Source organism: Ceratotherium simum, chromosome 4 (genome assembly GCF_057802395.1).
Source record: "Ceratotherium simum simum isolate JZ-2026a chromosome 4, ASM5780239v1, whole genome shotgun sequence".
NCBI lineage: Eukaryota > Metazoa > Chordata > Mammalia > Perissodactyla > Rhinocerotidae > Ceratotherium > Ceratotherium simum.
Window position 1 is genome coordinate 90,096,686 of NC_141903.1, and position 272,499 is coordinate 90,369,184.

Consider the following 272,499-nt stretch of genomic DNA (forward strand, 5'->3'; position numbering starts at 1 on the left):
ATCTAAAGTAACCTGGATAGGGTGTAAATGATATGAAGTTACAGGCAAGAAATAATTTCTTTTTTAAAACTTTTTTTTATTGATGTTTTAATAGTTTATAACATTGTGAAATTTTGAGATTTTATTTATTTTTATTTTTTGCCCCCAAAGCCCCAGTAGATAGTTGTATGCCATAGCTGCACACCCTTCTAGTTGCTGTATGTGGGACTCGGCCTCAGGATGGACAGAGAAGTGGTGCCTCGATGCGCACCCGGGATCCGAACCCGGGCCGCCAGCATCGCAGCGCGTGCACTTAACCACCAAGCCACAGGGCCGGCCCTGAAATTTTGGGTTGTACATTTTTGTTTGTCCATCACCATATACATGTCTCTCTTCACCCCTTGTGCCCACCCCCTACCCCCATTGCCCCTGGTAACCACAATACAGTTTTCTCTGTCCACGTGTTGGTTTATATTCCACATATGAGTGAGATCATACAGTGTTTGTCTTTCTCTTTCTGGCTTATTTCACTTAACATAATACCCTCCAGGCCCATCCATGTTGTTGGAAATGGGACGATTTTGTCTTTCTTTATGGCTGAGTAGTATTCCATTGTATATATATACCACATCTTCTTGATCCAATCATCAGTTGAGGGACATTTAGGTTGTTTCCATTTCTTGGCTATAGCGAATAATGCTGCAATGAACACAGGAGTGCATGAGCCTCTTTGGATTGTTGATTTCAGGTTCATTGGATAGATTCCCAGTAGTGGGATAGCTGGATCATAGGGTATTTCTATTTTTAATTCTTTGAGGAATCTCCTTACTGTTTTCCATAGAGGCTGCACCAGTTTGCATTCCCACAGGCAGGAAATAATTTTAATTATAAAAGTAAAATATATTGGGTAACCACAAAATAATGAGACGTCTTTTTCGAAATCCACGCTTCCAAACAAGTCTCATTACACTTTGTACAGACTCCACTTCCTGCTTAATGCTCGAGCCTCATCTCATACCACGCTCCCCTTGCTCCCCAGCTCCCAGCACAAAGGTCACCTTCCTGTTCTTCCAGATGTCTCAGAGCCTTCGCACTCATGTTCATGCTCTAGGTCTTAGGTCAAGCAGCAGCTCCTCCAAGAGGCTCTCTCTGCCCATGTTCCCTATCTCAGCAACCTATTTATTCCTTTCAGGCACACATCACTCCCTGAATTATCTCATTTATTCATGCACTTTTTTATGGTCTGCCTCACCCTCTAGAAGGCAAGGCCAGTGAGGGGAGGGCCCTTATTCCCTGCTCTCCTTCAGGGCACTGAGCTTCACTCGCATCTGTGGTTTAGCACACATGCTATTGGATATGATTTTGGAATTTTTATTCCGAATGAACAATCTGAGGTGGCGGAGCTGACATTCTACTTTTAATTCACCTTTAAAACAAGGAAAGAATTCCCAAATAGGACTTTTTCTTGAAAGACTTACAGCCTAAATGGAATCAAGCAACGAAAACTTAATTATGGTTCTTAAGGATTACTCGGCTTCATTTTATGAATTTCATATATAGTCCTATTCCTCAAAGATTCCAATTTTGATATAATCTAATTTAATTCTTCCTTGTATTATTTATTTTTTTAACAAATATTTGTTGGTTTAAAAAGAATATAATACTCTTCTCAAGGTTTTCTGGCTAATTCATTCTGTATTAGTATCTATATTAACAATCAATTTTCCTTTTAACTACTTGAATTTTTTCCCTTTTCTTGGAGTCTCTCTTTTTTTTTTTTGTGAGGAAGATCAGCCCTGAGCTAACATCCATGCCAATCTTCCTCTTTTTGCTGAGGAGGACTGGCCCTGAGCTAAAATCTATTGCCAATCCTCCTCCTTTTTTTTTTCCCTTTTTCTCCCCAAAGCCCCAGTAGATAATTGTATGTCGTAGTTGCACATCCTGCTAGTTGCTGTATGTGGGACACCGCCTCAGCATGGCCGGACAAGCTGTGCGTTGCTGCGTGCCCGGGATCCGAACCCGGGCCACCAGTAGCGGATTGGGGGCACTTAACCACTAAGCCAGGGGGCTGACCCCCTGGAGTCTCTTTTAATATAAAAGAATTCTCATTTCCTTTTTTTTACCCCATGATATTCAACCGTTGAAAGGAACCAGGTCATTCATCCTATAGAATTTCCCATATTCTAGATTTGGTTAATTTTATCTTTGTGGTGTTAAACATTCTACTACCTCCCATATATAAATTACTGATAGTTAGATCTAGAGGCTTGATTATATTCAGATTTTTGACTTTTTTTTTTTTTGGCTTAGAATACTTCATACATAGTGCCATTTACTCCTATTGTATCATGCCAGGAGGAACATAATATTTGTCGTCTCACTTTTAGTGATGTTAAGATTGATCAGTGGACTTAACTGTTGTCAGCCTGATCCATCCATTATAAAATTCCCCACAGCCTTTCACCTAGGAATTTAGGATTGATTTAAACATGGAGGATGTGGGTGGAGAGCTGTGAAAAAAAAGGTCTAGTTCTTTGCATATTTTTTACTATTCTGCCTAACTTTCACAGCTATTGTTGACGATTGCCTGGATCCATTGTTTCATGGGGTTGCAAAATGGTAATTTTATAATTCTATCATACCTATTATTATTTGTTAGCTGTTATATTTGTACAAAAAAATTTTCCCGTCATCAACTCTTTGGTTATTTCAAAATACAGACTGCGTAGGAAGGGTAGGATAAAAGCTTTTGTCCCCCCTTTACTAATTTCTAGAATAATAAAATGGTGCCTAGCAGCCCTCGAAAGTAGCCAATTATTATTTTTTAATGAAGGAATAGATTTTTATACATTTGATGTATTTCAATTTATTTTAAAGTTTTAAATTCAAACTAATTCAAAAGAAAGCTGAGCCATATTTCATTTCAACATTGCTTGACCATCTGGATCCTGTCATACCTGAAGGCCTGGACAGTTCAGTTACAGGACTCAACTCATCCTTTTTGTCTGCTTAAACAAGTTTGAATTGCATATTTTTGTCATTTGCAGCCCAGATTCCTAACACAGATCTGTCCATTCTTCCAGCTCTGTCCTGAAACTTTGATTTTATAAAAACTTTGGATTTAATAAAAACAACAAAAAAGGTTTCTTTAAAATTACACTGGCATTTATAAGGATCATCTCTGCCATTCCTTCTTTGTGCTTTGAATCTTGGCAACTCTCTCGAATAAGATAAAAGAACTGAAGATGCAAAAACAACTGACTCTTTTCCACCAAAGGAGAAAGCATTTTAAAAAAGAATTTGAATTTCAGGCTCAGAAGTTTTCTATACTTAACTAAAAGTACCAGAGGGCTGGACCAAGTGCTATTACTAGCAGAGTCGCCTTCTGGTGTGGCGCATTTAGAGCCAGCCACGACACTTTTCACTGGGTAGGCACCGGGTAGGCACTGCCATTGCTGGCAGTCACTGAAACTTTTTAAGAAGGGACAACACAGCTCCAAGATCAAACCACCGAGTGAGCAGGGGAAGGGACAGGAATTTAGGACCAATTCAAACATGGAGGATGGAGGTGGAGAGCTGTGAAAAAAAAGAGGTTTAGTTCTTTGCCTATTTATTATTGTTCTGCCTACAGTTACAGAGTTAAGGTGACGAATATGCAAATAAATTTAAAAAACCACCAGCAGCCAAGGGTTTTAAACAGCAGCGGCTTAAATACGATCTAAATAGTCAAGTAAGAATAATGGCAAAGCCCCTCTACGTGCTGAAAAGCAGTGAGCTGGGGAGTCAGCACGCCCTAGCTCCATCCACAAACCCCCCGAGACCCAACACCCGCCCGACGCCGGAGACTGCACGGTGGACACGGAGCCCTGCGGCGCGGACCGGGGCTCTGCGTGCCCTGAATCTTCCCCTCTTGGCAGGCGACGCTCACTTGGCTTCGTTCTGAATTGAATGAAAAACTTTCAAGTAGATTGAAACACAGCAAGTATATAAAAACCTAGTACTTCATTTGAAAACAAAAATTGGCTACTTCTGGAGGTTGCTAGGCACCACTATTATTCTAAAGACTAGTATAGGGAAAAAATGAAGCATTTATCCTGCCTTTCCTACACAATCTGCATTTCAGGGTAACCGAAGAGTTGATGAAGGAAACACACAAATACAAGCGCAGCCACTAGCTCAGTGGTCTAAAGACGTCTGACGAACTTGTCCGTCTGCCTACCGCAGGGGACACGTGCGGAGCGGCTGCAAACCGCCCTCGCGGCTCCAGCAGGTCGGGGGGGAGCCGACCTCCTCCGCGCCCGGGCGCCCTGCAGAGACGCGGCGAGGTCGCCCTCCCTGCCAATGGCGTTAGACGGGCCCGCCCTGCGCTGTCTGCCGCACCGCCGCCTTTCTGGCCCCCCGAGCGAACGAACAGGTGAAACCGCCGAGAGCGGAGGGCACGGAGGCCGACGGCCGGAAGCCCAGAGCCGGCGGGCACGCGCCTCCAGACACTTCCGGCCACGGGAGCGGGGGGGTGTGCGGCTCCCCCTGCGGCGGCGTGCGACCCCGACGTGCGGCCGCGACTCCCCCTGCCGGTGGCGTGCGGCGACCCCGTGCGCTCCCAACGCGCAACCCCGACGCGCGGCTCCCCCAGCGGCGACGTGCGGCGCGCGGCTCCCCCTGCCGGTGGCGTGCGGCGGCCCCGACGCGCGGCTCCCCCTGCCGGTGGCGTGCGGCCCCGACGCGCGGCACCCCCAGCGCGACGTGCGGCGCGCGGCTCCCCCTGCCGGTGGCGTGCGGCCCCGACGCGCAGCTCCCCCTGCGGCGACGTGCGGCGCGCAGCTCCCCCTGCCGGTAGCGTGCGGCGGCCGCGTGCGCTGCCGACGTGCAACCCCGACGCGCGGCTCCCCCTGCCGGCGGCGTGCGGCGCGTGGGGCCCCCGGCGCGCCTCTCCCGCCGTGCGAGGCCCCGCTCCCGCTACGAGTCCTGTTGCTAACTGGGAATTTCCGCCGGCGCTCAGAGCGTCATGTCTTCGCGGGCAGGGGGCGTTGGAAGGAGGACGAGACCCCGAGTGCGGGCGAAGATGGAGGCGCGCGCCCAGGACCCAGACTGGGACAGTGATGAGACGGTGGTGGAGGGCTCGGTGACGGAGAGCGACCCGGAGGAGGAGGAGCTGCCCTGGAAAAGGTGCCGGCGGCCCCGGGGTTGGCGTCGGGAGCGGGCAGGGTGAGGGGCCGTGGGGCCTGCGCGAGCTTGTCCGGAGGCCAGAGCACGAGCCCGGCCCGCAGCCCGGGACAGAGTGAGCTTCGCAGTGGCGGCCTCACGGCGGTTCCGGCAAGGCTGGAGGCCTGCCCTCCGCACAGGCCCAGCAGGCTCGGCTCTTAACTGCTCCAGCGCCCTTTGCTTCGGCGGCTGTAGCTCAGGTCTGGGGGATGGTTAGTGTCTCTCGGGAGCGTGTGTGGTGGGGACTGGATGTTTCCGGGCTGGAAACGGGTGGTCTTCCGAGGATGCCCCACAGCCGGTCGTTCGTTCCTCAGACTTGCTTGAACGTGTCGAGTCCCCTGTGCTGGATGCGGGGACGATAGAGGACGGGAGTCCACTGCCGTTGAGAAGCCTCCAGCCGGGAAGGACGCCCCAGCAGATCGTGTCAGTACGATGTGGGGCGTCCAGCCAGGGGAGGGTGCCCAGTCTGCTCAGGAGCCGAGGGGCTCTTAACCGCGGTGGTCGTCAGAGTTTGCCGGCGTTGACTCCTGAATAGAGGCGCGACGGTGGGCCGGGAAGTGGCCAGATGGAGAGGAGGAGGTGTGCTAGAGGGGCGCTGCAGGGCGGGACAGAGCCTTGTGTCACGTGTGCCGCGATGTACAGACAGTCGGGTCTTGCCGCAGCGGTCGAGGGCGCGGTGGGGCGCGGTGAGAGAGGAGCCTGGAGCGGGCGGTGGGGGAGGTCGTGTCAGCCCTCCGGTGCGCTGCGTGTGGCCCGGAGGGGTGCTTGGAAGATGTCACGTGGAGGAGCGGCATAACCTGATTTTCGTTCCCTCTGGCGCGCCCTCGACCAGTGCGTTTCAAATTTCAGCGCCTTTACAGATCACTCCAGAATGCCGTTAGAATGTGGATTCCGATTCAGGAGTTCTAGGGTGGGGTCTGCGATTCTCCATTTCTGACAGGGTGCTGTTAGAGCACGGATCGGCTTTTGCAAAGCAAGGCTATAGAGGTTACTCTGGGCATCAAAGTAGTAATAGACTGGGATTATGAGCTCAACTAGGAGGAAACAGTGGGAATGGAGGGAAAAGGATAAATTTGAGAAATCTTAGTAAATTTGGCAGGAGTTGGTGGTCGATAAGATATGGAGGATGGGGGAAGGGTGGCAGTAAAGGATGCTACCCAGGTTTCTGGCTCATTTATATGTAGTCACAGTAATATTTGCCCTTGTTGGTGTACAGGGAGCCTTTTGACTAATACATGGAGTTTTGTAACAACCACTATAATCAGGATCCAGAACAGTTCCGTCATTCCGAAGAAAAACTCCCTTGTGCTGCTGCTTTGTAGTCAAGCCCCTTCCCCCCCATTTAAACCATTGTTCTGTACCGGTCTCTTTCTCCTCTCCTTGTGTGGCTTTAAATGACATGAATGTTACACCTTTTGATATTGTCTCCCAGATCCTTGAGGCTCTACTAATTTTTTAAAATTTTTTTCTCTGAATTCTTCAGACTGTATAATTTATATTCTATCTTCAGGTTCACGTACTCTTTCCTTTGTCATTTCCATTCTGTTGTTGAGCCCATCTGGTGAATTTTTAATTTCAAATATTACAGTTTTCTCTTCTAAAATTTCCATCTGATTCTCTTTCATAGTTTTTATTTCTCTGCTGAGAACTCCAGTGTTTTCATCCATTTGAGGAGTGTTCACCTTTATCTCATAGGGAAGATTATAATAGCTGCTTTAAAGTGTTTGCCTTGTAATTCCAATGTCGGAGTCATGGCGAGTGGGGAGTTGGCATCTGTTAATTATCTTTTCTCTCAAGAATTTGTTAAATTTTTCTGTTCTTTGCATGTTGAGTAATTCTGGATTATACCCTGTATATATTGAATATTATATTCTAACTCTTGGTCCTGTTAAAATCCTATAGAAGATGTTGATTTTTGTTTGTTTTAATAGGCAGTCAGCCTGATTAGGTTCTGACTGTACATTCTGTTTTCCTTTCCGTGAGTGGTGGTTACATCAGTCCAATTTTCAGAGCCTTTACTATGCTGTTTGAGTGTAACTCTTGTACCACTCGGGTGTTATCTGGAACTTGGGCAGTAGTTAATATCATAGTTCAGTTCTCTAAGCCTTTGGTACACTTCTTTGCATCGGCTCCACATGTCAACAGCTTGAGGTTGAGACTGGGCATTATGTTGGATTATACACAGAATTAGGTGATTCCTCTTTCCTGCTCTCTTTTCTCCAGGATTCTCATGCACTCTTCCCTCCTGATACCCACATACTGGTTCGTATGACCAGCAAGACCTAGATTTCTCTTAGTGTTAGCCTTCTTGCTGTAGACCATTTCCCTGCAGCTGGGTCCACCTTCCCGGCAAAGTGTTAAGAGAAAGAAGAAACTAAAAGAGATTCTCTCTGTCCTTTATACTCCTCAGAGTATGGTTCCTGTAGCTGGAGAGACAGGTTTTCTCTTGGGTTTTAAGTGCTCAAGATGCCATGGTTGTTAGTAGTAGAGTTCTGAGGATAACGAGAGAAAAAAAATAAAAGAAAACCCACGGATTTCCCCCACACCTTCTGGGATCCCTTTCTTTAGTCTTCTGGAGAAAGAAAGGGGGTTTCTTCTGGAGTTTTTGCTGACTGTGTCCACTGTGCAGTTCTGGGATTAGGCCTTGGCTCAAAGCTGGAGACAAAAAAAGGACCAAACAACAAAACAAAGCAAATTGTGAAACTCACTTATTACAAGGTTGTTATTTAGATTTCAACTTCAGTCCCCAATCTACTTGCTTTTGTTTATTTTTCAGATTACTCAGGTAGCTTTTTAAAATATTCTACCAGAGTTTTTAGTTGTAATGCGTGGAGAAAGGCTATAGATGGCTCACTTTATCTTGGCTGGCCAATCTATTTTTTTTTCTCGCTCTGATTCATTTTAAAATGATTCTCTGCAGTGCCATAGAAACATCATTCTTTCAGACCTTGTAGCCCAAGGTTGAAAATTAGTATTCTTTTTGTTGGCATGGCAGTACAGTCAAAGTCTAAGCATTGCTGGAGCTGAGTGCCATTGTTTTCTGATTTTTTCCTTCATCTTCTTTGCTTACTTGTATGCGGTTCATTATGGCTGGTTTTCACACACAAGCTCCCAACTTTGACTGGAATGAGGGGCACAGGTCCTAGTAGAGCAGAGATCTCTAACAGGTAAAACATTACACAGTTTCACATAGCTAAATAATCCTTACATGTTGCAGCTAGTAAAGTCTTTTTGCCAAGAACTGAGAAAGGGTTCAGTGACCTTTGGGACTAGAAAAGGCAAGGCTTTCAAAGAATCAGGATGCCAGGTGTTGACTGTGGCTGAAATTGCACTCTTTGGTCCTAGCCCTCCCTCTAGAAACTGTGGCCTAAAATGCATCCAGTCCTTTTTGTGACTCGGTAGGTGTTGCTCCTAATCTTCTGTAAAAGTTCATGTTGCTGACTAATAAGGTGTTGTTTGCTTGGTGTTTGTTTTCTAAGAGGCAGGATTCATTTTTCTTATATGTACCCTGGGAACTTTTTATCAACTGGTATTTTCTGTCTCTGAACAGGTGGGTGAAGGGATAGGGATAGATGCTAGACTTCTCTAAATAGACATTGTTTTGTACATTTGTCTTTGGAATGATGTAAGTGGTTTACATAATTATATGACAAAATTAAATCAACATAAAAGAGAATTTCTAAAAAGCAAAAGCAAGATGAAACAATAGAACCTAATTAGGTATTGATTTGGTAGCATAATTACAGGAAAAGAAATTATTTTAAGTGCCTTTAAAACATAGAATTTAGCTATACATGCTGAACAAGATGTACTCTAAGGACATAAAGAATTAAAAAATAACTTTTTTTCAGTAATCCCATTGTTAATGATAACGTTAGTATTATGGACTCTAAATATAATATCCCGTTCAAAGGAACCAAGCCTCCGTGAGAAATGACCAGTTCCAGGTCTAAGGTAGGAGACGTATGAGATGAGCCTGGAACATCTTATCCTGGGAAGCTGGGGAAGACTAGTGGTGTATTAGTTTGCTCGGGCTGCCACAAAAATACCATAGACTGGGTGGCTTAACCAACAGAAATTTATTTTCTCACAGTTTAGAAGCTGGAAGTCCAAGATCAAGGTGCTGGCTGGGTTGCTTTCTCCTGATAACTCTCTCCTTGGCTTGCAGATGGCCACCTTCTTACCATGTCCTCGTATGGTCTTTCCTCTGTGCGATGTATCTCTGGTGTCTCTCTCTCTCCGTATATGGGCGCCAGTCATGTTGGATTAGAGCTTCACCCTTATGGCCTCATTTAACCTTAATTATCTCCTTAAAGGTCCTGTCTCCAAATACAGTCACATTGAGAGTTAGGGATTCAACATATGAATTTTAGGGGGACAGAATTCAGTCCATACAAGTGGTTTCACGTCAAACAAACCACAAAGCACTTTGAAGAGGCTCTAACTAGCTAAAATAAGGACAATTTGAGCATTGACAAGAATAATAACAGCAGTGGATTTAAATCTATGAGTTAAGAATGGTCTTTAAAAAAACTTACTTCGCTATCTGAAAACTAGTAAAGAAAGAGAAGCAGGCATTTTTCTTGCCTTCCCTATGCAAACACCAAGTAACGTGGCTGAGTAACGTGGCTTAACTGAGTAATTATATAGTTGATGAGTGGAAGTTTTTCTTTTAGTATGTATGTCCATTAATAAATTAAGAAAGTGATAAAGTAGAATATTGCCATCTTATATACTATACTCCTAATAAAATAGTGACTAGATCTAGGCAGTGGTCATCACTGGCTACTAAATCACGAAAAGAGTGACAGCCATGCTGTTGAGCATGTGGCATCTGCCTATCACCAGGAGTAGAAATCCAGACACTGCTGCCCGCTGCATCTTGGTATCCGAGTCACCAAGGAAAACACAGTGTAGTCAAGCACTGTCTGGAACAACACTTTACTCAGAAAAGAGAGCAAGATCAGTTTCAGTAGTGGGCATTGGTCTGCCATGGCCAGTGGTCACTGTCTGCAGCTGCTGCGGGGCCACTGGCCTCACACATCCGTCCTCTGCCACAGAATGAAGGACTTCATCCTCTTCCACAGAGGACAGATGTAGTAATGGGGTTGGCCAGGTGCCATATCACACACACGCTTAAACAGAACAAAGGAGTGCATATTGAGTCTGAAACAGGGAAAGAGATTCCCACACAAGGTGTTAAGTCCGCCATAGGCTGGGAGGATTCTTTACCTCTTGGTAAAAAAGTGTTCCAGGCCCAAGGCTGAGATGGGGTTGAAAGAGTGTATTACGTACAAGACTGCCTCTCCCAACGCATACTTCATCATCTCCTGTAGGAAGTACACGTATGCGCCCCCAAATTGAACTTGAATCAGATCAAACCTCTAGATCTAATAAGCAGTTTACAGGAAATATACCGGACAGAGGAACATGTTAAGTGACATGCAATCAGCAAATCCAAAATGTGGGAAACTGTAGGAAGAACAACCCAGTTTGTTCAACAAATAAATTGCAAAGTTGGGTGTGGGGGAAGGAGTAGTTTATAGTTTTAAAAAGAGACTTAAGAGACATAGCAACCAAATGCAGTGCATGCACCTTGTTTGGATCCTGATTTGAACAAAACAACCGTAAAAAGAGACATTTGGGGAAATGCAACTACAATCTGTTTATTAGTTTCCTGCTGCTGTATAATAACTTACTCTAAAACTTAGCGTCTTAAAACAATAAACATTTATTATCTTATAGTTTCTTTGGGTCAGGAATCTAGGAGTGGCTTAACTGAGTCGTCAGACTTAGGGACTCACAAGGCTGCATTCATCTCAAGTCTTCATGAGAAGGATCCACTTCCTACGTGGTACTTGTAAGATTTAGTTCCTCTTTGGCTGTTGAATTGAGGCCTTGATTCCTCTCTGTTGACTGGAGGTCTCCGTTAGTTTCTTGCTACATACGCTTCTCCACAGGGCGTTTCACAACATGGCAAGCTGGCTTCTGTGAGAGGGAAGAAGCGGGAGAATAAGAGAGGGAGAGCAAGATGGAAGCCAGTGTCTTTTTGTGACCTAGTCTCAGAAGTAACAACATCCCAACATATGTGTTGTATTCTGTTCTTAAGAAGAGTCACTGGATCTAGTCGATACTCAAGGGAGGGGTTTATACAAGGGCATAAATACCAGGAGCCATTTTAAAGGCTACTTAGTACAGACTGTAAATTTAATAATATGAAGAGATTATTGGCTTTTTTAGGTATGATAATTATGGTTATTTTTTAAAGGTGTGACTGTTATGGTTATCTTTGAAGAGTCCTTATCTTTTAGAGTTGCATACTGAAATATTTCCACATGAAATGGAATAAGATGTCCAGGATTTACTTCAAAATAATCCAGTGGTGGACTAGCAGAGGATAGAGAGGATGGCAGAGGGATTATAGAGAAAACAAGATTGGCTGTGTAGTGGTAATTGTTGAACCTAGATGATGAGTATGCTGTTGTCTCTTTTTGTGTTGCTGTTTGTAATTTTCCATAAAAAAGTAAAAAGCAAAATGAACAAGTAAGTAAATAAACAAAAAAAACCCCCTTAGTACCAAATCATATATTCATGTCTTAGTACACCATTACATTCTTGGATTCTGGAAAAGGTTTTTAAAATTTTATTTTTTATTGTGGTAAAATATATATAACATTAAATTTATCACTTTAACCATTTTTAAGTATACAGTTCAGTGGCATTAAGTACATTCACGTTGTTGTGCAAACATCCCCATTATCCATCTCCAGAACGTTTTCATCTTCCCAAACTGATACACTGTTCCCATTAAACAATAACTCCCCATTCCTCCCTGCCCTCAGCCCCTGGCAACCACCCTTCTACTTACTGTCTCTATGAGTCTGACTACTCTGGGTACCTCATGTAAGTGGAATCATGCAATATTTCTCCTTCGATGTCTGGCTTATTTCACTTAGTATATTATCTTTAAGGTTTATCCATGTTGTAGCACGTATCAGTATTTCCTTCCTTTTTAAGGCTGAATAATATTCCATTGTGTTTATGTACCACATTTTGTTTATCCACTCATCTGTTGATGGTCACATGAGTTGCTTCTACCTTTTGGCTATTGTGAATAATGCTTCTCTGAACTTGAGTGTACAAATATCTGTTGAAGTCCCTGCTTTCAGTTTTTTGTGTACATACCCAGAAATGGAATTACAGGATCAAATGGTAGTTCTATGTCTAATTTTTTGAGGAACCACCATAATGTCTTCCACAGTGGCTGTACCATTTTACATTCCCATCAGCAATGCACAAGAGTTGTAGTTCCTCTATATCCTTGCTAACTCTTGTTTTGTGTTTTGTTTTTGCTTTTGATCATAACCATCCTAATGGATGTGAAATGGTATCTCATTATGGTTTTGATTGGCGTTTTCCTAATGTTTAGTAGTGTTGAGTATCTTTTCATGTGCTTATTGGCCATTTGTATATCCTCTTTGGAGAAATGTCTGTTCAAGTCCTTTGCCCTTTTTGAGTTCTGTAAATATTTTTTAAACAGAAAAGATAAAAGTTTGCCCAGTAGCATACTCACCATGGTGTATCATTATTATTCTTAGTTTTGTGTCTCTCCCTAGATTTGAAGCTTCTTGATGGCAAGGACTGTGTGTCTTCTGTCTTACCTCAGTGCTGCCTAGAACGTAGTGGGAAGTGAATCCAAAAATTAAAGAAATTCTGTCATTGTGTATTCTGAAAACATACATTCAGACTTAACTCTGGAATTTTAATCTCAAATTCTCTGTGGTATAGAGAAATGTGAAGGAAAAAACCCACCAGCACTGGTCCTTGAAATCTTCTTCTCCTTTCATGTCTGTTCAGAAACAATATTGATATTTGTCCCTTACTCCCAAATATTAAAAATAGCAGAATATTTGTAAAAATGAACATGACCATATGAGTAAGTCTTTATTTTTCATCTTGGATAAATTTTTAATTAAAAGATACATTTCTGAAAAAATACTTTGACATAGAAATATTAGTAGTGGTGGAACTAAAAATTTTAGCAAGTTTAGGTATAATAAATGACAGTTAAATTGTTAGTCTTTGTTTAGGAAACATGATAATAATCTGTACTTTCTTTTTTGATATTTGAAAGGTTGCTCTTTGATCAAGATACATCTTTTAGATCTGAATTCAGTCTCCATCCTGGTATAAGTGGATCGTGTGAAGGTGAGAAAGAATTCTTTTCACTAAATAGTCCCTTTAATTTCCCAAGTGTTATTATTCCATTAACTTCTCCTTTTATATTTAGTCTTGTTCTTTAACTTTACAGAGTTAGTTTCTTATAGGCATCTTATAGGCATCAATAAGTCTGTTATTATAAGAACAGCAATGGGGATTGTAACTTCTGGAAGATGTTTACGACTCCTAGAGAGGGCTACAGAGATATGAAGGTGGCATTTAGATAGCTCTTCTCCCCCCACAAACCTCCAGCTTAACCCTAGAACGTGCCTATTTGCAAGAGTAAGGAGTACTTTTTAATAACCAGTCTGATTCTTTCAGACTAAAATTAAGGTACAAATATCCTTGGTTTATATTTTAATTTAATTTAATTAATTTTTTATTGAGGTATAATTGAAGTATAGCATTATATTAGTTTCAGGTGTACAACATAATGATTTGATATTTGTATGTAATGCAAAATGATCACAAGTGTAGTTAACATAGTCTATTATGTTAGTCTTGTTAACGTAGTCACACAATAAGTCTAGGTATATATATTTTTAAAAAGTGCCTTTCACTTACCAGTTCTCCACACTTCCTGAGTCTACTTCTCTGTCAATTTAAATGCTTCTAGAGAAATCTGTCACTGATTGTCACTGTTCAAAAAGATCAATTCTGCAGTAGCTGTTTAAATGATAGGTTATTTCCTTTTAAGATTTCTTGCTGTGAGCCATTTGTTGTTTTGGAGGATGTCTGGAAATAGGTGTAGACTAGAAGAAAAATTTCCTGAACACCAAGAAGATCTTCTTTTATGTGTAGTTCAGAAAGTCTTTTCGCTGTACATCATCTCACCTGATACCCCAATGGTAAATTACAGTTTCGTCTTGGAGTGATTTTCCTACCTGTAATTGGAAGGGACAGTGTGTAATATTGGTCTTTAGAAGGTGTTCTTATGATGTATAAAGTGCTACTAGGAAGAAGTTAGAGGTCTGTTTTAATATTCCAACCAAGTTTTTTTCTTTCCTTTTCTTTTCTTTTTCTTTCCTTTTCAGAATGGATAGACCTGTATTGTTTTTGCTAATTATTAAAAGTATAAAATATTTTTAAAATACAGAATTATATAATGTAGAAAGTGAAAGGTCCCATCCCTTACTCTTCTTTATAATTCTGCTCCCAACAATTGCTAGTGTTTAGTATTTGTATATCCTTCTAGACTTTTGCATGCCAATATATATCTTTTTTCATAATTGGTATTGTATTACATATATTTCTTTGCTTGCTATCTTGATCTACCTCAACCTTTTAAATTTTGCTACCTGTTATTCCGTTGCATGATGTACTATGTCATAAATTGATTGTATTTTTGATGTTTTTCAATACTATAACAAATATGAATTTTCTAATACTTGTACCTTTGGCTGCTTTTCTGATTATTTCCTTAGAGTAACTGGCTAAAATTAGATTTGCTTTTAAAGGATGTACACCTGTCAGATCTTGACATATGTTGCCTCTTAAAAGAGATCCTTTTTTGCTCTAGATCCAATACAGGACATATTTAGTCTTTGCCAAACTGCTAAATAAAAAGTATCTGATTATTTTAGTTTGCATTTTTTAAGAATACCACAGTTAGGCATATTTTAATATTGACCATTCATAGTTACTTTTTGTGTGTATGTGAATTGCCTTATATGTCTCCTAATTATTCTCATTTTATTACTGATTTATAAGAGCATTTTATATATTAAGGGTAGCAAAACTTTGTCATATGTTGCAAATAGTTTTACCCAGTTTCCTAGTTTTCTTTTAATGCTATTCATGATATATTTGTGTAGAAATTTTAAGTTTTTATATACTAAAATCAGGCAGTATTTTCTTTTAAGATTTCTTCATTTCTTCAAACTTAGAAGTATTTTACCTGCTTCAAGACCATATATTTTATTTTATCTTTATTTCCACTTATTATATTTATAGTTTTTACATTTATATCTTTAATCTCTTTTGAATATTTTTGCAAATGGGAAGGTAGGTCTCTAACTTCATTTTTTCAAATGGTTAATCAATTGCCCCAATATTATTTATTGAATAATACATCTTGTTACAACTGTTTAAAATACCATTATTATTATCTATTAAATTCCCAGATATATATAGGTCTGTTTCCCACTTTTTGTTTTGTTTCATTGATCTATTTGACTGTTTCTACTCATGTGGGATCCTACATTATTTTATCAACTGTAGCTTTATCTGGTAGGGAGGATATCCTCCTACACAGAGTAGATGGCTGCAGCATTCATCCTAAACTCTTTTGGTACAAATAGCCAGCTCAGTGAAGTATGAAACGTGACCCACTGCGAGCTTCCATTTTACCCTCTTCCGTCTGTTGTTGGTGGGATTTGCTCTGAGCTAGATGGCTTTCTGGGATTCTGATGGAAGAAATCCATATAGTTACTTCTGAAGGAGTCCCTCCTTTTCCTATGTTGAGTAACAAGCTGTTTACCAATGTTTGGTTTCCCTGTGATCCATTTCCATCTTTTATTTCATTTATTTATTTATTTTTTAATATTTGTAAGTCAGTCTTTTTATTTATTTATTTATATTTTTATTTTTATTTTTCCCCCAAAGCCCCAGCAGACAGTTGTATGTCATAGCTGCACGTTCTTCTAGTCGCTGTATGTGGGACGCAGCCTCAGCATGGCTTGAGAAGCGGCGCGTTGGTGCACGCCGGGATCCGAACCCGGTCCGCCAATAACGGAGTGGGCGCACTTAACCGCTAAGCCACGGGCCGGCCCTCCATCTTTTAATCTATACTGAATCTATTTCCTTTTTTCCCGTTGCTGCTTCAGATTTTTTTTTTTTTAAACTAATCATTTCTTTGGATTCTTTTTAGGAACTGGAAAGGGAAGAAAAGTTAAAGTATGGGCTCAATTTGCCATCTTGAAAACGGATACTCTGACTTTCCTTGAATTATATACTGGCATTATGAGTTTTAAAAAATGACCTGAAATGAAATTAAAAAAGTATTCTTTCTAGTGGGGTTTAAATCTATATAGTTTTCTATACATAGCCTTTGCATTCATTCTCTTGAAACAAAGAAATATCAAGTATTATTTTATTCAGTATAGTATATGTGTTTCTTTCTAGTTAATAACTTAAAAACTTTGACGCATAAAAGTGGTAGTTAGGAAGTTATGATTTACAAAATGATTTTTAATGGCATTTTGCTGTGTCTATAAAATCCTTGGGTTGTTGTCAAAGCAGAGCAATAAAACTGTTGCAAATGATTTATGATTATATTTCATTCTAGGCACGCCTTCTCCTGAGATTCAACTTGGGTTCAAACTCCAAGAGGATCCACAAGCGCAAATGAGTGAAAATAAGACGATGCCTGTTCTTAGTGAGGATGCAGTCTTACGGGTGTGTAGCATATTAATTAAATACCTACTGAATAAAAATTGGAAGTGCTGTTTCAAAGAGTGGCAAATCACTAACGATTAATTCTTTTTGTCTGTTATTTTGCTTCTTCTTTCTTATTCAGTTTTTTCTCCTTTCTTAGCCAGTCATTCTGTTTCTTTGCTGCAACTTTAGTGAAAGCCGGTTGTTTAGAAGGGGGAGAGGTTAAAATATTTCCTTTCTTCCCTTCTTTCCTTCATTTTTCTCTCTTTTTGGCGGTGATGTGGAAGTGAGAGAAACAAAAGGTTAAAATAGGATATAATAATTACGATTTTCATCTCCATTGTATGTCAGAGGTCATCTTAAATTTGTGAAGAAGATACTAGTCTGTGTGGTATAATTTGAGATATGAAAAGGCCCCTCTGAAAGGCCTTTCTGTTGTCCTATGTATATGTGCGTGTGTGTGTGTACACAGATTTTTATTTGTTTTTAAATGCAATCAGCCTGGGGAAAGATGAGGAATGATTTGGTTAGCACCTTGGCATAAATAAGTTAGCTAACCAGAGACACTTACAAAGTCTTAAGGAATGGAAGGGAAAATCCTTACTTTTTTTTTTTTTTTGTGAGGAAGATCAGCCCTGAGCTAACATCCATGCTAATCCTCCTCTTTTTTTTTTTTTTTTCCCCTGAGGAGGATTGGCCCTGGGCTAACATCCATGCCCATCTTCCTCTCCTTTATATGGGACGCTGCCACAGCATGGCCTGACAAGCGGTGCATTGGTGCACACCCGGGATCTGAACCTGGGTCGCCAGCAGCGGGGCGTGCGCGCTCTTAACCGCTACACCACGGGGCTGGCCCCTGAAACATTGCTTTGTTTTGTTTTGCTTGTTCTTTCTTGTGAGGAAGATTAGCCCTGAGCTAACATCCATGCCCATCTTCCTCTACTTTATATGGGACGCCACCACAGCATGGCTTGACAAGCAGGGACGTCAGTCTGCACTGGGGATCCGAACTTGTGAACCCTGGGCCGCCAAAGCAGAGCGCGCGCACTTAACCACTATGCCACGGGGCCAGCCCTGAAAATCCGTACATTTTAATAGCAGAAACTGACAGCAGTTCCAAAGAGTGAGTGGGAGGATCTATTTAATATTGTACCTAGGAACGTGTGTCACTTGACTTGTCTGATCAAAAGAGAAAAATTCAACATCAAGTATTTGTTCTTGCATCTGAGATGTCTATAATTAGCTTCTAATAATTTGGTGAAAAATAAGTTTTGCACTGAGTTAAGAAAAAAGAGCATTTTTCCCCTTTAGCTTCAGTAACTGAAATGGGAAATAGTTTTTTTCAGTTTATTTCAGAAGCATTTGCTATGTGACTGTTGTACCAGGCTCTAGATTGTACCTCAGAACAGTGATTTTGAAAGCTTGATTATCAGACTCATTTGAGTAGCTTTTTAAAAATATAGACTCCCAGACCCGTACTTGGGTGGAACCTAGGAATCTCCGTTTTTCAAAAGCCTCCCAAGTAATTTCTGATGATCAGCTAGCTTGAAACAATTGCCTTAGAGGACTTGAATAGTTAATGAATGTATCTTTCAAAGATTTATCATCAGATAGTAAATCAGCCATCTGCTGCTTATGGGCTTGTAAAATTAGGATAAGAAAAACAAATGAAGGGCTTGATATTTGTCCCTCTTTTTTCTCCTTCATTGAAATTCATTGGTAGTAAAATAGATACCTTCTTTAACTTTCTCCTGCCCTTCCTTTTTGTTAGATCATATAACCAAAGTGTTTAAACATCTGTAGCAAATTTCAGTTAATATTATTTTAAAAATTGACACGTATTGCTACTTTCACAGTTTTTCCTTTAATTCTATGAAAATAAGCCTTTAGAAATTTAACTATATGAGGGAAATTGATTTTATCAAATAAAGAAATGGAGAGACCACAAAGAGTGCTTTCCCAGAGTTATTTAAAGAAAAAATATATTGTTTTATAACTTGAATTTGATTTCTAAATAAATTTTAAATAATTACTAAACAGATTTTTAAATAAATTCTTCCTTAATACTCAGATACAGTATTGATATTTCAACTTCAAAACAGACTATTTTAGAAATGATGGGCTACTTTAAATAAGAACAAACTGTAAAGAAATAGAGGATCTTTGGTTTGACATACACCATGCTAATTTTTAAAAATACAGATAGCAGTCTTTTAAAATATTTCATACTCATCATTTTTATTGGGTCTTGCAATACCTTTCCTTGTTCTTTACAGGTGCTATATGGGAAGCAGTTTTTCAACTTTCCTTAGAAAAACTTTGATCTTGTTTGGAGAGTTTAGTAATATCTGAAGAGATCATTGGAGACAGTGGTGTCTATCAAAATCAGGAGATGTGATGGCTAGGCCAGGTAGTTGGTCAGACATTTTTCTGGGAGTGTCTGTGAGGATGTTTTTGAATGAGATTAGCATTAAATCAGTGGATTTGAGTAAAGCAGATTGCACTCCATAGTGTGGTTGGACCTCATCCAACTCGTTGAAGGCCTGAATAGAACAGAATACCAGCCTCCCTGAGCAAGAGAGAATTCTCCAGCAGACAGCCTTCAGACTTCATCTGCACCATCTGCTTTCCTGGGTCTTGAGCATGATGGCCCACACTGCAGATTTGGACTTGCCAGTTTCCATAATCACATTAGCCAGTTCCTTGTAATAAATCTCTTTCTGTGTATGTACATATCCTATTGGTTCTGTTTCTCTGGAGAACCCTGACTAATACAGAGGGTATCACTGGTCTTACCATAATAAGTTTTTGATCATCTGGAGAATCCTTATTTGACAGGGAATAATAATTATTCAATCTTGTGGTTATTCCCAGCAGGCTGCTTCTTCCACTTCCTGCTCTCTGAAGCGTGGGACTTTTTATCTCAAAGTTATACATCCAGGTTGAATCTCACTTCTCCATTTTGTAGCTTCCACCTTTTACCCTTATTCGTATGTAGTGATGAAATTAGTTAAAATGAACATTAAACAGAACCTTGAAAGGGAAATGAACAACCGGAGGCTTGTTTGATGGCTGTGTAACGCAAGAAGGATTGTGGTTGGCAAGACTAGAGCTTGTGGAGAGATTTTGTATACGGTCATGCATCACTTAATGACAGGGATCCTGTCTGAGAAATGCGTGGTTAGGCGATTTTGTCATTGTGCAAACATCACAGAGTGTACTTACATAAACCTAGATGGTACAGCCTGCTACACACCTAGGTTATATGGTACTAATCTTATGGGACCACCGTTGTATACGTGGTGTGTAGTGGACCAAAACTCATGCAGCACATGACTGTATAAATACTAAAGGGTCTTTATAAGCCCGAGGAGGCAGGTAACATTCTCTCTCACTAGCTACCTCTGTGAGGCATAAGTAGGTGGATTTTCAAAACTTAGGGAACCACTTGACTCTGTGGGGGATCAGAATTGTCTACCTCAAAATATGTCTCTTTACCTTGACTGTTTTTAAGAACAAAAGACTCTGAAAGATGGGGCCGGCCTGGTGGCGTAGTGGTTAAGTGCACGTGCTCCGCTTCGGCAGCCTGGGGTTCGCAGGTTCGGATCCTGGGCATGCACCGACGCAGCACTTGTCAAGCCATGCTGTGGCGGTGTCCCATATGAAATAGAGGAAGATGGGCACAGATGTTAGCCCAGGGCCAGTCTTCCTCAGCAAAAAGAGGAGGATTGGCATCAGATGTTAGGTCAGGGCTAATCTTCCTCACACACAAAAAAAGACTCTGAAATTTGAAACTTTGACCTCCCTCCAACTAACTGCCTAAAAGAAATTTAAGATAGAAGGCCTGTCCTCAGGACAGGCCATCACTATAGATAAGTCTGGGTATCGATAGAATGGGAGGGTCCTTGCCAAGCCCATTCTTATCAGTGTTCTATTGACCAAACATTTGCTTTTCTACCTCCATGTGAGTTGCCTTCCTCCCCTTTGAAGTCCCAAACCACTACCCCCAACAACTTCCTTTGTCTTTAGCTGAAGATGCTATTTGAGATGAGAGCCTCTGCCGTTTTGGCAAGTTACTCAGATTTCTTGGGTCTCTCCGAGGTGTATATGTTATAAAACTTTGTTTGATTTTCTCCTGTTATTCTGTCTCACGTCATTTTAATTCCTAGCCCAGGCAGAAGGACGCAGAGTGGGTAGAGGATGTGTCTTCCTCCCCTACAGCTCTCCTGTGCTGGTCTCGAATGCCGTTGATGTGCCTGTCCTGACTCTTGAACTCATCTTGGCCTGCTTCAGTTCTTAGGCTCCTGGAATTGCTGTCTCTGCCCAGAGTTGCCACTGCTTAGGAGTGTTTTGGGAAGGAGTGGGATGAAAACAGGGCTTTAGTGCCTGACTCAGCCAGAGTAAAAACAGTTCTCATTCAGTGGTTAAGTCATTTTGTGTTTAAGTTGTATTTAGATACTCGTGAGAAGAATTTAAAATGATCATTTCAACATTTAAGAACAGTGAAGCAATGTAGAGATGATATCATACATCCAGATGAAACTCTCTAAAAGGCAATCATATAGATATTTGGAAATATTAAAAAATATTTATGTAGGTAACCAAATTTGGGTACCTCAGTCTGAGAGAAAGGTATTTTAAACAAATGTTTTCAGTAACTCATCAAGACAATTAATACCAGGAATGTGTATTCTGCTCTACTGAATGGGAGGATAGTTTGTGTGAGACAACTGATGCCTTGTGGAGAGCCCGAGTTGGTCAGGCTGATCTGGCTGGCCAGGCTTCTTCCATTCCACTCCCAGTAATCTGTGATTCGGTCAAGAGAATGATCTCAGATAGTACAGGATTGTTTTTGGGTTAAGGATGTGTAAATAGATTTGCTTCTTTTCCTGATCCTCCAATGAACACAATTAATTTAAACTCTCACCTCTCACACCGTACCCTCAACAGATAAAACAAAACTCTAGTATTTAGTGGCCTGGTCAAAATACAAGAGTGTAGGGTTAGGAGCAAAATGGAAGTCACATATATCAAAAGGATAGATAGCAATTTAGATCCGTTAAGAAAGAATTGATTGAAGTGTATCCTTGCATTTTGTTAATTAAGGAATGAACAACTACGGCCTGTATTATATTCAGAGGCATTTGCTCCTGAGTGGTATTTCTGCCTATGGAGGAGGAAAAAAATCAGCTCTTAGGAGCAGACTTCCTTCTTACTTGCTCTCTTATTTTTTGCATTTTCTTTATGTTGTTAGGGTCAAGTGAATAATTGGCCCTCAACAGGAAAAGTCACTGGTCCTATAGTAAGATAAATTAAGTGGCTATTACAGATTTGAATAAATTGCTTTGTGGAGACTCAGAAATATCTAGTAAGTGTATATGTAGACTCTGTTTAATTCTTGGAAGTTTCTAGGTTTACTTCTTGAAATTCTTTCTTCTCTCTGGGCCTCGGAGCTTTGTAACCTCTGCTTGGGAAGTATATCTATGTGGAACAATGTGACAACCTTGAGGTATGTAAGGATGCATTATCAGTAAATAACAATGAACATTAATTGGAGAAGATTGAAGTTCTCACAGTATTTAATTGTGTTTTCTTGTTGTTATGGCTGTTTCAGTGATCAAAAAATGCTTGGAAGTTCAGGCTAATGGCTTTATGTTCAGAAAGCTATATTGTTGATCGTAGAAGCAAACACAGAGGGCCCCTAAAGAGAGATCTTTTTCTTCAGATCTTTTTTGATGCTAGCAAGATATTTAAGGCAAGGATTCCTTTTAAAGTGATGAAAGCCAGTATGCTTTGAAGTCTTGAAATGGAAGCATTTTATCAGTGCATTTTATCTTTTTTGAAAGGGACACAACAACTTCAGATTTTCTCGCATGATTCGAGAATTAGGCAGAATCCATTTAGCATTTAACACTGTAACACAAAGGGTGTATAATTTCTGGCCTTTAGGGGAAATGTTAGAACTGAGAACCTGATAAGAATGGCTCATCAGAACCATTATGGATTAATGAACTAGGAGAAGGGAAAAACTAGGAATAAAAAGAAGGAACGCTCTGTTTCTATTTACTTAAGTTCCACAAATTCTTTTATAGAAAAAAGTTAGGACAAGAAACTAAACGTAAGAGCCAAAACTGTAAAACTATTAGAAGATGACGTAGGAGAAAAGTACTATGGCTGAATTTGGCAGTGATTTCTTGGGTATGAAAGCACAGGCAACAAAAGAAAAAAATAGGTAAGCTAGACTTCATTAATATCAAATACCTTTGTGCATCAAAGGACACTATCAACAGAGTGACAAGGCAACCCAAGGAATGGGAGAAAATATTTGTAAATCATATAGCTGATGAGGGATTTATACCCAGAATATATAACTTACAACTAACAACAAAAAACAAACAACCTGATTAAAAAATGGGCAAAGGACATGAATTGACATTTCACCAATGAAGATATACAAATGGCCAATAAGCACATGAAAAGATGTTCAGCATCATTAATGATTGGGGAGATGTACATCAAAACCACAATGAGTTACCACCTCACACTCATTAGTATGACTGTTATCAAAAAACAAAATAACAAGTGTGGGTGAGGATGTAGAAAAATTGGAATTCTTGCTCATTGCTGGTGGGAAATGTAGAATGGTGCAGCCACTGTGGAAAATCGTATGGTGATTCCTCAAAAAATTAAACATAGTATTACCATATGATCCAGAAACTCCACTTCTGAGTATATGCCAAAAATAGGTGAAAGCTAGGACTTGAAAATATTTTTGTACATCTACATTCATAGAAGCATTCACAATAGCCAAAAGGTGGAAGCAACCCATGTGTCCACCGAGAGATGAGTGGATAACCCAAATATACATACATGCAATGGAATATTATTTAGCCTTAAAAAGGAAAGAAATACTGATATATTCTATAACATAGATGAACCTTGAAGACCTTATACTAAGTGAAATAAGCCAGTCATAAAAGGACAAATATTCTGTGATTCTTTTTATATGACGTACTGAGGGTAGTCAAATTCTTAGAGACAGAAAGTAAAAGAGTGGATACTGGGGGCTGGGCGAGGGGTGAATGGAGACTTAGTGTTTAATGGGTATGGAATTTCACCTGGGGGAGATGAAAAAGTTCTGCAGATGGATGATGATGATGGTTGCACATCAATGTGAATGTACATAATGCCACAGAACTATACATTTAAAAATGGTTAAAATGGTAAATTTAATGTTATATAAATTTTACCACAATAAAAAAAGACACTAAGAAAGAATAACATAAGAATAATCTTAAGTGTTGCTTATCTTGTTGTATTGGATTAGTATTCATCAGTTGGAAAAAACGGCTGTTTTTCTTCCTAGCAACCTCAAGATGAAATGGAACAAAATCAAACTCTGTTACAGTAAGTATACTAGTTTTTGGCTTGTTATATTGTAGGTACCTTTTGTCATTTTGCACATCTAAAATCAGTCTTCATTTTCTTAAAAGTTTTGGAATTATTGTGTATTTTTGAATAATTACCTCTTTAAGAAGCATAAATGTATGTTATTTTACAAACATTCTAGATAAGTTTCATTTCATAAGAAAGATTGAATTAGATTGTCTATTCTCTGTCTATTACTATTATTAAAAAGGCAGATTTATAGCATAGCATGAAGGAAGAATTTGTAGAGCTGTTGAAATTAGACTTTGTGCAGCTGTTATACTTTAAAGACTTGATTCTTTCAGTTCTTTTACAATACTGTCTTTCAAAGTATGGTCTCTAGACCCCCTGGGAGTCCCCAAGACTCTTTCAGAGGGTCTGTGAGGTCAAAACTATTTTCAGAATACTACTAACAAATTATTTGCCTTTGTCACTGTATTGACATTTGCACTTATAGTGCTAAAGCAAATGGTGGGTAAAATGCTGGAGCCTTAGTAGGAATCAGGGCAGTGGCACCAAATAGTGCTAGGAGTCACTGTGTTTTTCACTGCCATGTCCTAGCAGGTAAAAAAGAAAAAAAAAAACCTGTTTCACTTAATGCATTTGATGAAGCAGAAAAGTTATTAGTTTTATTAAATCTCTACCCTTGAATGTGTATCTTTTTGCTGTTCTGTGTGATGAAGTGGGAAGTCTTGAAGTACTTCCGTGCGTGCTCGAGTGTGATAGTTGTCTCAAGGAGAGCGCCTGTGCACTTGATTGAGTTGTAAGCATTGTGAGAAAACTAGCTTCACTTTTTTTTTTTGAACTTGAAAGAATAACTGACAGACAAACTGGTTATTCACCCTTGGATATATGGCAGACATTTTCTTGAAAGTGAATGAAGTAAGCCAGTTACTTCAAGGATAACAGCTAATGGTATTTGTTGCTAATGAAACTGTTCAAGCTTGCATGTGAAAATTAGAGTTTTGAAAGACTTGTGTTTACCATCTTGACCTTGCTGGTTTTCTAATACTTAAAATTTTCTGGTGAAATCAGTAGTAATATTTACAAAGGTGATTTTTTTGGCTATTTTATAATGAAATGTATCAATATAAGGAAGATCTGCACAACTAAGTGAAACCGTATTTTCTAAAAGACTGATGCATGATGTCACAGTATCACGCACAGGTAAGAGATCCATTCAAAGTGCGAGATAGGCCATTGGCTTATAATGTAACAGGATACAAAAAGTTCCTTGATTTTGTTTCAATTTCTACATTTCCAGGAACTTTTAAGGAAGTTACTGCTTTTAGAGTTTTGGTTAGACATCAGGAAAGAATATCCACGATTACCTAAAAAGGCTGCTAAAATACCCTTCCTTTTTCTGACGGCATATCTGCATGAGGCCAGATTTTTGTCATATACTTCAAGTAAAACAATGCATGGCAAAAGATTGAATGCGGTAGCAGATATGAGGTGGCAACCGTCTTCTGTTAAGCCATACATTAAAGAAATTTTTGAAAATATGAAACAATGCCACTTTTCTCACTAATTTTTTTTTCCATTTTGGAAAATATAATAACTTTTCATCAAAATATGTTAACATGTTACTGGATTATTACTGTTATTTTATTTTTTTTTTTTTTAAAGATTTTATTTATTTTATTTTTCCCCCCAAAGCCCCAGTGGATAGTTGTGTGTCGTAGCTGCACATCCTTCTAGTTGCTGTATGTGGGACTCGGCCTCAGGATGAACGGAGAAGTGGTGCCTCGATGCGCACCCGGGATCCGAACCCGGGCCACCAGCATCGCAGCGCGCGCACTTAACCACCAAGCCACAGGGCCGGCCCTATTACTGTTATTTTTTAATTAATGATTATTTTAAAATTTTCTCCATTTTAATTTCTAATATGTAAATATAAATAAATATAAGCCACATAAACAAAAGCTCTTTCAGTTCCTCAGTAATTTTTGAGTTTAAGAATCTAAAGATCAGGGCCGGCCCTGTGGCTCGGTGGTTAAGTGCGCGCGCTGCAATGCTGGTGGCCCGGGTTCGGATCCCGGGTGCGCATCGAGGCACCACTTCTCCGTCCATCCTGAGGCCGAGTCCCACATACAGCAACTAGAAGGATGTGCAGCTATGACATACAACTATCTACTGGGGCTTTGGGGGGAAAAAATAAAATAAATAAAAATCTTTAAAAAGAATCTAAAGATCAGGGGCCGGCCCCGTGCCTTAGTGGTTAAGTGCGTGCGCTCCGCTGCTGCGGCTCCGGGTTCGGATCCCGGGCATGCACCGACGCGCCGCTTCTCCGGCCATGCTGAGGCCGCGTCCCACATACAGCAACTAGAAGGATGTGCAGCTATGACATACAACTATCTACTGGGACTTTGGGGGGAAAAATAAATAAATAAAATCTTAAAAAAAAAAAAAAAAGAATCTAAAGATCAAAAAGTTTGATAACCATTATTTTAAAATAACTCTTTTACTGAATATATCAGCAATATAAGTTCATCTACACAAATGGAAAAAAAGAGAAGATTAAAGAAGACTAACATAGCATCCATAATCTCACTGCCCAGAGAGAACTATTGTTAACATTTTGATACATTTTATTTTAGGCTTTTTATATATGTATTTTTCATATTTTCTACAAAATTGGAATCATTCTGCAGATAGTTCTTTATCCTGTTTTTAAATTCTAGATAATAGTTTTTCATAATCATTTTCTCACATCATTAATGTTTGTTAAAAATATGAATTTTAGGGGCCAGCCCTGTGGCCTACTGGTTAACTTCAGGGCTCTCTGCTTTGGTGGCCCGGGTTCAGTTCCCAGGCAGGGACCTACACCACTCGTTGGCGGCCATGCTGTGGTGATGACCCACATACAAAATAGAGGAAGATTGGGACAGATGTTAGCTCAGGGTGAATCTTCCTCAGCAAAAAAAAAGAATTTTAATGGCCTCATAATATTTCACTACATAACTTGACTGTACTATAATTAATTTAATCATTTCTCTACTATTAGACATGTACATTGTTTATAGTCTTGCCTAATATAAATAACTTCTTTAATAATTTAGATGAAAGTTTGCTCTGTTTTCAGACTTAAGTCTTAAATTTTCTTTTGTAATTAAGGAAAAAAATTCTGTTGTTGACTCAAACTATGATTTTATTTTGTTTTATAATTTTTATTTTTTTTATTTTTCCCCCAAAGCCCCAGTAGATAGTTGTATGACATAGCTGCACATCCTTCTAGCTGCTGTATGTGGGGCGCGGCCTCAGCATGGCCGGAGAAGCGGTGCGTCAGTGTGCGCGAGGGATCCGAACCGGGGCCGCCAGCAGCAGAGCGTGCCGCGCTTAATCGCTAAGCCATGGGGCCGGCCCAGATTTTATTATGTTTTAAATCAGCTTGTTCTTCTCAAAGAATCCCGTTTTAGGGAAAAAAATCAGCATTCTTTTCTATTTGCCTCATAGAAATTATTCTATATGAAGAGTTTCATTTCCATTTTCAAGATAGCTTATATTTATCACTTCTGTTTTTAGACAGGCGAGGATGTTCAATTTATTATTCTTGCTTAGGATTCAAGTAGCCATGCCTGGTACATAAAAAATGCTCTTAAAACAGCTGAAGCAAGAGGCTTTTGTTTTTTTTGAGGACGATATCTTGATTGCATTTGTATAGTAAATTAGATTGACCAAAAAAAATAGTTAACTGATTGCTTTTCTTCAGTCAATTTTTAGTTATCCCAGGGCAGATGATCAAAACTGCAGGTTAGGCATGACCCTTATTTTGCATTCAACCTCTTCCCTTCAGTATTTCCTACTTTTTCTTTGCCTACTGTGAACTGCAAGAATGGTAAGTAATGTCTGATAATTTTCTCATTAGTAACTTTCACTTACATCTAAAACTATAATGACAGACTTTCAGTGTATTTGAGGATTTGGATAGCCAACCTATGTGATTCAAGACCAGTTTTTCTCCTTGACCCCACCACCGCTGTTTGGCAGACAGTCATCTCCAAAGTTACTTTCAGATCTAAATGTAGTTTAGCTTGTTTATACTCCTGAAGTTCATCCATTAATTTTTCAGCTCTCTCCTTTATTTTTGCAACCACTTAAAATGTAAATGTTAACAAATTGGTAATAATTGTAAAAGTAATTGGAATAATGTAGCAAAAAAATTTATCCCATTTTGAAATTCCTTTAAATGAAAACAAAATTTTAAATTGTATTTGAATGATAGTGTTTTTTCTTTCCATTTTAAAATTTATATTTATTTATTTATTAATTTATTTATTCTTTAGAGCTAGAAAAAGTTGTCCAGTGTTCACTGTGTCATTTCCCAAGGCTGAACTTTCACTGAACCACCAAAGCATTAGAGGTATGTTTTCATGGGTAGAGTTATATAAAGTAAATTTGTCTTTGCCTAAAAATAGAAGACTGACTTAGATATGGATTTATTTATGACTAGGCTGGTCTACTCTACATTGCTCCATACTTTTTTTTTTTTTTGTGAGGAAGATCGGCCCTGAGCTAACAATAGCCAATCCTCCTCTTTTTGCTGAGGAAGACTGGCCCTGGGCTAACATCTATGCCCATCCTCCTCTACTTTATATGGGACGCTGCCACAGCATGGCTTCCCAAGCGGTGCATTGGTGCGCGCCCAGGATCGGAACCGGCGAACCCCGGGCCGCAGCAGCGGAGCTCGTGCACTTAACCGCTTGTGCCACTAGTCCATCCCCACTCCATACGTTTTTACATGTGAAATCAGTGTTGCTTGACCTTGGATCATGCTGTGTAAAGTTGCCCATATGAGAAGCAGCTCAGGTACAGTCGATACCTGCTACTCCAAGTGTCTACTCTTTTGACTTGTAATTTGGGGGCTCAAATTTGAAAACGATGTTTGTTTTCTCTTTTAATAGCATTTTAATATACCTATACCTTCTTAAGATTAAAGTAACTTATTTTGATACCTTCCCAGGTACCAAATGTATGTCATGTCTTTCTTGACTGAGTCACACAGCCATTTACCTTGGTTTCAGCTGTATCAGAGGATGGCTGTCTTTCTCTTTGAGGTGTCTCCCAGTAACTCCTCCAGAGTGTGTATTGTGTATGTTGTATGACAGTGTAGTAAATATTCTTAATAGTCAATGAAACCTTGTATTATAAGAAAAGGGCACAAGGCCATGATACTTGAAATTTAAAAAGTTAAGTTTTAAAAAGTTCTGTCTTCTCCTACTTGTTGCTACTACAGTAGTAGCAGTAGCGTTTATGCCCATCACCAACTCTTGCATGCACTCCTAGTGCTTAGAATTTGGTCTGTGATATTATTTGTCCACTATTTTAACAAATAATTATGGAGCCCACTATTTGCAATGTGTATAGGTGCTTATTAAGCAAATGCTTAATAAGCATTCAAGGATGTTTAGGGGCAGTGCTAAAAGGATAAAGAGCTAGGTCAATGGTGCTCCCACTGGCCAACCTGTGACAAATTAAGTGAGGAAAAAAAACCAACAATAATTTTAGTTAATAAAAATAAGTTGTTTGTGAAAAAACCAGGAGTTCATAATGATGCTCAAAAAATATTAATAGTTACAAAGGGTAGTCTCAATACAAAAAGAAAAGTGACTGTAGTAGAATGTTTAAAAATTTTTAATGACTTTAAGAAATATAAATCTGTTAATACATGTGCATTTTGTTTTCTCTATTAAATATATATCTGTTTATAAAGCATAGAATGTTTTTGTTTATCACTGTGCAAATAGAGAAGAAGGAAAACAGAACTGTGAGTAAGTCACATAGTCCTGGAATAAAAATTGTACCAAGGAAAGGAAGGACCACACAGCACCAGCAGTCACACGTAAAAACTTAAGAAGTGGGGTCTAACTGTGTCCCAGGAGGACAAATTAACCTGATGTCCAATTCAGGAGACTTTTCTGCACAGCTTAGATCCCTAATCTCTTAGGAAATTAAAGTCTTACATGGCCCTGCTAATCATGATAAGATATTAAAATAGCAGGCATAAGTTAGCAATACTGCTAACAGAACATGTCAGTATATAATAATGACAAGACAAAAGCTTTTGTAACACTGGCCAAGTAAAACTTAAAGATAGCACGCTTGGGCAAAACATCAGATGACAGAAAATAACCTTGGGAAGTTGAAAGTATTTACTTATAAGTAAAGCCAGATAATTGGCTGCTCAGGTTTGAATCATCTTGGGAGAAACAATCAGTCCCATGCCCGAACAGCGATTCACTCAGTAACCCAGATTCTGTCATCTTGGCTGGTCCGGGAAGTGATTTGTTTTCTTTTGGGTCTGATACAATTTCTGTAACCCTGGGAAGGTACGAAAATAAGTTACTTTAATCTTAAGAAGGTATAGGAACAAGTATAGAAATAATGTAGAACAAATTATGCCAGTGTATTGTTATTTTAGAATTAGGTTAAGAGCATTAATAAGTTGTATAACCTTTGTATTCATGTGTGTTTTGTTTAATAGTTAATATGTTTGAAATGGTAAAAAAAAAATTAATCATGTTAAATTTGTAGTGTAAATTGTTTAAGGGAATTTGTTTGTAATTAATGTTTTTTTTTTAATTTTTTGTTTATTGCAGTAACATTGCTTTATAACATTGTATAAATTTCAGGTGTACATCATTATACTTCTATTTCTGCATAGATTACATCATGTTCACCACCCAAATACTAATTACAACCCATCATCACACACATATGCGGAATTATCCCTTTCGCCCTCCTCCCTCCCCCCTTCCCCTCTGGTAACCACCAATCCAATCTCTGTGTCTATGTGTTTGTTTATTGTTGTTATTATCTACTACTTAATGAAGGAAATCATACGGTATTTGACCTTCTCCCTCTGACTTATTTCACTTTGCGTAATACCCTCAATGTCCATCCATGTTGTCACAAATGCCTGGATTTCATCGTTTCTTATGGCTGAGTAGTATTCCATTGTGTATATATACCACATCTTTTTTATCCATTCGTCCCTTGGTGGGCACTTAGGTTGCTTCCAAGTCTTGGCTATTGTGAATAACACTGCAATGAACACAGGGGTGCATGTATCTTTACGCATTGGTGTTTTCAAGTTCTTTGGATAAATACCCAACAGTGGAATAGCTGGATCATATGGTAGTTCTATCCTTGATTTTTTGAGGAATCTCCATACTGTTTTCCATAGTGGGTGCACCAGTTTGCACTCCCACCAGCAGTGTATGAGAGTTCCCTTCTCTCCACATCCTCTCCAACACATGTTGTTTCCTGTCTTGTTAATTATAGCCATTCTGACGAGCTTGAGGTGATATCTCATTGTAGTTTTGATTTGCATTTCCCTGATAGTTAATGATTTTGAACATCTTTTCATGTGCCTGTTGGCCATCTGTATATCTTCTTTGGAGAAATGTCTGTTCAGGTTTTGCCCATTTTTTCATTGGGTTGTTAGTTTTTTTGTTGTTGAGATGCATGAGTTCTTTATATATTTTGGAGATTAAGCCCTTATCAGATGTATGGTTTGCAAATATCTTCTCCCAACTGTTAGGTTGTATTTTCGTTTTGTTGATGGTTTCCTTTGCTGTGCAGAAGCTTTTTAGTTTGATGTAGTCCCATTTGTTTATTTTTTCTATTGTTTCTCTTGCCCGGTCAGACATGGTGCTTGAAAATATGTTGCTAAGACCGATGTCAAAGAGCGTACTGCCTATGTTTTCTTCTAGAAGTTTCATAGTTTCAGGTCTTACATTCAAGTCTTTAATCCATTTGGAGTTAATTTTTGTGTATGGTGTAAGGTAAGGGTCTACTTTCATTTTTTTGCGTATGGCTATCCAGTTTTCCCAACACCATTTGTTGAAGAGACTTTCTTTTCCCCATTGTATGTTCTTGGCTCCTTTGTCAAAGATTAGCTGTCCATAAATGTGTGGATTTATTTCTGGGCTTTCGATTCTGTTCCATTGATCTGTGTGTCTGTTTTTGTGCCAGTACCATGCTGTTTTGGTTACTATAGCTTTGTAGTATATTTTGAAATCAGGGAGTGTGATACCTCCAGCTTTGTTCTTTTTTCTGAGGATTCCTTTAGCTATTCGGGGTCTTTTGTTGTTCCATATAAATTTTAGGATTCTTTGCTCTATTTCTGTGAAAAATGTTGTTGGAACTTTGATAGGGATTGCATTGAATCTATAGATTGCTTTAGGAAGTATGGACATCTTAACTATGTTAATTCTTCCAATCCAAGAGCACGGAATATCTTTCCATTTCTTTGTGTCTTCTTCAATTTCTTTCAGCAATGTTTTATAGTTTTCAGTGTACAGATCTTTCACCTCTTTGGTTAAGTTTATTCCTAGGTATTTTATTCTTTTTGTTGCAATTGTAAATGAGATTGTATTCTTAATTTCTCTTTCTGCTACTTGGTTGTTAGTGTATAGAAATGCAACTGATTTTTGTATGTTGATTTTGTATCCTGCAACTTTACCATATTCGTTTATTCTAAGAGTTTTCTGGTGGATTCTTTAGGGTGTTCTGTATATAAAATCATGTCATCTGCAAATAGTGAGAGTTTCACTTCTTCCTTTCCAATTTGGATCCCTTTTATTTCTTTCTCTTGCCTGATTGCTCTGGCTAGGACTTCCAGTACTATGTTAAATAGGAGTGGTGACAGTGGGCATCCTTGTCTGGTTCCTGTTCTTAGAGGGATAGCTTTCAGTTTTTCACCATTGAGGATGATATTAGCTGTGGGTTTGTCATATATGGCCTTTATTATGTTGAGGTACTTTCCTTCTATACCCATTTTATTCAGAGTTTTTGTCATAAATGGATGCTGTATCTTGTCAAATGCTGTCTCTGCATCTATTGAGATGATCATGTGATTTTTAGTCTTCATTTTATTAATGTGGTGCATTACATTGATTGATTTGCGAATGTTAAACCATCCCTGCATACCTGGAATAAATCCCACTTGATCATGGTGTATAATCTTTTTAACATATTGTTGTATGCGATTTGCTAGTATTTTGTTGAGGATTTTTGCATCGATGTTCATCAGTGATATTGGCCTGTAATTTTCTTTTTTTGTGTTGTCCTTGTCTGGTTTTGGTATCAGGGTGATGTCGGCTTCGTAGAATGAGTTAGGGAGCTTACCCCCCTCCTCAATTGTTTGGAAGAGTTTGAGAAGAATAGGTATTAAGTCTTCTTTGAATGTTTGGTAGAATTCACCAGGGAAGCCGTCTGGTCCTGGACTTTTATCTTTGGGGAGGTTTTTGATTACTGTTTCGATCTCCTTACTGGTGATCGGTCTATTCAAATTTTCTACTTCTTCTTGATCCAATTTTGGAAGGTTGTATGATTCTAAGAATTTATCCATTTCTTCCAGGTTGTCGAATTGGTTGGCATATAGCTTTTCATAGTATTCTCTTATAAACTTTTGTATTTCTGAGGTGTCTGTTGTAATTTTTCCTCTTTCATTTCTGATTTTACTTATTTGTGCTTTCTCTCTTTTTTTCTTGGTGAGTCTAGCTAAAGGTTTGTCCATTTTGTTTATCTTTTCAAAGAACCAGCTCTTGGTTTTATTAATTTTTTCTATTGTTTTTTTTTTGTCTCTATTTCATTTATTTCTGCTCTGATTTTTATTATTTCCCTTCTTCTACTGATTTTGGGCTTTGTTTGTTCTTCCTTTTCCAGTTCCTTTAGGTGCATTGTTAGATTGTTTATTTGAGATTTTTCTTGTTTGTTGAGATAGGCCTGTATTGCTATAAACTTCCCTCTTAGAACCACTTTTGCTGTATCCCATAAATTCTGGCATGTCGTATTTTCATTTTCATTTGTCTCCAGGTATTTTTTGATTTCTTCTTTGATTTCTTTGTTGACCCAGTCATTGTTCCGTAGCATTTTGTTTAATCTCCACGTATTTGTGGCTTTTCTGATTTTCTTCCTATAATTGATTTCTAGTTTCATATCGTTGTGATCAGAAAAGATGCTTGGTATTATTTCAATCTTCTTAAATTTATGGAGACTTGTTTTGTGGCCTAATATGTGATCAATCCTGGAGAATGTTCCATGTGCATTTGAAAAGAACGTGTATTCTTCGGTTTTTGGATGGAATGCTCTGTATATATCTACTAGGTCCATCTCTTCTAGTGTGTCATTTAAGGCCAGTGTTTTCTTATTCATCTTCTGTTTGGATGATCTATCCATTGGTGTAAGTGGAGTGTTAAAGTCCCCTACTATTATTGTGTTACTGTCTATTTCTGTTTTTATGTCTGTTAATAATTGCTTTATATATTTAGGTGCACCTACATTGGGTGCGTAGATATTTACAAGTGTTATATCCTCTTGTTGGATTGTTCCCTTGATCATTATGTAATGCCCTTCTTTGTCTCTTTTGTAATTAATGTTTAAATGTTAAAGAAACAGTAGTTTTCAAGTGGTAGATATAGAAGTTTAATAAATTGACCATTAAACAAATGTAAGCACAAATAGTAATTGATATTTCTCTCCAAGTATAAAAGCCTTTGTGGTGTTTAAGATGTCGAATCAATAGCAAATAGCCCAATGTTATAATTCAGACTATGCCAAACATACCCTGCAAATGTGATAAAAACCTGTTTAGTACCATTTACAAGATACAGTTATAGATAGATGGAAACAGTCATAAGTCTGTAGACATATCATCTTAGAGGTTGAAGTCCTTTTTTTGTAAGTATGTCTTGAACAATTTGAGAGAGAGGTGTCATGGATGATAGCATGCCTTGGGCATTCCTTTGGTTCCTTTGGGTTTTGACCATGATAACAGGTGTCAGCAATGGTTATAGAAAAGATCCATTCTCATCTTTCTCATACTCAATCCCTGTATTTATAGAAAAACAGAGTTCTGCTATGTCCTGCATTTCCCACACTTCCAACCTGCTACCCATTGGCCTTAGGAGAGCCTTAAATGCCTTTATGATGCTATTGGTATCTGTTCACTCTTGCCACCACCCTCACTGAACTTTTGAGTCATAAGTCTTTTACTGGCTGTTCCTTTAAAAGTGCCATGGGCACCAGGATTATAACTTTGTGGTGTTTCTTGCTGCTATGAAGCTGCTGTGACTAGAGACCCACAGAGCTGGTAGTTCCCTTCCTTTCTGGCACTTGCAGCTACCCCTTGCCTTTACTTCTTTCAGAGTGTTTGGAACAGGAAGCTTATTTATTATCATCCTGGACTATAAGTTAAATCTCGTAAAAGGAAACTATTAAATTGTTAGCTAGGAGAGCTGACTCTGTTCTAATACAATCCTATCTTCTCCCTCCCAATTCAAAGAGTAATTCTAACCGTGTTGTAGAATGATCAAAGTAAGCAAACTATCTTTAGTAAATATGATAGCATTGGCCTTAAAATAGTCTGTTTATAAGTTAAAATTCAGCTCCTCTGCACATTTTCTTTTCATTTGGCATTTTACAATTATTTCTCATACATGCCATTACATTTATCTCTTTCAAGTGAAAAGTAGAAAGTGTACAAAATTTTTCATAATTTATCAAAGGATAGACAAGAATTCAAGAAAAATTCTTTTTTTCTTTGTAAAAACCGTTTTAAGTAAATTTTGCAGCTAGTAAATGAGAATTCCTTCTCAACGTGTTTATTTTTAATATAATAATCACATTACTATATAATATATTTTATTATATTAATTTATTAAGTTTTAAAAATAGTAACTGTTGGGGCTGGCCCCGTGGCGTAGCGGTTAAGTGCGCACACTCTGCTGCTGGTGACCTGGGTTCGGATCCCGGGTGCGCACCGACGCACCGCTTGTCAGGCCATGCTGTGGCGGCGTCCCGTATAAAGTGGAGGAAGATCAGCACAGATATTAGCCCAGGGCCAGTCTTCCTCAGCAAAAAGAGGAGGATTGGCATGGATGTTAGCTCAGGGCTGATCTTCCTCACACACACACACACAAAAAAGTAACTGTTGACATAAAAGAATGATCATTTTGATGATGAGGTGGGTTAAAAACAACATAGAAGAAGATGTCCTGGAGGGTTCTTTCTTTACAATTCAGGGAAGGAGGAAGAGGATGAAATCGTCTCTGTTTTTTAGCTCTAACTCCCCCAAGGATCTGAGTTTATTAAAAAAAAAAATATATCCTTGCAAAGATAATTGAAGATGTATCTATTGTTTAAAAATATTTCTTTCATTGGTATTAAATTTTAAGTAACCAGAGATATAAAATTTTAAGTAACAAGATATACATACTGTAATATATCATAATTGCTTGACACAAAGGATTCTTATGCAAGGGTAAGAAATTATTTATTCTTATGACTTTTTGCTCATGATCCTGTGAGGGAGTGAAATGCCATGATATTAACCCTCCTAGCTGATTTTCATAGCTTTTCGTCATCAAATGGCAAAGGTGAAGCAAAAAAAAAACAGTAGGTCTTTGCAGAATGTAAAGCTCAGCAAGTATATTTATACTTATTTTTCCTCCCTGAAAAGCCTGTCTTGATTGTGAGGATGCATTCTAAGGTTCGGCAGACAATTACTTGCGTATACACCAGCTCTAGATGTTGCCTAATCAAAAGAAACCCAAAGAATGGCTCAAACATGATTGAAATACCAGTGAGTCCTGAATTCCTAGCTTAGTGCTTCAGAGTTCCTGGGCCTTGATGGTAAAAGTAGGAGGCAGGAGGCGCGAGTAGGACAGATACTGTTTTCTTGATCCTCCTTCAGCTTCACTTGGTGTGAGTTGCTGTCAGCCAGCTCACCCCAGAGCGGGCAGGGTGAGGAGTAGACGGTGAGGGTGAAGTCAAATTTAGGACCATCTGATTCCTTTTGGCCCTACTGGGGTGTTTCTTTTCACAGCTAACTCGACAGCATGAATTCATTTAAATTCTGTTACCTCTAATGGAGGATATAGTGACACTGAGGAAGTAGATATGATTTTTCCTCATGTAGTTACAAATACTTAGAATAACTCAGCCAAAATAGGGAAGTTGGTTTTTAGCTAAATTAATTCCAAATAATTATATTTTACCTGGCTTCATGTAAAGTATTTTAAGAAATGAAAGAATTTTCTTTTATAATTTTATTGTCAACATAATGATACTTTTTTTGGCTGAGGAAGATTCGCCTTGAGCTAACATCTGTTGCCAGTCTTCCTCTATTTTGTATGTGGGTTGCCGCCACAGCATGGCTGATGAGTGGTGTAGGTCTGCGCCCGGGATTTGAACCTGCGAACCCGGGCCACTGAAATGGAGCACCCCAAACTTAAGCACTATGCCACGGGGCCAGCCCCTGATAATTTTATATTAATAAATTGGTATAGGGCCGGCCCTGTGGCTTGGTGGTTGGGTGCGCGTGCTCTGCTGCTGGCAGCCCGGGTTCAATCCCGGGCACGCGCCGACGCATCGTTTCTCCGGCCATGCTGAGGCCGCGTCCTGCGTGCAGCAACTAGAAGGATGTGTAGCTATGACCTGCAACTATCTGCTGGGGCTTTGGGGGAAAAATAAATAAATAAAATAAAAAAAAAATAAATTGGTATAATACTTATAAAATATTTGATATGTCACATGAATATCTGAGGGAGTCATTTCAAGTTATATGATTAAAAAATGCTGACTGAGGGCTGGTCTGGTGGCGTAGCAGTTAAGTTTGTACACTCCGCTTTAGTGGCCCAGGGTTTGCAGATTTGGATCCCAGGTGCAGACCAATGTGCCGCTTGTCAAGCCATGCTGTGGTGGTGTCCCATATAAAGTAGAGGAAGATGGGCACAGATGTTAGCCCAGGGCCAATCTTCCTCAGTAAAGAGAGAAGGATTGGCAACAGATGTTAGCTCAGGGCTAATCTTCCTCACACACAAAAAAAGAAATGCTGAGTGAAAGGGTATGTTTTTAGTGCTTTAATAAAACTGGAATGAAAACATCTATTGTTATCTTCTAGGGCCTGAGGCTGAAAATCCAGAAGTTTTGCCACATCCAGAAAAGGTTAGTCTGTATAACAAAGATTAGCTATGCAGATCATAGGTTTAGATTTTTTGTGTGTGTGAGGAAGACTGGCCCTGAGGTAACATCTCTTGCCAATCCTCCTCTTTTTTACTGAGGAAGATTGGCCCTGAGTTAACATCTGTGCCCATCTTCCTCCATTTTGTACATGGGACGCCATTACAGCATGGCTTGATGAGCAGTGCATTGGTCCACGCTTGGGATTTGAACCTGTGGACCCTGGGCTGCTGAAGTGGAGCCCCCAAACTTAACCACTACACCACCGGGCTGACCCCTAGACTTTTTAAAAAAATTATATTGATTAAAGTGTCAAGCCCATTTAGGTTCTTCCCCTAGGCAGGAATATGACTAAACCATTTCAATAGAAAGAAATCTATTCCTTGTCTAACAACCCTTTCCAGTATTTATTCTTCTTTATTTTTTTGATCTGTGTTTCTTATCCAGCATTGTAAGTCCCTTATTCTTTATCTAGAGGAGAAGCATATAACTTATTATCAAACTAATTGCTGAGATGATGTAGCAAAAAATGCCTTCTATTGGTTTGTCTATTACCCTAGTTCCTTTACTGTTTCCTGCTAGATACTGCTTTCCCATCTTCCAGTTGCTAATCAGTAACCATGTATTGAGTGCTTGCTTTGGCTTTGCTTTCTGTTTGGTGCTGTGGGGAATCAAGAGGACTGTGAGCCCGGCTCTGCCCACAGCTGACTCAAGCAATCAGGGACCTCTCCAGGCCAGCCCTACCATATCTGTACCTTACTTCATGTCAGCTGCATCTTACACATTCCCCCCTCCATGCCTTTGTTCAAGTCAGGAGCCAGAAGGCAAGGGAAAGAGCATAAAATTTGGAACCAAATAGTTGTGTGTTCCAAGGGTGTGTGTCATTTACATGTGTAAAATAGCGATAGTGAAATCCATTTCCCAGGGTTATTGTGAGGACTGAGAGCAACGAAAGGTAGTTCAGTGTCTGGCACCTAGCTGGTGCTTAATAAATACATGTTCTCCCTTCTTTCACTCCTTCACAGATCTTTAATTTCTGGCTCAAGTCCCTTCTCCCTTGTGGTCTGTCTCAGATGACTCTGGTGATCTTGACCAAAGTAATTGCTCCCTCTTTAGCATTCATTATTCACTGGCTATTTCAGTATTTCCCAATCACTTACATCCTATGACATTAATAGATCTCCTGAGGAAAAAAAAAGGACTTTTTTGAACAAAGAAGTTTGGAAAACACTGTGTTCTAACGTCTCCTCAGAGATTTATAATGCACATGCTCTAAAAAGTCTTGTGGTAAAGAAACCTGTTTAACTTTGTTTAACCAAGGATTTTTTAAGCAATCGTGAAAACCCTCCACTGCTTCCCTTTGTTCCCCCCAAGAAAACTTATTCTTGTATCACGGTAGGCTCTGTGGTTTATGTCATTGATTTGAGTTCATACAGTGTTTTTGACATTATTTGTACTTTATTTAATGTCTTATGTATTTTTGCCTTCAATCTTCAGTTAGAAATTAAATTCATTTAGGGCAGAGTCCAATATGTGTACTTTATTACATCTTGAATTTAGTAGATATAAGGACTTCAAATAGGAGGGAGAACTTGACCTGTGACTTGAAGACTGGAGAGGATCTGGTTCTTGAAGTCCTTCTAAATTCCTTTTATCTTTCTGAGCAAATTATAGTTTGAATTACTGTTAAATAAATACAGCTTCCTAAGCTCTGTGTGTTATATACAGAGAAGATAGTGGCAGGTAGAAAAGGAGGAGAGGGAGAATAAAAGGGTTTTCACTTCTCGAATTCAATTGAATCAGAATATTAGAATATTAGTGCATTCTGTCAGAGTGGTGTCAGTGGAAGGTGGATTTGATTTTTAGAAACAGCCAAAAGTTATTAAAACCCATTCTGTTATTTAAGGTCAAGCAAATTAACAGTTTTAATATTGAAAAAAGTTCAGTGCCTTAAAAGTATCAAGACTGATTTTCTTGAATGGCTTATAAATGGATTTAGAAGCAATTTTCAAAGAAGTCTAGGGGCCCGCCAAGTGGTGTAGTGGTGAAGTTCGCACACTCTGCTTTAGTGGCCTGGGTTCGTGGATTTTGGATCCTGGGTGCCGACCTACATACTGCTTATCAAACTGTGCTGTGTTGGCGTCCCACATACAAAATAGAAGAAGATGGGCACAGATGTTAGCTCAGCAACAGTCTTCCTCAAGCAAAAAGAGGGAGATTGGCAACAGATGTTAGCTCAGGGCCAATCTTCCTCACCAAAAAAAAAAAAAAAAGTCTAATAATATTTTGATCATCGGAAACATTGTGGGAACAGGTATAACCTATTAAGGTGATGTCTTTGAAAAATAATAGTCATTTAGAAATGTAAGTTTTGTGTTTTTTGTTTAAAACAACCACAACTCAGAACCATTGTTTTATAGCCAGGGTTCATAATATTTGCATAGAACTGTGTCTTCATTTCTCTTCTTTTTCCCTTTGGCCTCCTGTCCTTTGGCCTTTTTACTTCACATTTATATATTCATATAGAAGTGGGGAATAAAAAGAAGATGAAACTAATCAATTTTATTCCTGGCTAATAATTTTTATAAAATTCAATACAGATTTTTGGCAACGAAGAATTTTACAACCATTAACTGCAGTGAAGTTTTGAGATCATCTGTTAATTTAACTATCCATGCCACCTCTGCCTCTTCCCTTAGCACAAATAATTTAAACTTAGCTGAACAGATAATTTGCCATCTATAATTATGGTCCAGCTAATTTTACCCTTGGTCCACTAGTAAGTGTTTAACCATGTGTTCAGAGTCATTAGTGATTTGGTATAGGAAAGTAGTAAAGAGTATTTTTATTTATGGAAGGGAAGGAAAGTTGATAAAACTTTTTGGTGGTAACTTACCAACATGATAAACTAGAAAACTGTCAAGTTTTCATTTTAAACAAATTTTTGTATATGCTGTAATGATGAAATTTCTGTTTGGAATACACAGGAACTAAGTGCAGACCAAGACTCTCCTGAAATTTGCCTTCTCTCAGGTACTGCTATTAAGGTATCTGATGTGGTTGCTGCAAAGGAGAAATCGTTACTAGAGCCAGAGGAGATGTCAGCAGCACCAAATACATTTTCTGAGCCTGGAAAGGCCATCACGTTGACCATGACTTCTGAAGACACCAAGGATGAGGAAAGTTCTCTTGAAACTTTTGTGTCTGCCTTAGAAAAGTTACTGACATCACCAGAAATCACCCAGGAGGACAGATTGTTTGAAACAATGAGTGATTTTGAACCTAGAGAGTTGAGGAACCCATTCAGCAACTCTTCAAGTTCCACATCATTCCCTTTCACATGTCACAGAGATTTACTAGAAAACACAAAGGATGATGCATTGCCAGCTGAATTGTTAGCAGCCCTAAACACATTGTCAGAAACCAAGGTGGGACCCATCTGTCACAGAAAAAAGGGAGGCAGCAGTCTCAATGCTGAAATTCAGTGTTTAGGAGTGGAGCCCAATATGTCTCAGACTGATGAAGATTGTACACAAATAGCAGAGGTGAATTTTCAGTCTCTTTGTTCTACTCCACCATTTGAACAAGATTCCAAGTTAGCTGAGCCAGAGGACAAACATCTTTCAGTGCAGCAGGTAAGTGCCACTATGAGTCTGATTTTGCCTTTTATAGTGACCTTTAATAAGCCTTTGTTGCCCGTATACTTTATTTTAAATTCAAAATATCTACGCAAATATCAACACTCAAAAGATATTTTTTGACTTCGGAGCATACAGTGATTTTTTTTTAGAGGTTCCTAGGGTAGAGTTTTCAAAGGGTTAAAAAGTTAAACTAGATAAGTTTCTCCCCAGAAGACCTGAAAAGATACATCATTAGATTCCCTATATATAAGAAGGAAAGAATTCTTTACCAGAATTTCTCTTGTTAGCTCAGAAAATCACTATGTCTACCTAGGTGCCAACTGGAGACGAAATACCCCACATTAGCCTCCAGTTGAACGTAGAATACAGGCAGTTGAGCTGCCAGGAGAGGGAAAGAAATTATGCCTGACTTCAGCAGAACTTTGCATTCTGTGTCTGAGGATACTGTCAGGTGGTGTAGTTCGTGTAGTTCCTAGGGTTTAGAATACCTGGAGACCCTTGCACTGGCCTGCCACTTGCCAAGTTCCTTTTTCATGTTGACAGTTTTTTTACTTTTAAAAATAATCTTTATTTTTTTCCTGAGTACAGTAGTAATGTATCCTCTTTTTAAAAAAATTCAAACATTATAGCAATACATAATAATATGTTAAGAAAAGGTCCCTCACAATTCCACTTTCCAGAGATAACCACTGTTAACATTAACAGTTTGGTGTATCTGTCTCCAGTTTTTTCTATGCATATTCTATGTAAGTTTATTTTATATAAATGGGATTATATTATACATAGTGCTTTGCAACTTGTTTTTTAAATTTAATAGTACATCTTAGTTATCTTTCTGTGTCAGCAGATGTAGCACTACTTAAATATTTACTTGCTGAATGGTATTCCACTGTATGAATATATTATGTGTGTATGTACACAAATATGTATATATATATAAAATATAATTTATTATATATATATAATATAGTTTAACCAATTCACTAATGATGGTCATTTGAATTGTTTTCTTTCTTTTTTTTTTTTCCTTCTGGCTATTACCAAAATGTTCCTATGAACACCCCTGGAAAGATTTAAATAACTTGGTACTAACCTCATACACACCTGGAATAATATTGCATGTAATTCTGGTCAAAAAGTCTCAAAACGAAAATCTCAAAACAGACATAAGAGGACTAAAAAATATATCCGTAAAAAGAGAAACTAATCATGGGGATAGGGAATGAAGATTAAATTAAACATTCGAGTTTTCTAATCTAAAAAGAGGTAATAGAGTAAAGTGTAGGAAATTATGATTGATATTGATAAAGTGAGCGTGAACTTAGCAAGTTTTCAAAAAAGAAAAAACCCTTTTAAAAGTAGAAAGGAGATTAATTTAGAACAAATCAAATTAAATACTCTTTTACTCAGCTGTAATAAAAATATGGAACTTATCTTGAAAAACTTTGCAAGCTAGATCTATAAATAACCTTAAGAAAGGTTTACATGATTTGTATAAAAAATATGTATCTTCATGAAAGTTAAATCTATATGGATTATTAAGGGGAAGTTAGAGCCATTCATGGTATACTGTTAACCTTTTAAAATCAATGTAATGGAGGTTATGTACTATCTTGTCCCATAAAATATTACTCACTGCTGCTGTCAAATAACAAAATACTAGGCTGAATAGAACACTGATCTGGCCTAGTATGACATTTCTACTGTTTTTATATATCTCTTATTATTCTATGCTACCCATTTCCTGTGAAATTAAAGCACCCAGAGTGACCTTACGTTTGCCCTTGAATTTTAAGGATGAATATTGATAAAAGAATTTTTACTTATGCTCTTCTTGTCTTAGGCTTTTAAATCTGCGTTGTCTTTTATTATATTAATTATTATAAAACTTTTCATTATGTTCACATGTCCGTGAGTTTTTGTACTTTCATCTTATAAGAGGCATTTTCATGTAATCAAAGGACAAGATAAAACCTAATTCCTTCTAGTTTTAATTTATTTTTTTTGCATTGTTGTAATTATTTGTATGTTTATATCTTATTACAGACTGTAGAAGACCCAAATCCATTTGAATTGCAAGCTTTGGTTAATCAAAATGTCACCGCTTGTAATCCACTAAATAATAAGGGAAATTCAAATCCAGTGGAAAATAGCTCTGACCAGAACTCTCCATGTGTGTTAAGGAGATCATCCAGACTAAAAGTAGGCAGAGATGCAAAGCATACAGATGACATGTATAAGATGCCAGAAATACTTGGCTGTGAGGAGCAAACAGATAACAGCTCTTCAACTGAGAATTTCAGGTATGCTACCAAATTATATCTTTCACTCCAGGTATGCTACATACCTTGTGGAAAACTCTATGCTTGGGACATTAGAGTCAGGGTGCCGTTTCCCCTAAGTTAAAAACTTTATTTTTCAGTGTTGTTGCTTTATTTACTTTGCAGTTGTTTTTTTTAAACCTGGAAAACTCTTTTACTTTTTTTTTTAAGGTGAAGTAATGAGAGATTTGTTGTATTTCAGCCTAATGCTAATTTTCTTTCTTTTTTTAAAAAATAAAGTTTAGTTAACATCCATCACCACACATAGTTACAAATTTTTTTTCTTGTGATGAGAACTTTTAAGATCTGCTCTCTTAGCAACTTTCAAATATGCAACACAGTAGTATTACCTGTAGTCACCATGCTGTACACTACATCCCCAGGACTTATTTATTTTATAACTGAAAGTTTGTACCTTTTGACCCCCTTCACTCTTTTAACCACTCCCCACCTCCCTCCTCTGGCAACCACCAATCTGCTCTCTGTTATCTATGAGTTTGGGTTTATTTTTTTAGATTCCACATATGAGAGAGATCCTATAGTATTTATCTTTCTCTCTCTGACTTATTTCACTTAGCATAATGCTCTCAAGGTCCATCCATGTTGTTGCAAATGGCAGGATTTCTGTCTTTTCTATGGCTGAATAATATTCCATTGTACATACATACACAACATTTTCTTTGTCTTTTCATCTGTTGATGGACGCTTAGGTTGCTTCCCTGCCTTGGCTATTGTAAATAATGCTTCAGTGAACATGGGGGTGCAAGTATCTTTTTGAGATAGTAATTTTGTTTCCTTTGGATAAATACCCAGAAGTGGAATTGCTGGATCATATGATAGTTCTATTTTTAATGTTTTGAGGAACCTCTGTACTGTTTTCCATAGTGGCTGTACCAGTATACATTCCCACCAACAGTGCACCAGGGTTCCTTTTTCTCCACATCCTCTCCAACACTTGTTATTTGTTGTATTTTTGATAATAGCCGTTCTCACAGGTGTGAGGTGGTATCTCACTATGGTTTTCGTTTGCATTTCCCTGATAGTTAGTGATGTTGAGCACCTTTTCATGTACCTATTGGCCATTTGGATGTCTTCTTTGGAAAAATGTCTTTTAGTTCCCATCACATTTTTTAATCAGATTGTTTGTTAGCTATTGAGTTGTATGAGTTCTTTATATATTTTGGATGTTAACCCCTTATCAGATGTATGATTTGCAAATATTTTCTCCCATTTGGTATGTTGCCTTTTCATTTTGTTGATAGTTTCATTTCCCGTGTAGAAACTTTTTGGTTTGATTTAGTCCCACTTGTTTATTTTTGCTTTTAGTGTCAAATCCAGAAAATCATTGCCAAGATCAATGTTAAGGTGCTTATCCCCTGTGTTTTTTTCTAGGAGTTTTATGGTTTCTGGTCTTACATCCAAGTCTTTAATCCATTTTAAGTTGATTTTTGTGTATGGTGTAAGATCATGGTCCAGTTTCATTCGTTTGCGTGTGGCTGTCCAGTTTTCCCAGCACCATTTATTGCAGAGACTGTCCTTTCTCTATTGTATATTCTTGGCTCCTTTGTCATAAATTAAATAACCATATATGCATGGATTTATTTCTAGACTCTTCTATTCCATTGATCTATGTGTCTGATTTTATGCCAATATTTTGCAATTTAAAAAAATTTTTTTAATTAGTTTATTATTTTTTTTGTGAGGAAGATTAGCCCTGAGCTAACACTGGGTGCCAGTCCTCCTCTTTTTGCTCAGGAAGATTGGCCCTGGGCTAACATCTGTGCCCATCTTGCTCTATTTTATATGGGACACCGCCACAGCATGGTTTGACAAGTAGTGCCTCAGTCCACGTCTGGGATCCAAACCTGTGAACCCTGGGCCACCAAAGCGGAGCACACGAACTTAACCACTATGCCACTGGGCCAGCCCCAATATTTTGCAGTTTTTAATCAGTGCCATACCACATGGCAAGTCCTTTTTTCTTGCAAAGAGCCTGCCTCTTTTTCCCTAGAAGATGAATAAAGTGGATAGTGGCATGCCAGCGTGGAGAGTGAGAGACAAGAGACTCAGAATACTTGCACTTGTAGGTGACTGCCTCTAAAGGAGAGAAACCCATCGGTGGCACAAAGAGAAGGCTAGAAACCATAATGACTGGCATGCCTGTTGCAGAATTATCTGCAGTTTACTCAGGAGCTATCTCCATATTTAAAACTGCCTTGCTGCTTGACAACAGCTCAGTAAAATATTTTTGAGTTTTAAAAATTTAGTCAAAATTTGGTATCATTTTCTGTGAATGGTGGTAAAGAACATGATAGTAATTTTAAAAACACATTTATTTTTCAAGAATGCAGGATCCTGCTTTAATGATTAAAGGTAAAAGGAAGAATATGCATTCATCCAGACTCAAGAGTGGAGAACAGATCAGGAAAAACAAAAAACTTGCAAGAAGAAAAGGTGAGGCAAATTTTATTTCTTTAAGTAGGTAACTTACAGAAACATAGAATTCTTATACTAAAAAGAATTTAGAGATTATCTACCTCAACTTTCTTATTTTACTGATGAGGAAGTTTAGAGAGGTTAAGGATTTTCCCAGCGTTGCACAGCTCATTAGTAGCGTAACTAGGACTTGATCCTGAACTTCTGGCTTGTAGACTGTATTTTTTCTATACTTGTACTTTGGAGGGAATAGTTACAGAACCCTTTTCAAGTTTAGATGTTTGTCCTATTTGTGGTGTGACCTACGTAGCATAAAGCTATGAGAAATCATAGCAAGAGGAATAAATAGAGAAAAGGATAAGGCAAAATTATTATCATTCTTAAATGTTATTTCTCTGTTTCTGTAAAACCCCAAAGAATGAACTAAAAAACTATCAGAAACAATAAGAATCTAGAAAGACTGGTTAAAAAATAATAGATAGTGGAACAATTGGCAAAATTGAAATATGGACTGTAGATTAAATAATAATATTGTATTAGTGTTCAATTTCCTGAAGTTAATAATAATGTGGTTGTGTAAGAGAATGTCCTTGTTTTTAGAAAATATTCACTTAAGTATTAGTGAGAAAAAGAACATGGTGTATACAAGTTATTCTTTATGTATATATGTATGTATATATAAAAAGGGAGATAGAATGACTTAAAGTGGTGGCGAAATGTTAACAATGGGTGAATCCTTTGTTCTGCTTTTATAACTCTTTTGTAAGTCTGAAATTATTTCCAAATAAAAAATTTTAAAAATTTGATAAACCAAAAGAAGACAAAAATAAGTACCTTTCATATATAAGTATTACCCAGTTAGAAAATATAAGAGAAGATCCTATTTATAATAGTTACAAAAGAGAGAAAATACCTACTTACATACCTAATAAGAAATGTGCCAAACCTATAAGAAGAGAGGTTAAAAATTCTACTGAGGGACATTAAAAAAAAGACTTGAAAAAATGGAAAGAACCTTATTCTTGACCATAAAGATTCAGTGTTATAAGAAACTTACTTCTCCCTAAATTACTGTATACATGCATGAGAGCTCAAAAACAGATTTTTGTTTATTTGTTAATTGTTTTGTTTTATTTTGGTTTGCTTTATAGGGCTGGAGGTTAGCTATGAGAATGTTATAAAATGATGCTAAATTTCAGCTAGAAAAGTAAATATGAAAGACTAGCCAAGAAAATTCTGAAAAGTAAAAGCAAAGGGAGAGGTGGAGAGGCAGGAACCTTCTCTACATAATATGAAAGCAATTAGAAAGCCATAGAAATTAAAATAATTGGGTACTGGCACAGGAATAGACAGATAAATAATGAAACAGAATAAAGAGTTTAGATATGGAAGCCAGATACAATAGGAATATGGGGCAGGTATGTGATAAAGACGGCATCTCAAATTGGTGGCAAAAAGAAAGGAGACTAAGCAATAAATAGTGAAAAACAAAATTGAATCCCTATAGCATTCCTTATACTAAATTTAATTCCAGTTTGGCCAAAGATTTAACTTTAAAAAAAGTTCTAAAAGAAAACATAAAGGAATATTTTTATAATCTTGGAGTGGAAAAAGCCTTTTTAAAGAATGATTCAAACCCAGAAGCTAGGAGGGAACAGAATGATAAAATTGACTACATATATTTTTTAAAAATTGTGTGGAAAACTACCCTAAAGAAAACCAAACATCAAACACAGAAGAAACATTAGTAACACATGACAAGGGTTGATTGCGTTAGCATGCAGAGCTCTTGCAAAATAGTAAGGAAAAAAATGGGCAAGGAACATGAACAAGCAGTTCATAGAAAAAAATAAAAATATAAATACCTGAAAAGATTAACATCTCACTCAGGATTAAAGAAATGCAAATTAAGAAGGATAAATTTTCCCCTAAGAGAATGCCAAACATTTAAACAGGAATTCCCAGTGGTGAGAATGTGGAAAAAGTAAGCATTCTTACATATTGTTGGTAATAGTGTAAGTTTGTTCAGTCTTTTTACAGGGGAGTTTATTTACATTCATCAGAACTTTAAGTCACAGTTTTTTTGAATCAGTAATTCTACTTAAAGGGATTTACTCTATAGCTATACTTGCTTTAATACGTAAAGATATTTTTATAAGGATGTTCATTAATTCATTACAGCATTGTTTATTGTAATAAAATGAATAGAAACAATCTAAACTAGGTGAATAGTTAATAAATTATAATATAACCAATGAAATAATAATCATTTAAGAAATCACAAGAGGGCCGGCCCCGTGGCTTGGCGGTTAAGTGCGCGCACTGTGCTGCCGGCGGCCCGGGTTCGGATCCCGGGTGCGCACTGACGCACCGCTCCTCTGGCCGTGCTGGGGCCGCGTCCCACATATGGCAACTAGAAGGATGTGCAGCTATGACAGACAACTATCTGCTGGGGCTTTGGGGGAAAAATAAATAAATAAAAAATCTTTAAAAAAAAAAAGAAATCACAAGAATATATATCCTCTGATGAGAAAAAAAAAGACACGTACAGAAAAATAGAGATAAGGATGACGACATCAGATTTCTTGTTGGAAACAATGTAATCAAGAAGATAGTGGAGCAGCCACTTTAAAGTACTGAAAGAAATTCTATATTTAGAATTTGATAACTAGCACCTAGAATTCTATACCCAGCACAATATCTTTCAAAAATGAAGGTGAAATAAAGTTTCAGACATAAAAAAGCAGAAAGAACTCATCACCAGCAGACCCATACTGTAGGAAATGTTAAAGGACATTCTTCAGGCAGAAAAACAATATTAGATGGAAATCTGCAAAGGAATGAGGATCATTGGAAATGGTAACTTTGTGGATAAAAATACAAGATTTTTTCTTGTTTATTAATTGGTTTTAAAGGATAATTGACTGTTTAAACAAAAATAACAACAATGGATTATGAGGTTTTTAACATATATAAAAGTAAAATGCATGACAATAATAACAAAAAGGCCATGAGGGGAGAATTGGAAGTATACTATTTTAAAATTTATGTGAGGATACCATTTGAAGGCAGAATGTGATAAGTTAAAGATGTATAGTATAAACCCTAAAGGAACCATTATAATAGACAAGTTATAGTTAATAAGTCAACAAAGAAGACAAAATGGAATAACAAGAAATGTTCAGAGTTAATCCAAAAGAAGATAGAAGAGGGAAAAGGGAACAAAGAACAGATGGGAAAAACTGAAAACAAATAGCAAGATGATACACTCAAACCCAACCATATCAACATTCACAATAAATGTAAACAGTCAAGACATTCCCAATTAAAAGGCGGAGATTGTCAGATTGGGTGAAAAAGCAAGACCCAACTATATGCTGACATAAAGAAACACACCTGAAATATAGAGACATAAGTAAGCTAAAACTGAAAGAATAGGGGGAAAATATACTTTGCTAACATCAGTTTTATTAGTTTCCTATTGTGGTAACAATTTACCACAAATTTAGTGACTTAAAACAACACAAATTTATTCTCTTACAGTCCTGAGGGCAGAAGTCCAGATGAGTGTTAAAGGGTTAAAATCAAGGTTCAGGGGCCGGCCCGGTGGCGCAAGTGGTTAAGTGCGCGCGCTCCGTTGCGGCGGCCCGGGGTTCGCTGGTTCGGATCCCGGGCGCGCACCGACGCACTGCTTGGCAAGCCATGCTGTGGCGGCGTCCCATATAAAGTGGAGGAAGATGGGCACAGATGTTAGCCCAGGGCCGTCTTCCTCAGCAAAAAAAGAGGAGGATTGGCGGATGTTAGCACAGGGCTGATCTCCTCACAAAAAAAAAAAAAAAAAAAAAAAAAAAAAAGCAAGGTGTCAGCAGGTGGTTCCTTCTGTAGCCTCCAGGGGAAAATCTGTTTCTTACCTATTCCAGCTTCTAGGGCCTATGGCATTCCTTTGCTCCTGGCTGCATCAGTCCAATCTCTGCTTCACTTGTCACATTGCCTTGTCCCCTTTTGATCTTCTTGCTTCCCTCTTAGGAGGATTCTTGTGATTTCATTTAGGGCTCACACAGATAATCCAGGGTAATCTTCCCTTCCCAAGATCCTTAATTTAATCACGTCCCCAAAGTCCTTTTTGCTATATAAGGTAACGTTCTCAGGTTCTGGGCATTAAGATGTGAACATTTTTGGAGGACCATTATTTAGCCTACCATACCAATCAAAAGAAAGCTGGAGTCACTATGTACTAATATATAGTACGTGGTATGTTTTGAGCTATAATATATCATTAATGTCAGACAAAGTAGATTTCAGAACCAAGACTATTAGGGATAAAGAAAGCTATTTCATAATAATGCAGAGGTCACTTCATCAGGAGTACATAATAATTCTAAACAATTATTCTCTTAATAACAGAGTTTCAAAATACATGAAGCAAAAACTGATAAAACTGCAAGGAGCAATAGCCAAATCTGCAATTACAGTCAGAGATTTCAATACCACTCTTTCAGTGATTGGTAATTCATTATAGTAACCCAAATAAACAGAATATAAGTAAGGATATAGAATATTTAAACATTATCAACCAGCTTGACCTATTTGACATTTATGTAACTTTCCACCTAACAACAGATGATCACATGTTCTTTTCAAATGCACATGGAATATTTATTGAGATAGTTTATATGCTGGGCTGTAAAACAAGTCTCAATAAATTTAAAAGGATTAAAGTTATAAAGAGTGTGTTTTCTGACACCAATGGAATTAAATCAGAAATAAGTGACAGAAAGATCTCTGTAAAATCTTGAAACATTTGGAAATTAAATAGCACAGTTTCAAATAACCCATGGGTCAAAGAAGAAATTGAAAGGGAAATTAGAAAATATTTTTAACTAAAATAAAATGCAAAGCCAACGTAGCAATATTTTGGAATGTCATGAAAAGAGTAATGGGGGGAGGGTACAGTATTAATGCCTGTGCTAGAAATGAAGAACGTGCTCAAATCAGTGACATCAGCTTCTACCTTAAGAAACTAGAAAAAGAAGAGTGAGTGAAATCCAAAGTAAACAGAAGAAAGGAGGTAGTAAAGAAGACAGTAGTGGTAAAGCAGAAATCAAGGAAATAGAAAATAGAAAAATAATAGAGAAAATCAGTGAAATCAACAGCTGGTTCTTTGAGAATACCAATTAAATTGATAAACCGTTAGCCAGACTGATCAGGGAAAAAAAAAAGACACAAATTACCAATATCAGAAACAAGAGAGGTGACATCATGACATGGTCTACAGATATGAAAAGGATAATGAGGGAATATTATGAACAACTTTTTGCCAATACATTTAACATAGATGCACTGGACAAATTCTTTGAAAGACACAAATTATTAGAAATGGGCAACCTGAATAATAATATATCTATTAAATAAGTTGCATTTGTAGTTAAAAACTTCCCCACCAAAAGACAAATCAATAAATGAAAAATCTCCAGGCCCAGATGCATTCTGTATTAGTCTGCTAGGGCTCCCATAACTAAATACCACAAACTGGATGGCTTAAATGACAGAAATTTCTGTTCTCACAGTTCTGGAGGCTAGAAATACAAGATCAAGGTACTGGAAAATTCAGTTTCTGGTGAGACCTCTCTTCCTGGCTTGCAGACGGCTGCCTTCTCACAGCGTCCTTTATGCATGTGTGGAGAGCTCTGGTGTCTCTTCCTTTTTTTGTAAAGATACCATTCCTATGATTAGGGCCTCAACAAATGAATTTTGAGGGGACATAATTCAGTGGGTAACACCTTCAATGGTGAATTCTACCAACCTTTCAAAGAAGAAATAATACGAGTTCTCCACAAGTCTTTCAAAAAATTGAAGATAAGGAAATACTTCCCAACTCATTCTGTGAGGCCACCATCAAACTGATACTGAAATCAAAGGCATTACAAGAACAGAAAACTACAGATCAATATTCTTCGTGAACATAGATATAAAAATCTAAACAAAATTGTAGCAAATCAAATCCAACATTATATAATATATCATGACCAAGTAGAGTTTATCCTAGGAGTGCAAGGTTGGTTTTGCATTTGAAAATCAATCACTGTAATTCGTTATATTAACAAACCAAAAAAGAAAAACCATGTGATTGTCTCAATAGATGCAGAGAAAGCATTTGACAACAACCTAACGTCCAATACTGGTGAAAACTCTCAGCAAGCTAGAAATGGAAGGGAACTTTGTCAGCCTGACAAAGGGCATCTACAAAAAAATATACAGCTATCACGTGGAAGGCTGAATGCTTTTCCCCTAAGATCGGAAATGAGACAGGAATGTCTACTCTCACCACTTCTGCTGAACGTTGTACTGGAGGTTCTAGCCAGTCAATCAGGAAGAAAAAGAAATAAAAGGCGTTCATATTGGAAAAGAAGAAGTAGACCTGTCTTTAATCACAAATGACATAATCATCTAGTTACAAAATCGGATGGAATCTACAATATAAACAACTATAAGTGGGTTTAGCAAAGTTGCAGGATACAAGCTCAATACACAAATATTAATTATACTTCTATATTCTAGCAACAAACAGTTAGTGAAATTTGAAAACCATACCGTTACAAAGCAAAATTTGATACTGTAGTATCAAAAATATGAAATACTTAAGGATAAATTTGATAAATGATGTAAAAGACAGGTACACTGAAACCTACAAAACAGTATTCAGAGAAATCAAAGAAAATTTGATGGAGAGAAATGAAGAGATATAGCTTGTTCATCAGTCAGAAAACTCAATATTGTTAAGATTTTATTTCTACTCAGTATACTTACAGATTATACACAGTTCCAAACAAAATCCCTATAGGGTACTTTGTAGAAATTCACAAGCTGGTTCTAAAATTCATATGGGATGCAAATGACCTAGAATAGTAAAACAACTCTGAAAAAGAACAAAGTTAGAGGGCTAACACTACCTGTTTTCAAGAATTATTATATGGCCATAGTAATCAAAACAGCATAACATTGGCATCAAGGTAGGAAAATAGGTCAATGGAACAGAAGGGAGTTCAGAAATAAACCCTGAGTTTTGACAAAGGCACAAGGCCTTTCTTTGTAGTGGAGAACAGCTGGTTATCCATATGCAACAAAATGTTATTGAGCGTCTCTCTCTATTTTGAGTGTTAAATTTTGTTTTTGTGAACAAGTTGCTTGAAGGTCAGCTTGATCCTTTCAACACTTTTTTAAACCCTTTTAGATAGGTCTAGTGTAGGCTTTACTCTAGGACTAGTCTAGCCCTGCTACGAAGACAAAACCCATCAAGGGTCTCTCTGAATGCCCCAATGTTCACCAAGGTCTCTCTCCTCAGGCTGGTGGGAATAGGAATGTCTCCTAACTCTGTGTGATCCTGGACAATTGTTAATTGATAGCTCCTGGGTAGTTGTCCTTGCCCAGCCTCGTGCAGACTCACCCTACACGTGAGCAGTTGAGTATTCAGATAGCTCAAGGAGCCCCTTTTATAGATTTCTGGTGCCTCTTCTCTATTCTCTCATCTCTGGTGCCCTGCCCTGCAAATTCTAGTCACTCCAGCCTCCCTAAACTGTAATCTTTTTCTCCTCAGCTCAGCAGGATCACCTTGCTGTGCTTGTACTATACTCTGCAGAGTGCCTCCAGACAAGAAGCTAGAGGGATCTTAGAGCTCACTTTGTTGTTTCCCTTCATTCAGGGGAGCCATAGATCTGAACTGCCTGTTATCCAATGTCTGAATATAGATTTTTTTCCCCCATCTATTTTGTCTAGTTTTCTAGTTGTTTACAATGGGAGGGCAAGTCACACCAGTTTTTTAGTCATGATTGGAAGTTAATGTCTTCCACAACTTAGTTTTCATTGAAAATTTTTGTATTCTTCTTAGTCATTTTTAATAAATTGCATGATTAATAATAGCAAGTACAAATGGCAATGATGTATCTGGGAGTAAAGACTACTAACTTTTGGTAAGCATACAGTTTATCTGGTGGGAGCAGAGTGCTTTGTAGTCTGGGGTGGGGGAAGGCTGGCTGAAATATTCGGGAGTTGGTTTGTTTTACAGTGAAACGGGATGGAGGGAATCAAATAAAAGGCAAAACAGTTACATTGTGGTCCATTAAGAAATCTGCTACAGGGCCGGCCCTGTGGCTTGGTGGTTAAGTGCGCGCGCTGCAATGCTGGTGGCCCGGGTTCGGATCCCGGGTGCGCATCGAGGCACCACTTCTCCATTCATCCTGGGGCCGGGTCCCACATACAGCAACTAGAAGGATGTGCAGTTATGACATACAACTATCTACTGGGGCTTTGGGGGGAAAAAATAAAATAAATAAAATCTTTAAAAAAAAAAAAAAAGAAATCTGCTACAGTACTCACTTACTTTTGTGAGGTTTTAGGGTGGGGCATATTAGCTAGATCAAAATTGGAAAAGCTATCATCAAAGCTATTCTGAAATTCAGGAAAACCAAATGAGTATTATCCACAAAAGTTGATAGGATTTGGAGTATCTAAATGAGGCATTTCAATATTTTAGGAGGCACAGTGGAGAAATGATATTTGGTATGCATAACCTGGGAAACTATTTTAATTGTGTATTTCCTGGTTTAGGAAATTAAAACTATTGTACAGATCAAGATCATAGTTCTTTATTTTCATGAGAGTTATTTTTAGCAAAAAAATAAAATTTAGTACTCTTTTTTCTGGTCTTGTTGGGGTTGATTTTTCTATCTTCCTTATATGCTTCTGAGATTTTCTCCTCGTGGTTTTATAAGATATTTTGGTATTATAACTTTTTGTTAGGTGTGATAACATCTAATTCTAGATTTAAATAATCTTTTTCACCAGAACTTTTAAGAAAATAATCTTAGTTTTCTCATATATGCACCTTTCATGGCATTTCAATCAACATAAACTGATTTATAATTTACTACAAATATTTTCAAACTAATGCCATTTGTCTCTTTCACCTTTTTGCATGTAGATACCATTATAGTTGAGTTAATGGATGAAGTACTCTTTCATAATGTAATATACCTCTATTCCAGAATGTTGACTGGATTCACCCTGTTACCTGTATTCCTCCTGATTTTCAAATAAGGATTATAATTTTTTATTTTCTTTTGTTTATTCCCTCATTTCAGAAAAAATGAAGATGAATAAAATATCTCTTTCTATCATTAACCGGAGAAATGTTTTTGGAGAGAACTTACTATATAAGGCTGCTCTGCACAATGATGCTGATCTTGTTCATCTTTGTATAAAAAAAGGTGCAAATGTTAATCAACCAAGTTATGCTGGTAAGTTGGAGTTACCACCCACCGCTATCTTGAGAGTGGTTTGTCATTCATCTGCGTCACTCCTGTGAAAGTATGGCAAAGTAGGCCTGAGGCAGATCTCAAACAGAAAACTTCCAGGTAATTTTCTTGCTTAGGTAGCTCTTCACCATCGTCACCCAGGAAAGTGGTAAGGGTTGGGGCTGCAGAGAAGAGCATTATATTTCACCTTCAAAGATTATGCCTGCCTGGGTTGGCCATGTCTAGTGGCGTTACACAGAAGGATGGGGATGGCTTGCTGGGTTTGCGTGAGCTTTGTTACCGTGAGACTCAACTTTGAATGGAAGAGAAATGAGGTCAAAAGCTGAAAGAAGCTGATGGTACACTGAGCTACAGGGGAAGTTGATAATAAAATGGTGTGTGTACAGCAGGGGCAGCGACCAGGGGAATGGAGAGAAGAGAGTATGAGGTAGAGAGAGTGGAGCAGGGAGCTCAGAAATAACAGTTTTTCTGCAAGTCTGAATCTCTGGTGCAGTCTTCCTTGTGGGGAGAACCTGACATGTTCTCCTAGAGAGGAATGATTCCTTAAAGGCACTCCAGTACTTAAGGCACTGAGCAGCACTGGGCCAGCCTGGGTAGTGCTTTTATGTGCCCTTACTTGACTGTTGTTTCTTGACTTTCTTAGTTTATGAAATACTGCAAAAAGTCTTAGGGTGTGCAGGGATCAACAGTACAGTCCGTGGACAAGCAGGTGATTACGAGTGCACCCCAGGACTGACTTGAGCAAGGCCTGGGTTAGACTGTCATCAGAGTGTTAACAGGCTGTTATTCTAAAGCTCATACCCGAGTCAACCACCATGGTCCTGTAATCCTCAGCCATGGGTCCTTATTTGCTGGCCAAAGCACTTGCTCCCTTGATTTCGAGAAATGTGTGGCTCTTTTTTTTTTTTTAAAGATTTTATTTATTTATTTTTTCCCCCCAAAGCCCCAGTAGATAGTTGTATGTCATAGCTGCACATCCTTCTAGTTGCTGTATGTGGGACTCGGCCTCAGGATGGACGGAGAAGTGGTGCCTCAGTGCGCGCCCGGGATCCGAACCCAGGCCACCAGCATCAGAGCGCGCGCACTTAACCACCAAGCCATGGGGCCGGCCCTGTGGCTCTTTCTGTTAGTCTCTATCTGCTCCTTAAGTTCAGGAGTAGCTCTCCATGCACTAACTTGACTTAATGAATTTCCCAAGCATCTCTTGACATGTTTCTTTTCATTAGCCCTTTTTTTCTGTGCCATCGTTAACATCCTCAGTGGCTGTGTCCTGCTGGTCTTTGGGCAGTTAGTGTACACTTGCTCACTGCCCCAGGTACTTCTGTGACCTTCATGAATTCTTTATCCTTACCATATTTTCTAGGCTTTTTGAACTCGCTTGTTCTCTAGTTTTCTGTCTCCCTTTGCATCTTAGCTCTGGTCTTTACTTCTGGCTGCCACATCCCACAGAACTGCAGAGGGCAGTGTTTCCAAAGGGTTGTCTACAGTTTTCTTAAGAGTCACCTACAGTGTTTATTTGTAAACAGTGCAACCTGTAGTTCACCCTTGAAAACACACACGCACATAAACACACACACTCACAATCAAAATCAATCTATAGGTTAATACCTGGAAATCTGCATTTTAACAAGTTCCCCTAGGTGATTTTTATCCTCATTCAAGAACTACTGGCAAGAGATGTATGACCTCCACGTAACATGTCAATTCACTGTAGTGAGCTTTTCCAGTATGCCTCCTTTGTGCCAGGTGCTGTGAAGACAAAAAAATAATATCTACTAGAAAGGCTTAAATATATTCATTTTGTGATACAATCCAAAAGAGGCTAAGTGCCTTTTGAGAAATTAACAAAATGTCATAAAGCAGACCAATGGTCTTTTCATAGGTAATATTTGCGTTTTATAGTTCCTCATTTACATTTTATGATATCTTTGATTTAAAAAACCAGTTGCAATAATTCTTTACCTATCAAAAACAAAGGTGACAACTAGGAAGTGGGCCAAAAAAAACTGAATACCCAGAATAGATCTCATAAAGCTTCTTTGCTAAAACCCTCTCAGACCAATGACTTGAGCATTATTTTACACAGAATTCTGATTCCTAAGCCTGTGACACTTGAGAACTGAAAAGAAAGGTTGGCACAGGCTAACAGCAAGGCAGATAAAAACAAAATTGAGAGGCAGAATTGTTGAGGACCATACGGTGCAGAAGAGAGTGCACTTCATCCCTCTGTGGGTGTTAACAATTGCTGCATTAGAGCTTGTAACTAATAATGTTATGATCTTGAATCTTCTTTTAAAATGTGTTAAATTATATTCTCTTTATAGGAAATGTATACTCTTATAAAGCTTTAAAGAGATTTCCTCTAAGATGATTACATTTTAAAAGAGAGAAAAAAAATGTTGCTTAAGGATCTCCCAACCTGTAGATTTGAGAGATGACAAGAGATCTGTTGTCAGATGTATTCCATCTTTATTTTGGAAGAATTTCTCCCAACACTTAGGGGAAGGGAAGTTTTTTGTTACATTTGATTTCTTTCTGCAATATGTAGCCATTTCTATGGTCTGCAGTGGCGCTCTCTGCAGAATAAAGGTCCCTCTGGCTTTGTTGATGATAGGAATTTCTTTTAATCCTGAGATTGATACTGTTCATCACTGGGCCATCCTTGTTTAGGTCCCACTTAACGTAGCATTCATTTTTAACTCCCCCTCCCCTCCAGACCTCATCATTTACTCCGAATTACTCACGTGTACCTTCTCTTTTTTGGGAATTTTCTGCAGTGAATTTAAAATATGAGATGCTTTTTCTTAGAAACCAGACAATTGCTTTATATTCACCTTATCTTTTAGTCATTCTGGGCTCAGAGAAAACAAACTAATCTTTTATTATGGTTATTTTCTCATTCCTATAGCAGTCATTTTTGTGCCCTTTAGGAAATTGATTTTTATTGTAGTTTAAACAAAACCTAAATAAGGAAAGGAAGTTTCCTAGAAGCAAAATCACCAACTACATTTCAAAGTTAATAACTTGGATTTCTGATACTTCATTTTTCATCCTACCAAACCTAGACCTGTGGCTTAAGTTAATTAGTGATACACGTTGATAAGCAAATTTCCACTGGTCTACGGGTCGCAGAACCTAAACAGCAATGAGTTCACACTTCTTATCAGAAACAGTACTTTGGGGGAGATAGTTTTTATATTATTTTTAAAAAATAGTTGTTAAGTGGTTATGTGCCAAAAGTTCACACGTGAGCTGTTTATTTGAAAATTCTTACGAAATTATGAAAAATTTCAATCATACAGAAAAGTTGAAAGAACTGTACAATAAACATCTATATACCTAATACCTAGGTTCTACTTATTTGTTTTTATCACATACTTATTGTAAAGGAAAAACACTCACGTGTTTCTCCTCTACTCACACTCACAACACTTCTGACACCAGATATGTAGGTTTTCCACACATCAAGCACTTCTCTTGACAACTCCTGGATGTCCTACAATTCAATTCAGTTCTGACACTAACCAGTGTTCGTGCAGACCCCACAGATTAAGGGCTCAGTCCCACAAGACTGCCCCCCGCTTCAGATGCAAATCGCCAAGTAGTAGGTCCCCAGATTACCCACAATTTCTGTTCAACTTGGCTACAAATTAGAGGTTCCCATGACTTCCTCCTTGGATTTGATCATTTCCTAGAACAGCTCGTGGAACTCAGGGAAACACTTATGTTTACCAGTTTATTGGATAATAAAGGATATGATAAAGGATACAGATGAAGAGCGAGATGAAGAAGATACGTAGGATGAGGTCTGGAAGGGTCTCGAACACAGGAGCTTCTGTCCCTGTGGAATTGGAGTGTGCTACCCTCCCAGGATGTAGATGTGTTCACCAACTTGGAAAAGCTCTCCAAACCCCAAACTTTGGGGATTTTTATGGAGGCTTCATCATGTAGGCATGAGCAATTATTAAATCCATTTCTAGTCCCTCTCTCCTCTCTGGAGAATGGGCAGAGAGAGCTGAGAGTTCCAAGCTTCTAATCATGGCTTGGTCTTTCTGTTGGCCATCCCCCATCTAGGAGCCCACCAGAAGTTGCCTCATTAGAACGAAAGACACTTCTGTTACCCAGGAAATTCCAAGGGATTTTAGGAGCTCTGTGTCAGATGTTCCCATCACTCAGGAAATTAGAAAGGCCTGAGAGTTCTCTATCAGGAACTGGAAGCAAAGACTAAATATTAGAACACTCCAAGATTCTCCAGCACTCCTGTTTACATGGGTTTTAGGAGCTCTGTGTCAGGAACAAGGGGGCAGAGACCAATATATATTTCTTATTATTTCACACCTATCCTTCTCTAAATCTCTCTGTCCATCCATCCCATCTTTATGTTGATGATTTCAAAGAAAGTTGTAGAAATTGGTATATTTTACCATTAAATACCTCAGCGTGAATATCATTAACTAGAGTTCAGTAGTTTTTTTTGAGGTAGAATTTTCACACAGTGAAATGCCAAGTCTTAAAGGTGCCATTTGATGAATTTTGACAAGTTACATTCACCTGTGTAACCCAAACCTCCATCAAGAGATAGAAAATGTTACCATCATCCGAGAAAGTTCCCTCATGCCCCTTCCCAGTCATTCCCCATCCTCACTCCCTAGAGCCACTACTGTTCTGAAATTTTTACTGTAGATTAGTTTTGCCTCTTCAGTATTTCACCATTAAGCATGTTAGCTGTAGGTTTTTGTAGCTGCTCTTTATCACATTGAGGAATCTATTTCTAATTTGCTGAGAATTTTTATGAGAAATCAATGTTTGGTCATGATATATCATCCTTTTTATGTATTTCTGAATTTGATTTGCTAATATTTTGTTCAGGATTTTGGCATCTATGATCGTGAGTAATATTGGTAATTTTCTTTTTATTGTCATTCTTTTGTCTTGTTTTGATATCAGGATTTGTTAATGTTTTGTTAAGGATTTTTTTTATATTTGTGTTCATAGGTAATATTGGTCTATAATTTTTTTGTAATATCTTTGGTTTTGGTATCAGGGTTATGCAAACCTCATAAAGTGAGTTAAGTATTCTGTCTTCTATTTTCTGTAAGAGTTTGTGTAAGATTGGGATTTTTTTTCTTCCTTAAATGTTTGACAACTTAAGAGTGAAACTGTCTGGGCCTGTAGTTTTCATTGTGGGAAGATTTTGGTACTAAATTGAAATTCTTTAATAGGTATGGGCTATTCAGATTTTCTGTTTCATCTTGTGTCAGTTTTGGTAAGTTGTATTTCTCAAGGAATTTATCCTTTTCATCTAGGAGGTAGAATTTATTGGCATAAAGTCATTTATGATATTTATCCCTGTTATTCTTTTAATGTCTGCAGATCTGTAGGGATTTTATCTTTCTTTCCTGATATTGCACCCTTCCTTCCTTCCTCACTGCTTCCCTCCCATTCTCCCTCCTTCCTTCCCTTCTTCATTCCTCACTCCCTCCCTCACTCCCTTTGTTCCTTCCTTCCTTCCTCCCTCCCTTTTTCTTTTTTTTCTTCCTTCTTTCCTAAGCTAGTTTAAGCTAGAAGATTATCAATTTTATTGATTTTTTTTTTCTTTCAAAAAACTAACTCCTGGCTTTTAGAATTTTCTCTATCTGTTTTATATTTCATTGATTTCTACTCTTCTTCTGACTTCTACTTATTTTTGGTTTTCTTTGTTCTTTTTCTAGCTTCTTAAGGTTGAAAATGAGGTCACAGGTTTTTGTACGTTCTTCCCTACTGTAAGCATTTAAAGCTGTAAATTTCCCTCTGAATATTGCTTTTGCTGCATCCCACAGACTTTGATGTTATATTTTTATTAACATTCAGTTTGAAATATTTTAAATTTCTTGTATGATTTCTTCTTTGACTCCAGGAGTATATTAGAAGTTGTTTAATTTTTAAATATTTGGGGATTCTCCAGATATCTTTCTGTTATTGATTTCTAATTTAGTTCCATTGTGGTCAAAGGATACACTTTCTATGAATTTGATCCTTTTACGTTTATTGAGAATTGGTTTATTGCCTAGTATATTGTCTTTCTTGATAAATATCCCTGGTGCACTTGAATGTTTATTCTTCAGTTGTTGTGTCTCATGTTCTGTAAACGTCAGTTAGATGAAGGTGGTTGATAATGTTCAGATCATCTCTGTCTTTACTGATTTTTTGTCTAGTTGATCTGTCATTTCCTGAGAGAGTGTTGAAATCATCACAACTATGATTATACAGTTGTCTATTTCTCCCTTTAATTCTATTTTTGCTGCTTGTATTTTGAAGCTCTGTTATTAGGTGCATACACAGTTGTGATTGTCATGTCTTCTGATAAATTGACCTTTTTATCATTATGAAATATCTCTGTTTATCTCTGGTAACATAATAGACTTCAACCTTATCTTGAAGTCTACTACATATGATATTAATATAGATATCCTAGCCTTCTTTTGTTTCTTGTCTATTTGCTATATCTTTTTCCATCTTTTTATTTTCAACCTATCTATGTCTTTATATTTAAAATGTATTTCTTGTAGACAGTGTACAGTTTTGCTTTTTTATCCATTTTGACAATCTCTGACTTTTAGTTGGGGTGATTCATCAATTTTTATTTATGGTTGTGTTTAGGACTGTCATTTTACTAATTGTTTCTTGTGTGTGTCATCTGTTTTTTTGCTTCTTTCTTTGTCTTTGCATTATTTTGTAGTGGTTGCTCTAGATATTACAATATCTATCTTTAATGTTTCACAGTCTTCGTAGAGTTAATATTGTAATACTTCATATAGAATATAAGCACATTGAACACATCTCCCTTATCCTTTATGCTATCGCTGTCACATATATTACATCTATATACATTGTAAACCCCAAAACATAATGTTATGATTTTTGTTTTAACAACCATATGCATTTTAAGAAAATTTATAGGGAAAAAAACTCTGTTAAACTACATATTTACCATTTTGGGTGCTCTTCATTTCTTCCTCAAGGCTTTCTAATTAATACTATAGGAAAAACTCCTTCTATAACATTTTATGACAGTGGTTCTTAACTTGGGTGATTTTCCCTCCCAGAGGACATTTGGCAGTTTCTGGAAACATTTTTAGTTACAACTGGGATGGGAGCACTGCTACTGGCATATGCTGGATTAAGGCCAGGGATACTGCTAAACATCCTACAAGGCTCAGAACAACAAAGCATTATCCAGCCCAAAATGTTAGTGCCGAGATTGAGAAACCCTGATTTATGGAGAAGGTTCTGGAAAAAGTTAGTGAAATAGACTTTTAACATACTTTTAGGTTTTCTTACATCAATCATATGATTTATTGGAATTTAATAGGTATCTATAACTCATACCATTGTCTCTGGCTAACAGAGAAAGAATATTTATCTGGATGATTAATTTTCTTGGAGCAGCTGTGGTTTGTTAGTTGAACTACTGTAATAGCTTTTTGCAAAAAAGGAGAAAAGAAATATATACTTTTGAACTGACTTCTATGTGATTCTACCAGTTGGGTTACTTTAATGCAATTACCTTGAGCTACAAATAATGCTTTTTTCCCCTCTTCTCTACAGAAAAGTAGCCTGCACCCAGCATTCTCTATGAGCTAAGAATGATCCCCTTACAGCCTTTTTATTTGAGGAGGACAGGAATAGTTTCAAATATTTTACTACTTTTCATATTTTTCCACAACAGAGTTAGAGATAAGAATTTGATTTGTCTCTCAGATTTATTGAATCCACCAAATAATACAGATTGCGTTCATGGTGAGATTATCTTGTCTCATATAATCAAAATATTTTTGGAGAAACAACTTAGAATTAAAGTTTTTATTTTAAGGGCAACACAGAACATTATTAAGCTACCAAATATAAAAAATACCATTTCCTTTTTGTATAATAGGTTGGACAGCACTTCATGAAGCTAGTGTAGGAGGATTTTATCAGACAGCAAGTGAACTGCTGAAAGGTGGAGCAGATGTAAATATCAAAGGAATGTACCAGATCACTCCCCTACATGATGCTGTGATGAATGGGCATTATAAGGTACTGTGATTCTTTTGTCTGTAGAGCAAACACTACATTCTCCAAGTATTAAAAATCTCTGGGACCAAGCAATGGAGAAACAGATAGGAATTCAGTTTCAGTTCATTCGGCTAATTGGTACTCAGAATTTATAATAAAATTTTACTGTGTGATGGATTTGTTGTGCCTAATACGGTAGATGCCATTTTACATGTTACTTTTAACAACTACAGAACATGTTTTGGTTATACATAGTATTGTTTAAACTCGCACTTCTTTAGGGCTCTTCTCTTATGGGGCTTTCTAGGCTTTGGGAGCACGTTTCCTTTTTAGAGTGTTACACAATGATGTCCAGTCCTGATAGCAGGCTCACAGCTTTATGGAGTCTAGTGTCACTTGCAGAGTCAGCATAAGACATGAGAACTCCAGGTTTAATGATCAGCCAGTACACCCCAGCACAGATGTACCAATGGTTAAAATATCAAAATACTGTAATTCCTTATGAGTTGGTTAATAGTAACTGCAGTAATGGTAATGTCAATTAAGATTATGAATTCCAGCACACATGATTTAATCTCAGAAACCACATATGCTCTGAGCTTTTTAGACGTTTTTCTGGTCCAGGCACTGCATTAGGGGGCTGAGGCACTTGCTGAAAATATCTTGCTATTCAGGTATTGGAAGTTGTCTCTGGGTTTAAGATTACTAGGGTAGGAAAGGGCGCTAATCAGCTGGGCTCAGGAAGATCTTTTCTGCATACTTCCAGAAGAAATACCTAACACAGGTAGAGCTAGGGAAGGCTGCCAGGGGCCATGGGCATAGACAAATAGGGCAGATCCCTTCCTAGTGTGGAAAAGTACTTCAGGAGGGTGTAGGCAGTTTTGCTTTTTTTGATAATGTATCATCTGGTAGTAGGTGGTTATCCCTGCACATTGTGTAGAGGGCTGGGGGAGGGGAGTCTGCCTACAACCTGATTTAATGGCCAGAAGAATGCAGGCTTGGCCAAGTGGTAGTGTGAGCCCTCTCTCTGTCCTTTATCCCCTCTTCAAAGCTGGCCTCCAGCAGAGAAGCCTCATGCCACAGCACTTCTTCCCTCTCCCCATGGCCCATCAGCTCTCCAACTTGCCAGGGCTGTCCTCTCCTGGGCAAGAGTCTTTTCTCCCTTTGGGCGGTGTGAGCTCTGAGCACTTTACTTTTTCTTCTTTCTCGTTTCTTCCTTTCCCCCACCGGGTAACTTGGCTCCAGTCGATTTCTGCCTCACAGGCCAGAACTGGCTGTCTCCTTTCTGGCCTTTGCACGTATGTAGCCTTCTCTTGCTCCCTCAGTGAAGTAAAAGGGACCAGAGATCCAGGCCTCTAACTCCAGAATCTAGTTTCCTCACTACTTACCTCACTCCCTCTCGCCAACCGCTGTCTTTCTAGGACTCATGTGCTGCTGGCACCGTGGCATATCCTAACTGATGGCAGGAGAAAAGAGAATGACAAGACAGGAGTGGAAGTCTAGAGAATGGTCATGAGAATTAAAAGCTGAAATCCACTGGGGTGGGATGAAGTCACAGTCTGTCTTCTTTGTTCCCTTCCTCTTCTTTTTACAGCTTGGGGAGTGGAGGGGAGCCAATAAGTTACTTCACCCAGTCCAAGAGAGATTTGTAAGACTCCAGGTCAGTTCTGGACTGACTTAAGAACCAAAGCCTTGAGAACCAAAGTGGGATGGGACATTGTTTTGGAGGTTGGAGTAGGAATGGTGGGAGCATCAGATAAGGATTTAGCCTTACCTCAGGGAGTCTCCTAGGTGAGACAAAGACGGTCATAAAAATGGCCTAGACCCTGGATATTGGATTGCTCCCATGCCTTAGATGTCACAGGACTAACGATGTCAGACACGGATGACCTGGGAACCTGATGCTGGAGAATAGGAACTTCTTAAACATTCTAGAGTTGAAAGAACTTGCATATATTATCTTACAGGCATTGGCTCTTACATTGGAAAGATACTAAGAGATAATATCCTATGTTTTAAAAAATGAAAAAGCAGTTAAGAAACACATATTGTATGATTTCATTTATATGAAATATCTATAGTAGTTCAAAAATCTATAGAGACAGAAAGAAAATTAGGAACGGGAAATAGAGGGTAGGTAATGGGGAGTGACAGATAATGGGTAAAGAGTTTCTTTTAGGGGGAATGAAAATGTTCTAAAATTAGATTGTGGTTATGGTTGCATAACCCTCTTAATATACTAAAAAACATTGAATTATATTCTTTAAATGGGTGAATTGTGTGGCATGTGAATTATATCTCAATAAAACTGTTAAAAATAAATTTTTTTTAATGTGGAAAAGGTGGAATTTGATAATTACAGATGATCAGCTCAATGTGGTTCCTTAGAAAAATCGGGAACAAAGTATTAAACATGTGGTGGGAGACATTTAGGCAAGAATGTAGCCATCTTTGAGAATCTGTAGGCATCACTGAGAATAAGTCATAGACTAAACTTGATTGCTTTTTTTATTAAGCTTATTTTGTTAGTAGGAAAACGAAATGGCATGACAAGTGGATGTAAGCTATTATGATTTTTTTTTTTCCTGAGGAAGATTTACCCTAAGCTAACATCTTTTGCCGATCATCCTCCTTTTTTTTGGTATGTGAACCGCCGCCACAGCGTGGCCACTGACAGATGGGTGGCGTAGGTCTGTGCCTGGAAACTGAACCCTGGCTGCCGAAGCAGAGCACACCAAACTTAACCACTAGGCCACTGGGCGTGGCCCATAAGCTATCGTGATTTTAAATACATTTTTGAAAAAATATCCCTCAGACATGGGGTTATTTATTCCATGTGTGTCTGAAGTTTGATTATATATTCTATTACACTATAAAGAGTCAAACCACCTCTGCAGGCTGGAACGTGGACTGTATTTTGTTGTTAGGAGTGTTTTTAAGAAATCCCAGGCATGATACCATTTTACCCATGAACACTTGAGCCTGAATCTCTAACAGATAAGGACATTTTCTTTTCACACCCACAGTATCATCTCACCTAATAAAAATTAACGATTTCTTAATACCATTTAATACCCAGTCCATATTCAAATTTCTCAGGTTATCTAAAAAATGTGTATTTATAGCAAGTTGTTATTTGAATCAGGATCCATCAAGGTTCATACATTACACGTGTTTGTTGTGTTTCTTAAGTATGTTTTGATCTATAACAGTCCTTTGTATATTTTATTGGGTTATGTCTTCTAGAACCTGGGTCATGCGTCCTATAGAATTTCCTAAATTTTGGATTTGCCTAATTTTATCTTCATGGTGTTGTATAGCTTGTTTCTTCCCATATTTTCTGTAAATGGATGTTTTAAAAGAAAATCTATTTCGAGACCACAATATGGGTGGTCATTGCTATTGGATGTCATTGCTTTGGGGCATTTTCAGTGAAATACATACTTTTAGAAAGAATGAAAAATCATGAGTTTGTACTGATATTTCTATTTCAAACTTAACGTTATAGATTTATATTAAGCTTGGTTTTTATACTTGTATCTCTTTTCCTCTTATGCCAAACACTTATTTCTTAATATGTTAATTTACTTATTTCTTTATTGTATAATATACTTAAAATATTACTACTAGAAATATCATTAATATTAACAGTATTATTCTTAATGATGAAACTACCAATGAAGGTGGTTTTTTGTGGTTCTTTTTGTTTGTATCCCATTAAGGATGTGTAGTCAAAATATTAACTTTTCAATTTCTTGGAAGAATTTTATTTTCTGTCCTATTGGCTTCTTACACAAGGAAGTCAGCTGATTCTAGAGGGAGGAAAGCACTTGATTCAATAGTGTGATTAAAGGTGAAATTCTGTGGGCAAGCTTCAAGTAGAAGTGTATTTCCTTAAGGGGCCTACTGTTTGATGAGCTAAATAAGTGGGAATGGTAATGCCAGCCACTTACTGAAATTGCTCTGCTTGTTCCAGTTAAGAACCTGTGGTGGCTTTAAAATATGTCCACAAATTCTTTAACACTCCTCTCTTCAAAAGGTGGAGCCTGATTTCTCTCCCCAGGAGTGTTGGCTGGAGTTTCAGTGACTTGTTTGTAACAAATAGGATATGGCAAAAGTGACAGGATGGACTTCTGAGACTAGGTTAAAAGGTCCACAGGTCCGAAGGACTTGCTCCTGATCTTCCTGAGGATCCCTGTCGTTTAATTAAGAAAGCTGTAGCTGTTTGAAAGCATCTTGAGAGGAACAGAAAGGATAAGGATGCTAAATTCTGTCTGATTCTAATCAAGGGCCACAGTCGCTGGTTGGCTAGATATTTATTATAAGACCAAATGAGTCCTCCCCCCAATTGGAATTACGAGTCAGCCTCTGCCCCGGTTGCATAAATTTATCTATGTTCTCAAGCAATAAAATCATTGTTTAACTAAAAAAAAAAAAAAAAAAAAAAATATATATATATATATATATATATATAGCATTTTTCTTGTTCCCTCTCTCGGTTCATTAACCCTGTGGGAAGCCAGATGTCATACAGTGCAGACACTCAGGCAGCTCTATGGAGAGGTTCACATGGCAATGAACTAAGCCCTCCTGCACACAGCCACGTGCGTGAGCCATCTTAGAAACAGATCCTCCAGCCCCAGTGAAGCTTTTAGATGATTGTATCTCCAGCCAACCTCTTGATTACGACTTAATGAGAGACCCTGGGACAGAACCACCTACCTATGCCACTCCCAGATTCCTCACCCACTGAAACTATAAGTGTGTAAAAAAGCTACTGAGGTTTTTTTGTGTGTGTGAGAGGAAGATCAGCCCTCACCTAACATCCATGCCAATCCTCCTCTTTTTGCTGAGGAAGACCAGCCCTGAGCTAACATCTATTGCCAGTCCTCCTCCTTTTTTTCCCTTTTTCTCCCCAAAGCCCCAGTAGATAGTTGTATGTCGTAGTTGCACATCCTTCTAGTTGCTCTATGTGGGACGTGGCCTCAACATGGCTGGACAAGCGGTGCATCAGTGCGTGCCCAGGATCCGAACCCAGGCCGCCAGTAGCTGAGCACACACACTTAACTGCTAAGCCATGGGACCGGCCCCCAAAAAGCTACTGAGTTTTCGGGTAATTTGTTAGGTGGTAACAGATAACTAATACAGAACCTAAATGTAGTTTTAAAACGGGGGAAAAACTCAATGAAAGTCATTTATTTACTGCCTTTTGGTGAGAAGAGTTTTTTAAAGTTAGAGGGTATATAAATAGGTTTCAGCATTCCTAATATGAGACTACAGAGGGAATTGATTGTGTGGATAGTTGGTGAAGCAGAATATCCATTGCCTAAAACAGAGACTGCCAAAGTAATGTATCCACTCCCTTGGGATCACCAACCCAGAATTCCAGAAGAATGAGGAAAATGAGGCTCTAGCCTCTGCCATTTCCCTTCCTCCAGTCCTCCTCCTCATGCTCCTTGATCCTGAGTCATTCTTGTACTGCATAGTTTATTATTTGACACAAAAATCTCCAGAGATAAACAAGACAGCCCTTTTGGTAACCCCCTTACAAAACTATTTTTCCTGAGAGAAAGTAGTGCACTCTGTGTTTTCTGTGCTGAACAAAACATGAAGATCCAGGCATAAATTCTTTATCTTCTTCTTGTACGTGGCTTGTATATGAATTACAGATTTAATTGTATCTACTTTTACTTTCAATCCCCCTATCTAGCCTTAAATTCCCACAATAAAGTAGTTTTAAAAGCAGAATCATCAGGTTGCTGAATCTTAATAATTTTTAAAGGATTTGGGTCATATTGTCCCTTTGTGTGGTGTGGCGTTTTTCTCTCCCAGAATGCTTTCTTATAAAAGGAAAAATGTGTGTATGTGTATATATCTATCTTTAATTTTTAGCTACGTATAATTTACAGAAATTCAGATCCTTTCTCTCATTCCGGATGTTAACATGGAAATTTAGGCTTCTTTTAATATAAAGTTACTTAAAGCCTACTCCACACATCCTTTTTGATCTACATTCATTCCTTTTTTAAGCAACATTTATTGAACATTTACTCTATGCCAGACCCTGAGATAGGCACTGGGAATATAAAGATGATTAAACATATATCTGTAGCAAAAGCTTAGAAGCTACTTAAACATCCATCAATAAGGTACTGGTTAAATAAATTATAGTACATTCAAAAGTAGACTACTACTCAGCTACTAAAAAGAAGGAGGACAATTGCCAAGGTCTGTTGTTGGAGTACAGGGGTGGGAAAGAAGGCAAGATACAGAGGAATGTACATAGTTTATAATCACTTGTGTAAGAGAAAACATATACATATGTATATATTCATACATATATTCCTCTTGGGCTAGACTAACTCTGGAAAAACTCAGAAGAAACTGTAACCAGGCTGACTTAGCAAAAAATAATTAGATGACTGCAGGACAGGGGTAGAGGAGGGAAATTTATCTTTCATTGTATATTTTTCTGAGCCTTCTGTGTTTTGAACCATATTCATTAATTTCCTATTCAAAAATAATAAATTAATTTTAAAAGAACCACCCCCAAAAAACATAGGGTATGGGAGAGGCAAATATATAAGAAATAAGTATAATATAGAGTATATTGGACACTGTGATAAAATATATACATGAAAGAATGGAGAGGTCATTTTTCTCTAGGGCAGCAGTGGGTAAGGAGGTCAGGGAGAGCTTCATAGGGAGGTTACTTGAGGAGTAGTAAGAGATTAAGGATTGACCAGTTTCTCCCTGATGCTGTGAGGAGGAGCAGCAGCAATACAGGTGTGTATATCTGGAAAACATAACTATCTCCTGGAACCTGTTGAAATTACATTTACTACTACAGAACCCAATCCTAATTCCTGGTATATCTGCTAACCCCGTTTCACCAGCAGCGGAACCACAAACATTTCTGCCCTTCTCTCCCTCCCTTCTACCTTCCCTCTCCCTCTTTTCTTCTCTCTCTCTCTCTCTTTCTTTCTTTTTTTTTTTGGTAAAAGAAAGAATATATATATCAGCAAATTATGATTCAATAGCAATTACATTAATTTTTTTTGTTGGGCAAGGATGTTATAGGTAAACCCAAACTCTGTATTGTTGAAAGAAATATTGGTTGTTGCTTAGAGTTGTATGTTAGCACGCATTTACAATAATATACCTTTTGTCTGGGCTCCCTCACACAAACAGTCTTCCTTTAGGTGGCAGAGTTACTTCTTTTGAATGGAGCCGATCCTTTATTTAGAAGTGACAATGGAAAGTGTGCTTTGGATGAGGCCAAAGATTCATGTATGAAGCGTCTCCTTGAGAGATACATTCCTAAACATCAAAAACATTTTATATCAGGTAAGATTGAACTGCCCTGTTATGTCTGTTCATCATGCCAGTAGACAGTTACAGAAATTGAATTTGGAATTATGCTATCTATAAGTTTTGAGAAAATCCGTTCAGTGGTGTCCTTGCTCCATTCCTTTAGTGAAGCACACTGTGTTGTTTGCAAATGTACATAATGCCAGCACTGTAAAAGAACAAAGAAAGAAGATATCAAATGTACTTTTCCCCAGGTTGTCCATTGCGAACAGTTAAGAAAACTTATAAAGTTCTGGTTATTTCCCCATAGTCCTTTGACTGAATAAATGATGTGATGTAAATTATATTTGGCTGTATCCTTTTCAATGAATATGGCTATGATTATTTCCATTCTATAAAAATCTCTTCTTATGGCTATACTTTTGCCCTGTCATCTATTATACTGTTAAATTGAACTACAACAGAATTTGATCTACAGTTGTCAATAAAAAGATTATTTAAGAATAATTTAAATACATGGCTCATTCTTTATATTCTCCTTAATGCATCTGTTAGATTTTTTTGGTACAATCACAACATTACTCTACTCAAAACCCTGCAGTGGCTCTTGTTTAGCCTAGAAGAAATGCCTGTATTCTTAAAATGGCCTACAAGCCCCTATATCATCTGGCCGCTCTACAAGTTAACCTCTTCTCCTGCTACTCTGTGCCTGCGTTAATTGGCTTCAGTCACACTGGCATCCTTGCTGTTCCTCAGATATACCTCCCCCATCTCCTTCAAGTCTTAGTTCAAATGTCACCCTCTCATTGAGACCTAGAGCACCCTATTTAATACTACAACCTGCCTCCTCCTCACCCTCACTGTATTAGTTATCAATCACTATGCAACAATTACCCCCAAATTAGCATCTTAAAACAACAAATATTGGGGCCTGCCCCGTGGCTTAGCGGTTAAGTGCGCGCACTCTGCTGCTGGTGGCCTGGGGTTCAGATCCCGGGCGCGCACTGGCGCTCTGCTTGTCAGGCCATGCTGTGGCGGTGTCCCACATAAAGTGGAGGAAGATCAGCATGGATGTTAGCTCAGGGCCAGTCTTCCTCAGCAAAAAGAGGAGGATTGGCATGGATGTTAGCTCAGGGCTGATCTTCACAAAAAACAAACAAACAAACAAAAAACCAAATATTTATTATCTGCCACAGTTTCTGAGGGTTAGGAATCTGGGAGCAGTTTAGCTGAGTGGTTCTGGATCGGGGTCTCTCATGGGTTGCAGTTAAGCTGTCAGTGAGGGCTCTAGTCACCTCAGGGATCAACTAGGGCGGAAAGTCCACTCAGGCTTATTCACATGGTTATTGGCAGGCTGCAGTTTCTTGCTTGTTGTCTGCTGGAGGCTTCAATTTCTTGCCACATGAACTCTCCATAGGACTGCTGACAGCCTGGCACCTGGCTCAGAGCAAGTGACCTGAGAGAGAGAATGCACCCAAGATAAAAGCCACAGTCTTTTTATAGCCTAATCTTGGAAGTGATATGCCATCACTTCTGCCACATTCTGTTTGTTAGAAATGAGTCGCTAAGTCTGGCCCACATTCAAGGGGAGCAGAATTAAACTGCACCTCTTAAAAGGAGGAGTATAAAAAATGATGTGAACATGTTTGTAGAACCACCATTCTCACTCCAGTCACTCTCACCCTTATCTACTTATCCTTTTCCCATAGCACTTAACACCTTCTAACACGTAGGACAATCTGCTTATTTTTATTTTCAGTCTTCCTCCTTTAGAATCTAAGCTCTCTGAGGCAAAAGATCTTTGTTTTGTCTAGTGATGAATACTAAAGTGCCTTGTACAGAGTAGACATACAGTAAATATTTGTTAAGTGGTGTCAGTCCTTTGAACAAAACATTTTTTCCATTCAAAAGATATGTATGTGCTTCATTCACTTTTATTAAACTATATTTTAATAAAATTTCCCCAAGAGGTAATTGTTTGAATGCTATTGACTAAGGAGTAAGACCTGGATCAAAACACCGTACTTTTATTTTATTTATTTATTTTTTTCATTGTTTTTTTGAGGAAGATTAGCTCTGGGCTAACATCTGTTGCCAGTACTCTTCTTTTTTGCTAAGGAAGATTGGCCCTGGGCTAACATTCGTGTCCATCTTCCTCTACTTTATATGAGATGCCACCACAGCATGGCCTGATAAGCGGTGCTTAGGTCCACACCTGGGATCTGAACCTGCGGGATCTGAACCTGCGAACCCCAGGCTGCCGAAGCGGAATGCATGAACTTAACTACTATGCCACCGGGCCGGCCTCAAAACACCCTACTTTTATAATAAAGAGATAACTTCATTGATAATTAAAGGCCACCAAGAGGCAATTAATTAATGGTTCTTTAGAGCAAAAGAGGTCTTTCCTGGTAGCCCAATGCCACTGGAAAATAGAGGGACAGATTGTACCTTGTTGAGGTCAGGTCTATAAAAGCAAGTGGAGATAGATTATTAAAACACTCATATTTACATTTCAAGCTATATGAAAAATTGCAGATGTCCAGTTGGAGGCAAAAGTATGTATATTTTTATTTTTAAACTTTTGCTTTAATAATCTGGTTAATTGCTGACTTCTCTATTGTATGATGGCACGCATTGTTTTGCTCTTCTGGGAGTGCTTTCTCTAGCATTCTAGCCATTTCTCCAAATCCAGAATGTCTCGTTCACCAGTGCCCATTTCTGACCTCTGCCTACCCAAGGGAGTTTCATTCCTAGTAAGGAATCCCAAGCCTTTCTTCTTAGGACTTAGCTCCCAGTCTTCCCTTGTGAGGGAATTTACCAAAGCTGGGCTGCATTATCATGCTTCGCCAGATGGTTTAAATATTTCTTAAGTTCGAACTTTCCAATTCTGTCACTAAGTATCAGCCTACTTATCAATATAAATGCAAAATTAGTTTACTTAAAGAATGTCTGTACACTTATACTAACAGGTTATTCATTTTTAAATTCCAGTTGAAGAGCTTTTAATTGTGGGAATGATGGATAAAGAACCTTCCTCATACAAAATATGTTTGTTGCTTTTCTTTCTTAGAGTTAAATACATCCACTTTGGTGTAGGACAAGGGCTTGTTCTTACTAATTTTATAACCTTGGGTAAATTAACATCCTCAGTTTTCTCATCTGTAAATTTGGGCCTATAATGTCTACTCCTCTACCTGCATATCTACAGACTTGTTAGTGTGTGGATTGGAGTTAATGTATGTGAAATACCTCAACGCAGTTCCTGGCGCATGACGGGGGCTCAGAGTGACCGAGTGAAAAGAGTACAGCTACGTCACCAAAATTCACCGCCTCACAACTTAACGTCTGTGTAGTTGTTTTTTTTTTTTAAGTTGGTGACACTAGAGCATGTAGAGTCTTAAAGTTGCGAGGAAATAAAAGCCACTTTCTTGCTTCCAGATTCTCTTAGGAACCATGATTCCTGGAAAATATTTTTCTTCTTTTTTATTTAAGAATCAAAGTTAGGAGAAGGCACAGAGTCCTTTCTGCTCTTGAAAAATAGTAATAGCAAACTTTCTATGTGCCAGGAGTAACACTTTCTGTGTGCCAGGAACTCCTCTAAACTCTTTATAAGGATTATCTTATTTAATCTTCACAACAGTTCTATAAGGTAGAGACTTAACTACCTTCATTTTATGGAGCTGAGGCAGAGACATTAAGAAATTTACCCAGGGTCACCCAGCTGGTAAGCAGATGAGTCAAGATTGTAGCTCAGGAGTGAGGTTCCAGAGACTGTGCTCCCAGCCCCCTTGCTTGGTTGAAGGACATTGTTCATTCAAGGAAGGACATTCAGGTGCCTGCCTCACCTGAATGAGGTGAATGGGTCAGTGCCAGGCCTCAGTATGTGCATTGTAAAATGATTGCTGTCTCAAGATTATTCCTAAGAAATAAATTAAATTGCTCTTTTTTTCCAGGTACATCCTTGTCAAAATATTTTTACATTTCTATCTCGTAATATGTTTAAGGGAATTTATATTCTTTACGTATCACATCTAAGATATTTCTTCCTCTATCAAATCTTCATTGAATACCTGCTATGTGCAAGGCACTATTTCTAGGTTTTTGTCGTTTGTGGCCAAATGCATATATAGGTAACTGAAATTCCAACTTCAGTATTTAAAGGAGGCACTAAAAGAGACCCTGAAGTATTTTTATTATCAATCTAGGTATATTTTTTTCAAGCCATCTTTTTTTCTATGCATTCCAAAGATTGGCCTTTTCCATGCATATGTTTCACTTTTAAGAGAATGCAGCATTCAAACTAGAACCTTATTAAACAGACATATTAGGAAAAGATGATAATCCAATTAATTATGAAAGAATTTTTTGCCTTATAAAAATAGCTTGCACACAGTTGCGTATCTGGGTATATCTGTGCGGAATATAAAGAATATTGAGTTAAGTCCCCGTCTTTAGTATTATTTTGTTGGCTCTGTTTTGCTTTTCCTACAGAAATGTTTTCAGTTCTCTCAAGATAGTATTTGGTTTCTAATAAATATGGAGATTATAAATTATAGGAATGTTATATATGCCAATTTTAATAGAAAATGTGTGCATAATTTCACTTATTCTGCTTGGTTTTCTCATGGCAAAGGACTTGTGGGTTTTAGAAGTCTAGAGTCTGACCATTGGAGGCTGTTTGATTTTCTCTTTTTGTTTACAGCTCAGAAGGATAGCACTGACCCATTAGATGTAGAGGATGCACACCAGCACAAGGTATGTCTGTTTAGCAAGAAACAGTTTTATAGAATGCACCTGCTGATTATTTTCTAGCTCATTAGAGGGGAAAGAAAGACTGCTGAAGCCTTCATCAGGAACAGTGACTTCACCTTTGCTTTTAAGATACTTTGGAATAATTACATGAGAATCAGAGGGTTCTGGGCTGTTAGTTTGGGAAGCAGTTGAGTAAATGTAGCGTATCTGGGCATACTACTGTATTGGTAGCCATTTCCTTTCTCCTCCTCTTCATGGAGCCATGAGGTTTATCAACCATATCGAATTTCCTCTGGCTTAAGCACAGTGCAAGAGCCAAAAGTGTCAGTGCATCCCTTTAAACTTTATATGGTGGGTAGTTACTCTTCCTCTGGTGCTTGGGTTCTGGCAAGTGAGAGGAAGCAATGTCCCTGTGTAATCTTAGGAGCCCACAATGATCTTTCCATACAGACCAACTTGGTAGCATATCTGTCTTCTTGTTTTTAAATTCCTTCTTCTGCTGCCGTATCTGTAGTCTCTCACGGATACCATAAGAAACTCTCTTAATTCTAGCTCTATCTGTATAACAACTGGGAGAGAGTGTTTCTAAAGCATTTTTGTCTGATTATTTTAAAAGCCTATAAAAATTAAGTAGATTAAAAACTTTTGTTATGTTTAGTAAGATTAATAGTGCTACAATACTGGCAAAAAGAAATTAAAATATATAGCAGAAAATAAAGGTTAGTACGCATACTGAGTCTGAGTCTATTACATTTGCCTTTCTTCTGTTAATCTACTTTTCTGAAATATCAGGTTGTACATATCCCAGCAGGCCCTGTGGTTAGATCAGATTATAAAAATGAATAGTTTGATTGATCAACAATCTAGAATGAATTGAGTGTAGAACTGCAGCTGAAAATCAAAGCTAACTAAGTATTTTATTTCTATAGAAACCAAAATTCAATTCCAAAAATTGCATTGGGTTTGGTTGTGATGAAAATTCCAACAGACAGAAGCCAGAACATGTAAAAGTCAGTAAAGGAAGCAAAGAGGTTTTATTTATAAAGAAAGAAGATGTATATGAACATTACCAAAAAGATCCCCAAAACACGAAATTTGGTAAATCCAAGCATAAGGAATCAACTGTTAACCACATATACTCTACGGGACTCAGAAAAGACAATCTCCATAATGTCAAAGATCCCAGCACAAATGTTTCTAAAGATAAAGGAAGAAGAAACACACGACACAAAAGGACTCAAGGGATTGATGCAATCCAGGAAAGCAATCCAAGAAAGACAATAGCTGTCTCTTCTTCCAGAAGAATAAACAGATTGGTTACTCAGCCGCAGCGTATTCTGCAAACCCTTTATGACCTTCCAGAAGAGTCATGTAAACCTTCCAGCCCAGCTCTGTCAAGCCTGAAAAATGGATTGGGTAACAATATCAAGGCTTGTTCAGTTTCCAAAGAGACACGTTCCCAGAGCCTGGATGTATCAGATAATCAAGAAATAAAATTCTTGGAATTAGAATCCATTGACCAAGCTGAAGCTGTTTCTTTCTCAGGTTTTTCTTTACATAAAGAAATCAAGTTGCCACTTGATATTACAGATCAGCAGCCTCACACTCACAAAGAACAACAGCAGATTAGCCCTTATAAATCTCGTGAAAACAGTAACTCAGGTCAAAAAGTTGAGAGCCTTAATAAGTGGGAAAATTCTTTCCTATCCTTTATAAAGGAAAATTTTAATAATGATGATGGTGATTGCTGTACCTCTGAGAAGACTGTGACATCTAAAATGGTGAAATGTTCTACAGGTTGCAAAAACCACTGTAATTATAAAGAGAGTATAACAAATGGAGAAGAAAAGGATTTTCACCAATCTTTACCCTCTGGAGACCATTTTTCACAAGAAAATGAGTTAAAAGCAGGCGGTCTAACCATACTTCCACGGCAGAAAGATGTTAATTTTTCTGATTCAGATAACATAATAGTTTCTGAACAACATGTTGCAAATTATGAGCAATGCATATATGGAACTTCTTTTGATCACTCACATGGCAATCCTGAGTGTACTTCCCTGGCTTGTACAAGAACACTTTTAACACATGGAGTTTCAAAGTTGACTAGTCATGTGGAGCTATTCAGAAGGCCTCAGGATTGTAGCCCCAGAACACCAACTCCTTTAATAAAGGAAATAGATACACATACTGTGGAAAAGGTGAATAACAAAGAAGACACTGAAAGGAATTACACTGACAAAGGTGAAAAAACAAGTTCCTCAAATAAGACTTTATCCACAGTTGTTCATTCTCAAGTTATGGAAACAACTACAGTTGAAAAGAGGAGACAAGACTTTCTAGAAAGCAAAACCATACATAATATAGATTTTCATTCCAGTGATAATATAAATAAAGAATTGGCCAACGTCCCACAACTTAGTCAAAGAGAAGAGAAGGAAATTTCTCACAAACCAGGTATTGGTAGTATTGCTCAATTTGTACACATTTCCTATAGATTTACTTATTTTATAGAAATTTCTGGCTGAATTCCACTCAACCTACACCCAACCTGACAAGAATTAGAACATGGTAGGCCATGATCTGGGGATACTGAAGTAATAGTGTTTACTTTGAAAGTCAAACCATTATTATCAAAGATTGTTGCTAAGTTGATATTGACAAGTTAGTAAACAGTATTTTTACCAGTTTTTATGTTTCTTTGTAATATGACACTTATTTAGTATCAGGAAACCTAACAACATTTTCACAGCAAAAAATTGTTACCTCCATTGATATCAGCGATTTGCTATATTGCCATCAGAATTACATCCAGCAAACTTTATTACGTAAAGATATTTTTAAAGGCTTCTATTCCCTGAAAGGAAAAAAAAGGTCCAGCTTGGAACAGAAACTTGGAATAGTTATATGACTGGACTCTTTTAGTCATGTAACCAGTAAGGAGAACTACAACACTGATACTGCAAAATGTTTGTTTTTCAGTTGAGGAATTAACTAATAATATCAATGGAGACAAAAGCACTGTGAGAAATTGTGAGGAGAAAAAAGAAAAAGATTCAGAAATTCACATGCCTCCAAATATCCAAGAACACAAAAAAGTTCAGAAGTTCAGAAAAAGACAAAGTTTTTTGAAAGCTACCTGCAGGCAAGGTTTGTATTCTTGTACTTGTACAGGTAAAAGTTTATGTCATTAAGCCCAGCAATCCATTCTCCTATGGGGAATTTTGAAACTTTCAGTTTACTGTTTACTTTTTCAGTCATTCACTAAGGTATGGGATTATTTCAGCTATATTTGTCAGATGGTTTTACTGTAAGGCACCACTTGAGAATAGACATGAGGCAGTCAGTCTTCGCTGTGATTCATATAACCAAATGATCCATCTTTTAGAGAGTAATCGTCCAGTCTTTTTCTCTTGCCCTGAAATTGTATGTCTGGTTGCTGGCATTCAGGAAATAGGACAGGGTAAGGGGCCCATGGTTTAAGGCAAGAGTTCTCAAACCTTAGCTTGCATCAGAATCACCTGGAAAGCTTGTCAAAACACAGATTGCTGAACTCTACCCTCAGAAAGTCTGATTCAGTACGTGTATTAGTTGTCTATTAGTGCGTAACAAATTACCACAAACTTAGTAGTTTAAAACAACGTATTTATTATCTCGTAGTTTCTGTAGGTCAGGAATTGGGCATGGCTTAGCCAGGTCCTCTGCTGAGGATCTTTCACAAGCTACAATCAAGGTGTCGGCCAGGATTGGGGTCTCCTCTGAATGCTCATCTAGGGAAGGATCCACTTTCAAGCTCGTGTGGTTATTGGCAGAATTCTGTTCCTTGAGGGTGGTAGCCGTCCTCAGTTTCTTGGTGTGTGGGCTTTCCCAGTGCGGTCACTTGCTTCAGCCACACATGCAGGCTGAAGGTGATAGAGAGGTCTGCTAGCAAGACAGAAAATGTTGCAATCTCTTGTAACCTAATCAAGGAAGTGAAATACCCTCAATGTTGAGGTACTCTGTTGGTTAGAAGCGAGTTGTTTAAGAGGAGGGAATTATACAAGGCCATAAACACCAGGAGGGGAGGATCATTTGGAGCCATGTTAAAGTCTGCGCTCCAGAGTAGGCTTGGGGTGCGTTGGAGAATTCACATTTCTGACAGGTTTCCCAGGCGACACTGATACTGCCAATCTGGGACTATGCTTTGAGAACCACTGGTTTAATGAATATTCTTTTCAGTTTCATCACCCTAATCGTCGACATTGCCTTGTATCTCAGTCTGAAGCTTCTCTAATGCAGTTTCTACAGAAAATAAACCTCCAGCTTCCTGCGTTGGGGGTGGAGACCTGGGAGAAGAAGAATGGCTGCCAGGCAATTCGGGGTTGGGGAAGGGGACTCAGAGTCCCAACTTCTCTGTACATGCACTTTCAGTCAGTCTCGCTGTTTCCAGCCCTATTCCACACACGTGGTCTGTCGTGGTGCCTGATGCCCCCGATGCTGAGTGCCTGGGTCCAGTTGGCTCTCTTCCTCTGTAATTCCTTTTGCTGGCACTTGGGTTGGGATTCTCCACTCTGCCACGTCAGTTAACTCTTCTCCATCAGTGACTTTCCAGTTCCCCAAAATTTGTTGAAGTCTTTGTCTTGTATTGTTTCTTCTTCTGTTTTCTTTTTATGATATTTAAAAAAATTTTTTACTATCGTTTTAGCATGATTTGGGAAGGAAATGGGGGGGCACAAACAAACATGGTCAGTCCACTGTTTTTAGCTCCATTAGGTCTCTCTCACTTGTGTTGCAAGAAAAAAAAGAATCTTTGAATAATGATGTCGTGCTATAATTTTTATGAAAAAAAAACAAAAATCTAATAGGCTGTAGTTTGGTTTTTGGCATGTTATGTGATCAGAAATACACCCATTGAGAGAGAGAATAGCTGTAAAAAGATTTTTATAAAAATCACAATTTGTTTTAAGAAAAAGGTTATCTGTTGCTAAAGGCCTAGTGAGAGTGGAATGAGCGGAAAGCCGGAGCTGGTCGATCTGCTTCAGTCCCCGTGCTGGCGTGGCTGAGCAACTGCTCGAGTGAATCGAAAGCAATATGCTTAGATGCCCTGTAATTTCTTCACAAGTTGTATTTTAAAACAGCAACAACAATGTGTGTTTCTGTGTGGTGTACCCACTTAGGATATTTTGAGGAAATTGCTATCTATTTTCTAAGCTCCTTTATAATAATCAGCATTTGGCAGAAAAGAAGCCTCAGTTTTGCTTGGCAAATTTACAGAAATGAAAACAGCTGGGATCAATAAGAGGAATGCCAGAGGGGAAAGCCGGCTTCATTTGGCTGCCAGAAGAGGAAATTTATCTCTGGTGAAAGCTCTAATAGAATCTGGAGCAAATGTGAATCTAAAAGATAATGCAGGTTTGGATTCTTTTAATTGTTTTTATAATTTGAACTCACTGAAATACACATTTCATCCCTCACTCCCCCAGTTTTGATACTGGCTGATTTATAACTGCTAACTTTGAACAATCTTTTTTATAATACAGTATTATTTAGTTGAATAGTAAGGTTTATCTTGGTTTGCACCAATTGCTAAAATAACCTTCTCTTTCGAAACAGTTTTTAACATACATTTGGGATTATTCGAGGGAGTACACAGAATGGGGAGTAAGAGGAGCTTATTTAGGCCTGTTCTTTGGAAGCCTTAATACCATTCCCTAACTCTGGAGAGAATGCAAAATTTTTCCCATTTCCTGGTCCCTTCTTCTCTTTCCTCCTCTCTTTACACTTTTCCTTTTTTCTCCCTTCCCTTATTTTTATTTGAAACCTCCATTTTTAAATTGATCTAACATTTTGCTCAAGCACAGAAGAATCTTGTGAGGAGTTCCAGACTGAAAAACTCAAAGATTGTTTGAGTCAAATGTCATTTTAAAGAGAAATCTGTCAACGCAAAGATAGAAATGGGGAAGTCAGATGTGATCTTACTCTATTTTAATATCTGAGTTGAAACAAATTGACATGATTAGTATTAACTCTGGTCCCATTATATTTTATGTTCTGTGTGTCTTCTGTTTTTGCACTTGTATCAACAAATATTTTTGATGAGATCAATTTGTTTTATTTTTTTATTTTTTTATAATTTTATTTATTTATTTACTTTTCCCCCAAAGCCCCAGTAGATAGTTGTATGTCATAGCTGCACATCCTTCTAGTTGCTGTATGTGGGATGCGGCCTCAGCATGGCTGGAGAAGCGGTGCGTCGGTGCGCGCCCGGGATCTGAACCCGGGCCGCCAGCAGCGGAGCACGTGCACTTAACCGCTAAGCCACGGGGCAGGCCCCAATATTTGTTTTAAAAAATGAAACTTAGACATTTTAATGCCATAGTTTTCAATATTATTTCTTATCCAATACTTGGTAGATACATGTGAATCAATATAGATATTAATTCCATTGGTGAGATAAACAATAATGAAGATATTACATGAATGTTGATTTGTAAGCAGCAACTTCGTTAATTTTTTTTTTTTCTTAGGTTGGACACCACTTCATGAGGCATCTAGTGAGGGATCTGATGATATAATTGTAGAGTTGTTAAAAGCTGGTGCTGACGTTAATTGTGAAAATCTAGATGGAATTCTGCCCTTACATGATGCTGTTGCAAACAATCATTTAAAGGTACAGTGCACACCAGATTAGGTTCCTATTACTTTTAATAGAAAAATAAGTGAAGAAAATGAAGATATTTTAAACTGAAAACTAAAGTGATTCCTGAAAACAAATGATTTTAAAAACCTGCTTAAAATTACAAATGAAGATAAGATATTGTGTATAGATTGGAAAATCAATATATTTGCTGATGAATCATTTTTTCATTGTCTTCATTATAAAATTCATGTAAGTCAGAATAAAATGAAAGCGCTCAGAGTAAACACAGGTTATAAATCTCATACATTCCATTTTTGTCTTAAATGATTTGCCGTTGTGCATAAAAGAGTCTTTAGTGATGATACTTGTGACAGCTAGACTTTTTTTTAACTGAAAATTTCTCAGTGGGTTTGAAGTTTCAAAGAAATGGGTAAAAACACAAGTTGCTTGTTTGCCGGGGGTTTGTTGTATCTTTTTCTCCTTTGTTTTTCTTAATCAGGCAGCCACGGTAAAAATATCACAAGAGGAAATTACTAAAAGATCATTATTTCAGTAACCCTGAATTTCAAATCTTAAACCTTAAAATTCTTCAGATTTTTAAACTTATCTTTTTGTTTGACAGGCCTTAGGAGAAAATGTTTGTTGTTATCAATAGACAATATATAGATTTTAGGAATAATTATTGGTTTTGAAAAATCATTAAGGAAACTACCACCAACAGCAACAATAAAGCCAGGGTTCATATAAAAGATTCCTTGGATCTCTTACTAACACTTATTTCTCTGTCTCTGTATATTTTTAAGAGCCTGGTGATTTTTATTTAATTTTGTGCAAGTATTGGGCCGGTCCCATGGCTTAGCGGGTAAGCGCGTGCGCTCCACTACTGGCGGCCCAGGCTCGGATCCCGGGCACGCACCGATGCACCACTTCTCCGGCCGTGCTGAGGCCACGTCCCACATACAGCAACTAGAAGGATGTGCAACTATGACATACAACTATCTACTGGGGCTTTGGGGGAAAAAAAGGAGGAGTATTGGCAATACATGTTAGCTCAGAGCCAGTCTTCCTCAGCAAAAAGAGGATTAGCATGGATTTAGCTCAGGGCTGATCTTCCTTACACACACACACACACACACACACACACACACACACACAAAAAATTTGTACAAGTATATCCCCACTGTTTTCAGCCTAAATGTAGTCATGTGAAGGAATAGTATTATTGAGTTTATGATGTGTGGAGGTAAGAGATATAAACTAATGATTAAGAATAATACAAAATGGGTGGGCTAGTGTCCAGGGTGGCTTCTTTTGGCCAGAGATACTTAAATTAAAAAAGAATAGACAAAGTCACGAGGTTATGTGATTATGAAATGGAAGAAAGCGAGCAGGAAGAATCATTAAAGTGATGAACTTACTAGTTTGTTTGTACAGAGAAAAGGCCACTGAAGTGAAACCCCTTAAATAAGGGCCAAAACTTCATAGTGGGAAAATCAGATTTTTGGCTTTATCCTGAAAAATATAATATGAAACAAAGAAAATAAGGGGGTCCCCAACACCATGCCTACATTTGGAAATTTGTTAGAAGGACCCACAAAGCTCAGCATATAATTGTACTCATGGCTAAGATTTGTCTTAGCAATGTAGTAAGGATCCACAACTGGATCATCAGAGAGAAACACACAGGTGGAGTCTGGAGGTTTCACTGTGAAGGCTTTATTATGCTGTCTTCCTCATAAGAGGTCACACAGAGCTTACTCTTCCCCCCAGCAGTGAATGCTTCTGTCCAGGGAAGTCCGTTAGAAATTCAATGCCCAGGATTTATACTGGGTGCTGATCATGTAGGCACCCTCTGCCTAGCACATAGCAAGATTCCAGACTCCCAGGAGCATAAACCACATTACTTGTGTAGACAGGTTAAGCACAGTGTAGAGTACTGTTTACCAGCCAGGTTTGCAAATGCTCACTGTAGGCCAACCTTGGAAGCGAAGTTTCTGGATAGCTGTTTTCTAAACAGTATTGTATTTAGGTTCTAATTGAAACATATACTAATTTCTAGAACAGCCCAATTATTCTCTCAAAGTTGTATGACAGCACATAGGACATCCTTTATCTCACAGTTGATTTTTTACACCATGACCTGAAGGAAGGTCTTTTTTCAAAAATCTTGAGAGGTATCACAAGGTTTCCTTGGGTCTTCTATTAATCCTTTCATATTCAAATCCTTGTGATTTTTCTTTTTTTTTTTTTTTTTTACAGTTTTACCTGCCAGTTTCTCATTCATCAGTGGCGTCACAGGCGCTTCAAGCATTTATCCAGCATTATTTTAATGTATGACTTCAGGAAATCCTACATCTGTGCATTTTGACTTTGTAATCAATTTGTAGTGTATTTGCAGTTTATTGTTGGCTATTTACAACATCAGTGGCTAGTGGTAAACTGACCAACAATCAAGAAAAAGATATTGACTTGATGGGTGGGAAAGATGCCACGTTAATAGGCAGGGAGGGATATTTGGGTCATGTTTTGTAAGTGGTCTTCATGAGTGAGAATTTTCCTATTTTGAAGACTCTAGATTCCATCATGGCAATTGGTAACTTAAAAATGATTACCCAGATATAGTGGGTCCTCTGTAAAAATAAATGCTGCAAGCTGAAAGTTAACCACAGGAGATAGCAGAAAGGGAGCTGGGTAAGTGAATAAAACACTGAACTGGGTATTGGAAAACTCAAGTTCTAGGCCTAATTCTGCTGCTTGAGAAAGATAAAAGTATCTTTACTCCTGAGATAAGGAATTTGATCTAGAGCTGTGCTGTCCTATACTGTAGCCATTAACCACAAGTGGCTATTTAAATTACTTACTTAATTTTAAAAATTCACTTCTTCAGTTGCATTAGCCACATTTCAAGTACTCAGTAGCTACATGTGGTGAGTGGGTATGGTATTGGACAGTGCAGATTAGAACATGTCCGTCGTCACAGAAAATTCTGAACAGCTCTGGTGTAAAGCCAGGATTGGTAAACATTTCTTATAAAGGGCTAAATAATAAACAGTTTAGGTTTTCTGGACCACACAGTGCCTGTTGCAGCTACTGAACTGCTGTTGTAGTGGAAAAGCAGCCATAGACGATATGTAAATGAGTGAGTGTGGCTGTGCTCCAATAAAACTTTATTTACAAAATCAGGCATCTGACTGGATTGGGGCCATGAGCCATAATTTGTTATTGCTTGATCCAGAGGCTCATTTATGTCCCTTCACCTGAGTGGTGATACAGACCAAGTTTGCTTTTGGAGTAACCTTCCATATCTCCGTTGCCTTCATTTATTTTTTTGGTGAGGAAGATTAGCCCTGAGCTAACATCTGTTGCCAATCTTCCTCTTTTTGCTGAGGAAGATTGGCCCTGGGCTAAGATCCATGCCCATCTTCCTCTACTTTATATGTGGGACGCCTGCCACAGTGTGGCCTGATAAGCGGTGCATAGGTCCGCGCCTGGGATCTGAACCAGCGAACCGTGAGCCGCCAAAGCGGAGTACACGAACTTAACCACTATGCCACCAGGCCGACCCCTCTGTTGCCTTTATTTTAAGGAGAAATGTTCTATTTGGAAAGAAGGAGGTAGTATTTTTAATGACATTTTAATTCCCTTGACACTGATATATTGTCAACATCTTTCCTCACGTCTTCATCAACTTTTCTTCTGTGTGACGCTTCTATCATTGGCTCATTTTATTTCTGACTCACTTCCCCCCTTTTGTCCCTGTTTCTTTGTCTTGAGATAGCATACTGATAGATGAATGAGAAAGATTAAAAAGAGAGAGCAAAAAAGGTAAGTGTATGGTATTGTAGACCTAATCAGTATCAATTCTGTTACACCCTATAAATTTAATTTTTAGATTTTTTACTCTTGCATGAGTACATGTAAAGTTATTCAATGCTCTTTTTTCTTTTTCAACTTTTAATTTCTTTTTAAATCTTTATGTTTTAAGTTATTTTCCAAGATGGTCATGTATTCTACCTTGTAAAAAGCAGAGAATAAAGAGGAAAGAAGAGTGAGAGAAAAAGATAAAAGAAAAAGAATAAAAAGCGGGGATGGACGTCTGCTTTCAGACCTGATGGAATAGCAGGGACAAGATACACCCTCCCACCTTAACAACTAGAAAAAGTGAACAAAATATATAAAATGGTGCTTCTGAGATATTGGACAACATGCAGCACAGAGAGGTGATCCCTGAGAGAAAGGAAGCAAGTGAGATGAACCCTATGGTGGCCCTACCTTACAGACTAAGGGGCATTTCCAGGCAGAAGCAGAGGGAGGGAGAAAACAAACAGCCCTGTGGTCTCAGTAGTTGAGTTAGGATTTGGAGTTTCACAGGCAGCAACAGTTAGAATTTATCGGTCAAAATACCAGAGAGAAAGGATCTGCACAGAGAGAACTCTCCAGAGTTTTGAAGGGGAATCCCCTTGATTCTTTGGCTGATCTACAAATGTATGTAAGGAAACTATGTAAGTTTAGGCAAAGAACCAGCAGGGAGGATTGGCAGGACCATTGCTGGAGCTTACAGAGGGCTGAGAGTAGCTCATGTTCCCATCAGTCAGAGTGGAAGGACCTCTTAATACATGGAAGCATCAAGTAGAGGGTATTTCTTGCATATTTAGATCAGATTAGCTCTAGACGAAACATTTCTCTGAACCCACCTTAAAACTTAAAAGAAAGTGTCAAAAAGATATACTGATTCCAAGTGTCCTAATTGTGTCCCAGGACAAAGCCCAGTAATATCTGAAGGAATACAATAAAATCCAGCACTCAGCAATGTAAAAATCACAGTGTCCATCAACCAATCCACAATTTTCAAAATACAGGAAGTGTAAAATATTAGCCATAACCGGGAGAAAAAAAATCAGTCAACCAAACAGACCCAGAAATGACACAGATAGTTGAATTAACAGAAAAGGATATTAAAACAGGTATTATAATTATATTCCATGTAGTAGGAGAATTCTAAGATAATCCTCAAGATTCTCACCCACTGCCCTATGCAAACCACGTATAACCCCCTTCCTTTGAGTGTGGCTCAGCCCAACTTAATCAGATGAGCCCTTTAAAAGAAGGGAAGCGTCAGAGAGCCATTTGTCAAGGAACTGGAGGCAGCTTCTAGGAGCTAAGAGCAGTCTCCAGCCTACAGCCAACAAAAATACAGGAACCTTAGTCATTCAGTTGCAAGGAAATGAATTATGCCAAAAACCATTGAGCTTGGAAGAGGACCCTAAGCCTTGTGTGAGAGTTGCAGTGTGTGCTGACACTTTGATTTTAGCCTGCTGTGAGCAGACAACCCAGCCACACTATGCTCAGATTTCTGACCTACAGAACTGTGAGATAATAAATTTTTATTATTTTAAGCCATCACATTTGTGGTAATTTGTTATGTGGTAATAGAAAACTAATATACTCTGTGTGTTCAAGAAGGTAGAGGAAAACAGAAACATGATAAGAGAAATGAAGACATAAATAAGACTCAGACTTCTATAGATGGAAATAAAATATTCACCAAATGGGTTAATAGCAAATTAAATACTGAAAAATAAATACAGTGAAATGGAAGATAAAGCAATAGAAATTATCCAAAATGAAATACAGGGAGAAGAAAGACTGAAAAAAACCAAAATAAACAGAACATTAGTGACGTGTAGGACACTGTCAAGTTGTATAACATATATGCAAATTTACTCCCCAAAAGAGGAAGGTGCTCGGAAAAAATATTTGGAGAATAAAGACCAAGATTATCCAAATTTGATGAAAATAATAAACCCACAGAACCAAAAATCTCAGCAACTCTCCAGCAAAAGAAACATGAAGAAAACTGCACCAACACGCACCATAGTCAAATTACTGAAAACCAATGGAAAGGGGAAAAATCTTTAAAACAGTCAGAATTTTTTGAAAGACACATATGTATACAAGAACAAATATAAGAATGAGAACCAGCTTCTCATCAGAAACTTGGCAAGCCACTGGACAAGGGAGCACCATCTTTAAAAAATACTGACAGAAAAAAAACCAGCAACAAGAAACTTGTCAATCTCAAGTTCTATACCCAGCAAAAAATCTTTCAAAAGTAAAGATGATGTTGGCAAGGATGTGGAAAAATTGGAACTCTTATACATTGCTGGTGGAAATGTAAAACGGTGCTACTGCTGTGGAAAAGAGTTTGGCAGTTCCTTCAAAAAGTTAAACATAGAGTTATGATATGACCTAGCAATTCCACTGGAAACATGTTCACACAAAAATTTGTACATGAATGTTCATAGTACTATATTCATAACAGCCAAAAAGTGGAAATAACCCAAATGTCCATCAGTTGATGAGTGTATAAACAAAATGTGGTATATTTTAATGGGATATTATTAGGACATAAAAAATGAAGTACTGATACAGGCTACCACATAGATGAACCTCGAAAACATTATACTAAGTGAAAGAAGCCGGACACAAAAGGCCACATACTTTATGATTCTATTCATATGAAATGTCTACAGTAAGCAAATCTATACAAACAGGGAATTGATTAGTGGTTGCCAGGCTCTGCAAAGAGGAAGAAATGAGGAATGACTGCTGATTGGCATGTGGTTTCTTCTTAGGGTGATGAAATGTTCTGGAATTAGTGTTGATGGGTGCACAAGCTTGTGAATTAAAATCCACAGAATTGTACACCTTAAGATTAAGGGTGAATTTTGTGGTATACAAATTAGATCTTAATTTTTTTTTTTTTTTTTTTTGTTGAGGAAGACTGACCCTGAGCTAACATCTGTTGCCAGTCTTCCTCTTTTTTTGTTTGAGGAAGATGAGCCCTAGGCTAACATCTCTGCCAATTTTCCTCTACTTTGCATGTGGGATGCCTCCACTGCATGGCTGACAAGTGGAGTAGGTCCACACCCAGGATCTGAACCCAGGCTGCCAAAGTGGAGCGCACAGAACTTTAACCACTTGGCCACAGGGCCGGCCCAATATCTTAATTTTTTAAGGTGAAAATGAAGTACAGGCATTTTTAGATAAGCAAGAAAAATAATAATGCCTTGTGGGATTTATAACATATATTTAAGTAAAATGAAAAACAAGAGCACAATGAAATGGGTGGGAGAAATGCAAGTATTCTGTTGTAAGGTTCTTGAAATATACATGAAGTGGTTTATTATTATTTGAAGATAGATGTGGTAACTTAAAGATATATATTGTAATCTTTACCTAGAGCAATCACGTAAAAAAAATAATGAGGTATAGACAATAAGCCCACAGGGGAGATAAAACCAAATTGAAAATATTCAGTTCAAAAAAAGTAAAGGAAATAGGTAAAATGAACAAAAGAACAGATGAGATAATTAGAAAACAAATAACAAGATGGTAGATTTAAACCCAGCCATATTGATAATCGTTTCAAATGTAAATGATCTAAACGTTCCAGTTAAAAAACAGACTTATCAGATTGGATAAAGAAGCAAGACCTAACTAAACATGGCCTATAAGAAACCCACTTTAAATATAAAGACACAGATACATTAAAAGTAAAATTGTAGAAAAAGATACACTATGAAAACAATAATCAAAAGAGTGCCTCTGGTAACAGAAGACAAAGTAGATTTCAGAGCAAGGAATATTGCCAGGGATAAAGAGGGACATTTCATAAGTATAAGGGGAATAATTCACCAGGAAGACATAACAGTCCTAAAAGTGTGTGGACACAGTAATGAGTTTCAAAACACATGAAGAAAAAGCTGATGGAATTTAAAGGGGAAATAGACAAAACCATAATCATAGTTGGAGATTGCAATTCTTCTCTTAATAAATGATTTAAAAATACACACCCAGGATTTAGAAGCTGTAAACAACATTATCAACGAATTTGATCTATTTGACATTTATTGAAGACTCCAACAACAGTGGCAGAATACACATTTTTTTCAAATGCTCACAGAACACTCACTAATATAGACCATATGCTGGGCCATAAAACAAGTTTCAATATATTTAAGAGACTTGAACTCATACTGAGTATGTTCTCTAACCAAAATGGAATGAAATTACTAATTAATAACTGAAAAATGTCTGGAAAATCCTCAAATATTTAAAAATTAAACTATATACCTCCAAATAACCCATTTGTCACAGATGAAATCGCAAGGGAAATTAGAAAATATTTTGACCTGAATTAAAGTAACATAAGTCAAAATTTATGGGATGCAGATAAAGTAGAACTTTGATGGAAGTTTTAAACTTTGCATGCTTATGTTAGAAAAAAATAAAAGTACAGGAGAATGATGTCAGAGTAGAAATTCTCTACCATCATTCCCCAGAGAACGTCGATTCTGGCAGTCACTCAGGGACAAGAGTACCTCGTGGGAGTGCAGGAGTCCAGTGGAGAAGTTTCAGCACAACTTTGGAGCAAAAAAATGTCCGAGAACAACCTCATGGAAGAGAGTAAGAGGAACAGTTTCACTTTGCCCTGGTCATTCCTTCCCCAGGGCAGCGTGGCTCAGTACCAGGAGAGACCCCCATGGCCTGTGATTTCTCCTTTGGAGGAAAGCGGCAGCATGTGAGTGAATGCCCAGCTTCCCCAGCTGGCTGGGATGTTGCCCAAGAGGCCCACTTCTTTCTTGCCTCAGCCGGATTGCTGAGGTGATCTGCAAGACTGAGGGCCGGCTCCCAGTGGCTGGCTCCCGCTGTGCGCTCCCGTGGACAGTGAGAGTGAGCCTTTCCAAACGGCTAGTAAGCAAGCACAGAAGGCTGGTCTGACTGCAGCATTTCAGGGAAGCACCCTACAAAAAGAGGCTGTCAACACCTGGCTTTGAGGGATCAAGAGAAGGCATACAATCCTAAGAATTCCCGCCCCCAAGAGGGAACAAGAAGTGTGGAGCAAGCACTGACCCCAAAGAAATGGAAATGGAAATCTATGAATTGCCTGACAGAATTTAAAATAATTGTTTTAAGGAAGCTCAGTAATCTACAAGAGAACACAGACAACTCAATAAAATCAGGAAAACAATTTGTGAACAAAATGAGAGGTTTAACAGAGATAGAAATCATAGAAAAGAGAATTTTTTTATCTACCTAAATATTTGTACTTGAATTTTCATAGCAGTTTTATTCATTATAATTGATAACTAGAAAGAACGCAAATTTCTGTCAGCTGGTAAATGAATAATTTGTTAAAAGGAACAAACTTTGATTTCTTAGAATCATCTTTATTACAAGTCTCCTTTAACACTTGTCTACATACATTGCAGAATGGGTATAACTTCCATTCACTGATATAACACTGTTCTCATCATAGCTAGCAAGTAGCTGGAACATACTATTGATACACACAACAGTATGGATGAATCTCAAAAGCATCATGCTAATTCAAAGATGCCAGACACAAAAGACTATATGCCACATGATTCCATTCATGTAAAGTTCTACAAAAGACAAAATTTATAGCAATTGAGTCAGAGCACTGATTGCCAAGGGCCAAAGGGTAATGGGAAGAGTGACTGCAGAGGCATAATGGATTTTTTTGTGTGATGATGGAATGTTTCTAAGTCACAATTGTATTAGTGATTACTTTAGTGAGGCTGATTTTTTTTTTAAAACAGGCGAGGGGACTATTTGTCGGTCACCTGATTTTTGCCAAGCTCTTTGTTCCCCACGCCGGCCCCATCATGTTCCCTGGAACTCACTGTCTCCTAACTGGAGCATTAGCCCTTCCTTTTTAGTGCCTGGCTGCCTGTTGCTGTTCTCTTAGACTTTTTCCTGTTAATGAATGTTACTGAAAAATAGCTGTTCAGGGGCTCATTCCCTCTGAACTGAGTTCTCTGTGTCTTCCAAACTAATATATTAAATGAATCCATATTAATATATTGAAGGCCAAGGCCTAGAGGAAAGCCTCATCTTAACACACAGACAGAGTAGTTGTTATTAATATGGCATAAGTTTTTAAGTGTCTAGAAAAACTTCCTTTTCCAAAATAGCTTTCTACGTCTCCCATATAGTATTGAAAAATGGTCTAAGGAATCTATTTTAAAATAATTCCACAGGTGGCTTTACTGATCACTCAGACTTAGAACCTACTGGATTGAGGCACTGCTTACCCCATTTTTTAAAACAAAACAAAATAAAATACCTTTACTCAGACTTCTTTAAGATGTATGTGTGCAGAGTTCATAAAAAATCTTTGCAAGAGATTTTTTTCATGTTTCATTATTTACTGTCTCTCATTACCTCAGTTGGTCTTTTCACCTCACTGAAGGAAAAAGGCGGGGTAAGGGACTAGTTTCATTAAGAGCCCACTATGTGCCAGATACTTTATAAGGGCTCACATATAATCCTCATAAGTGATAAAAATGAGGTTCAGATGGTAAGAAACTTAACCAAGGACACAGCTAATAAGTAGCAGGAGTGAGTTTTGTATGCTTGACTTTAAAACAAATGTTTTACTTTATGCTGTGCTATCTCTAGGCTGATAGAACAAATAGGGGGCTATCCTTATAATTTCTGCTGGCCCATTCGCTCCCAAATTTCTCTGCTTCTCCATCCCTGGGCACAAGCAGAAAGAGAAAAACTACTAGCACATAGTATGTCTCTGTTTTAACAAAATCCTGACCATCTTTTCCTAATCAGAAGGTTTTTCAATGCTTTGAGTGACTTGCTTGCCTTGTGCAAATGTTTTTCACTAGTCATGCGCCACGTGAGGACATTTTGGTCAACCGTGGACCAGATACATGCCGGTGGTCAAATAAGATTATAATGGAGCTGAAAAATTCCTATCGCCTAGTGATGTCATAACCATTGTAACATCGTAGCGCAACACATTGCTCATGTGTTTGTGGTGATGCTGGTGTAAACAGACCTACTCCACTGCCAGTCGTATAAAAGTATAGCATGTACAATTATATACAGTACATAATACTTAGTAATGCTAATAAACGACTGTGTTACTGGTTTATATATTTACTATATTATACTTTTTATTCTTATTTTAGAGTGTAGTCTTTCTACTTATAAAAAAATTTACTGTAAAACATGCCATGTTACAAGGCAGCAGCCTCATACATCTCGTGTTTAGCAAATCTCTTGATTGCATTATTTTCTCTTGTGCTTGGCTAAGTCTTGTGTTGTTTGGTTCATCATGGCCCCTAAACTTACAAAATCCACTGCTGATGTTGCCAGTAAGAGGCCACATCAAGTTATTGACCTGGAAACGAAATTAAAAGCAGTTAAGGACTGCGAAGGCTGGGCCGGCTCCGTGGCTTGGCGGTTGAGTGCGCGCGCTCTGATGCTGGCGGCCCGGGTTCGGATCCCGGGCGCGCCCCGAGGCACCACATCTCCGTCCAACCCGAGGCCGAGTCCCGCGTACAGCAACTAGAAGGATGTGAACCTACGACATACAACTGTCTACTGGGGCTTTGGGGGGAAAAAATGAATTAAAAAAAAAAAAAGGACTGCGAAGGTGGAAAATCAGTGATGGTTATTGGTCACCAGTCAGGCATGTCCCGTTCCACCCTAGCTACAGTCTGGAAGAAGAAGAAGAAGAGACAACAAGTGTTAAAGGATCTGCTTCATCAAAAGTGGCAGGACTAACAAAAATTTGAGAAGGGCCCATATCAGATATGGAGAAACTTCTAATAACCTGGATTGAAGACCAGACACAGAAGCTATCCCTCTCAGCACCATGATGATCACAGCAAAAGCGAAAGGTTTGTTTCCGATGTTGAAAGAAGAGGCTGGGCACCAACTACAATGTTGAATTTACTGCTAGCTCTGGGTCGTTTATTTTTATAATTTTATTTATTTATTTATTTTGCCCCCAAAGCCCCAGTAGATAGTTGTATGTCATAGTTGCACATCCTTCTAGTTGCTGTATGTGGGACGCGGCCTCAGCATGGCGGGAGAAGCGGTGCATTGGTGCGCGCTCAGGATCCGAACCCAGGCTGCCAGCAGCGGAGCACGCGCACCTAACTGCTAAGCCACAGGGCCGGCCCTCTGGGTGGTTTAAATCATTATGTATTATATAATGTGGAAGTGAATGGTGAGTCTGCAAGTGCTGGTGTGAAGGCAACTGAAGAATTTTTAGAAATTCTAGATAAGCTGATTGTGGAGGAAAATTACTTGCCAGAGCAAATGTTCAATATGGGTGAAACCTCATTCTGGAAATAGATGCCTGAAAGGACTTTCATCCATAAGGAGGCCAAGTCAAGGATAGGTTTCAAGCCTTTTAAGGACAGGATAACAGTCTTGCTTGGGGGCGATGTTGCAGGCTACAAATTGAAACCCTTTGTGATCTGGCACAGTGAGAACCCCAGGGCCTTCAAGCACATCAGTAAGCACATGCTGCCAGTGTACTACAGGAGCAATGAGAAGTCATGGATGACCCAGCTCCTCTTCCAGGATGCCTCTCTGAATTGCTATGCCAGCGAAATGGAGAAGTACTATTTGGAGAATAACATTCTTTTCAAGATTTTGCTTATTGATAATGTTCCCAGAAATCCTCCTTTTATTGGTGATCTTAATCCCAATATCAAAGGTGTTTCTCCCGCCAAACACCCCCTCTTTGATCTGGCCAATGGGTTAAGGAGTTATAGCAGCTTTATAGCAGCTATAAAAGGCCTTAAAAGGAGGACCTTTGCCCAGGCTATTGCTTCAACTGAAGAAGACACTGATGCAATTCTGGAAGGACTACAACATCTATGACTGCATCAAGAACTTGCTTGGGCTTGGGGTGAGGTCACCAAGGAGTGTAAGAATGGCATCTGGACGAAGCTCAAGAGGTTCGTCCATGACTTAGAGGATTTGCCAAGGATGAGGAGGTTGCAAAAATCAGTGAGGCTGTGGTTGAGATGGCAAACAGCTTTAACCTGGGTGTGGATGAGGATGACATGGAGGTGCTCCTAGAGGTGGTTCCTGGGGAACTGACTAATGAGTTGTTGGAACAGGAACAGGAACACATAGCTGAGGAAGAGGCAAGAGAAAAGGAAACTACAAGAGAAGAAAAAGAAGAACCCTCAAGAAAATGCACAGTGAAGGGTTTAGCAGAAGCTTTTGCAGACCTCAACAAGCTCCTTTAAAAAATTTGAAAACTTGGCCCCCAACATTGAAAGGTTTTCATTAATAGAGAGGAATGTTCATGGTACATTATCTGCTTATGAGCAAATCTATAATGAAAAACAGAAAACAAGTAGGCAAACCACCATGGACATATTTTTGAAAAGAGTGGCACCTCCTCAAGTAGAGTTTCAGGAGGTATTCCAGAAGAAGGCATTGTTATCATAGGAGATCACAGCTCCATGCATGTTATTGCCCCTGAAGACCTTCCAGGGGCCAAGATGTGGAGGTGGTAGACAGTGATACTGATGATCCTGACCCTGTATAGGCCTAGGCTAATGTGTGTGTTTGTCTTAATTTTTAACAAAAAATTTTAAAAAGTTAAAAACAATACAAAATTTTAAAATAGAAAAAAGCTTATAGAATAAGAATATAAAGAAAGAAAATACTTTTGTACAGTTGTACAGTGTGTTTGTGTTTTAAGATAAGTGTTATTACAAAAGAGTCAAAAAGTTAAAAAAATTAAAAAGTTTATTAAGTAAAAAAGTTGCAGTAAGCCAAGGTTAATTTATTACAGAAAGAAAAATACTTTTTATAAATTTAGTGTAGCCTAAGTGTTTATTATAAAGTCTACATTAGTATTCAGTAATGTCCTAGGCCTTCATTTAACTCACCACTCACTCACTGACTCACCCAGAGCAACTTGCAGTCCTGCAAGCTCCATTCATGGTAAGTGCCCTATACAGGTGTACCATTTTCAGTCTTTTATACTGTATTTTTACTGTACCTTTTCTATATTTAGATACACAAATACTTATCATTGTGTTACAGTTGTCTACAGTGTTCAGTACAGTAACATGCTATACAGGTTTGCAGTGTAGGAGCAATAAGCTATACCATATAGCCTAGGTGTGTAGTATGCTATACGATCTAGGTTTGTGTAAGTACTCTATGATGTCCACACAACGACGAAATCTTATAGTGACACATTCCTCAGAACATATCCCCATCATTAAGCAACACATGACTATAATTGACTTATACCATAAACTAGTTAGTAACCATCTTTGACTGTGGTCAATTACAAACTTCTAATACACAACTTTGAGTTATTCAGAGAAACCTTATTTATATTAGGAGCTTCCCCCCCACCCAAAAAATGTCATAGCCTCTGTGACCTCAGCTTCCTCTTTTGTAAAATGATGGGATTAGAGTAGATATTTCTGAGTTTCCTTTTATTATTAACATTCTGTGACTATAAGTCAGTTATTTAGGACACATAACATATTTGCATAGACATTATTAGAATAGATATTAGGTTTCCAGGCTAGCTCATAAAACCTCTTGAACAAGTAATGTACCTGAAATATAGTCCAAGTAGAACTTTATCCAACTATATCTAATGGCAGTTTATAATATAGTTTATAACATAATATAGTCCTAAAGTGATTCCTGCTTCCCTGTCTATCCCATCCTCCAGCTTGGGGGAGGACAAAGGGCTCTGTTAAACAGAGAGAGTAAATCCTTCTGCACATCACTCTACCTGTGTCTGCCTCTTACTGCAATGAAGGTAGCGTATCTGGTACTTTCATGTCGTCATGTTTGGTTCTCCTGTGAGGAGATCAGATCAGGCCAAATCAGTGGATCAGTTTACAGTTGTCATATCAAATTTAATAAACATTTTCTTGGCCAGAATTTGAAAACTTTTTGGTAACTTTTAATGCTTGGTAGTGGTGTCTTGTAATGTGAGCAAAAATTATTGATTCTAAGTGTCTGTAGAGATAACTTTGGAAAAATACGTTCTAGGCAGCTGAGATTCTACTACGACATGGAGCAAATCCTAATCAAAAGGATCAAAAACAGAAGACTGCTTTGGATGAAGCAGATGATGAAAAAATGAAAGAGCTGCTAAAATCTTATGGTGCTGTTGAGACTGATGATAGAGATGAGAGTAATGCTGTAGTCACTGGTATGTATGTCAGTATTGCTTGCTATTTTATACAGGAGTATACTCTGCTTAGAAAATAAAATCTTCATATTTGTAGTGTAAGTTGTTTCATAACTGGGGATAGATGTTTTATATCTTTATTAAACTCTTGAAAAGCATTCTTTATTTTTAGTAATTAGTATTTTTAAATTTGGTTTAATTTATAGATCATGTCATCCTATTGGATTGGAGTTACATGTTGAAATGAAACCCGTATCGTTCATTAAACAAATATTAATCTCCCTACCGTTGGGTCTGAGATAGATGTTACAAACTATGCAGATTGGTTTACTTGTAGTGGGGCTGGAAGAGGATGACATTATATTAAAGTCTTTGCAACTCAGATTCTATTACTTCAAAATTTGTAATTGTAATGATTCATAGAAAAGTTGGAGTGATGCCAACTTTTCAAGACTCTAATATTCTAGTGCTAGAATATGAATTTGTTAAGCAGATATACTCTACGTGTGTGTGTGTGTGTGTATGTAATAGACTGTAGTGAAAAGAATATTTCAGGAGAATGTATAGCCAGGGAAAATTTTTTGAACCATTTTTTAGCAGTAGTTTGCATTTAGATAATAATAATGAATTATCTGTAAGAAATAGGCATTTAGTGAAGACTAATTTAGAAAATATACATTTGTTGAACACCTGCTGTGCAAACCAGGCACTTGCCCACTAGGAGCTTCCAGTCTTGTGGGGAGACCAACCAGAAAACAGGCAATTAAACACAATTTATTAAGTGGAGGAGAGGGAATTGTTCTTCCTTTTCCCTCTTGCTTGAGCCTTGACTCGTAGAAGAAGAAACTCAGGAGCTTATCTGCCCTCTCTCTATGAGGAAGAATATTGGGAAGAGTGTCCCTGTCACACACTTCTCCCCCAGCCTCCCACTATCCTTACCAGTTGTTGATTTTCAAGGGAGGAATTATGTTACGGATATGATTGGTCAGAGCCAAGGATAATCATTGTGTCATATTTTACTAGTGAGCTAGATCACATGTAGGCAAGGTCAAGACTGACACAAGTTTCCTCTTTTCATCGCCTGCTACCATATGGTAAGTGCTAGGGTCAGGGCCTTTCTTAGACCCCCAGCCATGTCTCTCTCCCTCTCCACTGCCCTATCTGAAGGTTCAGGCTCCATAAGTTACATCAGCTCAGCTTACCAGAGAAACCTTGCTTTTGGAGTTATTGGGCAGACTCTTATAAAGTGCCATATCTATTTCCACTTGTCTGTTGTTTCTTAGAAATTGTATACATTTCCTTGGTCAGGTACCCCAAAGAGATGAGAGATGTAGGGTGCAATAGTTATATGGAGACAGGAAATCCAGAATGGGAGGAGGATCAGAGAGAACTTTACAGAGACCATGAATCATAGTCATAGTGGTTAACAGCATGGACTTTGGAATCAAATCTGGTTTCAATACTAGCTGTGTGACGTTAGGCAACTTCCTGAATCCCTCTAAGCTTCACTTGCTTCTTCTGTAAAATGGATTTAATAAACTTCCTACATCACAGGGTTCATATAAATATTAAATAGGATGATTCAGGGGAGGAGATTGATATCCACCGTGTGATAAATATTCAGTAAATGTTAGCTGTAATTAGTCAATTGATAATAATAATAAATAATGAAGTACTGACCAACATTAAGATATTATAATAATTATAGACTTAATTTCTTCTTCCCATTCCTGTCACCATTACAATTGATAAACCTAAATTTTTGCACATTCTTATATTTTCCAATTTTATTTTTTAAAGTAAAAATTCATGCTGTCCGGTCAAAAAGACATAAACAGTGTTTTTGTGATGACTGCAAAACTATTGATTCACCTTCTATTTCACACCAAGAAAAAACAAGAAAAAGCCCTCCTGTGGTGAGTAAAGTTGAAATCCTTTCTTTTTCTTCAGCCTAGAAAATGCCATTCCTTGGGCCAGCTGCCACTGGCTATTGGCAGCACTCTTTCCATTTTAAGGACGTGCAGGTTGAAAATATTTTTGTCATAAGAAAATAATATAGCATAATTGAACAGAATGAACCAAGAAGATATGTTGTATGGTAAACTCTCAATTATCTATATTGAATACAGAATTATGATTACCTGCTGTTCTTTACACCTAGGTTGAGTACTTTGGCTACTTCTTATCCCACAGACACTACCACTGTCATAGTGTGTCTTTATCCAACTACTCCCCAAAAGTGCCTAAGGTATGTAGTAGGCAGAAAAGACCCTGAAACCCAGGCAGAGAAAAGGAAAACAACCTGGTTTAGCCAACCTGGATCTCACATGGTTAATAGTGATAGTGTGTGAAACCCCTCATGTGAAGGCATATTTTTGGAGAAAATAACATTGTAGTTGCTCAATCAATATATATTACTTGATAAGATGGATATTCTTAGTTTGATAAAAACACAAAGCTCACTAGACACTAGCTTCTTAAGCAAAGTAGCGTTCTCAGTGAAATATTATTTTGAATAAGACTATGTATGTTGATTAGACTTCTCTTACATACTTTCTGTTAGTCATTGTTGAGGGGAAAATGTCATTCATTTAACCTAAACTGTGATTAATCAACTAATATATACCTTAAATATTTTATTTTAAGTGGGATTCAAAGTAAATTGCATTTGCCTCAGCACTTCAAAAATAGTTTGCATTGTTTCCTAGTGTCTTTTGTAATGGATGAAAAGTCAGCTGTCAATCTAATTGTCATTCCCTTGTAGATAATCCTTGCCACTTTTAAGATTTTTCTCTTACTCTTTTATGTTCTACAGTCTCACTAGGTTGTCTCTAAACGTGGATGTGTTTTTATTAATTATATTCGGGACTGGACTTGCTTCTTTAATCTGAAGACACATTTCTCATTTGTATTCTGAAACTCTCCGCCTCTATATCTTTGAGTATTGCCTCTCTTCCATTCTCAGTATGCTCCTTGTTTAGAACTCCTATTTAGACGTGTTAGACCAATCTCCATGTCTCCTAGTAGGTTTTTCATATTTTCCATCTCTAACTCTCTGTACTATACTCTGGGTAACTTCCTTGGATCTCTCTTCTAATTCATTATTTCTCTCCTCAAATATTGCTAATCATTTAACCCATACATTGAGTCTTTAATTTCAGTGACTGTGTTTTTTATTTCTAGCAATTCTTTGTTTCCTTTTCAAATTTTTGTTTTAAGAAAACAAAGTAAAAAGACTTTTCTGCTCCTGCTTTACAGTATTGATAGCATGTAAAAAATCTTTTCAAACATTTTTAAAGTCTCCTCCTGACTCTTTCTCATGATAACATGATTCTTCATGTGGTTTGTAATTTTTTGTTGTAATCTCATTTCAGTGCGGGGTGTTTCCTGTGGAATTTTGACGTGCCTAGGCTTTGTACTTTACATTTGCCTCTGCTCGGGCCCTCGGGGTTTATCAGTTTCACACCAGTTTTTATGCTGATTTCTCAGTTTGGGTTCCTGAACCACACAGATTGTATAAATTTAGTTCTTATATACATGTGTGGCATAGGCTTGGGTCTCTGATTTTCTACCCAAAGCCCTAGGTGGGTGACAAGAAGAGTTTTTCTAATCCTTATGTAACCTGAAGGACACCCACTCAAGGTTGCCAGCTTTATTCAGGGGTTGCATTCTAACTCCCTCCTCATGTGGGCCTGAGGCCTCATCTCATGTCCCTTTGTGGGCATTAAAAACCCGGCCCCTAATATCTCTGTTTGTTCTAGATCCCCCATGGGCCACTGCTAGCTTCGTTTTGTTCTAGATCCCCCATGGGCCACTGCTAGCTTCGTTTCTGACACCAGGGAATTTCCCTTTTTCCATTCTTAGCTCTGTGTGTGTTTGTGTATTTAAAGCTTATTGTATTTTGTCCAGTGTTTCCGTGTGTTTGGAGCAGACAGGGGTCCTTCTGTATCAGCTCAGCCCACCATATTGACCATAAGTATTTTTAAGGTATGTTTTCACGTAAAGATTAGAACATTATGGGGAGGGCCAGCCCCGTGGCTTAGTGGTTAAGTGCGTGCGCTCTGCTACTGGCGGCCTGGGTTCGGATCCGGGCGCGCACTGACGCACCGCTTGTCCAGCATTGAGGCAGCGTCCCGCATACAGCAACTAGAAGGATGTGCAACTATGACATACAACTCTCTACTGGGGCTTTGGGGAGAAAAAGGGAAAAAAAGGAGGAGGATTGGCAATAGATGTTAGCTCAGGGCTGGTCTTCCTCAGCAAAAAGAGGAGGATTGGCATGGATGTTAGCTCAGGGCTGTATTTTCCTCACCAAAAAAAAAAGAACATTATGGGGAAAATGCCCTATTATTAACTATATGAGTCTTTGCTTCAGGAATAATTTACATCATTTTAGATGCCAAGCCTCAGAGAAAATATAATGGAGATATAGGAGTCTGAGGAAAACTAACTTTAAAGGAAAAGAAAAACTCAAAACAAATATGAAGATTTTAAAGTCATTAAGGGTTTGTCTTTTGTAAACGTAAAGTTGTTTCTGAATGTTGCAAATTTCAAACCAAATTGAAGGTGGGGGTGACTCTATGGCCAGATACAAAGGAAATGAGATGATTTTAGTTTGGTGCTACCTTGTAACACCTTCAAATTACAGCATGTAGGCAGCTTCCTTCTCTAGCCCCGTATAGAATGAGTACAGAAGTAAACAATAATAATAACTACTAGGTGTTCACTGAGCACTTATTATATGGCATGCTCTCCTCTAAGCACTTTATATTAATTCAGTTAGTCTTCATAATAACCCTTCTAGGTAGGTTCTGTTATTATCATTAACTTCCTCATTACAGATGAGGAAGCTAAAGTAAGAGAGATTAAGCAATTTAACCCAAAATTACATTTCTATTAAGTAACAATAGCAGAATTAAACTCCAGGTAGTCTGGCTCCAGAGCCTGTGCCTTTAACCTCTGTGCCATATTATGTGAAACTGTAGAAGAGATGTCAGAGGCAAGATGACCCTGCCATAGTAAAAATTGCAAATTTGGAATAAATCATAGTAAAGCTTTACAGTAAACAGAATATAAACTGTTTAAAGCTGCTTGTTCCAAAGACAGATCCTAGGTTAGGATCTTGTTTGTTTTTTTTCCTAAGATAAACAAGCAGTAATGAAGGACTTAAGAAGGGAGATCTTGGAGGGAAAGTTATGCTGGACCCTCCATGGTGGAATGTGAGGCTGGTGTAGAGTGAAGGGTTATGGTCCCTGGTGGCTGAGACTGTGTGCATCCATGATATGAGGTAAAACAGAAAGGAAAGTCAGCGTCAAAAGATATTTTCTTTATCCTAACATGTAGGGAGAGGATTAGCCTGGGCACAAATTCAGACCTTTAGTTTACTTTTATAACCATAGCCATTCAATGTAAAAAGAGATAACTCTTGTTTTGTTCGTTCGTTTTGCATATCTATATTTTATAGTTTTACTTTGATGCATTTCATAAATGACAGCAGTGAGATTACTTTTCCACATAATTGGATGGTTTTATTACTGCACTTTCCATATCCCTTATGGGCACCAAAGTAAAATTTCAAAGCAACATACTTCAGAAGGCTTTGAGGGCCTACACGTTTTAAAAATGAATGTGTATTGAGAGTATATTAAAGGATATATAATATGAGTCAATTCAGCAGTTGTCATTTATTGAGCAACAACCATATATCCAACAATGTGGAAACCATACACAAATATCAAAGCCATGCTCCTGCCTGCCTACAAGATCTCATTATCTTGATGGAGAAACATGATGTGCTAGACGTTATATGTGTTACTGCTCAATTATGTAGCACTGAAATTCTTAAGTAATTCTGAGAAAGGAGAAATTAGTATGGATTTGATTAGTCAGAGGTTTCATCTATGAGATGGGTTTTATATAATAATCAGTGTTCATTGAGCTCTTTGTGCTGGCACTCTTCTAAGCATTTTACATGTGTTGCTCCCTTTAGGCAAGGAGAGGATAAGTAACCTGCTGGAGTCACCCAGCTTGGAAGAGATGGACCCAGAATTCACACCCAGGCAGCTTGGGTACAGAGTCCACTCCACGACTCTGTCTCATAAGAAAGAGAGGGATCTGGACAGAGTAAATTGAAGGCATTCCAGACAGGAAGTTTAGTACTGACAAGGGGATGCAGAGGTGGTCTGAAATCACCTTTGTGAGTTTTTGAGAGAGTAGTGGTTTATGTTTCTAAGATTATGTGTGAGATTTTTTGTGTGTGTGTGAGGAAGATCAGCCCTGAGCTAACATCTGATGCCAGTCCTCCTCTTTTTGCTGAGGAAGATTGGCCCTGGGCTGTCATCCGTGCCCATCTTCCTCTACTCCACATGGGTCGCCGCCACAGCATGGCTTGACGCACAGCGTGTCAGTATGCGCCCGGAATCCGAACCTGGGGACCCCAGGCTGCCAAAGTGGAGCATGTGAACTTAACCGCTACGCCACCTGGCAGGCCCTGTGTGAGATTTTAATAGTGTGCAATGGGAGTCATAAAGCCTTAAAGTGAACTTGTTGCATGTATGTGACCTTTAAATACTATGTGCTGAGCAGTTGTTGTTCTCCTAGACCTGTAAGTATAACAGAGGTCAGTGAGAAATTAGGATTCTTTACATGGTTGCTACTCTTACATTCTGTTTTCCAGAAGTAAATCTGCTACATAAATCAAGATATGTTTAAGTTTACTTTCTTTTTCAAAATGCAGCATACACAGTTAAGGTTAAGCAAAGCATAAGTACATTTTGAATGTAAAAGGAAATGAGCATTTTTAGCAGCACTTTCTTTAGCGCTTTTACTGTGCATTTGCCAATTGCATGTCAGAGAGAAACATCTATCTTCTTGTAATGAAGTTTTTAATATTTTTATTGACAGCATCAGACCATCAGTGCCATTCTGCAGGATATAGAAGAAAAACAAGAAAATTTATTAGAGTTTGAAATAAGAACCCCCGAAGAGGCAGGTAAATGTGGATTCTAACTCAAGTTTATTTTGAATATCCAAGGTCATTGCTACCTCATCTTAAGGTACATGTTTATTTCAAAGCTCCCAGTGGCTGAAAAAGTGGTCTTTTTTCTTAATGCTGGAGTATTTAAAGTGCCAGGACTGATCATTAGAAGTCAGTGATGCAAACCTGTAGTTTGTGTAATTGTTGATAAAGATACTTCTAGACTCAAGGTGTAGCATGAGTAATTTGAGAGAGACTGAGAACCATGATCAGAGATAAACCACTACTGGTGATATGTTTAGATGGAGATGTGACAAAAAGTATAAGAGAGTGACTAGAGATGAGATTATGTTACTCCTCAGCTCCTCAGTTTCACCCAGCTATGGCAACCCTTAAAAGCAGATCAGAAGAGGAATGTGCATTGGTGACACAAGTAGAACAAATCCTCATAACTGTCAGATGAGCAGACAAACCAAGTGAGTGTCTCACTGCATAGATGTCTTCCTGTTTGCAAAACATTAGTGATTCAAAATAGGAAATTAGACTCTGATCCCTGACCTAATAATCTTACTTTCTCAAAACTTCAGTAAATATTTGCAAACCCTTGATAGCTCATAACTATGTTTTCTTGACTTATGATTTACAGGGTAGAAAGTCACTCCTGATAGATGCAGATCCGAATGTTAAAAGTAGTCAGCTAAAAATAAAGTAATTTAGGGGGCCAGCCCTGGTGGCCTAGTGGTTAAGTTCGGCGTGCTCTGCGCGCTCTGCTTTAGCGGCCCAGGTTCAGTTCCAGGTCACGGACCTACGCCACTCATCTATCAGTGGCCATGCTGTGGCAGCAGCTCACACAGAATAGAGGAGGACTGGCAACAGATGTTGTGCTGTGAAGATTCAGGGAGAATCTTCCTCAGCAAAAAATAAAAATAAAGTAATTTAAAATACCTCATCAGTCTTTTGTGTAGCATGGTACAACTGTTAGTTCTTGTCTTGTCCTAGCTCAAGTTGTGTAGCCTCTTTAAAAAATCATTTCTTCTTAAATTGTACCCATTCTGCTTTTCATCCTGGCCTAACACATGGTACATGTTATGTTTTGAGGAAAATAATACAAAATAACTCACACTCCCAAACAAATATGTATAGTTTGTATATTTTATTTAGTATTTATAATATTTTAAGCATCTTAGATGAATTTTCCAAGTTTATAATTTTTTCATTATAAAAGACATATAGATGCACTTCAAAAAATAATAAAGAGGAAAAATTATGCTAAAATTACCTATTGTCTCATCACAATATTTTGATGTATTTGTTTACTTTTTTAGGAGGATACATAATTTTTTTCCTAAGAACATAGTTACAGGGCCGGCCCCGTGGCTTAGCGGTTAAGTGCGCACGCTCCGCTACTGGCGGCCCGGGTTCGGATCCTGGGCACGCACCGACGCACTGCTTCTCCGGCCATGCTGAGGCCGCGTCCCACATACAGCAACTAGAAGGATGTGCAACTATGACATACAACTATCTACTGGGGCTTTGGGGGAAAAAAGGAGGAGGATTGGCAATAGATGTTAGCTCAGAGCTGGTCTTCCTCAGCAAAAGGAGGAGGATTAGCATGGATGTTAGCTCAGGGCTGATCTTCCTCACAAAAAAAGAAAACATAAAAACATAGTTACACAATTATACCTCAATAAAATTGTTAAAAACATAGTTTGGATCATGCCGGATGTGCTATTTTTGCATTCTTTTTTCCCATAGCCATCATTCTCAGTGGTTACATAGTATTCTGTTCAATAAATGTTCCATAGTTTACTTAATTTTTCCCTTTTTGTTCAGCATTTACATTTTTCCAACTTTTTCCTCTTATGCTACAACACATAGCTTTTTGTGGATTTAGATTAGCTTCTTAGGAAAGATTAACAAAATTGTAATTATTGGGTCAAAAATATATAGACATTTTAAAATCTTTTGATTCATATTGATAAATTGGTTTCCTAAAGTATTATATACTAGTTTCACTTCCACCAATACGCATTAGTCTTTGTTCTTTACACTGCTAATAGCATCAGTATTTTCATTTAAAATAATTTTAGTAGTTTTTTTTTTTTTTTTTTTTTTTTAAAGATTTTATTTATTTGGGCCGGCCCCGTGGCTTAGCGGTTAAGTGCACGCGCTCTGATGCTGGCGGCCCGGGTTCGGATCCCGGGAGCGCCCCGAGGCAACACTTCTCCGTCCAACGCGAGGCCGAGTCCCACGTACAGCAACTAGAAGGATGTGAACCTATGACGTACAACTATCTACTGGGGCTTTGGGGGGAAAAAACTGAATAAATAAAATCTTTAAAAAAAAAAAAAGATTTTATTTATTTTATTTTTCCCCCCAAAGCCCCAGTGGATAGTTGTGTGTCGTAGCTGCACATCCTTCTAGTTGCTGTATGTGGGACTCGGCCTCAGGATGAACGGAGAAGTGGTGCCTCGATGCGCACCCGGGATCCGAACCCGGGCCACCAGCATCGCAGCGCGCGCACTTAACCACCAAGCCACAGGGCCGGCCCCAATTTTAGTAGTTTAGTAAGAAAAATGTGCCTCGTATTTATACTTGCCATACTGATTATTAGTGGTATTTTTTCACTAGTTTTATTTCCTATTTTGTGAATTGACTGTTCCTGTTTGTCTATTAATAAATTGGAGCCATTTTATATAATCAAGTATATTGACCCGTTTTGTGCCATAACTTGCAAATAATATTTTTGGCCACTTGACTGTCTTTTTATTTGTTACATGTTAGTTTGTGCTTAAATACATAAATTTTCAAATCCTGTAGAGTAAAAAGGATCAGCTTTTCCTTTGCTATTTCTTTTAATGCTTCTAAGTTTAGAAACTTTTCTCCCCTCCCCACCCCTAGGCTTTGCAATTTCGTTTTATTCTATTATAACCAATACAGTACATTGACTAATCAATGATCCCTTTATATTTGTCTCATTGCCCCTTTAAGGGAGGCAAGGTAGGGCAGTGGGACCCTAGAGTTCTAGGCTGGTGAGTAAGTCCTGACTGCGGTTGGCTCTGTTGCTTTTTGGCAGAAGTTTAAAACTCAGTCTCTTGACTTGAGAGCCTTTTTGCGGCTCTTCTGAAATTTCTACGTGGCTCTATGATGTGGCAGTACACGTTTTCCTTTCCCTGGCCCCTCTCAATCTCCTCTCAGCTTCTATTTTTTTCTGGTGTACTCCTTACACAGACTTTCACCCTCAGTAGAAGCCCTCATAGGCGGGATCACAGGGCAGGCTCCACACCAGGACTTCAGGATCCTGGCACCTCGGACCCATTGTTAGAAGGGAGGACAGTTAATTCCTAGCACAGTGGCAACTTTTTCTTTGCCCTGCTATGGAAGCTTCTTGCCCTTCAAGTTCTCAACCTCTAGATCTTCAGGGAAAAAGCCAGATGTGAGTCCATTATCACCTCGACTGAGAGTTATTACGTCTCAACAATCCTTTGAGAAAATGCTCTCAATAGGCTTGAGGTAAAGGGGAGAAACCCCCTCACCTCTCACTTTGGCTGCTCAGAATGAGATTTGCACCTAGTTAAGCCACAGCTCTAAAAAAATCCTGTTACACGGAGCCGGCCCCGTGGCTTAGCGGTTGGGTGCGTGCACTCCGCTGCTGGCGGCCCGGGTTCAGATCCCGGGCACACACCAACACACCGCTTGTCCGGCCATGCTGAGGCCGCGTCCCACATACAGCAACTAGAAGGATGTGCAACAGTGACATACAACTATATCTACTGGGGCTTTGGGGAAAAAAGAAAAGGAGGAGGATTGGTAATAGATGTTAGCTCAGAGCCGGTCTTCCTCAGCAAAAAGAGGAGGATTAGCATGGACGTTAGCTCAGGGCTGATCTTCCTCACACACACACAAAAAAAATCCTGTTACAAATTCACCGCCTCCGTATTCTAACACCTTTTATATCTTTGATCTGACTGGGAGATCCAAGAGTTATGAATCCCATTTTGTACAGGACTTACAGGCTAAGTCCTATGTGACCAAATTTAACATTTGTTATCTCTCAATTAACTGACTTCTTATTTTATTACCATATTTGTAGAACAATACATCGAAAAGATGTTGGAGATAAAAGAGGTTATGGATAACGTGCTTGCCAAACAGAAGGCAGAAAGGGATGATCTAGCTAAAAAATACAGGTGAGTGAAAAAAATGAGTGCTTTATTTACTCTCTTAACAACTTTCAAATATAAATACAGTATTATTACCTATAGTCACTATGCTATCTACATCCTCTTGACCTATTTATTTTATAACTGGATTTTTGTTATAACCACCTTATAACTCTTTTAACCACCTTCACCCATTTCTCCCACCCTCCACCTCTAGCAACCACCAATCTATTCTCTATGTGTGAGTGAGATCATATGGTATTTGTCTTTCTCTCACTTATTTCACTTAGCATAATGCCCTCAAGGTCCATCCATGTTGTCACAAATGGCAGGATTTCCTTCTTATATGTGGCTGAGTAATTTTCCATTGTGTCTATATACCACATTTTCTTTATCCATTCATTCATAGTTGGACACTTAGGTTGTTTCCATATCTTGGCTATTGTAAATAATGCTGCAGCGAACATGGGATTACAGATATGTTTCTGACCCTATTCTTTATTCACATGTAATTTTTCTCATTTTCCTTGTGTTCTTATAATCATTTGACTTCTATTGTATCTTCAATTTTTTTCTGAACTTATTTAATAATGTTTTCTATTTTTATTTATAAATCTCCTATCTTTTATTCCCATTTTGCTTTTCTCTCTGGTGAATGTCATAAATTCCTTTCTGTTTCCTATTTTCTGTCACTATAAAGCAAGTGAGCTTATAGGTGGGTAATTGACTGCAGGATATTTTCTAGGGGACTTTGGAAAAGGCTGGCTTCAATTTTCCTTTATGTCCTGTGATTAACATTACATCTAGAATTTTGGGAAGTTCCTAATGAGTTAGGGTTTCAGGTGTGCAAATCCTTGTTAATATTGCTATACAACTTAAAATCTTGTAATCTAAAGAGCACTTTCATTCTCTGTCTGAACTCTGTTTCACATAGTCTTAAATGTGATGTTATTTTTTCCTTTTTTGTTTCTCTTCTATCCAGCTTCTTGCATTTTATGCCACCAGTTGTTTGCTAATCTGATTTCTTCTTGCTGCTTCTTTCCCTTACATCTACTACTCGCTTTAACACCCAGTCTGCCTGGAGTTCAGTACAACAACTCTCAACTGTGATAGGAGAAAGAGATAGCTATATTCTTGCTTCCCCTTGAGACAGCTGCTCTTAAAGGGTGGTCCCTGAGGGTTCCTGAGACCATTCAGGGGGTTCATGAAGTCAAGACTTTTTTTATAATAGTATTAAGATGTTATTGCTTTTTTTGCTGTTATTCTTTCATGAGTGTACAGTGGAATTTTCTAGAGGTCACATGATATGTGATGATATCATCACTCTGGTAGCTAATGGAATGTGTGCTTGTGTATTCTTGTGTTTTAAAAGTGCTCAGTTTTATTTTCTAAACCAGCAAATATTGATAGATATAACCCATATAAACTAACGTTCTTTGGGTTCCTCAATAATTTTTAAGAGTATAAAGAAGTCCTGAGACCAGAAAGTTTGAGAAGCACTGGAAACAAAGTGTCCAGTATCCTGAAGGTCAGTGTAGAATAGGTGGTGTAACCAAGAGCAGAGGTGTAGATATGAGCCGTTTCCTCCCACTTGGTCCTGAAGCCCCTGAGAGATTTGGTTTGGGGAAGGAACGCAGGATAATGCTTGTCTGGGTGGTCCCCTGGACCTCCCTCAGTACAGGTTCAAAGTATAATCACAGTAATGACTGGATGAACTGACATTTCTCAGGTCTAGCTCAGGTATAGAAATACACAGAACAGTCGCACTCCTCCACAGCTAAGGGAACTTGAGTGGAACTTTACTCCCGAATTTTACTTACTTCCTGATGCATCTTTTCATTGTAAACAGGTCAGCAAACTCCAAACATAAAGAATGGTGTTCCTCCTCAGTGATCAATTGCTGCCTTCCAACTAAAGGACTAGTAGATATCTAGATAGACAACCCAAGTTTTGGTTCTCTTTTAGGGTTGACTCACAACTGATAATGATAGGAATGTAAATGTGGATAACCACGTCACCTCCTGAAAAAGGCAAACTCACCTTAAGAGTCAGTTTCCTCTCAAAGGAAATACATTGCAAAGATAGACTCTTGTGTACTTTGAGCTGATTAAATCTAAATTGAGACAAAGTATCTTTAAAATCTAAATGACTGCTAGAAAAGGTTTTCTACTGTGTGTATTTTTGTTTCTTTCTGTTTCTTCTGTAGGGTGTCCACAGAAGCATTTAAGCAGGGAGTCCTGAGAGAGCAGCTGGCCAGCTTGGCCACAAGACAGAAGAGCCTTTTGGTTGTGGCCAAAAAACAGAAAAAAATAAGCCAGAAAATTCAAAACTATAAGAACGTAACATCTTTGTCTGGTCTTAGTTTGAGGAAGCTGCCGTCCAGCTCAGAAATCTGTAGTGAAAACGACAGCCAGGAGCTTACCAGTCTGGAAACTTCAGTGCAGCCTCAACCAGGTGCACTGTCTCCTGTCAGCCTTGTTTGTGGACGCGTGCAGCACACACACTTGTCTCTGGAAACGTGGAACGACAGCCAAAATACCAACACTCGTCTCAATTTAGAGACAGTGAGAAGGGAAGAATTTTCTGGAAATGAGCTGAATTCTAAACAAAATGTCACTGACTGTACTTTAGGTGGGTTATCAAAATCCAGATATTCATATGGCACTAAGAAGATTAAATTACCATCCCAACCTGTTGCTTTTACTGCTCAGGCAGAATATTCACAAAAAGAAAATGACCTTACAGAAACTACAGCCAAAGGCTGTGAATCCTGTGGTCCGTCAGCAGTAACTGGCACATTAAATATTTCAGAAACCACAAATGTATTTGCCCAAAATGATGCCCATCCATCAACTGTTATTTGTGATGAGGCTCTTTCCAATTGTTATCCAAAAAGAGAAAATAGGAAAACAGCTTCCCAGCAGCCCTCAAGGGGGGCATCAGACTCCTTAGGCAGTGATACTGGGCATCAGATGAAACCTTGTCTTAAGAAATCAGCTTTTGCTGTTCCACATGCAAACGACAGTCAGAGCTCCTCCTCTGGGTCTGGCCATCAACATACCGTAAAGAAGCCTTTAAACTACAGCACAGCTCCTAAAAAGAAATGTATGCAGATAAAGGATCTGATATTACTAGGAAGAATCAATCCAGGAAATAACATTCTGGAATTCAAAACACAGGTATCCTATGATTTTTTTCCTCTAAAATCATGTACATTTTGGGGGCTGGCCCCGTGGCTTAGCGGTGAAGTGCGCATGCTCCGCTACTTGGCGGCCCGGGTTCGGATCCCGGGCGCGCACCGACGCGCCGCTTCTCCGGCCATGCTGAGGCCGCGTCCCACATACAGCAACTAGACGGATGTGCAACTGTGACATACAACTATCTGCTGGGGCTTGGGGCGGGGGGTGGAAAGGAAGAGTATTGGCAATAGATGTTAGCTCAGAGCTGGTCTTCCTCAGCAAAAAGAGGAGGATTAGCACAGATGTTAGCTCAGGACTGATCTTTCTCACACACACACAAAAAAAATCATGTACATTTTATAAATAAGTGAGTAAATGTTGCTGTCACACGGTGTAGGCGTTTAGCTCTGATTAGGGAAATAGGGTTTGGGCTGGGCTTCTTGAATGGAGGGCCATAACCATTGTCTTAGCAAGTGAAATCATGCTTCTGGAATTGCCCTGTACATTTTAGTCCCGATCACCTTTAGGCTCTCAAACCAGATTAGTCAATTATATCACACCAGGAAGGATTTAAAAACAAGATATAAATAATAAATTGGAGCTGTCTTTGGTTCCAAAGTTTTGAGAACTACCAGTTCACTGGTAAAGCTCCCCTAATAAGGGATAAGTATAAATTCATCTTCTGTAGAAGCTCAATTTAGAAACAAAAAGTGACTTGGAGTTTGGGTAAATCTGAATCGATTAAAACAATGTCACATATGCGTAAAAGTAGAGGAGGAAAAAAAATCTTCTGCTACAAATGTCTACAAAAGAGGCTTCGACAGGAAGCCCCTTTCCCCACATTCTCCTCTTGAGAGAGGAATTCACAGTGGTAAAGATTGCAGAGTCCTGGAGTGCTTCTTTGCTTATGAACCGATCCAACAAAAATCAATCCAGGCTAACTGGAATTTAATCTGAATGACCCCTGTTTCTAACTCTTTCCATTTCTGGATAACAGGGCTTTTCCTAGTTAATAAGCTTTACTTAGGAGCAAGAAAATTTGTAATTTGAAAGCTCTAAACTGTAGTTTAAAGACCAAATTAGTAGCTTGATCTCTGATCCCTCGACGTTCCTGTTTGCTTGCCTGTCAACCAATTTATTGCTAAGTAGTACCTACCTCAGATTAGCTAAAGCACTCAAATTTTAGTTAGTAAATTGGTTACATTAACTCAAATTTTGACAGTTTTGGTTACTTCTCTGGATCAGCTATAATAAAATTTTAATATAACTTTTCATATTTCAGCTATTTATTTCTTTACCAGCTTTACTGAGATATAATTGACATACAATACACTACACATATTTAAAGTATACAATTTGGGCCGGCCCTGTGGCTTAGCGGTTAAGTACGCATGCTCCGCTACTGGCAGCCCGGGTTCGGATCCTGGGCGCGCACTGATGCACCAGCGCTCCGGCCATGCTGAGGCCGCGTCCCACATACAGCAACTAGAAGGATGTGCAACTATGACATACAACTATCTACTGGGGCTTTGGGGGGGAAAAAAAAGGGAGGAGGATTGGCAACAGATGTTAGCTCAGAGCCGGTCTTCCTCAGCAAAAAGAGGAGGATTAGCACGGATGTTAGCTCAGGGCTGATCTTCCTCACAAAAAAATAAAAAATAAAAAAATAAATAAAGTATACAATTTGACAAATGTTGACATATGTATACATCTGGGAAACAATGACCACAAACAAGATAATGAACATATCCATCACCCCCAAAAGTTTCTTTGTGCCCTTTTGTACACCTCCTTCTTACCCCTCCCTTTCTGTGCCAATCTCCAGACAGTTACTGGTCTGCTTTCTGTCCCTATGCATTAGTTTGCATTTCCAAGAATTCAGTGGAATTATACCATATGTATTCATTTTTCTCTGAGCATAATTAGTTGAGATTCTTCCTTGTTGTAGCATGTATCAGTAGCTCATTCCTTTTTTATTACTGAGTATTGGTCCTTTGCATGTATATACTACAGTTTGTTTATCAGTTCATTCATGATAGACATTTAGGTTGTTTCCAGTTGTTGGCTATTACAAATAAAGCTACTATGAACATTGAAGGACAAGTTTTAGTATGACATAGGCTTTCATTTTTCTTGGGTAAATGCCTAGAAGTGGAGTGGCTGGGACACGTGTATATTTAACTTTTTAAGAAACTGCCCAAGTTGTTTGTAACATTTTACATTCCCACCAGCTGTGTATGCGAATTCTAGTTCCTCCACATTCTTCCTTAGTCAACACTTAGTATGATCAGCCTTTTCGTTTTAGCCATGCTAACATGTAGTGTAGATGTATGTATATATGTAATATGTATGTGTATAATAGTTTATCATTGTGGTTTTAATTTGCATTTCCTAATGATTAATCATGTTGAGCATCTTTTCATGTGCTATTTGCCATGCATATTTATTCTTTGGTGAAGTATATGTTCATGTCTTTTGCCCTTTTCTTATTGGTTGCTTGTTTTCTTGTTGAGTTTTGAGAGTTTTTTAAAAAATATATTTTGGATCTAAGTCTTTATCAAACATATACTTTGCCAATATTTTCTCCTGGTCTGTGGCTTGTCTTTTCATTCTCTCAACATTGTCTTGTAAAGAACAGAGAACAGAAGTTTTAAATTTTGATGTAGTCCAATTTATCCTTTTGCTCTTTTATTGATTATGTTTTTAGTATCATATCTAAGAATTCTTTATCTAACTCAAGGTCACAAAGATTTTTCTCCTGTTTTCTTCTAGAATTTTTATAGTTTTCAGGTTTACGTTTAAATCTATGATCCAGGGTGTTTTTTTTGTGTGTGTGTGTGTGAGGAAGATTAGCCCTGGGCTAACATCCGTGCCCATCTTCCTCTACTTTGTATGGGACACCACCACAGCATGGCTTGACAAATGGTACATCAGTCCATGCCCAGGATCTGAACCTGCGAACCCCAGGCTGCCGAAGCAGAGCACACGAACTCAACCGCTATGCCACTGGGCTAGCCCCCTATGATCCAGTTTTTAATTAATATTTGTATATGGTACAAAGTAGGATCCCCATTCATATTTTTGAATTTGGATATCCAGTTGTTCCAGCAGCATGTGTTGAAAAAAGTACCCTCTGTTGAATTGCCTTTGCACCTTTCTAGAAAATCACTTGTCTATATATATGCCTATTTCTGGACTCTCTATTCTTTTTCTTTGATCTATTTGTCTATCTTTCCATCAATGCTGTTTTGATTATTGCAGCTGTATAATAAGTCTTGAGATAGGGTGGCGTTAGTCTTCCGATTAGTTAGTTCTCCTTTTTCAAAAGTGTTTTGGCTATTCTAGGTTATATGTAATCCCATATGAATTTTAGAGTGAGTTTGTCAATTTCTTTTTTAAAAATGGCTGCTGTTATTCTGTTCAGTTTATAGATTAATTTTGGGACAAATTACGTCTTAGCAATATTGAGTTGTCCAACCCATGAACATGGTATAACTCTCCATTTATTTACATCTTTGATTTTTTCTCAGCAATGTAGGAGTTAGTATTACAGGTCTTTCAAATCTTTTATCAGATTTATCCCTAAGAATTTCATATTTTTGATAGTTTTTTAAATGTCAGTTTTTGTTTATTGCTAACAGGTAGAAGTACAATTGATTTTTGTATTTTGAGATCTTATCCTACAACCTTGCTAAACTTATTTATTAGTTCTGTTAAATTTTTAGAGATTCCATTGGATTTTCTATATAGGTGATTATGTTGTCTATGAATAAAGACAACTTTACTTCTTTCTTTCCAATACGAATGCTTTTTACTTATTTATTGATTTTTGCTGACTGCACTGGCTAAAACGTCTACTACAATGTTGAAATAAAATGGTGAAATCAAAATTCTGTTCTTTCCCTAGAACACTACTTTTCTTAGGGAGAAAAAATTCAGTTTTTCACTATTAAGTATGATGTTAGCTGTAGGTTTTTTCATAGATGCCTTTTATCAGGCTGAGGAAGTTCTCTTCTATTCCTAATTTCTTGAGTGTTTTTATCATGAAAGGATATTGGATTTTGCCAAATGCTCTTTCTTCATCTATTGAGATGATCATGTGGTTTTTGTTTTTTTTCTATTGAGATGGTGTATAATATTAATTTATTTTTGGATGTTAAACCAACCTTCCGTTCCTGTGAAAGTGGATGAACCTCACTTGGTCATGGTATATAATTCTTTTTATATGTTACTGGATTCAGTTTTCTAGTATTTCATTGAGGATTTTTACACCCATATTCATTAAAGATATTGGTCTGTAGTTTTCTTATGTTGTCTTTCTCTGGTTTGGGTATTAGGATAATACTGGTCTCACAGAATGAGTTCAAAAGTGTTTCCTCTTCTGTTTTTTGGAAGAGTTTGTGAGTTGGTATTGTCCTCTTCAAATGTTTGGTAGTAATCAGCAGTGAAGCCATCTTTACCTGGGCTTTTTCTTTGTGGGTAGTTCTTGAGTATTAATTCGTTTTCTTTACTTATTATGTGTTTTTTCAGATTGTCTATTCTTGAATCGGTTTTGGTAGTTTTTATCTTTCTAGGAATTTATTTCATCTAATTTATGTAATTTTTTGACATACAGTTATTCAGTTTCTCTTGTAGTCCTGTTTATTTCTGTAAGGTCAGTAGTAGTGTCCCCATTTTCATTTGTGATCTTAGTAATTTGTCTTCTCACTTGTGTTTCTTGGTCAGTCTAGCTAAAAGTTGGTCAATTTTGTTAATCTTTTCAAAGAACCAACTTTTGATTTTGTTGATCTTCTCTATTTTTTTCTCTTGCCTATTTTATTTATTTCCACTCCAGTGTTTATTATTTCCTTCCTTCTGCTTGCTTTGGGTTTAGTTTGTTCTTTTCTTCCCAGTGTCTTTGGTATAAGCTTAGGTTATTGATTTGAGATCATTCTTCTTTTTTAATATAGGCATTTACAGCTATAAATATCCCTCTAACTCATTGCTTTTGCTGCATCTCATAAGTTTCAATATGTTGTGTCTTCATTTTCATTTATCTCAAAGTATTTTCTAATTTGCCTTTTGCTTGCTTCTTTAACCCACTGGTTATTTAGGAGTGTGTTGTTTGAGTTTCACATAATTTTGAGTTTCACATTTCTTTTTCTGTTGTTAATTTTTAATTTTATTCTATTGCAATTAGAGAACATACTTTGTATTATTTCAGTCTTTTTAAATTTTTTGAGATTTATTTTGTGGTTTAGCCTAGCATATGGCTATCCTGGAGAATGTTCCACATGCACTTGAGAAGAATGTATATTCTCCTGTCATTAGGAGTAGTTTTCTAGAGATGCCTGTTAGCTCTAGTTGATTTATAGCATTGCTCAAGTTTTCTCATTTCTCGTTGATCTTCTGCCTGTTCGTTCTACACCTTATTGAAAGTGGAGTATTGAAGTCTCTGTTATTGTTGAATTGTCCGTTTCACTCTTCATTTCTGTTAATTTTTGCTTCATGCATTTTGGTGCTCATTTGTTAGGTGCATGTGTGTTTATAATTGTTATATGTTCCTGAAGCATTAACCCTCTTATTATAAAATGTCCCTTATCTTTAGTAATTTTTTTTTTGTTTTAAAGTCTATTTTGTCTGATATTAGTATAGCTTGTTCCAGTTTTCTTGTGGTTGCTGTTTGCATGATATATCTTTCTCCATCCTTTTACAGTTATGCACCACATAATGACGTTTCAGTCAATGAGGGACCACATATACAACAGTGGTCCCATAAGATTAGTACCATGTAGCCTAGGTGTGTGGTAGGCTATACTATCTATATTTGTGTAAGTACACTCTATGATGTTCACACAATGACAAAATCACCTAACAATGCATTTCTCAGACTGTATCCCTGTTGTTAAGCAATGCATGACTGTACTTTAAATTTACTTGTGTCTTTGAATTTAGTCTGTTTCCTGTATGCAGCATGTAGCTGGATCTTGTTTTTTCAACCCAGTCTGACCATCTCTGCCTTTCGATTAGGCTTTTTAATGTATTCATATTTAATGTTATTATTAATATTGTTGGATTTATATACTTTTTGTTTTCAGTATGTCTCATGTCTTTTTTGTTCCTCTCTGCTTCCTTGATTGCTTTCTTTTGCATTAAGTGAATATTTTCCAGTGTAGCATTTTAGTTTCTTTAATGACTTTTTTCACCATATTTTTTTAGTTAATCCATAGCAGTTGCTCTAGGACTTAAAATCTATCTTCACTTATCAGAATCAGCTTCAGATTTATACTAACTTAATTCTAGTGAGATAAAGAAACATAACTCCTACATAGCTCTCTCCCCTTTATCCCCTTTATGTGATGTTATCATTATACATATTATGTGTATAAATGTTATAAACTCAACAATTAATTGTTATAATTATTCTTAAAATTTTGTGATTTGTAAAGAAACTATGGAGAAGAAAGGAGAGCAAGTATATATAGCTTTTGTTATATTAACCTTCTTCTTTATTCTTTCTGGTTCTCTTCACTTGTTCCTGTGGATTTGAGTTACCATCTGGAGTCATTTCCCTAGTGCAATAAAACTTTGTTCTCACCCGCCTCCTTTGTGCTATTTGCAGATATATACAGTATATACCTGTTGTTTTGTACAGTTGTTTTTAAAATCAGTTAAGAGAAGAAAGGAGGAGAAATACTCATTTATGCTATCTTTTATAATACATAATGACCTTTACTGATGCTCTTTGTTTTTCCATGTGGATTCATATACCATTGGAGTCACTTGCTTTCAACCTGAAGAACTTCCTTTAGTATTTCTTGTAAGGCGGATCTCCTAGCAACAAAATCTCTCAGTTTTTGTTTATCTGGAAATGTCTTTCTTTCACCTTCGTTTTTGAGAGATAGCTTTGCTGGATGTAGGAATCTTGGTTGACAGTTTTTTCTTTGTACACTTTGAGTATGTTATTTCACTGCTTCTAGTCTCCATCGTTTCTGATAAGAAGCCAGCTATTAATCTTCTTGGGGTTCCCTTGTAAGTGATGAGTCAGTTTTCTCTTGCTTCTTTCAATATTTTCTCATTGTCTTTGACTTTCAGCATGTCTTACTATGTATCTGTTTATGGATGGCTTTGTGTTTATCCTACTTGGAAGTCATTGAGCCTCCTGAATGTGTAGATTGATGTTTTTCAATACATTTGGAAAGTTTTTAGCCATTATTTCTTCAAGTATTTTTTCTGCTCCTTTCTCTTGCCCATCCTTCTGGTACTCCCGTTATGTATATGTTGGTGTGCTTAATGGTGTTCCATATTTCTCTGAGGCTTTTTCATTTTTCTTCGTTCTTTTTTCTCTCTGTTCTTCAGCTTGCATAATCTCTATTGATCTCTCTTCAAGTTTACTAATTCTTTCTTCTGACATTTAAATCTGTAGAGCCCATCTAGTAAATTTTTCATTTCAGTTATTGTAGTTTTCAACTCCATAACTTTTTTTTATTGTGGTAACATTGGTTTATAACATTATAAATCTCAGGCATACATCATTATATTTCGATTTCTATATAGATTACATCATGTTCACCACCCAAAGACTAATTACAGTCTATCACCACACACATGTGCCTAATCATCCCTTTCTCCTCCCTCCCCCCTTCTCCTCTGGTAACCACCAGTCCAATCTGTGTCTCTGTGTAATTGTTTTTTGTTGTTTTTATCTCCTACTTTTGAGTGAGATTATACGGTATTTGACTTTCTCCCTCTGACTTATTTCACTTAGCATAATACCCTCAACGTCTGTCCATGTTGTCACAAATGGTCAGATTTCATTGTTTTTTATGGCTGAGTAGTATTCCATTGTGTATATATGCTATATCTTCTTTATCCATTCATCCCTTGATGGGCATCTACGTTGCTTCCAGGTATTGGCTGTTGTGAATAATGCTTTGGATTGCTCCCAGGCAGCCATGAAGCACTGCAGCTTGCAAAGATGGCTTTTTTCCCTCTCCAGAAAGGAATTTCTGCTTCTTCCATCTCAGTCAGGACTGTCTCTTGTTGCAGGGGTTCTTTTTGTCCAGTTTTCGCTTCTCTCTCAGGAGTAATTGTTCCAAGAGTAGCTGTGAATTTGTTGTGTTCGTGGGAGGAGGTTAGTTCACAGTCCAGCTACACCGCCATCTTGACACCAACCACAACTCCATAACTTCTGTTTGGTTCTTTTTTATAAACTCTGTCTGTTTATTGATAACCTGTATTTGATATGAGATTGTCATCATACCTTCCTTTACTTCTTTAACTATGGTTTCCTTTAGTTCTCTGAATATAATTTTAGTGGCTGTTTTGAAGTCTTTGTTAAATCCAACATCTGGTCATTCTCACAGGCAATTTCTTTTGCTTTCTGTTTGTTTATTTTGGTGTATGTGGCATACTTCCCTGTTTGTTTGCATGTCTCATAATTTTTATTGGAATTGGACATTTTAGATATTTTAGAATAGGTAATATATTGTAGCAACTCTGTGTACTGATCCCCACCTTCTCTTAGGCTTGTTATTGTTATGTGCCTGTCTGTTTAGTTACTGGCCGGATTGTTTTAGTGAAGGCTGTTTTTCCCCACAGTAGTGTTAAACTTCTGATATTGCACCACGTGGACTGAAGCCTTGGCGGGGCTCTTTGTCTCCTTGCCTGGCCATACCCAGCTGTTAAGCTCCACTTAGTGCCGGTTGATTTTTCTATTATTTTCAACAATGACTTGGGGCATAAGTTGCTCTACAGACTAATCCAATCAAATGTGTGTTTCTTTGAAGGGATAGTTCCCAAGGTCAGTGTTTGAGATTTGTTCTGACCCTAGGAAGTCTCTTCCCTGCTGTCTCTTTTCCCATTTCCCTCCTGAAAACTAGCCAGCTTACAGTTTAGCCTATATCTCCAATGAACTACCAATTTATTTTCAGCTCCCTTTCACCATCATCTCTACTGTTTTTAAGAGTGCCCTTGAACTCGAACTTCTCCATGTTCTGTTGCAAATGAAGTCATTTCCTTTGGGAGGATATTAGGAGCTATCTGTTTTAAGCCTTGCTTCTTTTCCCAGGCAAAATCTCTGTGCCATGGCTCTGGAGCTGGGATTAGGACATGGCAACTTCTCTCTGAATGACACCCCTCCTTTGGCAGCTGAGCATTCGGTATAGGGGGGCACAGTAGTCTCATGCCTTTTCAGCTTGCCTCTCCTGGCGTGAAACAACCAGCTTACAGGCCAGGGTGAGGGTGATTGGGGTCCCAGTTGTCTCAGTGGCACCATGCCAAAGGTAGAGCTCTGTCTCAGGAGTGCAGGCTAGGCAGAAGAAGGGAGCCCCCACTTCTTGGCTGTACTCGCCCACAATTTAGCCTTGGCAACAGATGGCCCAGGGAATGATGAGAAATGCTGATGTCTTGCCCCTTCCAAAAAGGTAGTCCTCTGACTGGGAGCTATAGGAGGAGAGAGCCCTGTGTTCTTGGCTGCAGCAGTCTGAAGTGGAGTCTCTACCTCACTGAGTAGATCCTGATTTTCGTTTGCTATTGTTTTTCTTTTGCCTGGAGGACTCCCTTTAACATTTCTTGTATTGGAGGTCTGTTGATAATGAATCTTTTGACTTTTGCATGTCTGAAAGAGTTTATTTCACCTTCATTTTTGAAAGATATTTTTGCTAGGTATAGAATTCTAGGTTGGAAGGTTTTTTCTTTGAGTACTTTAAAGATGCTGCTCCACTGTCTTTTTGCTTGCGTTGTTTCCAACAAGAAATGTACTGTTGTTCTTAACTTGGTTCCTCTCTAAGTCATGGGTCTTTTTTCCTTCTGGCTGGGAAAAGAACCACGTGAAAGCGTTAGAGTTAATGGCACCTGGCATTCTCAAAAAGCAGAAATAGTGCCTGTTCCCAACAGTTAGACCTGAAAAACCTCAAAACTGATGGGGCATTGGCTGGGTACAAAGAAGAGTCTTGCCTCAGGAGTGGGCAATAATGAGCCCCCGGCCAAAATCTCCTTTGAAGATTTTCTCTTTGTCTCTGATTTTAAGCAATTTTGATTATAATGAGCATTGGTATAATTTTTTTTCATGTTTCTCATGCTTAGGGTTTGTTGAACTTCTTGAATCTCTGGGTTTCAAATTTGAATCTCAAATTTGGAAAAATTTGAGCCATTATTTCTTAAAATATTTTTTCTTCCCTTCCTTCCTTTTTGAACTCCAATTACACACGTATTAGGTTGCTTGAAGTCATTTCACAGCTCACTGATGATCTGTTAGTTTTTTTAATTCTCTTTTCTCTGTGTTTCATTTTGTGCAGTTCCTGTTGCTGTCTTTGAATTCTCTATTTTTGTTTACAATGTCGGATCTGTTGTTACCAGTGTGTTTTTCATCTCACACATTGTAGTTTTTGTCTCTAGAAGTTTGATTTGAGTCTTTTTTTAATATCTTCCATGTTTCCACATAACTTTTGAACATGTGGAATATGATTATAATAACTATTTAATGTCCTTATCCTCTTAACTCTGACATCTTTATCGGTTCGGTCATCTTCAACTGATTGCTTTATCTCCTCTGAATAGGTTGTATTCCTGCTTCTTTCCAGGCCTTTTAATTTTTTATTGGATCTCACACATTGTGAAATTCACCTTGTCTGATGCTGGATATTTTTGTATTCTTATAAATATTTTGGAGATTTATTCTAGGATGCAGTTAAGTTACTTGAAAATAATTTGATCCTTTTTGGGTCTTGCTTTTAAGATTTGTTAGACAGGATTTGAGCAGATTTCAGTCTAGGGCTAATAATTGCCCACTGCTGAGGCAAGACTCTTCTGTGTACCCTGCCAATGCCCCATCACTTTTGAGGTTTTCCTCATCTTGCTCTTGGGCACAGGCACTATTTCTGCCCTTCAAGAATGCCAGGTGCCACTATTGCTAGTCCTTTCAGGTGGTTGTTTTTCCAGCTTTGAGTAATTTCCTCACACACATGGCCAGTCACTACTCAGCTGAATGCTTACAGAGGACCATCTGAAGATCTGCAGAGTTCTCTCTGTATTTCTCTCTTCTTCAGTGCCCTGTCCTACAAACTCTAGCTGCCGTGCCTCCCTAGACTCTGCTCTGTCTCCTCAACTCAGGGAGTCCACAAGCTTTGTGTGGATTCCCACTCCCTGCACTATGACCTGGAAGCGCTCTCAAGGCAGTGAGCTGGACAGTTGTAGGGCTCGCCCTACAAATTCTCACTTCTCAGGGATCGCTGTACTTTGTTGCCTGATGTTTGGTATCTTTCAAACCATTGTTTCATATGTTTTTTCTGTTTTTTGGTTGTGTTGGGTGTTAGGGTAAATCCGGTCCCTGTTACTTCATAATGGTCAGAAGCAGAAGTTGACACATTTCAGCTAATTTTTAATCAATTTTTGTTTTATTTTTTACTTCAGGAGACTACCCACAAAGCCAGTGTTCTATTGAGTGGTAAAATTAAGGTAGAAAATGGTCAGATTTATCAAAGTCCAGTTACCTGGCTCAAGGATCTTCTAGGAGGCGACAGTTATGTGACCTGGAATTATGCTTGGAGTAAGGTGGGTCATTCTTAAGTTTACCCCTAGCTTCATATTCAAATGGAAAGGTACATACTTTTTTGGTGATAAAACTGTTTTCTTTTTTAAGAAATCTGAGGGCCGGCCCCGTGGCTTAGCGGTTAAGTGCACGTGCTCTGCTACTGGCAGCCTGGGTTCGGATCCCGGGTGCGCACCAACGCACTGCTTCTCCGGCCATGCTGAGGCTGCGTCCCACGTACAGCAACTAGAAGGATGTGCAACTATGACATACAACTATCTACTGGGGCTTTGGGGAAATTAAAAAAAAAAAGGAGGAGGACTGGCAATAGATGTTAGCTCAGAGCCGGTCTTCCTCAGCAAAAAGAGGAGGATTAGCATGGATGTTAGCTCAGGGCTGATCTTCCTCACAAAGAAAAAAAAAATTTTTTTTTAAATTAAAAGAAATCTGAAAGTTCTTCGAGTAAGTTTTTGTCTTCATGTGTCCTTTCTGCAGCATGCTACATGCTTTCTCCCACAACTGTTTGCCAGAATTTCCCAGGGGCAGGGTTGCACAGCTGACTGAGCCTCTCCTTCCTTGTTCCTCACCTAGTCTCAGAAATTTTAATGTCCTCAATCTTCCCCTGTTATCCCTATAAGTGATTTCAGGTCTTTGTGACTCCATATAGAAAATTGGGGACCATTGGTATATTGATAATTTAGTTAATGTGTTATTAGTATTCTGATGATATAAAGAAAAATCTTCCCCTAAAGACAAAAGGAATGAGCAAGGGGCCTAAGACACACAGACAGTATGGTGCACTTTTATGTTTGAATGTAGTCTTATCCGTGAATTGCTAGCTCCCTAAAGAAGTATTTCTTTTCGTTCAGACTTGCCAGACTTAGTAGCCTACCCCTCAGTTGTGTCTTCTGAGTTAAGAGCCTCATTTAACCATCAATTTGAAGACTGTTAATGACTGACACCTTGATCACAGACTAGTGATCAGTCACCTCCAGATGTCTGTGGCACCACTTCAGGGAACTGTCTTACAGTGGTTCACCCATCGGATATCCGCCATTACTGTTTCACAGAAGTGCAGATACCGTCAGCCTCCACCGCCGTTACAGTAAGCCTCAGTGCACCAGAAGGAGAAGGCACAGTTTCCTCTCGCCTTTTTTGTCCAGCTCAACTCTACCCACCCTCCCTTCTGGGTCTGTGTCCGTAAATTCTGCATTCTGATCTGCCAGACCTTTGTAGCAGGTGCTTCCAGAACTGTGTTTCAGTTCCTTCACTTACATCAACAAATTTTGGATTTTGTCTGCTTTGTATCTCTCTGTCCTTCCCCCCCTCCCCACCCCGAGGTTTTTTTTTAATTTCCTACCCCTGGAGTCAGCAGGCCATCTGCTTTTAATTCACCCTGCCCAGTCCTTTCCATGGATTCATAAATCATATTTGCATGTTAGTAGTTAACATTTTACCCATGGAAATCCCTTTTTATTACAAATTTTCTTAAACTTACAGTAGATTGTATCATTTTGTTGAAACTGATTCTATGCTCACAGCATGAATATGGTACTGATTGCTGTAGCTTAGGTTCTCTTGAGCCTGACATGCCTCTGCTGCAGTGTGCCCAGGGATGACTCAGTTCTCCCACTCGTTTTCTCTGTTGGAACTACTGCATTTCTCACTTTTGAGTAGCTGGCTGTGACATCATTTGGCCCTCACTCTGTGCTTGTGCCTCAACTACATATCATGTTGCCTCTGGTCTTTTCTCATCAGCCATGTCAATTAGAGTCATATTGTTTAACACCTATGTGATACTGAAGCCAAATGCAAATTTGGGCACTAAAATTAGGGCAGTTCTTGGATATAAGATATTCATACAGATAATCGGAGCAGGCCTAGATATTTTTTTTTCAATTATCCTAAAAACAGAATTTTAAAAATTACTATAGGGCACTCATGTACTTCTAGTCACTACCCCAGGCTGAAAAACACTACCCCAGTAAGTTACTTCACAATATTTAAAAGCCTCTTTTAAAATTTACCACAGAAACCTCTGCCTCTTATCTTGGGGTAACTCCTAAATTCACACTTGTTGATGAAAGGAGCTTTTTGCTACACTGGTAAATGTGAACATTTCTACTGACTAGTTCTGAGAATGGTGGTGGGACTATGGGGCCAGGAGTGGTTGGTTGTCAGGCAAGTAAAGCCGGAAAACTAGGCCTTGTCCTGCATCAGACAGGGTGACAGAGCCACTACACGCAGAGGTGACTCATACTTCCTACTCAGGCAGCCGGGCTGCTCTACAGCCTTGCTGAGGGAATCCTGATGCTTATGCCCACCGGTCCTCATTCATGCCTCTCACTGCCGCAGTCTCCTAGCTGTTAGGCATCATCCTGATGTGCAAGAGTGACCTCCGGGTGGGAGACAGGAGACCAAGCTGGTTCCTGGTTCCACTCTTGGTAAGTTGTGTGATCTGGGCAATGGTTTTCAATCTTGCTTACACATTAGAATCACTTGGGGAGCTTTTGAAAACTACCAGTGCTTAGTGGACCCCAGCCCCATAGCTTCTGATCTAATAGTCTGGGTTGGAGACCAGGTGGCAGTAGCTTTCCAGGTGGCTCGAATGTACATCCTGGCGTGAGAATCACTGATCTAGGTCAAGTTATTTAAGCTTTCTGAATCTCAATTTTCTTATGTATAAAATAAGTAGTAGTGCTAAATGGTCTCTAAAGATCCTTCCAACTTGGAGATTCTAGACTTGCATAGCACTGTGGTTTATAAGGCACTTTTGCATATATTCTTTCACAACAACCCCATAAGGTGAGAAAGTCAACTATTATCTCTGTTTATGGACATGAAGACAGGGCTGCAGAAGGTTAAGTGACCTGATTAGCCTAAGGCCAGTGAATGCCAGAACCAGGACTAGACCCTGATCTTCTGATTCCCCATACACTATTTTTCACATTTACAACAATGACACAAGGGAGGCCCACATTCCTTCCATTGGAAGCAGGTTGCCCTTAACTCAAAAGAGCACACAGTATCCTCCAGCTGCCTTTATGGATTTATACAAAGCATCATTCTTGTGCAGCAAAAATTACCCACTTCCACAGGAAAAAAAGGCTTTCTGTGATATAGTTGCAGTATGAAAATTATAAGAGGGACAGTGATAGTTCAGTTTTGTGAATGCACAGGACTTATGCAGATGAAAAGTAGACTGCCATTTTGGATGGTGGCTCAAAGAGCACTGACAGACTCTTATGCAAACATACTTTCCATCTGGATGCCTTAATGTCTGAATTTCCACACTTATAAATTCACTCCTTTGTATTTAATATTGACTTTTCTTGTAGTCCCTGCCTCACTGTGCACAGTTTCTAAAAAAAAAATTCATCTCACCACCGTGATTAGAAATATCAAGATATGGGAAGGTTGAGGTAGGAGTATAGAAAGTGATGGAAATTGTTGATCTGGACAAACAGCGAGCCTCATTCAATCAAATAATCACACTCCCAATGTGTCTTAAACTTCTTGTGAGCCCAGCTTCTACTCAGGAAGACCTGGTTGGAGATGGGGCCCTTTTAAAATACAAATATCAAGGAGGTATGAATCCTGAAGACATAAATAATGTGAAAGGCCTACCGCCCTTCTCTTGCCTCTGGCTGCATGGGGTGTCTGGGGGAAGTGGGGGAGGAGAGCTCTAGGGTGGGAATGGGGAGGAGGTGGGTAGTGTGAAGATGAACTTCATTTGCATCATTTCCCCAGATCAGCTCTTCCAAAGCAGTTATTACACTTTGATACTACTTTCTGTCTTATTTTCTGAATTCCTAGAGAAATTTTTCATTTGAGAAAGTTTTATTTTTTTTAGCCTTCAAGATGTGTCTTTGTGTTACAATAAACTTAAAAGAAAACCTACAGTTTTCTTTTGTTTCTTTGCCTTTTTTTCCCCCTGAGATCAAAAACAATTATACTTTCCTCTTCCTTCCTCTTGGGGTGGTGGAAATTTGCTAAGACTTGCTTCTTAGAACTTGAAGTGGAATTAAAGCAGTCATTCGATCATCCATGAGCAGATTCCCATTAGTCAGTACCAGTGAGTGGTTCTTCTGAAGATATGAAAAATAGACTGATACTTTTTTAAAATAAAATACTTTCAAGTATTTTGATACTTTCAAGCCCTAGCAGGGGAACAGATTCCTGGACACCTCTTTAATATTCAAAGGCAGTTATGTTTTATACTTTTTCTTGATATGTTAGTACATATGGTATAGAGAAACATTTGTTACTGCAATTATTGACAATTGACACTGTACCTTATTTCTTCAGAGACCTCACCAAAATAAAGTTAATTGATCATTTCACTCATCTCATTAACTACATTTCCAGAACAGTGGCTGGTGGAATCATCCATCTACCCAAAACACACACATGCACGCCTACCCCCCACACCCCACTTCTTCTGTAAGTGTGCTATTAGGGAATGAGCATAGACTGATTTCTGAGGAATACTGGCCTTATGCTGTAGGAGCCTCAGGGGATGCATCAGTGGCCTTAGAATGAAGCGCCCCTGCCGTGCTACCCTTTAGCAAAGCAAGGAGACAAGGACCTGCAGATACCCTCACAGAACGCACCTCACCCTGAGCTCCAGCTCTTGCTTGTTCTCGTCTGGGGAGGCTGGCATCCCATCAGCTACCCTTCCTCAGAAGGAGTTTTGGATGGTGACGTTGCTGAAATCACTGGAGGCTGTGTGGTCCAAGACCCTAGGAAGCCAGCCTGCAGCTCTTCCTGCGTGCCTGTGGCAGAGCAGCGTGTGAGCTAGATTTGGATCCAGTGAGATTGAGTTCAGGATTCCGAGTTTGAATTATAGGTAAATGTGACCACTTTTGGCTCTTATGCTTTAGCTGACTGGAGCACAGGCACTATTATGAAACAGACATGGACAGTTGCCAGAAGTGACCTAGTGCCTGTTCATTTTGAGGTCTATTCATTATTATCCTTGTTCAATAAATCACTCCTACCTTGTGGAAAATAGATTTTTAAGTCAGTGGATTTTCTTAAAGCCGTGTTCTTTGTACGTCTGAATTACCCCTAGTGGCATGTGTAAGACCTTGGGGGGCCTTATGACCGCTGAGGCTGCTGAGGTGCAGTTTACCACCTTATATTACCCAGAAATAACTGATAAAAATGTACTTTAAATCTCAGACGTAGGCAAAAACATACTGAGCCTGCACATTGATGTGTGTGTAAAGTGTATTGGATATTGTCAGGGCATAACATGAACAAAATCCATTGTTGCTAACTGTTAGTTGTTTAGAGAACCGAGAGCATTTGGGGGCCTCGCCTCTCCTTCTTCCGTGGCTGGTGAGAAGGGGTTAGCACACTTGAGTATTCCAGGTCTGTTCCATTTCCATTACCAATCTTTGTTTGGTCATGGGATTGAGCCCAAAGGGCACCTGAACTTTCCAGATTCCCTAGGCCTTCCTCACCCTGTTCAGTAACAGGCATTTATGGAGCACTCAGGGTGTGCTAGACAGTATGCCAAATGCTCTTCGTATATTATCTCTTATAAGCCTCACAACAGCTTAATAAGCTGGAGGTACTTGTTTTATAAATGCACAAACCGAGACTCAGAGAATTTAAGGATCTTGCTTAAGAGCAGGGATTTTGCAGTTTTTTCCCCAGTATCGTCAGGCACTATGTGAAGTGCTAGAGTATAAAAATGAATGTGAGGGGCCGGCCCAGTGGCGCAAGCGGTTAAGTGCGCACACTCCGCTGTGGCGGCCCGGGGTTCGCCGGTTCAGATCCCAGGCACGCATGGATGCACTGCTTGGCAAGCCATGCTGTGGCGGCGTCGCATATAAAGTGGAGGAGGAGGGCATGGATGTTAGCCCAGAGCCAGTCGTCCTCAGCAAAAAAAGAGGAGGATTGGCAGATGTCAGCACAGGGCTGATCTCACCAAAAAAAAAAAAAAAAAAGTAATACAGACCCTGTTTTCAAGGAGCTTATAGTTTAATGGAAACAGACACGTTAACACATAATTTTCTTTAAATGAGATAAGTGCGTTGACAGAAATATGAGCACAGAAGTTGTGGGAGCCTAGAGGAGCATCATCACTTGAGCTTAGAGGTCATAGGAAGGCATCCTGGGAGAAGGGATGTTCAAGATGAGAATTGATGGTTTAGCTACAGTGAACCTAGCTTCTGGGGGTATATTATGAGATTGCCCTAGAACTAAGAGGGGAGAACCCAAAGACCCTTGGGCCCAGAACATTTCTGGCAGGTGTTTGTCAGTCTGCCTTAGCCCAGCCCATTCACATGTAGATATTTCTAGGCTCTGTCCTTTTGGGCTGGTAAACAATAGCTGAGTTCACAAATAAACCAAAAAAACCCTGAAAACGTGGATGCATAGACCTGAAATAATATTAATCTAATCAGTTAAGTATCTGATTTTTTGAAAAGTACCATTACTTATATGGCTTAATTTTATTAATGCAACATTAATTTTTTTAAGTTATAAAGTAGCAGGTGTGAATTAGTGGTTGTTGAATAAATAAATGGATGAGAGAATTAACAATATAGAACAGGAGTCAACGAATTTTTTCTGTAAAGGACCAGAAAATAAATATTTCAGGCTTTATGAGCGAACAGTCTCTGTCACAACTACTCAATCCTTTCATAGCACAAAAGCAGCCATAGGTGTTAAGTGAATGAATGGATATCACTGTGTTCTAATAAAACTTAATTTACAAAAAAGGTCGCAGCCCAGATTTGGCTGTGGGCTGTAGTTTGCCAATCCATAATATACAACAATTGATACTTTACCAAAGTTACAACTTGCAGGAGATAGGTGCATTTGTTTCTTATAAAATGTATGATTTTAAATTCTGTGCTTAATTATGTGCAGGTAACATATCTGGGGAAGGAGCTTTTACAGTATGTTTCTGAGGAAGTGCCCATACCCGCAGAACCAAACTCGGTACCTCAGCAACAGCAACCTTGTCTTCCAGGTATGTGCAGACCAACACTCATTTCTTAGTTGTGGGAAGAACACACCCAAACCTACTGAGAAAGTGGTCCTTTTTTTTTTTTGTCTTTTTTTTTTTCATTTAGGTGAAATTTACATACCATTCAAGTAACCATTTTAAAAAGAACAATTCAGTGGCATTTAGTACATTCAGTGTTGTGCAAACACCACCTCTATGTAGTTTCAAAACACTTGCATCACCCCAAAAAGAAACCCTGTACCCATTCAGCAGTTCCTCCCCATTCTCTGCTCCCCCCAGTTCCTGGGAACTACCAGTCTGCTTTCTGTCTGTATGGATTAAATATAAATGGAATCGTACAATATATGGCCCTTAGTTTCTGGCATTTTTCACTTAGCATAATGCTTTCAAGGATCATCCACATTGTAACATCTATCAGTACTCCATTCCTTTTTATGGCTGAATAATATTCCATTATATATATATATACCACAATTTGTTTATTCATTCGTCCTTTGATGGACATTTGGGTTGTTTCCACTTTTTAGCTCTTCGGAATAAGTGCTGCTATGGACACATGTATACATATATTTGTTTGGGTACGTATTTTCAGTTCCTTTGGGTATATACCTAGGAGTGGAATTGTATCATATAGTAATTCTGTGTTTAACTTTTTGAGGAACAGCCTGTTTTCCACAGCAGCTGAACCAAATGTCATAAGGAAAAAATACCATTGATTTGGCGTATTGGGTTCGTTTTCCATATTTTCTAAAAACAGGCACTAAAATCTTTGTTTATTATTAAACTCTGTGCTTTTTAAATTATTAAAATCTATGCTTGATCTGATGGAATAAATCTTAGTCTGAGAAAACTGAAGAGAATGTAGTCTTCACCAATTAGCAGCAGATTTTGAAATGATCTGGAAAGAGGCCGCACACGTTCCTGAAAAACAGACATAACTGGTGTCACGTTACCCTTCTCTGCTGCTGCACCCCCTCTTTTTTCCCCAGTGTCCCTGTCTCAGACTAGTTGGGGACAGTGTAAGCAGACAGGAGGTATAAAACAGAAAATGGTAATTCTGTGATAACCAGAGTCAAGGACCAAACAGAAATTACTATTGCCAAGCCCCTAACGAGGGGCTCCGCAGGGTTATTCCTTTCCTTATAACAAACCCCAATAATTCAAAATACTTTCCTATTCTAACTCTATAACGAATCCATCCTGACTTCTCAGGGTCCTTCTTTTGTCTCAAAAACTGGTTTCAGAATAGGATATATTTTCCCCAGTTTTCCGAAGACAGCCTCAAAAGTGCTTTTTGTCATTTTGGGGAAACAGATCAGGTAAAACAACAATTGTGGAGAAGTTAAAGGGCTTAAGAAACGGGAAGGGGTTCTTGTAGTAATTCATGGTCTTTTGTTCCTAACCCTGACTGCAGATCTACCTAATTAAATCTTGGAGTAGGGCCCAGGAACCTGAATCTGTAAAAGTGATTCTTATGCTGCTAGCCTGACTAGAGACTGTGAAGGACTGGTAGTATCTGATTTCTTATGCAGAGAATAATTTGAAAATTCTTGCTATTCAGCCTTTCACTTTGATTCCAAAGAACACCGCTCTTGTGCACGTGCGCGCATGCTCCCTCCCCCCACACACACACTTGAAGTAAAGCCACGCAAATCCTTTCTCCTCCTAGTTTCTAACCTCAAGAGTGAAAGCAGAAATATAGGTTCTTCCTTACAGTGCAAAGGTTACCCACTTCTCAGATTCTCTAGTTCTAGGCAGGGATGTCCAGTTCAGCCACGCACCTCCTTCCTTAGGGGGCTCACCATTCCCCTGCTAAGTGAGCATGAGATGAAAATGGGATCTGAGCTACTTCTGTTGCCTGTAATATAAAGTTTCTTGTTAACTAATTTCTTTCAAGAAATCCTGAATTTGCTTTCCTTTAGATATTTCAGAAAATGTTAATGCTAATTTGAGAACCGTGGAGGTTGCCAGTATGCCAGCCAACTTCTTGTTACCTTGATCTGGGCCTTGGAATCTACAGGCAGGTTCCTGCAGGCATCTTATAGGCTGCTGTTGGAGTTTTGTTTGAACCTCCTTGATTTAGGAATCTTTTGTACCTGGTTTTGTGGTACTGTTACCGCCCAGTGTGGGGCCTTCTGCTTGCCGCAAGACATGCCAATAGTCAAGAGGCAAGGTGGTAGGAGAAAAAGGACTTTTTTATTACAGCTTGCTAGCAAGAGGGAAAATGGCTGACTCATATCCAAAAGAACCATCTTAAGGGGGCACAAAATCTTATAGCAGTTATATAGGCCATTGGGTTATAGGGGAGGGGGTTAGGAATGTTGACCTTCTGGTGTTACAGACTGGGAGTGCCACACCAGATCTTTCATTTTTCACTGATGATGGCTATCAGCATAGACTCTCTGTTCGGGGGTCATCACATTCCTAAGGAACTCAGAAAAACAAAGTTATCATCTTATCGTAGCTGGGAGGTACATGCACAAGCAGGGGTTTAGATCTCTTGTAGGGTGCATATCCAGCTGGGTTAGTTTGACTAAGGTCATTCAAAGTTACAATAGAGTTTTTCTTTTCTATGGCTTCCCTTATGTCAACCTTGTCTTGAGCCGGTATCAGTACCTGATAGAAATCCTAAGACCTGGCAAGTTAGAAAAATGTAAACTCTCTAACTCTGTTACAAGCAAAGCATTCAGGAGAGAAACTTTTTCTGTCTTTGGCATATCAAAATGTGGCCACGGAAGGCATGACTCTGATACTGCAGACAGTAACGTCTAAAGGAAAACAAGTCCATGTGGGTTTCATCAGCCTACTTCAGATCACAGACATGGTCTGTTCACTTAGGCTTTTTGATGATCACACTCTTCAGAATAGTGTTTTCGGGAATAAGGGAACTAGGAAGAGCTATTTACATTTCCCCGTAAGGAGGATGCCTGTGCGCCAGGCTTGACTGGGCAGTTCCTAATCCAGCAGAGTTGTTAGGAGCACTCCCTTTCACTTGCAGACATGCCTTGTTTGGATGACCCAGTACAGGAGCCAAGCAAATAGGTCTTGGAAAGAATGAAATTTGGACAAGGTGAAAAAAAAAGAAACTTTGCAGTTTCATTTACTTTTATGAGAAGTGTATAGATTCTAACATACTGTTGTGCAAATAGCTGGTCAAATCTTACGTATTTACAAATATTACGTAATCTTACTCTATATTATAAGTAATTGCTGGCTACCTAATCCTAATCCCCTGAGAGAATGAGAAGATCTTTGAGTTTAGAGAGACTTTTATGGGCTCTTGCTTCCTATTATTTTCCTTATTGCCTGGCACACAGTAGCTTCCCAGTAAATGTTCACTGAATAATGTTCCTTGACTAAACGAATGAGTGACGAAGCATGAATATGATCCAAAGGACTGCTGTTTTAAAACTGGATTGTCCTGTGACTGACTGTCTTAGTAGGTGGGCATGACTAGACCTCACAGGCTGTAATGGAGTTTGTGATGAAGAATTCAACAAATGGTGAAGGGGATTTTGGTTAATTAGTAATATCTCCTTTATCTGATTTTCTACTTCTAATTATGAGATATAAAAGTGACGGCCCTTCACATTTTCTCAACCAGAAGTTTAAAAGAGAACTCTCTCTCCCTCCCCCTCCTCTTCCTCTCCCTCTTTATGAGAAATCGTGAAGAGATCTGTTTAGCTTTGTTAACCATTTCCTGAACTTCTTTAATCCTATGATATCTATTAACATTTCATGGGAGAATTGCAGCAACCTCAATATCCAATTTATTTCTACATATCATTTTGGATTCATGGTACTAAGAAAATCCTAAGTCACGAAGATAAGTGATGAAAGTTTTTAATCTTACCATTTTAAGGCTTTCTTCAGTGAATCAGAGATGACAGAAGAGCCTTATTCTGAGTTCTACACAAAAACTAGTGAAATTGATAAGACAATGTATTGATGGACTCCAGAGTCTTATAATGTGGTATATTGACACATTTAAGGGTATATGTTGTTTCTAATTAAAGATTTTAAACATACAAACGCTGACCTTTAAAAATGAAATTCTGTTGGTGAAACCCCTGAAGTATCGATCTCTGAAGTCCTTTCAAGCTTTAAAATTTAATGAGTCTGTGGTGCATTTTCCCTTGAAGTTTCACAGTTTCCTCCCAAGCCTGCCTCCTCTCTGCCTCCTTGGCTGTCGTTCCTCTTCTGGGTTATTGAGGAAATCTTCATTGATATTTCAGTATAAATTGGAAGGGGAAAAAATGAACATTCTCGGACTTCTATATAATTTGTGATCACTGTGTGCAGACATATAACATTTTTCACAAAGTTCTTTAAAAAAACATTCTGTTAAGATAGATTACATTTCATTATTTCACTGGAAAACCAATTTTATATATTTATGCCCCCTGTCGCCATAGACACGCAAAACAGATTAAGCTAAATGTATTCATCTAAGCAAAAAGAAAAGAGTATCTCCTAAAGTTTTTCTTTTCCCAAGCCATCATTTAATGTATACTAATTATGTAATTTTCTTTCATGGGGACCTAACATCACTTGTTCATTTGAAAGTAGAACATGGTTTTTAAGGAAAAAATATTCTTTTTTATTTTAAATAAAAATGGTCCTTGACCTGCTGATAATCTCTTGTAAATAAGTGACTTTAAAGAAAGAGTTTTCTTCATTTCAGCACTGTTGTGCTTCATTTCTCTGTAAAAGTGTACGTAATAGAGCACAGACATTCACAGGTGCTTTTGTTTTATGTGGTTAAGAACGTCTTAAACCTTAAACACCCCAGGAAGATGGGTGCCTGATAACAGAGCCAAAGGTGTTTATTTCAGCTCCTACAACTGTTGATTCTTTTTCTCTACTTTAATCATAATTTTTTTCATCCTGGTGTCACCATTATCACTCTTTTGACCTAATTCTTAAAGTGGAGGATACATCTACTGATAGAGGACGAAAGAGAAGAAAACTGATTGTCTGTTGAGCACCTGCCACGTGCCAGGCCCTTTGCCAGATTATTTTATGTACCTTAGGCCACGTAGGAGCCGCTTTCTAGTAGAACTGCGGTGTTATGTCTGTACAACAAAGGAACAAAAAACTTGCACATTTTACAAATCAAGTACTTCAAACCTAGTTCAGCTTAAGGAAGCACCTATTAAATTTCAGTTTTCCCCGAGGAATGGGGGCTTAAATAGTTTTAAACTTCTAAATGTAATGTTCGCAGCTATGACATACAACTATCTACTGGGGCTTTGGGGGGAAAAATTAAATAAATAAAATCTTTAAATGTGATGTTCAAGTCTATTTCTTGATTCCAATATAGTTTTCACAGATGGCTCTTGATCTTACCAATGTAAATCTATATCAAATGATTACTTTAGCTTTAAATATAAAATCATATAATATTCCACCTCCATATTTGTCTTTTAGGGTCTATTTATTTTAAAAAGGCATTGAACTTTGTATTTAAGTGGCCATAATAGTATTGTTTTCCCCAGCGTGAGAGCAGATGTTTTGGGGGGTTTTTTTGTTTTTTTTGCTAAGGAAGATTTGCCCTGAGCTAACATCCATGCCAGGCTTCCTCTACTTTTTAGTACGTGGGCCGCGAGCACAGCTAACAGAGTGGTGTAGATCTGCACCCAGAACCAAACCCCGGCCACCGAAGTGGAGCGAGCCAAACTTAACCACTAGGCCACTGGGGCTGGTCCCAAGCAGATGTATTTTTATAATTTGTTGAAATAATTCTTAATCATTTTGCCCTTGATTGGAATTATATTTCTGATTCATAATGAGAATGTATACATAAGTATGTTTGTTCATTTCCATTTGTAACTAGAGTAAGCAAAGTTTCATTCCATAATCCTAATGAAATGTAGAATGCTTAGTTTGTAAGAATAAGTTCTGGAAGTCTGAGCTCAGTAATTTTAGAGTTAGAAGTGAACCTTATATATCAACTAGATTCGGGCCTGTTTTGCAGATGATGAAACTGAGAACCAGAGAGGTAAAATGGGTTAAATGAAAAGAGTTCATGGATTAATTATGTTTCAGAAGTGAACATTAGTTAAAATAACAAATCTGATTATTTTTGCTTTTGATCTATTAAGGGAAATTTTTTTTAAAAAAGTTAGAGGAAAAAGCATAAAAGTTAAAATTATTTTTAACTTAATTAATTAGCTTGTCATTTTGAAGTGCTAATTTGGGTAACTAGATAACATGAAAAGTTTCATGAGCCCATTCCTTTGCCTCATAATGAATCTAGCAATTCAGTTGAAGTAGACTTGTGCAGAATATCTAATATTTGGTGGTGTTACTTGAGGAAGATTTATTCCTCCCTGCCAGTCATGCATGAGCAGAATGGTTCCTTAGCTGTGCCGTTCTTTCGGGGATGAGGGACAAGAAGAGCCAAATGTCCACATGAATGGCTGTTTGTGGGTTCTCCTGGGCTGCTGTGTGTGCTGCTGTTTAGAAATTTTGTTTACAGATCTCAGAGGCCACTGACTTTGCCTAGGGACTCTACCCGAAGTAAAAGTGAAAATTAAAGGGAGAGGGCTCTACCCCCCAGTGGGGTAGATTGGTGGTCTTCACAGTTCCTGATGAAAAAATTATTTGTCACAAAGAAGCTACAAGTAGATGTCCTTGGTTATCGTTGCAAAGATGATAATTATTTGATCAAAGAAGGGATTAAATTACTCCTTCTCGGGGTTCTAATTTCTCGCTTCCTCATTCACAAAAATTCTTTCAGTGATAGAACTTCTTTTTTTAATACTTGTTTCTTAGGTGTCTAGCCCCTCAAGCTGAACTAGGCTTCTGAGCACCAATCCACTTAATCCTCCCCACAGTGAGGACTGGGAAAAATGAGTAGTAGATATTGTCAGGCTGACCATGTGTTTGTTCCTGGGATTACAGAGCTTTACCTGTCAGTTTTTATTGCTACAGATCACAACAGCCTAGTTCTTCTAAGATCTTTCCATGAAACAGTGACGATTACTAATGGACCCAAAGTGAAATCTTCTCCTATTAGGGATATTTAATTTAATCATTAAGCAAACAATTTTTGAAATATTACATACTGGCATTCATGCTTTCCTGTATAGAGATATATAGATACAGAGCAAAGGTTTGCTCAGCTTCACAAAAGGAAGAAAAGTTAGTGACGTTCGTTGGTTCTAACTTTGCTGAATGTTGCTTGCCTGGTATGATTCAAATAACTTTTACGTAATAAAATAATGTAGCAATTGTATAGTTAACACTTAATTCAAACTGGGATCGTAAATTCGAAATCAATTTGCTGTATTCTTATATATCCTTGTGTGGGGTGTACCCTGTTTAGCTCCACTTTCTGTATGTGTGTGTTTTTTGTTTTGTTGGTTTCCTCCTGCCTCTTATATACTGGGAATTTTCTTGTGGATAACAACAAAGAAATTTGGAAGCTGGAAGTAGTGTTAAGCCAAAGGTGCAGGATCCTAGGGAAGTAGATAGTGTGGGGCAGCACTGGCTGGAGTGAAATGGGTAGGAATGCTGTGGTGGGTGCAGTTTGCAGACACCTCATGCAGTGGAGGTGGTGGAGGAGGAGGAGGAGGCAGCAGAAGATGAGAGGTAAAGGAGTTGAAAACAGGTGTTTTGTAAGGAATGATGTTTTTTTTTCTTCCAGTCTGATCATTATGGAAAGGAGAATGTTCTGTAAGAAACTAGGAGATGGTCTTAATACTATGTTTTGTGATGTGATATTCATGTTCCCAGAGCTTCATTTCCATGGGTTCACCCAGGAAATGGCATCTTCTGCTACTGAGGAGCCAGTTCTAGTTTTCCTAAAGTCCTGTGATTGTAGGAAATTGGGAAGTCTATTATGCCACAGTGAACTTGAGTGGAGATGGGGGTGAGATTTTGGCTGCCGTGCCCTCTGTCTCTTTGAAAGAGAACCCATATGAATGGCCTCTAAGCTAGAATATCAACCAAATAGATCTTGTGGATGTGTCATGGCTAACCTGTTGAGAAAGATATAAATCAAAACCATCACACTCTACTAACTTTAGCAATAAAATCAGCCTCACTGAAAAAAGAGGAGGCAGAGCTAAAACAGTCCCTTTCTCTTGATTCATTACAGCCCCTCAGGGAGGGAGAGAACCCAGGTTCATCTCTAAGCAAAGCTCGTTTAGAACGAAAAGTAATATTGAATTGCACTTTACAGTTCTACAGAAAGCTTTCACATATGTGCTGTTTTCTCATTTGACAAAGATGAATGATGGGAATGATAAGGCAAAAGGAAAAAAAGCTTTAACCTTAGTGTTGCTTTATTGAAAACTCTACCTCTAGAAGTTACTAGGTTAACAAATGTCCATCTGAAAGTGCTGTTTTCCAAACAATTTTGTCATATCATCTCAAGCATCCCAAGTTTGGGCCTCTCTATTTCCAGCATATCAGTTGGGAAGATGGGCAAGTTGCTTCCTCTGCACCCCTACCTACCATTCTGTAGTCTTGTTGGTGATCGTCTCTCTGTGTTGGCTCATGTGCATGAAAGACCAGGAATAGGTCTTAGGCTTAAGCGAGAGTTTAAACAGCATGACTAGCACCCAGTTTCTCTTGCTTTCCATCTCTCAGCTCCATCCTAACAGCCTCTTCTCGCATCACCCTAGAGCTACGTGTTTCCAGATGCAAGTGCAGAGGGGAAGAATGTGGATGTGACTCTTTCCCAGAAGACCCAACAGAGATCTCATTGCATCTCACTGAATGGGTCATGTTCTCACCCTGAATCAATGCCTCTTCACTCATTGGCTTAGATCTAAATAAATCAGGAGATTGAGAATAATTCACCAGAGCACATGGGCCAAGTGTAGGGGAAAGGGATGTTCCTCCAGAGGCAAATTAGGGTGGAGTCACCATTGGAAGGATAAACCGATACTGGGCGTCAAAAGCACCAGATGCCCACGCAGTTGTGTAATTATGTAAACATTTGTATTGCTTAGGATTATGAAAATATGGTATTGCTCATAATCTGGCCAAGGTCACACACAGTTAGCATATTGGTGCTACCTGTGGAATAAGATTCAATTTGCTGAATGATTTTTGGCTCATATAGCCAATCTCTGAGGAGGGAGTCTCTGAGACTGTCAGGAAGTCGAAGAAACCGGTTTTAGGATCATTGACTCTTAGACTGGCAGAGCTGAAAGGGATGCTGCTGATCATCCATTCTCTCGCCTCTCAGAGGAAATGAAGTCTGGAGAAGCCATACAGCTTGCTTGAGATCACACACCAAGTTTGTGTGGCCTTGAAAATTGATCATCCATCTTACAGCCTAATGCTCTTTTCAGTAATAAGTAATGATAACATTAATAATAATAGCAGCTAATATTTATTGAATGTTTGCTGTATGTTAGGCAGTAGCCAAGCATTTCACGTGCAATATCTGAGTTAATCCTCACAAATATTTTATTCTCAATTTATTGGAAATTGAGGCACAGAGGGGCTTGCACAATTACCTTCAGAAGCTTCAGTCATCCTTTTCTCGCCTTGCTGTTGTAGACCACACACAGGCTTCTTTTGCCCGTGATGAGCCAGTGCTGATTTTCAGTTTCGTCTTGGATGCAGAAAACTGAGTGAGTGAAGAATGACCTGGTCGGAAAGCCTTTTGTGTGTGCTCATAGGCTTGACTAGGGTGTAGAGTTTGTAATAAGTAAGTTTAAATCTTATTTTTTCAAAGACAGTTTTTAATTTATTGACACTTCTTTAAACAGGAACTTCCAGAGAGTCAATGCAGAGCATCCCACATTATCTACAAATAAATGAAATACTATTAATCAGCGATCAAGAATTTCTCCCATGCCATATAATGGATCAACATTGGAAGTTCTATGTGGAATGTGAGGAGCTAACATTCTAAAGTCTTGTTTTCTTAGTAGCTTATTAGGTTTTTGTTCAGATTATTAACCAACATTCATATTTTATCTTGTGTGGGCTGGTGGACCTGTTTTAACACATACTTTATGAGTTGCTACTTAAGATGTGTGTTTACTGTTATAAGAAAAAATATAACTCTTCAACTATTATAGTAAGATTAATACTTTTTTGCCATTGAAATAAAGGCATTTTGAGTAAACCATATTGGCTCTCAGGCTTTCTTTTTACTAACATAAACTTGAAACTAATCTTTCAATCAACACCTCTACCTTTGTGTAAATAACAGTTGTTCCTTAAGGGAGGTAAGGATACAAATGAGAGTGATAACTGGTCCTGAAGAGGCCTCAGTAAAGGGAATCTACCTCAGACAAGAACTTTGAGTCCAGTAGCTTCCCCCGTTCACGCTGGAATTTATCTTGAAATCAAAATGTAAAATTACGAAAGAGGTTTATTTTAAGTTTTATAAAAGTTAGCATAGATAGAATTGTAACTGTGCTAAGTCTTAGAACAAAAAATGAATCATGTTGATTTGGAGGCTGATTCTTTTAAATAGGATGTACTTCACCTTTGACTTCTGCTACATTGTCATGAAGATTTTATTTTTTTAAAGAAAGAGCTGTATTCAAGAGCTTTATAGGTTTTCTCAAGGTCTGTCTGGTTTTTTTTGGTGGGGGGGGAAGATCAGCCCTGTGCTAACATCTGCCAATCCTCCTCTTTTTTTTTTTTTTTTTTTGCTGAGGAAGATTGGCCCTGGGCTAACATCTGTGCCCATATTCCTCTAATTGTATGGGACGCCACCACAGCATGGCTTGCCAAGCGGTGGATTGGTGCGCACCCAGGATCCGAACCGGTGAACCCCGGGCCGCCGCAGCGGAGTGCGCGCACTTAACCGCTAGCGCCACCAGGCCAGCCCCTCAAGGTCTGTGTTAATCGTTTGATAGCCATCTTATTCTTTACTTATTTTTCAGGCTCCCAAATAAGCTTTTTGACTCTGTGGCCTAATTCTATCTCTTCTCTCTCGTTTGGGTAGAGAAGTCAAAATTGGAATAAAAATTACTCTAGCAAGTGCCAGAATTTTAGGAAGAGGAGAGATATGGTTTTGCTTTTTTGATATTTTCTTATTTTAAGTGTATAGAACCTTTTTTTTGTTTTTGAGGAAGATTGGTCCTGTGCTAACATCTGTTACCAATCTTCCTCTTTTTCTTTTTTTTTCCTCCCCAAAGCCCCAGTGCATAGTTGTATGTCATAGTTGTAGAGTTGTAGCTCTTCTATGTGGGATGCCACCTCAGCATGGCTTGATGAGTGGTGAGTAGGTCTGCGCCCAGAATCCGAACCAGCGAACCCTGGACTGCTGAAACGGTACGCGCAAACTTAACCGCTATGCCACCCCACCGGCCGGCCCCTAGAATCTTAAATATCTTTAGAATATACAAGAAACTGGTTAACAGTTGCCTCTGGGGAGAAAAATTATGGCTCAGGGGAACTGAGAGGAGAGGAAGACTTTTAACTACATGTACCCTTGGGCAGCTTTTGAAATTAGTTCTATGTGTGTGTTCTTTCTATTCAGATAGAAGTTTTAAATATCTGAAAAGAAAGCACCTGGAAAGATTTGCCTAATAATAAAAGTGTAAAGACATATCGGATCATTTTATCTTTCTTCCTTTGAGAGTCCACTGAAAACGTTCAGGACAGAATGACCCTATGTGTTATGATGTTTGAGAACTGACAAGAATTTTTTATTTCATTATCATTTTCTTAGACTACCTATTTTTCTAAATCTTGAATGATCTATGTGAGGCGGTCTATTTGGCTTTTATTATTTAATGAGATATTTAAAACATGGGCCATTAGGAAATATACATATAACATAGAAAATTGTATATATAAGTAAGGGAAAAAATGCAAATTGTTAGACAATGTTTAATATAAATCCTGGTTGTGTTAAGTAAATAAAAATTATATGCCTTTGAATGCATGTGTAATGTATATAACCATATAAGTATACATATATTTTTGTGTGTATGCCATATATACTTTATAAGCTATGAAATGTGTATTTGTACGTAGAAGCGTGTATGTGGGGTTGGGGCATGTGGAGTGAAAGGTCTGGAATGCCAGAGATAAGACTGTTTGCAGTGTCTGTCCCTGAGGGAGCTGGACTGGAGAGGTGGAAGGATACTTCTGCAGTTTACTTTCCAGTTAAAAAAAAATAGACTTATATTTCTTTTGTAATTTAAAAAAGATTTTTAAAAGAATAACTTAAAAAGCAGGTATTTTGTTTGGTGATTACAGTTTACAGAAGTCATACATTCTGTGTTTATGTACAAGAAATCTTGCAATTCTAAGTTTCCATTTTAGTGATCAAATTCTTAAACTTAATTTTCCAAGCCCATTTAAAATTTTATACGCCAGCTGGTAGCTGACATAACACCCAGTGCCCTAGAGGCATGCTGAATATTGCCCAAACTAAACAACAAAAGGGTGTACTCCAACCAGGGTTAGGGTCCAGACAGTTACCTTACCCCGGATCGTCCTATGAGAAGACTGGACAATTTGGGGTGTTTGCTAGATGTTTTGCCTATTCAGGGTTCTAAATGAAACCCAGGGTCAAGCTTCTGACACTAAGCCATATAAGGGACCTCCAAGAATATCTGATAATCCAGTCTTCTACCTGATGTTTGCATCCTTTCTATAAAGCTAACTTCTTGAACACCTCTCGGATAATACTCCATAGCCAACAAGGAAGCCTGTTCCATTTCAGACAGGTAGTCCTAAGTGTTAGAAAGCTGGAGCCTCAATATCCCAGGCCTCACAACCCTGTTACGACAAAATAATACTTCTTTTTAAGTCTTGAGTTATTGTGGCCCAAGCTCCCACTGGCCTGGTTGCTGGGGATGTCTGAGCACACATCTTGTCCTTTTCTCCTCAGTCTCACTCAGTCCCTTTGAGTGCCCCTCCTGAGTTGGGTCCTGTCGGGGCCTGTCTAGACTGCGTGCAACAGCAGTCCTATCCCATTTCTCTCACCTCAGTTCTCGCCCTTATAAAAACCCAGGGCACACTATGCCAGATTCTTAAAGATCTCTTGTACCTCCCTGCCGCTGCAAAAGTGAGATCCAGGCCCCCCAGTCACAGCCCTGCTCTCTGGTCCCAGCGTAACCTCCAGCCTTGTCTCCCAGTCCTCTCCAATCTTTGACCCACTCTCAGACTCCTTGTCATCCCGGTGATGGGCTGAATTGTGTCCCCTCACAATTCATCAATTCAAGTCCTAACCCCCAGCACTTCAGAATGGCACTGTTTTGAACTGGGGCTTTTAAAGAGGTGATTAAGTTAAAATGAGGCCATTAAGGTGGGCCCTAATGCAATCTGACTGGTGTCCTTACATGAAGACATTTGGACACACGAAGGGACACCAGGGTGCACAGGTAAAACACCATTAAGGTCGCAGGAAAAGGCAGCCATCCGCAAACCCAGGAGAGAGGCCTCAGAGTGAAATCGGCCCTGCTGACTCCTTTTTTTTTTTTTTGATTTTTTTTTTTTATAATTTTATTTATTTATTTTTCCCCCAAAACCCCAGTAGATAGTTGTATGTCATAGTTGCACATTCTTCTAGTTGCTGTATGTGGGACGTGGCCTCAGCATGGCTGGAGAAGTGGTGCGTCGGTGCGCACCCGGGATCTGAACCCGGGCCACCGGCAGTGGAGCGCGCACACTTAACCGCTAAGCCACGGGGCTGGCCCCCTGCTGACTCCTTGATCTTGTGCTTCCAGTCTCCAGAACTGTGAGAATAACATCCAGACGCTTACGCCACCCAGTTTGTGGTATTTTGTTATGGCAGCCTTGGCAAACTGATACCATTCCAACTCCCCCCTACATTTATTCGCACTGGCTGGAATGTTCCCCTCCCTAGGATGTGCCCTCTGCCCATCTATGTTTTCCTTTGAGCCCTTTCCTCATAGATGATCTGTGTGGCTTTCTCAGACCACCCCGATCCAAACACTTCATGTTTACTGCGTGGTATTATTGGTTTTCTTTTCATGGCTTGTCTCCCCAAGTAGCTAAAAAACTTGTCAAGATCAGCTTTAGGGTTTTACACTTTGTATTTCCTATAAAATATCTCAAACATATCAGATGCTCAAGAAATACCCATCAGTTGGGGTGTTTTCAAGTACAGTAACAGAAAATCCTACTCAAAATGGCTTAAACAATAAGGGAAATTTATTGTTTCATGTAACAAGTCCAGAGGTAGGCACTTCAGGGTTGGTTAATTCTTCTACTTGACAATGTCATCATTGTTTCCATCTTTCTTCCATCTCCCTTTACAGTCTCAAGATGGCTCTGCTGTTAGAGGCAGGTGTACATGCAGGAACAGCATCGTTAGAAGAAGGAAAGAGGGCCGGCCCCGTGGCTTAGCGGTTGGGTGCGCGCGCTCCGCTGCTGGCGGCCTGGGTTCGGATCCCGGGCGTGCACCAACGCACCACTTGTCCGGCTGTGCTGGGGCGGCGTCCCACATACAGCAGCTGGAGGGATGTGCAACTATGACATGCAACTATCTGCTGGGGCTTTGGGGAGAAAAAGGGAAAAAATAAAAATTAAAAAAAAAAAAAGGAAAGAAACATTTTCTTCCAGTGCACATCTTTTAAGAAACCTTCCCTGAACACCACCACCACTCCAGGAAATTGTGTCTCATTGCCCAAATTGTACCACCTGCCCGTTCCTAAATCAGTCATAGCCAGGGAAGTGGGGCTACCTTGATGGGCTGAGAAGTAAGTACATGCCTGTGCGCAGGAGAGTAGCCAGCTGTCCAGTCTCCAGACTCTGCCAGTAAAAAACACCATGTGTGAGGGGGTAAGAGCTAATATTTATTGAGCACTCAATATATACCGATCGTTGTTATAAGCATTCTCAATGTATTACCTGATTTAATCCTCACCACACCCTATGAGATAGGAAACATTATAATTCCCATTTTATAGCTGAGGAAACTGAGGTACAGGATGAAGTGACTTGGCCCACAGTCACACAGCTACCAAGTGGTGAGCTGGGATTCAAACCTGGTAATCTGGCTTCAGAACTCACACTGTTAGGGACCATATATTTCCCCTCTCTCAACCAAACGTACCTGCTGGAAAATATCTGTTAGATGATTAAAACAGTGTTAACATCATTCTGAGTGCTGGTGACCCTGTTGACTCCCTCCACCTACACCTTCTGAGGGAGTCAGTGTTGGTAGAAAATGGAACACTGCGTCTTACTGGATGAGTGTCAATATGAACACGTTGGTATCTGCTCTTGGGCTCTCTCTTTTTCAGTCTAGGGAATTCCAGGTATAAAGAATGAGTCACGTTTGTTCATCTGAAGTATTGTTCAAACTGCGTTTTCACAGGGACCTCTCCTCTTGTTTTAAAATAAATGCATGTGCCCATAGGACCTGGATTTTAAGTCCCTTTGGATTTTCAGCGCTATGAGGGCTAACAGCACATAACCTCCACATGTGTTTCTTTGGACTCCCTCTCCTATTTCTTCTCATCTCATTTTTGTTGAAGCCCATTTTACAGAAGGAAACCAGAGACATGTCTTTCTTAAACATGTAAAAGCCAAGAAATATGATAAGTTTAACGATCATAATGTTCTCATGTCACTAATTCTTTTAGTACCTAAATAAAATGAACAGAATTTGAGGCCGTGTCAAATCAACTTGCCTCAGTTTTAATTTAGGCCCCGAATACAGGCTGGATGGTTAACCTCTGAATTCCTGGGACATTTTGTAAGTTCATGTTCTTTCATTTAGGCTCCTTTGCCAGGGACTTTAAAGTAGGACCAGAAGATGCAAACGTTTGAAGCCGTAATGTAATAGTGGTGCTTCTAAAGGTGAGCGCAGTCAGCGTTTCTGTCTGTAGGTCTTTGCCAGACACCGAAAAGTTCCATCACGCATGGCAGTTTGGCTGAGATATGAAGCTGGGTCGTGTCCTTCAAAGCAGGAGGCAAGGAAGTGGTAAGGCGAGTTCCCAGCTGGCGGGTGAGCCTCACCAGTCACCCAGCGTCTTCACCTCAGCACAGGTCTTTGTTCTCTGTTCTTATTGCCTGCAGAGTAGCTGTCATAAAATGATTGAACAGAACAAAACAGTAACTATGTTTCTTTGTGTAAAAATGCTGGTGATGGAAATGAAGAGGTTTAAGAAAATGTTGATTCTTAGCCAAAAAAAAAAGGAGATATCCAGGATAAATAAAAGAGTAAACAGTCACATTTGGAAGAGTCCAGCTCTGCGTCACAAATGACTTCATACGTAGTAGTGCAAAGCCCAGAAAGCCCCAAACCCTCTACAATTGCGGCCTCCTTTTCCGTTAGAAGCCGAGTGGAGTGACTTGAGCCCCTCAGTTGACATACAGGGCAAAGTCCACCACCTGCCCCGCTTTAAGTGCCCACCCCTGCTTCTCTGCATGTTCCCAAGAAGGGACTTGTGTTCTCCCACTGTAGCTGCTTTTCTAGGAAGCTCTCCATCAGCCTGCTGGTCAGCTGGGCCCAGGGCATCGCTCTTGGCCATTCGTGCTGTCACCACTTCCCACATCCCTCTGCCTTGCACTAATCTCACCCCACCTGGTCCTTTCCCCACAGCATCCCCCTCTGCAGCTGTTGTGGAGCAGGCTTCGCTGAAGGCCGGGGTAAAGGAGAAGATGTTATAGCACAGCACAGCAAGCGACTTAATGACTGGACGTGACCTCCACCACAGGGACTTTGTCCTTGCTGACATCCTTTTCAGGCTGTGCTTTGGTTGAAGAGTAAAAGACAGTGGTAGGAGTACAGGCTCTGGGCTGATGTCCTAGCTCCCACTCACGACTTACGGAACCTTGTGACCCTCCCTAGGTCTCATTCCATGTCTGTTAATGGAGCCACCAATGTAACTCCCTCCCAAGATTTTTGTGAGGATAAAATGAGATGACCTGTGTACAACAGGCATCCTAGTGGCTGGCACGTAGTGATTGCTCAATAAATGATAGCTGCTGTTCTTAGGGGGATTAAGTTGCCTAGACTCCCCTTCTTCTCTCTAAACCTCTGATCAACAACCCTGCAGCACCGACCCTGCCACACACACACACACACATACACTGCACTACAGTTCTGTACCCATTACAGCGGAATCTTTGATAAAGAGTCTGGGCATCAGTAATTTCTTAAGCTCCCCATGTGATTATAATATGCAGCCAGGCTGAGAACCGCTTCTAAAGACGCTTTCCACATCTTCTCCTTCTCTCTCTTGGCCACCTATCACCTTTCTCCAGGCCTGCGAGAGAAACTCAGGATTCTCCTGTGCTTTCCCCCATTTTATTATAAGGACAGCATTTTGGCTCTCTATGACTCACCCTTACCCATCTAGGCTATGTCCAGGGGCCCTTGGCTTTCTCACTGTCAGAATATTCTTGTAGGTGTTTTCTGCTCCGGCCATGACGTACAAGAGATTACATTCAGTGGTTGCTTTGAATAATACTTTTCTTTTACAGTAGCAAAAAGCTACTATAGTTCTCCCCAAATTGGGTTATTGTATGAGTCCTTACACATGTCCCTTCCAGACTATGGAGTTCAAGGATTCCACCTGTGGGACATAAGAAGCTGGAAGCCACTGGAGCACAACCTAGCAATATACTTGGAGTACTTATAAAATATTTCTGCAGATCTTAGGGGGTTTTCAGTCTTGGCTGCACATAAGAATCACCTGATGAGCTTTAAAACCTGGCCCAGATCCAGCCCCTCGCCCCCACAACACCCCCAAGATTCTAATTTCATTGATCTGGAATAGCATCTGTGCCGTCAGTATTCCTATTAATCTCCCCCAGATGATTCCAGTGAGCAGCCACTGGCCTCTGAAACCTGCTCTCATCTCTTCACTTTTCTCTCCCACCCACCATCTATCACTGCATTAATCCTGAGTTTCTCATCTGCCCCAGTAAAAGAATCACCTGGGATACTTCTTAAAAACACAGATACCTGGGCCCCATTCCGGGCTTACTGAATCAGAATCTCCAGGGAATTTTTTTGACAGGTGCCTAGGTGAGTCTTATCAGGAAATGTGGGAGACACTACATTAACCCAAGTTATATTAGCCCATTTTCAGTTGATTGATATGCACTTCATTCATTTACTTAAATATTTAATGAGCACCTAAAATGTGCCCAACATTGTTTCAGGTGCAAGGAATGCGGCAACGAACAAGACAAATTCCATGTTCTCATGGTTATTATGTCTAGAGTAAACGAGCAAAAATTTAGTTTCAGATAGTAGTAAATGTCATCAGGACTGCAGAGCAGGATAAAGAGCTCAAAGGTGACGTGGAGGGTGGCAGGCCATTGTTTTAAGGGGGCACGGGGTCGGGTGGGCTGGTTTTGAGAAGGTGCATCTGAACAGACACCTGAGTGATGAGAAACTGCTTACGAACTCCATTGCAGCCCCGTTTATATCATTTTTAATCTATATGTCTCATGTCTCCTAAATTAGACGGGATTTTCTTCATGGTCAGGGACTGTCTTCTATATTTCTGTATTCTCCCATAGCAACCAGTCTAGCACTTTGCACAATCAAGAACTCAGTGAATCACACCAGAATCAAAGCATTTCATCCTTAAATATACCTTTTAAAGACTCAGCCAGCAGAGGATCCAGCAAGTTACCTGCTTACTCAATAAAGGAAAATCCAGGGGAACGTAAGTCATCAGATACTCAGCCCAGAGCCAGACTTCTTGCTTGCATCCAGCTGCTAGCCATAGTTACAGATTCTTATCAGAAAGTCTTCAAAACATGCCAAGATCTGGTCATCTGTGCGTGACTCCACACTCGTGAGGTCAGACACTAAGCTTTGATGGATCCTTAGTTCTAAGATGTGATGTTCCCTTCTCTGATGACACTCAGGATTGTCATAAAAACCAAATGAAATTAATGAAAGGAGAGACACTTTAAAGCATGCTAATTGCTACAGCATGACAGCGTACTATTATTATAGCCACAGTCATTCACCGTGTTCTTATAGTTGATGTGGTAGGTATTTACATCCTTTCAGCCTCTCGTTTCTGCAGTGAAACTTCAGAAGGAAGACTCTGCCAGGTATGCCTTCCCCCTCGGAGCTCTGCTTTCGATAAGCCCTCCTTACTCATCTTTGCTTTTCCTACTTTTCCTTCAAGGATGTGCTTGGATCGCCCTCCCCTCGGAGTGAAGTTGTTTAGTGGTGTCCTCAGTGACTGTGTCCTCTTGGCTGAATTCCTCAAGCAAGGCTGCTGTTTGGCCCATGGATTGGCATCTGGCCCCAGTGGGTTGGCTCCTAGCATCTCCTGTCCTGTTGGTTATTTACGTTCTGGGTGCAGGGACTCCCTTTGTGACTACAGTGTCTTTCTTTGAGGGCAGGGAATGTGTTCTATCTTTCTTTGCATCCTTACAAGCAGTACATTTTCATTAACAGTGACTTTTGGAGATTGTACTGGGTTGAATAAGGTCCCCCCCAAATTCATGTCTCTGCAAATGTAATCAAGTTAAGATGAGGTCATACTGGATTAGAGTGGCCCTAAATCCAATATCTGGTATCCTTAAAGAAGCGAGAAGTTTGGACACAGAGGAAACATAGGAAAAGAAGTTCACATAATGATGGAGGCAGAGATTGGAACGATGCAGCTGCAAGCCAAGGTTTGCCAGCAACCACCAGAAGCTAGGAAGAGGCAGAGAAGGATTCTTCCCTAGAGGCTTCAGAGGGAGCATACCCCTGCCAACGTCTTGATTTCCATCTTCTAGCCTCCAGAGTTGTGAAATAATACATTTCTGCTGTTTTAAGTCACCCAGTTTGTGGTAATTTGTTACTGCAGCCCTGGGAAACGAATACCCTGGGAATGCTGAGCATGCTGTACTTCTGGGGCCACCACCAGCCCTGGGCAACCTGCTTTCTGAAGACCTGGGGTGCTGATCAGAGCCAGGTTTTAAGGAAAGGAAGGTAGCGCTGAAGGCAGTGGGTGGAGAGGACAGGGAAAGAGCTGGTGTGGTCCGAGTATAGAACAATCCAAAGCAAAGTTTACAAACGTTATGTTGTGTTTTTAAGGTCCCATCAGAGAAACAGTCTGCTTTATGACACAAAGATCGATCTGGGAGTTGGAGACAGGGGAGCGACTGAGTGAATGGATAACCACTTTATGATATGATATATTCAAAATACTAAGATGGACCTATTTGGGAGGAAGTGTGTGTGTGTGTATTTCATAGAACCCTTGCTTGAGATGACTGGAAGCTCGGGTGGTGTGAGCCGGGGGTTGTGATGGCTGGTGGACTGTTTGAATTCCAGTCCTGGAGGCCTTGGTTTCCTCAGTTGTCAACAGCATGGACACAGGGACAGACCACCTGGGTCGGAGTTCTGGCTCTGCCGCTTGCTGGCAAGTTATTTCACCTCACTTGCCTCTCTCTCTTTTTCCGTAAAATCTGACTAGAAACGCACCTCCCTCACAAGGTTGTGAGGATTGAAAGAGGTGATCTGCATAAATTGCTTAGAACAGCGCCCAAGGTGGATAATAAAACCCTTAGTTGTTTTTATCATCAACACCACCAAGTGCAGATGAGGGAGACCAGAAGGGTGAATTATGCGACCTTTAATGACTCTTCCAGAAAGAGGATCCCCCTGGGGAGAAGGAGATGAGTGCAAAGATGGCCATTTGCTTGAAAATAAGTCTGCAAAATGGATATTGAAGTACTTGCTCCCGCAGCACAGGGAATCTTTTTAAAGGCAGCATCGTCTGAGTCTCTACTCCTCTGGACAGACTCTAGGTCCTGGGAGTAAAGGATATGGGGTCCCATGTGGCACCCTCTCTTTGGCATTCACTGGGTCTCAGGGCCTAACCGGTTCTACTCTGTCCTGCCCGGCTCCGCATCGACCGACCAGGCAGACAGCAGCCCCTCAGGCCACACAGACTGACCGAGGAAGGAAGGAAGAGACCAGCTGGGAGTGACTACCCTGGAGCGCTCCGTGCCCTGTAAAGCAGGCCCCGGGAGCCTCTGGCCCCGAAAGGCCGTGGAGCGCCACCGCAGACGTCTGGAAGGGCCGGAAGGGCAAGCCCAGTGGAGAGCATCCGCCGCACAAGTTGGCATAGTCACAAGAGCCCGCTACGAAGCCCAGGTCTGGATGTTGCCCAGTTGGTTGAGTAAGTGTGTGCTTGCTTTCCTGCAATTATTGGGTGAGCAGGAGTGGGGCCGGATACCGCGCCGCACGGCCCACCACCCTCACCCCCGCTCGAGGGTAAAGAGGAAGCCTTTCAATCAACGTGGGCATTGATTGGAAAACAACTTTGTACCCTATTTATCGGGCATAACGCTCCACCTTCCCACGCTGCTCCTAGATATTTCTCCAGGCTGCGTGGGGCACTGTCTTACCGAAGACAGCGGGCCATCGTGCGGGGCCGGAGCTTTGCAGTGCCCGGCCTTGGGGGGGAAGCGACGAGTCGCAGAGGTGAGTTTGCTTTGTCACCGCCCTCGGAGCGACTTCAGGCAAGTCGCTTAGCTCTCCAGACCTCGGACTTCTTGTCTATTGAATGCAGGGAGGGAACCGAACCTGGATGACGCTCAGGGCACGGCGGAAAGCCGCGCAGCTCGGCGGGAGCGGGGCGCGCCGCGCGCCTCGGGACTGTGTCCCCCGCTCCGCGCGGGACCCCGGCGCGCAGGAGCGGGGAGCTCCCTCTGCGGGCGCGCGGCGGCGGCGCTCCTCCTCGCTCCTCCACGTCACGGGGCGCTCGGCGCTCTCCCACCCCCGGCCGAGGGAGCGCAACTCCTCGCAGGGCGCGCGCAGAGGTGGCGAAGGAGCCGGAGGAGGCGGGAGCCGGCCGCTGCCACTGAGGGGCCGGAGGTGGGGCGCAGCTCGCGGCTCCGCCGGGGCGGCCTCTGCAGCCGCGGGACCCCGCGCTCGGGGCTCCCCCATCCCTCTCGTAAGTCGACTTGGCCACGCAGGCCGGCGGGGACACCCGGGGCCGGTGCGGGGACGCGCGGGGCTCCTTTGCCAGCGCAGGGTGGCCGGGACGCCGGGACCCTCTCCTCCTGGCGACTTGCACTTTCCCGCCGGGGAAACTCGGGCGCCGGGTCCTCGCGGGGAGGCGGGGGCGTGGGCCCGGGGAGCCTGGCTGCGCGCCCCGGGCCTGCGGTGTCCGGAGGGGTCGGCACGGGCACCGGCGGGCGCGCACGGAGTCGGGGGCCAGGGGGGGACCCCGCCGTGCGCCGAGCGCACGCCACAACTTGGGGGCCCCGCGCGGCGTCTAGACGCTGAAAAGTTCCCTGAGGCCCGCGCTGGGAAGGAGGGCGGCGCGGGTGTCCCTCAGGGTGTCCTGCCGACGCGGAGCGGCGCCCGCGTCCCGGGCTCCCGGGCAGAGCAGGGCGGGGTACCGGGAGTCGCCGCGCGTCCGCGCCAGGGTTTCGCGGGACTCTCCTGGGGCGAGGGTCCTGCGGGGCCCAGGGCCCCCTGGCCCCGCCCAGGTTGGGGGCGCCGAGGGGCGGGGCCCGACGCCGGCTCCTCCGGACCACCCGCCAGCCTCTCCGCGGGCCACGCGCCCGAGACCGGGTCCTGGAGGCGGGCGGGCGGGAGAGGGACGCGGCCCTGGGACCGGCTGCCGCCGCCGTGGCTTCTCCGTTGGGACAAGTGGGGGGTCTCGTAATAGTTGGGGATCGGCCGCTGCCGGACGGACCTGCGGCCGCGCCCTCCGCAGGGACGAGCTTCTGCGCTTTTTAAGGTCAGGTTTTCGTGCCGCAGAGCTGGCCGGGATCGTCCCCGGCGCGCTGCGAGCCTCCGGGATCCGAGCCGAGCGGTGTAGCCTCGGTCGTTTGCCGCCTTCCCCGAGGCTCTCGGTGCGAGTGGGTGGGCACTGGTTTATAAATCGCCCGCTTTCCGGCGCGGGGGAGGTTTCCGTCGTTGTCTGCCGCGGGGAAACTTGTGTGTCGTCCCCTTGCTGGGCCGGCGGAGAGGTGGTGATACCCGGAGGCGGTGTCTCTTCTCTTCTCGTCCTTAAAATTGAAAAGCAACAAAGCAGAAGACTAAGGGAGTTGGGGGTAGTGTTCAGGTGTCCCTGTGCGTTGGTAGACGTGGAAGGCACCCCTTTCGATCCTACGTGCATAAAGCATGCCCTTCTTATTAAACCACCTAACTGTCCAAGACTTTCTAGAACCTAACTGTCCCTTTGACGGCTTTTGTTGGTAGTGGCTTGAAGTAAAATCTTTAAAAGTGAGTGAATTATTGCAGAGAGCAGTTCCTGTGTTGCACTTTCCTAGGATCCAGTTCTGTGTGAGAAATGACAATTAAGATGCTGTTGAATCCTCTCTTATTTGTAGCTGCAGAGAAACAGTAGCCAACGAATCGGGTCCTGCGGCACTGAATGTCCCCGGGGAAGTCTACAGGGGAGTTTCCTGTGGGAGTGGGGGAGAAGTTACCTATTTACTGCTTGTATTCTTTCCTTTGAGGGACAAAGTTTATAGTGATTTGCTAAGTGCTACGTGGTCTGCACAGAGGTAGCTAGGGGTGAATGACATAACTGGGCAATAAATCAAAGTTGGCACTTGATGGCCAACCTGTCGTACAGCGCTAAGTACCGGCAGGACAGAGTATTGACTTTTTTTTTTTTAGAAGAGTCTTTTTTTTTTTTTTAATAATTTTATTTATTTATTTTTTTTCCCCCAAAGCCCCAGTCGGTAGCTGTATCCTTCTAGTTGCTGTATGTGGGACGAGGCCTGAGGCCGGAAAAGCGGTGTGTCGGTGCGCGCCCGGGATCCGAGCCCCAGGCCGCCAGCGGCGGGGGTGCGCACTTAATCGCTAAGCCACCGGGCGGCCCCGGTGTATTGACTTTGAGTGAACTCAGGTCATTGGAGGGGGAGGGGTAGACACTGTATGTGGCAGTGCGCAGTTTCTGCTCTCTCCCTTGAGAATCACCAACATTAGGGGCCTCTGGTGTTGTGAGTGTGACTTGGTGACCTGGGGCTTATCATGGCACCACATACTAGAAGTAAAACTGTCAGCTTCAAAGGATTTCCTTCTTAGGCTGGAAGGCAGGAAGAAAGCAGTAAGACAGTAAGATTGTGTGATGCAAGGTTGAAAAGTCAGTTCAGCAGTCCACATTTATTGAGCACTTACTGTGTACCAGGCCTGTCCTGGGTGCTGTAGGAGCCCACATGTGGTAGACGCAGGAGGCCTTCTTGGGGAGATTTATGGTGGACCTGCAGATGAGTTAGAGCTGCCCCAACAGAGTGGAGGGCGGAGAAGGAGAAAGCGGGGGGTGCGTTCTCACCCCAGGGAGTGGTGTGCCCTGGGAGAGCAGAGAGAGTTCAAGGACAGGAGAGCGCTGGGGGGACCTGAGGGGGACCGGCACCAGGTGAGGCGAGCAGGGACCCGGGCCACGTGATACCAGGACTGGGGCCACTGTGTGGGGTTCATCCTCAGGGCAGTTTCATGCTGAAAGTATCCTGGTGAGACTTAGATTCAGAACAAAACAAAAGTCTGGTTGCTGTGTGGAGAATGGATCTGAGGAGCCCCTAGTGTAAACGGGGCTGCTTCCGCGGGTCCGGGTGGCCTGGCGGGCTGGGCGAAGGTCGTGGCGGCGGGGATGACGCAGTGGTTGGATTCCGGCAGACTCTGAGTGACTTGGTGACTGGTTTTGTGCTGGGTGTGCAGGTGACTCCCCCTACATTTGGGCCTGAGCACTTGAAGATGGTGCTGCCTGCCGTTCACAGGAGAGGGGACGTTGCAGGAGGGGCAGGTTCCAGGAGGAAAGACAGGTTTCGTTTGGTTGAGTCTGAGCTGCTCTCCAGGCTCCAGAGTGGAAGTACTTAACAAGTGGCCGGATAGAGCAGACCCTGGCTGGCCCTCCAGAGAAGCTGGGGGGCTCTGTATTGGGGTGCTGTGTAAAGCCTGGGGCAGATGCAGAGAGGGGTGTAGACCTGGAACAGAGCCCCTGTCTTCATGGAGAGAGGCGGGAGAAAAACCAGGGCGGTGCTGGGTCTCCACCGAGGCCCAAGTGGGAGTGAGCACCCTGCATGGTGCGCGTCTGTGTGTGCGTGGGTGTGTGTGCACACGCCCACACTGGGAGGCTGAGGACTGGCAGTGGCTGCCACACTCAACTCCCTGGAAGCGGCTCTTCAGGTGAGCGGTGGGACAGAGGGATGGTGTTTGTCAGATGAGAGAGCCTCACCCAGATTTGTACATGAGTGGGATGGAGCGAGTTGGGAGGAGAGGTTGAACATACAGGACCTCTGGAGCTCCCCTCCCACTCTTGGAGTGTTGGGTAAAAAACAGTCTGATTGTGCTTTTGATATTGTGATTTTGATATCCAACTCATATAACATAAACTATCAACATCTTACAGAAGCAATATTTTGAAGCACGTATGACTGTGAAATTTGAATGTTTACTTCGCAGATCCTGCACATTTAATGTTGAGGAGAAATATAGATAGAAATCATGCAACAGAGCTGCAGCGTGGCTAAGAGTGGCCCCTACAGTAAGGCCACTTCGGAGGCCTTGGTTCTGGCCCTGCCACTCCCTAGCTTATGATATACCTTGCAAAAGTTTCCCGACCTTTCCACCTTTGTTTCCTGGTCTGAAAACACCTAAGGAGTACGTGCTTTATGGGACCTCCTTGTGGGCTGTTGTGAGGTTTGCATGTGTGCATCATGTATTCCCAAGGTATGGATGTGCTCATCGTATATACACAATGTATGCATCATGTATGCACAATGTGTGCATGTGTGCATCATGTGTGCACAAGGTGTGGGTGTGTGCATCATACGTTCACATGGTATGCATGTGTGCATCATGTATGCACAAAGTATGGATGTGTCCATCATGTATTTGTGCATCGTGTCTTCACAAGGTATGCGTGTGTGCATCGTGTATGCACAAGGTATGCATGTGTACATCGTGTATGCACAATGTATGCATGTATGTGTCACGTATGCACAATGTGTAGATGTGCACATCAGTGTATACAAAATGTGTGCATGTGTGCATTGTGCCTGGCAGATAGTGAGTGCTCTGTAAGCCTTAGCGCTGGTGGGTTTATTACAATGATGTCATTTTCATCATTTCCAGATGTAGGATCTGAGAACCAGAGAATTTTGAGAACCTGTCCAAGGCCATAGAGCCAAACAGTGGTAGAGTTAGGATCCCGTTTGCTTGACTCACAGGCAGAGGCGCTTTTCACTTAGCATGTCGACAAGTGTCGGGGGCTGGATACTGTATGAAATTAACTGTAATAAAAGGAACTGGTCGCTGCTTGCCGTAGTGTAGAGAAGCAAAGCAGATGATATCAATGTTGAGGCTTACAGAGTTTTCCCAAGCAATTTAGAGGTGTATGTTGTGTATTAATTTGCATTGCTTTGCATGTCATTTTATATGCATTTCCATATGCTGGTAATTTTCCTAGTGGGATCTAAAGGCTGAAGCTTCAAGTATATGAAGTCAAATAAAATTAATCAGGAATTGAATGCAGCTGCTTCAAAACCTAATGGGCCCCTGGGCACAGTGGGCTCAGTGTGGGCTTTTGGGGAAAGGGTTAGATCAGTGTTTACCATTTTAGAAGATGTGGGAAGCCAGACAGCATTTGATAAAAGCAGGTCACGCTTTCATGTGTAATGAAGCTTGATCTGCTGAACATAATAGAAAGATACAGGGAAAGTGGAGGAAGACCAGAGGGAAACTGCCTGTTACATAAAATGCCGGAACATAAGCAGAAGCAGAAACAGAAGTCTGCTTTGTGAAGCTGAACTAACGCAAAACACCCAGCGTCAAAAAGTGACGGTGGAACTTCTGCTAAGCAATGTGAAATTTTAAAAAGAGCATAATCTTGAAGAGAAATGCGTGGGGTTTTAAAACCAATAAGTTCTCCCTAATTTGGACTTACTGGGAAATGGGCCATTTTGACTTAGTAAAATCTTAGAAATACATGTATTAAAAAAACAAAACCTATGCTTTTGTTACTTGGAGCAGTAATTCTCAAAGTGTGGCCCCTGGACCAGCCACGTCAGTATCACCTGGGTACTCGTTAGGAATGCACATTCTGAGACCACCAGATATGCTAAATCAGAACTTCTGGGGACGGGGCCCAGCACCTGTGTTTTAATCCTTGGAGCTAGCCTTCATTCCTCTTAAATTCTCGCTTCTTTGGTCTTAACCTTCGTTTCCCCATTTCCCTCTTGTGGTCACTAGCGTCTCACTGCGCTACTTATCTTCCGTCAGTCGGTATCCTCGGCAAGGGTGGTGCCCCAACCCGGACTCATCCCTGCCTCCGTCCCCAGGTCTAAACTCGTGGAAGATGCACTGAGATCCCTCGGGCTCTCACGTTCTGCAGCTCTGTGGTTCTCACACTGCCCAGGACCACACTGGTTTGGTTTTTGGTTTGGTGTTGCTGCCTTTTTTTTCCATCGTTTGGCAGTCGCATACCAAAGTGTGACTCCTCCCACACCTGCAGTCAGCCGAAACACCGCGCTGTTCTCCACAGGTGCTCCTCGCACACCACGGTTCTCCATCTGGGACCAGCGCAGTGAATTTCTGGGACCTGAGTGTTAGTCTCTGCGTTTATCTCTGTTAAATTTTATCCTACTAGATCCAAGTCTGTCCAAATCTGTTTGGGTCCTATATCTGTCCTTTTTCTTAGAAACCTTTGCGTCCTCTGCCGATTTGGCTGCTGATGTCTGGCCCAAGGAATTAATAACAATATGAGTATCCTTGTTAGAGGCCCTCCTCACAGTTAATGAGGCTGAAGAACTTGGCATCTTTTGCAATCCTTGTGGGGTGAACGTCAGAAGAAGAATTGTCATCAGTCCTATCACTCTTTGCATGGAAATTACTGCTGTCCTGAAGTGCTCCCTCACGAAGTTTCTCCGTACGAGGCCGTGTTTTCTGACTCCATCCTCCATGTCTCTCACAGTTCGGTCTCTATGGCCCGTCGTCAGGAGCTGTTTGGCTCTGATGATTGCTTCCCTGTTGCTGTTTTGTTTATACCATCAGCTTATTTATTTTTGTAGGTGACACAGAAGTAACTCTCAGCTTATTTATGGTCAGACGAAGATGAATTCAGAAAGTTTAAAATAATAGGAAGCAACACTTGTGCCTCGTCGTTTCTCTTGCTTCGCTCTCACCTCTCCCCTGCTCTAGAACTAAAGGGTTTGTGCTCAAGTCTACATTTAGCCAAGAGACTTGAGTCATTTAATTTCTTTAAAAAATGTAAACTTTTGCTCATACATGATTCTTAAAAGAGTACAATTAGACAATATAAATGCACACAAAAGTTTAAAAAGGCAAAAAGCAAAACAGCTTTATGGCGAGAATGCTTTTAGCCATGGTTGCTAGAGCATGAAAAAGTGCCTGGAATCCTACACTGCTACGCCCTTAATGATCCTTATCCAGTCCTCCTCAAGCCCTCGCCCTCCTCCCTCCCCCTGCAGTGAAAGACCAGCCTTAAACCAAACTGCAAAACTCTCCATAAAATCCAAGCCTGCTTTCCTCCTCCAGGATGCTACCACGCCTCTTCCGACATGAGGTTCCCCCTTACCACGGTGAGAAAAACAATGCCTGGTGTTAATGGAGTTCTCTGGAATCTCAAGTACGTCTTCAGGAACACTGCACTGCCAGCTCTTGGCCTGCTTTCGTTCTCCCTCTGCCCCTCTTGGTTTTCTCATTCAGTGAAGGGCGAAATAGGCGAGGTTGTCCCTCTGGAGGAGGGCTTCCGGCTGTGCTCAGACTCAGGCAGTCGGCCTGCCTGCTCTCGAATAGGTCCAACCTGTTTCTAAGGGCCCCGCGGACCCTGGCTTTTCTCCTGGTCATCTACAGGTCCGGACAGCCCGTGACGGAGCAGCTGGTTCAGACTGCAGCAGAAGGTGGGCAGTTGTGCCCAGGACCAGGAGGAACAAGACCCAGCACAGCTCCTGTACTGGCCAGTGTTCCTTTCCTCTTCCTTCTGCTCCTCTGCGTCCCTGTGGCAGCCCCACATTCCACCTGGGTGCAGCAAGGAGGGGCTCTCTGCCAGCCGTCATCTTCCACTGGGTTCTCTCTTCCCTTAGGCTTTCCAGCAAGCGCCCTGCCCTACTCTCAGGCAGGCAGAGTCAGAGAGACGTAGTACCCGATGGGGCGGGAGAGGGAAGTGGAATGACGTGCAGGGTGGGCACAAATTAAGCTGCAAAGCCTAGATCGTGAAAAAATAGAAATAGCATGATGTGGAGATTGTGGAGCTGAAGGAAGGGATGGCGAACCAGAGGAGAGATCCTGAGAAAGGAGCAGCATAAAATCAGCACTATGGCGAGAAAATCCCTGAATACAAGGAGCGTTTCCAAATGCCAGCTAGTAATTTCTCTCTTCTGGAAGTTATCTCTATGCACTAAAATTCAAATATAACAAAATAACTGGGATTTCCTGGATTTCGTTGTCAGGTCACCCAGGACCTCACTAGGATTTCTGATTCCTCCAGGCAGCGCCGTTTCTAGTTGTGTCTCTCCAGAATCTAACAGTGCCCACCTGGCACATGGTAGGCACACAGTGAATGGTTGCTGGGTGCGCCAGCAACCAATTAAAGGTGGATAGAAATAGGATATATAAGAATAAAGGTGTATATAAGACAGATACCCAAAAGAAGTGAAAGCAGGGACGTGAACACATGTTTGTATATCCGAACTTTTGGGCCCTCTCTCCCTGGTCTAACAGGGCAATCCAGCGAGTGAGCTGCATAGGCTTCAAGTTGGTACAGAATCCACGCTGTCCTGTGAAGCAGCCGTGCAGGCCTCCCAAGCTCTTGTAAGAATGACGTTGCAACCCCATCCTTCGTGACTGAAGGCCCCAGCTGGACACAACAGAAGATCAAGCATACCTTGTTCTCACATTTCCCAGCTGCATTTCTTAGAGATTGAGGGAAAAATAACCACCCTAGTCCTTGCCTCCCTCCACACATAGGTAATACCAACGTTACAAGCCTTGTTTGATGTGTAAACAGAAAGCTCTTGTTCTGCTGTCTTTACAGTGTATGAATGTTAGATGTGTAAGCTCTTTGTCTGCACATACACTGCTTTGTTAAGAAAAAGGACATAAACTGCACTCAGATCTGTAGACCTCGGAGCACTTCCTCAGAATCCTCTGTCGGACTCTCTCCTGGGGCTGGAGTTCCTCCCTTGATTATTTGAATAAACGCCACATAACCTTTAGCCAACTCGTCGTTTCAGTCGACAGCAGCATTATGCACAGGAGCTAAAGGGTGGAAACAAGGCAGGTGTCCATCGACAGAGGAGTGGATGAACAAAATGTGGTGCTCATACATATATACAGCTTATTTTTCAACATATTTTCAACTTTAAAAGGAAGAAAATTTTGACACATGCTACAACATGGATAAACTTGAAGACGTTATGTTAAGTGAAATGAGCCAGTCACGAAAGGACAAACACTGGCTGATTCCTCTGATACGAGGTTCCTAGAGGAGTCAGAGGGGAAGAGAAGGCAGAAGGGTGGGTGCCAGGGGTGGGGGGAGGGGGGACGGAGAGTTAGTGTGTAATCGGTACAGAGTTTCAGTTGGGGAAGATGGAAAGTTCTGTGGATGGAGGTGGTGATGGTCGCACAACAGTGTGAATGTACTTAAATGCCACACAACGGTACACTTAAAATTGGTTAAAATGGTAAATTTTATGTTATATATATTTTACCACAATAAAATAATAGAAAAAAAGAATATCTTTATGATCATCAACTAATTCATAAATATGGAACAACAAAAGGGAAATTATTTTTATAACAGAGAAGTGAACCAGGTAATACTTGGAAAGTATAGATACAGAGAGAAGACAGCAGTGACACCAGACTTAAAAGGATGTTTAAAACTGTGCTATTGAAAAAGGATCGCCTGCGTCCTGATATGAGGCAGGGACTTTCAAAGGCTTTTAGTCCCGTCGTCTCCTGGTTACCCCGAGGACTCCTCCTTTTTTTAAAAAAACAACTTTTTATTTTGATAAATTTCACACCTTCAGAAAAGTTGTAAGAACAGTACAGTGGGCACCCGCCTGATGCCTCCTCGACCGTGAGGACGTGGACGCCTTTCCTCGACCGTGAGGACGTGGACGCCTTTGACGAGGCTTCGGCACCGTCCGGCCCGAGGGCGACCCTGCTATTGCTCTGGGGGGTGGTCTCTGCGGCGTGCTGAGGATGAAGCCAGCCCTTGTTTGCAGAGCAGCCCCTGGTCTGTGATACGCGGGGCTCCCCCTCTGGCTGGGGCTGGGTTAAATGTTTGTGACCCCTCACCTCAGGCACCCCGTGTGCAGTCTGCCTCTCCTGCCAGCACGGACCGGTGCGTGAGCTCAGTTAGTCTGCACAGCATCCACGTGAGCCAGTGCCCGAGGCCCTTTTCACAGACGAGGAGGCCGAGGGCTGACTGACTTCTCCACAGCTCGTTAGTGCAGTCAGGACTTCAATTCAGAACCACTGGCTTTACGTTCCAAACCTTATGTTGTACCCCAAGGTGAGGCGGGAGGGTGGGATGGAGGAGTCAGGTGTGGGGCAGGAAGGAGAGGAATGGGGTCAGGCAGGTAGGGGAGGGACAAGAGTGGCTCAGAACTACTCAACATGCTTTACCCCACACGGTGCTGATATCTTTTTCTTGACGTGTAACAAGCTTCTTGCAACACAAGCTCTCGAGAAGGCAGCACCTGCATGGTGGCCTGCAGGAAGTCTGTGGCCTACGCTGTGCTTGCGGCTGGAACCACACAGGAGGGGGTTTGCCCGAAGCTGAGAGGTGCTTGCCTGAGGTATGGCGAGCAGGCTGCACAGCTCATGTCCGCGTCCTCCAGGTGTTTACCTAAAGCCTCCAGCCGCCTCCAAATACAGACGGGTAAGAAGTTCAGCATCATCAGAGACACGTAATTTTGGGCTTGGCTGTATACTTGTACTCTTGTACAAGTAGACATTTCAACCTGTTTAAATTTAAGCTTAATTTTGCTTGTCTGTGTGCATGTGTACCTCTTAAGCATTACCCTTTTCAAATGGTCATCTTTCAAAGTACATCTTTGCAAAGTTGCTTAAACATTTAAGGGCTTATTTTTCTCTATAATAAGAATGCACGGGGTCATTTGCTGCTGCTGGTTCAGTGGTTTGGGGATTTCGGGGGCTGAGATCGCTGATATTCTCTTGGCCTGTTCTTCATGGTCCCAAGATGGCTGCTACAAATCTAGCCATCATGTCGGAGTTCCAGGTAGAAAAGTGGACAAAGGGAAAAAAAGAACAAAATGGCATACTACCTCCCCCCGAATCAGACTCCTTTAAAGAACTTTCTCAGATACCTCATATTTTATTTCACTGACCTCTCTCCTACAATGGAGGCTGGAGAAAAAGGCTTTTAGAGGGGCATATTTCTGCCACCAACAATATAGCAGTTCTCTTAGTAAAGAAGAAAGGGAGGATAGATGTTGGAAAGCGGCTGGCCATCTCTACCGGAGCCGTATATAAAATCCTTACCTACCAAGCCTGTTTCCGAATTTCATCCCACTGATCTCTGTCTGTTCTGGCACCAGTACCACACTGTTAGGTTGTAACATCATAATCCATTTGAAAATCTGGAGAGTCTGGTTTTTAGTTATGCATTCTATACAGTTGGCATATAAATTTGCTTAGATAATAAAACAAATTTATATGCTTAGATGTCATATAAATTTGTTTATTTTTTAACTAAACAATCTTTTTTACTTTTTTATTATATAAACCTAAAATAAAACCTACATGTTGAGACCTGTTATCTTAATTAAAACCATTGCTAGAATGCATCCTTGTAGGACATGCCAACTGGAGAGCTTCCTAGAGTCATTTCTAGATATGACTTTTGGAAAGACATTTTACATGAATCTCTGCTTTTCAAATTCCTGTTTAGGCAGAGTTTTCCTGAGCACTGCAGATTTTATTTGTTCCACCCTTTTAACTTAATTTTAAGTTCCTAAGTCTTAACTTTATTGTGTCTGTATGCACACGAGCTCTTGGGGCAATACGTACATTTTAAACCAAAAAACACCGATCGATCTCGACTAAATGATGAGGTCATGCCCGGGTTGCTGGTCTTGAATCTTTTGGGGGAAGTGCAGAAGCATATTGAAGTCTTCGGCTCAGCTCCCTGCCACGTCGGCAGAACACAGAAAACAAGTCAAGGAGCTCTTCTGATGATTTAAAGGTGGTGTGTCTAACCCATTGATGGAGAGTGTGGCCGGCTTTCAGCCTTCTCTGCCGTCGGTGCCCTTGATTCACATCTGTTTATCCCTGTGCCACCTCCGTGGCGTAGTTACGGGCATTGGAGATTCTACTTTAAATGCACATGTAGAAATCAGAGTTAGCTACCTCTTCAGAGGCTACATAACCTCTGAGGAATCAATTTTGGCTGGTATAAAATATGGAGTTAGCCAAATAATACCAAATAAGTGCTTCCAGAAATTTCTGGGGGAAAAGAAATCATACCATGTAGACCTTGGGTGGGGTGAGTTTTTTTTTCTTTGTTTCTAGTACACTAAACATGCATTTAAAAAAAGATAGACATAATTTTTTTTTTTTTTTGTGAGGAAGATCAGCCCTGAGCTAACATCCATGCTAATCCTCCCCTTTTTGCTGAGGAAGACCGGCTCTGAGCTAACATCTATTGCCAATCCTCCTCCTTTCCCCGCCCCCCGCAAAGCCCCAGTAGATAGTTGTATGTCATAGCTGCACATCCTTCTAGTTGCTGTATGTGGGACGCGGCCTCAGCATGGCCGGACAAGCGGTGCGTGGGTGCGCGCCCAGGATCCGAACCCGGGCCGCCAGCAGCGGAGCCCACGCGCTTAACGGCTAAGCCACGGGGCCGGCCCCGACATAAATGTTTTTCAGTTCAGTTTTTCCTCTTCATAGAAAAAGAAGCCAAAATGTTCCCAACCAAGGTTTTTAATTTAGAACATAAAATATATTTCGGTTGTGTATTGTGTATCTGAGATGGGACTGTAACTTGCTGTTTATAAAGCTTGGGAGGCAACGATGGAGTCCATTAATCAACGCCTATTTTAAAGGAGGAAACATTTGATTTAAGCTGTTTCCGTCCAAGCTAAAATTTGAGGGCATAAGTATTTTTGGAATCCACCGTTCCTTTTTTTTTCCTATAGAAAACTCAATGTTTTGCAACATGATGAGGTCACAAATTGTTTCAAAATAACTTTTCATTCAGTAGTGTCATTTCTGGCCCTTGGGACTTCCTGCTAAAGACTTCGTGGCCATGTGGCTTTGCCCAACAACTTACACAGTCAGCTTTCGGTGTTTGTCCCATGGACCAGATTCGACAAAGCCCAGAATCAGGTTGGCCCTCTCCTGATTGGTGTGACTATAAAAAGCTCGATGCACTCCGCACTTTTTTTGCTCCGTTGCTGCAGCCCAGATTTCCATTGACCTTCAGGGACCACCATCTGGTAAATATGTCCTGATGTGGGTTGCTTGTTTCCCACGTGACCTTAAATGATCCCATAAATCTCCCCAAACCCAAGAGACTCCAGTGAAGTTGCTAGTGGAAAAATTAGAATGTAAAGAGGTGGTTGATAGACTGATGTTCATGCCCAGCGTTTTCGTTCAGGCTTCTATTCTCGAATCTTGCAGGTAAGGTAGACCTTTGTTTAAGGAAGGTGGTGAGCACAGTCTTTGTGCTTGTAAACTGAAGCACGCTGCCTGCAGAGGAAGTTGAGGCTGGAACACGTGCTGCGGGGGCCTCAACCACAGCCCCTTGGGATGAGGGGCGTCCTGCTTCCCTGAGCTGAGACGGTTTTAACTGGACGTGTGATCTGAGCAGCTGGGCGCTGGCAGAGGCCCCGTGTGAGGGTGGGGTGTGTGTGCTCACATTACCGCAGAGTCCTTAGTCCACTCGTTTGTTATGTGATCCCGAGGTATGGCTTTGCCCAACAGGGATGCCTGAACGAGTCGCTACAGTTTTGCACTATCTGGAGGAGAATTGCCCTAAGATACTGAACTCAGAGGAAAGGTTTATAGCTTCAGCAGTGCATAGAGTTCCAGCAGCTGTTTAACTGATCGTAACTCTGCACAGAACTACTTGCGTTTGCCCTTCTTGGATGTGTTTTAAAGGTGTTCTTTGGCTCTCAATCTTTCATAAAATATTGAGCAGACTGGGGAAAAAACTCTAAAGATGAACTAGAGTAACTATCTTCCTGTCTTTCAAAATCTGAGACAGGTGTACATCTTCAGGTACAATATATGCAGCGGACATTAACAAAAAAGAATGTTGTCAAGTAGTGAAAAGCAAGTAATAATTAGAATGTAGAATGATGGGAGAAATGCACGTACTGTTTTAGAAAAATAAAACTAAACCACAACATGTTAACTCTTCCCAGTTTTCCCAAGAAACCATTCCTCTGGTAGAGGTCCTGGGACCAACATCCGCGTACCAGAGTTGGTTTGGTGTCCGTAGCCCTTTCACATGCATTTAGGTCAGAGGACCTTTGTAACAGCACTGTGGGACAGAAGAGCCGGAGTCCCGTTGAACACAGGGTCACTTGAGGAGGGCTTGATGGCAGAGCCCAGACTAGGACTCGGGTCTTCTGACTTTGCCCCGCTGGGCAGCTTGTCCTGGGCCAGGTAGGTATGGGGCTGGGGTAGACCGTGAACAAGCCCTGGCAGGGAGACAAATAGCAAACAAGGCAGCAGAGTCCCTGCTGCTGTGACAAGTGCTGAGAAGAAAACAAGGGGTGTGATAGGCAGGAGAGGGAGTTGAGAAGGGTGATCAGAGAGGATGCAGAGAAAGGATATTTCTCCTCCAGCTTGAGGGACAGGGAGAGGCCAGTCAGGCCAGGATCCAGGGAAGAGTGGTCTAAACATGGGGCCCACAAGTGCAGAGGTCTGAGGCAGGAAAGAGAGTCGTGTTCTAGGAACTTTTAGGAGGCTAGTGTTGCTTGGAGCTGAATGAGCAAGGAAAGGAGCAGAATAGGATGAAGTTGGAGAGGAAGGTAGGGACAGGAACTGGCTGGGCCTTGTGGCCAGGGAAAGGATTTCTAATTTGATTCTAAGTGCAGTGAAACCCCAGGGAAGGGTTTTAGCGCAGGGCGTGGGACTGGGGAGGGAGAGGAGTCTGAGTTAGGTGTTGAGAAGATCCTTGTGGCTACAGTACAGAGAACGGATTAGAGGGAAACAAGGGAGGCTAGTGAGAGAGTGTTTCATATGCAGGCGTGAGTTGATGCTGGCTGGGGTTAGAGTGGTTCCTGTGGAGTGGAAAGTGGTGGGTGGATTTGAGATATCCTGGATGTAGAACCAACAGGCTTCTCCTCCTGCCAGGAGCTTGGAGAGGCAGCCTTGCATTGCGGTCAACAGTACAGGCTGTGAAATTGGGCCGTGGTTGAAACTTCTGGCTCCTCCACGTACTAGCTATTTGTCCTCTGTGACTCAGCTTCCTAATCTGAAAAATGGGGATAATGGTAGTACCTACCCCATAGGTTTATTGAACGGAATAAATAGGATAATGTAAATGGTGCTCGCGCTCAGCGGGAACCATCAGGGAGGGACAGGTGCGTGTCTTCTCGTACTGGCAACGTGAAGATTGGTGTTGACTTTGGCCAGAACATTGGTGTTGACTTTGGCCAGAACAGTCTCAGCTGAGGGGCAGTGGAGCGAGGCTGGGTTGAATGCACCGTGCGGGGCCTGGATAAGGGGAGCAGAGGTCTTGGTTCTGTCCAGTCCCTGGAGGGGAGCAGGGGTGTACAAACGTGTATGTAGTGGGGGAGACTGTTGACGGCATCCAAGAACGAAACGATGCTAAGGGACGGCTGGGCCGAATTTCCTCATTTAGAGAAGGAGGGATTTGGACTTGGTCCCCATTAAAATCCTTGTCAGTTTTAGGATTTTGCTTCCAGGCTTCTTCGAGAATTATGAGTTAATTAAGCTTTGGTGGATATGTCCCGGAAAAGGAAATTCTATTATTTAAATGTTTTTTCCTATGGAAAAGTATGTTGACCACAGTTAGAAATCATTTACTTTCTAACAATTGACAGACCCAGTTTAGAAAAGGACTCGTTCACAGAATGTTGTGAAGTGAAAGAAACAGATAAGACAGTGCATATACTGAGACTTATTGTTGAAAAACAAGCCAAAAAAGGTGTGTTTATTGAAAACAGTCTGGAAGGACACATTGTCCGCAGAATGTTACTGCCAGATCGTGGGTTACTGGTGAGCTTTATTTTCCTCTTCAGACTTGACTGTCTGATTTTTTTTTAAATGGAAGTGTTTACTTTTATAAACAGAGAATGGAAAACCTTTTCCTTTTCGAGGCTATAACCCCTTCTTCTTTGAGGACTGCATGTTCTCCGTTTGTATTTCCCTGTGCTTGTGTTTTTCGTAGCAACTGTTTACCACCATTATTTGCCTGTCTGACCATTATTTGCCTTTGCAATCTTCCCTCTAGGACAGTGAGAACGAAAGGCCATCTGGGCCAGAACTTGCCTTTCTGCACCTTTGCCCGACTCTTCGGGCGTGTGGGGGTGTTGAGGAAATTCATCTCGGCTGACTCATCATCTTACTCTCACCCCAGAACTTTCTCTGGGTTTGGTGATGAGCGTGTCATCAGAGGGAATCAATGGGGTTATTGAATTCGAGGAGCTGCAGGGGAAGGACTGTAGCTTATTCAACTAGATCAGGACTTTTTTTTAGTGAATTCATCTTTATATTAGTGTTCTTAAGTAATGATTCTTCTTTGTAAGACTTTAAAAAGAAACAAAATCCTGACATTTCTAAATCAATAAACTCTTCAAATCCTGTTTTTCAGACTGACTTATAATTATGCAAAATTTAAGAACTTAAAGGTGGCCCGCAGAGGAAATATTCTCCACGTGGAGAGAGATTTCACCCAGGAAGTTTTCTAAAATAATTAGTAATTCTCAGAGAGCCCAAATTGTGTCACTGGTCACTACAAGAACAAGTGAATCGGTCAGTAATCGGTGACAGGATATGAGACAAGAGTAACTGATGGCAGAATTTCTTGGGATGAACTAGTGTCCTTTTCTTCTCGTGGATTCCGTCGCCTGAGACTGACTGATCTCTTCATCGGCATGTGGATGGCCGGCCTCTGGCTGCGGGACCGGCGTGTCCCCCACCAGCTTTCCTCCAGGCTGCTCTGCACAATAATCCCTCACACGGGGTGCCAAGTCTCAGGACTTCAAACATGGTTCCATGCTCATTTCTGTTCCAGCTTTAGGGCGGTTAGATAAAACAGTTATCAGAAATTTTAATCAAGGACTAAAGCTGTTGTGGAAAATTTGGAGTCTTTTTTCTTTATATCCTAGAGACAGTATTGCCTAGAGGGTTAGGAGCTCGTCTCTGGAGCAAGTTCCAACTACTGCACCTTCTAGCTCTGTAACCTGGGGTAATTTCTTAATCTCCATGTGCCTCAGTTTCCTGACTTGTAAAAGGGATGAAGGTAGTCCCCACCTCATCGAACTGTGGGGGGATTGAGTTGTTACATACGGAGTTCTTAGAACAGTGCCCCAAGTAACAACTCTTATTGAGTGATTCTACTTTAATAATAATGAGCTAATTAAATTAATAAAGAACGTTACATGGAGGCAGTCAGGCGTAATTCTAATATTGAATTTATGTCGAGACTTTGGGGGAAAGTTTGTGATTAGCCATTCCCCTTCCTTCCCTGGGTAAGGAAGCATGTACTTCTTTGACTGTCCTGGGTTTTAAAATTGCTGATGAAGGAGAGTTCGTTGAATAGCTGCTAATGGCTGTGGTCATTCAGCCCTGAATGCAGTTAGAGCCACTTAGCTGGGGTGTACCTCTGTGGGCCTGCTGTTTCCTTTCAGGCTGTAAACAGTGCCTGGGAGGGCTGGAGAGAGAAGGTGGTTTGGGGAAAATGTTTCTTTCAGCATCCTTGTTGGGCTTTTATTGACTTATCCACATAGACCTCATTGCAGCCCAGCCGTAGCCATCAGACCTGGCTATCGTTTCCTTCTCAGTTCTACCGTCGTCACCAGGAGCCTATGCCTCTGTGGCGATAAACTCCATAGCAGGTCGGGCTTCCTCATTTGCCTGGGCAGGTGGGAGGGGAAATACCCCTTCTCTCAGGGGTGAGAAATGATTTGTAATGTAATTATAAGACTACTTCCTGGCAGCAAAACACCTCCCTGCTTCCTGCCCACGAGCCTTTAAGAGGGAAAGAGCCGAGCTGGGGTGTTTACAGAAGCTGGCGTTGCTGCCTTGGCTCCTAGGAACCCTGTGGCCAGCATTACTGCCAGCCTGAGCCCAGCCAGCTCTGCTCAGACCTTGGTCAGGCCTCCGGAGCTCCTTCCCATCCCTCCAAACCTGGTGCCTGTGGGGTTTTGCAGGCCTGGACTGCAGGTAGCAGGGAAGGGAGGCCGTGCCACAGTGGACAGGTACCTGCTCCTGGCCCACCTCTGCCCCCTGCAACTCCTGGTCCCTGGGGCTATGCAGTTCCAGTAGTTCCCTGGGCAGAACTGGCTGGGAGGGGTGCTGGGAGGGGCGTGGGTGTGCCGCAGAGGCTCCATCCCAGGAAAGTGGACCTGAGGGTGAGAAGTGTGGTCTCAGCCTCCTGCCGGCTTTGGTGCCCGAGGATGACCTGCTACCTCTCACCCAGCCGGGAAGAGGTCCACAGCCCTTGCAGGCCTGGACAAAGTCCATTCATACCAGAGGGCTTGCACCTTCACCCCTGTTACTTCTAACTCAGGAAAAGGAACACCTCCAATCAAGGGACTGTCTGGCCATGGTGAGCAGGTGAAGGGGCCTCACTTTGACTTGGGACAGGTGGCACTGGAGGGCTGCTCGCTTCCCCTGCTGTCAAAGGCTGGCGGTGGACAGACAGCTCTCCTGCAAAAGATGCCAGGTGGGAAGGAAGATGTGAAAGCGAGGCACCTGGGCTGTCCCGAGTCCCTCACTTCTTCCTTTGAGATTAACTCGTGTCCCTGGCTGGCAAAGCTCAAACAGGGGACCCAGAGCTGGTTCCCACAGGACTTGTGACAGTGTGCCTGCCACCTCTCCCTTCCTGGGTGCCCTGCCACCCTCCCCCTCTAGGCAGGCAGCCGTGGCCTCCTGGCTCAACTCAGACTCTCCAGGCAGCAGGCTGGAGTCAGGAAGTGTGTGCTTCAGGCCTTCCCAGGAAGGGAAGAGGAAGCCTGGGGGCAGAGGAGACCTTGGAAATGGGTGAGAGGACAGGGAGGCAGCCTTTGCCTTTTTTCTGTGTGAGGATGGTAGTTAAATGGTACGTCACAAATGACAAGATGACTCTGGAAGACTTTGTAAACCTCTTAAGAAGTGTGACATCTTTTCATTTTACTACTGTGGTGTCAGGGGGAACGATTGATGCTAATTAGAGATTCCATGGATCAATGCAATGAGAAAAGAAAAAGCAAAAATTTACTTTGGGTAAGAGTCATTCTAGCCATTTATGTAAGTTGCTTCCTATTTATGCCTAATTACCATGAATTAGGACAATGATGGGATAGATAGATAGATGGATAGATGATTGATTGATTTGGGATTGATTAATCTTCTAAATCTTCTTTGTCACAACACCTAATTCTAGACCCATGCTCAGGCTTCTGGGGTGGTAGTTTGTGTTGTCTGGTGCTTCAGGAGTCCGTTTTCCCATGGCCCTGTAACAATGGGCAGGAACCTTGGCCTTGAGCCCGAGCAGGTGGAACACTACCTATTCAGTTTGGTTCAGGGGAACAGAAAGCTGACCTGACAAGGAGCCTAGAGCCATGAGCTGGATTGGGATTCCCTTGACCCAGCAAAGATGTGGTCTGGACCTGATAATGGGGAAGGAGAAGAAGGGATGGATTCGAGGTGTGTTTGTGAAGCGATTTGTTGATGTGGGTGTAAGGGAAATGGAAGAGTTGGTAGCTCTCAAGTTTCTGGCTTGGGTCATTGAGTGGATGGTCTCACCATAAATGGAGAAGAAAAGGCGGGAGAGGGGAAGATGTCAGGTTCAGTTATAGACTCATCTGAGCGCCTGCAGGATATCTAGTGGAGATGTCCATCGAGCCATTGGATGTTCATGTTGGGAGCTTAGGCAAGAAGGGAGGGCTGGAGATAAGGTGTTGGCAGTGTGTATGTGGAGGCTGAAATCCAGAGAGCGAGGAAGAGTGTGAGTGGTGACCTGACAACAGGACCCTTGGGGAGACTCACAGAGGAGAGACTGGGGTGTGGCCAGAGAGGACACAGATTCTGCGGACAGTTCACTGTTGATAAATAAGGTGTCCTTCTTTAAAGGAGAGTGATTCAAGTAAAGGTGAATGAGGGCATGTCATTCCCAAGAGAGCTTTTCACTTGGTCTATGTAGAAGAAACCTACAAAAATAAATCAGGTCCAAATTTCTTGCTAATTCTCTCTAAGGAGATTGGGTACAATGGTTATGTCCTCATTTAAAATTTATTGAGGTGTGTTAGGAAATGGTGTGCAGGCTCCTCAGGCCTCTCGAGTTCTCAGAATTTGTACCTCCTTGAAACTGCCCAAGAGCTGGGCCAGCCCTCCTGTCCTCAGGCCGTGGGGGAGGACTCCCTGGACCCCTTCCTGCTGCTCCCAGAGAAGCACACTCTGCCCTTCCCTTGGGTAGCCTGTTTTTGTCTGATAACGCAATGTAGTCATTTTTAAAATTCAAATAGTATGGAAGGATACTCAGTGACGAGTATATCCCCCTCCCACCCAGGCCTCTAATCCTCAGTCCTCTCCCACCCCGCCCTGCAAAGGCTCTCCTGTTCCAGGTGTCGGTGTTGTGTCTGTACAGCATCCTTCGGGAAATACTAGCCTGTGGGCCAGATCCAGCCAGCTGCCCGCTTTTGTAAATAAAGTGTTATTGGCACACAGCCATGCCAATCACTGACACGTTATCTGTGGCTGCTTTCCCACTGTAACCGCCGAGGCGAGCAGTTGTGACAGAGAATGAAGAAGTTTGCCGGCACATGCTCTGTGTGTGTAGACTCCTGTGTATGTAGTATTTTTTGACACACGTGTGAGCACACTGTACCCAGTTCTGCATTTGCTTATTTCTGTTTCACAGTATGTCGTGGAGATTGTTCCACATGGGCCCATGCAGACTTGTCTCAGGCTTTTCACATAGTGGGGGTGTAATTAATCAATGCCCCGTCGAAGGACGTTTTAGTGGTTTTCACTCTTTAGTCTGAACAAATAACACTGCAGGGAACCTTCTTGTGCACACACCTTCTTTGCACAAACATGAGCTCTTCTGGGTGGGAGCATTTAAAACTGACAGATACACCAAACTTCCCCCCACCCTGGTAGTTCCCCCCTACACACCCCTACTCTCAATGACAGTCAGGTTCTTTTCATTCTAAGGGCTAAATTTCTAATCCCTGTGAGGAAATGGGGGCTAACAAAATACAAAATAAGAGAAATGTGAGGTTTACCAAATTTGTATATCTGTGCAAAATTTTACAATGTCAATACCTGCTTAGCTCCTTTGGGTGTCTGCCCACTGCTCTTATTCTGAAGGTGGATGTCTTAGTCCGTGCAGGCTGCTATCACAAAGTACCATAGACTGGGTAGCTTATAAACCACAGAAATGTATTTCTCCCAGTTCCCCAGGCTGGGAAGTCCAAGATCAAAGCACAGGCAGATTTGGTGCCTGGTGAGGCCCGCATCTGGGTTCATAGATGGCCGTCTCCTCACTGTGTCCTCACATGGTGGACGGGGCGAGGCAGCCCACTGGGGTCTCTCTTATAAGAACGCTCATCCCATTCGTGAGAGCTCCACCCTAATCACCCTCCCAAAGCCCCACCTCCTAATACCATCACATTAAGGATTAGGTTTCAACATGAGAATATGGGGGGGACGCAAACATTCAGTCTCTAGCGGTGGGATTCACTGGGCTTTCCCCATCTGACTTCAGACCTAGATCTAATCAGGATCTGAAGGTAGAATCGAAATGAATGTTCCTTTTAGCTGCAGGTGGGCCATTTGATCTCCAAGCATCTTTTGATGACATTCAATTCTCTAGACTTCTGCCCAAACCTGAGCATTCCATCCGCACATATGCTAAGCAGAAATGCAGACAATTAAGATACTTAATACCTATATTTTAGGAGTTTACATTATTTTCCATTCTATTTGGTAACCAACACCTCTCAATATTAGGTATAGTTAACAGAGAATACCGCAAAATACAACCATTCTCCGTATTTCCGTGTCCTTATTTCTGGATTCTCTCAAGAACAAGAACTTTGTGTTATTCACCTCTGGGCCCAGCATTCTGCCTGCCATGAGGTAGGTACCTAGCGGATTTTCGTTGAACTGAACTAATTTTTTCTTAATATTTCAACTGAATTATTCCTTTCTCCTCTTACAGAATGAAGACATTCAAATGTTGTTTTAAATACCCCCTACAGCAGAAAGTTTTCATCCTGTTTTTAACCCTATGGCTATTCTCCTTATTGAAGCTTCTCAACGTGAGAAGACTCCTTTTCCCTCAAAGGGGCATTTACCTGGTTGAGTACTCCCTAAGTACCTCGCCTTTTGTAAGAAACAGATACACCCATGTGCAGGATGAAGCCGGGTATGAAGTTAACTGTTCAGGTATCTACGAACAGGAGCCTTTGGAAATTGGCAAGAGTCTGGAAATAAGAAGAAGAGACATCATCGACTTGGATGATGATGATGTCGTGGCAATGACCAGTGATTGTGACATTTATCAGACCCTAAGAAGGTACCATCAAAAGCTTGTTTCAGGGGAGGAGAAAAGCTTCCCAATAGCCTATTCTTTGGTTGTTCACAAAGATGCCATTATGGTTGAAAGGCTAATCCATACGATATACAACCGGCACAATATTTACTGCATCCATTATGACCGAAAGTCACCTGAGGCCTTCAAAGTTGCCATGAACAATTTAGCTAAGTGCTTCTCCAATATCTTCATTGCTTCCAGGTTAGAGACTGTGCAATATGCCCACATTTCCAGACTCCAAGCTGATTTAAACTGCTTGTCAGACCTTCTCAAATCTTCAGTTCAATGGAAATACGTTATCAACCTGTGTGGGCAGGATTTTCCTTTGAAGTCAAACTTTGAATTAGTGTCAGAGTTGAAGAAACTCAAAGGAGCAAACATGTTAGAGACGGTGAAACCCCCTCGAAGTAAAATGGAAAGATTCACATACCGCCATGAACTGAGACAGGTGCCTTATGAGTATGTGAAGCTTCCAGTAAGGACGAACATCTCCAAGGAAGCCCCTCCTCATAACATTGAGATATTTGTTGGCAGTGCTTATTTTGTTTTAAGTAGAGCATTTGTTAAATACATTTTCAACAACTCCCTCGTTAAAGACTTTTTTGCCTGGTCTAAAGATACATACTCACCTGATGAGCATTTTTGGGCCACCTTAATTCGGGTACCAGGAATACCTGGGGAGATTTCCAGGTCAGCCCAGGATGTATCTGACCTGCAGAGTAAGACCCGCCTTGTCAAATGGAATTATCATGAAGGCCTTTTCTATCCCAGGTGTACTGGCTCTCACCTCCGCAGTGTGTGTATCTACGGAGCAGCAGAATTAAGGTGGCTTATCAAAGATGGACATTGGTTTGCTAATAAATTTGATTCTAAGGTGGACCCTGTCTTGACTAAATGCTTGGCAGAAAAGCTTGAAGAACAACAGAGAGAGTGGATCACTTTGTCTTCAGAAAAGTGATTTATGGATAAAAATCCCACAATCATGTTGTGATAAAATCATGATGGAAGTAAGCTGTCTGATGAATGGAGTCAATATGGAGTTGTACACTACCATGCCCAGTACCATTTGAGCTTAGCTTTCTCGTAGTCTGAAAGGTGTCTACAATTCCATGCACGAGGGAAAGGGACCTAGCCTTGGGTGACAGTTAGCCTGCAGTTGGTTGGGTGTTTTTATGTTTGTTTTTGCTTGTAATCTCACTGAGCTAAATCAGAGATCTTAAACGGCTAGTCATCAGAGATTTATTGAGCTCCTACTGTATGCCAGGTACTTTTTTAGAAACGTGTAGGAATTAAATCCAAGTTTTAATGAGTTATACATTGACCTCCCTCAAGGAACTGTGGCTTACCCTAATCACACAGCAACCTAGTATCTTAAATTCTCCACATAACAGTCAGGACTCTACTGGAGAAGTTTTGCAGTGTAGGGTAATCATATTACCATATAACCTAGCCATTTTGGAACAGCGTTTAAGTACAGTGACCAACACTCCACTCGTCCCTTAATTCAGCTCCCTTGACTTTTCCTGACAGAATATGAGAAGGAGAGACGCCACTACCTCAGAAAAGCTCCAAGAATTGTCCAATTTCCTGCTTGCCAAAGCATAATTTACCTTTCGGTGCCTCACTCGTTCAATTCAGGGTTGGGAGACTGTTGGTGGGGCGTTTATAGTGTATGAGTGTTAGGGAGGCGGTAGGGGGTGGGCAGGGGGTTGGGACAGATGGCGCCTGAAGAGGAACAAAGATTTATGACTTTTGCATCACGTTATACAATGGTGTCGTGAATGGCCTCCTTTTTAATTCAACTGTTTCTTTAAAACACGTTTACTGGTTAAAAATAAGAACTGACTGGGGGCCAGCCCGATGGCGTAGTGGTTAAGTTCACAGGCTCTGCCTTGGCAGCCTGGGGTTCTCGGGTTCAGTTCTCAGGTTCGGATCCTGGGCACGGACCTACACACCACTCATCAAGCCATGTTGTGGAGGCATCCCACATACAAAAAATAGAGGAAGATTGGCACAGATGTTGGCTCAGGGCCAATCTTCCTCACCAAAAAAAAAAAGAAGAAAAAGAACTAACTAATAGTTCGAAGTGTCACATTCCAGAACATTGAACCTACATCTTCCTGTTCATAAATTATCATTATACATAAGTTTCTTTACAATGGAATTAGTCTAATTTTGTTTTATGGAACTATCAAGCTAAGAGTCACTAAATTTTCTTGAAAATGTTGTGTGAAATAGAATAACTTTCTAAATTAATTATTATGGTTATTTAAAAATTTTTTTCTCCAGCAACTATCTGAGTGGAATCCAAATTTAAAATTATAGAAGTTCTAAGTTATTTGCATCATCTTCTAGCCTAAATCCAGAGAGAAAAAGCTAATTTTCTTAAGGACGTAGCAAGAATATTTATTAAAGATATTTTGTAAAACCTACAGCTTAGAAAACTACCAAATGAGTCAACTATACATATATTTTAATGTAAGTCTTTTGTGCTAGAGGTGAAATGGGACAGGAGTGGGGTCCTGAGAACAAGCTATAACATTTTTATGTCTCTTGGGAAATTGTGAAACTCATGTAAAAATTTCTTGGTGATGTTACATTTCAGTGTCAGCCTCAGTGACTACGTAAAGATGTAGTAATCGACGCCAATGTGAGACTATTCGGAAGACTGAAGTATTTAAATATTTTTTTAAATGTCTGTGTTCTACGTGTGAAATGCACCTTGCTTGTTGTAAAGTTTATGATACTAACTGCCAAGTGGGACCACTTCTCTCCTTTTCTTCTCTTGAACTTATTTTTCTTTCTTTTTTTCCCCTACCCCCTTCAGATTACCTCATTCTTCAGGAAACAACTATTACCAAGCCCCTGTTCTTAAAGATAAGCAACTGTTGGGCAGAGCTAAGTTCTGCATAAGAGCCTTACTGCTCACTAGTCGGTGACCATGACAAGCCTTGGTCACCTTGGTCTCCACGAGCCTCCCCTTTCCTGGTATTTGAAGTGAGCACTTGGTTACCTGTTCTGGCTTCCTCACACTTTTTTGTGAGAATCAATTGAGATAGTCTATGAAGTGGTTTGAAAATGTGGACAAACTATTGAAATGTCAGAGAGCAGTCTTATAAGGCAAACAGAACCAACCCCATATGAGACTTAACCATTTACCTTTTCTGAGAAACCTTCAAAATATAAAAAGAAGCCACAGTTGGAGGGGCAAGTTCTGTAACTGAATCCAGGTATGAAGAAACCCCTGTCACCACATCTGGGGTTCTTTTTAAGCCAATAGGATGAGCAGGATGGGCCAGGGGCTGAGATGGGGAGTCAGGGTAGAAATATAGCCATCGAGGCTTAAAGACACAAGGTCCTGTTAGAATCTTGGTGTTTATGCCTCTGGTCATCAGAATGAATGTAAACGCTGAAAGATAATCATCAACCTCCTGGTCCAGGGCCTGGCCTCCTGGGGAGAGATGATTCTGTCCCTTGTTTGTTGGGACACTTCCCAGTTGTTCATCAGTTTAATGCAGTCTTCAAGTGAAACACAGCACCGTGAAGAGGTGGCGCGCCTTCCTGTCTCCATTGACGCGTTTCCCGGGATTCAGTGCCAGACATTGCAGGGAGCCTGTCGGGTCACTCTCTTTCGCCTCCCGAATCCTGCGGGTTCCCTGCATGCCTTCATACCTGGTTCTTCCCTGAAACCTTTTGGTGTGATTCCCTCTGGTCTGGAGAATGTTCTGCGTCTGTGTTTTATGATTATTCTTTGCATAGTATTTATTGAATCAAGACTCTAAGTTATTTGGCGATGAGATCAGGACCTTGGAGTTTGTAAATTGTATTAGATAATATTAGTAATGAGAGAGCTACCTGTATCTAATTATGTGAACAATCTGCTGTAATATTATAATAAAGACCAGTGTTGCTGCTATTTTTAATGTTTTGGTTATTTTAAATGAAATATATGTATAAATAAAATATTTAAATTTAGAGAGTTAAATTTGAAGATTTCTCTTGCCTTCCAGAATGTGAATAGTATACATACATCTTTATATATTTTTTGACATATTTCATAGAAACCAAAAATGACAATCTTCTTTGGGAATGTAAAGTAAAGGTAGCCTATGTATGTTCACCTGTTGTTGTTGCTGTTGATAATGATGGAATGAATTTTAATTTTTTTTTAACGTTTTTATCAACTGGTCTCTAAATCTCCTACTCTGTGTGTGTGTGTTGTTTTTTTTACCATTCTCGAAAAACGTATTTCCCCATGATATGAGCTTTAAGTAATTGGTGTTGCATTTTTGTATTGTGCTGCTACAAGATGTTAATTCTCCAGTATTGTGAATTAAAATGTGTTCCGAAACCAAACCCCTGAATTTGTGACGTTTCCTCTCTGGTGGTGCTAGTTCCCCACAAAAACTCTCCTTTTACGACACTTGCCCAATATTTGAAGAGCACAGTTAATTTCACTTAGGAATAAAAGAATTCCGTGCGTGTATTATACGTGGAATATAGGCACACAACTTGAGTTGTTTGATTTGAAAGAATCTCTCGGGATTTCTGTCTTTGTTCTCCTTCAGATTGGCTTCTCCTCTAAGGTTATCTGGATAAATGTTCTTGTTTGCTTGGTTACTTTATGGAAGTTAGTTCTCAATAGGGGAGGTTGACCTATTTATCTCAGGTCCCTCCATTCCTGGAAAACCAAGACTGTCTCTGTATCAGCGCTCCTGCCATGGTTGTGAGCCCCGTGGACACGGGGACCCCGGCGCCCCCAGTGTCTTCAGGCCTGGTTGGTGGGTGATTTCCTGATGAGCTTCCCTCTGTCCTGGGTAACGCCTCCTTTTCCAACTCTCCTAAGCTGAGGACTGTTTGGCATTGCTGATCCCACACCCCTATCCCCACTCTGAAAACCCCCCTGGCTGGTGTTCTTCTTTTGCCCTTTGTAAAGCCATAGTGGTCACCAGCCTCCCTAGCTGGCAAGGAGTGTGCATGGCACACTCAAATCACAAGCCATCTCAAGGAGGAAGGCCATTCAGGGAATCTACAACATCATAAAAATGAACATCCTCTCTTAACCGATGGTTAATTCTCAGTCTCTCGAAGCCACACAACCATGCAGATCCACATAATCTCCCAGAAGAAGTTGGACGTTTTTTGGTAACGGTGGTGGTGGGACAGGTAGGTAGACAGCATCGTATTAAAGACCCATAAGCTTGATTCCTAGATAAGCGATTCCATGTTTTTTCACTTCCCTCTGGTGTCTACAGATCTAAAGTGGGACAATTGACGTCGAGTTTCATGAAACTGATTACTAGGAAACCCTGGTGAGAAAGAGTAGATGAGTGCAGATTTATTCCTACTACTGGCACAGCATTCCGGTGTCGTGGCTGCATAACAAACAGCTTGAGCTTTGCCTCAGAGACAGGTGATCAGTGCGTCAGCGCACCTGGGTGCATAAAGCCACGGGGGCCTATTCCCCTGACCTCAGCGGTGGCCTTCACACAGAGCGGCACCGTCCTTCCGGGGAGCGCCTTGGATGGAATCACGCAGAGGACAAATAGCCAGAAAAGAACCTGAGTCAAAGTCTGGTCAGTGACCTGGGTCAATTTATTTTACTTTTTTTTTATTGCTGTTGTTTCTTGCAGAACAATAAAGGAAATTTAAACTATTTGTATTCATAATTCTAACCTCCTGACAAAACCATTATAGTCCTCTGAATGCTCTTCGAATCTTATCCATATCCATATGCAGTTTTTGTTTCTCTTCCCACCGCCAATATATTTGCAGTCACTTTCCCGTGTCGCTGCCTGCTCTTTATGGCATCCAATGGTCATTCCATAATTCACTCAGCCTTTCCTTTATCGTAGGACATTTGGAGTCTAAGCTACTTAACCTTTTCTTTTTTTCTGTTGTAACAGTGCTGTGAACTGCTTTATACATAAAGCTTCTCCTTTCCTTGAATCATTTCCTTCTGATGCATTTCCAAGAGAGGAATTATAGTCCTGGAGACAGTGGGTTTTTGCCTTTTTTTTTTTTTTTTTTTTACCCGATTGCTCTTCATACATGTTACAATCACCCTCTCAAGGAATTGTATAGGGCACTTTGCTGGCGTATATCAACCACAGCCTCAACCTGTGTGAAATAAACTGTATTTATTCTGATAAGTGGATATTCTGGTTCTCAAAGTAAGCAAAGACCTTCGCTTAAAGCAAGGGTGTAGCCATTCCTTTAACAGATCTAAGAAGGTGTTTTAATGTGTGGTTAGCAAAGAGCTCTTCCAGAATATTCTCAAAGGTTTAACTTTGATGACTGACTTCATTCCAGGAAGGATCTAAAGGCTGCTAGATCCTTCTAGTATCCATTCTCCCTGTCTTCTGTGGTTTTATTCTGAGCAACAATATGACCAACTGTTAATTCCCAGCCTTCCTTTCAAATAGGGGTGGCAAATGAGAACAAGCAGAAGTCGTTGGGTGGGTCATCTGAGAATGCACTTAAAGGTGGCTTACCTAACTTGCCTTCCCTGCATCTCCCTTACTTTTTCCTGCTACCTGGAATGTGTTTGTAATAGCCGGAATTTCAGCAGCCATTTTAAAACCCTGAAGATGCAAGTTATTTAGTAAGGCTAGAGTAAATATATGACATTTGAACCATCCCAAGCTACTTACCTCCAGTCTTCTTTTATGGGAGAAAGAACTGATGTGTACTTTAAGCCACTGTTTTCTCAGGTCTCTATCAATAACAGCAGAACATGATCCCTAACTTATACAGTGTTTTTCTAAGACAGTGGTTTTCAAACTTTGGTCTGCATCAGAATCACCTAGAGGGCTCATTAAAACAGATTGCTCCCCCTTTCTCCCACTTGCTCATTAAGTGGGGTGGGTGGGGGGAAAGGAGAATGTGCATCTCTAACAAGTTCCCAGGTGAAGCTGACGCTGTTCTGGACCACACCTTGAGAACCACTGTTAGGATGTCTTTCCTGGAAATTTTTTCTTCAGCGTTGTAAACATTAGGCCAAGTTAGCGTTTAGAGAGCACCAAATACTGCAATATGCATGCATACCTTCAGGTCCTGAAATGCTGTGGTCAGACGTCCGGAAAATATTTGATACGCTCTGCCTTATATGCTCTCTCTGCATTGTTGAAGAGGTGGCTATCTATAGTTTCTGATAATGGCTAAAGTTGATAACATTTCTGTAACTATATGTCCTCCTAAAATTATTTTCAAGCACATTGCTGCCTTATTTGGAACTATTTTATAAAATGTAGTAAAAACAAATGAATTTTGGGGTTCAGTTAACCTGAAATTACAGCGGTGGAATCTCAAGCTCAGACCTATGTGTTAATCCTATTAAAGAAAGATGTTTGCTGGTGAGACGGACTCCAGCCAGATGGAGTTTTTCATGAGCATTTCCGTGTGACAGTCCTAAAAAATTAAAGATTGAAACAGAGAGCCACATCATTCCAACTCTTCACTGTTTCAAGCCATTACAGGAAGGCCGATGCAAAATAGACAGAGTTATGTGTCGTCTCATAAATGCTTCCAAGTTTTTACTTCAACCACAGGTGGATACGCAAAAAAAAATCAGACCAGGAAAACTCAGCAAAATGTATCTGCCTAAGGGAAATTACTTCACATTACTTTGTTTTAAATAGCAACATGGAACAGGTAAGCTTCACTGCACTAATTTCACCCATGAGTTAATTGTCTTAATGGCTACAATGATTTTTTATTCAGGGTTACTATTAACCCAGTTTTACAGGTAGTTTCACTCGTTGTTGGAAAGGCCGCTTCTGCAGGAAGTAGGGACTCCAACACGGAAAGAGGAGAAGGGGATCCCTCGGGTGACAGTGAAGTGACACCCCAGGATGAGAGCTGGGTACCAACAGGGGTGGCAACCGGACCAGATTGGAGTAGGTCAGAAAGCTTTGGAGATTTCTTCAGGATGATGAGCACATAGAATACCTCATAAAGCTAAATGTATTTATTTAGAGGCAAATTAAACCATCAGAGAATTAGGGACTGAATGTTGGGAAAAATTATGAACTCAAAGGAGAACAAAACAGTTGTACCGCTGTGGCTCAGCTGGATACTGTTTACATAGTCATAATTGTGTGGTGTTACTCATGTAATATTTAACATGTGAATGTTATATATTGATATAATTGACGTGATACTGATATAATTTATTGGGAACTTGGGGGAATAGAAAGGATGAATACGTGGGGTGGGGAGTGTGGGTGAGTGTGAAAAACATCAAAATCACCTCCCACAGCAGGAATCAGTAGCTAATGCCTAAAACTGAAAAATCAAAGCTAGCAATATAAGGATGTCACGTACATACGTGGAAGTAAAACCAAAAGAACCAGTTCAGAGAGTTGAAACTAGTTGCCTCCAAGTTGCCTCCAAGGAAGAAATGGAAACTGCTGATTATTTTTTTTTCCAACAAGCCTTGCAACCAGCTCTATAAACTTTAAAATAAAAACGGTGGGGGGGAACCCACAAACAACTGGGAAGGAAAGAGACACAGTCTTGATGAGAGACTGCTTGTAACCTCATAGTTAGTGCAAATGACCAGAAACCTTATAAGAGTGGTGGTGTTTCTGTCTGCTCAGCCCTTCTCCCTCCCTTGAGTCTTCAGAAAACAGCGTTCCTGGCTACAGAGGTGGCCCGGCGACCCAGGGCAGGCTGATTACAGGCCTTCAGAGCCACAGCCACAGTGATTGGTCTAAGGAATGGGCACGTGACCTAAACTAGGCCAATCAGGCTTCCTGGGACTTTTCAAATTCCTGCCATGGCATAAGAACCTCTTCCTCTCTGATCACAGACCTCAAGGGTATGGGCCCGCTGGCCATGGGCAGCTCTCTTCCCCACCACCTGGACAAGTTTGTATCAGCCAATGAAGTTAAAGTGCCAAAAGGAAGAGAGAAGAAAGAGAGAAGGACAGAGACGATCCTCCGGGTGCTCAAGGCAGTGAATCCAGTATTTCCTGAGACCAGCTCTGCCCTGCCCTCTGGTCAGCCACACAGCCCAGTGAGAGCCCTCCTTTTGGTTGAGCAAGGTTGAACTGGGGTTCTTGCGGTCATAGTCATAAAGACTAACTAATACACAGTCAAACCATCAAACAAAACTTTAATTTATTATGGAAAGTTTCAAACAGACACAAAAGTAGAGAGAATGGCACAATGAATCCCACTGAAGCCCAGGAATCAGCCAACCTCACAATTATTAACATTTTGACAATCTTGTTTCGTGTCTAGTCCTCCACCCTTTTCCTCAGAGATATTTTAAAAGAAAATCCCAGACATCGTTATTTCACTGAGCCCCTGCACGCCGCTGCGCTCTGTGCTCGGGTCCTGGTGAGCAGCACAGAGCCAGACAAATGCCTGTTGCGTCTGTATTTGAGCTATATGGAATTGCTGTTTTTATGGGTCAACTATTGTCAGTATTAGATGGCCTGACCTAATACTTCAATATGAATCTAATCTAAGTGCTAAGGACTCTTTTTTTTTTTTTTTTTGCCATAACTACCATGCTGTTATCACACCTAACAAAATTACCAATAATTCCTTAATATGTAACACTAAGTCCGTTTTCAAAATTTCTCAATTGTATCAAATGTCTTTGTACCCCTGTTTGTTTAAATCAGGATCCAAACAAGGTCTGCACATGGATTTGGTTAAAGCAACTTCTTAAGTGTTCTCACTCTCATTTAGCACTCTTGAAGGAACCTAGACAGGTAGCACGGAGTGGTAGAGAATCCTCAGAGAAACAGAAGAATCGGGTCCCAGCTCCTTGTGTGTATTATTTAATGTGCACGAGTATTATATTAAATAACATACCACATTTGCGTGTGTGCACATGTCCCACTGTGCCAGGCATGGTGCTCTTTGCTCCACATCCTGTCTGCATTGACTCTTCGGATGTGGTTTCCAGGATCCTCCTTGTTTTGTAGACAAAGAAGGACCCCATGGAGGTCAGCTGACTTGCCCAGGCCACTAGCGAGTAAGAGGCAGAGCTGAGGTTGGAATTCAGGCCATGTTGCTCCAAGGGCCAAGCTCTTAGCCCTGCTCTCCAGCCGTGCTTTACGCTCCAGTCCTGGGGCGCGCCTGTTATTACTCTGTTCCGCAAAGGGCCGAGATCTTGTAGGGAAAGAGGCAACCAGAGCTGTGGAAGTAAACAGTAAGCCCGGGTCGAGGGACACATCCCTGTGGCGCGGGGGGAGTCGGTATTTGGGACCATCTGTTGCATTTCCTCTCTCGGGCATTCCTGTTTGAATCCGCCAGCCTCACTGTGGTCTCCTGCTCCCCCTGAGCTGAGCACCTCTGCTCTTACCCCCTCTCTTCCTTACCCCCGTGGTCTTTCCTCTTGGCTGCTGCTTTGTCTGCTTTTCCACTCAAGTCTCTTTCGCCTTCTCCAACCCCAGCTTCCAAGCTAACCCCAACTCTTCAATGATAACTTATCCAGTTAGAGCATTTTTGAGTCTGGTGGACCCTGAAGCTAATGAACCCAGTGTCAGTGTTTCAGACTAAAGGCCACAAGCCCCTCCCCCTGTTGGATGATCTACTTCTCTCCATTTCACACATATCATCCTTGGGGAATCACAGCAGGCCCCCCATGTCTGCTGGCTGCTTTGGACTTCTCTGCTGCCTTCACGTGGTCACCCGGATGCCCAGTTCACACGGCGCTTCCCAGGGAGCTGTCTGCTTCATGAGGACAACCATAATGGAGGGTATGGGAGGATCATTGCATCAGTGCTGCTCAAACTTGAATGTGCACGGAAATTGCCCGCGGATCTTGCTAAAATGCAAATTCTGATTCGGTAGATGTGGGGTAGGGCCTGAGATGCTGCTATTCTAACAAGCTTCCACGTGGTGCCAATGCTGCCAGTCTGTGGATCACCCTTTGAGTAGCAAGAATCTTGATCACTGGTTCTCAACACCAAATGCACATCAGAACCCCCTAAGATGCTTCTACTTGGGAGAGACCTAGGGAGTTATAAAAGCTCCCCTGGGATCCTAATGAGCAATCAGAGTTGAAACCCACCACTGTGGAGGCTGGAGCGGCAGCAGGAATTGGGTGGCCCATTGGATGAATCCCTGGCCAGACGGAAGCAGTGGGGTGGCCGCAGAAGATGGAACTCCTGGCTCATAAGTGCCTTTGCTCCTTGTGCTTCCTGCCTCTCCTTGCTGCGCCTCACCTTTTCTCTCTGTTTGATTTTACACCCCCAATCCATCCCCTTCCTAAATCATCATCTCAATGAGAAAAAAGCTGCACAAACTGAAAATCAACAACTCTTCTCAGCTCCCTCAGAGGACTGAGGTCACAAGGTGACCGTCACCCTGAAAATGGGAGAGACAGGCCGATACAGAGAGTCACAGCTTACCAGGAGCACAAGTCCCCAGCTGGAGCCAGTACGTGGGAACACTTCAGCTGTACGTGACAAATTGCTGGGGGCTCGGTGTGGACAAGTTTGAGAGTTAAAATTCCAGGGGTGAGGGCTCTGGGGAGCCCCTACACTTTTGTTTATCTCCAGGAGCCCCACCAGATTCTCAGGGTGAAGACAGGAGAAAAGTCCCCTCATGCTTCTGCAACGATGCCAGAGATGGACAGTTGCTGCCCCTCCTGTCTCAGCTCAGCTTCTTCCGTAGCGCTAGAACTCTCCTTTTTAGCTGAGCATGTGCTTCCTAGAATAAGATTATATTTCCCAGCCTTCCTTGCAAGGTAGGTGTGGTCATGTGACAAAGCACTGGCCAATGGGATATGGTGGAAGTTTCATGTGCAACTTTCTGAGAAGTGTCCTTAAATTGAGTGGATGTCCAAGCCCTCACCCCCATAACTATGAATATGACCTTATTTGGAGAAAGGCTTTTTACAGATGTGATTAAGTTCAGGATCTGGAGGTGAGATCCTCCCGGATATGAGGGCAGCAGCCCTCCATCTCCCGTTTTCTCTCTTCTACTGGCTGGAAAGCAGATACAACAGCTGGATTGAAGCAGCCGTCTTAGATAGTAAGGTGGAAGCCTCAACCAAGAGCCTGGGTTCCTGATGATTGCAGAGTCGCCAGAGCAGCCCACATTTATGTAAACTGAGAGAGAAATAGAGTTCTAACTTGGTCAAGCCTTTGTGATTTTTGGATTTCTGTCTCTTGTAGCAGAACTTTTTACTAACAAAAATTTGTTTCTTTTTAGGCATCTTATAAATATTCAAAATACAAAGCAACGTATTAGGCAAGTTCTATTTCACTTAGAATAAAATATAAACTCCTTTAAATGGTCAGAAAGGCCCTGTGTGATCTGCCCCCTGTCTGCTTGTCCAATCTCATCTTACGCCACTCTTCTCTAGCTTGGCACATGGTGTACTTAAGCCTTATGCACGCATTCCTTCATTCCACAAATACCTGGTGAGGGCCTATTATGAGCCGGCACTGGGCATACAGCAGCGCAAAACAGATGCAGAACCTGCCCTTAAAGCCAGATTTTTCTATTCCACTTACAAGCCAATTCATTTTTCAGCTCAGAGCCTTGGCCCATACTGTCCCCTCAGTCTAGGGCAGCTCTGTCCGGTAGAACTGCCTCAATGGTGGAAATGTCCTATATCGGTGCTGTCCAATATGGTAGCCACTAGCCACAGGTAGCTATTGAGTACTTGAAATGTGGCTAGTGTGACTGAGGAATTGAATCTTTAACTTTTCTTAACTTGAAGTTAATTTACATTTAAATAGGCACGCGTGACTAGCAGCTGCTGGAATGGACAGTACAGATCTTGGCCACTCTGCTCCCTGCTACAAACGGTCAGCTCCTTGAGGTAAGTTTTAGAACATGGTCACAAATTCTCCGACACTCCTCTGAGAGATGGGGTCTATATCCCCTCTCCTTGAATCTGGGTGGGCTTGTGACTGTATGACAGAACGGATTTTAATAGGACTTCCAGGGCTGGGTAAGAAGAAGCCTGAAAGCTTCTGCCTCGGTCTCTTGATGGTTACGCTCTTGGGCCACCTGCTCTCAGGAAGCTCCTAGCCTAGGCACCTACATTAGTTTCCTGTGGCTGCCATAATAAATTACCACAAACGTGGTGGCTTAAAACAACAGAAATCATTCTCTTGCATTCTGAAATCTGCCAGAAGTCTGAAATCAAGGTGTCAGCTGGTGCTGCCTCCTCTGGGTCTCTGAGGGAGCGTCCATTCCGTTCCTCTCCTAGTTTCTGGTGGCAGCTGGCAATCCTTGGCATTCCTTGGCTTGTAGACACATCACTCCAACCTCTGCCTTCGTCTCTACGTCACTTTCCCTTGTGTCTTTCCTCTTCTCAACTCTCCTTTCTCTTATAAGGACACTAGTTACTGGCTTTAGGCCCGTCCTAAATCCAGGATGATCTCATCTCCAGATCCTTAACCTGATCACTTCTATAACGACCGTTTTTCCAAATAAGGTCATATTCACAGATACCAGGGATTAGACTTGACATATCTCTTTGGAGCCACTCTTCAGCCTGATACAGCACCAGCCATGTGCATGAGGAAGCCTAGAGATGATTCCAGCCCCCAGCTGTTTGAGTTACTCCCAAACATTCACGGTTTCCTGGCTGAGACCCTAAAAATTGTGGAGCAGAAATAAGCCATTACCACCATGCCCTGTCTGAAATCCTGACCTGTAGAATTTCTGCCTAATAAAATGGCATTCCGTGCCGCTGAGTCGGGGGTGGTTTATCAGGCAGTAATGGATCCCTGGGAATTCCTATTCATCCTTTAAGTCCCAGATCAAATAACGTGTCTTCAAAGAGGCCTCCTTAGATGCCTCCTCCACGGACTGCATTATATTCCCCTCTCTTTACCTGTCCTTTTTGGCACGTATCACAATTTATAATTACACATGTAGTTAGGTGTTTGTCTTTTTTAAATGTCTGTCTCCCTCACTGGACATCAGTTCTGTGAGGGAGGGACCAAGTTTCTCTCATTCGGCACTGTGTTCTCCGTGTGCCAGGCGCACAGGGAACGCCCAGTAAATATTTGCTGAATAAAAATTCTGAGCTTTCTGTGACTGAATCTACCACTGAGGATTCTTTGTCGTCTCAACTGAGGCAGCTCTTGGAAAACATCGTTTACTTTGCCTTTTTGCTCTCAGCAGACTAAATAAGCGAGAATGCAGCAAGTGGAAACAAAACGTTCAGTTTCCAAGATTCCGACGTTAGGGCTTGCTGTTTCAGTTCTTTGTGTTTGAGTAACGGCTGTGGTTTCTAATTGCAGTGAGATCAAATGAGCCAAAAGACAAAGCTGGTCAGCCAGCCAGGCTGGGAGACGGCTGCCTTGATTTTTTTTTTTTTTCCTTTTATTTATTTTTTTCCCCCAAAGCCCCAGTAGATAGTTGCATGTCATAGCTGCACAGCCTTCTAGTTGCTGTATGTGGGACGTGGCCTCAGCATGGCTGGAGAAGCGGTGCGTCGGGGATCCGAACCCGGGCCGCCAGTAGCGGAGCGCGCGCACTCAACCGCCAAGCCACAGGGCCGGCCCTGCCTTGATTTTTTGACAAGCACCTGTAAGTTCACAGAACGAACCTTAAAGTGTCCTTGTCTGTGCGGAAGAGTCTCATGAAACATTCTCCCTTGAAATGAAAGCTTAATGACAAAATGAACAGGTCTCCCCAACATCTCAGCCACCCTCCGTCTTGTTCTAGGAGGTCCGTTGGCACAAATTCTGCTGTTATTTTTCTTGGAACAGAAACAAAAACAGGACTTAAAGAAAAAGCAAAACATGCTAAATAATGCCAGGAATGGCCAGATGAAACTTGTAACCAGCTGCGCAATGAGCACTGGGAGGGAGCCTCAAGGAAATCAGGAAGCAGCGAGGAGTCTTGACAGAAACTGCACGTGAGCAGTTGGTGCCACCTCCGTGACTGTCACCTGGCTGTGGCTGGTGGACGATCTGTGGTGAGTGGGGGGTATTCCTGCCCCTCCTGGATGCACCCAGCATGCGCACTGTAGGAATTATAACATGGTCTGCAAGACCCTACATGATCACGTCCTAACTGTGTTTTCTTAGATCCTGTATTTGTCCATTTGGCATCTGGTAATCACAGGGCCAAAGTAACGCCCAAAGTTGTTTGTGTCTCCCTGTGATCCCGAGCCCATGCTCTGAACCCCCTCCTTACCTCACTCTCACTGTCCAAGCCAATATTTCCCTGCCCTGAGTCACCCAGGGTCAGGAAACAGACAGCCTGGGACCAGCTCTACGGCCAAAGCCAACACGATTCAAAGTAGCCGGTCCTAAGCGGTTTCTTCTGCCCTGCCTGCCTTTCCTGTGGAAACCCCAGTGGAGCCTCTGGCCTGGGTTTCCCCTCAGTCCACTTCTGCCGCCTGACCTAACTGGCTCTTCCCCGGTGGCCCTGCATGGCATGGCATGCACGTCCTCTCAGGAACTGTAAGCAATAAAGTCTTCTTTCAAGGGCATTAGCATTTCCACGTCATCACTCAGTCGCCTTCATAAATTCAAATCCCGTGGGTACAATGGAGACCAATCAGCCCTCAGGTCTTTGCAGTCGCTGTTCCTCTGCCTGGAACAGTCTCCCCCTGTATCCACACAGCTTCCTCTCTCACAACATTTAAGTTTATGCTCAAACATCACCACATCCGAGAAAGCTTCCCTCACAACCCCATCTAAGTAATATGCCAACCCCTCCCAACTCTAGAACTCTAGCCCTTTGTCCTACTTTATTTTCCTTAATAGCTCTCATCACCACCTGCCTCATCGTATGTGTGTTTATTTTGTGAGTTCTCACTCTGCATCCAATATGATGTAAATTCCATTAGAGCACGGCGCGGACTTTTGTTTTGTTAACAGCAAAAGTCCGACAATTTAGAACAATGCTTGGCACACAGTGGGTATAAAATACATATTTCTTTTTTTTTTTGGTGAGGAAGATTAGCCCTGAGCTAACATCTGTTGCCAATCCTCCTCTTTTTGCTGAAGAAGATTGGCCCTGGGCTAACACCCGTGCCCATCTTCCCCTATTTTATATGTGGGACACCGGCCACAGCATGGCTTGATAAGTGGTGCATAGGTCTGCACCCAGGATCTGAACATGCGAACCCTGAGCCACCAAAGCAGAGAGCATGCATTTAACCGCTACGCCACCGGGCCCGCCCCAAAATACATATTTCTTAAATGAATAAATTTTATTTTCCCAGAGCCCCAGGCCCATTAATGAGTACATGAATGGTCTAAATCCCCTTCAAATTTATAATTCTCATTGGGCCCAGAGATCCATGAGAAGTCAGTCCTCTTGATCAATATGACATGAATTTCTAAAAGGGAGTAAGTGGTTCGAAAACACATCCTGGGTAATCCCAGGATCAACTCCCAGGCAAGCAGGTTTGTGGAATCAATACTGGGGATTAGAGAAAGGGAGCAATTACCGTTCCTGAGTTACCTGGCCCCAGGCCATTTCTCTGACAGTTTGCCTGGCATTGGGTTTTAGGCTCTGTGACTCTGAAGGGATAAGGAAAATACTCCCATTTATCATATTGGAATAGCCTTGTGCCATCTCATGAGGCGAAGCAGAGTCAGGGAAGCACTTTCGCAAGTGTTGGCCCAGACACCCTTCCGCGTATGCGGTGCTTTCCTGGCAGACTGAGCCCAAGTCGCTGATCCCTGAGAAAGCTGCTCACCGCCCGTGCACCCCAGCTCCACCCTGGTTCACCCGTGGTCCTGGCGGCCTTTTTCTCCCGATGATCACAACACTGCAAACACTTTTCAGAGCAAAGCTGCATATCACGAGGTGCTTATAATGATGTCTCTCAAAAAGATCTGTATACCGTTTTGGAAAAGACAAAGGTGTGACAATGACCAAAACTACACAGGCTTACGGAGGCGACAAGGAAGGGAGGAGTTTCTGCTCTCTCTCCGAGACACAAGAACTTATCTTCCTCGTGGCGTGTCCCATGGCCTCTGTGAAAGAAATGCCCCAGAGAACTTCCCTGCAGGCTGGTCAGCTGTTGACTTGAAGATGTTTCCCTCTACCTGACCCAGATGCTACCATGTAGAACTAAAATCAGATCAGTTTCTCTAGTCTCAGAGTTTAGAGACATTATAGAAAATTATTGAAATGAAGCAAGTTAGAGAAAGGAGAGGGAGAGAAGAATTTTCAGTCTCCCAGACCGTCAGGGGGACAGAGCTGTGTATTCGCTCTAAGCTCTGGTCTGCGTGGGGTCCGAGTGGGGTTCTACTGAGACACAGCCCCACCACTTGTTTACATGCCGTCTATGGCTGCTCTGTAACAGCTGAGGCGACTAGTTGCAGCTGAGATGGCCTGCAAGGCTGGAAACGTTGACTATCTCGTCCTTTACAGAAAAAGTGTGCTGTTCTTAGGTAACTATTAAAGGAGCAGGGTGACTCACCAGGCTATCGTGGTCTGACTAAAATATGTCTGAGGACTATATAATGCCCTTCACTTTGGGTTTGTTTGGGGTTTTTTTGTCTATTTTTTTATTTTTATTTATCTATTTTTTAATTGAAGTATGACTGACATACAATATCCTAGTAGTTTCAGGTGTACATCAGAGTGATTCAATATTTATGTACATTACAAATGAGCACCATGATAAGTCTAGTTGCCATCTGTCACTGTACGAAGTTGTTACAATATTGTTGACTATTTCCCCATGCTGTATATTACATCTCCATGACTTATTCATTTTATAACTGGAAGTTTTTACCTCTTAATCCTCTTCAACCCCTCTCCTCTGGTAACCATCAGTGTGTTTCCTCTATCTATGACTCTGTTCTGTTTTGTTTGTTTTGTTTTTTAGATTCCACATATAAGTGAAATCATACAGTATTTGTCTTTCTTTGTCTGACTTACTTCACTTAGCATAATACCCTCTAGGTCCATCCATGTTGTTGGAAATGGCAAGATTTCATTCTTTTTATGGCTGAGTAGTATTCCACTGGATATATATACCACATCTTCTTTATCCAGTCATCCACTGATGGACACTTAGGTTGCTTCCATATCTGGCTATTGTAAGTAATGCTTCAGTGAACGTAGGGGTGCATATATCTCTTCAAATTATTGTTTTTGTTTTCTTCAAATAAATACCCAGAAGTGGAATTGCTGGATTGTATGGTAGTTCTATTTTTAATTTTTTGAGGAACCTCCATACTGTTTTCCATAGTGGCTGCACCACTGTACATTCCCACCAACAGTGCACAAAGGTTCCCATTTCTCCACATCCTCGCCCTCACTTTGATTCCCTCTTTATCACACAACCTTAAGAATGTAATTAGACTTCTTGAGTATGTTTCTCTGTTAAGAAGAGAACGTGCAGACTTGCTAACACAAATTTCCAATCATCCTTGACAGTTACATTTCTCGCTGTAAACTACTCAATTGGCCTTCTAGTACAGTCTCTTAAAAATTCACACAGAGTACTCCAGTTCTCAGGAGGTCTAGCATCCCTTGACATTAGCTCCAGACCTGCAGGGCTGGACGACCATGCTCTGGACCTGAGCTGGTCCCTCAGCATCAGAGCCCCATGCTCTGACCTCACGCTGTAGTCACACTCACATCCTTTGGGGGATCAGCAAAGAATTTGTGCCAGGAATGGGTTTGGTATTTGTGAACTTCGATCTCTAGGCCTCTTTCCCTTTATTATTATTATTTTTTGATTTATTGAAGTAATACATGAATAAAGTTTTAAAAATCAAATAGGAGTACAAGGTTAAGCCAAAAAATGTCACCTCCCCAAGGCCCTCCTGATCTCCAGTTCCCACCACTCAGAAGCAACCACCTTCAAATCTTTTCATTGTATTTTTTCATATTTTCTTCATAATTCTAAATAACATGTTAAATAATACTCTTTGCAGAACAGTCATATCAAGTAAATAATAATATCTCCCCCTATTTTCTGAACAATCCCTTAGAGTCGTCCTACTCTGCGACCTGCACTGTTGTTCTCCGGGCATGCCGCAGAGCCCTAACACTGGAGCTCCCCTTCAGCGTTGTTCGGGGGCTTCCTACAATCTCTGTTTAAGGTCCCCCATTTCCTAGACCCTGTAGCTTCTCTGGGTTTTCACTCTGATTCATGGAGCACAGCCTTCTGTTGCTTCATGAGAAAGAATGAATAAAACGTCAAATTCTTGTTACCTTGCATGTTTGAAAATGTCTTCATTATACCCTTATGTGTGGTTGATAGTTTGCTGGGGTGTGAAATCTGGGTGACAATCATGTCTTCTCAGAAGCTGTAGGCATCAGCCCATTGTCCCCTCACTCCCTGTGTTGCTGGGAATCCTAATTCCTGACCTTCAGTATGCTTGTGAGCGCTTCTCTTTTGCTCAGGTGTCCTGGAATTCTGTCACCACTTACTTTGGTGTGGATCTTTTTATAATTCATTGAGCTGGGCAGTCAGTGGTCCTTTTAAATCTAGAGGCCCATACTCCTCAGTTTGGGAAATTTTCTTTATTTTTTCCATAATTTCCTGTCCTCTCATTTTTTTTTTTCCCCTATTCTCTTTTTCTAGAGATCCTCTTAATAGAAAATTTGGGCTCTCTTGATCAATCCTGTAACAGTTCGGTCTCTTCTCTTATATTTTCTACTCCTTGTCTTTTTGTTCAACTGTCTGCAAATTTTCCTCAATTGTACCTTTGATACCTGCTATTGAAATTTTTATTTGTGCTGGCATATTTTTAATTTCAAAAACGTTTTTGTCTTCTGCATTAAGAAAAAAATTCATGGCATTCTGTGATTTCAGTGATGGCGTATCTTCTCAGATCCCTTTGAGGGTTTTAATTATAAATTTTTTAAATGTTTTCTTCTGCTCTCTGCATTATCTGTTTTCTTTGGGCCCTTTTTTCCTTTTGTTTTAGTCTCTGTGTTTCATGCTGGAGGCTCCCTCAGTCTGGTAATGCATTGCTGGAAATTCAAACTTAAGAGTGAGGCACCTATTCCCATTGATAAGAAAGTAAGATGATCCAGAAGTACCTTCTCACCATAAAAAACTAGAAAACTGGAAAAAATATATAGGAAAAAACTATTTCCAGACGTTGGACAACAGGCAACACCGAACTGTGATCCCTGAGAGAATGGAAACAAGTGACGTGAACCGACCACCACCCAGGCTTCTTGCCTGGAGGTGACACCCAGATGGTGGTACAGGAAGAAGAAACCTAAACAGAGGTGGGGGTTTGGAGAGGTCAAGGTGGCTGAAATTTTTAGGGCAGAGTTCTTAAATGGCAGCAATTACACAGACCTCCAGAAATCTAAACAGGGTCTCTCTTGATTTTAGGCTGAATACCAATCCGTTTATGCCCATGGTGAAATTCCACTAGGCTGGACAACAACAGCTTCCAGGAAATGAATAATTGACAGGGAACCATGAGATAAACCTCAGATCTCACATAGGGCTGAAAACCATTCACTTCCCACCAGTCGGAGTGGAGAGGTCTCATTGAACACCTGGGACACTCAGTAGAGACCCTGGAAGGGCCAGACCTTAAAAGCGGGACTAAATTGGCTTCAGGATAATGGATACTCTAGAACTCCTTTAAAAGAGCTGAAAAACAAATTTCAAAAGGATCAAACTGATCCACAAGTAACTTCAACTTCCTACCAGAAAAAGTTCAATACTCCTTAAAGAATATAAAATCCAGGCTTGGTGATATAAAATTCACAATGTTTGGCATCCAGTCAAAAATCACTAGCCATATGAAGAAGTAGAAAAATGAGGCCCATAACTAGGAGAAAAATCAGTCATTAAAAACAGACTAAGAGATAAGTGGTGGAATTGGCAGCAAGGACATTAAGACAGCTACTATAAATACGCTCCGTATGCTCAAGGATGTAATAGAAACACAGACATGATGCGAAGAGAAATGAAAGATATACGAAAAATTAAATGGAGTTTTTTAGAGATGAAAAATATCTGAAATGAAAGATGTACCAGATGGGATTAACTGAGTAGATACTGCAGAAGAAAAGATCAGTGAACTTGAAGATGTAGCAATAGAAACTATTCAAATTGAAACACAGAGAGACAAAAAGACTGAAAACATTGACTAGAGCCTCAGTGAACTGTGGGAGGATATCAAGCTGTCTAACATACATGCAGTGGGAGACGGGTTACAGGAGAAATATTTGAGGAAAGAATGGCCAAAGAGAGTCCCAAATTTCTTTAAAACTATACACTGATCCAGGAATCTCGATGAGATCCAAGTAGAAGAAACATAGAGAAAATCACAATCAAATTGCTAAAAATCAATAGTAAAGAGAAAATGTTCAAAGCAGCCAGAGGAAAAAAGCAAATTACACACACAGAACGAAGATAAAAATTAGACTTCTCACCAGAAGCTGTGTAATTCACAAAATGCAGAAGTGACATCTTCTAAGCACTGAAAGAAAAAAAGGTCAACCTAGAACTTTACATCTATCAGAAATATATATATATTTGTGTGTGTGTGTGAGTGTGTGTGTGTGTGTGTGAGGAAGATCAGCCCTGAGCTAACATCTGCCAATCCTCCTCGGGTTTTTTTTGCTGAGGAAGACTGGCCCTGGGCTAACATCTGTGCCCATCTTCCTCCACTTTATATGGGATGCCGCCACAGCATGGCCTGCTGTGCAGTGCATTGGTGCGCACCGGGGATCCGAACTGCGAACCCTGGGCCACCGCAGCGGAGCGCACGCACTTAACTGCTTACGCCACCGGCCCGGCCCCAGAAACATATTTTTAAAATAAAGGCTTTTCAAACAACCAAAAGCTGAGAGAATTCATTGCCAGCAGACCTGCAATACAAAAGGATGTTAAAGGAAGATCTTCAAGCAGAAGCAAATTGATACCAAAAGGAAATTTGGATTTACACAAAAGAATGAAGAATGCTAGAAAGTGTAAATATGTAGATAATTATAGAAGACATTTTTTCCTTATTTTAACATTTTCCTTAAAAGATCATTGTTTAAATTTATAAAAATTGAAATGTATTGTGGAGTTTAAAACATCTGTAAAGTAGAGTTTATGACAACAATAGCATAAAGACTGGGTGGTTTTCAGGAGAATGGAAATATTCTGTTATAAGGTTCTTAAAATATACTTTTATTTGAATGGAGACTGATAAAGACATATACTGTAAACTCTAGAGCAAATATTTAAAAACTAAAAAGCAGTGAAGAGGTATAACTAATAAACCAATAGTGGAGATTAAATAGAATCATAAAACATACTAAATTAAAAGGAGGCAGGAAAAGAGGGGAAAGGGAACAAATAACAATATAGAGAACAAATGGAAAGATAATAGACTTAAACTCAACCCTAATAATCACATCCACTGTAAATTAACTAAACACTCCAATTAAAAGTAGATATTATCACACTTGATTAAAAAAAAAAGCAAAACCTATGTCATACAGTGTTTTGTTGTTTTTTGTTAATGCTGCGTTGACCCTATCTTGAGGCTCTGGCTAGAAGCCAGTCAGTTCTGCTTCTTGAGCAGCTGATTAAATCCACACCCCAACCACTTCCTTTATCGGGGCTGTCACACTCCAGGCCACCATGCCCCAGCCTTAGTTGACCAGGGGCCAGGTGCCGGAAAACTAGGGACAGCCCCCATGCCCCAGAGCCCCTGAAATTACTTAAGGCAGCCAGTCCACTGGGAGCCTGGGAAACGCAGCTAACCCTACCCCACTTACCATACATACATTGTCCCCTACAGCGTCAGCTTGCTATGACCTCTGGTGCAGACCCCTGTGTGGCCCTACCTGGCAGCCTACTCTCCTTTGGAGCTGTAAGTAACAGAGTTCTGCCTTTCAGCTCTCCAAGTGTCATTGTGTTGTGTCCTGCCATCCAAAGAATCTTTAAATCTTATAAAACAACCCATCTATATGCTGTCTACAAGAAACCTACTTAAAATAAAAAACAAATAGGTTAAAAGTAAAATAATTGGAAAAGATATGCCAAGCAATTACTTATCATAAGAAAGCTGGAGTTGCCATATTGGATTATAGTCAGATAAAGTAATCTTTAGGACAAAGAATATTACCAGGTGTAGGGTCATGCTTGTGCGGCAATAGCCTATGTGCCCTATAGCAGCCATGTGTTCTTCTGGCCCCTTTCTGGGCAGGACGCCAACCATCTGGTATTGGTAATGATTCAGGGCCTGGCCAGCCCAGATCTGTTTATCTTAAAGAACACCACGTCTCAGAGCCCCTGCATGTGAGCTACTGGTCCTTGGAGTGCTGGTCATGCAAGGGCAGGTCCTCTTGGCAAGCCCATGGCCTTTGTTCCCCTGCCTAGATAATCAACTCCCTCTTTGCTCCCGGTAGCAGTAAATCTGTCCAGCTGACCACCCCTGGACACTCCCTGTAAGTAAGTCCCAGTAAACCCTTATGTCTCATACGTCATCTCTGGGTCTTTTCTTCAGTCCACAACCTATCCTGCACAGCTCATGCAACTGGGCGTGTGGTGAGACACCAGGGATAAAAAGAGATATTTCATGGTGATAAAGGAAACAATTCATCAAGAAGATGTAACAATCCCAAGTCTGTAGGCACACGATAACATAGCTTCCAAATACATAAAACCAAAACTTTTGTAACTGAAAGGAGAAGTAAACAAAGCTAAAATTATTGTTGAAGATTTTAATACTCCTTTCTCAATAATGAATAGACAAAGTAGACAAAAAATGAGTCAGCATATAGACAATTTTGTAACACTCTCAACTGATTTGACCTAACTGACATCTATAGAACATTGCACCCAACCACAGAGTACACGTTCTTTTCAAATGAACATAGAACATTCACAAAGGTAGAACATATTCTGGGCCATCAAACAAGTCTCAATGAATTTAAAAGGATCAAAATTATGCAAAGCATATTTTCTGCACAATAGAATTAAAATAAATAACAGAAAGATATCTGGGAAAAAAAACCCAAACACTTCAAGATTAAGCAATATACCTCTAAATAACACATAAGTCAAAGAAGAAATCATAAGAGAAATTAGGAAATATTTTGAACAGGATGAAAATGAAAACCCCACATATCAATGTTTGTGGGACGTAGCTATAACAGGGTTTTAAAGGAAATTTATAGCATTAAATGCTTCTGTTAGAAAAAAAGAAAGGGCTAAAATCAGTGCTCTACATTTCCACCTTAAGAAACTAAAAAAACAAGGGCAAATTAAACCCAAAATAAGCAGAAGAAAGGAAATAAGATGAGAAATCAATGAAATAGGAAATGGACAAAGGAATAGAGAAAATCAATAAACTGGAAAGTTGGTTCTTTGAAAAGATCAGGAATGAGACACAAGAAGCTCTTGACGGGTCGGTTTCACTAGAGTTTCTCGGTCTTGGCTGTACATTAAAGTCACCCAGGGAACTTTAAAAACTCCTCATGCCGGGCTGCACTTGTGACCAGTTACACTGGAACTCTGGGAGTGGAACCCAGGCATCAGTGTTAGAGCTTCCCAGGTGGTTCCAAAGTGCGGCCACGCTTGAGAACCACTGTTGAGAGATCAGGCAGGGCCCCACCCCACCACACACTTGTCAGTACCCATCTTGGGCTGGTCAGAGTCTCTGGAGTAGAATTCTCTAGTCTCTTGCATGGATTTTATATGCCTGGCTGCTGATGTTCTAAGAGTGAAGCAGGAGGAGGAGGCTGGTTGCTCCCCGTTTCGTATGCAGACCTTCACCCAGTTTCAATATGGTGCGTCAGCCCTCCCTGGGGTCCTCTAAGCCAGGCCCTCTCTGATTCCATTCTTCACAGAGTTGGTCTCCAGTTTCCTGCCGAGGCTGAGGAGAGCAGTCGCCTGGCTGCGCCGGGCGAGGGAGGGAATCTGGGAGCCTCACTGGTCCCGTATAGTCAACGATCGTCCAGCTTTCAGTCCTGCTCTGCCCCCTGCTTTCAGATTCCCAGGGCTTTTCAGGATTCTTTTCCAGCTCCCCAAAACCTTCTTCTTTTGTTCTGTGTTGTCTCGGTTATCTCCATTGCCATTCTCTTGGAACTTGTGATTTATGGCCTTTTTTCCCTCTTTTACTATCATTTTCCTGGGATTTCGGGAGACGGTGAAGATAAAAGCAAGTGTTTAACCTGCCACGTTTAACCAGAAATTTTCCAGAGGCTTTTTAAAAAAAATTCAGAGTACATAATTATAATAATCACTTGCATTCAATTCCTTCACAGGAATGCAGAATGAGCAGTCTGGTGGCCTGTGTGATTTAAGAGTACTAGCACAGTGTATGATAATGGTTTCCTGCTCAGATCTCACAATGTGTAATTCTTCTTAAGTCTCTAAATAAAATTGGATTACAGAACTCTAAATCCAGTGCCTTCAGAACTGATTGCAAAGACAATCATATTTTGCTAGTAACAGTTAAATCTTCCTTATTAGTACTCCAGTGTGTTTTGTTCTCCCATAAAGCCACCAATGATAACTATTCTAATAGGTTGTCCTGGCCAGAAAAAAATAGAATATTTAAGTTACTCTCCCGCATTAGGAAGTCATCATAGGCATGTCCTTTCCTTGATATCAGAGAGCATGACCATACTCATCCACTCTCCATTGTCCTTCCTTGGGTTTTTAACCTTAAGTTTGAACAGAGAGGGGAAGATTCTGGTCATTGCAGCCATGGACTTCATGCTGCAAAGCAGCTAGCAGAGCAGTGGGCTGAGCACCTCACCAGGAGGGAGACCCCTGGGTTCTAGCCTGGGCTCTGCCACTCTCGAACCTGATGGCCTCGGGCACTAGTCCACCTCTCTGGGCTTCTGGTTTTTGTAAAATAAAGGGGTGGTCCAGATAAGTTCTCTGGATCTTTCTAGCTCTACAATCACTAAATCCGTACCGATGCTTACTGAAGGTAAATATCCCCAGAGGGATGCAGAAGTATAATCTGCTTCTATGGAGAAACAACTCTGAAAGCCTGGGCCTAGCTCTGCAGCAGCTACCTCTGTCACTGGCAGTGTCCTGAGGGTCGCGATCACTTTTGGCATTTCATTGCTTATATAGGGTTGGTACGAATATTGGCTCCGTCTCCTCAGGTGTCCCAGCCGAGGGCTGGAAAGTATGCCTTTGTGCCCTGATGCCAGATTCCAATCCCTGGCACTTGTGGCTTGTGGATTGTTATATTGAAATCCCTAAAACAAAACATAATGATTGTATTTGAACTTGGGATCATTTTGAGGTTCTGGGGACTCCCCCCTCTGATGGCGAAGGCAAGTTCTGGAGCTAGAGGAAGACAAGAGCACAAGGACTGACCACGTGAAGCTGCGTAGATGAGCGCAGTCTGCTGGGTCCCGCTGGTTGTAACACGCTGGGCGTACACTGTATGAAATGGACCGCTTGCAGGGTGTAATGGGTTGAATTATGTCCCCAAAAAAGATATGTTAAGGTCCTAACCCCCAGTACCTCAGAATGTGAACTTATTTGGAAATAGGATCTTTGCAGATGCAATTAGTTAAGATGAGGTCATCCTGGAGTAGGGTGGGCCCTTAACCCAATGTGACTGATGTCCTTATAAGAAGACAGGGAGGAAATACGAGGGAAGAACACTCTGTGAAGATGGAGGCTGGAGTTACGCAGCTGCAAACCACGTTGGGAAACCCATAACAGGGTCTGCCCGTGTGGGGAGCTGAGCTGAAAATCGCCTTTGGCCATCACTAGCTATTGTCTAACTAAAAAGGCATCAAAGAAATGTCGAAGGCTGGTAGACTTTTGAACATAATAAAATGACATTTAAATCCTCAACATTTAAATCCTCAGGATAGCCCAGTCAGTGAAGTGGAAAACATCGTGCTCTCCTGGATGCACTCCTGCTGTCAGTCCATCTACATTTAAAATGTTGGAGTTTGCTTCTTGGGCCTTGATGACAATCTGTCAAGAAAATTATTAGGTATTTATCATGTGCCAAGAACTGTGCTAGGTGCTGGGGGCACAGAGATCAGCAGGGAACAACATGGACCCCAGTCCCTCCCTCAGAGTTCACATTCTTGTGAAAAACACAGACATTAGACACACCACTTCAGATAGTAAATTAAAATCACAAGCGTGGAAAGGACCACAACAGAAAAGTTCCGGGTGCCAGGGAGGCAGGTAATGGGAGATCTGACGGCGGTGTGCTGCTCTCCAAACAAAACCCCTGATTTGTAGCCTTTGCTCAAATACTCCCACTGTGACTTATTTCAAGCTATCGCTGCCACCAAAGGCAGTTAGGACAAGATGCAAAACAGCAGGCCATTACACTGTAATTCCAATGCATGGACGGCCTCGAGAGCATAGACAATAGTACAGTGTAATAAAATAATTAGATAATAATTATGAGTTTTGATGTTTGCTATCTTTATTTGTAATATAATTTATTTAATTGTTCCTATAATTTACTTTCTAATAATGGCAGTTTAACATCCAGTTTACAAAACTCCACCTCTCGAAAGCTGGAACAAGTTTGGGGCAGGGGGTGAAGGAAGGATCCTAAGGAGATGACACTTAACCGGAAGAATGAATTGGAATTAACCAAACACAGAAGAGGTGAGGGTGGCCCTTCCAGGCAGGAGCAGTGGCAGGTAAGAAGGTCCTGGGGTTAGAGAGCCTGGCATACTTGAGAAACCAAGGGCAAAGAAAGTGAGGGAAAGTGAGACTAAACAGAAAACCGGGACCCCATCATGCAGAGCCTCGTAGTACATGGAGAGGATTTTGGACTTTATCCTAAGTGCAGTGGGAAACTATTGAAGGTGTTACGCATGGGAGTATAATCAGATTTAAGTATTTAAAATATCATTTTGCTCTGTGAATGGATTAAAGGACTCAAAAGTGGGTACAAGACACCAAAAGCACAAGCAACAAAAGAAAAAAGAGATCAGTTGGACTTCATCGAAATTAAAAACTTCTGTGATCAAAGGACACTGCCGAGAAAGTGAAAAGACAACCCACAGAATGGAGAAAATATTCATAAATCATGTATCTGATAAAGGTCTAATATCCAGAATATTAGCTCAATCCAGAATACAGCTCAATAACAAGAAACCAAACAAGCTAATTAAAAAATGAGCAAAGGACTTGAATAGACATTTCCCCAAAAAAGGTATACAAATGGCACTTGAAAAGATGCTCAACATTATTAGTCGCTCGGGAAATACACATCAAAACCACAGTGAGGGGCCGGTCCCGGGGCTTAGTGGTTAAGTGCGCATGCTCCGATGCCGGCGGCCCGGGTTCAGATTCCGGGCGCGCACCGGCACACCGCTTCTCTGGCCATGCTGAGGCCGCATCCCACATACAGCAACTGGAGGGATGTGCAGCTATGACATACAACTATCTACTGGGGCTTTGGGGGAAAAAATAAATAAATAAAATTAAAAAAAAAAAAAAACCCACAGTGAGATACCATGCCACACTCATTAGGATGACTATAATTAAAACAAAGCAGAAAATAACAGGCATGGTGAGGAGGTAGAGAAATTAGAAGCCTCCACTTTCTGGTGGGAATGTAAAATTGTACAGCCGCTGTTGAAAATTTTTGACTGTTCCTCAGTAAGTTAAACATAGATTACCCTATGTCCCAGCAATTCCACTTGTAGGTATCCTAAGAAAACTGAAACAAGTGTTCAAACAAAAACTTGTACAAAAATTTCATAGCAGCACTATTCACAATAGCCAAAAGGTAGAAACAACCCAAATGTCTCTTAACTAATGAATGGATAAACAAAATGTGGTATCCATACAATGGAATATTATCTGTCCATAAAAGGAAATGAAGCACTGATATACACTACAGCGTGGATGAACCTTGAAAACATGATGCTGAGTGAAAGAAGCCAGACACAAAAAGCCACATATTGTATGATTTCATGTATATGAAATATTCAGAATAGACAAATTCACAGAGACAGAAAGCAAATTAGTGGTTGCCAGGAGCCAGGGGCAGGGGAGAACAGGAAGGACTGCTTACTGGGTATGGGGTGTTCTTTTGGGGTGATGGAAATATTCTAGAACTATAGTGGTAATATTTGCACAGCACTGTGAATGTACTAAATGCCACCATTACATTTATACGTTAAAATAGCAAATTTTGTTACGTATATTTTACCACGATAAGAAAAAAGTAAATGCAAGGAGCCAGTTAGGAAATATTTGTTTGGTAGAATTGTGGGAACTTAGGAGTGAGGGAGTGGCTCAAGGATAGCTTCCAAGTCTTTGACTATAGCAACAGCGTGGGTAGTGATGTCATTTACCAAAATAGGAAATTCTAGAGGGAGCGATGGAAAGATCCTGAGTTCCGTTTTGGGCGTGTTGTGATTGAGAAGCCTGAGAAAGGTTCTTCCCTAAACAGCATCTCCGGAGAGCAGGTGGCTATCTGGTATGTCCTCCTCGTGCTTGTGACCTGTAGCTCCCGGGGCTGTTGCATTTCCAGGCTCCTTGTCCAGGTGACAGAAAGGAAGGTGTGGAGGACGAGGCGCAGGAGAACAGGGAAGAAAGCTTTTCCAGAAGCTCTTAGCTCGTGTCTCCTTGGTCAGATGAGTGTGCCATCCCCACCCCTTGCTGTAAGGGAGTAGAAAGAGTCATTTTGCTGGACACGTTGCCGCTCCTAAGCAAAACAGTGATTCTGTTCACGAAGAAGAAACTGGAATGGCTGTCAGGTAGGCAGATGTCTGTCTGCCATACGGTATATTTAACATCATGAGCAATTCCAGCAGAATGTGGACAGCAAGGCTGGAACATAATACCAAGTGGAGATTCAAAATCCTTTTAACTTGTCAGTGAGGCTGAGTGATTGCAGTTCCTTTCATCCTTTCTCATAGTTCATTCATATTTTTCAAAATTTGGTCATATCAGTAACTTCTCCCCAAGTCACTTTGACTTCCCGGTGTCCCCTATGAGCCCGGGTTTGGAGTCACTGTACCTGTACAGGGAGAAGGGTAGACCAGCTGGGAAGTTCTATGAGGTGTGTGAGTTGGTGCTATGCGACCACTCAGATCAAGGTTACGTTCCTAGCTTTTGTTTGACACGTGGGATATTGAGAGCACGTGGAGCCTGGAAGGTTTTCAGTCACCATGACTTGGTGGAATACTCGTTTTCTTATTCTGCTTCAGCTGGAATTTTCATTGTTTGGCCTTTGCTCAAAGATGGGAACATTTAAGGAATAAAACAGACTTTCAGCTCTCCATGAGTAAGCCTAATCTAAAACAATTTTAGTTTTAAGTTACAAAAAAAGACATGCCATTTAAAAAATGTCAACCAACACAAAATGACTGAATTTTTGCACTACACTTTTAGCATGTAAATACCCTTAGAAACACCAGGAGTGAAGTGTCTGATGCTACTCCAGGCACGCGTGCTCAGAGGAGCAGTTAGCGCACGCAGACGCTGACTCCTGGAAGGAAGTCTACACTGAGATTATTTAGGGCAGTGGTGTCATTTTCCTTGACTTGCCTCAAGAGACCGGAGTTTACTGTTTGCTCTGTGACTCTAGGAGAAAATATCACCTTCCTCTCCTGTACCGCAAGGCTCTGTTGCCTCGTTTATAAAACATACAACCGTTCCTCTAGGTAATTCCACTTGTAAGCATTAAATTCCACTCTGCACTTTTTCTCTTTATTGTTTTAAGGAAATTAAATTTAGAAAATAAAAATTGAAATGGCAGACTGCAGCATGCCGCACTGGAAAGAGCCCCACTTTGGGAGTCGGGACACTGTGGTGCTCGTTCCGGATCTCCTGACAGACTGGGCAAATCCTGCCACTTCCCTGGGTATGGGTTTCTCTGTCCTCATCTGTAAAGAAAAAAAAGGGGGAGGCGGAATGGGAGAGGTTAAACGGCTAATCCCCAAGGTCCCTTCGAGCTTTAATTTTCTGTGATTTTTTATTATGTGAGCCAAGGTGTTGGGTAGATGGAGCAGTAAATTCTGCTTCTAGCTGCAAATACGGGAAAAATGACTTTCTATGGCTTAATTATTTAGAATTTTTTTCATAATCAAAGATTTGGATATAGACAGCTAGTCAATTGGTTAAATGGCTCAATAATGTCAGGGATAACATCTTTTTTTTTCTTTTTTACAGCTTTATAGAGGTATAATTGACATAGAATAAACGCCACATAATTAAAGTATACAATTTGATGAATTTGACATTTGTACACACCCATGAAACCATCACAACACTCAAGATAGTGAACACGTCCATCACCCTCAAAGTGTTCCCTTATAACCCCTCCTCCCTATCTTTCCCCACACTCCTCAGGCAACTGCTGATCTGCTTCCTGTCACTATAGATTAGTTTGCATTTTCTAGAAGTTTATATAAATAGAATCAACAGTATATATTCTTTTTGTCTGACTTCTTTCACTCAGTATGATTATTTGAGATTCCTCCATGTTGTAGCATGTGTCAGTAGCTCTTTCCTCTTTATTACTGAGTAGTATTCCATTGTATGGATATACCACAGGTTGTTTATCCATTCTCTTAGTGAAGGGCATTTGGGTTGCTTCCAGTTTGTGACTATCACAAATAAAGTTGCTTCATGGACATGAGTGTAAAAATCTCTGTACGGACATATGTTTCCTTTTCTCTTGGGTAAATATGTAGGAGTAGAATGGCTGGAGCAAATGGTAAGTAGATTATTATTTTTTTAAGGAAACTGCCAAACTGTTGCCAACATGGTTCCTCCATGTTGCATTCCCACCAGTGGTCTCTGAAGAGTCCCAGTTCTTCTCCATCCCTATCAACCCTTGGCCCTTGGCACAGTCATTTTTTTTTTTTTTTTTACTTTAGCCTTTCTGTAAGTGTATAGTGGTATCATGTTATGGTTTTAATTTGTGTTTCCCTAATGATGTTAAGCATCTCTTTATGTGCTTATTTCCATATATTTTCTTTTTTTTTATTTTTTGTGAGGAAGATTGGCCCTGAGCTAACATCTGCCAATCCTCCTCTTTTTTTGCTGAGGAACACTGGCCCTGGGCTAACATCCATGCCCATCTTCCTCTACTTTATATGGGACACCGCCACAGCATGGCTTGACAAGTGGTGTGTCGATGCGCCCAGGATCCGAGCCGGCGCACCCCGGGCCGCTGCAGCGGAGCGCACACTTAACTGCTTGCGCCACCGGGCCAGCCCTCCATATATTTTCTTAATGAAGTGTCTCTCCAAAGTTTTGCCCACTTCTTTATTGGGTTGTTTGTTTTCCTATTATCAAGTTTTGAAAATTCTTTATGTATTCTGGAAATAAGTCTTTTATCAGATATATGATTTGCAAATATTTTCTCCCATTAGTAGCTTGTCTATTCATTCTCCTGACTGTGTCTTTCAAAAAGCAGAAGATTTTTATTTTGATAAAATTCAGTTTATCAATTATTTATTTTATAGATTATCATCTTCAGTTTGTACCTAAGAAATCTTTGTATAACCCAAAGTCACAAAGATTTCCTTCATTTTCTTCTAGAAGCCTTTTTAAAAAATAGTTTTAGAATTTGCATTTAGGTCTATGATTCATTTTGAGTTAAATTTTGTATATGGTGTGAGGTATAGATCAGACTTCATCTTGTTTTCTTTTTTGCACATTGATTTTCAATTGTTCCAGCATCATTTGTTGAAAAGACGATCCTTCTCTACTGAGTTGCTTTTGTAATTCTGTGAAAAATAAGTTGTCAATATATATGGTTTATTTCTGGGTTCTCCGTTCTATTCCGTTGATCTGTGTGTCTAGCTTTGTCAGTATCACCCTGCCTTGATTATTATAGCTTTATACGTCTTGAAATCAGGTAATATAAGTTTCACAATTTTTTTTCAAATAGTTGGCTATTTTTGCTTTACAATACGAATTTTAGAATCAGTTTGTCAGTTTCTACAAAAAATGCCTCCTGGGATTTTGGTTGAGATTCATTGACTTTTCAGATTGAGGAGGAACGGTGTTATAACTATATTGAATCTTCAGACCCATGAACACAGTTTGTCTATTTATTTGTGTCTTTTAAATTTTCTTTCAATAATGTCTGCAGTATACAGATGTTGAACGTTTTTGTTACATTTACCCTTAGGTATTTTACATATTTTATGCTATTGAAATTAGTATTGTTTTAAAATTTTAAAATTGTCCATTGCTAGTATATAGAAATACAATTGATTTTTTTTTTTTTTTTGGTGAGGAAGATTGACCCTGAGCTAACATCTGTTGCCAATCTTCCACTTCTTTTTTTTTCTTGAAGAAGATTGTCCCTGAGCTAACATCTGTGCCAATATTCTTCCACTTCATATGTGGGACGCTGCCACAGCATGGCTTGATGAGCAGTGTACAGGTCTGCCCCCAGGATCTGAACCCGAACACTGGGTCGCCAAAGCAGAGCATGTGAACTTAACCACTATGTCACCGGGCCAGCACACAATTGATTTTTATATGTTGTACATGTATCCTGAAACCTGGACAAACTTGCTTATTCCTTCTAATAGCTTTTTTATAGATTCCACTGGATTTTCTGCAGATCATATTGTCTGTGAATAGATAGTTTTATTTCTTTCTTTCCAAAATGGATGCTTTTTATTTCTTTTTCTTGCCTGATTGCACTGGCTAGAACCTCAAGGGCAATGTTAAATAGAAATATTGAGAGTGGTCATTCTTGTCTTCTTCCTGATCTTAGGAAGAAAGCGTTCAGTCTTTCATCATTAAGTATGATGTTAGCAGTACATTTTTGTAAGAGCCTTTTATCAGGTTAAGGAAAATTCCTTCTGTTCCTAATTTGCTGAGAGGAATCAGCAATGGATGCTGAATTTTGTTCAATGTTTTTTCTGCATTTATTGAGATGATCATAAAGAGTTGTTTTGTTTTTAGGCTGTTTATATAGTGAATTACATTGACAGGTTTTTCAAATGTTAAACCAATCTCATTTAATATCTGTTTAGAATTTTCGCATATATATTCACAGGTGATAATGAGCTGTAGACTTCTTTCCTTGTAATGTCTTTGTCTGGTTTTAGTCTCAGGGTAAAATAGAATGAGTTAGGAAGTATCTTCCTCATCTTCATTTTTTGGGGAAGAGTTTCTGTAGGATTAGTATTATTTCTTCCTTAAGTGTTTGGTAAAATTTATGAGTGAAGCCATCTGGCCCCAGAATTTTATTATGGGAACGTGTAAGACTACAAATTCAATTTCCGTAATAGATACAGGGCTATTCAGGTTATCTATTTCTTTTTGAGTGAGTTTTGCAATTTGTCTTTCAAAGAATTTTTCCATTTCATCTAAGCTATCAAATTTATTACACAAAAGTATTCATGATATCCCATTGTTATCCTTCTAATATCTATACACTCTGTAGTGATATTACTTCTGTCATTCCTGATATTGGTAACTTGTGTCTTCTTTCTTTTCTTCCTAATAAGATTCATCAATTATATTGATCTTCCCAAAGATCAATTTGGTTTTATTGATCTTCTCTATTTTTTTCCTGTTTTCTACTTCATTAATTTCTGCTCTGATGTTTATTATTTCCTTTCTTCTGTTTACTTTGGGTTTCATTGACTCTTTCTTGTTGTTTAAGATGGAAACTTAGACCTCTGATTTGAGACCATTGATTTTAAATTCTTTCTTCTTTGCTAATATGGATGTTTAGCGCTATGATTTTCCCCTAAATACTGCTTTGGTGGCATCCCATAAAATTTGATATGTTGTATTCTCCTCTTTTTTTTTCAGTTCAACCACTTTCTAATTTTCCTTTTGATTTCTTTGATCATGGTTATCACGAAAGTATTTAGTTTCCAAATGTTTGGGGATTTTCCAAAGATCTTTCTCTTAATAATTTCTCATTTAATTGCGTGGGTCAGGCAACATTCCATAATCCGTTTGGTTTGTTCTTTTCTTGGCCTTAGGTAATTTCCTTGCATGTGTATGCTGATCAGTACTTGCTAGCATCATAATTTTTCTCTTGAAATTTTCTCTCGTGCCTGGGACCTAATGATCACAAATGGCTACTTTATCACAAAGCATTATGGTTACATTGAAAGCAGAATTTACAGCCAGCCATGCTTGTCCATTTTATTATAAATGCAAAATATTTCCCCAGAAATCCCCTAGCAAACTTACCCTTATATGTCATTGGCCATATTGAGGCCATCCTTATCTGCAAGTGAGTCTGAGAGAGCAGGTAACAGTGTTGTCATTATTGGCTTATGTTTAAGTAGGATTTATCACCATATTGCTGTCCCAAAGAATTGGAGAAGAGGAAGGGGACATAGGATATTTGATAGATAACCAATAGAGTATGCCACTGAGGCAACCACTGTGTCCTCTACAGAAAGTAGGATCAGTGTTGTCTCTGCCCTGAGGCCTCCCTGCCTGCACACAATCCACAGAGGCTTTTCTGACAGCTGCTTTCCAGCCTTTCTGTAGCTGATAAAGAGTTTCTGTGTCCCGAGGACCAGGGATAACATTCTGGTGCTCTCTGAGGGCTACTTTTCATCTTCAGGGAGGACTTTGAAGATCTAAAATATCAAGCCAATGAGAAATCATCAACTAAACTGCTAATTGTTTAAGCCTCTGTGGTAGATTTTCTGTTATTTCCTTCTAAATAAGTTAAAATAGCAAGTGGACATACCCTCCAAGCCATATCTACTTCACTAACTCCGCAAGTCACCTTCATAGCTTTCTTAAAGCACATCTAGGGATGCATTACTTTGTTTGTCCTGTCTAGCTCAGCTCAGAGGTGATCAGAGAGAATGAAGACCCAGGTAGTTCCCAGCAGTCACAACACAGGAGTGCGAAGTTTCAGACAGATTGATGGAGCAGTTCACAAGGCTGTAACCTGAATTCTAGGCTAAGGAGACATTTTATTTAGCCAAGGAGACATCTTTCTGTGCAAATGCTTGGCGGTTCAAGTTCGGGTCACTGGCAGAGCCTTTGGGCACTTAGGTGTTAACTTTACAAAGAAAAAGCAACTATTTTTACACCAACATTTTAAATCCTTAAATTGACTTATAGACATCAAGAAAAAGGGAAAGTGGTTCTTGTCTTCCCCCAGTAAAGGCAGACTTGACCTACTTCACAATTTAGTTAGTAAAAATACTTATCAAGTGAAGAGAGTCAAATATATATTCTCTCTTCTCTGGACACTTAAACTAATTCTCCATTGGACTTAAAAATTTTTGTTTCATGAAACAATTGGATGAATTTTCAGCAGAATTTCCTGCTTAGGCCAATGTGCCTGAGAAAAATTCCTGGGCGTCCTAAAGTGTGAGTGGTTAAGCATGAATTCTATAGCTGAACAGGGTCTGAGGATGGTTTTGAACATTACTTTTTATATTAGTAAGGATGGGCTAAGTTACGCTGCAGGAACAATCAAACCCAAGAACCTCAGAGGCTGAATACAACAAAAGTTTATTTCTCTCTCATGCAAAGTCCTTCGTGGGTCCAGGCGGCTCTCTAGGGCAGTTGTGCTCCACGTGGTAACTGAGTTTTCCAGGCTGCTTCAATCTTTTGAGACCACCATCTCAGCATAAGACCTTTTGCATGGTTGCCTCAGCAGGGCAAGGAAGAGCCTAGAGAATCATGCGTGGGCATTTCATTCTCTCAGCCTGGAATGAATTGTGTCATTACACTGGCCATCATAACTAGTCACGTGGCCCTGTCCAACTACAAGGGGCCTAAGACATGCAGTCTTTCATATGTCTACACTAAGAAAAAAACAGATATTGGTAGATATATTGATGTCAAACATTCTACTGTAATTCATAAGACTTCTCTTAGAGAAGAATTCTGTGCCAAGTTGTCCCCCAGTTCAGAATTTCTTTCCAGAAGAGGTTCAGGGGCAGTCTTATGATTGGAAGAGGTGTAGAGGGACTTATTTGGAAGCTGCATTTGATAGCAAGAAACAAGTATTTAGATAGATTGAATGTTTATTTCAGGCAGCTTTGGAGGATGCTGGTGGAGGCTATGAGTGAGCAAAATCCCCCAGTCCTACCTCTCTTTCTCTCCCCTACCTTGTCACTTACAGTGCCCGAGCTTCTTTAAGTGCTTCAAGTGTGGTGCAGTGAGCATATGCACAGTTGGTACCAGCCAAAACTGCAAATGGGCGGGACACCCATGGGCCACCAACGGCAGGAAGTCCTGGGGAAGTGGCGGCAGGCGCACCCATGAGACACTGGCTCACCGCAGCACGTGCCTCAATCTGGGCCAATAACTTGTTCCAACATCTGTTTCCTACTAACAGCAGCAGCGTCCACACCTTGCAACACAGTGATGTGTCTTCTCAGAAGAGGCAACTGAAAGACCACAATCAATAGATTAGATTATTGCCTCAGCTCCTGGAGCTCATCTCCTGCTGGGAGTGAGTCTGTGTGTTTGTGTCTGAAAGTGCAGTCCTTATGCAGTTTTCTCAGTGGGAATGTGACTGCTAAGCACTCAGTCCAAGCAGTGTCCTAGGAGGAGGGCAGACAGGAAGACGTGCAGTCAGAGGATTCACAGCCCCTCCACCCTGGAGGGTTCTCATCAGTCTAGAGAATCAGAATTCCAGTCATAGAGGGGCGGGGACAGTGAGAGTCTTATCACCTGACACAGGCACAGTGACCCCTCGGGTGGCATCCACAGCCTTTCCCCACCTGTCGAGTATGGTAACCAGAGGCTGGCGCTGTGCTTCGTGTCTTCTCCAGGCTCGGTCCGCCTTGCTCACAAAACTGTGATAATTTATGAGTCCGCCTAAGGGAAATTAAGAGGAAATAAGTTTGTCTTTCGTGTTCCCTTTGTGCTAGTCCCAGATAAGCAGGTCTTCCCTCCCCCTCTCTGCTAACTCACTCAGGAGAGCCCTCTCTATTTCTGACGTCCAGTCTTGACAACTCCTCTTTAAATGTTCCTGCCTTAGTTTCATTCCCTTAACTGGTTCTCTGCTATTCTGAAAACTATTCTAGCAAGTGGATAATAATTAACAAGTTTTCTGCCTTATCAATTAATGACAATTATTCAAATCAATTAATTACTTTTAATTCTTCAGAGGTATAGATCCATCCATTTATCTATGTTACCGTTCTATTAAATATTTTTTGAGCAAAAACTGTATGTAAAGCATTCTGTTGGTGCCATGGGGGATTTTGGAAGAAAGGGAGTGGTGACACAGAGGTGTCCAGGGTGTCCATACCTAGTAAGGTATCCGAGGGTTTCTGGGCAGGACACCAACATGACCACTCCAGCAGGTGGTGTTTAAGCTAGCATTGGAGTGACAAGAAAAAGCTGGTCGTGCCAAATACAGAGGCAGAGTGACCTGGCAAGTCTAGGGCCCAGGCAGAAGGTCAGCGGGCCAGGACTGTAGGGGTCAAGCAGAGGCAGTGGTTTTGGGACCTCAGATCACACAGAACTTTGTCAGCTAGGAACGACGTCTGCAAGACATTGGTTGTTTTGAGCAGGGAGCATGTGATTGAATTCTGGATTTTTCTGATGCAGGCTCATCTCTGGCCTACAGTTGCCTTCCATTTATAATTAGTTTTTATTAGTTTTTCCATTTAACATAGTATAAAGTTTCCTTTTAAAGTAAATGTATTTGAGGAAACAGAGTAAGGCCTTATAAAAATACTGAGTGAATAATACAGATCTAGCTAAAACCATACAGGTGGTACCTGAGTGAATAAAGTTAGGGAAACACTGCCCTCATGAAGAGCAGAATGGAAGGCTTTCTAGTATTTTCCACACACACCATTCAGAATGCCAGCCATTGCTTCTTCGAAATGGTGCGCTCTAATTTACCTTTTAAGTTGCTCTCGATAATTTAACAGATTTCCCTAGCACAAAATATTAAGAGAGAGGGAGAAGGAGACTCACTGTAATTTCTCCTAAACGTTGTACCCTGTTTGTTAAGCATGGCCTCACAGTTACAGAAGCATAACTTTGACAATTAAATATCTGCTGGCACACAGAGATAAAATGACAAGAATTACATTACAAAAATACCAAGTTTCCTTGATTTTAAGGTCTATTTAAAAATCTGTATTTCTGAAAATATCTGCATTTCTGAAATCGGATTGCAGTCTCACAACTGATGTAAAAAAAAATCTTACCAGGATATCCAGAACCCTTATTTTTTTAATATGCCTTGAAATTATAATGTAAATTGAAATAAGACTGTCTATCTCCTTGTTAAAATGAGTTGTAAGCATTTATTATTTCTATTGTGTCTGTGGTAGAAAAGTGCTAATAATCCTTTTCTAATCTGACAAAACAATCTTACAAGTATTTGTACAGTTAAGGACGCAGAGATGTCAATACAACATTAGCACCAAGGCAGCAAATTATCAAGTAAGACAACCAATCAGAACTGCAAGTTTCTTTCCGAGATGATGTTTCACAGGACATGGCAAAATTTCCTGAGTCTTTAGAGTCTTGTAAGTCTCCTTTATTTCCATGTTGTTCTGGCAGTTTGGCTCCACAAAGTCCTCAGAGACTGGGGTTCCTTCATCCAGGGATTCACCATCTTTTTCCTTGTGACTCAAGATGGTGGCTAGAGCTCCAGCTATCATATCTGCATTCCGGGTAGTAGGATAGAAGACAGGCAAGGAAGGAATGGGCAAAGGACAAATGGTAGCTTTCACTTAAAGAACATTCCCAGAAGCTGCCAAAAGATATTTCATTGTGTATGTATTGACCAGGATTTAGTCACATGGTTATGCCAAGCTGCAAGGGACAAAGAGAAATATTTTCATCCTGGGAGATAGAGCCCAGCTAAAAATTGGAACTCTACTAATACGGAAGAAGGGAAGAATGAGTAGTGGGGGAAAACAGCATTCTCTGCAAACCTCTTAGCCAGCTCTATTAAAAATAGGGGTTGTTTGGTAATTGAAAAAGTCAGTTAGGGGCCGGCCCGTGGTGTAGTGGGTAAGTGTGTGTGCTCCGCTGCTGGCGGCCTGGGTTCAGATCCCGGGGGTGCACCGAGGCACCGCTTGTCAGGCCATGCTGTGGCGGTGTCCCACATAAAGTGGAGGAAGATAGGCACGGATGTTAGCCCAGGGCCAGTCTTCCTCAGCAAAAAGAGGAGGATTGGCATGGATGTTAGCTCAGGGTTGATCTTTCTCATAAAAAAAAAAAAAAAAAATTAAGTTAAAGCAAGGAATCACAAAAAAGATACTTATGTATTAATGATATTTACCTTAGATGTTCCTTTTAGCTTCTTACATATCAAAGTATGTCCATTCATCACTTTCTTTGAGCACAAAGCTGCTGATCGAAGTCAGCCTGGTGTTCTCTAAGTGGATATCACCTTAGTTTCTTGAAAAAGAAGCAGGAACTTACAGATCTTGAACCCTCTAAGGATGTAATCCCATAGATTTTTATAATACCCCCAATCTATAGCTGCCTCATCCACACCTAATTCTACAGAATATTTGTAATGATTCGGGTTTGGCTTTTTTTGTCTTTCCTAAACATTTAACTTATCTTTCATAGAAACCACTCCCTTTCTCACTCACATTTTCCCCATTTAAGTGATATTTCTAAGGTGGCTGTTAAAGTGGAACATTTCTATTATCTCGGTTTTGGATGAGGCCCCAAAACTGAGAACGAAGGGTATTAAGTGTCCACATACTCTAAAGAGAGGACCCAGATCATCTGCAGGACCTGCTAAGTGGTGTGGCCAAAACTTCCCACCATAACTTAGTTCATTGCCAACTTTCTGGCCATACAAGATAAAGGAGAGCCATTGAAGAAGGCTGATAAAAGGAATGTCTTTGAAGTTGGGTCAGGGAGATCTTTAAGTGAACTGCTGGAGGAGCATGATGTGGACACTGGGAGGTGAAGGTTAGTCACCAAGGCTGGAAGCTGGACTCGTGCTGCCCCCAGCTGCAGAAGGAGGAGAAATGGTACAGCGAGAGGAGCTGTACTTCTGACATTGCTGTGCTTCCATCAGTGTCAGGCCAGCCTGTATGTTCCCCAAGGACCAGAGTGGACGTCACTGAAGATTGCTGAACTTGATCATCGTGAAAGGGCCCTGTTCAAGACCTCTGCCTGCATCACCAGAAGTTAGGAGCTGAGCAGAGAGTCATAAATGGCCAACCAGAGAAGCATCACCTGTACCAAGCGACGGTGAAGTGGGAGGTCCTTGCAGTGTTGGTGATGGTGGGTCCCACAGCAGTGCCCCGTGAGAGAAAGAGCCAACATCCGGGCTTCTGCAGCTCAGGGGCACCGGTGCCAGGTTATACAGTCACTGGTAACACACACTCCTTCCTCCTTCCCTGCTCACGTCCAACCCTGTATGTCCAGACGTAGCACAGTGAGCGGAGCAGGAGGAGTGCAGAGTAAGATGGAGAAGTAACAAGCTAACCACGCCCCCCGAGGGGGTTCTGAGCCTCAGTCAGGCCCAAGCTGACGGAGGCAGTGAAGCTGTGATATTAAACTGGTCTGCACTTTTGCCCAACTGAAAGATTACTTATTAAGATCTGAAAGGGAGTGGAATGTTATGAGATCCGCTGGAGAGATCATCCAATGGTGGGGAGAAAGATTCAACACAGCGTACTTGAGAAAGAATAAAGTTGGTTCTTTTTGGTTTCACACCCTCGACTTCTTAATACGTTGGGTACATATTTAATGAAATTACAGAATTTCAATACTTAGTGCAACAGGCACAAACAGATTTGGAAGCAGACACAGCTGCCTCTTGGTGAGCGTGCAAAGAAACTGGGGGGATTCAAAGAAGCCAAGTGCTGTGGGGAGAGGCAGGGACGTTCCTGAGCGCCTTCTACAGAGAGAACAGGGAGTGGTGAGCGGCTCACGTGGAGGGCTGTGAAGTTTACCATCCTCTCTTTTGAACACCAGCTTCTTAAAGAGTAAAGCCTACTTAGAGGTAACATGAAAAAAACCATCAAACATATAACTAACGGTACCCGCATAACATGAAATGCGAACGCCTCACAAAGGGCTTAAGAGATGATCTCAGTTATTAAAGTTGAGTAATAAGGGCATAACTCTCTCATTTATCCTCTTCTTTTGTATATTTGAAAATTTCCATAATAAAAAGATTTTTTGGAAAGAACTTATGTATAATAATAGTTATTAACTCCTCTTTGGTCACACACGCTTTTGAGAATTTGATAAAAGTTCAGGGCCCTCTCTATAGAAAAATTCAGATAGGCCCATTCTTGAAAATCTTTCATAGAGTTTCGAGGGATGCATGGAATCCTTGAAGGTCATCCACAGATCCCACAAGAATCCCTGGCTTTTAGTCCATCCTCTTTAGTTTACAAATGAGGAAACTCAGTTCCGGGGAGGTGAGGTGATTTGCCTAAGGTGGTGGGAGGAGTCAGTGGCTGGAGATCTGCTATCCGCCTCTTCCACAGCACATTCACAGATCCTTCTTCAGTCAGAAAGGAGGGGAATGTGCCGGAGTGGAACACAGTGCCGCAGGGCGTATCCTCTAAGAGGGCTGCTGAGGGTTCTGTCCGTCTGTCTTCCTGATGCCCTTAGTTCCATGAATGAAGCCTCCACTGACCGAGTCACACAGGAGGGAAGCCCTGGAGCCCCTTTAACCTTTCCTCTTCCTCACGGTCCATACCTGTCTGTCACCAAGTCCTGTGATCCCTGCTCTGCGTCCTCTCTCACCTCTGAGCCCCCTCCTTTCCTCCCATCACCCCTCCTCACAGCTCTGCCTACACTGTGGCAACCACCTCCTGATTAGCCTCCTGCACCCACGTCTCAGGCCTTGACTTAGCCACACAGAAACACCAGCTTAATTTGCCAAAAGCATACCTCTTACCATGTTTCTGCCCTGCTCAGAAAACTGCTAATGATCCATTTCCCAATGAGGCCACTGAGGTTCAGAGCAATGACATGTCTACACAGCTAAGTGGAACCCCGGAATCCTGGAACTCTGGGACCCAGGCCCTCCGGTTTCGAATGTAAAGGATGCCCTGAGAGGGTGGAATCTACAAAGCAGATCAGAACCTACTGGAGAGTTCGATGAAAATGCAGATTTCTGGGGCCCTTCCCCAGACGACTCAGTCAGAATCTTCAGGGAATCTGTATTTTCAACAAGCTCTATAGGTAATTCTAAGAATCCATCAAATTTGGGGATTCTCTATAGTAATAAACGTATTAGATAACCAATAAATTGATTGAAAACCCATTAATAGGTTCTTATCAATTTATTGGATATCTAATACTGCATATATTAGTAAGACTTTGTTTAGACATTATTGGTACTTTGATTTGCTTGTCTACATTGTTTGTCAAAATAAATAGTCCGCATTATGGCTGCAAATCCTGAAGACCAGAAAAGGACGCTAAGGGCTGGGTTCCTTTGTTTGAAAGGCTGGTGACACGGACTATGACTGCTTGGCAATATTTATTCTCTGTCCAATTATACTTAGCAAGGAGATAGAGTTGTGACTAATGTTTTCTCACCGCCTCTGCAGGGCTGCTGGGTCCACATCTGAATCGGGAGCTTTGTCACTCATTACCATTCCCTGTGAATCAGAGCAAACACCCCTGAACCTCTTTCTGCCAGGTTTTCACATCCTTGAGTCCTCTCTCCCTTTCTCCAATGTTCAGACGTTTCAAACAAAGGACAAGCTTGCAGCACATACGCCCATCCTACACAGACATCCACAGACTGTGAATTCCAGACCTAGAAAGTTCAAGGTCTCAGAGCAAGCTCGAGGGTGCAGGAAGGCTGAGATAAGAACTATATTGGCAGACTGAAGAGAATAAGTGTCAGCGGAAAGGGATGGTCTGAGCTCTCTGGGTGAGGGCAAACATCCCCAGACACGGCTGGCACATTGCAGGCTCTCAGTGCAGGCTGGTTGGTCCCAGCAGAACTGAACGACCAGTTAGGGGCTTCAGATAAACTCCCTAGATCTCGTGGACACGGTGAGAGTCCCTGTGACTTGCTCTCTATGCCAGACCTCTGTCCTCACGCCTGGAAGACCAGCTGCCTGTGAAATAAAAGTAGGATCTGGAGGAGCCCAGTCTGCCCACAGCCGGCTCAGTTAATCAATTCAACCGTCGCCTACAGAGGGCTCGAGGGAACTGCGTGGGGTGCTGGAAATAGTCTACGTCTTGATTGAGGTGGCGGTTACACAACCACGCCCATTTGTCAAAATTCATTGAACTGTACACTTAAAAAGAGTGAATTTTATTGTGCATATAAGTTGTGCCTCAATAAAAATGACTTTAAAATAATACATTAATTACACACAATTTAATTGAGTACTTATAAGATTAAAAAATACTTAGAAAGGGTATAAAGAAGATTAAGAGTGAAGCAAAGAGTAATAAAAAGGTTACATTTTCTTTAAACTCTATGTAGCAACTTCAACATATTTTTTATGATTCAAATAAATATCAGAAAGATACTAATCTAGAGATTTGTAATGACTTATACTTCTTTGTTTTCTTATTTTGTTTATTGTCTGTCTTGCTCACTAAATTTTCAGCTCCATTAGGACAGGGACCATGTTTTTTTAACTAGAATATCTTCTGTCAGTTGCTGTATTTACACTCTACCTAAAGCACAAGAGTTCGATAAATATTGGATGGAACCGTATGAAACTGCAGCTTTCGTAGATGGAAAATAGTTAAATATTAGCAGTTTCTTTTTGGTTCAGTCTAATATTCGTTAAATGAATTTCTCCCCATAAGGTGCTGATTTCTAAAGAAGTCATAGAAACACACTCCCACCGATGTACTTGTGTTGTGGTCCACTACCAATATTATAAAACCTGCTTTTGCAAAATAAGTCAGAGCGAGAAAGTCAGATACCGTATGATCTCACTTATAAGAGGGAGATAAAAACAGCAATAAACAAACACATAGAGACAGAGATTGGATTGGTGGTTACCAGAGGGGAAGGGGGGAGGGAGGATGGTGAAGGGATGATTAGGCACATGTGTGTGGTGATGGATTGTAATTAGTCTTTGGGTGGTGAACGTGATGTAATCCATGCAGAAATCGAAATATAATGATGTACACCTGAAATTTACATAACTTTATAAACCAATGTTACTGCAATTAAAAAAAAAGGCCAAAAGAGCTGAAGCAAAAAAAAAAAAAAAAGGAAAGCATTTACGAGGAAAGGAAACGAGAGAGAGAAAGCAAGAAAGGCAGGATTCTATTCTCTTTCTCATTCTTTATCTCACAAGGCTTCAGTGGTGGGAACTAAAATAAATATGTATTAACCAAAAACAAAACAAAACAAAACAAACCTGCTTTTGAACATTTCTGACTTGTTTCATCCAGAATTTTCATAGACTGTAAGAGCCCTCCAAGAATTCCTTCCTTGTTTATCATTTATGCTAGTGTGTCTCATATTACTGGAGTTTTAGAAGTTTATCCCAACACAAATTTCACTGTCTCTAATGGCAATATAAGTCTATTTTCTCTCACTCCTTCATGCCTGAAATCGGAAAGCTGGCTACCATTCTATACTTCCCATTGAATTCATCAAGGAGTATTTAACATTTGTCATAAACCAGGACTGTGGTAGGAGCTATCAGTACATAAAGATGAATAAGGAACAATATTTACTATCCAGGAGCTCACAGTCCAGTAGGAGAGTTAATATTTGACACAAATTTATCTTTGCAGGCAGAAGGAGAAAGAAGGTGATCAGTTCCATAAATGAAGCATAAAGTATTATAGGACATCCTTATGGGAAAAAATAAATAGATCTCTACATCACAGACAATATGAATTCCATACATATTAAAGGGGTGTGTGTGTGTATTTATGTGTCCAAGGGCACTTTGGGACAAAATAGAGAAGAATGCCTTTATAATTTGGAGTCAAAATAGGTATTCCCAAGGAAAGCATGACAAAATCCAAAATCATTAAATAGAAAAAAATTTAACATAAAAACTGAAAACTTGGGGCCGGCCCAGTGGTGTAATGATTAAGTTCATGAGTTTCACGTTGGCGGCCCAGGGTTTGCAGGTTCACATCCTGGGTGTGGACCCACGCACCGTTCATCAAGCCATGCTGTGGTGGTCTCCCATATACAAAATAGAGGAAGATGGGCACAGACGTTAGCTTAGGGCTAATCTTCCTCAGCAAAAAGAGGAGGATTGGCAACCGATGTTACCTCATGGCCAATCTTCCTCACCAAAAAAAAAAAAGAAAGAGAAAATGGAAAACTACTTTTTTTTTATATTTTTATAATTTTTATTTATTTATTTTTTTCCCCCAAAGCCCCAGTAGATAGTTGTATGTCATAGCTGCACATCCTTCCAGTTGCTGTACGTGGGACGCGGCCTCAGCATGGCCGGAGAAGTGGTGCGTTGGTGTGCGCCCGGAATCCGAACCCGTCCACCAGTGGCGGAGCGCGCACACTTAACTGCTAAGCCGTGGGGCCAGCCCGGAAAACTTCTTTACAATGGAAGATGTCATAAAGTTAAAAGACGAGTGACAATCCTTTCACCCAGAAATTTCATTTCTAGGAATCTATCCTACAAATACACTGCACAAATACAAAATGAAATACATAAAACGTTATTCATTTCAGTGTTGTTTATAATTATGAAATAATTGGAAACAGCCCAAGTGTCCAGCATACACTCTGGTTCTTTCACACAATAGAGGAGTAGGCAGCTAAAAACAGAATGAGGAAGGCCCCCACCCATGTACTGATATGGAGTGATTGACAGGATATCTACAGTGTATAGTAAGCAAAAAAACATTTTTTATTATTTGCTGCATTTTATGTAAGGAATGGAGAGACATTTTTGCTTATGTTTACAAAATGAAGGACAGAAAAAATGGGTTTCAAGAGGGGGCTGAGGGGGAGCACGGGGGAGCATGGCGGAGGGCTAGAGCTGGAAGAGGAACTTCTCTGTCTTTACCTTTCTGTATGGTTTTGACTTTTGAATCTAGTAAAATATGTTATCTATTTTAAAATTTTAATTAAATAAAAACAATGAATGACATTCTAGAGAAACTACATAGAGGATTAATAGCCATGTTATGGACTGCATGTTTATGTTCCCCCAAAATTCATATGTTGAAATCCCAACCCCTACGTGTTGGTATTCAGAGGTGGGGCTCTTGGGAGGTAATTAGGTCACCAGAGTGGAGCCCTTCTGGTGGGATTAGTGCCCTTATAAGAAGAGACACAAGAGCTTGCTCTCTCTCTGCTCTCCACCATGGGAGGAGACAGTGAGAAGATGGCCATCTGAAAACCAGGAAGCTGGCCCTCACCAGACACCGGATCTTGTCAGCACCTTGATCTTGGACTTCCCAGCCTCCAGAACCGTGAGAAATAAATATTTATTGTTTAAGCCACCCAGTCTAATAGCAGCTTGAACTAAGACAAGCCATAATAAATAAAACACCCACACAGATCAATAAGAAATTTCACTCTAACAGAAAAATGAGCAAAGGAGACTCTTATGGAAAAACACACTCCCATGTGTCTCCCCTGCTCCTAATACTCTACTGCACACTGGCATTTCTGATCACCAAGTGTGTGGTAGTTTTTCCACACTAAACAATCCTGCAACACCAGCTGAGTGTCCTACAATTTAACTCAATGCTGACACTGTCTACCAGGAGATAGCATCAGATCCCACAGGGTAAGGGTTCAGTTCCACAAAACTTCTCCACCCTTCAGATGCCAATTGCAAGTCCAAGTTGTTACCCGTGCTTCTGACCAATATTCTGACCAATAAGTCAGAGGTTCCCATGACCCACTCCTCAAGTTCAATTAATTTGCTAGAACAGCTCACAGAACTCAGGAAAACAGTTTACTTACTAGATTACCAGTTTGTTACAAAGGATATTAAAGGATACAAATGAATAGCCAGATGAAGAGATACATAGAGTGAGGTCTAGAAGGGTCCCAAGCTTCTGCCCCCTTGGAGTTTGGGGTGCACCATCCTCCCGGCACGTGGAAGCTTTCAAACTATTCAGCCCGGAAGCTCTTTGAACTTGTCCTTTTGGGTTTTTATGGAGGCTTCATCATGTAGGTATGATTGACTAAATCATTGCCATTGGTAATTAGGTGAGTCTCCAACTCTTCTCTCCTCCCCAGAGGTTTTGAGGGGGGAGGTGCTGAAAGTTCCAACCCTCTAATCATAAGTTCAGTTCCCCTGGCAACCAGCCCCCATCCTTAGGGGCTTTCCAAAAGTCACCTCATTAACATAAACTCAGAGGTGGTTGAAAGGGGCTTGCTATGAATAACAAAAGACACCATTGTTGCTCTTATCGCTTGGGAAATTCCAAGGATTTTAGGAGCTCTGTGCCAGAAACAGATGAACAGCAAATACATATTTCTTATTATAAATCATGATATTGTTACTGCACAAAATTGGGGTTCTCTTGCCCAATGCACACAAAAAAGCCAATTATTACGGCATCAGCTTTTGGGAAAAGAACTGTAGCTTTATTTTGTGAGATTGATCTACAAGGAGACAGGGGGTGTGTGCTCCCAGATCTGTCTCCCTGATCCCAGGCTTGGGCACAATTTATGGGATGAAGGGCAGGGCAGTCTGAAGTGTGGAGATAGACAATTGGAGGTAAGGAGAAGTGAGGGAATTGATGATCTGTGCAAGTATAGTCAAGCTTCATAGCTCTTCATAGGACACGTGTTCACAAAATAGCAGCGTTACCATGATCTGAGGGTGGAGTTTTTAGCTCCTTGACCTCAAAAAGGTCACTTATCGAGATTTGCACAGGCCCAGTTGAAGGGTTAGTGGTCTCAACATGCCTGAACTGGACATGGGGTCTCACTTCCTGAAAGATAACTCTTTTTTTTTCTTTTTTTTTGTGAGGAAGATCAGCCCTGAGCTAACATCCATGCCAATCCTCCTCTGTTTTTTTGCTGAGGAAGACCGGCTCTGAGCTAACATCTATTGCCAATCCTCCTCCTTTTTTTCCCCTTTTTCTCTCCAAAGCCCCAGTAGATAGTTGTATGTCATAGTTGCACATCCTTCCAGTTGCTATATATGGGACGCTGCCTCAGCATGGCCTGACAAGCAGTGCGTCGGTGCGCGCCCGGGATCCGAACCCAGGCCGCCAGTAGCAGAGCACACGCACTAAACCGCTAAGCCACGGGGCTGGCCCTGAAAGACAACTCTTAATTACTCTGTTGATAAGGTGGGGTCAGTTGAACTGGGCCTGGAGGGCCCGTGGTTACAGTATCACAGACATGAACAGATAATTCACAGAAAAAAAATAGCAATAAACATGCATGATACCATTCTCAGCAGAAACCAAAGAAATTCAAATTAAAACAATAAGAAGATATTTTTCATGTACCTGATTATCTTAAATTCAAATGATTGGTAATATCAGTGAAGGATAAGAGGACGGGTAAACAGGAACTTTCTTTGCTGTTGGTGTGAGTGTCAATTGGTAGAGCCTGACAGGAATATCTCCAAAATTCCAAAGCTGAAGAATTTATGCTGTCGGAGAAGAGAGAGAATCCCCCTCTGCCCTTTCCCTTCAGGCTCTTACGGCTGGCCAAATAATTAAAAAGACAGATTAGCTGGAGAAAATAATACCAAGTTTACTAACACGTATACATGGGAGAAACCAGGGAAACTGAGTTTCTCAACACAATAGTGGCGATTTTCATCTTCAATACCATCTTCAGCTAAAGACAAAGGAGGTTGTTGGTGGGGGTAGAGGTTTGGGATTTCAGAGGGGAAGAAGACAATTCACATGGCGAGGGAAATGTAAATATTTGTCAGACAATTCTTTACGGGGCCACCTATAGAGAATGTGGCCAGAGAGACAGAAATCACAGTAATCGAGAGTATGTAGATTTAAGTTCTCTCCTTCTGTACTGATAAGAGTTTCTAGAGATAAGGTCATCCCCTGCGTTCCCAAGACAGAGAGGGAGATACCTTTACAAATGGGATATTTGGTAAACAGAACTTTGAAAAGAATGGGCTTAGTGAGGACCCTGCCAGTCTGTCCATACCCAGAGTTAAATTCCTTTAGGCAGTTAGTGGGGGAGGTCAAATGTCCGTCAGAGAAAATAATCAAGGTAAAGAGACATATTTCAGGGTGGGCAATTTTGATCTCCCACAATGCCAAACACACACTTACAATGAACATCAAGAAATATGCTGCAGTGATGTTCATTACAGCATTGGTTGTAATAGTAAAAAATTGGAAACAGCCTATACGTTCATTATATTATGATACAGCCACATAAGGGAACACTAGGCGGTTGTTATAAGAATGAGGTGGCTCTATGTGTACTGACACAGAAGGATCTCTAAGATATATTATCAAGTGTACAAAGTAAATTGCAGTAAATTATGCTCATATTTTTGTAAACCAAAGCATTAATGTTTTTATTATATATGTGTGTATATATATGTGTGTATGTGTACACACACATATAGATGTATATGGCAAAATCTAGAATAATAGACATTAAACTTTAATAATGATTATTTCTGCAGATGTACAGCCTATATTTCTGTATCATTTGAATTTTTTACAATAAACCCGTATTCCTTTAAAATCATAAAAAGTTTTTACAACTCCAGTGGGAAGAGTAGAGTTGACCTCACGGAAGTGCTGCCATTTCATGCCGTCAAAAACTCTCAGAGCTGAGGGAAACCTTAAAAGTCATCTAATTTTGTGGTTTCCAAATGCAAGTCTGCATTCTAATCACATCAGAAGCACCAGGGAAACTTTTTTAAAGTACGGATTCATGTAACCATTTCCCAGGGATTCTGATTCAGAACTTCTGGGGTGAGGCCAAGAAACCTATGTTTCTAAAACAATCTTCAGGTGACTCTGGTACCAAGCCAGGCAAAAGAACCATTTAGTTCAACCTCCTAACCAGTGCAATAACCCTCCTCCAGGAGCCTGATGCTGATCCCTTCAGAGACAGACATTTAATGCACCTGAGAACCTTCTAGAGCGAAAATTCCATGTTTCATCGATCAGATGTAGGTGAGACTCCTTTGCCCCTGCAAGATATAGGTAAAATTGGTTCAAACCCTAACAATTTCATAGCATGTTCAAGTTCAAAGTCTCCCCAAGACATTTACAAATTTCAGAGATGTGGCCGGGTGGGGGGGGAGGAGGTGAGGGGACCAGTACCTTATATTGAGATGCGGGGTGGGAGCACCGTCTCCGGCTCCAGGCACGTGTATCTTCACAAACAGCCCCAGTCTTGTACCACCTCTACCTCCACAAGCGTTGTGTTTGGGAGATGGGGCCCCAGGCAGCACTCACAAGACAGCAACAGCTGACAGACAACTGACTCTCACTGTCCCCTCCCCTCCACCCTCTGCTCCAGTCACACAGACATCACATTCTTTTTCCCTGAAGTTTCCCCCCAGATACTCCCAAGGCTCAATCTCTCATCTCATTTGGTTCCCTGCTTAAACGTCATCTCAGAAAGGCCTTCCCTGACCTCTATGCCCTCAATTGCTTTCCTTGCTTTCTTTTTCCTCTTGGCACGTCCCGTGAGCTGACATACTGTGTATTTATTTGTGTTGGTCTGTTGAATGTCTCCCAACTAGAATGTGCGCCCATGAGAGCAGGCACTCCGTCCGGGTGCTTTATTCACTGCTGTGCCCCGGGGCTATAACAGCACCTAGCACAGAGGTTCGGGTACTCAAAACTATGTATTGATTGATGAATGAATGAATGAATGAATGAATGCAGAGATGTTTCAGTTCTCCCAAACCCATTCTGTCCTCCCCAGATCTGCCTCTGCCATTCTCCTGGCTTCCTCCTGCTTGCTTGCTTCCCTCTCTCCCCTCTTCCTTTTCCACTCACTCTTACCTCTCAGGAAGTCAATAAATTCCTCTTCTTGCTTCTCTCTTTTTTTTAGTAGACTTTATTTTTTAGAGCAGTTTTAGGTTCACAGGAAAATGGAGCCGAAGAGACAGAGATTTCCCATAAACCCCCTGCCCCTACATGCAGTCTCCCCCGTCCTCAACATCCCCCTCCCGGCCTCTTGGTAGGAGCTTCCCTCTCCTCCTCTAGTCCTTTCAAATCTGACATTTCTGCTCCAGCAATCTTTCCAACACCAGTTAGACTGATCAAGGCACTTCCCCCAATCATAGACAATTTTCTCCACGAAAGAAACTCTGTGCCAGAGATAAAGAAATGATGTTTATATTCATTCAAAATCCCTCTCTCCATAACTGCCACTTGATGGCCCTAGTTTGCCCCTCAGGAGCAGAAGAGAACATGTCTGTGGTCTCTCCCACATGGCCACCCTGGCTGAAGATGCTTCTTCTGGCTGAATTCCATGGTCCAATCCTGGTTCTATAGTATATGGTTCTTTGTGTAACATGGTTTCCAGAACTTTCCTCCATTCTTCTGATGCTCTTTACCTGGATCCCTCCAGCTTCCAGTGCTCTTCTTAGAATACAGCAGAGACATCTGAACACACTCCAGGTGTAGCCTAGCGGATCCATAGGTCAGGGGGTTATTAATTTCAAAGATGCGTCTATGATATTCCTTTAATGTGTTAGCTGACTGGGAGCCAACAATGTGCCTCTCCTTCTCCTGACCTGAGTTCCAGGTGATTGGGATTTTATCAACATGTGTATTTTTGTCAGAGATTAGACAGTGGGTCAGATAAAGGTGTGGAGATCATTCTTATCTTCTCCCTCAGATTATCATAGCCCAGTTCTAACATCAGTTCCCAGATGTGGCCCTCTGGGACATTCAGGCTTTATTTCCCAGATCCAGCAGCACTCTGTTCCTCTAAAGATAGTGCTTTTAGAGGAAGCTAAAATCCCAAAAGAATCCTCTGTATGGTCCAACTCTCCAACTGAAGCTTCTGCTAAGAACACACGCCAAATGTGATAGCAGCTGTTTTTAATAATTTAATCAGGTAAATACACTGTTATCCTCCAAAAAATAACTTCTTTCTGAGTCAGGCTCCCTTCTCCATTTTTTCCTTGAGGCAAGTTCTAGATGCCTAACATTATATTAACTTTGTTTAGGATCCATTAGTCAACTAGTATGCTCATTTAAATGGACATCTGTGAAGGCTGTTTGGAGAAAAATCTAGTCTCACGTATCCTTCTGGAACATGGTCTTTGTAGTGGGTACAAACTGGGGTGGCTCCTGGCTCAGCACTTTCCCAGCTGTCCGCTCAAGCCTGGCCAGGGCCGGTTGATCCAAGAGTAGAAGACACTGACCTGGACTGGGCCAATCAGAGAGAATTTGAAGGGAATACACAGGCGAGTGGAGTGGAGGCATCTAACGCCAGTGCCAGGGAGGAGTCTAGGCACAGTTCTGCTCTTTCTACAATTCAGAATCCTTCCTGTAAATCTGTTTGTGATTATGTCGGCCAGAGTTGAACAATTGAAGAGGGATCTCCAGAGTATCTTCGTAGGAATCTATCATTAGACCTGGGCTCCTTGTCATTTTGATCAGAGCCATAGACCAAACATTACTGTGCCTACACTTTACCTGGAGCCCAAGTTCTGCATTTCTAACAGGCTTCCAGGTGATGTCTATGTTGCTGGTCCATGGACTACACTTTGAGTAGCGAGCCTTAGAAGACATAGAAGTTATGGTTATTAAGTCTGCAGAGGCCCCAAGGGAAAAGCTGATACAGAATAACTGAATCTAGATATTTTCACCCTAAATTAAAGTTAGCGTAGAACAGGCAGAACTGTTAATAACGGCTAACACAGGTGCTGGGCTACGTATTTCTGTATTCTCAAGGGATCTTCCTGACAACACATGAGATGGGTGTTCTTATTATCCCCATTTTAGAAATAAATCAAGTAGTGCCTAATGTGTACCCAAGGTCATATATCTACTGAGAGGCGGAGGCCAGGTTGATCCCAAGCCATCAGATTCCAGAGCACGCTCTTAACCAACACACAGCAATGTCTCTTTGAGGGTGTTTGGGCCGAAGCAGAGGACTGCGTGCCTGACCACGCTCGACACGATGTGGAAAGCCCTCTGCCTTGGGCAGGAGGCTGGATTAGATGACCTCCGGCCTCCTGTCTTTCTTCCTCCTAATCAAGAGTCTGTACTTTCTAAGCCAAAACCTCTGTTTCTTTTTCCTTGTCTCTTGGCCCATCCAGTGATACTGAAATGGAGAAAATGATGAACCCTCACAGCGAAATTTCAGACTTAGAAAGAGAATGGAGTTCTGGAGGTTAGCCGCACAGAATGGTTCATCAGTCAAGGCTTCTGATAACTCTGACGCACTCCTCTGGGCTTATGAGCCAGTTGTCCCACTGTGTTAGTCAGGGGTCTCCAGAGAAACAGAACCAATCGAATGTGTGTGTGTGTATATAGAGAGAGAAATAAATGTATTATAAGAAATTGGCTCGCAGGATTATGAAGGCTGACAAGTCTCAAGATCTGCAGTCAGCAAGCCGGAGACCGAGGAGAGCTGACATAGTTCCGGATCCAAGGCTGGCAGGCTCAAGACTTGGGAAGAGTGAATGTTTCAGTCTGAGTGTGAGGGCAGGATAAAAACCCTGATATCCCAGCTGGAAAGCAGTCAGGCAGGAAGAATTCCCTCTTGTTCAGGGGAGGCTCAGCCTTTTGTTCTAGTCAAGCTTTTAATGGGTTAGGTGACGTCCACCCACATTAGGGAAGGTAATCTGCTGTATTCAGTGTGCTGATTTAAATGTTAAACTCACTCAAAAACACCCTCACAGAAATGCCCAGAGTAATGTTTGACCAAATATCTGGGCACATGTTGGCCCAGTCAAGTTGACACAAAATTCACTAACTGGCCCACTTTCTCCCAAGGATCTCCCCGACTGCCATCTCCTGTCCCGGGCATGGGCTGAGATGGCAGATTTCACCTGGGGTGGGCCTCACTTTACAAAGGCTATGGATTGGGCACCCCCAACCTTGTGCAAATGCAAATCCAAATCAGCTTTCAATCAATACTCTCAGACCCATCAGTCAAGGATGAGTTTGGTTTCGCTTCTTTAGAGTTAAAGGGATTATCTACACCTCCAGCTTTGAAATCTAAAAATTCATGATTTTTTCAAAAAGTTTCAGTCTTTTGGAAATTATTTTGAGGCGGCTCCACCTGCATCGTCATAAGGAGATTTGAGTCTGTGGAAAGGGACTGTGTGTGCTCACGTCAGAATCCCCCCCCCCGGGGGAGAACTTGAAAGACAGATTGAGATAAGAGCATAAATAAACAATAAATAAGTAAATAACTCCCACACCCACAAAACCTTTCAGAGAAGTGAGTTTACTTAGATGGCATTGGAAATGGCTCTGAAACCAAAAGGAAAATTCTATCTAGTGAGGCAGAGAAGTTGTTTCATAATAACTCGTTATTGTTAACAAAGTTTAGTGAGTAATGTTTAAGTAACAAGAGTAATAAGTGAGTCACCATAATCATCATTCTTTATGCTTGTGGAATGCCAGTGGGAGCTTTGTACCAGGAAACGGCGCATAATCACATTTCTCAAGCAGAGAATTTATAGCGTCATCTGGCAGAAAAGGCAGAGACAGAGGGGACAGTCTGTGGAATGCTGTTAACTTGAGTGCACTAAAATTACTCCTTATGATGGACTGATTTGTTTGCAAAGAGGTGTTGGTAATCTTTGTTCCAAACAAATTCTGTAATTACCATCTCTGCCTTGTGAGCCTTCATCTTCCTGGAATTGTCATTCCCCGCCAGGCCAGAGGAAGAGAGCTCATGGGCAGGGCAGGAAGCCGCCAAGGCCTGCTTCTCTCTACTCCCAAGTCGGCCCTCACCATGACTGAAGTCGAACTCTAATGCTGTAAGTCGATGCTAGTGCTGTAAAGACCTGCCTCCTTGATACTCTGTGGCTACCAGACACGAATGGTGGCTGCAGGGGCCCTGCTGGCTCTGAGCAACTTTTCAAGAATGGAGTCCAAAATTGGTGGTTCAAAGGCCTCCCACTGCCGTTAGCATGGCCGGGCCTCCCCCAGCCACTGGTCAACTCTCACTCCCAGGTTGTCCACACTCCCTTCCTGGCACAGGGCCTCGCATGCTGTTCTTCCTGCTGGTATGCTTTCCCCTCTCTTTCTTTAGATATCAGCTCTCTTTTCACTGACTCATGGAAGCCTTCCCTGACCTCCCTAATGCGGGCAACTTCCCCCACACACATTTTCACAGCATCTCCTTCCTTTGCCAGGTAGCTCTCGTCCCTGCTGCCGTGTTGCACGTGTGTGTAATTGCTCCATCTGTGTTGGTGTCCCAGGTAAGCTGTAGGCTCCATAAGAGCAGTCATTGCTGGTTAAATTCAGGCTCCATCAGATTTTGATCACCTCTGTGTCCCCAGGGCCTTGTTCAAGTGTGGCACATTGTAGGGGCTCCATTACAAATGTTTGTTGAATGAATGATTGAAAGAACAAATGGCAAGTGGGGAGAAGGTTGTTACCTCAGAGACCTGGAAAGGTCATGGTCTTCATGAGTTCCATACCCTTGGGGTTTTGCCCGAGGCTCAGCCCTGTGCGTACATACTGTCTCAGTCCCCTGGGGCTGCTAGAACAGCATACCATAGCCTGGGTGGCTTAGAAACAGCAGAAGTTTATTGCTTACAGTTGTGCAGGCTGGAAGTCTAGGAACAGGGTGCCAGCATGGTCAGGTTCTGGTTAGAGCCCTCTTCCAGGATGCAGACTGCCGACTTCTCATTGTATCCTCACGTGGTAGAAGGGACTAGGGTGCTCTCAGATCTCTGTTAGAAGGGCACTGATCCCCATCGTGAGGGCTCTGCCCACATGACCTAGTCATCTCCCAAATGCCCAATCTCCTAATACCATCACCTTGGGAGTTAGGATTGCAACATATGAATTTGGGGGAACGCACCCATTCAGACCACAGCATACACTGACTACGGAACTGGTGAAAAGAGAGGAGTGGTGTCCACCACAGGGCAGAAGCTCAGCGCCAGGTCAGACAGCCCCAGTTGAAGTGTAGTTTTGTCACTTGCTGACTCTACCACCTTGGGCAAGTGACTTCAACTTGCTTCCTCGGTTTTCTCAAAATGGGGTTGATGCTGGCACCTAACCCTCCCTCCTGTGAGACTACGTGAGAGAACACAGGAACATGTCTGGCACACAGTAAGGGTTCAATAGATGTTAGCTGATATTATTACTACAGGAAAGACCCCAAATCCTCAAAACCCTCCTCCTCCTCCTTGGTCACTATAAATTGTGTAGATACATGGAACTTAACTTGGCAGCCAGATATCTTAGAATGGTTTGAAAGCTTATCATAAGTTTTTTGGGATCAGTAATTCTATGGGAGTTAGTGAGAAGTGAGGTTTAAGAAAGAAAAGTTCTCTTAACAAGTAGTCACATGAAAAGGATATTTGAACTTGGGTTGAAAAGCAAAGAAGACATGTTTACAACATCTCCAAGATAAACTTTCAGGAGAAAATATGGCATATCTAGGCTAGAGAAGCCATTGCAAGATGACCCCTACTCAGTTCCTTCCACTATCCACTTCCCTGGGGCTCTCAGCCTATAAGGAGCAGGGACCCAGGCCACCTTTCTCCAACTTGTTTGCTAAGTGGGTCTTGCTCTCCATTAAGGAGCACTCCAGATGGATGGTCAGTTCAGCTCCAGTCCTGTGCTGAGCTGTCAGGGAATCCCTGAATTCTGACTGAATCTCCATTTAGGCCTGCTTTAGCCCAAGTTGCCTGAGCTGTGAAGTTATAGCCCTTTGGAGTTCTTATTCACTCCTGGCTGATAAGTGAGCTGCCAAAGAACCACATTTATTTGTCCCGAGTTCCTTGGACTGGGTCCATGCTTGGATCTGAATGGTTTGGTGGCAAACTTTTTTTTTTTTTTTTTTGAGTTAGTGGGAGGAGCTGTACTGAATATAGCCAATGACAGAAACAGAAGTCATTCATTCTGGTGAACAGGCAGAATTCCAACCCCTTATTTGTGCAAGTGTAAGCAGGTTCAGCATGATATCAAAGACTCTAGAATGAAAAAGACAACCAAAGAGGACTGATTATTGGGATAGATCCAAAATGGTGACTTGCCCCCACATAGGTCCCCTATTTAGTTCATGCAAAAACGCAAATATTCCAAGAAAGTAAAATATTTGATAATAGCAACTTACATGTATGGAGCAGTTCTCATGTGCCAGGCACTGTGAGAAGAGCTTTACATGAATGACCGCACATCACCTTCACCACAGACCCGTGACTATCATTATTCCAGACAAGGAGATAGAGGCACAAAGGCCTTAAGTCTGTGTGCTGCAGGCCACACAGTGGTGAGTGGAGGAACCAGGTGGGAACCCAGGCGGCCTGGCTCCCAAGTCCACCCTCTTTCTACCACCCTGACCACCCTGAACCATCTCCCCCGTTGCTTCTGTAAAATTCACTCACCCTCCAAAGCTTTATGCCAAGTGCTGTGGAGAAAATAAAACTTAATCAGACACAAATTATACCTTCGAAGAGCCAACCATCAAGTAGAGGTGTTAAGACCTATGTGGAAATATTAATAACAAGCATTTAAATAGAATGTACTATATTCCAGGCACTATTCTAAGCAGTTTACGTATATTAACTCACTCAGTCCTCAAAACAAGCTTCGTGGTGGATACTATTACCATTTCCAATTTATAAATGAGACACTAAGTGCCTAAGGCCACACAGCTAGAAAGAGGTGAAGTCTGTATTTGAATCCAAGCTCTTGAAGAGATAAAAATGTTGAGCTGACAGAAATAAGGGCAAAGCCAGGGGTGTCCCAGTGCAGACGTGGTCACTGGCACTCAGCAGACTTTGGGTTGCCTGCTCGGCCAATGGCAAATTCACCCAGCGCTTTTTCCATTCTTCCTACAGTGCTTCATTTTAAATTAGTTCATTCAACAAACGTTGCCTGGGCACCTGCAGTGGGTCAGGCCAGGCCAGCCCACTGGGACGGAATGACAACAGGCTGAGGACCTCTGAGGAAACAGAGGGGGCTCTCAGACCTGACTAGGGAGGTCAAAGTGGCTCAGCACACGAGTCTCAGGATGGGCATTCTAGTCTCAAGAGGAGAGGCATTCTAGAGGGGGATGATCACATCCGAGACCCTGAGATGTAAAGGAGCAAAGTATCGGAGAATGACGTGGAGATGAGTGCACTTAGAGCATTGCATGGAAGCGTGACCGACAGCAAGAGAGAAGAAAAAGAAGCATGGGTGAGAAGCTGGGAAGGTGGCCACGGGCTAGGTCATGAAGGACCTTAAGTGACAAACAAAAGAGCTTTAAGTTTTCCCAGCTGACCACATAAAGCCACTGGAAAAGCCTGACCAGAACAGTGAAATGGTCTGATTTGCACCTTAGAACTGCGGCAGCAGCAGCATGAAGGACAAATTGGAGATGGGAGCTAAGGTAGGGAGGCCGTTCTAGGCTGTTGTGGCGAGCAAGGAGCCCTCAGTGGGGCTGAAGGAGTTTAGGGTAGACCTTGTCTAATGTGTTGCTGAAGTTGGTTTATTCTGCATCTGGTATTTCTCTGATGGACTCAAACCAGAGAAAGTCTTAGTGTTTTTGCAAAGAATTCACCAAACCTGTATTAAAATTGTCATATCTTCCCAAGTTTTCTGATAACATATTTCCGGTCAATGACACAGGTGTCACCAAACTCAATCAAAGGGGCTGTGCCACCGCAGAAGAGTAGGAGGCCGAGAACTCTTGGGTGGAGGGCCTGTGTCTCTCTTCTGTCTGCGAATCATGATGTTCAAACAGCAGGTCTTCTCTTGACTAACAGAGACCCTGTGCTTCCTCATCCTCGGCCTAAGTGAATGCTTCCAGGTATTTTCTCCTATTTAATTTTGTTTTTAAATGTGTCACCTCTAAATCCACAGATCAATCTGAGCTTCACTAAAAGTTTATGGCACAAGCAGACATTACGTGTGTCATAACGTGATGGTAGGACATGCGTGGAACCACCGGGGACCGATTCTCGTCTGCATCCCTCTCTGGATCTAACAGGCGGTTTACGGGAAACCTGGGGACCAGAGGGACAAGTAACCATAGGGAAGTGTTCGGCCAAATCTAGAGTGTGGGACACTCCACAGGACAGATTTTCAGCTTCTTCAAAAAACTGCTGGCACGACAGAGATAAAAAGAAGGGATCATTGTTACAGCATAAAGAGACTTAAAAGAGTAACAGCCCAGTGCCGTGGTTGAATGCTCATTCAAGGAGACCGTAAAAGACGTCTTTCCCAGTTGGGGAGATTTGAATCTGACTGAGTCGTAGATGATATTGAGGAATTATTAACTTCGTTAGATGTGATAAGGGTGTAGTGTTTCTGTTTTTAAAAACTTGTCTTATGTATTATGTTGGAATATTTCAGGTGAAATGACGTGATCTCTGAGGTAAATGGAATGAAAAAAATTTCATTCAATTAAAATGAAAGAAGATTGGCAAAAAGTTGATAATTGTGGTTAATGAGTACCAAGAGTAGATTATACTATTGTTCTGTATGCTTGAAATTTTCAATAATAGAAAGGTTGTGTGTGTATGTACGTGTGTTTTAGTTAACCCTGCTTGCTTTTCCATTGTAAAACTAACATAAGTACTTTAAGGAAAACAAAAAAATATACAAAAGAATTAACTACATTCCCACCACTCTTAATACAGTCAGTATTTAGCATATTTCCTTGTTTTTTTTTCTTTGCACACGCTTTATTTTTTCATAGTTGGTAATCATTTGTATTTCAAATTTTCTTCTTATTTTTTCACATAATATATCACAGCATCTTTCATGTTACTACCTGGGCTTCATAACCAGTGGTGTGCCGGCTCCCAAGAGCCAACGGTGAGCACTCCTTCCTAACTCTGTGTTCTTGAAATCGGCCATGTGGGGGGTATTTAAACCATGGAAATCAGCTAGCATTACAAATCACAGGTTTTGTTCCCAGAGAGTGACTTGTTAAACATTTACCAGCACGTCACTGTTCATAACCATTATTTCTTTTTATTGAGGTCATGTTGGTTTATAACATTATCTAAATTTCAGATGTACATCATTATATTTCAGCTTCTGCATAGACTGCCTTGTGTTCAGCACCAAAAGTCCAGTTGCCGTCTGTCACCACATGCGTGCCCTTTACCCCTTTCGCTCTCCCCAACTCCTTTCCCTCTGGTGACCACGAACCTGTTCTTTGTGTTCGTTTATCTTCTGCGTATGAGTGAGATCACATGGTATTTGTCTTTCTCCGTCTGACTTATTTTGCTCAGCATAATACCCTCAAGGTCCACTCACGGATAACCACCATTTTTAATGGTCACCCTTTGAGTAAATACACGATAGTGAACAGTTACATGATAACTTATTACATGCCGGCTACTGAGCACGTTACTCGTGTTAGCTCATTTAATCCTAACAATGAACCCTCTGAGGTGGGTGCTGTTATCATCCACCTCTTACAGATGAAGAAACTGAGGCAGAACGTAGTGAAGGACATTGCACAACGTCCCACAGGTGGTAAGCAGTAGTGAGCAGGGGAGCCGGGATCTGAACTCAGGCAGTCTTAGGGCAGCATCTCAGCCTCCTCCGCAGTCTGCTGCTTTGTACCTCTGCCCCAGCCGACAGCTGGGCAGCCGCCCTCTGAGGCCACTGCCACTGCTCTGCAGATCATTCCTCGAGGCCAGCATCTGTCGCCTTCTTGGCGAGCCCAGCCCCCACAGCAGTTAGACGACCCTCTCAGAACACCACTCTGCTCTCCCAGAGCAAAGGCACCACCCTGCTGCTTAGCGGGCACCGCCTTCCTCAGGTAGCTTTCAGATTTGAGTGGGTTTGGGGAGGATGGTGGCACACTCCAAGTTGCAAGCACGGTCAGGACCTCAGGGGCCAGATGAGCTTTTGTATTTTGTTGGAGGCAAGGACTCCATGGGTGACTTCTTCCTCCTGGGACCCCAGGGGTTTGTTGGGTTTTAAGCTCCTGCTGGCAGTCAGTACTGGGCAGGATTCTATTTCTGGTGCAGCTGCTGAGTTGCCCAGGGATAACGGGGCAAGTCATTTGACCTCGGCAATGATCCTTTACAGAATGGAGGCATCATAGGACTTGAGTGCTTTCAGAGCACTCAGAAGCTTTTGCAGGCAAGATGCTGTGTGTCCAATTCAGCTGCCGGCACTGTGCTCTCAGGCCCAGCATTCGCCTTCATGGTGGCTGGGAGCCCCCGGGTTCCTGGATCTGTGTCCTCACATCAGTGTGGTAAGTGGGAGATGGAGCCATGGAGCCATCGTTATTTAGATGTCCCTGAAGCTTGTCAGCTCAGCTTTGGATAAGGGGCTCCCATGAAGCCAAGAATGGACCATTTCATCCGGAAGCTGGAGAGAAGAAATATTGTCTTAGAAGGTGTGGGAGTTTGATCATCGTACAACTGAAATCGTCACTGAACAGAAAAATTTTATGTCCTCTACATGCAAAGCCTTGCAACACCATAGGGACTCAACAAATATTTATTGAATAAATGTCATTGTCACTCTAAGACCAAGGGAAGAGGTCTTGTAAGCAACTAAGTTCTGTCCAATTTAGGATTTTCCCTGATCTTTCAAATTCTCTAACCCATTAAGTACCAACTAGGGATCCAACCAGAATTAGAACATGTCAGTGGCAAATCTCTAGCCCTTTTCTGACAGTACTTCTGAGGAAGGAGTTCAGAACTTGTAAAGATATGAGAGAGAGAAAGGGAGGAAGGGAACGAACCATGACCTACAAAGGATTTGAAGGAATCCATTAGTGTAGGATTCCCTCGCCTCCCCATACTCAGATTCTCTCGAGTGCCTTTGATCCAAGGGAAAGAAAGAACTGGATGCTTCTGCAAATCCAGATTGCCCCCCCAGAGTTGGAGGTGCAGAGGGGGACTGAGAACCATGTCCCTACGCAGACAGAAGTTGAGGAGAAAGAGGATTTGGGAAGCGAGAGGCAGCTGTCCTAGCCTCCCTGTGGCAACCACCAAAAACAGAAAGAAGATGTGGGTAGGGCCGGCCCCGTGGCTTAGCGGTTAAGTGTGCGCACTCCACTGCTGGCGACCCAGGTTCAGATCCCGGGCGCGCACCGACGCACCACTTCTCTGGCCATGCTGAGGCTGCGTCCCACATACAGCAACTAGAAGGCTGTGCAACTATGACATACAACTATCTACTGGGGCCTTGGGGGAAAAAAATAAATAAATAAAAATTAAAAAAAAAAAAAAAGAAGATGTGGGTAGAAAATAGCCACAGGATAAGGTCTAAACTGCCATGGCCTGGTCTTGAGATGCTTGAAATCATGTTTGATCCCTCCAGGCAGATGTGTTTTCTTTTTTTTTTTTTAAAGATTTTATTTATTCAGCTTTTTCGCCCCAAAGCCCCAGTAGGTAGTTGTATGTCATAGGTTCACATCCTTCTAGTTGCTGTACGCGGGACTCGGCCTCGCGTTGGACGGAGAAGTGGTGCCTCCGGGCGCTCCCAGGATCCGAACCCAGGCCGCCAGCATCAGAGCGCGCGCACTTAACCGCTAAGCCACAGAGCCGGCCCTCCAGATGTGTTTTCTATTCCTTCCTACCCGCTGTAAGGCTGATGATACACATGAGCACTTTTTGAGGCTCATTTTCCCTCCCTGTGCTCTCACATGAAGAGGAAGACTTATGAGGACAATGACTGTTTGCCTCTTCTTTTTCAGTGAATGACTGAAGGACAAACTTGAGCTCCCCACAGTGCAGTGATGAACTCTCCAGTTGTGTGTGTGAACTCTGCCATCTCATTCTTCTCATATGTCCCAGTCACCCCGTCCTCTCAGCATGTCACCAGACGATGGTCTCCGACAGAACGACCCTGACACGTGGCCTTCACTAGAGGACTCTGAGCAGAGTCCTGGTCATCAATCAGTAGTAATTGGCAGGGCTGACAATTGACTTCCACTAATGGCCCGAGGTCTCCAGGACCCAATGACTAATACTCACCCTGACCTCTGCCCTCCAGCAACCCTGCTCTCTGTTTGATGGCAGTGTTTCTACAGTTCCTTCAGACAGCGCATCGCACTGCTGCCCTGTGCATTTTCTTAGCATGCTGGGTTATGTTCCAAACCACGGGCAGTCTTCTCCTTCTCCAGCATTGTAGATCTTGCTGTGATTTAATTTAACCGGGAACCACTGGCTCCAGACTTGGCGCAGGAGGATAGTCCATCCAACCCTTAAACGTAAAGGGAGTCTTTAGTCAAGGCTGCAGGGCATAGGCAAACCGGCCAGGAGAAGCATAATCTTTCAAGGCTCCTAGAGCAGGCAGTGAAGCATCACAAGTGTCCTGAAGGAGTGCAGTTCTTTTATGAGGAAGCCATGTGATGAGCCTCTAAGGTATTAATGGTGTATCCAGCAGGTCGGCAGGTCAGCAGGTCAGTCCGTCGCACTAGCCAGGCAGTGTCAGTTTGGTTCTGATCGGAGGCAATGACTTTCTCCGTTCTTATTGCCCTTCAGACTGGACAGTATTGTCATCTGGAGGTGGATCCTTTCTCCACTTACTCTTTGTTCTATAAGACTCCAGTCACTACTGCGGCTTTTACACGTTTTTTACCTGGGAGTAGGAAGTGCATTATTTATGGCAACTCATTGCACACACACACACACATACACACACACACACGAAACAAAAGTTTCAGAACTGCGTCTTGATACTTCCAATTTCATTCTAGTCCTCCTCCTTCTTTTTCTTCTTAACTGGTCAAGACCACTAAATTATTTTTGTGACTTACAAATGGATCGCCACTCATGTCTTGGAAAGCACTGGTCAAGGGCACACTTGGACTCTCTACCCCCACTCCTTCTCTGTGATGTTTTCGTTGTCTTCCAGGTTTTCTGTTGCTTCTACAAATTTTCACATTCGTCAATTATTTGACAATAATTTAGCTTGTCGATTATTTATATACACCTTTAAAAATTCCTTGAAAGATCCTCAAAACATCTCAGTATTTGATTTCATCTCTGCCACTTCATTTCTTTTCTCTGCCCAAAAGCCGTTACTGTACAGGAAATATTCTGAAAAGATAAACGCCAAAATGCTAACAGACTCCCTCTGGATGGTGAAATTACAAGTAATTTTTTAAAAGTCTGTATTTTCTAATACCTATACATTATTTGTATTAAAATAGTGCAAGTATTTTAAATGATCATTGCTATATTTGATTAAGAGATTAGCTGCTAGAGCTTTTAACAATGCTGGTAAATGCTTCTCAAGTCTTATTAATTTTTTACTTTCTTTTCTTAAGTCATTCAAAAAGAAGTTTCCAAATAGAGCCCAATCAACAGTCTTGAACAATATCACTGTTTTTGTAGTATTTATTTTACCATCCTTTTTTCCTACTCTCTTGTCTTTCGAGTCTTTTGAAATATCTACGTAAATTTTTTTTTTTGTCTGTTTGCTAGTGTCAACCATCACGAGCCAGTTCTTCAGCTGGCAGACAAATGGTAGGAAACTATTGCTCCTCAGTAGTATTTGTAGGTAACAGGACATTTCTGTCTTCCCTGGGGATTTATAATTCAGCAAAGTTGTCAAGCCTCAAAAGTAATAAATTGTGTTTGTGTTTCTTCTTTGTCTGGACTAATTTGCTGATTATGAGTTGAACATTAGCAGTAATGTTTTTTAATTGGGTACAATCTGTGTAGACTTTGTATTCCACTTCGCTGTTACTCATTTCAATTTTTAGATAACAGTTGGTTATTATATGCAAATTTCTTTGTGGTTTGAGGAAGTTACACTCACTCAGGGCTTCTGTCAAAATAAAAGCATGAACTACAACCTCTGGAGTATTATTAGATCAAGTTAAATTGCCAACCCGCTAACAGACCCACTTTCTATCATCTCTGACCCTGCCTTGGAGACCAAGCGGAGCAAGTGTATGGACCTAGGAAAGTAGGAGTAGGTGACGCAGGGTGGTCCCCATTCAGAGCTGGTTTGCCAGGTCTTCCTTGATGCCCTCATTCATGTTGAGCACACTCTTGCACCCTTTAACGCTCTGAAGTGCTCTGTTCTCAAGTCCTGGCTGCAAAGGCAGTTCATTGAGCCTGCAGAGAGCCAGCCAATCAAAATTTTCTTATGCCCCATCTTGGCCAACCTTGGAATTTATCAATTGAAATATTAATTATAATTAAACTAAATAATAAACTAAATTTAGTGATGGAAGCAGAATGCAAATGAAGATCTCCCCAAGTAGAAATTTGAAATAGGCAGCATTCTCCACTTTCTTATTAGAACCTCTCCTTCTTTGGCACCAATCCTCTCTGTGGCTAGGCACACAGCCCTGTCTTGCTGTTTCCTACGCCTCATCTCTGTGTATTTTTCTCTCCTCTAGTTCTCAAGTTTTCAGGGCTGCTTCCCTCTTTCAAGTACATTTATCTGTCCAATTTCCATTCTCTCGGTATTCAGCCTGTGTGAGGCTGATCTCGGGATCGGAGCTGACCTCGCACTGTGAGCTGTGTGACGTGCAGCTGGAGAAGTTCCGTAGGCGCATACACGCGTGGGTCTTCTACGGCTCTCCTCCCCGTGCACAATTACTAATGCTGTATGGTTCTCCTCCCAACTAAACTATGACTTTCCAGGAGGCCTGACTATCAAAGCTGGGTTGTATCAGGCGAGTGCATGTGCCCCAGATAATTAGGAGAACCCTTACAGTAAGTGGCAGATTCTGAAGGCTTCCCCCATCCGTTTTCTAAATCCTGCCAGTCGTTCCACAGCTTGGACCCTTCACATTGTCAGTCTGTCTGCACGTGCATGTGCACTAGATCCCTTCTCTTCTCTTTTACTTAAGACATCACTCCAGAAACTCTCTCTTCTCTCTCCTATATCATCAGTTTTTTCTTCTCTACTGAATAATTGTCATCAACATAACAAACACACTGTCACATTTCCCACATGTGGACCTGTACTAACATCTGCCAATCCTCCTCTTTTTTTGCTGAGGAAGACTGGCCCTGGGCTAACAACCATGCCCATCGTCCTCCACTTTGTATCGGATGCCGCCACAGCATGGCTTGCCAAGCGGTGCGTCGGTGCGCGTCTGGGATCCCAACCGGCTAACCCCCGGCTGCCCCAGCGGAGCCTGCGCACTTAACCGCTTGAGCCACCAGGCCTGCCACAACCTCTCCCACATTTTAAACCCTTTCTTAATCTCACTTCTGCCTCCACACTTTATGCCCTAATTTTCTCCTCTTCACAAGAAGCTCCTTAGAGAACAAACCCGCTGTCTCCAGTTTCTCTAGAACGCACTTCACTCAGGTCTCATCCCCACCGTGTCTCTGACACTACTCTTGTCTCCGGTGACCTCTGCATTTCCACCTCCACCGGTTCTCACGGCTCACCTTACAGGCCCGTCACCAGCATTTAACACAGCTGATCGCTTGAAATATGTGCTGCTTTTAGCTGTTTTTCCTCCTGTGCTGCTTCTCACTCTTTTGCTGACTCTTATCTCCCTGGTCTCTAATGTCAGCGGGTCCGGGCTCCAACCTCGGTCCTCTCTCATTATCCTCACTCACTCCCGAGGTGACCTCAAGGGCCTCATTGCTTTAAACACCAGCTGTGTGTGAACCATTCCCACGATCGTGTCCCCTGCCCAGACCTCTCCTCTGAGCTCTGGACCCGTGCATCTCCGGCCTACGTATCTCGGTCGGCCACAGCCGCGTGAGCTCCTGGTAGCCCCCGCCCCAGCTGCTCCTGCAGTCTTCTCCTTCTTGGCCAGTGGCGGCCATACTTCCAATAGCTCAGGCCAGCAAGTTCGGTGTCAGTCTGATGTCTTCCTTCTCTCACAGCTCAGATTGGATCTCCCAGCGAATCCTTTCACTTCTCTCTTCACAATATGCTACCCCAAATTCCATTACCCCCACTGCCGCAGTCTAGTCTTTAAATCCTCATTTGTTGCCTGAATTATTGCAATCATGTTTTCATCATTTTCCTTGTTTCTGCTCTTGCTCCCATGCAGTCAGCTCTCCATCCAGCAGCCAGAGACCCTACGAAAGCACAGGTCAAATGATGTCATTCCTCCACTCACTGGGAATAGCAGCCAAAGTCCTGACCACGACCTACAAGACCATACTTAGAGTGACTTCCCACGGCTGTTACTCCGAGCTCATTTCCTGCTATACTCCCCCTCTTCCTCTCTGCTCCACTCTGCTTGCCACCTTTCTGTTCCTTGAACACACGAGTCATGCTCTCACCTCAGGGCCTTTGCACTTGCTGTTCCTTCTTGCCTATGCTCCTCCTCCAAAGAGTCACACGGCTCATTTCTCACTTCCTTAAGGTCTTCACTCAAAATCCACCTTCTCAGTGAGACCTCCTTGACCGTCCTACCTAAAAGTTCATACACTCCACCTCCCCTGACCAGGCAACGTTTACTATCCACCTTTACTCCTTTTTTCCCCTTTGGCACAATTCATCCCGATTAACTTATTTATTACGTTCATTGTCTGTCTTCCATACTGGAATGCAGGATCCGTGAAGGCAGGGATTTCTGTTTATTTTAGTCTCTCCTGTACCAAGTATCTTGAACACCGCCTGAGGGCACTCAGCAAATACCTGTTGAAGGAAAAAATGAATCTTACGCAAAAGGGAAGTGTAAGTATAAAAAACGTCTCACAGAAAATGTTTTAAAAACTAAGCTAAGACAATAATGACCAAGAAAAACGTAACGTGCTGCCCTTTGCAGGTTTTTGCAACATGATGGACTATGCTTTAGAGAGAGCAAGTGGTGAGATCTCAAGTGCTCTAGAGGCCAGGGGGAGATTTCTTCTAGAATAAGGGGCTCCCTCAAGTAATACAGCCTCAGAGCTTCCATACCTCCATTGCCCTGGATGATAAAACACCTATTGTGTGCCCAGTACCGACTCTCGCCTGTTCTGTCTCCTCTATTAGAAGCCCTAGGCAGCAAATCTCCATTAGTCTGTCTAGAGAGCTAGTGGCATATTATGGAAAAAGCTGCTTACTAGATATATGATCTTAGCTAAATTACTTAAGGTCTCTATGCATTAGTTTCCTATGAAACAGACTGAAGAGTGTCAGAATATGCCACTTTGGCATAAGGATTGTTTTGAGCTAAAGGCACCTGAAAAACAGCAGATGCAAGAAGGGCATTCTAATCTCCCCTGCTCTTCCTGAAAACAGGAGATAAAAACTCCCAGGCGCAAGATGCCCTTGCTGTACCATTTTTTTTTTTTGGACCAAGATTGGCCCTACGCTGACATCTGTTGCCAATCTTCCTCTTTTTCTTTTTTTTCCTCCCCAAAGCCCCAGTACATAGTTGTGTATCATAGTTGTAGAGTTGTAGCTCTTCTATGTGGGACCGCCTCAGCATGGCTTGATGAGCGGTGAGTAGGTCCACGCCCAGGATCCAAACCGGCAAACCCCAGGCCGCCAAAGTGGAGCATGCAGATGTAACCACTACGCCACTGGGCTGGCCCCGAAAGCTGCATTCTTATCATCAAGGACAGGAAGTTGAGATCAAGAGAATTCTATACAAACAGACCTTGTTAAGATAATTCTTCTCTTCCTTTAGCCTCCCATGTAGTTGAGTTCCTTCTCTGCAACTGCCTCTCTTTGTGCAAGCTTATGTAACAGTGTATAGGTTTTGCCATTTCTTTGGGTCTTCATTTCCTTACAAGGGCTCCTGTGCCACATAAAACTTAGATAGATTTGTATGCTTTTCTCCTGTTAATCTGTCTTATGTCAGTTTAATTCTCAGGCCCAGCCCAAAAACTCTAAGAGGGTAGAGGTAAAATTTTGCCTCCCCTACATGTCATAGCAGTGCCTCTCTCAGAGAGTTGTTCTGGCACTTTGGAGGTGTGCCACTCAGATCCCCCTTCAAGAAAGGACTGCCCTTCAGCTGTGAGGAGTGTGGAGAGCTGATGACCTCCATCTCCAGTGCCTTCGGGACCTCCCACATCATTTGAGATGAGGCCAGGCTCTTCCTGCGCAGAGCCCAGCCAATGACCAAACAGTGGGGTACTAGAGCCTGGCCATTTCCGTCCAACACAGAACTCTCCTGGGCCCACCCCACCCCACCCCACCCCACCCCCTGGCTGGGTTGGCCTAGAATTTATCAGCTCTGCCTTGTGGCCTGGGCCTCTGCCTGCCAATTCTTTCTTCTTTTTAGAGTTCACAAGTGTTCCTCCTCCCCAAGACCAGCATCTGCTTATCAGAAGACCCAGACAATTATTCTGTAGATTAAATGAAACATAGCAGAGTGCCTACCCCAGAGTCCAGTTTTCATTTAAGTTTATCCTGTAGTCTTCCTACTGGTGAAATAATAGAGATGTAAAGAATCCCAAACCGTGAATAATCTGGGAAACTCCCGAGATTTAGATCTAGGGTCCTAATTGCACACATTAACACTAGGTTAGTTAGCTTTCTCTAAGTATGCCAGCACATCCAAGGGGCTCTGAGAAGATCTTGAAAGGGACACAGATTCCTAGCCCTGTCAATAAAACGGAGATGCCAAAATCTCTACCTCCTTCTGGTAATTTGGTTGAACAATTTGATCTTAAAGTCTGAAATTCTAACAAGCATTAGCAAATCATTAGGACGACTTCCAATGCCTGAAGCAGGATGCCGTATCTGGGATTTAGCAGTAATGCGGCCATTGCACAAACAGCCATGAATGCAAGATACAGCCTTTGGTCCATGAATAAGCCCCTTCTGCCCAGTGCGCCTGGAGGACGCAGTCCGGAGCGCAGAGGGCTACAGGAATCTAGAACTGGCCCGACACCTGGCACCGTAGCCACGTAGGATTTATTGGGACCTGGCACCTTCTGGACCCCAGAAGTCCTGGCAAATTGAAGTCCTCCTGGAGGGATCTTTGGTTTAACTAGCTTGAATTGCTTTGCTCTTTCAGACTTCCAGAGGGTGGGAGGAGTGGGCAGAAATCAATTGAATTTGTTTTGTGGTGAAAGCTTCTACCGGGAAATGACTGCTTTGGGTTCCCACCAGCTTCAGCAGGAGAGTAATTAAATCAGTATATTGCTGGCTGGCATTTAGACAGTGGATGCCTTTAATCAGCAAGGCAATTTCAAAAGTGTTCAGCTGAAAACAGAGTTAAGACACTCTTTGCCCCACTCTCTAATGGCGACCCAACCCAGGGTCATTAACCTTCCACACTGGTAGACGGGGTCAGCTTCAGAGGAACTTGCATTAGCTGCACAATTTCCTTTGGAGCCTGACTGGGAGTTATTGACTTTTTTCACCTCGGTTCCCGCAGCTTGGAAAGAGTTCTGTTGGTAATAACTGACTCAGGAAACCCAAGAGTGTTTCCCAGTGGTGACAGGGCCTGCCTTGTTTCCAGGAGCACAAGCAACAAATGGACATGTGATGTCTATTAATTACATTGTTGCTGATTTGTATTAATTTTACCTCAGAGAAAGAGGATATGCAGGGGCCTCTGGCGGTAGTCTCCACCAAAATGGTTTTGATCTATAAGATACCTTATCTTATCAATATGAAACAGGATTGTGTGAGTTCACTTTTCCAAAAGGCTGTTATAAAAAAAGGTAGTAACAGGGCCGGCGCCATGGCTTAGTGGTTAAGTGCGCGGGCTCCACTGCTGGCAGCCCGGGTTCGGATCCCAGGCGCGCACCGACGCACTGCTTCTCCGGCCATGCTGAGGCCGCGTCCCACATACAACTAGAAGGATGTGCAGCTATGATGTACAACTATCTACTGGGGCTTTGGGGGAAAAAATAAATAAATAAAATTAAAAAAAAAAAGGCAGTAACAACATTTTGTACATATTATGCCAGGATGTCTCTTGTTTTGTGAGAAAAGTTTAAATGGCAGAGTTGCTAGTTGCACAGAGTTTCTGACCACTATGTTTAATGGCCAATTGCTTGAATGATTACGTAGAGAAAGGCAGAGAGTATCCTATTGTATTAGTTTCCTATTGCTACTGTAATATCTACTAAATAGCTGTTAAATACTATAATACTCTACTAAATTATCACAAACTTAGTGCCCTGAAGCAACACAAATTTATTATCTTACAGTTCTGGAGGTCAGATATCTGAAATGGATCTCACAGGGCTAAAATCAAGGTGCTGGCAGGCCTTTATTGCTTCTGCGGTCTCTAGGGGAGCATCTGTTAGCTTGCTTTTTCTAGCTTCTAGAGGCTTCCTGTGTTCCTTGGCTCATGGCCCCTAGCTAGTGATCCCATCACTCCAGCGTCTGCTTCTGTTGTCTGTCTCCTTCTCCAACTCTCCTGCCTCCTTCCTTCCCTTGTAAGGATCCTTATGATTACTTGGGACCCAATAGATAATCCAGGATACTCTCCCACATTGCCAGATCCTTGATTTAATCACACCTGCAAAGTCTCTTTGCCATGTAAAGCAACATATTTGCAGCTTCCAGGAAAAGGACATGGCCATCTTTGGGGAACCATTATTCTGCCTACCACGCCTATTAAGGGAATTGTTGGTTTTCCCTCTCAATATTAGAGTTGTTTCGATTTCCTTTTGCCATGGGAAGACAAAATAGCAACGTAGATACGGTCCCTCAGAGACACAGAATCCTGTCTTCTGTTGTGAAATGCAATTTCAGGCAGCGGCTTCTTTAAAGGACCATAAAGATAACGGCACCTCCTGGTTGAACAGATGGCCTCTCGCGCAACTCTGAGGTAGGTGCAATAACAGTTTCATAGCTGGAGGGGGGGGCGTTGGGAGTGCAGGATGGGGTAGGGGTGGGGTGGGGTTGTTAGGAGGATAAAATAGCCTCTGAGTAGGATTCTTGGCCTGAATGTCCCCTGAGTTTCTAGGTTATCTGGAAAACCCCACTAGGAAGAAGCCAGCCAGCCTTGAAAAACAAGAACATCCTCTTCCTTAACTGCCCTCCCCACTCTAAAAAGCTGAGATGGGGCAGGGGCTCAGAAAGATGTGGCAAAACCCAAGGGGCATGAGCTTGGGAATCAGACAGAATGGGTTTCCGTCTCCCCTCTGCGGGACTTGGAGCACATTTCTTAATCTTTCTGTAAAATGAGAATAATATCTACCTCTTAGCGCTGATGTAAAGATCAGAAACAATGTATGAAGCTTATAGTATACTAGTTGCCTCATGGCAGGTGCTCAAAATGGTAATGTTACCAAAACCCAAGTGGGTTCACCCTGTGGCGAGTTAAATCAGACTCTCCACCAGAAGTAGTTGTCACACAAAGAAAGGTATATTTGCAGTAAATAGGAGACAATGTGGAATCATTTCCAAAGTCGTGGCTCTCCCGGAACAAAAGGAAGCAGGGACCTTTTATTTTGGATGGGGAGTGAATATTCAAAAGGGAGAGGTGGGCATTCACTTGCGCAGGATCGGTTGGAAAACATGTTTCCACATACACTGCAGGTTACGGTAATGAGGCCTAAGCTCCTCCTGGAGAGATCTTAGCATTAAAAATAAGGCAAAAGTCATGGGCCTAGCTCTCTTGGTAAGTCTTGGTCTGGTTCAGGGTGGTTGGTGGTTGCATCTCCTTAACGTAACAAAAGGAAAAAAAAAACAATTGGGAAAAACAAATGCCTCTGAACCCACCCTTGAGTTCCTTGGGGCAATTAGTCAGTGACAGTAAGTGCCATAATTGCTGCTATCATTGTTATTATTATTATTAGGGCAAGAAGTGGAGATTGGAGTCAACAAGTCTGCCAGGAAAATTTTAGCTGGTTGGTCTTTCTCATATTGTTATACCCACTAGATGTTTGACCAAACCAGGTGAGAGAATTTGAGGGCAAGAATGATAAAGAAAAATTACTATCTCTAACCCACTCCTTGTGCCCTCCCTACCCAGGCGCCCCTCCAGAAGTCTTATGAGTACCTTCTTGGGCTCTAGGGAAAAAAATTGAACACAGTAACAGACTCAGCCTTGCAGATGCTAAAATTAAGCCAGCAGAGACGCAATTTAGTTCTTCAGATTACTGGCTGAACTACTGTAATTTTATTCCTCTTCCAGGAAATTTTGAGGTTTCAAGAGGCCCTGTTTTCCCCTCCAGTGCTCAGAACTAGTTGATATAAGAGTCAGACAGATAGAGCTCAAAATATCACTGGCAGTGCTGATGGCAGATCATGACTTCAGATCTACAGCCACGTGGGCTTACCATCAATTCACCCCAATGAGATAGAGTTACCCACCAGGTACTGGCATCGCTGGACAAGTCAAGGGCTCCCCAAGGAGCCAGCCCTTTACTCTGGTCCAGCCAAGAACAGATTAGAGGGCTTGCATCCTGGAGACACAGTCGCTCCAAATAATTCTCAAGATGTTGACTGACCGTGCTTACTTCCTTCCGCTAAAGTCACCAATCAGAAATTTCTGGGGGCCGGCCCCGTGGATTGGCGGTTAAGTGTGCGCACTCTGCTACAGGCGGCCCAGGTTCGGATCCTGGGCGCGCACCGACGCACCGCTTGTCCAGCCGTGCAGAGGCCGTGTCCCACATACAGCAACTAGCAGGATGTGCAACTACGACATACAACTATCTACTGGGGCTTTGGGGAGAAAAAGGGAAAAAAAAAAGGAAGAGGATGGGCAATAGATGTTAGCTCAGGGCTGATCTTCCTCACAAAAAAAAAAAAGAAAAGAAAGAAATTCCTCCTCCTTCCATGGGCAAGAATGGGCCAGAGGTGATGAAATAGGTGTGGGAGATCAAGATTTGGCCACCCTGAAATCTATCTCTTTACCTTGGTTGTTTTCTCTAGGGACATTTGACCTCCCCCACTAACTGCCTAAAGAATTTGACATGGTGGCTCCTTCCTGGAACAGATCTATCATGATGGCTGTAAAGATAATGTAGGATGGAGCTTACAATAAGAAAGGCACCAACAAGCCCCTCTTATCAGAAGTTCTGTCTCTCTGGCCACATTCTCTGGATGGCCCTGCAAGGAGTTGCCAGACAATCATTTACATTTATAAGGGAAATCTCCATTTGTAAAGGTATCTCCCTCTCTGTTTTGGGAAGAGGGGGGGATGGCCTCATTTCTAGAGGCTTATCAATGTGGGAGGTGAGGCCTTAAATCTGCATAATAACCTTACTCTTGTTTACTGTGCTTTAGTGGTAATCTCCTGTAACTGACTCCCCCCACCCCCAACATCCTCCTTTGTCATTGGCTGAACATGGTATTTAAGATGAGAATTTCTGCTATTGTGTTGAGAAACGCAGTGTCCCTGCTTTCTCCCATGTATACATGTTATTAAACTTGGTATTATTTTCTCCTGCTAGCCTGTCTTGTTGATTATTTGGCCAGCTATAAGAACCTTAAAGAAAAGGGCACAGGGAGATTCTCCCTCTTCCCCCGACACAGGTCAGAATTCCTCTAGCAAGAATTCCTTTCTCTACATCAAAACCTGAGGCCTGGATCGCTTGCTCTGGGGAAGCCAGCTGCCGTGTCATGAGACTCTCAAGCGGCCCTACGGAGAGGCCCTTGCGGTGAGGAACTGAGGCCTCCACCAACAACCAGCGCTCACTTGCCAGGGTTCTGTGTGAGCCACTTTGAAAGTGGGTCCCAGCCCCAGGCAAGCCTTCAAATGCTGGAGCCTGTTGGGAATGACGGGTTTTGTCAGGCAGATCAGATCCCCATTTGATGAGCAGCCAATCAATGAAACAGATACCTGCACTGTTGAAAATTGAGGAAGAATTGATGTGTTGAGCAGCAAAAATGAGGTGTCTACTAAAAAGAATACCTGCTACCTGATCCCAAACTCAGTTCTACAGACAAGGATACATTCTCAGTTAGAAAACTGTAATTTGTTCCCACCACGTTATAAACTCTCACAACTAGAGTTTGTTTACTTTTCTCTAGTCTTTCCCCATTCCTTTATGTGTCTGTGTACAAGTATATTGCATTTGTTTTTTGGCTTTTTATTTTTATTGTTTTTACTAAATGGCCAATGATATGTTTTGATCAACATCAAATAAAGATGGGGCGGGGGAAAACAGTCTTTGTTAAAGTACCTTCTTTCTCCGTTAACGGCATGCTAATTTAACTTTTATCTTTAAATTCTTTACATTTTTAATAAAGAAAGTGAGGGATTTAGGATAAATTCTGACACTTGCAGGACCACAGTGTCTTACATCCCAAAGACGGAAGCTCAAAGAGTAGAAATAATAATAAAATATGCTATTTCTTGTGATTTGAGGTTGTACATGTCAGTTTCTTAGGCAACGAACCCATCATCCTCAAGACAACTGATAGCCAAGATCCATGGAATGTTGAATGTCTAGACCCAGAAACAAGCAAATGACAACAAAAAACTCAACATCAACAAGCTGCCACAACTCTGGAGCCCTCCTTACATTATCCCTGAAGGGCTGCTGCGTGAAAGAGAAATGGTCCAAGGCAAAACAGGATATCCAGAAAAGAAAGAAAATAGAAGTAGATGGTAGAAGAAGATGGGTAAGGAACTAGCTCCTAACTGACCATGTGCCATAGGCCAGACAGTTTTCCTGGCATTATCACTGACTAGGTGTCCCCAGGAACTCAAGGGTGGGTTTGGAAGCATTTAACTGTTTTTCCAAATTGTTTTTTTCCCTTTTTGTTATGTCAAGGAGATGCAACCACCAACAACCCTGAACCAGACCAAGCCTCACCACAAGAGCTACGCCCATGACCTTTGCCTCATTTTTAATGCTAAGATCTCTTCAGGAGGAGCTTAGGCCTCATTACTAAAACCTGCAGTGTATGTGGAAGCATGTTTTCCAACTGAGCCTGAACAAACGAATACCCACCTCTCCCTTTTGAAGATTCATTCCTCACCTGAAATAAAAGATCCCTGCTTCCCTTTGTTTGGGGATGCCATGACTTTGGAAATGATTCCTCATGATCTCCTACTTACTGCAAATACACTTTATTTTGTAAGACAACTTCCACTGGTGTACTTATTTAACTTACCAGGAGGCGAACCCACTTGGTTGGGTAACAGCATCATTTCTGGAAAACTATCTGATTATGAGAACCAGCCACCAAGCAGTTGTGGGAGATCAAGATTTGGCCACCCTGAAATATATCTCTTTACCTTGATTGTTTTCTCTGAGGGACATTTGACCTCCCCCACTAACTGCCTAAAGAATTTGACATGGTGGTTCCTTCCTGGAACAGATCTTCTATCATGATGGCTGTAAAGATAATGTAGGATAGAGGTTACAATAGGAAAGGCACCAAGCCTCTTTTATCAAAAACTCTGTCTCTCCCTGACCACATTATCTATAGATGACCCTGAAAAGAATTGTCTTCCTGCCCTCTGAAGTCCCAGGCCACTACCCACCCCCAACACGTTCCTCGCCGTTAGCTGCAATACTTAAGCAAGCAGCTTAGACAGAGGGATGAGTTGCTCATTTCTGAGTTTCTCCCATGTATACATGTTATTAAACTTGGTATTATTTTCTCCTGCTAACCTGTCTTGTTGATTATTTGGCCAGCCATAAGAACCTTAAGGAAAAGGGCAGAGGGAGATTTTCTCCCTCTCCCCTGACACAGTGCTGTTGTTTAGCAGAAATGTCACCAGTTAGCTCAGGTGGGAGGAGGATATACTAAACATTTGAGAGCTAAAAGCAGAGTTTATACATCACCAACAACACTGTCAAGCCAAAAAAGAAAAGATGTGATTTGACTAGAAAACATCAACTAATGACTTAAAATGCACTTTCTCATCTTCCACACTTTCATTCCCAGGAAAGAAGACAATTGCCCTGGACCAATATTAACAACCAATCTTGGGTGTCGTAAGTCTACTTTTCTGAAACCCAGAAAATTTTTGTTTCTTTAAATACAAGTACACTCTGGCAGCACCTACGCTCTATTTCGTGTCATTGCTCACGAATTTGTGTGCCCAGGAAAGCAACTTGGTTATGGTGGTTCAGGAAGGCACCATTACAGTTTGTTTACAAAGCCATCCAGCCTCACTGTTAAGCATGACAGGCAGAGTGGTCACTCTCATGAGCTGGAGTTTCTCACATGCAAATCCATGTCAGTCATAATAAGACCCTTTCACTACACCTGAGTTTATGCTAATGAAATGACTTGGAGGATTCGGGCTGGTTGCCAGAGGGACCAACCATATGATTCAAGAGTTGGAACTTTCACCACTAGCCCCCCCCAAACCCCCCTCTACCCCTGACCTCCAGGGAGGGGAGAAGGACTGGGGATTGAGTTAATCACCAATGGCCAAGGAGTTAATCAATCATGCCTGCATGATGAAACCTTCATAAAAACCCTAAATGACTGGGTTTGGAGAGCCTCTGGGTTGGTGAATGTATCCACCTGCTGGGAGGGTAGTGCGGGGGAAGAGGGAGAATCCCCCTCTGTCCCTTTTCTTAAGGCTTACAGTCTAAAAAGCCTTAATAGAGAGACCTAAATGTCTTTTGAATGTAGGAAATTATTTTAACAGTCTTTTTTTTTTTTCTGTCTTTTAGGTAGACTTATTTAAAGGTAAAGAAAAATCTTTTATAACCTCTTTATCAAGTTTAAGAAAATTATCTTTTTAAGAGAAAGAAGACCAAATTTTAATTTTGCACCAGCTTACTTCTGATATTAAAACTCATTTACTTACTTAAATTCATTTTAATCTTAGCCAACTTGACCATGCATAAAACTCCTTTTCTAGAATTCCTTCTACAAAACTTCTATAACTTTCTTTTTACATTCAGAATTTGTCCCATGTCTTTCTTTTCCCTCCTAGTACTTGAGGACAAATTTATACTTTTTAATCAACCAAACAAAACATTTTTATTCTTTGTACCTTCTTTATACATCTTACTTTCCTTGTACACAGACATTTTTTTTTAATTTTTAGTAGCTTCAATCACATATATTAATTAGGAATTTTAACCCTTAGAAACCTTAATTTTTAAGTAAAAACTAAGTAAACAATTATAAACTTTTTTTTACATTGGTATCTTGTGGCTTGTAAAATTTATAAACACTTTATAACTTCTAGAAATATGTTACCTTATAGTACAGTCTCTTAATAAAACACAAGACATGTTTACCAATAGACCCAAAACACCTTTTAGTTTTCTTGTAATAAAAAAAAGCCAAAAGTAGACAAACTTACATTTAGCAATCAATGTCTAATATCTTATCTTATTTGGAAATGATCTAGACATTCAATGAACTTTTATCATAAAATTTAGCAAAACTCTAAAGTTTTAAGTCACCAAAAAGAGTTTGGAAGCTGTAACCACCATAACACGTAATTATTGTTTAAAGTTCATCCAACATTTATCTTTTTTACAACTATTTAGTTACTTGTTTCCAATAATTATTTAGATTGTCTACAAGACTTTATAAGATATTAGATAAAATTAGCCATCATTTAATTTACTATTTTTGTTAACCAGTTCTGTAATAGAAATAACATCAGTTTTTTTACAAAATTTCATCACCTTTTATACCTCTAAACATAGTTTTTATTAAGACTTTTATCAATAGGTCTTGGTCTTTTAATTTTGGACAAGGGAAGTATTCCCAGTCAGACATTGTAAAACATACTCAGGCAAAGTTGATGTAACCTCTTTATATAAAATTAGTTCAAACATTTTAACCTTTATAATCTTATCAACACTTACACTTTTAGATGTTCTCAATTCAATTGTAACCTGATCCTGGGTCTTAAGGCTATTTAAATTTTTTTTTTCTTTTTTTTGGCCTTTTTTTAGGTACCAATTACACAATTATATGAGAGCTCTCAAAACATTTTTTTTTCCCCAATTTAGAAGTTTTCTCAATTCAAAGGATCCGTTGTCTGGCCACTGACGAGTAGGCTCTTTATTTGTATATTTATTCCAATAGTGACTCGATCCAATAAGCCTTTTCTTTTTTTTTTTTTTTGAGGAAGATCAGCCCTGAGCTAACATCCGTGCTAATCCTCCTCTTTTTGCTGAGGAAGACTGGCTCTGAGCTAACATCTATTGCCAATCCTCCTCCTTTCTTTCCCCAAAGCCCCAGTAGATAGTTGTATGTCATAGTTGCACATCCTTCTAGTTGCTGTATGTGGGACGCGGCCTCAGCATGGCCGGAGAAGCAGTGCATCAGTGCACGCCCGGGATCCAAACCCAGGCCACCAGTAGCGGAGCGCGCGCACTTAACCGCTAAGCCACCGGGCCGGCCCCTCCAATAAGCCTTTTTAAGGAAAGACCCGGAGGTAACTTTCCATGCTTAGAATAAATCTTTACCATGGACGCAAAAGGCATCCCTGGTGAGGGCGCAGATGATGTAGCCCCCATGATCCACAGAATTTACTCTCAAAGACATTCAGAGAAAGTAAAGACCTTCGTTGCACAGGCGGTAAGGATGGTGTAGTGAAAATGGTGTCTCCAGTCTCCCACAATAGTGTGGGACACCTCCAGTCACAGACCCACTAATCTGTGACACCGGGCAGGTGATACTGGAATGGCATTTTTCCAGCACTAACAAGCAACAAAGGTTAAGATGACAAAAGCACTTATGGACTGGGCCCTTTATGACAAACTCCCCTGAGAGCTTGGCACAGCCGGACAAAGACAGTTCAGAACCCCAGTCTACTCCACTGGCCGTCAAGGTGCACTCCGGTAAATGCACCTTCCGTATGGTGGAGACCAAGCAGACTATTTTCACTGGTCACAAAGCCAAGTTCTCAGGACACAGAACAAGACAGAGACTACTCTGGGAGGAAAAGGGATCAAGATCAAAACCAAGAGTACTCTACCAAATTTACTAGAGTCACTAAAAGCACAAGAAACTAGTTTCCTAAATATTTTTTCCTGCCAATCTAAATTTAGAAAGAGAAAAAAATTCTCACTGCTTGCTTCCACCGGACCCCGCAGATAGAGATTCCGGGAGCCTGATGTGGTAAGAAATCTTACCTTTTGTCAGCTTTCGTCAGGTGTTCCCGTATCTCATCATCTGCAGAAGCCCAAGGAGAAGGCAGTTCTTTTAGCCAGAGAAGGCAACTTGCCAGCCAGTGTGGCTCCTGCCGACTACACCAAAACCGTGGTGGGAAGAGGGAGAATCCCCCTCTGCCCCTGCCCTTAAGGTTCTTATGGCTGGCCAAATAATTAACAAGACAGGTTAGCAGGAGAAAATAATACCAAGTTAAATAACATGTATACATGGGAGAAAGCAGGGACACTGCGTTTCTCAACACAATAGCAGAAATTCTCATCTTAAATACCATGTTCAGCCAATGACAAAGGAGGATGTTGGGGGTGGGGGGAGTCAGTTACAGGAGATTACCACTAAAGCACAGTAAACAAGAGTAAGGTTATTATGCAGATTTAAGGCCTCACTTTCCACATTGATAAGTTTCTAGAAATGAGGTCATCCCCCCTCTTCCCAATACAGAAAGGGAGATACCTTTACAAATGGAGATTTCCCTTATAAATGTAAATGTTTGTCTGGCAACTCCTCACAGGGCCATCCAGAGAATGTGGCCAGAGAGACAGAACTTCTGATAAGATGCACTTGTTGGTGCCTTTCCTATTGTAACATCTATTTTACATTATATTACAGCCATCAGATAGAAGATCTGTTCCAAGAAAGAATTACTATGTCAAATTCTTTAGGCAGTTAATGGGAGAGGTCAAATGTCCATCAGAGAAAACAATCAAGGTAAAGAGATATATTCCAGGGTGGCCAAATGTTAATCTCCCACAGTAGTATACCCCAAACTCCACGGGGACAGAAGCTCCTGTGCTGAGGAACCTTCCAGAACTTGCCATGTGTATCTCTTCATCTGGCTGTTCATTAGTATCCTTTATCATATCCTTCATAATAAACCAGTAATAGTAAGTAAAGTGTTTCCCTGAGTTCTGTGAACCATTATAGCACAATATTGAACCTGAGGAGGGGTCATGGGAACCTCTGGTTTGTAGCCAAGTTGGACAGAAGTGTGAGTAACCTGGGGACCCACTCCTTATGATTGGAATCTGAAGTAGGGGGCACTCTTGTGGGACTGAGCACTTAACCTGAGGGGTCTGCACTAACTCCAGGTAGATAGTGTCAGAATTGAATTAATTGACCAGTTGGTGTCTGCAGAGAATTGGAGAATTGCTTTGTGTGGAAAAACCACACATTTGGTATCAGAAGTGTTGTGAGTAGAGAAACAGTTTTCCCTTACACACTAACACCACATTGTGAATAAATCATGTTTGGAGGCACTGGAGTGCTCCAGTGACCTCCCCTGGCTACCTGTGCCTTGAGGAGGAGCTCCAATAGAAATGAACCCAGAGATGGGAGTGCAGGAAATCAACTGACCTGTAAGTGATGTTACAGCTCACTTACACATTCATGTTGCCGAGCATGGAAAGTGAAGCATTGGGGATGATGAACGTTCCTCTTACCCTGGGCATAGAATTCCATCCCAACACAGGCATCATTTCTGTGATTCTCAGCATTGGCCTAGACAATATGATCCAAAGGCACTTTGAGGGTCTTTAGGCTTGTCCCAGAGTATTACTTATGAGACCTATTTCAATTGGCTAACAGGTGAAAAACAGAATTTGTGGAACAGCCGCTTGTAAAAATCACTTTAATTTCTCCTTAATTTTTGTCTTACAGACCAAATGAATTAGACAGCCACAACTCTTTAGGGAAATGCTTATAGTTCTGAGCATTACTAGTGAGTTAGGATTTCAAGCTCTGAGCCATCACATCATTTTATAACATATGTTCAAGGTGGAAAATGTAGTCATTACTTCCTCACACTTAGAAATGATGCTTTGTACTATGCAGAAAAGGGACTGATGGCGTTCCACGTGCTCTGAGAGGTCAAGGCCAGTCAGCTCTTACAGAGTTCCTGTTGGAGGAGGAACACTGTGCTCAGGGAGGCCGAGGGAAGTCTCCAGCATCACCGATGAATGTGTTAAGACTGCATGCATTAACAGAGCGGAGACAAAGACAGGACAAGACAAGATGCCACAAGCTGTGGTGAATTTGCTGCTACTATTTTTAAAAATATCTGTTCCAGGGGCCGGCCCTGTGGCTTAGCGGTTAAGTGCACGCACTCCGCTACTGGCGGCCCGGGTTCGGATCCGGCCATGCTGAGGTGGCGTCCCACATGCAGCAACTGGAAGGATGTGCAACTATGACATACAACTATCTAGTGGGGCCTTGGGGAGAAAAAGGGAAAAAAAGGAGGAGAATTAGCAATAGATGTTAGCTCAGGGCCGGTCTTCCTCAGCAAAAAGAGGAGGATTGGCATGGATGTTAGCTCAGGGCTGATCTTCCTCACAAAATAAATAATATATATCTGTTCCAAACACCAGGAGCATTGGTAAAAACTGAGTACTTTGGATAACCTATGGGGTGGGTTGATATCATAGCTTATCTAAAGGAATAGAGCTTCATTGAGGAGAAGGAACAGCTGCCTCAAACAAATGGCTAGTGAGAAATATTCTCCATGCATTCAGATATCCTCCACTTCATAGAGTAACAATATCTATATATTCCTATTAGGTTTTCTTTTTTAGCATTTCCCTTTCCCTGCATTCCTCGGTCTTCCTTTTTTGATTTTGTAATCTCTTAAATTGGAAGGCAAGTTCATATATTAAATCCCAACTTAAAACTCTATATGCCTGATTAAGATAGTCAAAAACAGAACAATTTTTCTTTATTTTCCTTTCCACAACCATACATTACATCTCCAAGTAGAGAATTCTAAATTCTGCCAGGGTAGGATCTTGGACCATTTTGTTTAGTGATATAGTCTGAGCACCTACAACAGCGAGGGGCGCAGAGTCGCACTCAGTAGTCACGTGTTCTGTCAGCAAAAGAACGCCTTGAAGAGAGCTGTCAAGCATTTACGTTCCATTACCCCAGCTGTTGTTCATTTAACCTGGGGTCGTTGGCCCTCAGTATTTTCTTCTAACCATCTAAATCGTGTTCACGTATTGCTTTGGTGTTTGCGTTCATTTGGAGTTCATGTTTGAAAAATTTTAAATTTGAAAAACAATTAATACGGTTATTTACACTTAATTTTGTGAGTTGACTTGGTTTCCACATCCACTTCTTTTTTCCTACTCTGACTTCTAGTCTTGAGTTCTTGATTTTGAGTCATTGCTCTGGTGGCTGGAATACGTATTTGAGTAATTTTTTTAGTAAGGATTCATGAATGGTAGATTTTTAAAACTATTACATATTTGAGATTTCTTCCACAATGGTATTCAAATTATTTTGCTTATATAACCTGTAAAAGAATTATATAAAACAATGTCCCTCTCTCACATTTTAAAATTGACAGATGAAAGTTTATATCATAAGTTTAAATAGTTACAAAAGATGTATTTTCTAGCCTATGGTATGTATTGAGTTTTTAGAATAAAACTGTCTCTTCACTGTTTTTAAAGTTGCCAATGGAATGTGAATACCACAGCAATTTAATATCCACTATTATCCATTTAAAAAAATACCTGAGCAAGCTACCTGTCAATCAGAAACTTTACATCATTCCTTTTGTCTTTGAACTCATATTTCCATTCTCCCACAGAATTTGATCCTAATATATTTTGTGCTTGAAAGTCTTTTATTGGTCATTTTATTTTTATTTCTCTATAATAAATATATATATATATTGGAATTTTAAAAACAAATTTCTGTGACTGTAAGGCCCCAAGTAGTTTTAAAAATGTATGCCGGATTTTATCATTACGATTGTTATTAATTCACAATCGACTAAAACAAGGAAACATATCACAAATTTTGATAGAATTTTGATAAAAAGTAAAATGATATTGGAAGTGTATCTCTTGAAGAAATGGATGAGGTTGCTTTTTGTTTCCCACAATTCATGTCTTTGGGGAGGAATATTACTTATTACTAGAATAACATAGTGTTCAATTCTATTCCTATATTTGGTTTTTATAGATATAAGCACTGAGAAACCTTATTCACACAAAAATGTTACAAATGATGGAAAGAGGTATTTTTTTTAGCGCAATCACTCAATTCTACAAACTCCTGAGTTTTATGCCAGAATTTGTATAGTGAACTATCGTTGAAAGTTATTTTAAATTATATCCATCCATTTTGTTAAAAGCAAAGAGCTGGAAACCACCTGGCTGACAAAAGGACTTTTTAAACCTGGTCATTAGACTCATTCATGTTCTCAAAACTGACACAAATATTTCAAGCTACCCTTTTGTTTTTTGGCCCAATACTATCCATTTCCCCCAGGCGATGCACCATAGAACAAGTTCCTTTCTTTTATAAAGCAGGAGAAGGGGGATTTTTGAAAGAGGAGGAGAACCCGACTCTCTCTCATGGGTGCCATCTCAGCAGGTGCATTTTAGGAACGAGTTGATGGAAACTAATTTCCGTCGAACCACCTGTGCCCGAGCAGCCTTGGAGGTCTTCTCACTTGACTTAGAAGCTGGGGAGCCCTAGGAGTGTTTCTCAAATATATTAGTGGTATATTTGATGAAATGGGTTGATGGTATGTTTAAAGAATATTTTCATTTTTATAGTCTCATACTTATTTGTACGGTTATCTTCTTTTAATGGTCAGCAAGCCTGGCTTTTGTTTCCTATTAAATGGTTCCCTTTTAAATAGCAATGTTTCCTTTTAAAATAATCTTATTTATAAAAAAAGGTAAATAAATTAAAGGTTTAAATAACGATTCAGATGGTACCTATATATGACAAAATTTTGAAGGTGGTATGACATTTTGATCTAATAAGAAATATACATTTTGCTCTTTCTCCCTGGCTCCCTGGACAGTGCTCCTAAAGCATTTGTAACTTCCTAAGCGATATAGGTGCTGGGGGCATCTTTTGTTCTAATATTTGGTCTTTGACCCTGGTTCCTGATACAGAGCTCCTAAATCCCTTGGAATTTTCTGGGTGATAAGAGTATCTTTTGTTCTAATGAGGCCACTCTTCGTGGGCTTCTGGATAGCTTCAGGGTGGGGGCCTGGTCACCAGTAAGACCAAGCCGTGATTAGAAGCTTGGCACTTTCAGCCTCACCCTCCATCCTCTGGGGAGTGGAGAGGGGCTGGAGATTGGGTTAATCATTGATCACGGCTGTGTGATGAAGCCTCCATAAAAATCCCTAAACCACGGGGTTCAGAGAGCTTCCAGATTGGTGAACACACCCACGTGCTGGGAGGGTGGTGCACCCCATTCCACGGGAACAGAAGCTCCTATGCTTGGTCCTCTTCAGGACCTCACCCTATGTATTTCTTCATCTGACTGTTCTTCTGTATCGTTTATCACATGCTTCAATACACAGGTAAACATAAATGTTTCCCTGAGTTCTGTGAGCCATTCTAGCAAATGATCAAACCTAAGGAGGGGTTGTGGGAACCCCGATTTATAACCCATCAGTCAAAAGTACAGGTTACAACCTGGGACTTGCAATTCAAGTCTGAAGTAGGGGCAGTCTTGTGGGACTGAGCCCTTAACTTATGGGATCTGACGCTAACTCCAAGAAGATAGTGTCAGAACTGACTTGAATCGTAGGACCCGCAGCTGGTGTCAGAGAATTGGTCATTGGGGGAAAAAACCAACACATCTGGTGTCAGAAGTATTGTGAGTGTGAGTAAAGGAAGAAATGAGAATTTTTTCTTTATAGGTGGTATCCAAACTACCTAAGCTTGAGAAGTATTAACCTACAAGATCCCATTCAGCCCAAATGCTGTGATTCTATGTTCTAGCAGTAAGAAGCTACACTTTGGTGTCTTGAAGATTTAATCTACCTCGCATCTAGGAAAGAAGCAGCTCTACTTCTTAGACAGTATGCTATTTATGTCATAGTGAAGAAGGTGTAGTGTCCCATTCAGCACTGATTTGACAAGTAAGGAGAAGAGCCTGCACTAGCCCGGATGGCTATCCTTTGTCTGCACAGCACCCTCTCCTCTCCTCTCCTAAGAACTGTTCTCTCTTCTTTTGGGGGTACTATCCTTCCCTCCACTTCCACTATGGTAGCTCTAGTCTAGGGCTGTGTCTTTAGTTTGGATCCCCCCAAAAGGAGATATTGACACAAGGATTTGGGTGTGAGTAGCGTAATTGGGAGGGGAATCTCAGACAGCATTGTGCAAGAGCAGGGAAGTGAGACAGGAAGGAGAAAGGCCAGTCAAGAGTGCGTTATCAAGTGTGTGATTGCTGTGGGGAACTGGGGCTCAGGCCCATCGGGGATCCTCTGGGAAACTGGAGAACATGCTTCAGAATTGTCCCACCAAGAGGTGAGGAGCTGGGGTATTTATCTCCCAACACCCAAGTGTCATTTGTTGAAGGCTGCTCCAGGTGCATTAATTCTCTGCACTCGCGGTCTGTTCCACATGCAGGGTGAACCTGCACCTGAACCAGAGAGTGCCACCCAGCAGAGAGAGGGAAGGAGCTGTAGGCGGGCACAGCAACAACTTTCCAGTGACTTTCTGGGTAAGCTTGAAGGGACATGAGCACTGACAGCATCTGCTACAAGCTGCCAATCATAATCATAGCACCCCACCTTCCACCAATGAATAATTGGTCCCGGATGAGCATGTAGTAAACTCTGGGTCACTTCTCGTTATTCTCTTAGATCTTTTTGAATTTGCACTGAGAGAAGTAAGGCAGACTCTCTCTGGTGCCAAAGATGAGAGATGAGAGTCTGGGAGCTGCAGGCCGCTAGATTTCTAGTCAGATGGAAGAAGCTGACTTGACAGAATGAGGCTGCTGTAGAGAGAGAGGCAGAGACGGGAAACACGGGAGAATCCCAGCTGCATCTGAGCCTCTGGTTCTGAGGGTCACTGAGGCTGCTTTTCCCCAGGGCTTCAGTTTACATACACAAGTCAACGAATTCCCCCTTGTACCAAGCAAGTTCAGATTGGGTTTCCATAACTTACAACCAGAAAAGTCTTGACTTCTTTTGAACCACCCCCTTTCCAAAAATATCTACATATTCCTCGGATCTGCCACATTTCCTACAAGTCTTCCAAAAGTGAGCCACTCATTTGAATTAAAGCACTGCACCTCCAGGAATCCACAGCAATGTACACATACCCCCAATACATTTAACTTCAACAACCAAGAGGGAAAAATCAGGCAACCTAACAAGTTCAGAAGAGCAAAGCCAAGTTCACTTGCATAATGAATGAACCTGCAGAGGGTTCTAATGGCCTCAGTTAAATCTCTAACCCCAGGCATTTCATTACCCCCGTGTAAAACCTCCAGACTTCTAACGAGACTGACACAGTTAACTTAAAAAACGAGCTCTGAGGACGGAGGATAAAAGTTGGAGAGTGTGCGACTTACCACTGTGAGATGAAAAGCGGCAGCTCTGCGTACACTGATGAGGAAAGCGCCCCACGGTACAGTGCACCGGTTCTCATGGAAGAAAGAGGAATAATAAGACTATGCATATATGTGCATGAACAGACACTGGAGGGTCATACAAGACACAAATAAAAGTGAGCAGTAAAAGTGGTTACACATAAACAAAAAATTTTTTTAAAAAAGTGGTTACACAGGGGGATTGTGTGGACAGGTGAGAGAACAAGGCCCCTCGTGGTACGTGCAGCTTTGGAGATGCTTTGACTTTCAGAGAAATGTCTTAGCTCCTCCAACTGAGATTTAAAATATAATGAAAGTTGACCACTTTCCCAAGAGCTATACAGCACAGAATTGCAAAGGTAAACCACTGACAAGCTAACTGACATTGACCCACAGAAGACAGCTGCTTGTAACAAAAAGGCTCAGTAATAATCCCCTCACATCAAAACCTAAGGGTTTAAAATCAAAGATTTTTAAAACTGTACCTCTTTTCCATAGCGAAGGAGAAGAACAAACGATGTCAGGCACACGGGAACCTTAAGCTGAGGTAGACACTGACGGAAGCTCAGGGAAGATGCTGCGGAGAGGGCAAGACATTTGTATTTCCTCCTCAATATTGAAAGAGGAAAGAAACACGGAAAGAGGAAAATGTGGAAGTAAATAAGGCAAAAATGTGTGAAGCTCACAAGGTGGAGGGCTACGTGTCTTTCTCCTGAGGGCGTTGATCTGGAAATCGTTTCTCACACTGATTCAGACGTGTCTTGATAAATACAAAGCAAAATCTATGGATGGGGTGACACTACAATCTCAGTAGTTGAATAAATTATTCAGATTTATCATTAAATTCCAATTTTCCAGAAATCCGTGGATGTTAAAGTGAATTAATGTAAATAAAAGCTTTTTTTGGAAAAACGTAGACTACTATAAAAATGTTACTTTTTTGTTACTATTAGCAATTGTCTTTTTTTAATAAAGATTTTTAAAGATTGGAATGTTTCCTGATTTGTATATGAGGCATAGTAATATTTCATTCTTGTGATGTATATGGGGAGAGTTAATCAAAATGAAGATTTTTACCAATAAGAGCTCTTGTTTTCATATTTGTGTGTCATAAGAAATCAAGCATTGCTATCATGTTATTATTAGGTGTTTTTGATGCATTTAAATAAAAACAATGAGAGCAGAAATATAGAAAAATGTAAGCCAGAGCGTGAGAAGACAAATGGGTAGTCAGTGAAGGGGCATTAAGGAATAGCGTTAGGAGCAGAATGAATGAAGGTTTTTCAGTTCTAAGAGGTCCCAATTCCAGTGCCCAGCGTGTGGGAGGTAAGAGAGGAAGAAAACCGGGAGCAGTGGCAGCTGGAGAGCACCTGACCCCCGTAACGAGGGAGCAGAGTACTCAACCCCAGCTCTTTACTTGGGCTCAATGTTTCCAGGTCTTCAGTTTTTTATTTTTTCAAGGGAAGATGGAAATCTGGATTTTTATGTGAACTCAACTATTTTTCGTATCATAGCCAAACGTAAATATGTCTATAACCTATAATGGACTCAGGCATCCAGTTTTGTGGGGGTCTTTAAAAATAATGGTGACTTACCATATTAGATCAGGCTTTTACCATAAATAACAGGAATCAGCAAACTACAGCTCACAGGAATCCAGCCCGCCACCTTTCTGTAGACAGGATTTTATAGGAACACAGCCATATCCACTCGTCTGTATATTGTCTGTGGTTGCTTTTGTGCAACAATGGAGCCTAAAATATTTGCTATCTGGCTCTTTGCAGGACAAGTTCTCCAACTCACGATAATATTTTGTCCTTTAGCAGATCTGAATCTGTTGTGTTGAATTATGTTCTAAGAGAGTTCTACTAGAATTTAATGTCAAAGTACTTTAAGCAAAAAAATTTTTTCCAGATTATATGTTAGACCATTTAACATAATTGGTTTGCATCAGAAATTTAATTCAATTGAATCTGATAGAAAATGATTGTTAGAAACATTTAGTAAAATTTCTCTTCGGTATTTATTGATTTCTATAGATTATAGGTAAGTGTATTAAGAAATAAACTATAATAAATAAGGTCAGAAATGCCTTTTATCTGGTTATGCAGAAAAAGTCAACCTGAAAGTATTACAAATCATCTCATATAGCTGAACCTTGAAAAAGAGAAATTGCTTTTAGCTTGCGCCATCTAGAGGTGAAAAATGTAATTCCGCATGTGCCACGCCAGAATGGCAAGGCAGTAAGTACACTGCCTTGGTGGTGTGAGGTCCGTTTTGCGACTGTTAAGAAGGGCTTGTGGGTCAGTGGCGCTCGAGGCAGCAAAACGACAGCCACCACGTCGGCAAGATGAACTCCAGAACAGAAGAGCTTTTCCAGCAGTGGTCCTCATGGTGCTTAGATTTTAATGCTTCTGTTATTATCAGTCATTACCTTCCTATGTGATGTTCAGTCAAAATAAACTTTTTTTTCCCTGAAAGCCTCCTTTTGGCTCACCCTGAAAGAACTGAAGGATGTATGCTTTAGATATCATTTCGTATGTGTGTTTGAACATCCTTGTCTAATCTTAACAAGCCTCATTGTAGGTAAGCCTTCTCTGTAGGATTTTTATAATGACCTATATATGCTTTATCCAAGTTATTTTGTACTTGAATCCTACTATTAAAAAAAAATCTCTGCACAAATAAGATAATCATCTGTATAATTAAATAGATCACTCACTTGCACAGACCATCCTTACAATCCCTTTGTGAGTTTTCATTGGCTGCCAAAAGAGAATTTTGGAAACACTCAGCATAATTTTATTGTTTTAAGCTGATTTCCTTCCTTATTTCCTTACAACTGAAAAGCAGTTTTTTGTTTTGTTTTGTTTTTTGTGAGGAAGATCAGCCCTGAGCTAACATCTGATGCCAATCCTCCTCTTTTTTTGCTGAGGAAGATTGGCCCTGGGTTAACATCCATGCCCATCTTCCTCTACTTTATATGGGATGCCACCACAGCATGGCCTGACAAGCAGTGTGTCGGTGCTGCCTGGGATCGGAAACTGTGACCTCGGGCTGCCGCAGTGGAGCGCGTGCACTCAACCGCTTGCACCACTGGGCTGGCCCCTTTTTTGGGGGGGGTGGGGAGGATCAGCCCTGAGCTAACATCTGAGGCCAATCCTCCTCTTTTTCTTTCTTTCTTTCTTTTTTTTTTTTTTGCTGAGGAAGATTGGCCCTGAGCTAACATCCATGCCCATCTTCCTCTACTTTATATGGGGTGCTGCCACAGCATGGCTTGACAAGCAGTGCGTCCATGCGTGCCCAGGATCTGAACCTGTGAACCCCCGGCCGCCGCAGCTGAGCTCACGCACTTAACCACTTGGCCACTGGACTGGCCCAAAGCAGCTTTTTTATATCCTTGTTGGTTCCAAAATATATGTCAGAAGAGTTGAGTTTATTCTACTTTGATTTCCCATGCTTTTTACTACCCAGTTCCAGCAGACACTTCTCTCTCTAGATACCCCTCCCCCACCCTTATAACTGCCCTGTGGGCCATTTGACCCCTCTTCTCCAGGGACTATATTTGCCTTTTTAAAAACTCAGCTCCAGTGACTGTCCTGGGGAAGTCTAGGAAAATGTTTGAGCTCTTGAAATTGCTTAAATTTCACTGAATTATTCTTATAGTTTCAAAGAGGTTTCATAAAAAGCCCACTATTGTTGTTTTCACCTGTTCCTCTGAAGATATAGTAAAGAATTAATTTTTAAGAAAGGGTAGCTTTTGAGAACAAGAAGCACCATGTAAACCTCTCAGTCACAAATCTATTTGACTACTGGAGAGTGACTTGAAAACTAGATGAAGGGAAATTGCAGACTTGATACAATTGATTTAATTTAAATACTCTCATTAAGAGAGAGAGAAACTTCCCTCTGAGGTAATATTGACCTCCAAACAATCAAATTTCCCAGAAGTGCTAGGGCAGCAGAACCTCTTAGGAACTCTTAGGATATAAGTACTTTTCTTTTTTTTGCTGATGAAGATTCACCCTGAGCTAACATCCATGCCAATCTTCCTCTGTTTTTCAGTATGTGGCCGCCAGCACAGCATGGCCACTAACAGAGCAGTGTAGGTCCATGCCCGGGAACTGAACCCAGGCCACCAAAGCGGAGCACGCTGAACTTACCCACTAGGCCACCAGAGCTGGCCCAGATATAAAGTACTTTTAGTATCAGGAAAAATATCAAGAATATGGTGGCACAGATTGCACCAGCATGAACCAGAGCAAAACCTAGCCCCTAGAATCAATACTCTTCATTAACACAAAGTATTTAGAGCTTTAGTCAATAAACTGGTGAATTCATTTGGGCAACTTATGCATGTATAGTTAAATATAATAAATAGTTTTTAAAGGGGATTAGACTGTTCTCATTTTCTTCTATTCTGTAGAGAATGAGTTTGAGCCCAACCATTTATTTAATCTTGGTTTATTGCTACAGATTACATATTCATACAACCATAAAAATTAAGGAAAATACTTTGTAACATCCAGTACTCTTGTTTATTTCCAGGGTGGAAACATAGTAATTTTGTAAAGATGTTTGCTGACTTCAGTACCCATGCATATGCTTTAAAAATATGTGTGTATATATATAGTATTTAATTATAAACCCATTTTGCTAAACTATATTATTATGATTATTGTTATTATTACTATTCTTTTTCTAATATACCATCATTTCTCACCTGGAATACTGAAATAACTCTGCTTTCACTTTTGTTTCCTTATTATATATTATTTTTTATTTTTCGTTATGCAATATTTTATATGTACCAAATATATATTGTGTAAGGTACAATAACTGAGCATTGTACTCATCAATCATTTAAGAAATTAAAACTACCAATGTCTGGGGGCCAGCCCTGTGGCTTAGCAGTTAAGTGCGCGCACTCCGCTACTGGCGGCCCGGGTTAGGATCCCGGGCGCGCACCGATGCACCGCTTCTCCGGCCATGCTGAGGCTGCGTCCCACATACAGCAACTAGCAGAATGTGCAACTATGACATACAGCTATCTACTGGGGCTTTGGGGAGAAAAAGGGAAAAAAAGGAGGAGAATTAGCAATAGATGTTAGCTCAGGGCGGGTCTTCCTCAGCAAAAAGAGGAGGATTGGCGTGGATGTTAGCTCAGGGCTGATCTTCCTCACAAAAAAAAATTACCAATGTCTTTGAAGTCCTCTGTGCACCTCTCTCTATTTGCTTTTTCTATCTGAACACCTTCTCTTTATGATTTTCTAATTTTCTTTATGATTTCATCCCATATGTCTGTGACCTAAACAATATATTTTTAGTTTAGTATTATTTAAAACTTCATGTGAATGGTTTTATACTGGAATGTGTTCTTCTCTTTCATTTCAGTCTATCCCACATTATTGTGTGTGTAACTATAGTTCATTCATTTTTTCCTTCCTGTATAGCATTACCATTGCATAAACATTACAAAACGTATCCATTCTCTTGTACATTTTTTTGGCTCTCATAAACAGTGCTTCCATGAATATTCTTGTATCTTTCTCCTGTTACACATATGCAATCTTTTTCCTAGGATATATACCCTGACCTGGAATTTCAGGGTCTTATGAAATACCCACCTTCAAATGTACTAACATGTGGCCTCGTCACCCTCCTTACCCTAGCCAACAGCCATCCAGACACCTGTGAGGGAGGCTGTTTCAGTCTAGCCAGCCCCCAGCCAACCTGTCCACCTGACCAGAGAGGCAGGTGCAACCCAAACAAGATGAGCCAAACCCAGGCTAGACCAGAATAACCCTCCCCAGTTGATCCCAGAGGTGTTAAGTTTTGGAGTGGTTTGTTATGCAGCAAGAGAAAACAATGAATTTAGAAACCTGCCTTAAATTTTCAAAAAATAAAGACTGTTGTTGTTTTAGACATCTGTTTGTTCTTGATTTCAAATTTGATTTCATTGTCGTCAAAGAACATAGTTTTCCTGAGACTAAGTCTTTGAAGTAAGTTGACACTTGCTTTATGGTCTAGAATGGGAGTTGGCAAACTGCAGCCTATGGGCCAAATGTGTCCTGCTGCTTGTTTTTACAGATAAAGTTTTATTGGTAGACAGCCACACTCGTTTGCTTACATATTATCTATGTCTACAAAAGCAAGAGTTGAGTAGTTGCCTGAGAGACCACATAGTCCTCAAAGCCTCAAATATTTATTATCTGGCCCTTTACAGAAAAGGTTTACCAAACGCTGATCTAGAACATAACTGCTTTCTTTGTGTTAAAAAATATACATTCTCGAATTCATGGGCATTGAGTTTATATTTATATGAACTTGTTTAATTGTGTTCTTCAGATCTTCTATGTGTTCATTGATTTTTCCGTCTGCTTGATTTAAGGGTTATTGAGAGGTATATTAAAATCCTTCGCTGTGATGTGACTTTTTCAATTAATCCTGTATTGCTGTCAGTTTGAGCTTTATGTGTATTTTAAGTCATGTAACTAGGTGTATACAAATCCAGACTCATTATGCCAGGCTCACCAGCGCCCACACTCACAGCAGCAGTTCTGGTCCTCATCTCAGCTTTCTTGGACCATGGCCAACAGCAAGCGCACTTTCATTTACATCAAGCCTGGTGGCATCTAGGAGAACCTGGTAGGAGAGATCTTCAGGAGTTTTGAGCAGAAGAGATTCTGCTCTGTGGCAGTGAATTTTCTTAAAGTATCTACGGAACAGTCAAACCAGCATTACAGTGACCTGTAAGACAGACCTTCTGAAGGGCATGTACTCAGGACCAGTCCTGACGACTGTCTGGGAAGGGCTGAATGTGGTGGAGACAGGATGGAGACTTGCACATTTAAGTTGGCGGGAACATTACAGCAGTGATTCTTTAAAGGTGGTTATGAAACATTTTCATGGGGGACTTTCCTCCTCCACGAATATGAGATTTTTCCACTATTCTTTTTGTGGGCCAAGTGTTGCCCTAGTTCACTAAGAATGCAGCCTCCTATTCCCTGCTTTACACCTTCAGGATACTAGGATTTGTGTACTGTCACCTACACAGCTATTAAAACAGGAGCACAAGAGCAAAGGAGGAGGGCTCACACTTCCTGATCCCAAAACTTACTACAAAGCTACAGCAATCAAAACAGTGTGGTACTGGCGTAAAGACAGACATACAGACTAATGGACTAGAATAGAGAGCCCAGAGTAAACCCTCACACGTATGGCCAATTGATTTTCAACAAGGATGCCAAAACCATTCAATGAGGAAAGGACAGTCTTTTTCAACAAATGGTGCTGGGAAAACTGGATATCGACATGCAAAAGAATGAAGTTGAACCCTTACCCCATACACAAAAATTAACTCAAATGAATCAAAGACATAAACGTAAGACATAAAACCATAAAACTTTTAGTAGAAAACATAGGGGAAAATCTTCATGACATTGGATTTGGCAATGATTTCTTGAATATGACACCAAAAACACGGGCAACAAAAGAAAAAATAGATAGACTTCATCAAAATTAAAAATTTTTGTGCATCAAAGGGCACTGTCAAGAGAGTGAAAAGACAATGCACAGAATGGGAGAAAATACTTGCAAACTATATATCTGATAAGAGGTTAATATCTAGAACATATGAAGAACTCCTAAAACTCAACAACAAAAAGACAAAGAACCCAATTCAAGAATGGTCAAAGGACTCAAATTTCTCCAAATATACAAACGGCCAATAAGATACTTTACATCATTGATCGCTGGGTAAATGCAAATCAAAACCACAAAGAGATACTACTTCATACCCACTAGGATGGCTATTATTTTAAAAAGAGAAAAACAGAACATAAATATCGACAGATGTAGAGAAATTGAAACCCTTGTGCACTGCTGGTTGGAAGGTAAGTTGTGCAGTCCTCATGTAAAAATGAAAGTAAAGTTTGGCAGTTCCTCAAAAAGTTAAACATAGCATTCTAATATGACTCAGCAAGTCCATTCCCAGGTTCATACCCAAAAGATGTGAAAGCAGGGACTCAAACAGATACTTATATGCCAATGTTCATAGCAGCATTATTCACAAGAGCCAAAATATGGAAACAACCAAAGTGTCCATCAACAGATGAATGGATAAACAAAATGTGGTACATACATAAAATGGAGTATTACTTAGTCGTAAAAAGGATTGAAGTTCTGATACATGCTACAACATGGATGAACCTTGCTTCTTCATGGATGCATACATGGATGATACACGCTACAACAAGGATGAACATTATGCTAAGTGAAAAAAGCCAGACACAAAAGGACAAAAAATGTATGATTCCATTTATATAAGGTATCTAGAATGGGCAAATTCATAGAGACAGAAAGCAGAATCATGGTTACCAGGGGCTGGAGGGAGAGAGGAATGAGGAACTATTGCTTAATGGTTAGAGATTATGTTTAGGTGATAAAGTTTCGGTGATAGTGGTGATAGTCATACAGCATTGTGAATGTACTTAACGCCACTGAATTGTACACTTAAAAATGGTAAAATGAGGGCCAGCCCTGGTGGCCAGTGGTTAAGTTCGGTGTGCTCTGCTTCAGCAGCCCGGAGTTCAGCTCCCGGGCACGGACCTACACCACTCGTCTGTCAGTGGCCATGCTGTGGTGGCGGCTCATGTACAAAAAGGGGAAGATTGGCAGCAGATGTTAGCTCAGGGCGAATCTTCCTCAGCAAAAAACAAAACAAAACAAAAAAAAGTAAAATGAAAAAAATAGTAAAACGGTAAACTTTGTGTTACATATATTTCACCACAATTGAAAACAAAACCTAACAAAACAAGAGTGCTGTGCATAGGGCAGGAGCAGATGCCTTCAGGGCAGCCGCTGGCTTCAGCACTCACTCATCTCTCTGGATTCCTACCCTTGTTTCATCTCCCTCACCTTTTACCTGCTAAGCCATGCTTTAAAAATTTTTTTTTTGCATTTTATTAGCACTCATAGGTATTCTATAGCAGAAGTGTTTTTCAGGATATCTATCATATAGCCAGAAATGTAAAGTTTCCCAACTTATCTTTTTAAATTCTACTGAAGTCCCATTACTATGTTTTTAAGTATATCTATATGTTTATATACATATATATAAAACATCTACTAGACATGTAGTTAGAATTTTTAAAAATCACATGGTGCAGAAGAGTATGTATATAGTATGCTTCCACTTGTGTTTTAGAAAGAGGGACAGATATGTGTTCATATTTACTACTCTTATACAAATAAGAACAGTTTCCTCTGGAGAGAGAATCGAGGGTGGGGATCTGAGGTAGGAGGACATTTTTATACGGCTTGAATATTTTACTCTGTGATGTGTGTTTGATTTTAAAATCTGCCTAAATTTTTTGAGAGGGGCTCCTACTTCTCGTTTCCACTGAAAATGCGTTAAATAGTATACGTTTCCTTACACCTTACAGCCACACGGCGTTACGTTTTTACAGCCTTTTCCTTTAGGGAGAGCATTTCGCCACCGACTCTAACCTTCCAGCTTCACCAGGGTGAGCTGAATGAGAGGCCCAGGGTTTACCAAATCCAAGCAGAGATGGGCAGAAGCATCCTGCTCCCTGGTTCTTCATCTGCTCGCTCAGCAGCGCAGCTCTTTCTAAAATCGAATCTTAGGTTCTCATCAGAGAGGAAACAGCTGACCTCACCAAACTTCTCTTATCCTTTGGTGGAACTAGCTTTTTCCCCTGAAAGGATGTACTGAAACTGAACTGATAGCAACAAATACATTTCAGTTTAAAATGGTGATCTTTTTCTCTAAATAAAAATTAATAATCATTCAAGTGAGTTTGAACTATAAGTATTAGCGTAGAAATATCTTCAAAACGTACAATGAGCGGGCTGGCCCCGTGGCTTAGTGGTTAAGTGCACGCGCTCCGCTGCTGGCAGCCGGGGTTTCCGATCCCGGGCGCGCACCAGCTGCACCGCTTCTCCGGCCATGCTGAGGCCGCGTCCCACGTACAACAACTAGAAGGATGTGCAACTATGACATACAACTATCTACTGGGGCTTTGGGGGAAAAATAAATAAATAAATAATTTTTAAAAAAAAACGTACGAGGGCCGGCCCCGTGGCTTGGTGGTTAAGTGCGTGCACTCTGCTGCTGGCGGCCCGGGTTCGGATCCCGGGCGCACACCAACGCACCGCTTCTCCGGCCACGCTGAGGCCGCGTCCCACATACAGCAACTAGAAGAATGTGCAGCTATGACATACAACTATCTACTGGGGCTTTGGGGGGAAAAAATAAATAAATAAAATCTTTAAAAAAAAAAAACGTACGAAAAAAACCAGTTTTAGAACAATATATATAGTATGGTTGTAAGTTAAAAAATTAAAGCTCAAACTAATGTTTTATAATAAGAATATATCTGTATAACTTGTATAATTTTTTAATTATACAATATTTAATAATATATATATAATGTTCGTTGTCTAGATTTTGGTAAATACAGA

General features: G+C 41.1%; 2 protein-coding genes and 1 long non-coding RNA gene across 3 annotated transcripts; 2 read left to right on the forward strand and 1 right to left on the reverse strand.

Annotated features, from left to right (window-relative positions):
• Window positions 1-4,952: 4,952 nt before the first annotated feature.
• On the forward strand, window positions 4,953-140,453 carry ANKRD31 (ankyrin repeat domain 31). Its single transcript, XM_087430161.1, has 25 exons — window positions 4,953-5,145; window positions 13,316-13,389; window positions 16,688-16,797; window positions 24,143-24,183; window positions 28,491-28,567; window positions 38,114-38,157; window positions 41,160-41,807; window positions 43,860-44,116; window positions 46,479-46,588; window positions 55,708-55,863; window positions 63,797-63,939; window positions 71,121-71,265; window positions 75,935-75,987; window positions 76,914-78,441; window positions 78,967-79,134; window positions 81,238-81,375; window positions 82,491-82,633; window positions 97,481-97,643; window positions 99,423-99,538; window positions 104,526-104,613; window positions 108,692-108,788; window positions 110,968-111,940; window positions 123,332-123,472; window positions 130,335-130,437; window positions 140,166-140,453. Exons 1-25 carry the CDS (start codon window positions 4,985-4,987, stop codon window positions 140,309-140,311), a joined length of 5,823 nt encoding a protein of 1,940 aa, XP_087286287.1. The 5' UTR covers window positions 4,953-4,984; the 3' UTR covers window positions 140,312-140,453.
• On the reverse strand, window positions 10,895-12,850 carry LOC147917364 (uncharacterized). Its single transcript, XR_015552100.1, has 2 exons — window positions 12,755-12,850; window positions 10,895-11,169 (listed from the first exon to the last, which is right to left on the reverse strand). It is a non-coding gene; the product is annotated as an uncharacterized LOC147917364 (long non-coding RNA).
• A 10,647-nt stretch (window positions 140,454-151,100) lies between the features above and the next one.
• On the forward strand, window positions 151,101-175,719 carry GCNT4 (glucosaminyl (N-acetyl) transferase 4). Its single transcript, XM_004443976.3, has 3 exons — window positions 151,101-151,487; window positions 173,450-173,578; window positions 173,661-175,719. The coding sequence occupies exons 2-3, from the start codon at window positions 173,574-173,576 to the stop codon at window positions 174,991-174,993; spliced, it is 1,338 nt and encodes a 445-aa protein (XP_004444033.3). The 5' UTR covers window positions 151,101-151,487; window positions 173,450-173,573; the 3' UTR covers window positions 174,994-175,719.
• Window positions 175,720-272,499: the final 96,780 nt, after the last annotated feature.

What these genes read in the sequence shown, in the direction of transcription:
- ANKRD31 (XM_087430161.1), top strand. Translation starts at nt 4,985, where the DNA reads ATGTCTTCGCGGGCAGGGGGCGTTGGAAGGAGGACGAGACCCCGAGTG. An exon ending in TGATGAATGGGCATTATAAG is followed by an intron (nt 63,940 to 71,120) that starts GTACTGTGATTC and finishes GTCTTCCTTTAG; the next exon opens with GTGGCAGAGTTACTTCTTTT. An exon ending in TTGCAAACAATCATTTAAAG is followed by an intron (nt 82,634 to 97,480) that starts GTACAGTGCACA and finishes AATACGTTCTAG; the next exon opens with GCAGCTGAGATTCTACTACG.